This window comes from Coenobita brevimanus, chromosome 42 (genome assembly GCF_032717465.1).
Source record: "Coenobita brevimanus isolate Jiangsu-jjx chromosome 42, ASM3271746v2, whole genome shotgun sequence".
Taxonomy (NCBI): Eukaryota; Metazoa; Arthropoda; class Malacostraca; order Decapoda; family Coenobitidae; genus Coenobita; species Coenobita brevimanus.
This window is the reverse complement of record NC_136995.1, coordinates 4,594,032-4,882,389: the sequence shown is the minus strand read 5'-3', so window position 1 is coordinate 4,882,389 and position 288,358 is coordinate 4,594,032. Positions and strand designations below refer to the sequence as shown.

The window sequence follows — 288,358 nt, the reverse complement described above, 5'->3', positions numbered from 1 at the left end:
GACCTCTAAAGGTGACTTTCCAGAGTGTAAACACTGTGGAAGAGATACTAAAAAATGCAAAGAATCTTATGGAAAAAGGAGTTCAAAAATGTATGGATAAAAAGATGCCTAACACAAGAGGAACTGGAATTACTGAAAGAGAAAAGGGAGGAAGCAAAAACAAAAAATGAGGGAAGATCAGAAGAGGACAAGAAGAAATTTTTTTTCCAAAGTAATAGGATTGCAGGTACGAAAGTGGTACACAAACAGGATGGAAGAAAAAGGAGGAAGTTAGTAGAACCATGTCATGGCAAGTATATAAACAAGATGATAAAGTTGATCTACTCAAATGTGGATGGAATGGTATCTAAATTACTTGAGATGAATGATTATGTCAGAGAAAATGAACCACAAAAAATATGCCTGAGACAAAATTAACACCAAGGATATCCAATGACATACTAAACTTAGAGGAATACAATATATGGAGAAGAGACAGAAATTTAAAAAAAGGAGGAGGAATTATAATATTAACTAAGAAAAATCTAAAAGTCAAGGAAATAAACCTAGATATACCATCACCAGTAGAACTGATTGCAGTAGAGATCGACACATCTGAAGGTAAAGTAATTGTAGCCAATTTGTATATGCCACCCAGATCAAACACATGGGAAAGAGACGAATATGAGGACCTGGCAGAGAGTACAATTCAGAGTATAAGATCCTTGCTACATAAAATGGAAGAGAAATCGGAAAGAATTATACTAACTGGGGATTTCAATACAAATATAAATTGGAATACTCTAGATATAAATAGCCAAGAAAGCTGTTGGGACCAAAAGCTCCTGGATCTCGTACAAGAGTTTTTCTTAACGCAACATGTGAGGGAAACCACTAGAAAAAGAGGACTTGATGTACCTTCAGTGCTAGATCTAATATTTACTAGGCAAGAAAATGACATTGACAGTTTAGTATATCACCCTCCACTCGGCAAAAGCGATCATGCAGTACTAAATTATAACTTCAGGATAGCATATGACATAGTAAACAGCTATGACAGTTACAAAAAGAGCCTAAACTATAAAAAGGGAAATTATCAAGACCTAAAGAAGTATTTCTTAGAAGTTGATTGGGAAAATGAGTTTAGAGGACAAGATTTAAATGCTGTGTATAAAAAATTTTGTGTATTTTATGAAATAGGAGTCCAGAAGTACATCCCACAGTACAAAGAAGCAGATAAGAAAATACAGAAATGGTTCAATACAGAATGTAAAAAATCAAAAGAAAGAAGAGATTTGTTGTGGAATAGATACAGAAGCCACAGTAGTGAAAGGGCGTATAATAATTACAAACAGGCAAGAAACGACTATACAAGAATAAGGAGGGAAGCCCAAAAACAGTTTGAGGATATAATAAATAAAAGTAGCGATCAACCAAAGCTGTTTTACAGCTATATCAGAAGCAAAACCAAAGTAAAAGATATAATACAATCCATCACGGACGAGGGAATCACTTATACACAAGAGAAAGATATTTGTGAAGCTCTCAATAAGAATTTCCAATTAGTTTTTACAGAAGAAAAAATTTTGGGGAGGGAATATGTGGAACACGCATGTCCACACATACTACCAGATATACAAATAGCAGAAAAAGTAATACAGGAGGAGTTAAGTAGATTAGACAGAGGAAAAGCAAGTGGTCCTGATGAAATTTCATGTTGGGTGTGACGAGAATGTGCAATGGAGTTAAGTAAACTATTATTTTTAATTTTCAAGAAATCCTTGAGTCAAGGGAAACTACCTGATATTTGGAAAAAAGCAAATATAGTCCCCTTATTCAAGAAAGGAAATAGACAAAATCCTCTCAACTACCGACCAGTATCACTGACCAGTGTTGTAAGCAAGGTATTAGAAAAACTTATAAGAAAAGCTTGGGTAAATCATCTAGAAGAACACAGTATGATAACAGAAAGACAGTTTGGTTTCAGAAAAGGAAAATCATTTGTTACTAATCTGTTGAGCTACTATGACAGAGTAACAAACACAATACAGGAAAGGGAAGGATGGGTGGACATATCTATTTAGATTTCAAGAAAGCTTTTCACACAGTACCACACCAAAGACTTTTATGGAAGCTGTACCATCAAGCAGGAATTCGAGGCAAACTGTTTTGTTGGATGCAAGACTTTCTCATAAAAAGAGAAATGAGGACAGCACTAAGAGGAAACTACTCATCATGGAAAGAAGGGACTAGTGGAGTACCACTGGGTTCGGTGCTGGCACCAATCATGTTTCTAGTGTACATAAATGATGCAAACAGTAACACTGGAAATGAAAGCTATCTGAATATGTTTGCAGATGATGCAAAAATATCTATCTATCTATCTATTGCCAGACGCCTCAATCCCGTTTGGGGTGGCCACAAACAAATCGCCTCCAAGTCGCCCTGTCCCCTGCCATTTCACTGCCCTGCTCCCAACTCACACCCCCCTCTGTCATATACCTCTCCACCCCATCCCTCCATCTCATCCTCGGCCTCCCCCTCCCTCTTCCCCCCTCCACCTCACTCATATATACTCTCTTCGTCAGTCTTTCACCCTCCATCCTCTCCACATGGCCAAACCACCTCAGTGTGTTCCTCATAACGCTTCCTATCACATCCACATCCACACCACAACGCTCCTTTATATCCTCATTCGTCAGCCTGTCTCTCCACGTGACTCCACAGGCTCCTCTTAAATAACTCATTTCCACTGCTCTCACTCTTGACTTGTGTCCTTCCAACAATGTCCAAGCTTCACTTCCGTACGTTAGAGTTGGTATCATAATACTGTCATATAGTAACTTTTTCACTTCCATGCTCACTTCCCTGTTTCTTATCACTGCTTTCAAAGAACCAGCAACCTTTCTTCCCTGCTGTACCCTTTCAAGCACTTCACCCTCTAAACCTCCATCCTTACTCATCACACTACCCAAATACTTAAACGTACTCACATTTTCCAATTCCTCACCATCTAACCTCGCTGTACATTCACTAACTTCACCTCTTTCAAAGACCATCACTTTACTCTTCTCTACATTCACCTTTAGGTTCCGTTTCTTACACACTCTCTCAAACTCATCCACCAAGCCTTGCAGCTCCCCTTCGTCTTCACTCAACAACACAGTATCATCTGCAAACAACAGTACAGGGAGTTTCCAAACACTATCCTCTCTCACCAGGGCCACTCCAACATCCATTACCCTACCTTGCAAAAATACAAAGGAGAATTACTAGCGCAGACTCTTTTAGGGAGCTACAAGAAGAATTAAATAAACTTCATGAATGGAGTAGTACATGGCAAATGGAATTCAATGTGGACAAGTGTCATGTAATCAAGTTTGGTAAAAGTGGAAAAAGACCGGATTGGGATTATAAGTTAGGAAATAAAACCCTATACACATCAGAAAGAGAGAAAGACCTAGGTGTGATTATCAATGACAGACTATCTCCGGCTGACCACATCAGCGAGAAGGTACGGAACATGTATACACTGCTTGCAAATATAAGAATAGCATTCACATACATAAATGAAGACATGCTAAGAAGGATAATAACATCATTCATTAGACCAACCCTGGAATATGCATCAATAGTCTGGAGTCCTCATCTCAAAAACCATATAGACAAGATTGAAAAAGTTCAAAGGGCCGCTACAAGATGGATACCAAGCTTAAGAGACCTAAGCTACGAAGAAGGACTGAATAAACTGAATCTACCAACACTACAGGAGAGAAGGAAAAGAGGTGACATGATAATGCTATATAAGTGCATATCAGGAAAGGAGAAAATAGACATAAATGATTACGTAACATATGGAGAAGCATCAGCAAGAGGACACTGCAAAAAACTGCATAAGTAGAGAGGTGATAAAGACGTAAGGAAATTCGGTTTCCCACTTAGAGCAATTGATCAATGGAATGCACTACCGAATGAAATAGTGTGTGCCAAAACAATTAACAAATTTAAGGATATGTACGATAAATATGGTCTAAGACACGGGACAATACGAGCTTGACTCATTCCTGTAAAGATACAATTAGGTAAGAACAATTAGGTAGGTAAGAACAGAGGGATTCAATCTAGGCGAACGTGTGACACCGGCACTCCGTACCAAATCATCACGGCCAGTGGCATTACCTAAATAGTATCTTTGTATGAGTCAAGCTCAGTACCAGGTTAGACTAAATGATTCTTCATTATTAAAAGGAAGAAAATAATAAGTTTAAACAAGACTTGTAAAAACAGGAAATAGAACCAAGACGAAAGAATACGCTGAGTCAATTCTGAGGTTTGTTTAGACTACAAGAACACGGAGATTGTAAGTACATGCTTTGCACTTTAAGTATTGCAAAATGGATACATACTTCAGTAAAACAAATTTGGAAAAGAAAAGGGATAAAGGTAAAAAGCAAAATGATGATTTCTACCAAGAACTGGTTGAAGTAGAGACCCACGATAGACTGGTTGAACGTGTAAACAAACTAGAAATGGCTTTCAAAAATGAAATTGATGAAATAAAGAAGCAGATGCACTTGCAAAAGGAAGAAATAGAAAAACTAGGAAGGGAGGCCAATAAGAAAGACACAATCATCAGTGAACTAACAGTGGAATTGAGTACACTTAGGAAGAAAATGAGTGAAATGGCAAGTACAGTGGTCAATCACGAGTGTTATGGAAGAGTTCAAAAATGACACAGAGACAATTAGGCAAGTTAGCAGTCTTATTGACCAGACCAGTGACATTGAGGAGAAGATAACACAAGTGAATGAAGCTGTGCAAAGCTACAAAAATGATGTAGAAACCACGTATGCTGAAATGGTGAAAGTAAAGAAAGACTTAGAAACAAGGGTGGAGGAAAAAAGCATTAAAAAGGAGGTGAAAAGAATAATCCAAAACAATCCAAAGTTAGTCAGAGATTCAGTAGAGATATACAAATCAATAGTAATCACTGGTATAGAAGAGGAAGAAATTAAAAACAAGATCACAAGAGACAGAAAGGAGATGGCAAATGTAATGAGCTTACTGAAAGAAGTATCAGAGGAAATCTGTAGTAAAGACATAGAGGAACACAAAAGGTTAGGGAAATACGAGAAAAGCAAGACAAGACCTCTAAAGGTGACTTTCCGGAGTGTAAACATTGTGGAAGAGATACTAAAAAATGCAAAGAATCTTAAGGAAAAAGAGGAGTTCAAAAATGTATGGATAAAAAGATGCCTAACACAAGAGGAACTGTAATTACTGAAAGAGAAAAGGGAGGAAGCAAAAACAAAAAATGAGGGAAGATCAGAAGAGGACAAGAAGAAATTTTTTTACAAAGTAATAGGATTGCAGGTACGAAAGTGGTACACAAACAGGATGGAAGAAAAAGGAGGAAGGTAGTAGAACCATGTCATGACAAGTATATAAACAAGATGATAAAGTTGATGTACTCAAATGTGGATGGAATGGTATCTAGATTACTAGAGATGAATGATTATGTCAGAGAAAAAGAACCACAAATAATATGCCTAACTGAAACAAAATTAATACCAAGGATATCAAATGACATACTAAACTTAGAGGAATACAATATATGGAAAAGAGACAGATATTTAAAAAAAGGAGGAGGAATTATAATATTAACTAAGAAAAATCTAAAAGTCAAGGAAATAAAACAAGATATACCATCACCAGTAGAACTGATTGCAGTAGAGATCGACACACCTGAAGGTAAAGTAATTGTAGCCAATTTGTACATGCCACCAAGGTCAAACACATGGGAAAGAGGCGAATATGAGGACCTGGCAGAGAGTACAATTCAGAGTGTAAGATCATTGCTACATAAAATGGAAGAGAAATCGGAAAGAATTATACTAACTGGGGACATCAGTAGAAATATAAATTGCAATACTCTAGATATAAATAGCCAAGAAAGCTGTTGGGACCAAATGCTCCTGGATCTCGTACAAGAGTTTTTCTTAACGCAACATGTGAGGGAAACCACCAGAAAAAGAGGACTTGATGTACCTTCAGTGTTAGATCTAATATTTACAAGGCAAGAAAATGATATTGACAGTTTAATATATCACTCTCCATTTGGCAAAAGCGATCATGCAGTACTAAATTATAACTTCAGGATAGCATATGACATAGTACACAGCAATGATAGTTACAAAAAGAGCCTAAACTATAAAAAGGGAAATTATCAAGACCTAAAGAAGTATTTCTTAGAAGTTGATTGGGAAAATGAGCTTAGAGGACAAGATTTAAATGCTGTATATAAAAAATTTTGTGAATTTTATGAAATAGGAGTCCAGAAGTACATCCCACAGCACAAAGAAGCAGATAAGAAAATACAGAAATGGTTCAATACAGAATGTAAAAAATCAAAAGAAAGACGAGATTTGTTGTGGAATAGATACAGAAGACACAATAGTGAAAGGGCGTATAATAATTACAAACAGGCAAGAAACGACTATACAAGAATAAGGAGGGAAGCCCAAAAACAGTTTCAGGAGGATATAATAAATAAAAGTAGTGATCAACCAAAGCTGTTTTACAGCTATATCAGAAGCAAAACTAAAGTAAAAGATATAATACAATCCATTACGGAAGAGGGAATCACTTATACACAAGAGAAAGATATTTGTGAAGCACTAAATAAGAATTTCCAATTAGTTTTTACAGAAGAAAAAAATTTTGAGAGGGACTATGTGGAACACGCATGTCCACACATACTACCAGATATACAAATAGCAGAAAAAGTAATACAGGAGGAGTTAAGTAGATTAGACATTGGAAAAGCAAGTGGTCCTGATGAAATTTCATGTAGGGTATTACAAGAATGTGCAAAGGAGTTATGTAAACCATTATTTTTAATTTTCAAGAAATCCTTGAGTCAAGGTAAACTACCTGATATTTGGAAAAAAGCAAATATTGTCCCCTTATTCAAGAAAGGAAATAGACAAAATCCACTCAACTACCGACCAGTATCATTGACCAGTGTTGTAAGCAAGGTATTAGAAAAACTTATAAGAAAAGCTTGGGTAAATCATCTAGAACACAGTATGATAACAGAAAGACAGTTTGGTTTCAGAAAAGGAAAATCATGTGTTACTAATCTGTTGAGCTACTATGACAGAGTAACAAACACAATACAGGAAAGGGAAGGATGGGTGGACAGTATCTATTTAGATTTCAAGAAAGCTTTTGACACAGTACCACACCAAAGACTTTTTTGGAAACTGTACCATCAAGGAGGAATTCCAGGCAAACTGTTTTGTTGGATGCAAGACTTTCTCATAAAAAGAGAAATGAGGACAGTACTAAGAGGAAACTACTCATCATGGAAAGAAGTGACTAGTGGAGTACCACAGGGTTTAGTGCTGGCACCAATCATGTTTTTAGTGTATATAAATGATATAAACAGTAACACTTGAAATGAGAGCTATCTGAATATGTTTGCAGATGATGCAAAAATACAAAGGAGAATTACTAACACAGACTCTTGTAAAGAGATACAAGAAAAATTAAATAAACTTCATGAATGGAGTAGTACATGGCAAATGGAATTCAATGTGGACAAGTGTCATGTAATCAAGTTTGGTAAAAGTGGAAAAAGACCTGATTGGGATTATAAGTTAGGAAATAAAACCCTATACACATCAGAAAGAGAGAAAGACCTAGGTGTGATTATCAATGACAGACTATCTCCGGCTGACCACATCAGCGAGAAGGTACGGAACATGTATACACTGCTTGCAAATATGAGAATAGCATTCACATACATAAATGAAGACATGCTAAGAAGGATAATAACATCATTCATTAGACCAACCCTGGAATATGCATCGATAGTCTGGAGTCCTCATCTCAAAAACCATATAGACAAGATTGAAAAAGTTCAAAGGGCCGCTACAAGATGGATACCAAGCTTAAGAGACCTAAGCTACGAAGAAAGACTGAATAAACTGAATCTACCAACACTACAGGAGAGAAGGAAAAGAGGTGACATGATAATGCTATATAAGTGCATATCAGGAAAGGAGAAAATAGACATAAATGATTACGTAACATATGGAGAAGCATCAGCAAGAGGACACTGCAAAAAACTGCATAAGAAGAGAGGTGATAAAGACGTAAGGAAATTCGGTTTCCCACTTAGAGCAATTGATCAATGGAATGCACTACCGAATGAAATAGTGTGTGCCAAAACAATTAACAAATTTAAGGATATGTACGATAAATATGGTCTAAGACACGGGACAATACGAGCTTGACTCATTCCTGTAAAGATACAATTAGGTAAGAACAATTAGGTAGGTAAGAACAGAGGGATTCAATCTAGGCGAACGTGCGACACCGGCACTCCGTACCAAATCATCACGGCCAGTGGCATTACCTAAATAGTATCTTTGTATGAGTCAAGCTCAGTACCAGGTTAGACTAAATGATTGTTCATTATTAAAAGGAAGAAAATAATAAGTTTAAACAAGACTTGTAAAAACAGGAAATAGAACCAAGACGAAAGAATACGCTGAGTCAATTCTGAGGTTTGTTTAGACTACAAGAACACGGAGATTGTAAGTACATGCTTTGCACTTTAAGTATTGCAAAATGGATACATACTTCAGTAAAACAAATTTGGAAAAGAAAAGGGATAAAGGTAAAAAGCAAAATGATGATTTCTACCAAGAACTGGTTGAAGTAGAGACCCACAATAGACTGGTTGAACATGTAAACAAACTAGAAATGGCTTTCAAAAATGAAATTGATGAAATAAAGAAGCAGATGCACTTGCAAAAGGAAGAAATAGAAAAACTAGGAAGGGAGGCCAATAAGAAAGACACAACCATCAGTGAACTAACAGTGGAATTGAGTACACTTAGGAAGAAAATGAGTGAAATGGCAAGTACAGTGGTCAATCACGAGAGTGTTATGGAAGAGTTCAAAAATGACACAGAGACAATTAGGCAAGTTAGCAGTCTTATTGACCAGACCAGTGATATTGAGGAGAAGATAACACAAGTGAATGAAGCTGTGCAAAGCTACAAAAATGATGTAGAAACCACGTATGCTGAAATGGTGAAAGTAAAGAAAGACTTAGAAACAAGGGTGGAGGAAAAAAGCATTAAAAAGGAGGTGAAAAGAATAATCCAAAACAATCCAAAGTTAGTCAGAGATTCAGTAGAGATATACAAATCAATAGTAATCACTGGTATAGAAGAGGAAGAAATTAAAAACAAGATCACAAGAGACAGAAAGGAGATGGCAAATGTAATGAGCTTACTGAAAGAAGTATCAGAGGAAATCTGTAGTAAAGACATAGAGGAACACAAAAGGTTAGGGAAATACGAGAAAAGCAAGACAAGACCTCTAAAGGTGACTTTCCGGAGTGTAAACACTGTGGAAGAGATACTAAAAAATGCAAAGAATCTTAAGGAAAAAGAGGAGTTCAAAAATGTATGGATAAAAAGATGCCTAACACAAGAGGAACTGTAATTACTGAAAGAGAAAAGGGAGGAAGCAAAAACAAAAAATGAGGGAAGATCAGAAGAGGACAAGAAGAAATTTTTTTACAAAGTAATAGGATTGTAGGTACGAAAGTGGTACACAAACAGGATGGAAGAAAAAAAAGGAAGGTAGTAGAACCATGTCATGACAAGTATATAAACAAGATGATAAAGTTGATGTACTCAAATGTGGATGGAATGGTATCTAGATTACTAGAGATGAATGATTATGTCAGAGAAAATGAACCACAAATAATATGCCTAACTGAAACAAAATTAATACCAAGGATATCAAATGACATACTAAACTTAGAGGAATACAATATATGGAAAAGAGACAGATATTTAAAAAAAGGAGGAGGAATTATAATATTAACTAAGAAAAATCTAAAAGTCAAGGAAATAAAACAAGATATACCATCACCAGTAGAACTGATTGCAGTAGAGATCGACACATCTGAAGGTAAAGTAATTGTAGCCAATTTGTACATGCCACCAAGGTCAAACACATGGGAAAGAGACGAATATGAGGACCTGGCAGAGAGTACAATTCAGAGTGTAAGATCATTGCTACATAAAATGGAAGAGAAATCGGAAAGAATTATACTAACTGGGGACATCAATACAAATATAAATTGCAATACTCTAGATATAAATAGGCAAGAAAGCTGTTGGGACCAAATGCTCCTGGATCTCGTACAAGAGTTTTTCTTAACACAACATGTGAGGGAAACCACCAGAAAAAGAGGACTTGATGTACCTTCAGTGTTAGATCTAATATTTACAAGGCAAGAAAATGATATTGACAGTTTAATATATCACCCTCCACTCGGCAAAAGCGATCATGCAGTACTAAATTATAACTTCAGGATAGCATATGACATAGTACACAGCAATGATAGTTACAAAAAGAGCCTAAACTATAAAAAGGGAAATTATCAAGACCTAAAGAAGTATTTCTTAGAAGTTGATTGGGAAAATGAGCTTAGAGGACAAGATTTAAATGCTGTATATAAAAAATTTTGTGAATTTTATGAAATAGGAGTCCAGAAGTACATCCCACAGCACAAAGAAGCAGATAAGAAAATACAGAAATGGTTCAATACAGAATGTAAAAAATCAAAAGAAAGACGAGATTTGTTGTGGAATAGATACAGAAGACACAATAGTGAAAGGGCGTATAATAATTACAAACAGGCAAGAAACGACTATACAAGAATAAGGAGGGAAGCCCAAAAACAGTTTCAGGAGGATATAATAAATAAAAGTAGTGATCAACCAAAGCTGTTTTACAGCTATATCAGAAGCAAAACTAAAGTAAAAGATATAATACAATCCATTACGGAAGAGGGAATCACTTATACACAAGAGAAAGATATTTGTGAAGCACTAAATAAGAATTTCCAATTAGTTTTTACAGAAGAAAAAAATTTTGAGAGGGACTATGTGGAACACGCATGTCCACACATACTACCAGATATACAAATAGCAGAAAAAGTAATACAGGAGGAGTTAAGTAGATTAGACAGAGGAAAAGCAAGTGGTCCTGATGAAATTTCATGTAGGGTATTACAAGAATGTGCAAAGGAGTTATGTAAACCATTATTTTTAATTTTCAAGAAATCCTTGAGTCAAGGTAAACTACCTGATATTTGGAAAAAAGCAAATATTGTCCCCTTATTCAAGAAAGGAAATAGACAAAATCCACTCAACTACCGACCAGTATCATTGACCAGTGTTGTAAGCAAGGTATTAGAAAAACTTATAAGAAAAGCTTGGGTAAATCATCTAGAACACAGTATGATAACAGAAAGACAGTTTGGTTTCAGAAAAGGAAAATCATGTGTTACTAATCTGTTGAGCTACTATGACAGAGTAACAAACACAATACAGGAAAGGGAAGGATGGGTGGACAGTATCTATTTAGATTTCAAGAAAGCTTTTGACACAGTACCACACCAAAGACTTTTATGGAAACTGTACCATCAAGGAGGAATTCGAGGCAAACTGTTTTGTTGGATGCAAGACTTTCTCATAAAAAGAGAAATGAGGACAGTACTAAGAGGAAACTACTCATCATGGAAAGAAGTGACTAGTGGAGTACCACAGGGTTTAGTGTTGGCACCAATCATGTTTTTAGTGTATATAAATGATATAAACAGTAACACTTGAAATGAGAGCTATCTGAATATGTTTGCAGATGATGCAAAAATACAAAGGAGAATTACTAACACAGACTCTTGTAAAGAGATACAAGAAGAATTGAATAAACTTCATGAATGGAGTAGTAAATGGCAAATGGAATTCAATGTGGACAAGTGTCATGTAATCAAGTTTGGTAAAAGTGGAAAAAGACCTGATTGGGATTATAAGTTAGGAAATAAAACCCTATACACATCAGAAAGAGAGAAAGACCTAGGTGTGATTATCAATAACAAACTATCTCCGGCTGACCACATCAGCGAGAAGGTACGGAACATGTATACACTGCTTGCAAATATGAGAATAGCATTCACATACATAAATGAAGACATGCTAAGAAAGATAATAACATCATTCACTAGACCAACCCCGGAATATGCATCAGTAGTCTGGAGTCCTCATCTCAAAAAGCACATAGACAAGATTGAAAAAGCCCAAAGGGCTGCTACAAGATGGATACCAAGCTTAAGGGACTTAAGCTACGAAGAAAGACTAAATAAACTGAATCTACCAACACTACAGGAGAGAAGGAAAAGAGGTGACATGATAATGCTATATAAATGCACGTCAGGAAAGGAGAAAATAGACATAAATGATTACTTAACATATGGAGAAGCATCAGCAAGAGGACACTGCAAAAAATTGCATAAGAAGAGAGGTGATAAAGACGTAAGGAAATTCAGTTTCCCACTTAGAGCAATTGATCAATGGAATGCACTACCGAATGAAATAGTGTGCCAAAACAATTCACAAATTTAAGGATATGTACGATAAATATGGTTTAAGACACGGGACAGTACGAGCTTGACTCATTCCTGTAAAGATACAATTAGGTAAGAACAATTAGGTAGGTAAGAACACACACACACACAGTGTGTAACGGGGAGAGATGTGTATCTTTACAGGAATGAGGCAAGCTCGTACAATCCCGTGTATTAAGCCATTTTTATCAAACATCCCTAAATCAATGAATAGTTTCGGCACACACTGTTTCATTCGGTAGTGCACTTCACTGATCAATTGCCTTATTTGGGAAATTAAATTTCCTTACGTCTTTATCGCCTCTCTTTTTATGTAGTTTTTTTTGCAGTGTCCTATTGCTGATGCTTCCCATAGGTTATATATTCATTTATGTCTATTTTCATTCATGTCTCCTCTTTTCCTTCTCTCCTGTAGTGTTGGTAGCTTCAATTTTTCTAGTTTTTCTTCGTAGCTTGAATCCCTTAAGCTTGGTACCCATCTTGTAGCTGCCCTTTGTACTTTTTCAATCTTATCTATGTGTTTTTTTAGATGAGGATTCCAGACTACTGATGCATACTCCAGGGTTGGTCTGATGAATGATGTTATTATCTTTCTCAGCATGTCTTCATTTATGCGAGTATATGTGAATGCTATTCTCATATTAGCAAGCAATGTACATATGTACCTTCTCACTGATGTGGTCATTTGGTGATGGTCTGTGTGTGTGTGTGTGTGTGTGTGTTCTGTTGGCTGTGTGTGTGTGTGTGTGTGTGTGTTCTGTTGGCTGTGTATACTCTGTGTATTATGTATGCATTCTGTATGCTCTTGGTGTTGTGAAGTTGAATGTATGGGCAAAGTTTTACAAGTATGCAAGGTTTGTGTTGTGTCTGTTCCCTGCTGATCTGTACTACTTGTAATATACCAGACGTATTCACACTTGTGCACAGTAAACTGACTACCCCCACAGGAGCGAGAGAGGTACCGCCAGCCAGTAAGGGACGCCATCAGTCGGAACATCGAGTCTGAGAGTGAGGCACCGGGATGAGGCAGACGTGAACAGCTGCATCACCAGGATATTGTTCGTTGATTTTTACGTTTATTGTGATGTTTGTATTTCTTGTACTGCATTTGTCTGTATATCTGTCTATTTATCAATCTATCTACATAAATACATGTGCTTTCTCTTCTTCACGAGGTGGCATTCACCTACAGTTGGTTCCATATGACATGCTGACGGAGGAGAAATGGAAGGACAGATATCATTCCACTGAGCTGCTGAAATATCTACATTTCATGGGATACAAGCTGACAAGGTACCGCAGAGAGAGAGAGAGAGAGAGAGAGAGGTACAGTCGTCAACACTTAGAAATGGACATGGTGAAAGTGTGCCAATAGGGGGCAGGTAAATGGCACACCTTAGTCACTGTTGAATTTTAGCCACAGTGTTGAATTTAAGCCACAGCGTAGAATTTTAGCCACAGTGTTGCATTTGAGAGTACATCGTGTGTGTCCTTCGTTGCCCTGCTTCCCCACACGAAGTCAACTAACCTTTCCTTCCTGGTTTTCCTGGTTCTACTTGCCCTAATGTGGCACAGATCTATTTCCCCATTGTCCTATTCAACTGCTATGGAGGGACAGGACACCCCTATTCCTCCATCACCTGTACATATCGCTCATCTTTCCTCTTCCTCCCTCTCCACTCAATCTCTCTCTTCTCTCCCCCTTCCTTACCTCCTCTTTCCTCTTCCTTTCGCTCCTCTCTCCCTCTTCCCCTGTAGACCTACTATCCCTTCAAGGAGTCCCTCTTATTCTTGTTGGGGCTATGTTCTTTCTGTGGCAAGATTCAAATGTTGTTGTCTATCTATCTATTGCCAGATGCCTCAGTCCCAGAAGAGCAACAAACAAATCGCCTCCATGTCGCCCTGTCCCCCTCCATTTCACTGCCCTGCTCCCAGCTCACACACACCTTCTCGCATATACCTCTCCACTCCATCCCTCCATCTCATCCTTGGCCTCCCTCTCCCTCTATCCCCCCTCCACCTCACTAACATACACTCCTCGTTAGTCTCTCGCTCTCCATCCTCTCCACATGGCCAAACCACCTCAGTGAATATCTCCATGGGATGACTTAGTGTTTGTCTCCAAGGTCTGTTGTGTTCTATAGGTGGTCTGTTTACAAGTGAACCTGTTATCCTGTACACACACACACACACACACACACACACACAGAAAGGAGATAAATGGTAAAAACGAAAACTGAAACACACACACACACACACACACACACACACACACAGAGCGATTCAATCTAGGTGGACGTGTGACACCGGCGCTCCGTACCAAATCATCACGGCCAGTGGCATTACCTAAATAGTATCTTTGTATGGGTCAAACTCAGTACCAGGTTAGACTAAATGATTGTTCATTATAAAAAGGAAAAAAAATAATAAGTTTCAACAAGACTTGTAAAAACAGGAAATACAGTAGAACCAAGACGAAAGAATACGCTGAGTCATCTCTGAGGTTTGTTTACAACAAGACAGAGATTGTAAGTATATGCTTTGCACTTTAAGTATTGCAAAATGGATACATACTTCAGTAAAACAAATTTGGAAAAAAAAGGGATAAAGGTAAAAAGCAAAATGATGATTTCTACCAAGAACTGGTTGAAGTAGAGACCCACAATAGACTGGTTGAACGTGTAAACAAACCAGAAATGGCTTTCAAAAATGAAATTGATGAAATAAAGAAGCAGATGCACTTGCAAAAGGAAGAAATAGAAAAACTAGGAAGGGAGGCCAATAAGAAAGACACAACCATCAATGAACTAACCGTGGAATTGAGTACACTTAGGAAGAAAATGAGTGAAATGGCAAGTACAGTAGTCAATCACGAGAGTGTTATGGAAGAGTTCAAAAATGACACAGAGACAATTAGGCAAGTTAGCAGTCTTATTGACCAGAGCAGTGATATTGAGAAGATAACACAAGTAAATGAAGCTGTGCAAAGCTACAAAAATGATGTAGAAACCACGTATGCAGAAACGGTGAAAGTAAAGAAAGACTTAGAAACAAGGGTGGAGGAAAAAAGCATTAAAAAGGAGGTGAAATGAATAATCCAAAACAATCCAAAGTTAGTCAGAGATTCAGTAGATAAACAAATCAATAGTAATCATTGGTATAGAAGAGGATGAAGTTAAAAACAAGATCACAAGAGACAAAATGGAGATGGCAAATGTAATGAGCTTACTGAAAGAAGTATCAGAGGAAATCTGTAGTAAAGACATAGAGGAACACAAAAGGTTAGGGAAATACAAGAAAAGCAAGACAAGACCTCTAAAGGTGACTTTCCAGAGTGTAAACACTGTGGAAGAGATACTAAAAAATGCAAAGAATCTTAAGGAAAAAGAGGAGTTCAAAAATGTATGGATAAAAAGATGCCTAACACAAGAGGAACTGGAATTACTGAAAGAGAAAAGGGAGGAAGCAAAAACAAAAAATGAGGGAAGATCAGAAGAGGACAAGAAGAAATTTTTTTACAAAGTAATAGGATTGCAGGTACGAAAGTGGTACACAAACAGGATGGAAGAAAAAGGAGGAAGGTAGTAGAACCATGTCATGACAAGTATATAAACAAGATGATAAAGTTGATGTACTCAAATGTAGATGGAATGGTATCTAAATTACTAGAGATGAATGATTGTCAGAGAAAATGAACCACAAATAATATGCCGAAATGAAACAAAATTAACACCAAGGATATCCAATGACATACTAAACTTAGAGGAATACGATATATGGAGAAGAGACAGATATTTAAAAAAAGGAGGAGGAATTATAATATTAACTAAGAAAAATCTAAAAGTCAAGGAAATAAAACTAGATATACCATCACAAGTAGAACTGATTGCAGTAGAGATCGACACAGCTGAAGGTAAAGTAATTGTAGCCAATTTGTACATGCCACCCAGATCAAACACATGGGAAAGAGACGAATATGAGGACCTGGCAGAGAGTACAATTCAGAGTGTAAGATCATTGCTACATAAAATGAAAGAGAAATCGGAAAGAATTATACTAACTGGGGACTTCAATACAAATATAAATTGGAATACTCTAGATATAAATAGCCAAGAAAGCTGTTGGGACCAAAAGCTCCTGGATCTCGTACAAGAGTTTTTCTTAACGCAACATGTGAGGGAAACCACCAGAAAAAGAGGACTTGATGTACCTTCAGTGCTAGATCTAATATTTACAAGGCAAGAAAATGATATTGACAGTTTAATATATCACCCTCCACTCGGCAAAAGCGATCATGCAGTACTAAATTATAACTTCAGGACAGCATATGACATAGTAAACAGCAATGATAGTTACAAAAAGAGCCTAAACTATAAAAAGGGAAATTATCAAGACCTAAAGAAGTGTTTCTTAGAAGTTGATTGGGAAAATGAGCTTAGAGGACAAGATTTAAATGCTGTATATAAAAAATTTTGTGAATTTTATGAAATAGGAGTCCAAAAGTACATCCCACAGCACAAAGAAGCAGATAAGAAAATACAGAAATGGTTCAATACAGAATGGAAAAAATGAAAAGAAAGAAGAGATTTGTTGTGGAATTGATACAGAAGACACAATAGTGAAATGGCGTACAATAATTACAAACAGGAAGAAACGACTATACAAGAATAAGGAGGGAAGCCCAAAAACAGTTTGAGGAGGATATAATAAATAAAAGTAGTGATCAACCAAAGCTGTTTTACAGCTATATCAGAAGCAAAACTAAAGTAAAAGATATAATACAATCCATTACGGACGAGGGAATCACTTATACACAAGAGAAAGATATTTGTGAAGCACTAAATAAGAATTTCCAATTAGTTTTTACAGAACAAAAAAATTTTGAGAGGGACTATGTGGAACACGCATGTCCACACATACTACCAGATATACAAATAGCAGAAAAAGTAATACAGGAGGAGTTAAGTAGATTAGACAGAGGAAAAGCAAGTGGTCCTGATGAAATTTCATGTTGGGTATTACGAGAATGTGCAAAGGAGTTATGTAAACCATTATTTTTAATTTTCAAGAAATCCTTGAGTCAAGGAAAACTACCTGATATTTGGAAAAAAGCAAATATTGTCCCCTTATTCAAGAAAGGAAATAGACAAAATCCACTCAACTACGGTACCGACCAGTATCACTGACCAGTGTTGTAAGCAAGGTATTAGAAAAACTTATAAGAAAAGCTTGGGTCAATCATCTAGAAGAACACAGTATGATAACAGAAAGACAGTTTGGTTTCAGAAAAGGAAAATCATGTGTTACTAATCTGTTGAGCTACTATGACAGAGTAACAAATACAATACAGGAAAGGGAAGGATGGGTGGACAGTATCTATTTAGATTTCAAGAAAGCTTTTGACACAGTACCACACCAAAGACTTTTTTGGAAACTGTACCATCAAGGAGGAATTCCAGGCAAACTGTTTTGTTGGATGCAAGACTTTCTCATAAAAAGAGAAATGAGGACAGTACTAAGAGGAAACTACTTATCATGGAAAGAAGTGACTAGTGGAGTACCACAGGGTTCAGTGCTGGCACCAATCATGTTTTTAGTGTATATAAATGATATAAACAGTAACACTGGAAATGAAAGCTATCTTAATATGTTTGCAGATGATGCAAAAATACAAAGGAGAATGACTAACACAGACTCTTGTAAAGAGCTACAAGAAAAATTAAATAAACTTCATGAATGGAGTAGTACATGGCAAATGGAATTCAATGTGGACAAGTGTCATGTAATCAAGTTTGGTAAAAGTGGAAAAAGACCTGATTGGGATTATAAGTTAGGAAATAAAACCCTATACACATCAGAAAGAGAGAAAGACCTAGGTGTGATTATCAATAACACTCTATCTCCGGCTGACCACATCAGCGAGAAGGTACGGAACATGTATACACTGCTTGCAAATATGAGAATAGCATTCACATACATAAATGCAGACATGCTAAGAAGGATAATAACATCATTCATTAGACCAACCCTGGAATATGCATCAGTAGTCTGGAGTCCTCATCTCAAAAAGCACATAGACAAGATTGAAAAAGTTCAAAGGGCCGCTACTAGATGGATACCAAGCTTAAGGGACCTAAGCTACGAAGAAAGACTAAATAAAACTGAATCTACCAACACTACAGGAGAGAAGGAAAAAAGGTGACATGATAATGCTATATAAATGTATATCAGGAAAGGAGGATATAGACATAAATGATTACTTAACATATGGAGAAGCATCAGCAAGAGGACACAGCAAAAAACTGCATAAGAAGAGAGGTGATAAAGACGTAAGGAAATTCAGTTTCCCAAACAGAGCAATTGATCAATGGAATGCACTACCGAATGAAATAGTGTGTGCCAAAACAATTCACAAATTTAAGGATATGTACGATAAATATGGTTTAAGACACGGGACAGTACGAGCTTGACTCATTCCTGTAAAGATACAATTAGGTAAGGTAAGGTAAGAACACACACACACGTTTTCAGTGTACATAAATGATATAAACTAAAATGCCCGCCGAGACCGCCACAGGACCTCCCACCTCACCACCCCCCACACCACCGCCGAGCCGCCACCCCACCACCACCCCAGGAAGACACACAGGTGAGGTTAGTGACCTCGGGCAAGAGGGTCATCGGGACATCCCGGCCCTGAGCCCCTATTCCTCGCAAGTGCCCCAACCCCAGGCGTTCAGACAACCTGAACTACTGTGCGGGCGGGGTAGTGACCGTCAGACCAGGGGTGGGACTGAAAAGAGGTTAGTCCCAAGTAACACCGTCTTGACGGTCTTGCTACACCCTCTAGGGCAGGAAGAGGCCGAAGGCTACGGCCTTAAAAGAGAGATAGACACAGGCTACGGCCTGACAAAGTGTGTAAAGGGGAAGGTGACCCCAGGCTCCGGCCTTAACACGCTGAGGAGAGTTGCCTGTGTGCATCCCTCTCCAGTTGTACCTTGGCTACGGCCAGAATACGGTCCAGGGTAGATAGACCCTGCTACCGTACGTGTAGCGCTACCCAATTACGGAAGCGGCGACTCGGGGCCGGCCTCTCGCCAGAGCAGACGGGTGATCCCGTTTCTCCGCTAGTCGTTTCCCGTACGGGCGGACACTCAGTTACAACTGGGGCACGTACCAGGGTGGAGAATTCCCTGACGGTAGGATCTGTCTGTATTGGAGAGAGTGCGGCCCTCGCGCCCCTCACTCCGGCTTGTTCCCTACTGCGGGAGGAACACCACGCTGACGGCCGCTTGCCTCGGCGAAAGGGCGACCCCGATCACCCTACTGGTGTCCCTCGCACACCGGACAAGTTCACGGCACCAGCCAAAGTCCATACTAGGGGAAGTGGAGCCCCACCTCAGCCCAATGAACACACTCAGGGAACCACGGAGAGCATGAGTCTCCCTCAAGCCTCTTTCCCTCCGGGGAGCCCTTCGTCGCCATCCAGGCTTCTTGGCCAAGCGGAGGCGTTAGAGTGGTGGCAAGGCCCGATTGCAGAGTTACCGCCCACACCCGGACGCTCCTTAGCACTGTTGGAGCCCTACAGGAGTCGCTGCCGCAGCCCAGCCCTGACGGCGCCTCTCCCCATGAGCACCTGCAGACCCCGGACGCCCAGGCCTTCCACCACAGTCCCCGATGACGGCGACCTAGGCTCCCTCACGCCCCGGCAGAAGAAGAAGCAGGCCCGAATCCTCCGCCTGTTCGGTCCAAGTCCCGAGGGCCCCCGATCAGGTCGAGGTCCCCAGACGACGAGGCCTCCCTGCACCCCACCAGCGCGGCCCTAGGAAGGAGCCGCCCCTCAGGTCGAGGCCCTAAACAAGGGAGCCTCCCTGACAGTAAGTACTAGTGACCCAACTACCAAAGAAACACGGGTAGAACAATGAAAGTGACAGTGACCCCTAATACCGTGACAGTGATCCAATGCACAGTGGCAGTGACCAATAAAAGTTATGTTAAACAGTGATATCAGAGTAAGTCGTGCTTGAACATTAAACAGTTCAGTTCCCCCTCACAGAAAGGAAGCGGGGAGTTTTCTGTGGAGTCGAAGGTAGGTGTGTGAGCGAGCCGAAAAGCTAGTGAAGTGCTTCCCTGCGACTAGGTGACGGTGTCGGATGTCGCCACACGCACCCTACCTTTGTTATAGTATCATGTCCCCCACAGACTCCCAATCACAGTGAATATAGTGAGACTCCTCCGTTTATTATTATCCACCAGTGACACGACCCACGTTCTCGATTGACCATCGCAGTGAAGTGATATCTCTCCTCAATAATAGTCACCCATATCCCTGACTGCCCTGTGCCCTGTGCAAAAGTAGATTGGATCCAATTATAAGTGTATTATTGTATCTCTGTGTTATTGTGTATCAAATATTGTGTATGTAGCACTGTAAGGGATAGAATTTAAGCAATAGATGTGATTTGGTGTACTGTCTCTTTTTATGCCCTGTTCCTTTGTTAGTGCATTACATCCGGTCTAGCCAAAGGACCCCGTCCCAGTGCTCGTGTTTTTACGACGAGAAGTCGCCTTAAAAACACAGCATTACACTGGTGGCAAGCGGTGGTCCTAGATCCGAGTAACGCACGGAGGAACGCGAAAGGGAACTTACAATGGCAGCTAAACCACACATCCAATTGCCGAGGTTCAACTCAGACCAGTGTGACATAAACATATATTTGGACATGGTCAAACCCATCCTAGACATAGGGTTTGACTCTGACAGAGAAAAGATCGCTGTCACTCTACCTAACTTGGGTAAAATAATTACTAGTGTCGCACCAAAAGTCGTCCCAGAACTGTCATGGGACCAATTCTCACAAATAGTGAGACAGGCTTTCACGCCATCCATAGGCCGAGTTGTCGCTCTTTCTCAACTCGACGCCCTCACCTACGACGGGAACCTGGATGACACATTCACCCGGGCTAGGCGCCTCATCAGCGCCGCCTATCCCGAGGCACCACCCAATGCCCGGGATATCCATACATTCAACGCACTGTTGAGAATCCTCCCCAGCATAGTCAGGGAGCATTTCTTAATCTACGACCCCTCAGGGGACATGGAAAATGACCTACAACTCGTCCGACGTCTGCTCGCCGCCCGCCCCACACCACAGCCACTCCACGCGGTGACACGTTTTCCTACAAGGCAACAACCCCCTTCCAAACCTAAACTGCCGCCACATCAGCCAGCTACTGAGCCGCCCACAGTCCCTAGAGCTTACCCCCAAAAGAAGCGCTCAAACCCGAGGGAACAAGGAAACCTCATCACCATTAACCCCTGGGAATTCACGGCTTGCAGCCGCACCTGCCCTCTCCACGACATTAGGGAACAGCTCAAAGCTAGCAGGCGCAGAGGTTTTCCACAAGGGCGCAAGAAAGTATCCTCCTTAGACGACGATGCCCAGGAAGATGACACACCAACGCACACCCTCTCGGGAACAGACGACGACGACCAAGAGGACACCACTCCACAGCAAATGGATTTTTAGACCCGCCCCCGCACCTCCCCACGGTGGCGGGGGCCAACTCACACAACTACAGACCCCCTGTTTACGACAAAATCTGGCTAAATGGGGTCAAGGCACGTCTACTAGTGGATACGGGAGCAGCCAGATCGTGCCTGTACTCCCACTTCTACACCCGCCACATGGGTGCATTCGGCCCCCTCTTCCCCACCTCAGCCAACCTTGTCGACGCAGGGGACAGCCCCCTGCCTATCCGTGGGGAAACTCGGGCCCTCCAAACCCACACCCATCAGCAAATATCCACTAGCCACCCATTTATCATATTCGACTCAACATGCAGTCAATACGATGGATATTTAGGGCTGGACCTCCTACAGAAATTACATGCCACCATTGACTGCCACCAACGCCGCCTCCACTTCCATCCAGCCCACCACAACCAACCAGCAGTGAGAACTAAGGAAGAAAAAAAAAAAACAACAACGAAGGCTCGCCAAAAACTCACACCCCCACACACTACCACCAGACACTCACCTGTCCCATACCACAGATACACCTACACCCTACCCAGCCCCTCACACCACTAGACTCCCATCCCCACCACCAACCACTCATCATCTACATCCCTCCCCATCTTTTCCGGCCACTGTCGCCTCCTCTATCACAATTCCACCACATCATGAAGCTTGGGTAAAACTTAACAAACCTTCCCATACCTCCGTCCTCTTCTCACCATCCATCCCCACCGGACCACTTTCCTCCTGTCTAGTAAGCCCTGCCTTCCTTCCCCCACATGCCCAAGAAATCCGTGTCGCCAACCTCGCTACCACACCACTAACCTTACCAAGAGGACTCAACATCGGCGACACTGAAGAAGCCGAACCATGCCAAACACCGCCCCCAGACCCGCCCACCCTACCATCACACCTATCCCCAGCCCAAACCAACAGCCTCCGACAACTCCTCCTGGATTTCCAAGATTTATTCTCCTCAGGCCCGACCGACCTTGGCCATACCACCTATCTCAGCCATGAGATACACACAACAGGACCTCCAATTCGCCAACCATCACGACGCAAAAATCCTAAGCAACGAGAAGAAGAAGACCGGCAGGTCCAGGACATGCTAGATGCCGGTGTGATCTCCAACTCTACTAGCCCATGGTCCTCTCCGGTGGTACTTGTTAGAAAAAAGGACGGGACAATGCGCTTTTGCGTTGATTACCGCCGAGTAAATGATGTCACAGTCAAAGATGCCACCCCCCTGCCACGTATCGACGACTCCCTAGACTCCTTACATGGCTCAACATGGTTCTCCACCTTGGATCTACAGTCAGGGTACTGGCAAGTCCCTGTGCATCCCGACGACAAACACAAAACCGCCTTCTCCACATCCAACGGCAAACATTACGAGTTCAATGTCCTCCCTTTCGGACTCTGCAACGCTCCTGCCACATTCTCCCGTTTAATGGAGTCAGTCCTTAGCGGTCTAACCTGGGAGACTTGCTTAGCATATCTCGACGATGTCATTGTTTTCAGTCGTACATGGGCCGACCACCTTCACCGCCTCAAGCAAGTGTTCCACCGCATACGCCAAGCAGGACTTAAATTGAAACCTACGAAATGTGTGTTAGCAGATAGATCAGTTTCCTTCTTAGGACATCTAATTAATGCAGAGGGCATCTCACCAGACCCAGAGAAACTTCGAGCCATCGCAGACATCCCACTCCCCCGCGACGTGCATGAAGTCAGAGCATTTCTGGGGTTGACATCATATTACAGGCGATTCGTCAAAGGATTCACTGACATCGCAAAACCCCTCCACGAACTAACAAAAAAGGGCAAACCCTTTCTATGGACGGGGACAAGACAAACAGCCTTCACCACCCTCAAAGCAAAACTAACCACCTCGCCAGTAGTCGCGTTCCCAGACTACAATCTTCCCTTCCGCCTCTACACCGATGTGTCCCTCATCGCCATAGGAGCTGTCCTTGCCCAGGTACAAAATGGCAAGGAACACATCATCGCCTGTGCCAGTCGCACCCTTAACACGGCAGAGCGGAACTACGCGGCCACAAAACGCGAGTGCCTAGGGATCATCTGGTCCCTCGAGTACTTCAAATCCTACATCGCGGGCACCCACGTAGTAGTCATCACCGATCATCAATCCTTGCAATGGCTACGACAGTCAAATACAAATAACGCCCAACTAATACGCTGGCGGGAAACCCTCGAAGAATACGACTTCGAAATTGCATACCGACCAGGCAAGCTGCACACCAACGCTGATGCCCTATCCCGCCTCCCAATCAACACCATCAAAGAAGAACCCGACCTGGTTAAAATGTGGTTTGACAAACAACGCCCCACTTGGATTCCACAGACCACATTTAACAAACTACACCCGCATGGCGAACATCTTTTTGACCCAAACGGACACATTGTCCTCAGCCCAGCCACGGCCCACGACACCATGCTCCACCTCCATGCCCACAATGGCATCCACCTAGGAACTAAAAAGTTCCTGCAAATATTCAACGATATGTACTGGACTCCCAACCCATCTACCATCGCAAAGAAAATCATACAATCATGCCGAGCATGCGCACTTGGCAAAGATATCACCCGAACACCAGGCCCTACAGGAAAAGTCACAGCACAAAAACCGTGGCAACTTCTCTCCCTAGACGTCGTCGGCCCCCTCACACCAAAGTCCGGCTATAAGTACATAATTACCTTCGTGGATGTGTACTCTAAATTTATCATCGCCTGCCCAGCCAAGGACCACACAGCACCGTCAATCGCCGACGCCCTCACCCGACATGTCTTCCCTTATTTCGGGATTCCCCAGGCCATCCATTCGGACAGTGCCCCTGAATTTACGGGGAAAATATGGGAAGAACTGGCCAACATCTTTGGATACAGCATCTCCCACTCATCTCCCTACTGGCCCCAAGGCAACAGCGTATGCGAGAGAAGCCACCGCTCCCTGATGAACCAAGTCCGCACGCGCATTATGCAAACAGGCAATGAAGACTGGCCCGCACACGTTAAGATCGTGCAATGGGGGTTAAACACGTGCCCAAGGGAAGATGGAATAACCCTGCACGAGAGAGTGTTCGGGGAACCACCCCTACTCCTACCCCTCCGCCACCACCTACAACCGCCCACTCCACCTTCCAGCACTGACCCTCTCCACCACCTCAAATGCCGCCTCCACCACCTACACTCAAAGCAGGACCTAGCACCGGACACAACCCACTCCAACCCATACATACCTGGCCAATCTGTCATGGTTGCAAATCTCCCTACCCCACCCAAGACCGCCCCCCGATTCAATGGACCATACAAAATCGTGCGGGTGCCGAATGCTTATCAAGTCATCGTGGATCAACAAGGGCAACACCACACATACAGAAACCGCCACGTGCGTCCCTTCAACCCACCCCCGCACTAAGCCTACCTCCACCCAGGCCCGCACACCTGGCCGCCCTGACCTTCCTCAACTTCACCCCCCAAACTCCTACTACTACTCCTTCTCCCCCCCCTCCTCACACTCTCCGCCTACCAGCTCTCTACCAAGCACACCATCACCGCAACCGCCTCCCACCACCCCTACTTCGCAACCAGACACTCCCCCACCAAACACCCATCCACCCACCACCCCCCAATCCACCCCACCCAGGCCACCCTCGCCACCACAGCCGCCCACCTCCCCCAAGAATCACCCCAACCCCACACCCACCACCGACCTCCCACAGGACCACTCCCATTATACACGTCACACCACACCACCACCCATCCACCCACCTCACCACCGTACACCCTCACCGCCTCCACGCAATCAACCAGCCTCACCGCCCACACCCACCATAACCACTACCACCAGATCGGGACGACTCTCACGCCCACCCACGAGATACACCCCGACACCCCCACCCAACACCCACTTATCCCAGAATCCACCATCACCACCCTCCCCCAATACCTCCCCCATAACCCTACCCCTCCACCAAGCACGTTGGAACTTTCCTCACTCCCAATTCCCCAAAGTACAACGCTCCTCCCACCACATTAGCCCAAATAAAAGCACCACCCTCCCATCACTCTCCAGCATTCAAATCTCATCTCCCCACCAGGCACCATTCCCCGAGATGAAGATAACCAGGGTCCGATGGCAACCTCACAACCACCCGCCAACCAGAATCAGAGGCACCCACCACCTGCTACGCCTCCTACGCCGGACCACCCAGCCGTCCTCCCTCCACTTCATGCTCTGCCCCCACCAGGAGCCCAACCAATTCACCACACACTGGGTCAACTTCACCCAACACCTGACCCCGGCCTACCAGACAGCCACCTCCACTACCTACCACCTCCAGTCACGGGGCCGTGACTTCAAAGACGCGGAGGGTGGTAAAATGCCCGCCGAGACCACCACAGGACCTCCCACCTCACCACCTCCCACACCACCGCCGAGCCGCCACCCCACCACCACCCCAGGAGGACACACAGGTGAGGTTAGTGACCTCGGGCAAGAGGGTCTTCGGGACATCCCGGCCCTGAGCCCCTATTCCTCGCAAGTGCCCCAACCCCAGGCGTTCAGACAACCTGAACTACTGTGCGGGCGGGGTAGTGACCGTCAGACCAGGGGTGGGACTGAAAAGAGGTCAGTCCCAAGTAACACCGTCTTGACGGTCTTGCTACACCCTCTAGGGCAGGAAGAGGCCCAAGGGCAGGAAGAGGCCCAAGGCTACGGCCTTAAAAGAGAGATAGACACAGGCTACGGCCTGACAAAGTGTGTAAAGGGGAAGGTGACCCCAGGCTCCGGCCTTAACACGCTGAGGAGAGAGAGTTGCCTGTGTGCATCCCTCTCCAGTTGTACCTTGGCTACGGCCAGAATACGGTCCAGGGTAGATAGACCCTGCTACCGTACGTGTAGCGCTACCCAATTACGGAAGCGGCGACTCGGGGCCGGCCTCTCGCCGGAGCAGACGGGTGATCCCGTTTCTCTGCTAGTCGTTTCCCGTACGGGCGGACACTCAGTTACGACTGGGGCACGTACCGGGGTGGAGAATTCCCTGACGGTAGGATCTGTCCGTATTGGAGAGAGTGCGGCCCTCGCGCCCCTCACTCCGGCTTGTTCCCTACTGCGGGAGGAACACCACGCTGACGGCCGCTTGCCTCGGCGAAAGGGCGACCCCGATCACCCTACTGGTGTCCCTCGCACGCCGGACAAGTTCACGGCACCAGCCAAAGTCCATACTAGGGGAAGTGGAGCCCCACCTCAGCCCAATGAACACACTCAGGGAACCACGGAGAGCGTGAGTCTCCCTCAAGCCTCTTTCCCTCCGGGGAGCCCTTCGTCGCCATCCAGGCTTCTTGGCCAAGTGGAGGCGTTAGAGTGGTGGCAAGGCCCGATTGCGGAGTTACCGCCCACACCCGGACGCTCCTTAGCACTGTTGGAGCCCTACAGGAGTCGCTGCCGCAGCCCAGCCCTGACGGCGTCTCTCCCCCTGAGCACCTGCAGACCCCGGACGCCCAGGCCTTCCACCACGGTCCCCGACGACGGCGACCTAGGCTCCCTCACGCCCCGGCAGAAGAAGAAGCAGGCCCGAATCCTCCGCCTGTTCGGTCCTAGTCCCAAGGGCCCCCGATCAGGTCGAGGTCCCCAGACTACGAGGCCTCCCTGCACCCCACCAGCGCGGCCCTAGGAAGGAGCCGCCCCTCAGGTCGAGGCCCTAAACAAGGGAGCCTCCCTGACAGTAAGTACTAGTGACCCAACTACCAAAGAAACACGGGTAGAACAGTGAAAGTGACAGTGACCCCTAATACCGTGACAGTGATCCAATGCACAGTGGCAGTGACCAATAAAAGTTTTGTTAAACAGTGATATCAGAGTAAGTCGTGCTTGAACATTAAACAGTTCAGTTCCCCCTCACAGAAAGGAAGCGGGGAGTTTTCTGTGGAGTCGAAGGTAGGTGTGTGAGCGAGCCGAAAAGCTAGTGAAGTGCTTCCCTGCGACTAGGTGACGGTGTCGGATGTCGCCACACGCACCCTACCTTTGTTATAGTATCATGTCCCCCACAGACTCCCAATCACAGTGAATATAAGTGAGACTCCTCCGTTTATTATTATCCACCAGTGACACGACCCGCGTTCTCGATTGACCATCGCAGTGAAGTGATATCTCTCCTCAATAATAGTCACCCATATCCCTGACTGCCCTGTGCCCTGTGCAAAAGTAGATTGGATCCAATTATAAGTGTATTATTGTATCTCTGTGTTATTGTGTATCAAATATTGTGTATGTAGCACTGTAAGGGATAGAATTTAAGCAATAGATGTGATTTGGTGTACTGTCTCTTTTTATGCCCTGTTCCTTTGTTAGTGCATTACATCCGGTCTAGCCAAAGGACCCCGTCCCAGTGCTCGTGTTTTTACGACGAGAAGTCGCCTTAAAAACACAGCATTACATAAACAGTAACACTGGAAATGAGAGCTATCTGAATATGTTTGCAGATGATGCAAAAATACAAAGGAGAATTACTAACACAGACTCTTGTAGGGAGCTACAAGAAGAATTAAATGAACTTCATGAATGGAGTAGTACATGGCAAATGGAATTCAATGTGGACAAGTGTCATGTAATCAAGTTTGGTAAAAGTGAAAAAAGACCTGATTGGGATTATAAGTTAGGAAATAAAACCCTATACACATCAGAAAGAGAAAAAGACCTAGGTGTGATTATCAATAATAGACTATCTCCGGCTGACCACATCAGCGAGAAGGTACGGAACATGTATACACTGCTTGCAAATATGAGAATAGCATTCACATACATAAATGAAGACATGCTAAGAAGGATAATAACATCATTCATTAGACCAACCCTGGAATATGCATCAGTAGTCTGGAGTCCTCATCTCAAAAAGCACATAGACAAGATTGAAAAAGTTCAAAGGGCCGCTACAAGATGGATACCAAGCTTAAGGGACCTAAGCTACGAAGAAAGACTAAATAAACTGAATCTACCAACACTACAGGAGAGAAGGAAAAGAGGTGACATGATAATGCTATATAAGTGCATATCAGGAAAGGAGAAAATAGACATAAATGATTACTTAACATATGGAGAAGCATCAGCAAGAGGACACTGCAAAAAACTGCATAAGAAGAGAGGTGATAAAGACGTAAGGAAATTCAGTTTCCCAAACAGAGCAATTGATCAGTGGAATGCACTACCGAATGAAATAGTGTGTGTCAAAACAATTCACAAATTTAAGGATATGTACGATAAATATGGTTTAAGACACGGGACAGTACGAGCTTGACTCATTCCTGTAAAGATACAATTAGGTAAGAACATATCGCTACTTTTGACTCACCCTGTATATTGCCGGGTGGGTCAGGATCACGTGATGGTTGTCATCATCAGCTTTTATCCTCCCGGAAGAGAGCTGAGAGCCCATCTAGTCCGGCCACACCCATCCTCTTGCTCAAGGAGGACAGTGACCTCTTGCATCCCGAGCAAGGCGCCAACCCCATCTTAACAGACGCTAAGCGAGAACGTCACCACTGAGCAGGCGAGCGATGTGTGTGTGTGTGTGTGTGTGTGTGTTTAATAATTACAATAATTTACTAGGTATATTAAAGGATGTCAATGTAAACATGTTCCTAGCCCGCTGTTCAGTTAACTTCAGGATCGAGCAGCCTTTTTCACTGTATTCACAACGACCAGTATGATGAACAGAATCCAGCTTTGAAAGTGTGCAGGTGGAAGCAGAGGAGTAAGTCTGGCAACCATAACCGAGTTTGGAAAGAATAAATGCAGAGTGAAGATGAAGTGTGACGCCATCAGCACCCCAGGAAAGATGAGGCAGCGTTTGAAGCAAATGATGACGATGAAGAGTAGAAGACATGAGGGAAGAGATATGTGCATTCCAATTTAACAAAGAACCAAATTTGAGGCCAGGAAATTTGGTAGAGGATTGGTAAGGAAGAGGGATGTTATATAAGTACAGAGAAGGTTGTAGTATGGTTAGCAAACGAGTAAACGTCATTGCACAGGACTTAGAGGTAGAAAAATGAAAACCATGAGTAGTTGCCCATGTGGAGGTTGCATCAATGACGGACTGAAGAAGGGATTGACTTAGAGAAAAGAGGGCTAAAAGCCGATTTGCGACGGGAGTAAAAGTGACTATAGAGGCACGATCTGGCCGCTCCCGTATCGACCAGAAGCCTTGCTTTAACCCCGTTGAGTCTCATCTTATCATAGACCGGGGGGCGATATTTCTGAGAGATGGCCCCTGCCACCATGGGGAGGTGCGGGGGCGGGCCTAAAAATCCAGCTGCTGTGGGATCTCCTCTACCTCCAGCTCTGTTTCCCCGGGATCGGTGTCTCCTGGTGGTGTGGTGTTGTCTTCGGGGCCCTCGTTCTCTAAAGAGGATACCTTGCTTCGGCCTGGTGTGTTAGATTTGCGTCGGGCTGCTTTGAGCTGTTCGAGGATGTCGTGGGGTGGACACCTGTGGCTACAAGTAGAGAACTCCCAGGGACTGATAGTAATTAGATTCTGGTTCTCCTCGTATGCCAGGCGCTTGTTGCTGGGGTGTGCCCTAGGTGGGTTTGGTGTAGGGTTGGTGTGGGTTGGTAGTGGCCGAGGCTTGCTGGGTGGGGCTGGTTTGTTCGTAGGGAATTTGCTCACTACGTTGATTTGTTGAGGGGTGGAGCAGGAGGTCAGGAGTCAACGCATTAGCTGGATGTCCCTGTCCAGATCTCCCGTAGGGTCATGTATGGTGAAGTGTTCCTTGACCATACCAGGAAGAACTCTGAGCAGGGTGTTAAATGTGTGCTGCTCCCAGGTTTCTGTGTCAGCTTCCAGGTAAGCAGCGGTGACGAGCCGCCTGGCCTGCATGAGAGTGTCATCCAGGCTTCCGTCGTATGTTTGGCTGTCAAGTTGGGACAGCACCACCACTCTTCCTAGAGATGGTGTGATTGCTTCTACCACTATTTTAGTGAAATTCGCCCATGTTAGTTCGGGGAAGACTTTGGGAGCAATACTGGCTGCTGCCTTGCCCAGAAGTGGTAGGGTGACTGCAATCTTCTGTCTGTCATCTTCAAAGCCAATATCTAATAATGGTTTGACTATGGACAGGTAGGTGTGAATATCGTACTGCTCCTGATCAAATATGGGCAGTATAAGTGGTTTGGTTGCCATTTTGCCAATTTCCCAGATTGCCCCTCTCTGTATTTGTCCGGGTCAAGAACCATCGCTGTCCACCAGTGTTATGCTAGATGTTTTTAGGTCGGCATCCCACCTTAATAACATCTAAGGTATGGCTGGGTTCCCTTTCTAGACCGGAGCTTAGACACAGCATGAGAGGAACAGGGCATAAAAACAGAGGGCAACAACCTTACACGTATATTACGAAATTCTGGATACAGTAAGCTTGACAATTCACGAAACTCTGCCCAAAGGCAAGAACTGGAACTGACAGGTGTATTTAAGTTATAAGTATCATGCAGGATACCAATTACTGAACAGGCACTGCACATGAGGGAAGATAGGACTACACTTTGTTCTAGGGCTGCTTGTTCTTTTCAGTAATTCTATATCTGTCCCCCGTTCCACGCTGGTCATGTCACTTATCACTTTCACTAGAGTTTGGGTGCTCATACACTGTCACTGTATCCTACACTCTGGTAGTTACTTTCACTTTCACCTCGCAGGAAGAGAAGTCACAGTCACTATGAGGATGTTGGGGAGGGGAGCGGGCCCATCAAAAAGAGGGGGGGTGCCAGTGGCTCACAGGTGGCGGCCCAGTGTCAGCTGCGTCCCCTCAGGTGTCCTCTCGTCAAGGAGCCAAAGGACTACTCATGGGGGCATCGTCCTCCAGGAGGGGCTGTGGTCATGCGTAATGAAGGGCCCCGCACTGGAGGGGCTTGGTACGGGGGTTTGGCTCTTGGGACTGGGGCCAAAAATCCTCTGAAGGAGCTCCTGCAGGCACCCGGTGCAGGAAGGACGTCACTCCTCCCGTGGACTGAAGAGGTCACGCCCCAGGGTACTAGGGGCAGCGTGGAGAACCCTTCTACTGCGATCTCGCTCCCGCTACTTCGCTGTCAGGGTAGGGCTGCAGCGTTGCAGGCAATAGGAGTCCAACAGGCATTGGTCTCCCTCTGGTGCCGGCTGGATGGAGTGCAGCCCTTGGGTCAAGACAGGTCCTCTCCACCAGTCCTTGATGGGAAGGTTCTCCTCCTGGAGGCTGCCTCGGTCTGGGGAGCCAAGGGTGGGACTTGCTCTGTCACCGAAGGGGCAGCGTGAGCAGGGGTCTCCCTCAGGTACTGACGTCAAAGGGGGTGAGGAGCTTTTAAGGTGCCCCACCCTAAAACGGCTACCGGCCGTCGCTGAGGTCCCTTGAGCAACGGTAGGAGGGCAGCTACAGGTCATCCCTTTCCCGTCGGTGCAGCAACCAGCCATCACCAGGGCCCGACTCTCTGATGGGACTGCAGACGAAGTGTGGCTGCCGGCTGTAACCTGCCTGCGGGCGCGGCTACCGGCCATTGCCAAAGTCCCGTATGAGGGGCGATGTGTAGGTGAAGGGTAGCTACCAGCCATCCCTTGTCTACTGGTGTGGCTGCCAGCTGTAACTGGTGTTGAGCCCCTCGAGGCAACTGCAGAAGGAGAAAGTGCATACCGTTCTCTCCCCGCATGCAACTACCGGCAATCATTGGTTCTGCAGGGGGGGTGGGCAGGACTATGAGCAGCTGCTGGCCATCTCTTAAGGGTGCGGCTACCGGCCATCACTGTTGCATGGCTGCAGGCCGTTACTTTTGATGTGCAGCTACCGGCCATCACTGTTGCACAGCTACAGGCCGTTGCTTTTGATGTGCAGCTACCGGCTGTCACTGGGGTGCTGCCTGGAGCTATGTTTCTAGCTCCACCCCGATACTGACAAAGGCTGGGTCGTTGGAAGGGTAATGCACCCAGACTGAGGTGTTCGCGCCAGGTGCATTCCAGGGAATAGGGGCGCCCGGTTATATGGGACTTACATCCACTTGGTGGTGGCCAGAATTAGGATACAAGTAAGATGAAGGCATAGAAGAAGGGGAAGACGAGAGGAAGAAGTAGTTGCAAGGAGAGTGGAAAGGTTACAAGAGGATGAGAAAAAGGCAGAGTATAAGAGAGAAGTGGAGGAACGATTGGGCAAATATGAATTGGAGCAGATGGGGGACGTGGAAGGTGTGTGTAGGATATTTACAGAAGAAATATGTGCAGCATGTGATGTGGTGTGTGGGAGGAAGAGAAGACAGAGGGGGGTGCAAGGAACAGCATGGTGGACTGAAGAGGTGAGACAGGCTGTGGCACAAAAGAAGAAAGCATACAATGAATGGATGAGAAATAGGGGCGTGGAAGAAGTTGAGAGGTGGAAGAGAGTTATATGTAGAAAGAAAGAGAGAGGTGAAAAGGTTAGTAAGAGAGAGTAAGAAGAGAGTGGATGAGGAATTTGGAAGAAATTTGAATGTAAAGTGGAGGGACTGTAAGAAAATGTTCTGGAAAGAGGTGAAGAGAGTAAGACAGGGTGGAAGTGAAGTTAGCAGAGGAGTGAAAGATAAAAATGGTAGATTACTAGTGGAGAAGGGAGAAAAAGTGAGCAGATGGAGAGAACACTTTAAGGAATTGTTGAACATACACGATGGAAGTAATGCGAGTATAAGTGGCTGGGGAATGGCTGGGAGGAGGAGGGAGGTGAGAAGACAGGAAGAAATCAGTAGGATAGAAGTTGTGGAAGCAATGAAGAAAGTTAAATCGGGGAAAGCCCCAGGAATTGATGGAGTGTGTGGTGAAATGCTGAAGCATGGGGGAGAGATAGTGGTAGAATGGATGTGGAAGATGTGCAGATTGGCCTGGGAGGAAGGTAGAGTCCCGGAGGATTGGAAGTCAGGTATAATTATTCCCTTGTACAAAAGAAAAGGGGAAAAAGAAGTGTGTGGTAATCATAGGGGCATTTGTCTTCTTAGTATAACAGAAAAAGTGTACGGTAGGATACTTATTGACAGAGTTAGAGAAAGAACAGAGGAGTTAGTTGGAGAAGAACGGGAGGCTTTAGGAAGGGAAGAGGTTGTGTAGATCAGATATTCATTCTTAGATCTTTAGTGGAAAAGTTTCTAGAGAAGGGAAAGTTGTATGAGGCTTTCATGGATTTGGAGAAAGCATATGACAGGGTGAATAGACAAGGATTGTAGAAAGTATTAAGAACATATGGAGTAGATGGAAAGATGTTGATTGCTGTGAAGAGTATGTATGATGGTGCTAAGGCTGCAGTGCGTGTGGATGGTGAACTGAGTGAATTTTTCTCTTTGGAGGTTGGTTTGAAACAGGGATGTGTCATGTCTCCATGGTTGTTCATTCTGATCATGGATGGGGTAATAAAAGAGGTACAAGGTAGGGTAGTGGATGTTGGAGTGGCCCTGGTGAGAGAGGATAGTGTTTGGAAACTCCCTGTACTGTTGTTTGCAGATGATACTGTGTTGTTGAGTGAAGACAAAGGGGAGCTGCAAGGCTTGGTGGATGAGTTTGGGAGAGTGTGCAAGAAACGGAATCTAAAGGTGAATGTAGGGAAGAGTAAAGTGATGGTCTTTGAGAGAGGTGAAGTCAGTGAATGTACAGCGAGGTTGGATGGTGCGGAATTGGAAAATGTGAGTATGTTTAAGTACTTGGGTAGTGTGATGAGTAAGGATGGAGGTTTGGAGGGTGAAGTGCTTGAAAGGGTACAGCAGGGAAGAAAGGTTGCTGGTTCTTTGAAAGCAGTGATAAGAAACAGGGAAGTGAGCATGGAAGTGAAAAAGTTACTACATGACAGAATTGTGATACCAACTCTAACGTATGGAAGTGAAGCTTGGACATTGTTGGAAGGACACACGTTAAGAGTGAGAGCAGTGGAAATGAGTTATTTAAGAGGAGCCTGTGGAGTCACATGAAGAGACAGGCTGACGAATGAGGATATAAAGGAGCGTTGTGGTGTGGATGTGGATGTGATAGGAAGTGTTATGAGGAACACACTGAGGTGGTTTGGCCATGTGGAGAGGATGAAGGGTGAAAGACTGACGAAGAGAGTGTATGTGAGTGAGGTGGAGGGGGGAAGAGGGAGGGGGAGGCCGAGGATGAGATGGTGGGATGGGGTGGAGAGGTATATGAGAAAAGGGGGTGTGAGTTGGGAGCAGGGCAGTGAGCCGAGGATGAGATGGTGGGATGGGGTGGAGAGGTATATGAGAAAAGGGGGTGTGAGTTGGGAGCAGGGCAGTGAGCCGAGGATGAGATGGTGGGATGGGGTGGAGAGGTATATGAGAAAAGGGGGTGTGAGTTGGGAGCAGGGCAGTGAAATGGCGGGGGACAGGACGACGTGGAGGCGATTTGTTTGTGGCCACCCCAAACAGGATTGAGGAGTCTGGCAATAGATAGATAGATAGACATCCATATCGCACGGATGTCGTACGCGCTCTGCTTACCCCTCCGTTGTCACCTTCTGGGGGTGTCGTGATGCCCTCCGTTGTTATCAATTCAGTCACTTAAAGGCAACACACAGCTGCATGCACGGCCTCCTGATATCCTCGTGAGGACAGAGTCCACCTGGCCAGGCTGAGATGTCGGCATCATCCAGCCCTCTTAAGTTACCAGAAGAGACTGGATGACTCTGTCGCTGATGCCTGTCCAAAATGTAACACAGCACCCCATGCTATTAAGCAAATTATGGAAGAATGCTTTGCACACAATTACCTACGCCAACAACACAACATACACTCCTTGAGAGCTCTGTGAGAAAGCCCGGTCTCGGCCATAGCCTTCCTTAGAGACTTGGGGCTGTTTGGCCAGACTGCCTAGGGAACTACTATTACTACTACTACTAATTATATGAACTGTGGGAATGGCTCTGTTCCATTAGGTTAAAAACAAAAAAAAGTATTGCATAGTGGCAGCTTTTTTTTTTTTTTTTTTTTTTTTTTTTTACCATTCCCTAGAGGTGCAAAATCAGTAAAGGGCCAATCACTTTCAAAGTCACACCCAAGTGCTTATTTCTTTATTTATTTATTTATTTTTATGCAGCCTCAGTGTACTGTACCTGCTACTCATTAATACAAAATTCACATGTGTGAAAGCTGAGCAAATAATAATTTTTCACTTAAAACTTATGAGAAAACTAACATTAAAATGGCTTAAAGTGACACAACTCCAGTATTACCTGTATGAATAAAACAATAATAAACTACCCACCGAAGACTCTCACCGAGCCAACAACAGATGTATTTTATGCAGTGACTAAGGGACCAAGAATCTCATAGCCCCCAAAGCTTACTCAGGGTTAAGGACTAAATTTCTGAGCTATTCATTTTGAGATGTCTGAACACATTGTGACAAATAAAGGTATCAGTAAGAAAGGAGAGAATTTATAAAATCCATAACTGTATACTTATGTCTGAAAAATTTACAATATATAACCTGTTCAGGACAAGGATGTCGTTTTACATTCATTTTTGACAGTCATGCGATTTCACTCAGGTTTGGAGTGATCCCATACTGAATGGGTTACAATAACCTCCATTATCCCCTTCACTACAACCACATCTCTAATATTTTATCATTCTGTTGTACTCGTCAATGAACTTGATTTTGTTGGGAAGACCACCTTTTAGTGATGAGGTTATGTGCATGCGTCAAATAAGTGTGTGTGTGTGTGTGTGTGTGTGTGTGTGTGTGTGTGTGTGTGTGTGTGTGTGTGTGTGTGTGTGTGTGTGTGTGTGTGTGTGTGTGCGTGCGTGCGTGCGTGCGTGCGTGCGTGCGTGTGTGTGTGTGTGTGTGTGTGTGTGTGTGTGTGTGTGTGTGTGTGTGTGAATAAAGTACTGTATCCCTGCCTTACGTGAGAAGCATACAAAGTTAAGGACAGCAGTGTCCAGCGTCCCTGTAAAAGAGTGAAGTAAATCTGACGAATTGAGAGGGGGAGAGGGGCTAATGCTTTTGATTCAGCAGAGGTAACAGCCGATTCCATTTTACCCCCAGGGACCCAAGACTGGGCAATACAGTCCAGTATATTTAATGGGAGGCATCTCTTGGTGATCAGATCTATGGAAGCCATCATTATGACTTGAGGCATTTTGACCACTAAGCCATGCTGTCAAGAACATTGCAGAAAGTCCCCTCACACATGAGACTTGTATACATTATGTACTCCAGACAGGAGTAATCAAAGTGAATGCACAAGCTGAAGAAAATACAGAATTGGCCTGTCATAACCATCATCTTAGATGCTGACCTAGCAAGAGAAAAATACTGACAGAAGAGGTAGGAAAGAGTCCTGTGACAGCAGTCAGGTACTGTAGAAAGGTAAAGTTTGTGGAGGTATTAAAATTAACAGATCAGAAGTTTAGCATCATCATGCAAGTTTTAAAGTGACTGTAATGCTGGATACTTTAAACAGCAGGTGGATAATTGTTGGGTTGAGCTGTTAGAGAATATGTGAATAAAACTAAGTATACAGCTCAGATTACTGCCAAATAACAAGGAAAGCGCTGGTGAAAAGACAACCTTAAGTACATCACTGTCAGTAGTTTTGGTAGAAAAGCTGGTAGTTCACAAGAGCCACAAAACAGCCCAAATGGATATCTGAATGAAAGTGTGGAAGATGTACTAGGTGAATTTGGAAATTTAAAAACTGAAACCATACTCTTTCAAAACTTTCTGGGAATGAAAAAGGGTGGTAACAAGGAGGAATACTTGGTTGCCAAGTGCAGGGCTAGAAAAGAGGTTTACAGGGCAAACTCTTGAGTTTCAGGGGCTTTTACTGGATAACCTTAGTAGTTTGGAAACGAAGAATATGATATTTAAGGTGGCAAACTGATGAAGAGGGAAAACGGGGATATCATAGGTGAGCAGTGTGTGAAAAATGACGAAGATAGTGGTGAACAGTGGGGATATTAAAGACACCTGGAGAGTCCATTATAACCAGTTGTTGAATGAGGAGTTTGACTGGAACAGGGGAGGTTTGGAGCCAGCAGATCCAGTATTTGGCCCTTGGCCTTTGATTGATGCTGCTACTGTGATTGGGCCTATAGGCAGGATGCAGGTGGAGAAGACAGCAGGTGTGTCTAGGTTGAGTGCTTAAATGTTGAAAGCCTCAGGAGATACAGGAGTGGGGTTAGTTACTGACTTGATAAATACGATTATATATGAGTGTCTCGTCCCAGATAATTAGTTGAAGAGTGTGACTGTAAAAGTGTAAAAGAAGGGTGATGCCCTGGAAAGAGAAAATTATACTGTAGAGGCATATAGCTTTTGGATCAGATAATGAAGGTAATGGAGAGTGTTCCAGAAGGGTTAGAGAAAGAGTAAATACTGATGAGATGCAGTTTGGGTTTATGCAAGGCAAAGGGATCACTGATGCCATATTCACTGTTGGACAGCTTCAGGAAAAATATATAGAAAAGAAAAGGTTCTGTACTTTGTTTTCGCTGATTTGGCGAAGGCATTTGACACAGTTCCTAGGGAGGTGGTGAACTGGGCAATGAAAAAGCTTGGGACTGAGGAGTGGTTGGTTGGGGTGATTTTGGCTATGTATGTGGCTGCTTGCACCCAGGTGAGAGTGAATGAAGATTTGAGTGATAAGTTTTCCGTGAATGTTGTTGTCCATCAGGAGTCAGTCTTCAGCCCCTTGTTGTTTATCATAGTACTTGAGTCCCTTTCATGTGACTTCAGAAATGGACTCCCATGGGAGATGTCATATGCCGATGATTTGGTGTTGATTGCAGAGAATGAAAAGGCAACAGAAGAAAGATTTAGGAAGTGGTGAGATGGTATCGGGCACAAGAGCTTGAGAGTTAATACACATAAAACAAAGGTGATGGTATTTAGGGCTGGTGGCAAAACTGTCAGAGAAGAGGAGAATGGCTATGTGCGGTTTGCCTAAAGGGCGTGAGAAGTAACTCCATCTTATGCAGTGTTTGTGATAAGTTGGTGCATAAGAGATGTAGCGGTATTAGACTGCAAGATAATGCTGATTTCATGTGTGCAGTGTCGGGGAAAGCATGCTGAAATTGTCAGACGTGAAAGGACTAATCTTGCTGGTGAGTCACTCGAATTTGTGGAAAGTTTTGTTATTTGGGAAACATGTTATGTGCTGGAGGTGAGGCTGGAGCTAGCTCTGTGGCTAGAGTGTGGAGTGGTTGGAAGTTCAGGGAGCTGTTGCCTCTCCTGACACTGAGAGGGCTCTCCCTCTGTGCTAAGGGATCTTTGTATGCAGCATGAGTTACAAGTGCAATGCTGCATGGTAGTGAGACTTGGGAGTAAAGGAAAAGGATATTCACAGGCTCAAACATGCAAAAATGACAATGATTAGGTGGATGTGCAGTGCGTCCTTGAGTGTGAGGCCTGGGGAGGCTTAATTTATGATGGAAGAGTTGAGAGGCAGGATGGGACTGGAGTGTATTGGTGTTGTGATGAGGAGAGGTAGATTGAGATGGTTTGGGCATGTGGAGAGGATAGGGGATGACAATTGGGTGCAGAAAGCAAGAAGTGTTAATGTTAAGGGTAGGGTTGCAAGAGGCAGACCAAAAAAGGCCTGGGACGAGGTCACTGAATGTGACCTCAGGGATGAGAGACTGTACAGGGAGGCTGCCAGAGACTGAGCAGCATGGAAAGCGGCCATTAGGTGACCAAGACCAACGCACGCAAGTACGTTGGAGCCTTTATAAACAAAATGAATAACATTAGAGCAGAAGGAACTTTCCTTACAGAATCTTTACTGTTGGTCTGATCGAACATTGACAGAGGAAAGGTGTATATATGGACTCTTGGTCAAAGATATAAGATGACTTCAGAAGCTCAGACATCATCTTTCTTACAAACAGGCTGAATGAAAGCAAACTTCTATCTATCTACTACCTACACCAGACGCCATAATCCTGCAAGGGGTGCTTGTTTGTCAATGAATTAGTTGCATTACTGGGAGGGGCACTAACCTTCCACCAACCCACTTGTTGACACATGGGGAACACGTATGAGTTGGTAAAAAACAAGTAACTTCTCTAGCACAGTGTCTGCATGTGAGCAAATTTCTTGGGGGGGGGGGGGGATCCATCACGAGTCTTTTTGGTATCGGTGCCAGACACAGCAAAGACATCATTATTTAATATCATATATAAGTTTCCAGTAAATTAAGGGGAAAAGGAGAGAATATCACTGGAATAACTGCTGGTGATTAATGACCTGAGCACAACTGATCCTTATATGAGGCAACAGCAACAGCAATGGAGTCATCAGAGCAGAGAAAAGGAAGTTATTTATTTATTTTTTTTTTTTTAATATGAATGAGCTAAAATATGCATAGGAAGTGTGCATAAAGGAATTGCCAGTTAGAAAAAATATATTTAGCACAGTTACAGGTAGAAAAATATTTGTGTACACACTTCACTGGCTAGCTGGTGATATAACCTAAACCCCTTCAACTCAAACATGTCTTATATTTTACTATGGCAAACTCCAGACAGTTTTCTTTAGCTCATATATGATATCCCAGGGCTGTTGAGGTTAGAAACAATATCAGTAACTTCTTTGGCTTGGGCACATCTCTTTTTAGTGAGGCTAACACTAAACGGTTTAATTCAGTATCCGTAAGGTATCCCCACACAATAGACAGCATAAATGCAAGCAAGATTAAATGCAGCCTACTTGGCATAAGCCAGAGGTTTAGAAAAAGGACTGCACATTTCCTTGTGCAAGGGGATTAACCTCATTACATGGAAAAAGACCAACAGCAGAGTACAGGATTGAGCTTAAACATTTAGCCCACCAGGGCTTCTTCAAGAATAACACCAATGGACAACACTCCACTACTTAAATAGTCTCCAGTCTGTGTGGTAACTTAAACATGCCCTGTAAATAATCCTACACCACCTGATTCCCCTGGCTGCTGCTTGTTAGAACCGCCAATAGCTTCACTAACATAAAAATCCATTATTTTGGTTGACATTACTGTATATACATCTGCTGTGATAGAAGATTTGAAACATCTATGTTTCACAGTGCTGTCTTCTTATTTAATCATTTTGGATTCTTTCCAGTTGGCTTTATGGCTTGTGTTGAACCAATGCCTAACAACTGCATTATTCATAAATATGCAATTATTGTTAAGAGGAGGTTTAACACATGACATAATGCCAACTGGAATGAATCTAAAATGATAACAGTAGGAAGATAGTCCTATAAGACATAGATATTTTGAGTCTGCTTTCATAGCTAATATATATATAACATTAGCCCAAATAATGGATTCTTTATGTAGGTGAACCCATTGGCAAGTCTTCTAATGAGCAGACATCCAGGGCAATCAAGTAGTGTAAGATCATTTACATGTGCTTAGGTCACCACTCAAGTTGGATACTATTCAAGAAGAGTGTTGTCCTCCAGTGTTATGGGTAAAAAGTCAAAATAAGCTGGATCCTGTACTCTACTGTTGGCCTTTCTCTATTGTTGAAGTTTTCACTGCTTCACACACAGGGTAATTCCCATATTAAGTTATAAAAAGGTTCCCACCAATAGATAAATTTCATTCCACAAAAGAATTTTAAGAAGCAAAGCTTATGAGCATCCCTTCTGAAGTGGCAGTGCAGCCATCACCATCTTCACCCAAAATCTAATTCCCATCTAGGAGATGAGTGAGGTAGCCTCCAGAAACAGAAACAGAAAGCACATAGGCAGAAACACCGAACAGCATCTCCAATGAAATGAACCATTTGGCAGCATTCAAGCCTTCAAAATTCTGGCTGTACATTTGTAACATTATGGGATACATTTATTCTGTCATCCAACAACTCAAAAATACCATAAGTCAATTACTGAAAGAATCTAAGTCTTTTGTGAAGTAACAGAACCCAGTACAGAATTAAGGCTGTCATTAAAGGATCCTAGAGGACAATAAATTAATAATTAAATAAAAATAAATAAATTAGGCTGAAGTAAGAAAGAGGTAAAAGTATGTTAGACCTATCTTCACAATGGACAGGTTTTTGGGCAGGGTGATACTCAAGCTGCTCAAATTCACAAAAGTTACAAAAGGTGTTGGCTTGGTCATCGTGTAAGAGTGAAGCTAGAGATGGTAGCAAACATTAAAATATTCTTGATGGGAGATAAAGCAAAAGAGTTGGAAAGAATCTGTTCTGCTTCAAGAGACAGAGAAAAATAAGTACCATAGATGGCTGATAGGGACAGACAAAGCAGATATTTCAGTTAGAGTGGCAAAGACACCCATGTTCAAGAACATGAAATTGTACAGTTTAGAGAATCAAAGGAAATGGAATGGGCTGTTGCCACTAGCCCCTGGCAGATAGGTTTTAAAGAAAAAGCACATATAAGAAGAGAAAGGTGGTGTTCTGCAGCAGTAATTAGTTGAAAGACTAAATTCTCCTTCCATTAGTGAAAAGGGAAATACCTGTAACAAGGGTTCAAGACAATTCACTGCATATAATGTCACACGGTCCACGACAATTCACTGCTTATAATCTCACACAAGAAATGGGATACGAAAGGGGTTGGCTCCTCTCTCTCGATTACTATAGTACTGTATAAAGTAAATGTGTGTGTGTGTGTGTGTGTGTGTGTGTGTGTGTGTGTTTACCTAGTTGTGATATACAGGAAATGAGCTACGTTCACGAGGTCCCATCTCCGTTTCTCAATGTCAGATTTTGCTCTGAACTCGTATAAGTTTTAGGAATGGACAATCTCTTTGTCCAGGCAATTCCACAGGTCTACACATCTATATGGAAAACTATATTTCTTGATATCCTTCAAGCAACTTGGCTTTTTCAGTTTCATTCCATGTCCTCTTGTTACTCTCCTATCCCATACAAGCAATCTTCTCTGTCAAGTTTTTCTACTCCCATCATGGCCATGAACACTGCAATCATGTCACCCCTCTCTCTCCTTTCTTCTAAGGAACGCAGATCTAGCTTTTCCAGTCCTTCCCAATATGACTCATCTGCCTGGCTAGAGATGAACTTGATTGCTGTTCTTTGTATTCTCTCAATCTTGTTTATATCTTTCTTTTTATGTGGAGACCACAATACCCCCACATATCCCAACCTGGGGAGGATCATGGCCACTAACAATTTTTTCACCAACTCATCCATGAAATGAAATGCTACTCTTACGTTAGTCATGAGTTTATACGTCTCGAACCTGTGCTAGAGGGTACAGGGCATTGCAGTTCCCAGACTGCCACTTCCACGCAATGGAAAGGGGCCCGAACCTGGGAGCACCCCAGGAGGCTTCCCTATCAATGAGTGTACAATAGCGGGGCAGTTACAGTGCCAAGCAGCGCTTGGAGGGTGTCCCTGTAGCTATCCTGGCAGGGTGCCCCAAGGCCACTACCACAGCCACTGGCCAAGGCTGCTGGGCTAGGGGTCGCAGATCCATTGCCTGGACCAGGGACTGTGCATTGGGTGGGGCCTGTGGCATGTCTCTCCCCCATATTATTTTTACTGATTATGACCATGTTAAAGGGCGAAATTCAAAGCAAGCCTGAAGACACTAAATCACCCAGGGGGATAAGAGTGGCATCATGGAATGTGGGAGGTTTGAGGGGTAGAGCAGGGGAAGTGGTTGAGACATTGAGTAGGATGTGGGTGGATGTGGGATGTGTGCAAGAAGTCCGGTATAGGGGTGGATCAGCCAGAAAGATTGCTAGGAGCGATTATTATTACACCATAAGTTGTTTTGGCAGGATAGAACAGATGGATATGGTAGTTTGGGTATGTTGGTTGGGGAGAAATGGGTGGAATATGTCATGATTGTTATGAGAGTAAGTGATAGGATAATAAGTGAAAATTTTGCTCGGTGAGAAAATGGTAGTATTTATATCGTCACATGTTCCATAGGCAGGCTTGGATGAGGCAGAGAAGGACAGTTTTTGGGATGACTTAATACATGTAGGAAGTGGTATGGGAGACAATGAGATCGTAGTTTTGGAAGAGAGAAAGTAAGTTGATTACATACGGGTATGGGGGAAATAGCAGCCAGATGGACTATTTCCTGATCAGGAGGGCTGATAGGAGGTAGCGAGGGATGTTAAAGTTTTAGGAAGCAAGGAGTATGTGCAGCAACATAATTTATCAGTATGTAATGTTGTGCTAAGGAGCAGGTGATGAAAAAGAGGACTGTGCAACTAGGAGGAAAATATGGAGACTGAAAAACCAAGCAGTAAGGGATGCCTTCTATAGCGAGTTGAGGAGAGTGGTGGCTGAACAGGAGACATTGCTAGAAGTGTTAATGAACAGTACGGTACAGAGCCCTCAAGAGCAAACTCTTTAGAGTTACCGATTCAGTATGTGGATGGACAAGAGGCCCACCAAGACATAAAGTAACTTGGTGGTGGGAAGAGGGTGTACAAGCTGCAGATAAGGAGAAAAGAAGGCTTTTCCGGGAATGGTAGAAGGGTGGAAACAAAGAGGAATACTTAGCTCCCAAGCACAGGGCTAGAAAAGAGGTTTACAGGGTGAAGTCTGAGTAGAGACTTTTACTTGATAACCTAAATCATGTGGAAAGGAATATGATATTTAAGGTGGCAAATCAGATGAAAGGGGAGAATAGGAATATCATAGGTGGGCAGTGTGTGAAGAATGATGAAGGAAGTTCCGTGGTAAACAGTGGGGATACTGAAAACGTTGGGACAGAGCATTACAGCTGGTTGTTGAATGAGGAGTTTGACTGGGACAGGGAAAGATTGGAGCCAGCAGATCCATTTGGCCCTTGGCCTTTGATTGATGCTGCTACTGTCAGCAAGGCAATAGGCAGGATGCAGGTGGGGAGGGCAGCAGGAGATATAGGAGTGAAGTTAGTCACTGACCTGATAAACACGAATATATATGAGTGTGTTGTCGCTGATGATTGGCTACAGAGTGTAGTAAATGTGTACGACGGGAAGCGTGATGCCCTGGAAAGAGGAAATTATTGAGGAATAAAGCTATTAGACCACATAATGAAGGTAATGGAGAGTGTTCTAGAAGGCATGATTAAAGAAAGAGTGAATATTGATGAGATGCAGTTTGGATTTATGCCAGGCTAAAGGGACCATTGATGCCACATACATTGTTTGACAGCTTCAGGAAAAATATGTAGGAAAGAGAAGAGAACTATACGTTGTTCTTGTTCATCTGAAGAAGCCCTTTGACAGAGTCCCAAGAAAGGTGGTAAAGTGGGCAATGAGAAAGCTTGGAATCGTGTAGTGACTGGTTAGGGTGGTTATGTTCATGTATGTGGGTGCTCGCACCCAGGTAAGAGTGAATGGAGATTTGAGTGATGAGTTTCCGTGAATGTTGGTGTGCATCAGGGGTCAGTCTAGAGCCCCTTGTTGTTTATAGTGGTACTTGAAGCCCTCTCACATGACTTCAAAAATGGACTTCCGTGGGAGGTATTACATGTTGATAATATGGAGATAATTGCAGAGGATGAAAGGGAGGTGGAGGAAAGAATTAGGAAGTGGAGAGATAGTGTGGGGCACAAGGGCTTAAAAATATCCATCCATCCACCATCCAATCCTGTGTTGCCCCATGAGAAGCATTGCAGCCCATGGCTAGACAAATTGGTTCTGACATTTAATATGAAAGTGACCAGCCTCACTCATCTCTGAGTGGCATCATGTGAGCAATAAACCCCAACCACCCCTTGGATATAAACGTGCACTGACTTAATCTGATTGGAGCACCTTATTACCCACTAAACCACCAGGTGACATAATTTGGTTATATGGATACCACCCAACTTACTATATGGTTTCCTGGTGTACAGGAAAACAAAAGTGATGGTATCTAGGGCTGGTGGCGATACTGTCAAAGAGGAGAGAGAGTGGCCATGTGCAATTTGCCACAAGAGCATGGGAAGTAATTCCATCTGATGCAGCAGTGTCTGTGATAAGCGGGTACATAAGAGATGTAGTGGTATTAAGAGGCAGACTGCGAGATAATGCTGATTTCATGTGTGCAGTGTGTCAGGGAGAGCAGGCGGAGATTGTCAGGCGTGAAAGGATTGAACTTGCTAGTGAGTCTCTTGAATGTGCAGAAGTGTTCTGTTATTTGGGAGACATGTTATGTGCTGGAGGTGAGGCTGGAGATAGCTCTGTGGCTAGAGTGAGAAGTGGTTGGAAGAAGTTCAGGGAGCTGCTGCCTCTCCTGACATTGAGACAGCTCTCCCTTCATGCTAAAGGATCTTTGTATGCAACATGTGTTAAGAGTGTAATGCTGGTGGTGTGAATAGGGCAGTAAAGGAAAAAGATATTCGCAGGCTCAAACGTACAGAATGACAATGATTAGGTGGATGTGCAGTGCGTCCCTGAGTGTGAGGTCTGAGGGGGCTAGGCTCATGATGGAAGAGTTGTGGGGTAGGACGGGACTAAAGTATATTGGTGTTGTGATGAAGAGAGATAGATTGAGATGGTTTGGGCATGCGGAGAGGATGGAGGATAACACTTCAGTGTAGGAAATGAGATGTATTAATGTTAGGGGGAGGGTTGTGAGAGGCAGAAAGAAAAAGACCTGGGATGTCACTGAATGTGACCTCAGGGATAAGGGACTGAATAGGGAAACTGCCAGAGATCGAGCAGCATGGAGAGCCGCCATTAGGTGACCAAGGCCTACGCATGCATGTAAAAATTTGGGTTCTCCCTTACATTTGTCAATTGTACCTTTTTCGGAGTTTCTTTCTTCCTCTCTATGTACTCTTGTATATTCATTTCTACTTCCTTTATAGTCTTCCTTTGTTCTTTCATTACTGCTTTCACCATTTGTTCCATGCCTTATCCCTTTCTATTTTTTTGCTATCATACACCTTTTGTTGAACCAGTCATTTCTCTATTTCTCTTTCCCACTAACTTTTGGCACATACTTTTCTACACCTGTATTACAGACATCTAGAAAGACATCCTACTTCTTGTGTATCTCTTTTGTTTCCCTGAATTCTCACCAATCTGCTTCTTCAAAAATTTTTCTCAATACTGTAAAGTTTGCTTTCCCAAAGTTATATATTCCATGCCTGTGCAGCTTGTCTCTTGTCTCATCATGTCCTTTTATCATGTGTGTGTGTGTGTGTGTGTGTGTGTGTGTGTGTGTGTGTGTATGTGTGTGTGTGTGTGTGTGTGTGTGTGTGTGTGTGTGTGTGTGTGTGTGTGTGTGTGTGTGTGTGTGTGTGTGTGTTCTTACCTAATTGTATCTTTACAGGAATGAGTCAAGCTCATACTGTCCTGTGTCTTAAACCATATTTATCGTACATATCCTTAAATTTGTGAATTGTTTTGACACACACTATTTCATTCGGTAATGCATTCCAATGATCAATTGCTCTGTTTGGGAAGCTGAATTTCCTTACATCTTTATCACCTCTCTTCTTATGCAGTTTTTTGCAATGTCCTCTTGCTGATGCTTCCCTATATGTTAAGTAATCAATTATGTCTATTTTCTCCTTCCCTGATATGCATTTATATAGCATTATCATCTCACCTCTTTTCCTTCTCTCCTGTAGTGTTGGTAGATTCAGTTTATTTAGTCTTTCTTCGTAGCTTAGATCCCTTAACCTTGGTATCCATCTTGTAGCGGCCCTTTGAACTTTTTCAATCTTGTCTATGTGTTTTTTGGGATGAGGACTCCAGACTACTGATGCATACTCCAGGGTTGGCCTGATGAATGATGTTATTTTCCTTCTTAGCATGTCTTCATTTATGTATGTGAATGCTATTCTCATATTTGCAAGCAGTGTATACATGTTCGGTACCTTCTCACTGATGTGGTCAGCCGGAGATAGTCTGTTATTGATAATCACACCTACGTCCTTCTCTCTTTCTGATGTGTGTAGGGTTTTATTTCCTAATTCATAATCCCAATCAGGTCTTTTTCCACTTTTACCAAACTTGATTACATGACACTTGTCCACACTGAATTCCATTTGCCATGTATTACTCCATTCATGAAGTTTATTTAATTCTTCTTGTAGCTCTTTACTGGAGTCTGTGTTAGTAATTCTCCTTTGTATTTTTGCATCATCTGCAAACATATTTAGATAGCTTTCATTTCCAGTGTTACTGTCTGTATCATTTATATACACTAAAGACATGATTGGTGCCAGCACTGAACCCTGTGGTACTTCACTAGTCACTTCTTTCCATGATGAGTAGTTACCCCTTAGTACTATTCTCATTTCCCTTTTTAAGAGAAAATCTTCCATCCAACAATACACTTTGCCTGGAATTCCTCCTTGATGGTACAGTTTCCATAAAAGTCTTTGGTGTGGTACTGTGTCAAATTTTCATTCATTCATTGCCAGACGCCATGTATCCCAAACGGGGTGGCCAAGGGCTTAGAGTTAAATGTTTTACAGGGAGGGGCACTAATCCTCCACCAACCCCACTTGACACGTAGGGATGCCAACAGCATCTGGTGTTCCCAGGCAGTCACCCATCCAAGTACTAACCAGACCCAATGACTGTGTCAAATGCTTTCTTGAAATCTAAATAGATACTGTCCACCCATCCTTCTCTTTCCTATATTGTGTTTGTTACTCTGTCGTAGTAGCTCAACAGATTAGTAACACGAGATTTTCCTTTTCTGAAACCAAACTGTCTTTCTGTTATCATATTGTGTTCTTCTAGATGATTTACCAAAGCTTTTCTTATAAGCTTTTCTAATACCTTGCTTACAACACTAGTCAGTGATACTGGTCTATAGTTGAGTGGATTTTGTCTATTCCCTTTCTTGAATAAGGGGACAATATTTGCTTTCTTCCAAATATCAGGTAGTTTACCTTGACTTAAGGATATCTTGAAAATTAAAAATAATGGTTTACTTAACTCCTTTGCACATTCTCGTAGTACCCAACATGAAATTTCATCAGGACCACTTGCTTTTCCTCGGTCTAATTTACTTAACTCCTCCTGTATTACTTTTTCTGATATTTGTATATCTGGTAGTATGTGTGGGCATGCATGTTCCACATGGTCCCTCTCAAAATTTTTTTCTTCTGTAAAAACTGATTGGAAATTCTTATTTAGTGCTTCACAAATATCTTTCTCTTGAGTATAGGTGATTCCCTCGTCCGTAATGGATTGTATTTTATCTTTTACTTTGGTTTTGCTTCTGATGTAGCTGTAAAATAGCTTCGGTTGATCACTACTTTTATTTATGATATCCTCCTCAAACTGTTTTTGGGCTTCCCTTCTTATTCTTGTATAATCGTTTCTTGCCTGTTTGTAATTATTATATGCCCTTTCACTATTGTGTCTTCTGTATCTATTCCACAACAAATCTCTTCTTTCTTTTGATATTTTACATTCTGTATTGAACCATTTCTGTATTTTCTTATCTGCTTCTTTGTGCTGTGGGATGTACTTCTGGATTCCTACTTCATAAAATTCACAGAATTTTTTATATACAGCATTTAAATCCTCCTCAAACTGTTTTTGGAGAAAGCATATGACAGGGTGGATAGACAAGGATTGTGGAAAGTGTTAAGAATATATGGAGTAGGTGGGAAGTTGTTGAATGCTGTGAAGAGTATGTACGATGGTGTGAAGGCTGCAGTGCGTGTGGATGGTGAACTAAGTGAATTTTTCTCTTTGAAAGTTGGGTTGAAACAGGGATGTGTCATGTCTCTATGGTTGTTCAATCTGTACATGGATGGGGTAATAAAAGAGGTACAAGGTAGGGTAGTGGATGTTGGAGTGGCCCTGGTGAGAGAGGATAGTAATTGGAAACTCCCTGTACTGTTGTTTGCAGATGATACTGTGTTGTTGAGTGAAGACGAAGGGGAGCTGCAAGGCTTGGTGGATGAGTTTGGGAGAGTGTGCAAGAAACGGAATCTAAAGGTGAATGTAGGAAAGAGTAAAGTGATGGTCTTTGAGAGAGATGAAGTCAGTGAATGTACAGCGAGGTTGGATGGTGAGGAATTGGAAAATGTGAGTAAATTAAGTACTTGGGTAGTGTGATGAGTAAGGATGGAGGTTTGGAGGGTGAAGTGCGTGAAATGGTACAGCAGGGAAGAAAGGTTGCTGGTTCTTTGAAAGCAGTTATAAGAAACAGGAAAGTGAGCATGGAAGTGAAAAAGTTACTACATGACAGTATTGTGATACCAACTCTAACATACGGAAGTGAAGCTTGGATGTTGTTGGAAGGGCACAAGTCAAGAGTGAGAGCAGTGGAAATGAGTTATATAAGAGGAGCCTGTAGAGTCACATGGAGAGACAGGCTGATGAATGAGGATATCAAGGAGCGTTGTGGTGTGGATGTGGATGTGATAGGAAGCGTTATGAGGAACACACTGAGGTGGTTTGGCCATGTGGAGAGGATGGAGGGTGAAAGACTGACGAAGAGAGTGTATGTGAGTGAGGTGGAGGGGGGAATAGGGAAGGGGAGGCTGAGGATGAGATGGAGGGATGGGGTTGAGAGGTATAAGAGAGAGGGGGGTGTGAGTTGGGAGCAGGGCAGTGAGATGGCAAGGAACAGGGCGACTTGGAGGCGATTTGTTTGTGGCCACCCCAAACGGGATTGAGGCGTCTGGCAATAGATAGATAGATAGATTTAAATCTTGTCCTCTAAGCTCATTTTCCCAATCAATTTCTAAGAAATACTTCTTTAGGTCATGATAATTTCCCTTTTTATAGTTTAGGCTCTTTTTGTAACTTTCATTGCTGTTAACTATGTCATATGCAATCCTGAAGTTGTAATTTAGTACTGCATGATCGCTTTTGCCGAGTGGAGGGTGATATATTAAATTGTCAATATCATTTTCTTGCCTAGTAAATATTAGATCTAGCATTGAAGGTACATCGAGTCCTCTTTTTCTGGTGGTTTCCCTCACATGTTGCGTTAGGAAAACCTCTTGCACGAGATCCAGGAGATTTTGGTCCCAACAGCTTTCTTGGCTAATTATATCTAGAGTATTCCAATTTACATTTGTATTAAAATCTCCAGTTAGTATAATTCTTTCCAATTTCTCTTCCATTTTATGTAGTAATGATCTTAAACTCTGAATTGTACTCTCTGCCAGGTCCTCATATTCGTCTCTTTCCCATGTGTTTGACCTGGGTGGCATGTACAAATTGGCTACAATTACTTTCCCTTCAGATGTGTTGATCTCTACTGCAATCAGTTCTACTTGTGATGGTATATATAGTTTTATTTCATTGACTTTTAGATTTTTCTTAGTTAAATTATAATTCCTCCTCCTTTTTTTAAATTTCTGTCTCTTCTCCATATATTGTATTCCTCTAAGTTTAGTGTGTCATTGGATATCCTTGGTGTTAATTTTGTTTCAGTTAGGCATATTATTTGTGGTTCATTTTCTCTGACATAATCATTCATCTCTAGTAATTTAGATACCATTCCATCCACATTTGAGTATATCAACTTTATCATCTTGTTTATATACTTGTCATGACATGGTTCTACTACCTTCCTCCTTTTTATTCCCTCCTGTTTGTGTACCATTTTCGTACCTGCAATCCTATTACTTTGTAAAAAAAATGTGTTCTTCTCCTCTTCTGATCTTCCCTCATTTTTTGTTTTTGCTTCCTCCCTCTTCTTTTTCAGTAATTCCAGTTCCTCTTGTGTTAGGCATCTTTTTATCCATACATTTTTGAACTCCTCTTTTTCCATAAGATTCTTTGCATTTTTTAGTATCTCCTCCACAGTGTTTACACTCTGGAAAGTCACCTTTAGAGGTCTTGTCTTGCTTTTCTCATATTTCTCATGTGTGTGTGTGTGTGTGTGTGTGTGTGTGTGTGTGTGTGTGTGTGTGTGTGTGTGTGTGTGTGTGTGTGTGTGTTTAAGCCAAGATTACAGTAAGGTAGAGTAAGAAATGATATGACAATATTTTACAAACTGAGCAACTAAGGAAAAACACAGTATGACCTCTACTTACACAGCTTCCAATTTGTGTGATTGCAAAAGTCCCCATGTTGTCTCTTTTTCAGCATTGACTTGAAATAACAGCACTCTGTTCAACAAATATTATACAATATCCTATTCTTTTTCTACCTAACAAAGTAAATATTACAAAAAAAGAGCAAATAAATTTTTTACAGGTACCTATAGTGTACTTTTCTCATATACGATACTGGTACTTCATGGCAGATGTAAACACTGTCATATGTAAGTTATGTTATATATACTAAATGGGGTTTTGAGGAGTGCAAGAGTCATATCTTGGAGGCAACTGGTTCCATGTTAATTTCACTAATAGCTGTAAACTTCACCTTTTTTCAACTTTGCCTCTCATGCAGTTTCAACATCCTCAAACTGTGTAAGTGGAAATCCTGCTGTATACCAATAAATCTATTGTAACTTCCACAGAAATCAATGGAATGTCTGTAGATCAAATGAATATCAGCAAATACAAAGCCAGTTTCACATATGATGCAATACTTTTAAAGCTCATTAACCCCTCTGTGGCCGAGCCCATGGAATTGACATTGGCGGCCATGCTCCTATACTCGTAAAAAGTCGTTCGATGCCAGGGGCCACAGAGGAGTTAAAGCTTCGCCTGTAACTTCATCTCAGAAAGTCTAAATAATTCTTACCACAAATAAATACATTATTGTAACAAATGAAATAACTAAACTTTTACATTGGAATTAGGAACATTGCAACTACACAAATCTGTTGTGTTTTAGAGTTCATGACTTTAACAAGAAGTGACTAAGTATACTGTATATAAATGGGTAACACATGTTCCTATGCTGCAATATAGCACCCACACTCTTCAAAATGCTTCTTATGAGAATGAAATTAAATAACAATGAGCATAATATATCAATGTAAAGCACTCTATACATCTGAGGGCATATTATATCTCCATAAATTTATAAACAAATTCACACTTTGAATTATATATAATAATCCCACACAGGCAAAAAATGTTGAGAGTCAGTGGAGCGCAAACTGAGATTCTTCGGTGCTCAAGGATGTGTAATACAAAATCTATTACAATACACTCTTCCCTCAATACAACACTGAAGGAATAAAGGCCCATTCCTTCATCTATACACTCCTGTAAAACAGACTGGAAGATACAAGTTATATTTACAATATCAGATGACAAACGACGACTATTAACACCATGGCAAGTAATCAAAATCTCGGTATCCAAAGCAATCCAATAAATTTTTTAGAGGTAAGATTTACAAGTTTCTGTACAAAGCCAACTTTGAGCTCTATGCTCAAAGTAATTAAAGTTATCATGCTGTTCACTGTATATATATATATATATAAAAGCAGTGTTTTGAATACACAGATCCTGCTTACCCCCATAAAACACAGTCCTTATAGTACACTTTTACATGGGTTGCTGAAATTCTACAAAAGCATTTCTACAGTTAACTTCAAGGACCTTTTTTCACCATGTAAATCAGTGGATTATTTTTTTCAATCCTTTCTAACAGCTTAAAATTATATGTACATTTGAAACTGGAAGACCAAATTGATGAAGTGTATGCAATGTGTATATCTGCCGAGTATGCCTTAATGCACCATACTGCCATCATATGCCACACTTTGAGAAGGATGCACTGGTAGTATTAGTAAAGGAACTTTTTACTGGTATCAGAGATTAATATTTAACCAGATTTTGTCTCCAGAATGATAATTATCCTAACAAACAAGTGTCTTAATATTCCAGAACTTTCAAGCTTCATCTTAAGATAAGATGAAAAATGTCGGAATATGCAAAGGAAGTAAAAATTATATGGAATGTATTTTTCCATGAACTACTAGCTTCCATGCTATCATGACACAAAAGTTTACTAAGCAGGTCATTATATTCTCGTAAAGCTAATGCAATAAATTAAATAACTAAGATGAGATGGAATAACAAAGATCAGAATAACAACAGTGAATGCTCAAGTTCATATTAATAAATAATACCTAAACATTTCCGCATGGATCCTTTGAAACTGCTATAATCAGATCTAAACGCTAAAAGTAAAGATTCTGATTATAACAAGTTTCATTAACACACCACAAAAATGGTCAATACTGCTTTCACTATCAGCTCTACAGATTCCACACTTTAAAGCAGTTAAATCTGAATTAAAATATGAACACTCAATCACTATGCCTATGGGTCAAAACACATATTCAGTCACTTCAGCAAAATCAAAATATGTACAATTAATATCATTACCAGTATACATGGAAAATGTCAATGCCTTGTTAATCACCTGTGCCACAATATCATATCCATCATCATCCACACAAATACATACTAGGATACATGACCATGATCTTTGCAGTCCTCAGATTTGATGAACTTTAGCAAATTACAGTGTGCCAAGAAAAGCATCCAGGCACAAAGTGCCACACACTCCAACAAAGTCATCTAAACAGAGGCAACACCTTGGTCCCTCAAGAGGGTGGTGTATACTGACAAACTGCATCATCATCATCATCATCATCATCAATATGTTGTACCCACTAGATTCCTGAAAAGGATAAGATGTCTTAATTTTAAGTGTAGCTTGAGAAATTTATAATACCATTCATAATATTACAGTTACAAGTACAGTGGGGTCTGCCAATATGCAAACTTGATATCAGAAAAATAGATTTTTTTAATATGTGAAATGTGATTCTAAAATGCAAATCCATCATCTGAAAGCAAGGGAAAAACGGTGTTCCCACTGAAAGCGACAGTATCCGAAGCCACCACCAGATAGCTGATAGGTTTCCTGCTTTTTCCCTCCTTCATGACGACTCTTAACCTCTAGGTGCCAGTCCACGTCATATGACGTGTTGGTAGAGGCTTACGGTCCACGTCATATGACGTTTTAATTTTTCATGGGCATGTTTGAACCAAGTAGTGCGCCATAGTATTGTCCTGGCATGGCTGGTGCGCAGGGTAATGCTGGCTAGCCGGGAGAGGGGGTGGGGGATTGTGTATGGGGGGGGAGGGGGAGGGCTGCCCAGCAGTGAGGAAGGTTGTGGTGGAGGGTGGTGGGAGGCTGGTGTAGGGAGAGTGTGGCCTTGGAACCAGCTGATACTGGTTCAGGGTTGGGGTGGGGTCAGGAGGGGTGGGGTGGGGTGGGGTGGGGTGGTGGGGAGGGATACTAGGGGGCCCTGAGGGGTGTGGGGGACAGTGTATGGCGAGTATCATATTGTCAAGAGATACTAGAAACAGTGAAATAATGCGTAAATAGTGTGTAAATGACAGTGAATAAACAGACATAAATTTGTTAGAAAATAAGTATCATGTGTAAATGACAGTGAATAAACAGACATAAATTTGTTAGAAAATAAGTATCATGGAAAACATAAAATAAGCCAATCTTTATTAGTTGCTTTCTTGTGTTTTTTTGCTATTTTAATTGTAATATTGTGTTCATACGGCACTGTGAATTAGTGGGAGAAACAAATACACACTCAACACTTATTTTGGCGTGAAGTAATCATCCCTCTTCCCTCCACTACTACCGCCAACACACCACCGCGACCTTGAATATGCACAGCCCAGCTGCCACACACCGGCTCCCTCACACCACACCACCACATCCAAATCGTCAACAGAGAATAAGTACGTGCCTTTTATGTGTTTTTTGTCATTTGTGATATTTATGAAAAAAAAAATATTGGGGGGAAAATCGATTATCCTGAAAATAACCCCATTCTGGGACGTGGATACGTAAACCCATGCCCGGCGCCTAGGGGTTAAGTCAAGTCTCGAGATTCTCAGTCTGTGTCTGCCCACACCACGCTGACATATTGTGGTATTTTTAGCACTGTACAAGATCCACTCTTGCTCACCTGTTACATCATGGCCCCACCGCTTCATTCCAAGAAAAAGAGGAATACTTTGGAGCTGAAAGTGAAGGCTATTGAACTGAATAAGCAAGGTAAAAGGAGCACAGACATTGGACGTGAACTTGCCTTACGTGAATCGACAGTGAGGAACATTCTTAAGAACAGAGAGCAGATCTTTACAAACCATCAAGACTTACGGAGGCCAGCGAGTGGATGGGTGCAGTAAGGTTGCTAATCCTGCAATTAGACAAATGGAGCACTCCCTACCACACTACATTCACAGTTCTATTATCTTTCTTTGAGCAAAAGTCTTTCTTAAAACAATAGTCAATAATGAGGAAGTACTGTAAATGATAAAGGTAGAGTGAGGCAGCTCAGTTGGTAGAGAGGTGCCTGCAGTCCTAATGGACCCAGGTTGACATCCCTGCTGAGGCAGGGAACAATTTAAGGATTAGAATTTAATAAAAGCAGACTTTACTGATCTACCAGAAGACCCGCCGACATGTCGTAAAAATACCCCCACTAATATCGTACAAATTCACCAGTCCTTTATGAGACAGCCCTAGCATGTATTCAATATGGGTGGTGGGTGTTGGCACCAAAGTGGTGACATGTACAGGTGTATGGAATGTACAAGGATTACTGGGCCTTGGGAGCAGGCTGTGACGCCTATGCCCAGAGTCAGACACATAAAAAATATATGCAGTGTATATATATATACATATATACAGTGCTCGTCAGAAGTATCGAGCGCCTATGACAGGGCAAGCAATACTTATGGCCAAAAAAGAATCACCCGTTTTTGGTACTAAAAATTGAGCCAGTTGTTTGGGCTGCTAACATGACGTCACGGCAGCTTGAAGCCTTACAGCGCGCTGGTTGGCTCCCGCCTCAGTTGCCTACAGGCTGCGTGAGAGAGAGGAACTCCGCTGCGCATCCCTCTCTTCTTGCACCATTTTTTACCTAGTGTCCCGCAGTGTTTTGGCTTTCACCACTTTGTTATGGCCCCTACCCATGAACTTTCGAGTGAAATCATATCACAGATCATTGCTCTAAAGGAGGCAGGCCACCCCACGAAGGAAATTAGTGACTTGGTTGGTGTGGCTCGATCGACAGTGTGTAGGCGGTGCGACCGTTTTCGAGTGGAAAATAGTGGTGACGTTCCAACAAAGAAACTGCGGTCTGGTAGGCCCAGGAAAACTTCCCCGAAGTCTGTTAATGTTTTAAAACATGCAGTGGAGTCTAATCCTCGTGTGAGTGCAAGGAAAATTAAGGAAAGCAACCCGGAAGTGTTTGGTGAGGTTTCAGTGCGCACAGTGTCTTGAAGAGTCCATGAACTTGGTTACACAAGTCACAGGCCTGTGAGAAAGCCTCTTCTTACTCGTTATCAGCGACTTCGTAGGCTTGCCTTTGCTAACAAGTACCTTAACTGGGGTGAGGAGCAATGGTTGTCAGTGTTGTGCTCTGATGAGGCAACGTTTAGTGTTACCTGTAATCGAGGAGCGCGCGTGTACCGGCGCAAAGGTAGTGACCCGCTTGACCCCCGTTACGTGAAGAGCACAGTTAAACACCCTGATTCACTCATGGTATGGGCTTGTTTCTCTGGGAAAGGTTTGGGGAAGCTTGTTGTGCTTCCCAAGAACTGCAGAGTGAATCAAGACGTTTATCTGGAGATTCTTTGTGATCATTTACCTGAGTCCTTCGAGATCACAGGTGCACGAGTGTTTCTGCAGGACGGTGCACCTGCTCATAAGGCCAAATCGGTCACCAGTTGGCTTCGTGACTGCGAGGTATCATTCATGAAAGACTGGCCAGGCAATAGCCCAGACCTCAACCTGACAGAAAACCTCTGGTACCTCATAAAGAAGAATCTCCAAGGGAAGGACGTGAGCTCTCTGCCTAAGCTGGAAGCAGCCATTCGTGACTCCTGGGAAAAAATACCACTCCAGCACCCCAGGAACCTCACCCTTTCACTTCCACTACGTCTCAGGTCCATGAAGATCTCAGGTCCATGAAGAAGCGTAAAGGATACCCTGCCAATCATTAATAAATAAAATGCATTATTTATATGTTTTCTGAATGTTGAAAAGTTTGTTTCGTAGGAGGGATGCAGGTCACTCGATACTTCTGACGAGCACTGTATATATATATATATATATATATATATATATATATATATATACGGTGGATTCTCAAATTTCGACAGTTTAGAATTCAATTAATCAAATTTCGATGCATTTTGGAGTGGTCTGCCTACCTCACTTTTCAATCAAAGTCGCGTATTTCGATGCTCTCAGGGCCAGACTCCAACCAAAACAAGCAGATAATATTTTTGATGCGAATCAAAGTGCTAGAAGTGAAGGACAATTATAAGAAAAAGTATGAGCCTAACCTAATATCGTATGTGACTTGTGCTCTCAGGGCCAGACTCCAACCAAAACAAGCAAAGATAATATTTTTGATGCAAACCAAAATGCTAGAAGTGAAGGAAAATTATAAGAAAAAGTATGAGCCTAACCTAAAGTCGTATGTGACATGTGTCAAGAAGAGAATGAAAATCAACATCATTTATTCATATGTGGAGCACACGATGATAAGGTTCCGAGACAATTCACCGTGAAGTCACTTCGCCGTCAGATAATTCCCCGTCAAAACATCGACAATTTCCCGTCAGGACAATTCATACCCTGGACTATTCCCCGTCATTCTATAAATATACTTACAGTATTATTAATTAATCAATACTTTAATAACTCGAAGATATAACAAGAGAAATTAAAGTTAAAAAATCAATAACAGAAAGACTCAAACAAGATGAATTGCAGGTGGCAGCAAATACAGTAGGCAGAATACTGAAATGAAGAGCAGTACAGTAATTATGAATATAAGGAGCAACATAGAAATGAACAATAGAGACTGAGAGAGAGAAAAAAAAAGTCATGTTGTTTAAGGACAAGAGCTCCCGGATGGGAGTAGGCACCAACAACAACAAGCCATGTGCAAGGTGATGTTCTGTTGTCGGCGGCCATCTTGCAACTGTCCTGCCAGCAGCCAGCCCTCTACAGCCAAGTGCCACACTTTCAGCCTGTACCTTCCACATGTGGACATGCATTTCACTGCAATACTTACCTGTTTCAAGATGGCAAGTAAGAGTGGTTCTTCGGATAGCAGTGGTAATGGATAAGAGCAGCCTGGCACCTATAAATCTTTGCAGCCAAAGGAGAAATGGCAATACAGGAAAGGGCAGAAATACATCAAGTACAGTATACACTTGCTGACAGTATGGCAATACAATGCAGAACTACAGTTACTTAACCACAATTATAGGTCACAAAGTTTACAGGGGGTGTGGGAAAAAAAATCATGATTTATCATAACTAGGTTTGGAGGCCCCGGACCCAAACTAATTTTTCCCTTAAGAAGTTCAGTTTAAATTTCGATTATTTGAATTTCGCGGTGATTTTTAGGCACCCATGCCCATCAAAATTCGAGAATCCACTGTATATATATATATATATATATATATATATATATACATATACTGTATTACATACAGTACAAGTCCATTAATCCGAACATTGATAATCCGAAAATCCCAATAATCTGAATTTTTGAAGAAGGTTGACAAAAAAAGATGAAAATTTAAAAATTCAAACTGGGCGCCAAATGCGCCGAAGTGCTGAGTGGTGTGGTCATGGATCAGGTAATGCATGGATCGGCAACTCCTCGTAACAGCTGACCACTTTTGGATCTGTACCATAGGTTTAAGGAATTTTCCACAGTAATACATATTAAGTTTTTGTGCTTTTACAATAAGTGCATATTATTATTAACCCTGGACTTTCTCTAGCTGAATTTACCTGCCTACAAATGCTGTTTTCAACATTACGCATTACTGGTTTGTTAAACAACCCATAACATCTCTTTATTTACCAATTACAGTTGGTGTCTTCAGTAATACATTATTAAGTAAAAAATGTGTGTAATACATAATGTTGATATGTGCCATATTGTATTATCTATCTATCTATCTATAGCCCGACGCCCTAATCCCGCAAAGGGTGGCCGCAGACAAAACGCCTCCAAGTCACTCTGTCACCCACCATTTGACTCCCCTCCCCCCAACTCACCCCCCCCTCCCTCATATACCTCTCAACTCCATCCCTCCACCTCATCCTCGGTCTACCCCTCCCTCTCCCTCCCTCCACCTCACCTACATACACCCTCTTAGTCAGTCTTTCATCCTCCATTCTCTCCATATGTCCAAACCACCTCAGTGTATTTCTCCTAATCTTTTCAACCACATCCACATCTACCCCACAACGTTCCTTCACTTCTTCATTGTATTATGAATGAATGAAAAGTGATCCATTTGGTAAAATATCAGTTTAAACATAAAATTGTCTTGGGGTCCCACCCAAAAATCCGAAGAATCTGATAATCCAGCTGATTCTCAGTCCACTGCCATTCGGATTAATGGACTTTTACTGTGTTATATACAGTATATATATCATCATCATCATCATGAGCCATTTGAGTATCCACTGCAGGACCGGCCTATCCCGACCAAAGTAGGGATGATACAGCCAATGTATCTTTACCAAGTGGCTTAAGCTGTCTGGTAGAGATTGTATGTAGGGTGAGAAGTGCTTGTAACTGTGACTGTAGTGTTGTAGTGGCTTTGGATGTGTGTGTAGTCTGTGAACTATGTGTAATCGGCCCGTGCAAGCCGACTGGGTGCAAGCATACTTTGTAGTACGCGACATTGGTTCAACCACAGCACCCCTTGTGTCCGCCAAAGCAGTATGTGGCAGGGAGAACGCTTCCAAAGTTTATTACCCTGGTAGGGTGCGAACCCTCGCTCTCCAGTGTACGAAAACGCACACTTCACCAATGTACCACAGAGGCTCCATATACTGTATATATATATATATATATATATATATATATATATATATATATATATATATATATATATATATATATATATACACACACACACACACACACACACACACATTTCTTTCCATTGATTCAATGGTTTCCAACAAGCAAAATATCCAATATGCAACACATTTTGTCGACCATATTCTCGCATATTGGGAGACCCTACTGTAATGTGGATGCCAATAGCAGGATGGACACTCACACATGGTGTTGGGGACTGGAAACAGCTTACACAGTGAAAGTTATCGCAGTGAAGTCATACATGCACACATATCCACAAGCACGCACACACACATGCATCATTATTCATCATTTCCATGTTACAATGGTCAGACAGATTCATCTGACAGCACTTCATCTTGCTTTGTCCCATGCCAGCTCTCTAGTAATACCTTTAGCTCTAAGGTCAGCACACATCACATCATACCATGTATTCCTTGGTCTGCCCCTCCGTTGACAGCCTGGAGCCTAAGAGCTTCTACACCTCCCCATTCAACTCCCTGGTCCAGCCTTTCAACTTGTCCAAATCATTTCTGTCAGCTTGTTACAGTAGCTCCTTCTTAATGCTATGCCACCCTGCTGTCTTCTCAGCTCCTCTGAGGGCATCCTGCTATCCAGCTTCACTCCATATATCCATCAGGTCATTCTCCCATGTTCCTTTATTTCAGTCTAACTATATCCTCCTCTTTTACACTCCATATTTCACTGACATGCAGTACGACAAAGGCACAGTGCAGCCTCAAAAATTCAAATGTCTAAAGTTCGGAAACATCTAAAGTTTGAATACCATAATTTATGAAATCTGCTGTTTTCATTTTCCAATAATAGCTCACAAATGATTGCAGACTCTAGCATCTAAAACTGATGACTACACATCTGGTACTGATCATGTTACTAGCAAGCATCTAGTCACCCATAATAAAAAATGTCCTTTAATGCTTGTTGTCAAGAGGCTTTTATTCTTTGAATCATTTTAAACACTGTTAATTTTCACCATAATTATGGCTTGAGAAATGTCCTAGCTTTACAGATTGGTGCAGTGCTGTGAAAAAGTACACAACATAACACTCCAGCTGCAAGTAGGCAGTGTGTGCACGTTCCGAGAATATTGTGGTGATGGAAACACGACCATGTACAACATGAAAAAATGAAAATTTTCACAAGTTCTGTACAGACTGAAACTAGAGTAAACAACTATCTTTGCATATGTTCTTAGAGCCTGTGATGGTGCTAGAAACATGACAGTATACAACATTCCAGTGTGATACGATTTTCAGGTTCTATGCCTAGTGAAGCTAAGGTAAATATCTCTTAACCCTTTGGGGTCGGGCATTGTTCATAAAATCAACTGTCAGGAGCAGAAATTTTTTGCAAAAATAGGTGATTTTTCAAAAACTACTCCTATGGAAACTATTACACCTCTTTAGCTTTAAAATGAGTGGTGTTCTAATGTCCTACGATTATTTATTTTAGAGTAGTGGCTGAGAATATAGGAGAGTCTAAACGTTCTGGAATGGGGACCAATGTTCCCATGACACATGTTCGAGAACAGGGATCGACCTTCAGGGGTTAACCACCCAATACCATGGAACACCACTTGTCAGACATCATTAACTAATAGTTTTACTGTTTTAACAAAAGCATGATTGTTGGTAGACAGTAGTCTCCTGAAATATTTGTCTCTCTAAACGCACTATACAATTGATATTTGAGTAAACTACCATGTAACTCCAGAGTAAATATATACCTCCAATGTCTTTTCCACTCACTTCACACACACACACATACAGCATCAATAGCCGAGTTTGATACTTCTGCAAGACTACAATAATGCAGACTTGTATATGTGTGCATTATCAAAAAATACATCATAAAGAGAATAAACTAAGCATTCTGTGGGTGAACAATGCACAATCATGTGAAGAGCAGAGTGAAGCATCACTGCAAACACACCAGTACAGAAACATCACGTGATCGCCCACTACACAACACAGGGCTGCTGTGAAAGGTGGATGTCTGTGCAGTTCCATTTTAAATAAATGAATGCAAAATTATTTTCCCTTACAACTTATTGATGGTTGTTAATATGAATACAACCGCAAAGTATTTTTGAACAGAAGTGGGCCTACAGAGGACACGGAAAGAGCATTATACAATAAATATACTTTGTGGTTAGTAACGAGCATTATACCAATAATTATCATTGGATGACCAAGGCCGACACATGTAATCATGTTGGAGCCTTTATAAATGATACGATATGATGACAATTGAGGTAACTGAGATAAAAGACAAACTGCCATGTTACAAAAGCAGTGGAAAATAGGATTCCTGAAGTGAGCTGGTTAGCCCATACTACAACACTTGGGTAAAAAGTGCATCTAAACTAAGAGCCTTAAGACATGGATAGCCAAATAAATGCTTTGCCTAAAGCTTGAATTTTTCAAAAGTTTGAATAGTTTTGTGAACACAAACACTCAAAATTTGGAAGTTGCACTGTACCATTTTCCCTTTTGTGGACAATGTGAACACACACACACACACACACACACACACACACACACACACAATCATGGGGAGGGGGGGAAAGAATACTACCCCAATAGCCCTGTTTGTCATTAGTGGCAACTAAAAAGGGCTGTTTTTCCTCCAGCTGTCCTCTTCTGAGCTGCCTCTCTTCTTGATATTTCCGTGATTCTTCCAGCCTTATTTTCCTTCTGCTCCTACAATACCCTACAGCTATATTATGGTTTGGTGCTAACTCTTCATTATTCCTTACACACACCCACACACACAAATATATCAACATACTATACTCACCAGTCTCTTCTAACTTGACTCACAAATTATGTATTATACATGAACATACCACTAACATAAAATCTAGATCTGCAGCTTAATACTTTGATCTAATCAAGCCTGTCTATGTAAATCATGTACTTTATTGCACTGGTAACCTGTTACTTGAACTCAAGTTGTCTAATCTTTACTGATTTAATATATGTTTAACTCAGTGTGATGCACCAGATATGCTATTTAACCAGATACAGTACTTAAATTACACAACTGGATAATTTATGTTTTCTGTACAGTATATATACATTACAGTAAAGAATGCATAAAAACATATGGTAATAATAAAGGCTGAAAATATTCCTGTATCACAACAGTGCTACTTATAAGGTTCATGAAGGTGGTGTGAGTGGTGAGTTATTTATTGTGATGCTTCTTGGCCACTATAACTAGTTGTGGTGAATGAGTTAGCCTGCTGTGTTGAAGTGCACCAATAATGCTAGTCTTGAGGATATTAGTGTGGGAAATGATTACTGCAATGCCAAAGAAAGTAGTCTGGAAGATGTTGATGATGATGATGATGATGATGATAATGACTACAAGCTAGATGGTAATGTAATGGTGAGGACAGTAGTGGTTGTAGTGGAATTTGTTGAGATAACAACAATACTGGTGAAAACTATACAAGCATTAGTGACAGTGTAGTGCAGGGAATGATGATAAAGATGAGACTACAGTGAGTGACTAAAAGAGGCAGTGAACTAATGATCAGACTGATGTTATTTTAAGTAACTGCCAAAAATAAATTGCCACATTAAAAAGAATATGAGTACTAGACAATTTTTTTATAATTACCAGCATACGTATGCAATATAAATAAAACTATACTACTCAACTGGATAATCCAAGTAAATTGTTGCACCTACTTGGTAATGTGGTACATCCGGGGATGGTGGCGTTTAAGCATCTAGAGAAGTGGTCTACAGTCCAAAAGGGCACATATTTCAATCCTGGATTGGGACAGGGAACAGTTCGATTATTTGAAATTCATTACAACAGACTTTACTGATATTCCACAGAACCCATCAACATATCATAAAAACACTACTGCTAATACCATCACACCATCCTGGAACTGACAATCTTAGAATGTATTCAATATTGACGATATGTACCGGCACTAAGGTGGTGACATGAAAGTGTGTGGCATTTAGGAAGACTGCTGGGCCTAAGGAAATGAACTGATAAGTCAATGCACAAAGTTACAAACATAAAGGAAAAAGGCTGGATAGTAAAGTTCCCTATCTGGTGCGCCCCTAACTCAAACTGTGTGACCTTTATTGATCACATCTCGCATATCTGTTTCACGCAACTTTTGGTGATATCCTGATGACATAAATATGAGATTCATTAGCACTACAAAAAGCCACCTTTATAAACAATGGTTTTCTCTTTTTTTTTCTTTTTTTTTTTTAATCCACATTATGTTACAGGAAATTCTCTCTTAAAGTTCTATTTCAGTCTATAAGGCTGATCTGCCAGCTTCCCTCAATTAACATACTGGTTATATTTCAGAATACATCCCTTGCTTATAATGATGACTGCCTTTGTAAGGTTGAGCAGAAGTCAATATATGTCTCTTTCAACAAGCTCCAGCACTTCTAAATAATCTTTTTTAGGGGCCAGAGACCATATTCATAAACTAGTTAGTTCTAACTTACAATTTTGAATGTGTGCTGACCAAATGGTACATTACACGAAACAGATTTAAGTGAAATAAAAGCATCTGACTCATGAACAAGGGGTTCAAACACAATAATATACTAGTCTGTGTCTTTAAAATAACTTCATAACCAATCACTAGCAACCTCAAGTAAATAAAAAGTGTTAAATCATCAGCAACTTGATAAAAAAAATCTGGTAAAATATGTAAAACAAGGACTGCTATCTTGAGCTTAAATTAGATATAAGATTTTATTTATATATATATATTTTTTTTTAATATAAACATGAGATGTCTTCATAAGGTAACCAGGCAATAAGGCTACCTATTTATACAACATTCCTCAGCTAGTTCCCAGTCCTCCCAAAAGGGGATGGAAGAAGGGCAACAAAAATAGGTACCACACACTTCATAAGCACACTAGAACAAAAAATAATCTTAAAAATATGATGAACATAATGATTACCTATACTATTTACCAGTAGCTGCAACAGACTCTGGTTAATTTTAAAAACCTGGCCAAGGTTGTTTATGAATACAGCCCCACATAATAACCTTTGGGATGCAAGGCCAACACACTTGAATAATAATGGCTGGCAGCATTCATCTCCCAATAATCTTGTCAACATAGTTATGGAATATTACTCTGCCAAAACTAGATTAATAGGTACTTTAATGATATGGTTAGTTTGGCAAAAATGATCTTAGTCACTATCAATCAGCATTCTACTTGGATGGTGAGCTGCTAGTTTCCTAAGAAAGATGTTAAATTTTGGTCTCTTCTTGATAATCACAACTGCTATCAACTCTATTCATACACATTATTATGGTCATTTGCTCCTCTCTCCGAGTATGATGATACCAACTCTTAAGATAAGTTTGCCAGGTAAGATTTCTTCCACCTCTGATAAAGGACCACATGAAGGCAATAGTTAACCTGACTTGGACTATATACAGCACAACAACACATCTTCTTCAGTGGAAGCCCAGGGAAATGTTAACCCCTTCATCTAGTGACATTTTCTACAGAGTTTTATTCCTGCTATTTCTGGACAATTTATCCAGCTTAGGATAGACTTTCTGAACTGGAAGATTACATGCAACCTTCATTAACACTTCACAAAGAGAAATCTCCCTTGAAGTAAATAAAATCAGCTGGAGGTAGCAAGAAATAACCAAAAAACTATGTCACCAGGCTGAAGGGGTTAAACTGCAATGACAGGGAATTAGTTTGGAAGGCAAATATACATTCTTGGAGGTACTGACTGCAGGATGCAACAATTACATGTACATGCAGGCATTCTTCCTAATGTCAGAAATTACTGTACTGTATTTTTAATTTATATGCATAAAATTAGAAAGTTATATACTGCAGTTTAGAATAAAGTACTGTACTGTGAAGACACTATGTCATGAATTAGCAATAACAGTAAATACCAGCATCTACTAATGTCATTCATTGTATAACATTAAAGCAAAAAGCATAGTCAATGTATATGGTATAAGTATTACAAGCCCAAAAGAAGTGCTTGAGTAAATATCCAAAGCAGATGTATGTGCAGGCAGGCAGCCTGCTGTGTCTCCAAATCACACATGTGGTTATAAAAAATAAGCTGAATTTTTTATCAGCAATCTCTAGTTTAGCTTTAAAGATGTAAAGTACTAATTACAGTAAACACTTATTACAGTTTGAGCTGTGGCCACAAGAAAATGGAAGATCGCTTGAGGATTACGGCAAGGGCAGCCTTCCAACTAACACAACAATCCTCCTACATTCAGAAAACAGAACTGATACTGCTACACTGAAGCTTTAATCAAACTGAAGGATCACTATCCTTGTATCACAATTTTCTCTGTTTTCTATTTACCTAAAAATAATATTAATAATATTAATATTTAGCTCTTTCTATTCTCTTAACTTTGGGAGGATTGTCCTGTCCAGTTCATTTATACTGTGCTCTGGTGCATTTTCAGTAAAATCAAGAAAATGCGTGCACTTTGAGCCTGCCTGCCATCATCCACACAGGGCTTTGTAATCATGAGTGGACCCAGATCAACAAATATACCAGAAATATCACATAGCAAGGCAGAGTAGTTATAACTAGTCTCTCTATGTAACCACCTGTCCTTCTAAGCTACATATGCCACCTCTCATCTCCCTCGTTTTTCAAATAAATGTTCTGATAGAGACTAGCAGCAATAAGCAGAATTTTTACCCATATTTAACAAGACTAACCTGCTTTCAGTTACACATGACTAGTATGTATATCATCAGGTTCCAGAATGTTTTGAATACAAGAAGATCTTTCTGAGTCTTATTTATTTGCTATACTGATGAAAGCATAACAAAAAGTGTTTTGTTAACATGGGAAAAAAAATGTCTGCTTAGAACTAGGTAGGTTAGAGAGATTCAAGAATATGCAATTAGCAGTTATATAACATATCCAGCAAACACCACAGACATACAAAGTTACATAGGAAAAAAAAAAAATCCACCACAATAAAGCTCTCGGAATGCAGATTTTTCATTCACCTACTGTTCACAACTCATTTGAATTTATACAAGTGTATCATTATCACAAGTTGTAAATTTCTCATAACCCAGCACGTATCAACCTCCTAATTATACTGCTCCTCCCACATGAGAGAAATCTCAGTGGGAATATTCCTAACATTTCAGGACTCCATGTGTAAATACTGGTGCTTTTAGTTTCCCTCACAAATATATCTAGTTTGTTTTCCCTGAACAAAGTCAAGTTTGGAATACATGAAAATGATGTATCACAATATGCAGAAACACATTCTTATTCTTTGTAATGGAATGCACTTACTGATCATGCTCAGACTTAAAAAATAAAAAACAAATAAATAAAGCAATGGATATTTCCAGATACCTACTTGACCTTGAAATACTGTACCAACCTACCTGTACTAGTTATAATAGTTTCAAACTGTTTTATGAAAAAATAAATACACAAAATTCTCAATTACTGCTGATGCCACAAAACTTTTATGGTTGGAGTGTCATTTTCAATTCAAGAAAACTACTACTTTAACTATTTTGCAGTACCAATGTTTTGTTTTCTGTGTGTGTGCATACATACATTTTATATATATATATATATATATATATATATATATATATATATATATATACAATAAAAGTCCTATTATTCGGCAGCTGATTATTTGGTAGATCCGACATTTCAGCAGTTTTGAGAAATAGTCCCATTTACGAAAATCTATGATTGTTCGGCAGACGTCCAGAATCATCTCGGCAGTCCAGGAAGTGTTACCTGTGACTTGTAGGCCCAATGTTTCATTACATTTCTGTATGTTCATTAATTTCTGTATTTTTTTTCAGATTCAGGTATAGTACTGTATTGATTACAATATTGCACAGTATCATACAGTACAGTGACCACATTAGCGAGGGGTACGTTCCAAGCCCCCTCGCTAATTCTTGAAATTCGTTCATTCTTGACGCCTTCCTGAAAGTGACACTTACCGGTAATTGCGTAGCCCATGAACCACTGATACTGTAATGTATTACCCATAAATAAATGTTGCTTGTTTAATCAGTTTCCCCGTTGTTTTTAGCTGTATGGCTGTGACAGCTCTAGTATTTTTATTCCTCTGCATAATGGTGGAAGGGACTGTCCTGTTTAACTAAACCTAACCTAACCAAGTTTAACTGTACCTAATAATTTAACCAAACCTAACCTAACCTAAAGTCAGAAAAATACTTAAAAATAAACTGGAGGAATATGAATTGCTAAGGTCTCTCTGATGAAAGTATAACATTCATTTAGCGCTCATTCTTTTGTTCGTTTTTGTGTTTAACGTGAAAGAGAGAGTATTGATGCAAACAGTAATATATCCCATTAACCCCTTAATAACCTTTGGCACTGAACAACCCTTTACAGTACCGATGTCAGTGATGTCAAGTTAATGTGAGCTATAAAGAAAACTGAACAATTATGGGGAGGGAACAAAGATCACTGGTATGTTTACACGACTCTACGCTACGATTCCAAGCAGTCAGGTGGTCGGTTAATCTCAGATGTTTTCGCCCATTTGGTAAATGCACCGTAACTTTATCAATTATTCTGTGACTCATAGCGAATCATAGCATGGGTTTAGGAAGCTAAATAACACATTGCTAGGTAAGCCAGACGATTATCTTCTCATCTTTATGAAAAACAAATTGATTTCAGAAGAATGGAAGAAACTTACTCTACGTACTCTGAGAGGGATTAAATTTCTTCCATTTTCTTAAAGATGTGAAGATAATCATCTGGTGCACCTAACAATGTGTTATTTAGCTTCCTAAACCCATGCTATGATTCATGGGAGAAGTTACAAAGTTATGGTGCATTTACCAAAAGGCCGAAAACATTTGAGATTAACCGACCCTCTGACTGCTTGCAATCGTATCGCAGAGTCGTGTAAACATACCAGTGACCTTCGTTCCCTTCCTGTAATTGTTCAGTTTTTTCATAGCTCACTAACTTGACATCACTGACATCGGTACGGGTTGTTCAATGCTGGAGGTTAGTAAGGGGTTAATGGAATACATTACTGTTTACATCAATACCCTCCCTTTCACATATAAACAAAAAAACGCGAACTAAAGAGTGAGTGATAATTGTACATTTAACTTCATCAGAAAGACCTTACCAATTTATATTCCTTCACTTTATTTTATGCAATTTTCCGACTATTTTATTTTGTGTTTGGAAAAAGTACTGTATACAGCACTCACTCCAAACATATTTGTAATAATATAAGTAGTGATGAGTTCACCAATACAAGTGATGTACTGAGCTGGTAGGTAATATTCCGTATCATTTCGGCCATCCAGGAAGCTGACGTATGCCTACTGTGTCATTACACTTGTATATGTTCACTAATTTATATATATATTTTAGATTCAGGTATAGTACTGTATTGATTGCAGTATTGTACAGTATACAGTACTCTCTCCAAACACAGTTGTAATACCATAAGTGGTGACGACAGTGTTCACTAATATATTTAAGGTACTGAGTGAGAAGGTTTTTGATTATTCGGCAAATCCAATATCTCAGCATCATCCCGGTCCCATAGATGCCAAATAATGGGACTTTTATATATATATATATATATATATATGAAATGTAATTTTCAGACAAGTAATTAGTCTTTCCCTCATAACACCTCCAGCTTAAGGTCTACAATTTTATCACCCTCAAAATACAAAATTGTACTATAACTTAACCATCTGGCAATCCATTCTTTTAACCCACTATAAAATATCTACTTTGCATTATATTTAAGCTAATGTCACATGATTCTGCTATGTTAAAGAGAAACCTAGGGCATGAGAAACATTAAAAACTATCACAATTAAAGTACAGTACTGACTAAAAATAATGAACTTCGCATATGTTCCAACTTATGACGGACAGTTTTATCCAGCACAGTCAAAAGGTTAATTATGCTTCGCTCTTTTGCCAGTCATATACTCTTTCCATCTCTCTGCTGTGGATGAGAGGATAGGGTCAGGGTCCAGCGAGGCAAGGAGAAGGAGTTGTGTGATGTGAGTCGTGTGGTAGTCCCAGCGCGCACGGTTGGGCGGGACGTGTGTACTGAAGTGCCGCAGGTCATATAAAGAGCCCCACCCAGTGTCAAACAGAGGCAGTAGTATCTTGAGCGAATGCATCCCCTCCGAAAAGAGCCGTTCTGCTGTGCTGTCCTCACTGCTGTTGTTGCTGCTCTTCCTACAATACAAATATAACACAATTAAATGGTGAGGATAAATGTGTACCATATAGTATACAGTATTGTGCTGTTCTCACTGCTGTTACTGCTGGTCTTCCTACAACATGGTAAGGATGACAAAAAATGTTTAAAGTCCAATACACAGTAGTGTGCAGTCACTGCTCCTGTTTGCAGTCCTTCCTGCAAAAAAATATACAGTGACCCCTCAAACAATGCAGTTAATGTATCATGAATTATTCTGTGGAAATGGAATTTGTGCAAATGGAAGCTCATGTTATACGGCTAATTGGTTGGGTGAAATCCAAAATTTTCCCAAAGTTCCACTTTTGGTCCTCTTGAAAAATTCTGATTCCCCCAGGTCACACCTAATATATATCATATGAAACACAACCTCTAAGAACATCACTAGTCACAAAAAAGGGTTAATTTGCATGTACAAAGTGATCAATAAGTGGTGATCACTTACCATGATGGGATGGGGAGATGCTTGGGTGTTGGGGAGGGGTGTATCACTCACTTTTAACAAATAAAATAATTTTAGTGCCTCTTGTTCCTTCAATGGAAAATAAAATGATGTTTTCACGAACATCTATGCAGCCAGTGCCAGGGTGATGCCACCCGGCTGCCTCCTCCGTGTTACATAACTTTCATAGCTAGTAGACTGCTTTTGGTTGAACCCATATCCATCTACACACAGAACTCGCACATTTAATAAATAGTGTAATAAAATATTCTCAGTGCCCATAGTGCCTTGTGAGGAAAATACTTTACTGTAATATAGGAGAGAATGGGAATACGGTGTAGGTATATGTGCGGGAGTCAGTGAGAATGAGAGGGCAAGAGAGGGAGTATGTCTGATGATAAGCAAGAAGTGGAAGGAGAATATAAGAGAGTATGGAACAGTGGGTGCAAGGATTGTATGGGTGAGGATGAAAGTAGGTATACAAGCATGGGCGATTGTATGTGTGTATGCTCCAACAGAGGATCGAGTGGCAAGAGTGAAAGATGAGTTTTGGGCGAGAGTAGAAGCATGTATGGACAAGTTTCAGAGGAGCGAGAGAGTGCTGTTGATTGGAGACATGAATGGCAAAGTTGGGAATGTACGAGTGGATGGAGTGGTTGGTCAGTGGGGTGTGCCAGCTGAAGTAGATGGGAATGGTAGTGCTTTGGTGGACATCTATGCTGGTAAGGGGTTGGCAATAGCCAACACCTACTTTCGTCATAAGATGATCCACCGGTATACATGGAGAGTAATGAGGAGGATGGATGGTGAACTTGTTGAACGAAAGGCAATGATAGACTACGTGTGTGTGGATGAGCGAATGAGAAGACAAGTGTTGGATGCAAGGGTGTGGAGAGGGTGGGGGAATGGAGTCTCGGACCATCACTTAGTGATGGCCAAGGTAGAGCTGCAAAGAAAGTGGTTGAGGAGACGAAGGGGAAGACAGGAGGAAGCAGCTCCTGTGAGAAGAGTGGAGAAATTGCAAGATAGTGAGAAAATGACAGAGTATAAGAGCATAGTGGAAGAAAGATTGGGAAGGTATGAGCTAGAGCAGATGGAAGGGGTGGAAGACGTATGTAAGATATTCACGGAAGAGATAAGCACAGCGTGTGAGGCGGTTTGTGGAGTGAGGAGGAGATGCAAGGGTGTGCAAGGGACAGCATGGTGGAATGATGAGGTGAAATGAGCTGTGGAACAAAAGAAGAAGGCATATGGTGAATGGTTGGCGAGTAGAGGTAGGGGAGAAGATGAGAGAGAGAAGAGAGAGGTATATGTGAGCAGGAGAAGGGAGGTTAAGAGACTGGTGAAGGAGAGTAAGAAGAAAGTGGATGAAGAGTTTGGGAAGAATCTGAGTGTGAAATGGAGGGAGAGTAAGAAATTGTTTTGGAAGGAGGTAAAGAAAGTAAGGCAGTGTGAAAGGGGAAATAGTAGGGGAGTGAAAGATAGGAATAATAGATTGTTGGTGGAGAAGAGAGAGAAATTGAAGAGATGGAAGGAGCACTTTGAGGATCTGTTGAATGTAGAGAGTGAGAGCAGTGTGAGTATAAGTGGTTGGGGAATGGCTGGGAGAAGAAGAGATCAGTAGGTCGGAAGTAGTGGAAGCGATGAAGAAGATTAAGCTGGGAAAGGCCCCAGGAATTGATAGAGTGTGTGGTGAAATGCTTAGGTATGGGGGTGAGATTGTTGTGGAGTCGATATGGAAGTTGTGTAGATTGGCTTGGGAAGAGGGAAGGGTTCCAGAGGACTGGAAATCAGGTATAATTGTTCCTCTGTACAAAGGAAAAGGGGATAGAGAAGTATGTGGTAACCATAGGGGTATTTGCCTTCTTAGTGTGACTGGTAAAATATATGGTAGAATACTCATTGATAGGGTTAGGCATATGACAGAGGAGCTAGTTGGAGAAGAACAAGGGGGATTTAGGAAGGGAAAAGGGTGTGTAGATCAGATATTTGTTTTAAGATGTTTAGTGGAGAAGTATCTAGAGAAGGGAAGGAAAGTGTATGCTGCCTTCATGGACTTGAAGAAAGCTTATGACAGAATAGATAGGCAAGGTATGTGGAAGGTATTAAGAATATATGGAGTGGAGGGGAAATTGTTGAGTGCTGTGAAGAGTATGTACGAGGGAGCTAGGGCTACGGTGCGAGTGGATGGTGAGCTGAGTGAGTTCTTTGATCTCAATGTGGGACTGAAACAGGGGTGTGTGATGTCTCCATGGCTGTTTAATATATATATGGATGGGGTTGTAAAGGAGGTGCAAGGTAGGGCAGTGGATGTGGGGGTGGCCCTAATGAATGAGGGTGAGATTTGGAAGCTTCCGGTGTTGCTGTTTGCTGATGATACAGTATTGTTGAGTGAAGATGAATGGGAGTTGCAAGGTCTGGTGAATGAATTTGGGACAGTGTGTAGGAGGAGGAAGCTGAAAGTTAATGTAAACAAAAGTAAAGTTATGGTGTTTGAGAGGAATGAAGTCACAGAGTGTGCAGTGAGGTTGGATGGTGAGGATATGGAGAATGTGAGTGCATTCAAGTACTTGGGTAGTGTGATGAGTAAGGATGGAACTTTGGGGGATGAAGTACGTGAAAGGGTACAGCAGGGAAGAAAGGTTGTTGGTACACTGAAAGCAGTGATGAGAAATAGGGAGGTGAGTATGGAAGTTAAGAAGTCACTGCATGATGGTATTGTGATCCCTACCCTGAAGTATGGAAGCAAGGCATGGACCTTGCAAGAGGGGAACAAGTCAAGAGTGAGAGCAGTGGAAATGAGTTACTTGAGAGGAGCATGTGGAGTGACGTGGAGGGACAGGTTGACGAATGACGAAGTGAAGGAACGTTGTGGGGTAGATGTGGATGTGGTTGAAAAGATTTGGAGAAATACACTGAGGTGGTTTGGACATGTGGAGAGAATGGAGAATGAAAGACTGACCAAGAGGGTGTATGTAGGTGAGGTGGAGGGAGGGAGAGGGAGGGGAAGACCGAGGATGAGGTGGAGGGATGGAGTTGAGAAGTATATGAGGGAGGGGGGGGTGAGTTGGGGGGAGGGGAGTCAAATGGTGGGTGACAGAGTGACTTGGAGGCGTTTTGTCTGCGGCCACCCTTTGCGGGATTAGGGCGTCGGGCTATAGATAGATAGATAGATAGATAGAATATAGGAGGCTCCCACTTTACTACTGGGTTATGTTCCTGAAAAAACATTCGCTAAGTGGGCCGTTACATAACGGTCACGTCTTCAAGCACTACCTGCCGAACATCTCATACGGCACATATCCTACATCTCCCTTCCAAGATGACTTCTCTCAAAGAGAGATGACAATCTGACATGGGTCATAATGGTAATGGGCATAAATTGTTGGAGCACAGCAATATTTAATGAAACAAAATGCATAATAATGATACATAATGCATAGTAAATCTATGTGATAGCAGGAGGCAGAGATAATAGATGCACCATGTATTTAATACCAATGTATGTTAGTAAATAAGCTACATACAAGACATAACATATGGAGGCATATTAGTGCCTAACATATAACCCTTAACGGCTGTATGGTACTGTAACATACTATGGTATGTGTATAACAAAAATCAAATCATAACACAGATACAGTAAAGTAGTACTTAATATATATAAAGTTTAGCTTAACTTATTAACTACTTAGTACAGTAATACCCCAATATACGATACCCCTAGATGCGATACCCTGGCTTGGTGATTGGGGTACAAATACCATCACGCCCCAATACCCAATGGACGAGCCCCAGTTTAACAATGAGCCCTCCGATGTCGCACCCACAGACAATGGGCCGAAATTTTGAATCATGCATGTTCCCACAGCCAGCTGAGCCCGCCCGCCTCCCAGGATGCGCAGAAACGCTCGTGCAGGCCCCATAGCCATCGCTCACCCCACGCTCGCCCATATTGCTCTTCTCACACCAGCCATCTCTGAGTGAGGATCTCCCTTACACTCGCCCGTCATGCATCGTGTTGCACCACCACCATTACGCAAACATTTTTTTTTAAAGTGAGGAAGAAGGAACCAAAGGCTGTGAGCCTGCAATTATTGTTCCCTCCAAGAGAAAAACAAAATACAAGAGACAGCCAAATTCAAGATCCAATCATTTCAAGATGCCTGAACACACTGCGTTTGAAAGACTGGAGATCATAAGAAGCAGGGAATACAGACAGAGGGAGACAGTTCCAGAGTTGACCCGTTGCATAAATGAAGGACTGGGAGTAACGGTTAACTCTTGCATTAGAGAGTTGGATAGAAAAGGGATGAGAGTTTGCTGCTAGACGAGTGCTACGCACCCATTGTAGAGGTGGAGGAATGCAAGCAGACAGTTCAGAGGAGCAGTGACCATTGAAGTTGTGATAGAAAAGAGATAAAGATGCAACAGTGCGACGAAGAGACAGAGGTTGAAGGACGTCAGTAAGAGGAGGAGAGTTAATGAAACGAAAAGCCTTTGACTTCACCCTATTGAGAAGAGCTGTATGTGGGGAGCCTCCCCACACATGAGAGTTGTACTCTAAACAGGGGTGGATAAAACCCCTGTATAGAGTCAACAATTGCGCAAGGGGTATAGAAGGAACGGAGTCGGCTTAGCACAACTAATCTCTTGAAAGCAGATTTTACAAGAGATGTAATATGATCTTTCCAAGATAAGTCCCGAGTAAATGAAACCCCAAGCATGTTCAAGGATGATGCAGGATTAAGCTAAGTATCATTAAACATTAGTGGGTATACCCATGGAAGATTTTGTCAGGTTGATAGGTGTAAAAACCGAGTCTTTGATGCATTAAAAATAACAAGATTAATTTTACCCCAGTCAGAGATATGAGCCAAGTCAGACATTAGGTGTGCCATAGCCTCATCCCTTGTTTGTTGAAGTAACTGCTGTGATGGACGTTGCGGGAACCGAATGGAAAGGTGAAGGGTGGAGTCATCAGCGTATGAGTGGATAGAGTTAGATGTACAGCTTAGAAGGTCATTGATGAAGAAAAGGAAGAGAGTTGGTGATAGGACAGAGCCCTGAGGAACACCACTGTTGATAGATCTAGGAGAAGAACAATGGCAGTCTACAACAGCGGCTATAGAACGACCAGAAAGGAAGCTAGAGATGAAGGCACAGATAGAAAGATAGAAACCATAAGAGGGCAGTTTGGAAATCAAAGATTTATGCTATCATAATGCATCATAACTGTGTTCGAGCAGTGCCATGAGTAGAGCAATGATACTAATTGTGTGTGGAGTGCAATACTGTGTGATTTTTGGCCCAAATAAGTGTGATTATGTCTGGTAAGGGTGCTGCACATGGTGGGGCTAGTGGTGGTGCTAGTGAAGGCCCTAGTCGTGGTGGTAAGCAGCCAGCTAGTGGTGGTGCTGATGATGTTCCCGCAAAGCGTGTGCGTAAGACTGTCACTAGAGGTGAAATTGGAAATTCTTAAATGTCATGACAAAGGCAATGGTGCATGTGCTATTGCCTCGGCTCTCCACCTGGCCCAGTCAACTGTCTCCACCATCATAAAGGAGAAGGAGGCCATTAAGGCTGCTGCTGGGGGGGCTGCAGCATTATCCACCTCTCATATCACCCGCCAGTGAGAGCCTGTGATGAAGGAGCTGGAGCGGATATTCCGCGCATGGGTGGAATATCAGAACCGGTGCAAGGCACCCAAGAGCCAGGCAATAATATGAGGCGCTCCGAGCCAGAGGGGCGACTGTGCATTTTGCTTATTTTTGGTAATTAGTTGTTAAACTTTGACATGGCTAATTATACAATGGTAAAATTATACTTATATGCATTTTTTTTATTAGCCTGAAAGTGTTAGCCAAGAAAATTAAAATGGTGGTAAACACAACATGTTTAAAGTATATTACCATTTGGTAATTAGATGTCAAAGCAAATAAGCAAAATGCACGGTCACCCCTCTAGCTCAGAGCGCCTCATGTGCACTAAGGCTCTTTTGCTCTGGGATGAATTAAAGGTCAGGCGGGATCTGGATGAATGCAAGACCATTAAGGCGAGCAATGGGTGGTTTGATTGGTTCAAGAGGTGGGCAAACCTCCACCACGTGAAGATGTATGGTGAGGTGGCAAGTGCAGATACAGCGGCGGCGGCATTGTTTCCTGACGAGCTAAAACACATCATCACAGAGGGTGGCTATAGTGCAAAGCAAGTCTTGAATTTTGATGAGACTGGGTTCTTTTGGAAGAGAATGTCCTCTAAGACATATCTTCCATTGGAGGAAAGGTCTACACCAGGACCGGCTGGCACTCCTGCTGGGGGTCAACGCCAAGGATGACCTCAAGTTGAAGCCGCTCATAGTCTAACACACTGAAAACCCCAGGGCTCTGGTGGGGCATTTTAAGGAGAACCTTGGGGTTCCCTGGAAGTCGAACAAGAAGGCTTGGATGATGTCAGATATCTGTTCATCCTATTTCCTCATACCTCTCTCGTGTGCTGAAAATGTATGCGTCACATGAAAATTTGGCGAACAGATTCACTGACTTGGTGGATAACACACTTAGCCACTCTCCCGCAATGAAGGGATGGGCCAGTAATAATGAGGTGGTGTTCCTGCCCCCCAACACCACGTTCTTGTTGTAGCCGATGGACCAAGGGGTGATCGCAGCCTTTAAGGCTTACTACCTCCGCTGCATGATGAAGTAGTTGGTATGGGCCTGTGACAGTGATGACAGGACAACAGTGCAGCAGTTTTGGAAGGGGTACAACATACGTCATCTTGAGAATATAAATGCTGTATGGAATGAGGTTAGCCAGGCGACGATGAACTGTGTGTGGCAGAAGCTGCGGCCAGAATGCATGCACTCCTTCACCGGTTTCCCCAAGGGCGTGCAAGCTCTGCCTGTCCAAGGTGTGCAGCAAGACATAGTCGAATTGTCGAACAAGGCGGGCTTCTGAGAGGTCAACAAGGATGACGTGGAGGAGGTTCTCGAGAGCCATAGGGAGGAGCTCAGCAACGAGGAGCTCCTCAAGACGGAGATCCATGGGGTGCACCAGGAGGCAGAGGAGGAGGAGGCTGTGCCTGAGGTCCGAGCTCTGAATATCAAAATCCTGAAGGAGATGCTAACGAAGCTGGACGACACACCAATTGACCTAATGCAAACACATGACCCCCTCCAACGACAAAGCAGGGGCACAGCTAATCAGCTCGAGGAGGGGATGAAAGTCTACAGGATGATGCTGGAGGAGAAGAAGAGGGCGGCCAGGCAGGCTATGATCCCAGTCTTCTTCAAGCAGGCCCCCACCACTCCAGCAAGTCACTCGGCATCTCCCCAGCCCTCAACGAGCTGAGCATCTCCCCAGCCTTCAACCAGCAGAGCATCTCCCCACCCTTCAACCAGCAGAGCATCTCCCCAACCTTCAACCAGTAAAGAAACACCGAAGGACACCTGCTGAGGACATGCTCGGCCTGTTAAGCTGGACCTAACCTCCAGCCGATCCCTGTCTCCCATGTCACCTGTGTCTCCACTAAGGCACTCTGCCACTCCATCACTGCTTTCCTTATCCCGACCTCCATCTCCCACACCACCTCGGCCACTGTCTTTGTCTCCCTCATCACAACTTTAGCCACAGCAACTGACTCCATCGCTACCTCATCACTCACCACAGCAGTCTCCCTTGCCACCTCACCAGTCATTGCAGCTGTCTCCCTCACCACCTCCTCTGTCATCGCATTGCACTCCATCGCCACCCCTAGAGCCATCATATCGCACCTCATCACCACCACCTGAGCTAGCGCGTCACACCCCATAGCCTCCACCTTAGTCATCACATTGCACTCCACCGCCTCCGCCTGAGTCATCACATCGCACTCCATCGCCACCCCCCTCTGACCCTCCCCTGGAGATCGGGTTTGAGGGCTTGAAGAGGATGATTGAGTGTTGGGGAGCACCACATGTCCCCAAGCCTCAGAGGGGATAGCAAGGATGATGACCACGGACCAGACATGATGCGTGGTGTTTGATATTTTCTAATCTATTCCTTATGACCTTCAGGCTTTATTTGTTGCTTATAGTGAGTTATTTACAGGCATTAGGCTTTGGTTAGCTTCCTTGACACCTGTTAGGCCATTTAGATTGCCTTTAAACCTGTTTTTGGGCTCATCTGCATGGGTTTTGGACTTGGTTTTGGGGGAAACCCAAGACTGGTAAACGGTCCACACCGAAATATGTTAAAAGTACCCCGATATACGGTACCCCGCCTAATGATGGGGTTTTACCTAACCAATTAGATCATTAAACCGGGGTATGCCTGTACTTAACATCTACATGACCTAGCCATTTAGCCATGTGGACCATCGAACCACCCACTGAAGGCATCCTGGAGCAGTTGATGGCGGTGTAAGGGACTGTGCTGAGGGTGACAGGTTGGCGGGTGGGGCTAAGGGTGACGCGGGATGCTGTGTGGAGCACACCGGATAAGTAGGATTAGGGGGTGGAACACTGACCTGCAGGTGCTGCCTGTTCCTGCGAGAAAGGCAGCCACTACCATCTAGCCCCACTGTGTATTGCCTGTGGGGTTGAATCTCCGACACAATGCTCGTTCTATCCCACAGTTTGGGGGCCTGGTTCTGGATGCGGACGTGCTAACCAGGCTGCAGCAACACTAACTCCCAGAGGGTGTCACGGGTCCGAGGGAGGGATGCCTGCCGAACATCTCGTATGGCACATGTCCTACATTGTGCGAACCCATTATAACATGGGTTAAATGGAGTTTGGCTCATGGACCTCAATTTTTCCCCCATTCACCATACTGACACGTTACTTTTTCAATCTGAATCAGCATTTGTGTATTTTATGACTCCCTAGTCCTTAATCTACAACTACATCTATGATTTAACATCCAACCGGCAAATAAAAAACATAAGTAACACTTTAACTGAGCTTATTTTCTTAAATTTCAGAGTACTGTTTAGGTCTGACATGGAAAATTACATTACCCTAATTACATCAATGAGTTAAGATGTTGCACATGTGGCGTAGAGGTACTATACTGTTTTGGATGGTAAGGCAGACATGAATGGTGAGCGTTTTCTCTGCCATTATTGGTGCTGTGGTGGAATCAGATGACCTAGAGCACGCTTGGTTTAAAATTTTCCCACGGAAAAAAAATCTGTTAAAGCAGAAGTGGAATTAGTAATGCACGAGTATAATCTCAAGATCGTGAGTTCGATTCTCACATGAGGACCTTACCTTTTGGAAACGGGGAAAAAGAAGTGTGTTGTTATCATAAGGGCATTAGTCATCTTAGTGTAATAGGCAAAGTATATGGTAGGATACTTATTGACAAAGTTGGGGAAATAACAGAGGAATTAGTTGCAGAAGAACAGGGAGATTTTAGGAAGGGAAGAGGTTGTGTAGGTCAGATATTCATTCTTAGATCTTTGGTGAAAAAGTTTCTAGAGAAAGGAGAGAAGTTGTATGGGACCTTCATGGATTTGGAGAAAGCATATGACAGGGTGGATAGACAAGGGATATGGAAAGCATTAAGGATATATGGAGTAAACAAGAGGTTGCTGAATGCCATGAAGACTATGTATGAGGGTGCTAAGGCTGCAGTGCATGTGGATAGTGAACTGAGTGAATTTTTCTATCTGGATAATGGATTGGAACATGTGTCATGTCCCCATGGTTGTTCAATCTGCATGTGGATGGAGTTATAAAAGAGATACAACGTAGGGAAGTGGATGTTGGAGCAACCCTAATAAGAAAGGGCAGTGTTTGGAAACTCCCTGAACTGTTGTTTGCAGAAGATACTGTACTGTTAAGTGAGGACAAAGGGGAGCTGCAAGGCTTGATGAATGAGTTTGGGAGTGTGTGTAAGAAACGAAATCTGAAGGAGAATGTAGGGAGGACTAAAGTTATGGTTTCTGAGAGAAGTGAAATCACTGAATATACAGTGAGGCTGGACGAGGAGGAAATGGAAAGTGTGAGTGCATTTATGTACTTGGGTAGTGCAGTGAGTAAGGATGTTTGGAGGGTGAAGTACCTGACAGGGTACAAGAGGAAAGAAAGGTTGCTGGTTGTTTGAAAACAGTGATAAGAAACCTGGAAGTGAGCATGAAAGTAAAAGTCACTGCATGACAGTATTTTGATACCAACTCTTAACGTATAAAAGTGAAGCTTGGGCCTTGGTGGAAGGACACAAGTCAAGAGTGAGAGCAGTGGAAATCAGTTATTTGTGAGGAGCATGTGGAGTTACAGGGAGAGACAGACTGAGGAGTGAAGAAGCACTGTGGTGTGGATGTGGATGTGACAAAGCATTAGGAGAAATACAATGAAGTGGTTTGGCCACGTGGATAGAGAAAGAGACTAGCGGGGAGAGTGTATGTGAGGTGAAGGCCGAGGATGAGATGGAGGGATGGAGTGGAGGGCTATATAAGAGAGGGCGGGTGTGAGCTGGAGGAAAGTAGTGAAGCAGCATTGGACAGGGGCGACATGTAGGCAATTTGTTTGTGGCCACCCCTTACGAGACTGAGGCGTCTGGCAATTGATAGATATAAAACGTGCCTTGACACATTGTGTTTAAATGACTCGAGGTAACAGGCAGCAGAAAATAATGACAGGAAGACAGCTTCATAGATGACCAATTGCATATATGTAGACTCAGAGTAACAGTTAACTCTTGCATTAAAGAACTTGACAGGAACAGGATGAGAGTTTGCTGCACCTGTGGTAGTGGTTGAAAGGATGCAAGCAAACAGTTAAAAGAAGCAGTGACCATTAAAGCTGCAACAGAAAACAGATAAGATGGAACATTGTGGCAAAGAGCCAGAGGTTAAAGGGTGCCAGCAAGAGGAGAGAAGTTAATGAGTCGAAAAGCCTTTGACTCCACCTTGTTGAGAGGAGCTGTATGTGGGAAGCCTCCCCACACACAAGAGTTTTACTCTACATGGGAGCAAATAAAAGCTCTGTGTATAGTCAACAACTGTGTGGGGTTAAAGAAAGTGTGAAGTTGGCTTAGGACACCTAAATCCCATGGATGCAGATTTTACAAGAGAGGAAATACAGTAAAACCTTGATATAACAGACTTCAGCACAGCGGAATTCGCTTTTATTGGACTCAAAGAGCCAAGTGACTAAATTCTTATGCGTCAGGAAAGTCCAATAATGTCAGAAGTAGTCCTCTTTTGGAACAAGCGAATAAACAAACTGAGGGGATACCATAACATCGGTCCCTCCTCCCTCTCTTCTCCTCAATACCTTCCCTTCCTCCCCATCCCTCTCCGGTGAGAAAGAGACAGACAGACAGACAGAAAGACAGACAGAGAGAGAGAGACAGAGACAGACAGACAGAAGGTAAAACTGAAAATGAAAATAACTGTGAAAATGAGTGTAAAAGAGAGGGTGAAAGAGAGCACAGAAGTGAATATGGAATGTCAAAGTCAACAGAGAGAGAGAGAGAGAGAAATGACAAGTGGCGTCCCCTTGGCATAAATAAATGAGGGAGATAGGCATAACCTTGGTCCCTCCTCTCTCTCTCCTTCTATATTTCCTCCCCTTCTTTTAGTTTCCGGGAGAGAGAGGTGAAAGTGAATGAAAAAGTGAAGGTTAGTGAAGGCATTGTGAAGGTGAAAGTGAAGGTAGTGTGAAAGTGAAAGTGAAGGTGAAAGTACAAGGGAAGGTGACAGTGAAAGTGAAGGTGAAAGTAAAAGTGAAGGTGACAGTGAAAGTGAAAGTGGAAGGTGAAGGGGAAAGCGAAGTCATACGTGAAAGTGAAGGTGGAAGGTGAAAGTGAGGGTGAAAGTAAATGTGAATGTGAAAGCAAAGGTGAAAGTGAAAGTGAGGTCGAAATGAAAGTGGAGGTGGGTGAAAGTGAGGGTGAACGTGAGGGTAAACGTGAGGGTGAAAGTGAAGGTGAAAGGGAATGAAAATGAAGGTGAAAGTGAAGGTGAAAATGAATGTAAAAGTGAAAATGGTGAAAGTGAAGGTGAAAGTAAAGGCCCAGGAGAAAAATGAAGGTGAAAGTGAAGATGAAAATGACTGTAAGTGAAGATGAATGAAAAGTTGAAACTGAAAGTGAAGGAGAAAGAGAAAATGAAAGTGAAGGTGTGAGTGAAGTTGGAGGTGAATGTGAGAGTAAAAGAAGGGAGGGCAAAAGTGATGGTGAGTGAATAATTGTAAAGGTAAATGTGAAAATGAGAAAGTAAGGTTGCAAGTGAAGGTGAAAGGGAAATTCAAAATGAGTGATAGTGAAAGTGAGTATGAAGGTGAATGTGAATGTGAAATGAGCATGGAAGAGAATAATAGTGAATATGAATGTCAGAGTGAACTGAAAGTGAAGGTAAAAATGAATGGAAAGGTGAAGATGAAGGTGATGACAAAGACAAAAATATGTGAAGTAAAATAGAAGTGCCCAGTGCGGAGAGAGAGAGAGAGAGAGAGAGAGAGAGAGAGAGAGAATAAATGCATGAATGACAAGCAAGCCTCTGTGCCTAACAAAAGGAGGATGAAGTCCAGGGAGGAGTCCTGACGTCGCTTTTTTCAGACTGGCTTGGGCCCCAATTAGTCCGATATAGTGAGGTTTTACTGTGTGCTCTTTCCATGATTAATCACGAGAGAATGAAACCCCAAGTTTGGTCACAGATGATGCAGGATTCAGATGGATGTTGTTAAATGAAAGGATACTCTTGCAAACGATTCTGATAGGTCAAAAGATGTAAGAAATATGGTTTTGATGCATTCAAAACAAGATTACTTTTACCCCAATCAGAGATATATAAGCCAAGTCAGATAACAGGTGTGCTACAGCATCATCCACTGTCTGCTGAAGTAGCTGCTGCGATGGATGCTGCAAGAAGCTAATGGAAAGGTGAAGGGTGGAGTCATAGCATATGTAAGTGGATAGCGATAGACGTACAGCTTAGGTCACTGTTGAATATAAGGAAGAAAGCTGGTGATGGGACAGAGCCCTCAGGAACACCATTACTGACAGCTAAAGGAAAAGAATAATGGACATCTACAGCAGCAGCTAAGAACAGGCAGAATGGAAATCAGAGATGAAGGCATAGATAGAAGAATAGAAATTGTAAGGAGGCAGTTTAGAAAAATAAAGATTTATGCCTGACTCAATCGAAGGTCTTTGCAGTGGCAAAGCAATCTCCAAAGGCCCAAATGGAGGATGACCGGGAGTTTGATATTATGGTGAGAAGATCCCCAAAGAAGCGTCCCTGGCAGAACCCGTACTGGTGACTGAAGAGAAAAAGGTGCTTTTTAAAAAATTTTAAATAATGGATTCAATAACTTTGATATACAGGATGTTAAAGCATATGAGCAATAGGCTGAGGGTTGGGAAAAGAGTATACTTAGACAGGGAGTAAGCACAGAAGCACAGTTCTTGAGGACAACAGGTGGGACCCCATCAGGTCTATATGTCTTGTTGGTATTGGGGTCAGTGAGGACAAAAAGTACATCAACTGAAAAAGTTTTAATGTCACTCATGAGAAGTCAGGGAAGAGAAATGATGGAGGAACAACATTAGAATCGCCTTAGGAGGAAGTAGAGAAGGTCTGAGCAAAGAGTAATGCTTCTTCAACAGAAGAAATTACAGAGCCATCAGTGCAGAAAAGAAGAAGGGCGATTACGTAAAGTTGTCAGATAGCTTTTAGGCAAGGTGCCAAAAGGAGCGGGATGAATCTGAGTTGGAGAGTTCAGGGCATTTAGTACAAATGAAATTATTCTTAGCAGAACATAGTTCTAGGCAGAGACATAAAAAGAGATGAGATTCAGGAGCAGGTTGGCTCTCGTACCTTTTGTAGGCCTTTTCCTTGTTGTGGCCAGCATTAGAACAAGCATGATTATTTTTTTTTTTTATTATTTTTTTTTTTTTTCATAGGATAAGAGAAAGGAATGTACACTTTCATGCCAGAGAATATATCCTATAAAATGTACAAGGCACACTCAGATGACTCTCGGCCATGGAAGCAATAATCATTCCAGGGAAAATAAAAGAAGTACAGCCCGAGGGCACTGCAATCAGCAGCTCCAAAGTGCCAAAGCCAGCACTTCTTGGGAGGGTCCACAGACCTCACTGGAGAAATAGGACAGGCTAAAGTGACAAGGTTGTAAGCAGAGGAGCCCAATGGAGAGAAAAGATTAACAGAGTAAGCAGAAGGATTAGTTATAAGGAAGACGTCAAGTATATTGGAAATCTTTCCAAGGTGGTCAGGGATATGGGTAGTGCTGTGCAAGCTGCTTCAGGTCATTAAGGATAGAAAAGATGTAGGCTTGTTTACCAGGTGGATCAGTGAATGGAGGGGAGAGCCACAGGTGGTGGTGAACATTGAAATCTCCTAAAACAGAGATTTCAAAGAATGGAGAAACTGATAGGATGTGTTCCATCTTAGAAGTAAGACAGTCAAAGAATTTTTCATAATCAGTAGAATTAGAGGATAAGTACAGAACACATGACATATTCAGTCAGGGAATGACAACATAGCCAAAGCCAGAGAGTAGAGAATTCAGATAGTTCAGGAACACAAGAGCAAGATATATTGTTGCATATATACCCACAACAGCCACCTTTGGCTTTTAAGCGAGTACTGTATAGAGAAAGTAGTAGAATACAGAGAAGGATGTAGTATCAGTTGCCTCAAACAGCTAAGTCTCAATGAGGAAGAGAAAGTGAGGTTTTGAGAAAACGAGGGTGTATTCAACAAAGAGAAAACTAGATGAAAGGATATGAATGTTGCAGAAATGCATACTGATATTGCTACATGATAAACTGCTATGTGATGGGTTGTCACTTGACATAACCTCATCGTGTTGCGAGGTGTCTGTCTATCTACAGCCACAAACCATAATCTCATATGAAGTGGCCATTTGTCTTTGAGTTAACTGTTTTACAGGGAGGGGCAGCGGAGTATTAATCCTCCACCAACCCAATGGTTGACACATCATGTAAGGGTTGGTTATATGGTTACCACTCAGCATTGTACAGTACACAGTTTCCTGGCCTACAGGAAACCATTAGGTTTGTCACTCAAAGTAAAGGCACCTGAAAAAGAAAGAAGAGTAATCAATCTATCTATCATCCAATCCTACATCGCCCCATGAGGAGCGTACGAGCCCAGGGCTAGGCAGTTGGTCCTGGCATTGAAGATGAGTGACCAGCCTCATTCATCCCTGAGTGGCATTACATGAGCAACCAACCCCAACCATCCCTTGGACATAAACCTTCACCGGCTCAAACTGATTGGAGCACAATAATTACCCACTAAACCACCAGGCGCCAAAATTTGGTTATATGGTTACCACCCAGCGTAGTAAATGGTTTCCTGGTGTACAGGAAACCATTTGGCTTGCACTCAGTGTAGTCACCCACAGGCAGAAGGAAGAGGAAAGAATGAAGGGAAGAAAGACAGAAGAGGGAGTGTAAAGTTACCCATAGGCAGAAGGAAAAGGAAAGAATGAAGGAAAGGAAGACAGAAGTGGATGGAAGGAAAGAAGGATGGAGGAGAGGAAAGGGCAAACACCCGAGAGCAGCATTACATTGAGCGAGTGGATGGTGAGCGCCCTCACCTACCACAAAAGAGGAGTAATAAAATGTGAACTAGGAAGAGGAGTGCAGATACAGAAAAGGAATGATAAAGGTGAAGGAAGAAGTAGGTAGCACTACATCAGATAAGTGGACGATGGTCGCCATCACCTACCATCACGTACTAATTGCCTCTAATAAGGCAGACACTCAAAATATTCAATAAAAGAGGAAATTACAGTCTGATTTCGCTATACAACTGCTAGTTATGTGATAAATTCCCTGGAACAATAATTCAAGAAGTTACATCCTTTTTCGGAATGACATTAAAAAATTGGTCGTGATTATGGTAGAACAATATTTTCAATGGCTACGTCTGAGAATTTCATTCACATTCGGTGACACATGAAAGCCGACAGTCAGCTGCCACAGCCAAGATGGCTGCCAAGTGTTTACATTCTCTGTGATCATCTGCCTGTCATTCCATTTTCTGCATGAAAGGCCACTGAAACAACACTGCTACTGTATTGCAAAATAACAGTGCAAGTGCTTAACAAATAGTGCAGTATGCAATATTAAGTGAAGTGATACCTTCTTGTGTGTGAAATACTGAAACCTGTGACTAGGAAATTGTGTCTGGCAATCATGCTACCAGAGGGAGGGGGAAACGAAGGATGTGATAAAGGGATGAAGTGAAGAGGCATGTGAGATAGGGGGGTATAAGTTGGGGGGAGGGAAGCAAAATGGCTGGGGACAGGTTGACATGGAGGGGATTTGCTTGTGGCCATCCCTTATAAGATAAAGACATCTGGGTACAGACAGAAAGATAGAAGCATGCTACCCCTAGTGGAATGCATAGTGCTACTGATAGGCATGAAGGGCAAGCCTGAATAGGTAAGGTTTTTAGATTTTTGGTTTCGCAGTCGAGGGCACCCTCCCGAACCCCAATGAACCCATGGTATATAAACCTCACAATACAATAAATCGTTACGTGATAGGTTTCCACTTGATATAACCCTATCATATAAAGAGACCTGACTGTACTCAAATTCTGTGCAAACAGGTGAATACATACGTGAATTCCTTGAGATCATAAAGTCCAAGAAGACTGTAAATGAACCCGTTGAGAACAAACAGAGAGGGGGTGGTAGGGTACTCCTCATACCACACAAGGCCACCAGGAAAGTATGTTCGCACACCTCCTGAAAACAACAATGTCTTTAGAGTAACAGGAAGATACAAATTACTGTAATTATAACCCCTTGCCCACATATTAATGATTACCTCAAAATAACAACCAAGTTACTTTGAAACAACTATACAGTACAGATGCAAAATAAATTCTAAACTTAAAAGCTATACAGTTATCTGCTGTTTTATACAATTTTAACTTGGCTGGTTTGGGTTATTCATGAATGAGTAATTCAGCAAGAAATACACTAGTTTTAGGTTCAATCTGGGATGAGTGAATAAACCATACATACATACATACATACATCATCTACTCCTGTGTTGCCCCATGTGGAGCACAGGAGACCGGGGTTAGGCAAGTTGGTCCTGACATTTAAGATGAGAGTGACCAGCCTCACTCATCCCTGAGTGGCATTACGCATGCAATATATCCTAAACACCTCTTGAATATAAACCTGCACAGGCTCAATCCGACTGGAACGCCTTAATTACCCACTAAACCACCAGGTGCGATAATTTGGTTATAAGGTTACCACACAGCGTAGTAAATGGTTTCCTGGTGTACAGGACACCCTTTGGTTTGTCACACAGTGTAAAGTCACCCATAGGCAGAAGGAAGTGGAAAGAATGAAGGAAAGAACAGAAGAGGAAGGAAGGACAAGAGGAAAGGGCAGACACCAAAAGCAGCACTACATCGAGTGGGTAGATGGTGAGCATCCCCACCTACTACAAATAAATATAACTAAATATCAATGGTAATGAGTACATGGAATGTAAGAGGAGCGAATGATGAGGTGAAAGAGAGAGAGATTGTCCAGGTGCTTGAGGGTGCGAAAGTGGATGTATGTGGAATAACTGAAACAAAATGGAGAGGAGAAAGTGTGAGAGAATGGGAGTATGGATGGGGTATATGTGCAGGAGTAGATGAGAATGAGAGGGCAAAAGAAGGAGTATGTATAGTTGTGAGTAAAAGATGGAAGAAGAGCATAAAACAGTATGGATCAGTTGGGTCAAGGACTGTGTGGGTAAAGTTGAAAGTTGGAATACAAATGTGGGCGATTGTGTGTGTGTGTATGCGCCAACGCAAGATCGTGCTAGAAGAGTGAGAGAAGAGTTCTGGACAAATCTGGAAGTGTGCATGGAAAAGTTTGGAAGGAATGAGAGAGTGTTTTTGATTGGTGGTATGAATGGTAAAGTTGGTAATGTGAAGGTGGATGGAATAGTTGGTGAGTGGGGTGTGCCTGCTGAGATAGATGAGAATGGGAGTGCGTTAGTGGACATTTGTGCTGGGAGGGGGTTGGTGATAGCCAATACCCTCTTCAGGCATAAAATGATCCACAGGTATACATGGCGAGTGATGAGAAGGGTGGGTGGTGAACTGAATGAAAGGCAATGATTGATTATGAGTGGATGAAAGGATGCGAAGATGTGTAAAGGATGCAAGAGTTTATAGAGATTGGGGGAGTTGACTTTCTGACTACTACTTGGTGGTGGCCAGAATTAGGATACAAGTAAGATGGAGGAATAGAAGAAGGGAAAGACGAGAGGAAGTTGTTGCAAGGAAAGTGGAGAGGTTACAAGAGGATGAGAAAAAGGCAGAGTATAAGAGAGAAGTGGAGGAACGATTGGGCAAATATGAATTGGAGCAGATGGGAGACGTGGAAGGTGTGTGTGTAAGATATTTACAGAAGAAATATGTGCAGCATGTGATGTGTTGTGTGGAAGGAAGAGAAGACGGAGGGGGGTGCAAGGAACAGCGTGGTGGACTGAAGAGGTGAAACAGGCTGTGGCACAAAAGAAGAAAGCATACAATGAATGGATGAGAAATAGGGGCGTGGAAGAAGTTGAGACGTAGAAGAGAGAGTTATATGTGGAAAGAAAGAGAGAGGTGAAATGATTAGTAAGAAAGAGTAAGAAGAGAGTGGATGAGGAATTTGGAAGGAATTTGAGTGTAAAGTGGAGGGACTGTAAGAAAATGTTCTGGAGAGAAGTGAAAAGAGTAAGACAGGGTGGAAGTGAAGTTAGCAGGGGAGTGAAAGATAAAAATGGTAGATTACTAGTGGAGAAGGGAGAAAAAGTGAGCAGATGGAGAGAACACTTTAAGGAATTGTTGAACGTAGAGGATGGAAGTAATGCGAGTATAAGTGGCTGGGGAATGGCTGGGAGAAGGAGGGAGGTGAGAAGACAGGAAGAAATCAGTAGGATAGAAGTTGTGGAAGCAATGAAGAAAGTTAAATCGGGGAAAGCCCCAGGAATTGATGGAGTGTGTGGTGAAATGCTGAAGCATGGGGGAGAGATAGTAGTAGAATGGATGTGGAAGATGTGCAGATTGGCCTGGGAGGAAGGTAAAGTCCCGTAGGATTGGAAGTCAGGTATAATTATTCCCTTGTACAAGGGAAAAGGGGAAAAAGAAGTGTGTGGTAATCATAGGGGCATTTGTCTTCTTAGTATAATAGGAAAAGTGTACGGTAGGATACTTATAGACAGATTTAGAGAAAGAACAGAGAAATTAGTTGGAGAAGAACAGGGAGGCTTTAGGAAGGGAAGAGGTTGTGTAGCTCAGATATTCATTCTTAGATCTTTAGTGGAAAAGTTTCTAGAGAAGGGAAAGAAGTTGTATGCAGCTTTCATGGATTTGGAGAAAGCATATGACAGGGTGGATAGACAAGGATTGTGGAAAGTGTTAAGAATATATGGAGCAGATGGAAAGTTGTTGAATGCTGTGAAGAGTATGTACGATGGTGCAAAGGCTGCAGTGCGTGTGGATGGTGAACTAAGTGAATTTTTCTCTTTGAAAGTTGGTTTGAAACAGGGATGTGTCATGTCTCCATGGTTGTTCAATCTGTAAATGGATGGGGTACAAGGTAGGGTAGCGGATGTTGGAGTGGCCCTGGTGAGAGAGGATAGTGTTTGGAAACTCCCTGTGCTGTTGTTTGCAGATGATACTGTGTTGTTGAGTGAAGACGAAGGGGAGCTGCAAGGCTTGGTGGATGAGTTTGAGAGAGTGTGTAAGAAATGGAACCTAAAGGTGAATGTAGGGAAGAGTAAAGTGATGGTCTTTGAGAAAGGTGAAGTTAGTGAATGTACAGCGAGGTTGGATGGTGAGGAATTGGAAAATGTGAGTACGTTTAAGTATTTGGGTAGTGTGATGAGTAAGGATGGAGGTTTGGAGGATGAAGTGCTTGAAAGGGTACAGCAGGGAAGAAAGGTTGCTGGTTCCTTGAAAGCATTGATAAGAAACAGGGAAGTGAGCATGGAAGTGAAAAAGTTACTACATGACAGTACAGTAATCACTCCAATATCCGGATCAATAGAGCCATCGGTAGGTTCGGATATTGGTTTTGTCCGGATATTGGGCCCCAGCTTATGGACTTGTACTTACGGACCCTAACACAGAGAAACACCTATACAACTCCCTCCGGACATGCATAGCACCTATTTAACACCCAAATCACACCAATAAGGCACATAAATGACTGAAATAAATGCAATAGACACATAAAATGTGGGTTTAGAAGTATGTTCATACATTAATAAACATTCTGGTACTTATGGACTCTAACCGAACCTAACCTAACCGAACCTAACCGAACTCTGAAAAACCCATTCCTACTGCACATGCATGAGGTAAGTTTAGTATGGAAAGAAGTACAGTATGACACTTTCTGGTAAGTATAGTATGGGAAAAAATACAATATGAAACATTCTGGTAAATATAGTATGGAAAATAGTACAACATGAAACATTTTGGCTACTTACAGCAAGTCCCTGGCCACCTCGATGAATAACCGCCTCCTCTCGGACTCTGACAGTAAGAACGATTTCCTGAAGCACTTGCACTACACTCTTCCTGAAGTCTTGCACTGAACTTAGTCACTAACACACAGAAGTCCGTTCTTTTCACAGTGTTCACTTTAGTCCAAATAATGTTCCATTAAATTTAAGTGTTGCACATTAACTTTTCCCAAGTTTTTTTAAGTTTCCAAAGCCAAAACAAAGAAGGTTAGTTACGTTAAATTTCTTTTCTACTTAGTCTTTTCTCCCAACTTGAAAACCTTAACACAACACACCGTTTTTTTCACTGCACAACACTCAAAATTCCCGTGTGGTCTAGTGGAGAAGTTCTTGCTGTTTATTCACTGTCAGAGCCCGAGAGTATCACTGGCAGGCGTCCAAGGGGTGCATCGGTGGGTAGTGGTGATGGCGTACCGACTACAGAAGACTCTGAAGACAGCCGCAAACTCACGTCGAGCGGTGACTCCACTGTAGCTGATGTGCTGGGCTGTGGCTCGGAGCATGAGGGCCTGTCTTGGGGAGGCAACGGAGTGGAACCAGGGCTTGGCACAGCGGGGGTCACGGGCCTGAAAAAACTGTCAATCGTTGACTGACGCAAGGACCGACGATTCTGGCGATTGATGATGCGCTGCCGGAAAGCACGCACTTCCTCCACGAGTCCCAAGGGCCCCATCTCCCTGTCGCAGTCCGGGTGTTCCAGGTAGTCTAGGACGAACTCTAGATGTTCCCGGAGTGCGCTCAGCTTGGGGATGGCTGGAGTAGTGTCCTGCTGGGCGGAGTCTGCATCATCATCGCCTTCGTCGTCGGAATCTTCAAGTTCGGGACTGACACCAGCAACCGAAGACGCGATCTCGATATCAGACAACGTCTGATACCCAGGATCGCCTCGTCGTCGTCCAACCACTCACGAACATCGTCCACATCAACATCGTCGCCGTGCGTACGTAGCCGTGCATGGAAGTCATCCACGTCAAACCCTAGGAAATCGTACTCCACATCTGTTCCGAGAAGCAGACGAGACCAACCATTTTCAAGAGTTTTCACAGGGACTTCCTTCCATGCACTAGCCCAGTTGTACAGCGCAGACTTGATGTTGTAGCGGCGAAGGTTTTCCAAAGTCCGCTTGCCTCGAGTGTCACGTCCTTCCCTGCGCTCGTCCTCGTCCTTGAGAACCACCATCACCTCGTCCAGGAACTTCCGACGGTACAGGCGCTTTGTTGCCACGATCACTCCTTGGTCCATTGGTTGAATGAGAGCAGTCGTATTAGGTGGCAGAAACATGCACCTAATACGGCCATTCTCAGCAACCAAGTCCTTGTCGCACGGGTGGGCAGGTGCATTGTCGAGGAGAAGGAGAGCCTTTACCTGGTCGCGAGGAATTCCCAGTGTCTTCGTCTGGTAATGTATGACCTCCTTGACGAAGTGATGGTGAAACCAGTCTTTGAAAATCACAGCTGTGAACCATGCTTTCAAAGAATGGTACCATACGACAGGAAGGACATCCATCACCCCACGAAGGCACCGAGGCTGCTTTGCACGGCCAACAATAACGGGCTTAAGCCGGTGCATGCCGTTAGCATTGGCACAACACAAAGCAGATATCCGTTCCTTAGAAAGCTTGCGGCCAGGTACACGCTTCTCCGTCTCATCGGCGAGAGTGTTCGTTGGCACCGAGCGATAGAATAGGCCAGTTTCGTCAGCGTTATAGACTTGACCGAGAGTGAGGCCCTCCCTGTCGATCAAGCCTTTCACCTTGTGCCGAAACTCGTCCACTCCATCCTCGTTAGCGTCCAATGCTTCGCCATGTGCTTTACGGTTAGTAAGGCCATGTCGCAACTTGAACGCGAAGAGCCAACCCTCGGATGCCTTGAAGTCTAGGGCGTCGTGAAGCCTTGCAAACTTCTCAGCAGCAGCCTTCAGCTCCGTTCCACGTACCATCACACCAGCTGCACGTTGCTGTCGATACCAAATCAACGTGGAGCGGTCGATCTCTGCATACTTGGGAGTAAACATAACCTTCCTCTCCACGTTGCGTTTGCTTCTCGACGAGAAGTCAGCCGTGTACTGCATGAGCTTGTCTCGGGAACGCTTGATATCAAACAAAGTCGACCGGGCCAGGTTGAACTCGCGGAGAATGCGAGAGGAAGACCAACCCGCATCAACCTTCTCCAATATCTCCCGTTTCTTCTCCAGAGTCAACACCACTCTCTTCCTTTTCTCAGGAGGCGGGGCCATCATCACACACACTAAGAGTAGGGCAGAGAGCAGCAGGAGGCCTTGCAGCAAGTACGGCACCACCACAAAAGCGAGCACGTGGGCAGCCATGACGAACAGCGCAGGTCCAGTCGCGGTGAGAGACAGGCGGGAAGTGGGGATGATGCAGCGGCGCTCTATCGGACGTCGGAGGAATGACGAACCAAAACAATGCTCTCACGCGGCGCGCGCGGCAAGTTCAAATTACGGACGGCAAAAAATCGGTTTTTTTTCCAATTTTTTTGGATTTTCGGACCATTTTGGGAATGTTTGATCCCAGGACGATAAGGTTCGGTTAGTGGGGATGTTCGGTTATTGGGCGTCCGGATATTAGAGTGATTACTGTATTGTGATACCAACTCTAATGTACGGAAGTGAAGCTTGGACATTGTTGGAAGGACACAAGTCAAGAGTGAGAGCAGTGGAAATGAGTTATTTAAGAGGAGCCTGTGGGGTCACATGGAGAGACAGGCTGACGAATGAGGATATAAAGGAGCGTTGTGGTGTGGATGTGGATGTGATAGGAAGCGTTATGAGGAACACACTGAGGTGGTTTGGTCATGTGGAGAGGATGGAGGGTGAAAGACTGACGAAGAGAGTGTATGTGAGTGAGGTGGGGGGGGGAAGAGGGAGGGAGAGGCCGAGGATGAGATGGAGGGATGGGGTGGAGAGGTATATGAGAAAGGGGGGTGTGAGTTGGGAGCAGGGCAGTGAAATGGCGGGGGACAGGGCGACTTGGAGGCGATTTGTTTGTGGCCACCCCAAACAGGATTGAGGCGTTTGGCAATAGATAGATAGATAGATCAATGGGGGAAGCCATTGTAAAGGTTTTTGTTTTCGTTTTTAAAGGCTCCAACATGCTTGCATGTGTCGGCCTTGGTCACCTAATGGCGTCTCTCAACGCTGCACGATCTATTGCAGCCTCCCTGTTCAGTCCCTTAACCTTGAAGTCACACTTATGACCTCGTCCCATGTCTTTCTCGTCTACCCCTCATAGCTGTCCCCCCAGCCTGGGGGGGGGGGAGGACCATGTTGATGACTTGGACTGACAAAGGGCCCACTTAAGATGAGTTGGAAACTTGTTTTTGAGTGGGTGGCCCCTGACCGAATATATATCCCCACTGAACCCATCTTATAATCATTTTGCTATACCTTAAATTGCTATGAAATGCATTATCGCATGACTTGACGTAACCCCAACTGTACCAAATGCCCCAGTCATGAGAGGGTAATGGTGACAGTATTAACTTTTCCAAACTCCTAGGACTTACTCTTAGCTGACTAAAATCATCTAGTGTTACTTGTGAAAGAATACAAGAGCTATCCCGATCATGAGATGATACACTTACCTTGTGTAGCATTGGTAAGGAAGAGTGTGGTTGCACGTGTAGCAGCAGTCAGGTACTGTGTCTGGCCCGAAAGGTGAGCCGCACGCACCAGCAAGGACATGGCTTGACCCTGAGCCATCGCTGAGTACCACCCTGAGTCCAGTTCTAACACTCCACTGATCACCTGTTGAGATAACTGCATTATCACATGAGTGGAAATTTGAGGTAATATAGGTTAATTAGGTGAGGTTTATTAAGACACTATAAAAATATGCTTTTATGTAAAATAGAACTAATTAAAAACCATACAATATGATGCTAATAAACCTACATATACTGTACTGTACTATGACACTCCTCCCTCTCTTGTAAGCTTTAAAGATTATATATATAAATATATATATATATATATATATATATATATATATATACAGTATATATATATATATATATATATATATATATTTATGAGGCGTCTAGCGGCAGAGTGACGTATGCACCAGGGGGTTACTTACGAGTAATTGAAGCTTAAATTTGAAGAATGTGTACATAAAAGGTATAAAGAAAAAACTAATGTTGTTTTATATAAACGTAATGCTCTCAAAAAATGCAATTTAATGAATCCATTGTTTAAAAAAAAAAAAAAAAAAAAAAAAGACAAAACCAAACACACAAAAGCACACCCCCCCATTGGGGGTCATACACAAAATATTAACATGGGTTATAATTATGTGATCCAAATAAAAATAAACATGAAAATTAATAAATTGTGAAAGCTTTATATTAATAATGCAATTTCTTGATTTTTGATTAATTTTTATATTGTAAATTTTTAACTCAAAGCACTCAAAATGGGCAGAGGACAGTCAAGCCCATCAACCACGTGAGAGGTTTAGGGGGACACTGGTGGGGGACTGACTGAGGCTGGGGACTAGTACTGAGACACGGCCTCCCAATGGCTAGCCGCTCGTGGCCCGTATGTCCTTCTGCCACGTGGGAGCAGACTTTCTCTATCAGTTTTTAAGGCCTAAAACACGCGATGCTTGCCTATCTGCCAGCCAGCCATAAGGGTTCTGTTTGTATGTAGCTTTATACAGGGAGGATCTAGAAGGTTCCACCTACATATTGGCGGGAATAACTCACCATCAGCCATTCTGGCGCATAAGTCACTCTGCCACTAGACGTCTCATATATATACAGTGTGTATATATATATATACTGTATACAGTAATCCTTTGCTATCCGATGCACTCTGTATACGATATTTCGCGTATAAGATCGATCTTCTTTAGTACCCTTGGCTCTCTAAACGATTGCTCTGGCTCACACTTACGATCGCACGAGCACGGTCGGTCCAGTGTTCCTCAGTGCAAGTCGATTGGCATTTGTCTGGAATTGCAATCGCTGTGCCAAGGATGATGGTGCGGCCACCCATCAAAGCCAGCTTGGGCTACAAGTAGCGAACTGGGCTACTTTTGGAAGCCCTGCACTACTAAATTCTGAATTTAGCTACTTCCGACTTTTTGGGCTGCTTTAAAAGTAAGTTGGGCTAACTTGGGCTACTAATGAGACGAAAGTCAAAGGTTGATTAGTGATTATGTATCATTTAAAATATAGCCTAATATCATTACCTTTTGAAGACACAAAAAGATCATGAATTATAATTTATCATATCATCCCTCTTTAAATTTCTCGCACTCTTGTATTAATCCCTGACTGGCTATTTACTCCAAACTGAACGTATGAGACTACCACCCCAGTCAGTTGTGTGTTCTTCATCCACGACTCGTGGATGCAGAAGCAGACCTTGATAATCTTCAGCTGCGAAGACGTAGTCGTGGAGACTTAATGAATAATTATTTAAATATGTAATTATAATGAGGTGCAAGAAAACACTTTCCTTTAGTTCCTAAAATACTTTCGTTAAGTTGAAAAAATGATTAAGTCCAACAGTAAGAGTTATGTTTTGTAAAGAAGAAAACAGCTTAGTTCCGCGAATGTAAAAGAAATGACATAATTTAAAGAAAAGAGAAGTAAATTTAGTTAATGCAATAAGTAAGGAGTTCTGTGTTAATTAGGCTTACATCACTTCGAACAAACTTACAGGAGCATTAATGGAACAGCATTCAACTGGTAAGTTGTGCACAGTTAAATTATTTGCGTCTGTATGTACATACTCTTGGAGAGTGAGAGAGAGAGAGATACTGTAGACAGATATATTGACAGATATGTATATATATTCATTCATTCATTATCCAATCCTACGTTGCCCCATGAGGAGCGTAGGAGCCCGGGGCTAGGCAGTTGGTCCTGACATTTAAGATGAAAGTGACCAACCTCACTCATCCCTGAGTGGCATTACGTGAGAAATAAACCCCAATCATCCCTTGGATATAAACCTTCACCAGCTCAATCCGACTGGAGCACAATAATTACCCACTAAACCACCAGGCACCAAAATTTGGTTATATGGTTACCACACAGCGTAGTAAATGGTTTCCTGGTGTACAGGAAACCATTTGGCTTGTCACTCAGTGTAGTGTCACCCATAGGCAGAAGGAAGAGGAGAGAATGAAAGAATGAAAGACAGAAGAGGGAGTGTAAAATCACCTGTAGGCAGAAGGTCAAGGAAAGAATGAAAGAAAGATAGAAGAAGATGGAAGAAAAGAAGGATGGAGGAGAGGACAGGGCAGACACCCAAGAGCAGCACTACATTGAGTGAGTGGATGGTGAGTGCCCTCACCTACCCTGATATGTATATATACTGTACATAATTATTTTGGGCTACTTTATACCGAAATTCACTACTTTCGAGGCCTGTTACCGCTACTTTTGGTCACAAAAATCTGGCAACCCTGGCTCAGCCTAGTCTTTCCCACACACCCGTTTGATTCATTAGCTTTGTATTCCTGTGCATTAGTGATGTGATCTTCACTATTATTTCATGCCTAACCTCAAGTACAAGTTCCGTGATGTCTTCCAAGCGGCCTGCAAACTCTAGAGCCTCTGATCTCAAGCCTAAGAGGGCCAGGAAGAGCTTAAATTTGGAGTCCAAGCTCAACATCACTAGGCGTTATGAGGGAGACGAAGAGGTACACTCCATTGCTCACGCCCTTGGTCTGGCCCAGTCTACAGTATCAACAGTGATTAAGAATGCTGCCAACATTAAGAAGGCTGGTGAAACGAGCTTGTCAAACCTTCCGTCGATTGTTTAGTGTTTTGGGTGAACGGGGAGTGAGGAGCGAGTGTTTACGGTGCCGGGACGAGTTTGTGTGACACGTAAGTTTTATAAGTCAGTGTTTATGAAAATGTTTCAAATTCTAAGTTGGATATGTGTTTTTCATTGCTTTGTGATTGTTATCATTAGAGCACATAAAACATCTTTTATTTATAGCCTCCCTTGTCAAACCGTCCGTCGATTGTTTAGTGTTTTGGGTGAAGAGGGAGTGAGGAACGAGTATTTACGATGCCGGGATGAGTTTGTGTGACATGTAAGTTTTATAAGTCAGTGTTTATGAAAATGTTTCAAATTCTAAGTTGGATGTGTGTTTTTCATTGTTTTATGATTGTTATCATTAAAGTAGAGCACATAAAACATCTTTTATTTATAGCCTCCCTTGTCAAACCTTCCGTTGATTGTTTAGTGTTTTGGGTGAAGAGGGAGTGAGGAACGAGTGTTTACAATGCCGGGACAAGTTTGTGTGACACGTAAGTAAAGCACATAAAACATCTTTTATTTATAAAATATATGGTACACTATAGTTTAAGGGCACATAAATTTGAGTCTAGGAACGCATCCCTATTTTTCCCATTAAACCTTAAGTTCAGTATACGATTACTCGATTTACGATTCCCTATTCAGGAACGTAACCCAATCAGATAGTGAGAGAGACCAGTATGTGTATATATATATATAATATCTATCTATCTATTGCCAGACGCCTCAATCCCATTTGGAGTGGCCACAAACAAATCGCCTCCATGTCGCCCTGTCCCCAGCCATTTCACTGCCCTGCTCCCAACTCACACCCCCCTCTTTCATATACCTCTCCACACCATCCCTCCATCTCATCCTCGGCCTCTCCCTCCCTCTTCCCCCCTCCACCTCACTCACATACACTCTCTTCGTCAGCCTCTCACTCTCCATCCTCTCCACATGGCCAAACCACCTCAGTGTGTTCCTCATAATGCTTCCTATCACATCCACATCCACACCACAACACTCCTTTATATCCTCATTCGTCAGCCTGTCTCTCCATGTGACTCCACAGGCTCCTCTTAAATAACTCATTTCCACTGCTCTCACACTTGACTTGTGTCCTTCCAACAACATCCAAGCTTCACTTCCATACGTTAGAGTTGGTATCACAATACTGTCATACAGTACCTTTTTCACTTCCATGCTCACTTCCCTGTTTCTTATCACTGCTTTCAAGGAACCAGCACCCTTTCTTCCCTGCTGTACCCTTTCAAGCACTTCACCCTCCAAACCTCCATCCTTACTCATCACACTACCCAAGTACTTAAACGTACTCACATTTTCCAATTCCTCACCATATATATATATATATATATATATATATATATATATACAGTATATATACAGTATATATTCCTCCCTTTCCTTGGGGGAAGCAGCCTAGGTATATAGATAGATAGATAGATATATATATATATATATATATATATATATATATATATATATATATACAGTATATATATATATATATATATATATATATATATATATATATATATATATATATATATATATACAGTATATATATATATATATATATATATATATATATACAGTATATATATATATATATATATATATATATATATACAGTATATATATATATATATATATATATATATATATATATATATATATATATATATATATATATATATATATATATATATATATATATATATATATATATATATATATACTGTATATATATATATATATATTATTTCATATCAAATTGTTTATGAAGGCTTCAACATGCTTGAATGTATCAGCCTTGGTCACCTAACGGAGTCTGTCCACAATGCTCGATCTCTAGCGGCCTCCCAATTCTGTCCCTTATTCCTGAGGTCACACTCTATGACCTCATCCCAGGTCCTTTTTGGTCTGCCACTCACAACCCTACCACTGACATTCACACTTCTCACACTCTGCACTCAATTGTCATCTTCCATCCTCTCAAAATGCCCAAACCATCTCAATCTGCCCCTCCTTATCACATCATTGCCTCATATGAGGCGATATGCAGGCCCCCCCTGGTCACGCTGATCATCTCATATGAGGCCACGGGTCTCCATGCCATAATTTCAAACATGAGGAAGTGTCAGTGGCTTCCATGGGAAAGGTGACTCTCCCTCTATGCCATCAGAGGTGTTACCAAGCCCTGCCATACTGCAGTTGCTAAGTACCACATACAGTATTTAGGAATTCAGATATGCAGGCCACCCCTGGCCATGCTGATAGCTTCATATGAGGCAATGGGTCTCTGAGCCATAATTTCAAGCACAAGGAAGTGTCAGGGGGAATGCTGAGTTTCCCTCCACACCACCAGAGCTGCTGCCAAGCTCTGCCATAATGCAGTTGCCAAATACCACATATTTATTAACTTGGTTCTCATTTGTAGCCCAGCAATGGCAGATTCACACCCGTCTACCTCCCACGGTTCTGGTGACTTATCGCTGCCCTCAAACCCACCCAAGAGGTGTAATTACAAAAAGACAAAGGTGATGAAGAGTTTGAGCTCAGAAATACTTGATCTGATGACAAAAAAAAAAAAAAAAAAAAAAAAAAAAAAATGGTCCTAAAACAATGACTCAGGGAATGTAATCTAGCTGATACGAATTAGCGTGGTGAGGGTTAAGTTGCAAATCTAGACCCCAAGCCTCATATTCAAGAACTCACTAAACATTCATGTAATTAGGGTCATTTCTGCACATTTGAACCTATAAATATCCTCTTCCTTTACTGCCCAGGTCTTGCTACCATACAGCGCAACACTCTTAACACATGCCACACATAAGGATCCCTTAGCATGGAGAGAGAGCCATCAATGTTATGAGAGATAGTAGCTCTCTGAACTTCCTCCAACCACTCCTTACCCTAGCCACAGACCACCTCTAGCACATAACATATCCCCCAAATAACAAAGCTCCTCCACACACTCAAGAGACTCTCCAACAAGATCAACCCTTCCATGCCTCTCAGTCTCCATACACTCTCTCCAACACACCACACGCATGAAACCACCATTATTTTGTAGCCTATCTCTAATCATCATGGGTGATAACTTTATCACCAACCAACACATATTCCCTACATCTCAACAAGTGGGTTGGTGGAAGGTTAGTGCCCCTAGCCAGAAAACAACTAACTAAAATTACAAACAAAATGTCTCGGACAAGGACAGACCAACAGGTAATGGCCAAGGACCGAACAAAAGACATGGTACGGATTGCAACATGCAGAGCTGTGCACTTCCAAATCACTTACGCAAACCGTGAATTCCGCAATTGCTGAGGTGTGATTTCATTTGCGGATTTGCAATTGTAAAAAATTCCATGCAAATTTGCAGTTTTGCACTTACAGAAGCACTTCCACAAACGCAAGTCTGCCCGCAAACATCTACATGGCTCCCCCTTGCAGGTGCTGTCTGGGTGAGTTGCCTGCTCACCGGTGCCACCCGCCAATCCCACACTGTTGCCATATGTATGCTAAATATTGTATATTGTTTTGTTTTGTTTTTGAAAGCTCCAACATGTTTGCATGCATCAGCCTTGGTCACCTAATGGCAGCTCTCCATGCTGCTCAATCTCTGGCAGCTTCCTTATTTAGTCCCTTAAGCCTAAGGTCAAAATGGCCTTGTCCCAGGTCTTTTTCGGCCTACCTGTCACTATCCTACCCCCAAGACTAACACTTCTCACTTTCTGCAACCAAATAACATTCCCCACCCTCTCAACATGCCCAAACCATCTCAATCTACCTCTCTTCATCACAACACCAATACACTACAGTCCCATCCAACCTCTTAACTCTTCCATCGTAAACCTAGCCCCCCAAGCCTTGCATTCAAGGACGCACTGCACATCCACCTGTTCATTACCATTTCTGTACATTTGAGCCTGCAAATATCCTCTTCCTTCACTGCCCTGGTCTCACTACCATACAGCATTACACTCCTAACACATGCCACATACAAAGATCCTTTAGCATGGAGGGAAACCCTCTCAATGTCAGGAGAGCCAACAGCTTCCTAAACTTCAACCACTCCTCACTCTAGCCACAGAGCTAGCTCCTGCCCCACCTCCACTACATAACATGTCTCCCAAATAACAAAACTTTTCCACACACTCAAGAGACTCACCAGTAAGTTCAATCCTTTCACACCTGTCAATATCCACATGCTCTAACCAACACACCACACACATGAAATCACCGTTATCTTGCAGTCTACCTCTAATACCACTACATCTCTTATGCACCTACTTATCACAAACACTGCACAATATGGAATTGCTTCCCACGCCCTTGTGACAAATTGCACATGGCCATTTTCCCTCGTCTTTGATAATACCGCCCCCAGTCTTAGATTCCATCACTTTTGTTTCATCTGCATTTACTCTGAAGCCCTTGTGCCCCATACCATCTCTCTGGTTCCTAAATCTTTCCTCTACCTCCCTTTCATTCTCTGTAACCAACACCAAATCAACAGCACACAACATCTCCCACGGGAGTCCATTTCTGGAGTCATGCGAGAGGGCTTCTCGTACCATAATAAATGCCAACATTCACGGAAAACTCAACACTCAAATCTCCAGTCACCCGTACCTGGGTGTGAGCACCCATATACATCCATAATGACTCTAACCAGCTACTCCTTGCTCCCACGCTTTCTCACTGCCCATCTCACCACCTCTCTAGGGACTCTGTCAAAGGCCTTCTCCAAATCAACAGAATCAAAGTACAGTTCCCAATTCTTTCCTATATATTTTCCTGAAGCTGTCAAACAATGTGTATGGCATCAGTGGTCCCTCTGCCTGGCATAAATCCAAACTGCAACTCATCAATATTCACTTTCTAATCATACCTTCTACAACTCTCTCCATTACCTTCATTTTCTGGTCTAAAAGCTTAATGTCTCTGTAATTTCCTCTTTCCAGGGCATCATCCTTCCCCTTGTACACATTTACAGTTACACTGTTCAGCCAATCATCTGGGACAACACACTCATATATAATCATATTCATCAGGTCAGTGACTAACCTCACTCCTACATCTCCTGAGGCTTTCAACATTTCAGCAGTCAACTGGACAAACCTGCTGCCTTCCTCACCTGCATCCTGCCTATTGCTCTGCTCACAGTAGCAGCATCAATCAAAGGCCAAGGGCCAAACTGGATCTGAAGGCTCCAAACCTTCCCTGTCCCAGTCAAACTCCTCCTTCAACAACCAACTGTAATGCTCTCTCCACACATCTTTAATATCCCCACTGTTCACCACAAAACTTCCTTCATCATTCTTCACACACTGCTCACCTATGTCCCTATTCTCCCTCTTCATCTGATTTGTCACCTTAAAATTCATATTCTTCCCTTCCACACAATTTAGGTCATCAAGTAAAAGTCTCTGTGACTCAGACCTTGCCTTGTAAACCTCTTTTCTAGCCCTATGCTTGGCAACCAAGAATTCCTCTTTGTGACCACCCTTCTTCCATTCCCAGGAAAGCCTTCTTTTCTCTTTAACTGCAACTTCTATACCCTCATCCCACCACCAAGTCACTTTATGTCTTGGTGAGCCTCTTGTCCATCAACATACTGAATCATAACTCTCAAGAGGTTGGTTTGGAGGGCTCTGTACTGTTCATTAACACTTCCATCCACATCCCCCTGTTCAGCCATCACTCTCCTCATCTCGCTATCCCTTACTGCTTGGTTTTTCAACTTCCATATTTCCCCCCCTAGGTGCATAGGTCCTCTTTTTCATCACCCATTTCTTAAGCAACATGTCACATATCAACAACTTGTGCTGCTGCACACACTCCTCACTCCCTAAAACTTTAACATCTGTCACTAACCTCCTATCAGCCCTCCTGACCAGGAAATAGTCTATCTGGCTGCTATTTCCCCCAGACTCGTACATAATCAACCTACTCTCTCTTTTCCTAAAATGTGTGTTCCACACAGTCATGTTCACTGATTCCCCAAACTCAAGGATCCTTTCCCCTTCCTCATTTCTTGTACCATATGCATATCTCCCATGTACTCCTTCATATCCTTAAGCTGCTCCACCTACGTGACTATTTAAATTCCCCCTAATACTACAATTTCATCATCCCCCATACCATTTACTACATGTATTAAGTCATCCCCAACTCTATCTATCTCTACCTCACCCACGCCTGCCTGTGGAGCATGTGCCGATACAGTTGCAAACACCATCCCACCAAACAAAATTTTCACTACTATTAGCCTATTACTTAGTCACAACATTCATAACATTTTCCAACCATTTCTCCCTAACCAACACACCCACACCCCCAAATCTATCTATCCTACCCCAGCCAAAACAACTTATAGTAACAATCCCTCTCAGCAATCTATCTGGCTGATCCACCCCAATACCAGACTTCTTGCACACATCCCACATCAACCCACCTCCTATTCATTACCTCAACCACTTCCCTCACTCTACCCCTCAACTTCCCACATTCCATGAAGCCACTCTGATCCCCCTGGGTGATTTAATGTCCTCAGTCTTGCTCTGAGTTACATTCTTTAACTTCGTTATGATCAAAAAAATAAGAAGGCCCCACCCACTGCAGGCCCAGGCAATGGAGATGGGACCCCTAGCCCACCAGCCTTGACCATTGGCTGTGGTAGTGGCCTCGGGGAACCCTACCAGGACAGCTACAGGGACAGCTTCCATGCATGCCTTGGCACTGTAACTGCCCTGCCATTACACATCCATTGATAGGGCAGCCTCCTGGGGTGCTGCTCCCAGGTTCAAGCCCCTCTCTATTGGGCGGAAGCTACAGCCTGGGAACCGCAATGCCCTGTACCTTCTGGCACAGGTTCAATTCCCATCTCATCCTGGCCCCACAATCTAGCTGGCGGAGCCCCCATCACGCCTCCCCTTGAAAGATCTGCCACTATGTAGCGGGGGCAAAGTTTTCTGGCCACGTGCCCTTCCTGTTGCCAACCCCAGTGACGTAGTTGGGTTCGTTGTGTGATATGTAAAGCGCATGTGGTATGGTGTATGAGACAGTTACAGGAAGTGTTTGGGAGAGTATGCTGGTGATGGCGTACCCACTGCAAACGACTCTGAATAGAGGTGCAAACTCACGTCGAGTGGTGACTCCAGCGTGCCTGATGTGCTGGGCTGTGGCTCAGAGCATGAGGGCCTGTTTTGGGGAGGCAATGGAGTGGAGCCAGGGCTGGGCACAGCAGGGGTCAAGGGCCTGAAAAAGCTGTCAATGGTTGATTGACGCAAGGAACGACGATTTGGCGATTAATGATGCGCTGCCTGAAAGCGCGCACTTCCTCCACAAGTCCCAAGGGCCCCATCTCCCTGTCGCAGTCCAGGTGCTCCAGGTAGTCCAGAACGAACTCTAGGTGTTCCCGGAGTGCACTCAGCTTGGGGATGGCTGGAGTAGTGTCAGGCTGAGAGGAGTCCGCATCATCGTTGCCGTCCTCGTCAGAATCTTCAAGCTGGGTACTGACACCTGCAACTGAAGATGCGATCTTGATATCAGATAACGTCTGATACCCAGGATCGCCCTCGTCGTCATCCAACCACTCATGCACTTCATCCACATCAACATCATCCCCATGCGCACGTAGACGTGCATGGAAATCATCCGTGTCAAAACCTAGGAAATCGTGCTCCACATCTGTCCCGAGAAGCAGACGAGACCAACCATTTTCTAGAGTCTTGACAGGGATTTCCTTCCATGCACTGGCCCAGTTGTAGATGGCAGACTTGATGTTGTAGCGGTGAAGGTTTTCCAAAGTCCACTGGCCTCGCGAGTCCCGTCCCTCCCTGCGCTCATCCTCGTCCTTGAAAACAACCATCACCTCATCAAGGAACTTCCGTCGGTACAGCCTCTTCGTTGCCACGATCACTCCTTGGTCCATTGGTTGGATAAGAGCAGTAGTATTAGGTGGCAGAAACATGCACCTAATGCGCCCTTTCTCAGCCACCAACTCCTTGTCATATGGGTGGGTAGGTGCATTGTCGAGGAGGAGGGCTTTTACCTGGTCACGTGAGATTCCCAGTTTCTCCATCTGGTAATGGATGACCTCCTTGACGAAATGGCGGTGGAACCAGTCTTTGAAGATCTGGGCTGTGAACCATGCCTTCAAGGAATGATACCAGACGACAGGAAGGACATCCATCACCCCACGAAGACACCGAGGCAGCTTTGCACGGCCAACAATAATGGGCTTGAGCCGGTGCATGCCGTTAGCATTGGCACAACACAAAGCAGATATCCGTTGCTTGCAGAGCTTGCGGCCAGGTACACGCTTCTCTGTCTCCTCGGCTAAAGTGTTCGTTAGCAAAGAGAGATAGAATAAACCAGTTTCATCAGCGTTGTAGACTTGACCGAGAAAGAGGCCCTCCCTGTCGATCAAGCCCTTCACCTTGTGCCGAAACTCCTCTACTCCATCCTCGTTGGGGTCCAAAGCTTTGCCATGAGACTTACGGTTGGTAAGGCCATGTTGTAACTTGAACACGATGAGCCAACCTTCGGATGCCTTGAAGTCTAGGGTGTCGTGAAGCCTTGCGAACTTCTCAGCAGCAGCCTTCAGCTCCATGCCACGCACCAGCACACCAGCAGCACGTTGCTGTCGATACCAAATCAACGTGGAGCGGATGACTTCTGCATACTTGGGAGTATACATCACCTTCCTCTCCACGTTGCGTTTGCTTTTCGATGAGAAGTCAGCCGTGTACTGCATGAGTTTGTCGCAGGATCTCTTGATATCAAACAAAGTAGATTGGGGCAGGTTGAGTTCACAGAGGATGCGTGAGGTAGACAATCCCGCATCCACCTTGTCCAATATCTCCCTCTTCTTCTCCAGAGTCAAAACCACTCTCTTCCTCTTCTCAGGCGGCGGGGCCATCATCACACACACGAAGAAAAGGCACGAGAGCAGTAGGATTGCCTGCAGCAGGTAAGGCACCACCACAAAAGCGAGCACGTGGGTGGCCATGACGACGAGCGTGCACACTCAACAAGAGACGGGCGCTAAGTGGGGAGGATGCAGGGGCGCTCTAGCGGACGTCGGCGGAACAACGCACCAGAACACAGCTGGCCCGCGCCGCGTGCGCCAACTACAAATTATGGGCAGGAAAAAGTCGGATTTTTTTCGAATTTTTTGCGGTTTTTGGCCCATTCTGGGAATACTGGATCCCGGAATGAAAATGTCCGGTTATTGGGGATGTCCAGAAAATGGGCGTCTGGATATTACAGGGATTACTCTGTATGTATATATAATATATATATATATATGTGTGTGTGTGTGTGTGTGTGTGTTTGTGTGTGTGTGTGTGGGTGGGAGGGAGGTATACCACGCACCACACAGTCAGTTTGAATCCAACGGTCGAACTGTGCATCACTGGCGAATTGTTATTTGTGGCTTATTTTTCTGCCTTCCAGTGACTGCTTGCCTTGTTTGTCAACATGGGGCCTAAGCGTGGTGCTAGTGATGCACGTGGTAACACAGTAAAGCGGATTCGTAACGTGATGTCGCTGACAGAGAAAGTTAAAGTGTTGGACAAACTTAGGGAAGGAATGTCGGCGACAATTCGTCGTCAGGACGATTCCTCGTCATCTGTTTACATACCAATTTATTTAGCATGTACAGTACACTAGTTTTTTACTTACATGAGTTATAAAATCCCCCTGAAAATTAGTTATTAAAGTATTAATTAATCAACAATAAGTATATTTATAAAATGACGGGGAATCGACCAGGGTGCGAATTGTCCTGACAGGGAATCGTCCATGTTTTGATGGTGAATTGACTTTACAGGGAATTGTCTCGGAACCGTATGCTTGGGGTGAATGAGTCAACTGTTCATACAATAAAGAAAGCAGAACGTAGCATACAGGAGGCAGTGATGGCTAGTGCACCAGACTGTGCTCAAGTGTCTCCACCTATGCCTGTGCTTGTCAGTTTTCAGTAAGTGTTAGGGATTACTGTACTGTAGTACGATGTTTGGCTGAGATGTGACGATAACAGGGGGGCACACATGAACAAGTTGAAAAGACCTTAACCATAACAATGCCCTGCACGCCAGGGCTGCCATATTGCCTGAGACAAGCGACGGTCACCTTGCGTGTGCCTGGTGCTTTCCGATGGCAAACTCGTTATACCGAGAAATTTATCGTAAATCGGATTTTGGGGTGGAACTTTTCTATTATCGTTGTAGCGAAATATCATAAACCGAAACATCGTAAGACGAGTAATGACTGTACTCCATCTCATATGCATGTACAGGGAGTCCCTGATAAAAGAAGCCCCAATATATGAAAATTCAAAGGTACGAAAGTGAAAAACATAGGACAGCTTTCCTTATATGAAAGGCATATGCTTCGATGATACGAAAAGAGCTACGAGAAAATGATTGAAATTTGGACCACGACCGACGGCAGCGTCACTATCGTGTATGGGGAGGCAACCAACTACCTCCGCTTCGTCCCAGTCTGTTCTTGCTCCCCAGCCGTGTAGTGTGTGCCTTCTGTACTCCGAGAATCTTTCGCATCTTTCACATCTTGCATCATGCCACCCAAGCGTCCTTCACCTTCATCATCATCTGAGGAGCCTCTCAAGAAGAAGCAACACTGAACCCTGACACTGGAGCGCTAGCTCAAAATTATCATGAGGCACGAGGAAGGCCAGGGCGTGAGTGAGATTGGGCCTCACCTATATGTACTGTACAGTACTGTTTTCTATTTTTTACTCAGTAATCTGATAAATAAACAACTGTTTAAAGTTCATTTTGCTTTTATTAACATTTCTACTGTAGATTTAAGAGCTTACAACCAGCCTAGTAGAGCAGAGTAGTTAGTTGACTGATTTTGGGGGGCTCCTGGAATGGATCTACTCATTTTCTTAAGTTTCTTATGGGGAAAAATGCTTCAATATACGAAAAATTGACATAAGATAGATTTTAAAGGTACCTAACCCTTTCGTTTTCTTGGCATATTTACCATTTCACTTATAATCTCCTTACCTTTACATAAGAAGAGTACACAAGAAATAAAGCATATTTGATGCTTAAGCTTTAACCACCGCCACGCTAATTTTTATAATCTCGATTACCTTTCCTGAGTAATTTTTTTGAACTTTTCATTTTAAGCTGATTTTTTGTCATCAGATCAAGTGTTTCTGAGCTTGAACTCTTCATCACCCTTGTCTTTTTGTAATTTGCGCCTCTTGGGTGGGTTTCAGGGCGGCGATATGTTGCCAGCACTGTGGGAGGTAGACAGATGTGACTTTTTTTTTTTTTTTTTGTATGCTAGGAAGAAGGAACCAAAGGGCATGAGCCCACAATTACTGTTCCTTCCAAGAGAAAAACAAAATACAAGAGAGAGCCAAATTCAAGATCCGATCATTTCGAGATGCCTGAACACACTGCGTATGAAATACTGGAGGTCATAGGAAGCATGAAATACAGACAGAGGGAGACAGTTCCAGGGCTGACCTGTTACATAAATGAAGGATTGGGAGTAACGGTTAACTCTTGCATTAGAGAGTTGGACAGGAAAGGGATGAAAGTTTGCTGCTAGACGGGTGCTACGCGCCCATCATAGAGGTGGAGGAATGCATGCAGACAGTTCAGAGGAGCAGTGACCATTGAAGTAGCGATAGAAAAGAGATAAAGATGCAACAGTGCGACGAAGAGACAGAGGTTGAAGAGTCAGTAAGAAGAGGAGAGTTAATGAGACAAACAGCCTTTGACTCCACCCTATTGAGAAGAGCTGTATGTGGGGAGCCTCCCCACACATAAGAGTTGTACTCACACAGGGGCGGATAAAACCCCTGTATAGAGTCAACAGTGCAGGGGTAAAGAAGAAACGGAGTCGGCTTAGCACACCTAATCCCTTGGAAGCAGATTTTACAAGAGATCTGCTTAGCCCTGGGCTCCTACGCTCCTCATGGGGCAATGTAGGATTGGATGATGGATGGATGGATGGATGTAATATGATCTTTCCAAGATAAGTCCCGAGTAAATGAAACCCCAAGCATGTTCGAGGATGATGCAGGATTAAGCTGAATATTATTAAACATTAGTGGGTATACCTGTGGAAGATTTTGTCGGGTTGATAGATGCAAAAACTGAGTCTTTGATGCATTAAAAACAATCAGATTATTTTTACCCCAGTCAGGGATACGAGCCAAGTCAGACATTAGGTGTGCCATAGCCTCGTCCCATGTTTGTTGAAGTAACTGCTCAGATGGACGATGCGGGAACCGAATGGAAAGGTGAAGGGTGGAGCCATCAGCGTATGAGTGGATAGGGTTAGATGTACAGCTTAGAAAGTCATTCATGAATGAATAAAAGGAAGAGAGTTGGTGATAGGACAGAGCCCTGAGGAACACCACTATTGATAGATCTAGGAGAAGAACGATGGCTGTCTACAACAGCAGCTATAGAACGAGCAGGAAGGAAGCTCATGGCTGGGCTACAAATGAGAACTGAATTACTAAATATTCGGTATTTGGCAACTGTAGTATGGCAGGGTTTTGCAACAGCTCTGATGGTGTAGAGGGAGACTCAACGTTCCCATGGAAACCACTGATGTTTCCTTGTGCTTGAAATTATGGCGCTGAGACTCATAGCCTCATCTGATATTAGAGTGGCCAAGAGTGGCCTGCATATCACCTCCTATGAGGCGATGAGTGTGGTGAGGGTTAAAAGATATGTATTGGTGATTTTTCTGGGTAAAAATAATTTTTTAAAAATAAGATATTGTATTGTTTTATTCTTATTTTATGTATGTCTTTTCATCACAGTCATTCTATGCGAACATCCTAATGAAAATAGATTACTGGTATATTTCATGATTTTAAAATCAGATGACGAAATCTAACAATGGCATCTAGCATAGTGTTGAATTGGAAATGAAATGGAATTGAAAGGTTTGTGCAATGAACTGAACTGGAATTAAAGATTTCCCTTTTTAAGAATTAAATGAACTGAATTTGAACTGACTGATTCAAATGTTATTCTGAACTGGAATTGAATTGACAAAAATAAATTGGCCCCATCTCTGTCTGGCAATACATAACTACTTTGGTAGTGAACTATCTGCAGCAGGTGGAACTCTTTGCCCTGAAGAGGACAGTATTTCTTCAGGTTTTAGAAGAAAAACATCCATTAGCTGGGTTGATGGATTTAGTTAATTCCAGGACTCTCCCACCTTTTTGGCTTCTCTCCTTCCTTCTCCTCTTATCTCTTCATATTACAAAGCCAAGTTGAGTATTAGGGGATGACAACAAAGTGCTGGTGTCTTGTAGACCAACATACAGCATAGTTTCAAGAATGCAATTACTAGGAGAAGAGAAGGTAGACATGGGTATCTGAGTACCTTGAGAACATTTTTGAACACTGATTTGACTTCTCTTCTGTGGGAGTGATTGGGTAATAACAGACTCTAATGTAGGCCCAGTTTAACATACTCGGCTAATACAGCCTCTGAGCCAGCCATTGGAAGACCAAAATTTTAATATTGTACAGGTATTTTTTTTAAACTAATGGATATAATTATTTCAAACAAATTTGGTCGATGTCCATATTTTCAAGAACTACCATAAACATGAATTGAATTGACTACTGATGACATTTGTGTACAGAACAGACATACTGTACCTTAGGAAATACTGTATAAGTGGGATATAGAAAATACAGGTATACATTTCCACTGACCTTGCGAGGGACTGGTATGGACCAGCCTCCTTTGTGGTCCTGATGTCGAACAAGCCAATCAGCTGCATCATAAAAGTGGCGCAGGTGTTCAGCTGACGACAACATCACCTTGGACACCTCACCTTCGCCTTGTACCCGTAGCCAAGCGATACTCACTTTGGACCTTGACACCTGAGGAACAGACAACTGTGAGATTTGAAAGTACGAAATGCAATCATTTCTAACTAACTAGCTATAGTCAGTTTGTTTTTCACATGACGGAACTGGGGCACTCATAGTTCTGCTACACTGCGGTCACATGAAAGTTGACGAGCCTTACATATGAGGTAATAATGAGTCTCCTTGGATACTAGTTAAATCTACACTCCACTCTGAACACTCTGGACATCAACCCAGCTAAAACAGGTTTGGAATCTCTATGATTAGAAGAAATATGCTAAGCAATGCATGGAAGTGCTCCATTTCAACATGAATTCTTAGTCACAATGATGGTGATGCAACTGACTGATCCACAGACAGGGTGCCAAAGAAATGCTCTGTAAGTGAGAACAAGGACAATGTTAACAGAGGATGATCATATAAGGTACAAAAGAAGAGAATGAAACAGTACAATGCTGAGAAGGCAGAAAGAGGCAGACCAGTGACTGAATGAGAGAGGTATGTGAGGCCAGAGACTGAAAGAGTGAGAGAGGTATGTGAGACCAGTGACTGAAAGAGTGAGAGAGGCATGTGAGATCAGTGACTGAAAGAGTGAGAGAGGCATGTAAGACCAGTTACTGAAAGAGTGAGAGAGGTATGTAAGAATAATGCAGCCATGATGCAGTTCTGTCATAAGCATCCCATATCAGGGGGTTCCCGGAAGGAAGTACGGAACTGGAGATGATGATGATGCTGGTAGAGGAAGAAGAGAAAAATCACAAAAAATTATGCCACTCCTCTAAAAATTGTCAACAATCATGGTATAAGAAATCCTGTTACCCAAAGAAAGATCATATTCAGTAGTGATGAAATAAACCTATAAATTTTCAAGAAACACAACATCAGTGAACCTATAAGGTACTATGGATATTCAAAATAAAGTCTGTCATTGAAAGGGTTACTGTACTATACCTTCTTAAATTTTTTTCTGAGGGCAGGGGATATAGCTGCTCCCTTATGGAGATCAATGAGGACGTTACGTGTGATGTGCCGCCATCCTGACTGCTCACCTAACCCGTAGTATATCTGACGCTCCTGCAAATGGTGAGGAAACAAAGGATAAAAGTGTGTAAATACATATATATACATATATATATACATATATATATATATATATATATATATATATACCATGTTGACCTTGGAAGAACATCTTGATGGAGCACTTGTTCTGCAAATCTGCAACATGGTACATGGCATGTCATAATGCTCTATTAGCACTACAGTGGTCCAGCTTTGCTCCATCTTCTCGATTATCTCCATCTTCTTCTCCATGGATAGAACAATATGAAGCCTCTTAGCAGGTGGTGGAGGCACCATGGAGACAATGATCAGGACAAAACACAAGGCCAGCAGGACCACCAGCAGCCAGGGCATCACCACAAAAGCCACAAATTAAGCCATCATGCAGCACTAGTAGCGAGCACTTCGAGATCACAAATGAGGCATGTGGGGAGAAACTGCACCAGGGGGTTCATGCTCGCACTCATAAACAGTGCCATACAGTACTCACAGACACAACAGAGCACTAGCACATGAGCTTCACAATAAACAGTACTGTAGTATATACAGCACCTTGAACACTGGAGCATAGGATGCCACAGAGTTCATAACAGCACCGAGGTTTTGCAACCATGTGGTCAGAAGATCGGAGTGCACAGACACGTCTTCACTATAAGACATCCATGGGCAAGAATGTGAGTGTGGCAGTATTCTCAGGGCGCTGGGTGAGCCGCACCCGCAACAGATTCTGACTGGCTGGCACATAGCAGGCATTTTCATCGGCTCCCAATTTTCAGGATTTTCCCTGGTGCCGGTTGGCTACCACTTACAAGCCAGTTGAGACACCTCAACGCCAGATATTGCACTGGACTGCTGGTTATGTCCAGTTTCAGGGCCAGATATTGCATAATTTTGCCCAATATTGCATTAATGGAGCAAAGACAGCTGCGCCGGATATTGCTTTGGGACAGAAATTGCGGTGATGGATAACTGAGACTACTTGTATATTTTTTTAGGATAAATATGGGGTTTCCAGAACCTAACTCTCTATTTTACCTGCATATATATGTCGTGTTTTAGCACAAACCTGTTTCAACACAAGATTCTATATACACTATCTCATGCTGTAATAAGATACTTCTGTACTAGATAACATCAGCTAGAAGAATGCCTTTCTAAGAGAATGGGATGACCTGGGACCTCATTTTAAGCTGGTAATCTACAATATACAGCATGACCCTGATCAAATCTTGTGAAATGAATAACATGGACACTGATCCTTCCTCAACAAGATGTACTGTAAACACCTATTAACTGCAAAACATATGAGTGATGTGGCTGAGCTGGGACAGTGACACTTGTCGTAAGGCAGGTCAGAGGTCGAGTCTTGAGTTTGTATATACAGTAAAATTTCTCCAATCTGACCACCAATGCTCCAAATTTTTCAAGGCAATAATTTTCAATTTGGGGGGACTTTTTTCATTTTTTTTTCAGGGCTTTACCTAAGGATTTATCTGGCATGGACTTGCTCTTGGATTTGGATGTACCTGCCTGCAACTATGCATTCTTGGTGTCTAAAACAATAACTCATATCATTTTAAGCATTTATTTAATAATCATGTACATGCTTCTAGCATTTTCAAAGGTCCCTCCTAACAGTCCGAAAAAACTAATAGTCCAAATGACCTCGGTCCCCTGCCATTCAGATTGTAGGATTTTACTGTACCTCATCGTTATTTTGTTGAGAAGATTACATGTGGTACTGCTGTGCATGCTGGGTGGAGCAGCTGCGATGTCCACCCAGAAGCAAAACCCCCTCATATTTCCCTACATCTCACTGTGAGAAGGACCCTGGTCCAACCCTGGTGAGGAACTGTCTACCACAAGAGGGTGCTGGATCTTGAAATGGTATAAGTACTGCACTGCATTTGTAATATGGCCCCACAGATGCAACTGCTTACCTGTGGTTGACAGGTCTGCTCAGCCAGAGAGGCCAAAGTTAAGCAACAACAACACACAGAAACACAATGTTACACAATTCATGATCCTTAAACAATATAAACCGTACTGTGACCAAATGTGTTAACGGCCATCATACCTTGACCTGTAGTAGCCGGTCAGACTTGACGTAGTGAATTTTAACCACCTCTGCTTTTTTGTCCTTGAACTCCACGCCAACAGTGATACTGGAGTTGCCTCGCAGAAGAACACTCAAAGTCAACACCAGGAGGTTCCCTTTACCTACTTCAGACAGCTGCAGAACTGCGCTGCCTTTAGTGGTGGACTCTAAAAGGATGGGGGAAAGGCTGGGTTAGAATGTGATCATTAAGAGTGTCACCCAATAGGCTGTTGGCTACAAATACTGACAGTAGGACTTATCCATAGCACCATATATCAAACATCTACAAATACTGATTAGTATTTATCCAGAGTACCATATATTAAACATTCTTATTCAGCCATTAATAATTATACATGGTATATAACTTCACCATTGAAAGTTGCAGAAGTTATGTATTAACCAATTTAATTTCCTGCTTGTCAGAAGTATTTCTAAAAAGGGCCACAAAAATATTTAATAGAAATTTGATGACTGCTTTCATTACAAATCAAACTCAAGAGCTACAGTCTCTGGTGAAGATTCAGCAACCCTTCGTTTCCCCACAGTCACAACACTAAACACTTGAACACTTGCAGCACTGAATCTTCATATACAGTATAATTTATGGTCTAGTTTGTGTTGCAAGCCATCCACACAACACATGAAAACTAGTATGTATTCATTTTCCACTCGAGTGGGAGATGATCAAAACTACTTTACAAGAGTGATTTCAAGTACACAAGATAAATTTGAAGCCAGGCACTCCTTCATACACCACATATTCATATCATTCAGGGTTCAGCACACTTCATACACCTGCAACTAATCCTTCACTCTTTGCAACAAACATCACACTACCTTCTCCAGTCATTATTTATTTCCATTATTATTATTATTTTTTTTTTTTTAAGGTGGTGGTGGCAACCATCACCCATTCACTTAATGCAGTGCTGTCTACTTCTTCCTTCATCTTTATCATTCTATTTCTGTGTCTTCCCTCTTCTAATATACTATAGCAGTGGCTGCATGTGTGTGTGTGTGTGTGTGTGTGTGTGTGTGTGTGTGTATTTTGGACAGCCAAAACTACACATTCAAATCGCAACAAAATTGGCACAAAAATCACAAAAAAAAATTGCTGATGTGAAAAAACTTGGTCCCATCACAATTGAAAAACTTTTACTATATTTAAAGAGCAATCAAATTTTGACCAAAAAATGCCACTCCCAGTGCCCAGTTGGTTGCCATGGCCGAGTGGTTAGTATCTCGGACTTGTGAGCAGACAACTTAGGTTCCATTCCCGAAGCTGCAAATAACACGATCAACTGGTTAGCTGCAAAAAATCCGAGTGACAATGTTAGACTAGAACAGCACATAAACGGACCATCATGGGCCCTTCGATGTCACCTTGACGGCCAATAATGACAACGTTAGACTAGAACACATAAACATGACTCGGATTACCTGAAATGATCGCAATGTGCGCGAAGTGCAAGGAAACAAATGAGAAGCATGAGGAAACAAATGTGAAGCACGAGAAAGCAAGAGCGCAGCGAGAGAGCCCTCCGCAGGAGCAAGTGCGAGAGGGCCCAAAGGGCCCATGAGCACTTATCTCTTCCTATTTCTCCCATCTTTCCTGTTACTTTTTATTATTCCTCTTTCCTTTTCAGGTGGCTTTACACTGAGTGACAAACCTAATGGTTTCTTGTAGGCCAGGAAACCATTTACAATGCTGGGTGGTAACCATATAACCAACCCATATGTGTTTCTCAATTGTCAATATTACAGGGAATTGGTGTAATCAGTGATTTCATGAAATCCCTAGGGAATTCGTGAAGTGAATTTAAATTAGGATGGGTTTATAATTAACCCATCCTAATTTAAATTCATATCACAAATTAACCTTAATTATTATGGTTAGGTTAATTTAGGGCGCAGTTAGGTTAGGCTAATATAATCTAGATTAAGTTTAGGTTAGGTCAGACTAAGTTAGGTTAGGTTACTTTAGCTTAATTTAGATGATCACTTAACTTAGCATTTAACTAAATTATCCTAACCTAACCTAACCCAGCCTAACCTAAGCTAAACTTAATCTAGATTATCCCAGCCTAAATTAACCTAATCTTAATTAACCTATCCTAAATTAAACACATTTCACGAATTTCCTAGGGATTTCATGAAATCACTCGTTAGACAAAATCCCTGTAACATCCACAAGTGGACTAGCAGAGGATTAGCGGCCCTACTCGTAAAACAACTAACTCGAAGACAAACACCTTTTGCGGGATCATGGCATCTGGTTATGGAGATTTATATGTATATATAAACATATGTATATATACATACAGGTATATATGTTTTCGTTTTTTGTTTTCGTTTTTAAAGGCTCCAACATGCTTGCATGTGTCGGCCTTGGTCACCTAATGGCGGCTCTCCACGCTGCACGATCCATTGCAGCCTCCCTGTTCAGTCCCTTAACCCTAAGGTCAAACTTAATGACCTCGTCCCATGTCTTTCTCGGTCTACCCCTCATAACCCCACCCCCAATATTAACACTTCTCACCTTCCTCACCCAATTATCATCCCCCATCCTCTCCACATGTCCAAACCACCTCAATCTACCTCTCCTCATCACAACACCAATACACTCCAGTCCCACCCTACCTCTCAACTCTTCCATTGTAAACCCAGCCCCTCCAGGCCTTGGACGCAGGGACGCACTGCACATCCACCTAATCATTGTCATTTCTGTACGTCTGAGCCGGCAAATATCTTCCTCCTTCACTGCCCAGGTCTCACTGCCATACAGCATTACACTCCTAACACATGCTGCATACAAAGACCCCTTAGCACGTAGGGAGAGCCCTCTCAATGTCATGAAAGGCAAGAGCTCCCTGAACTTCTTCCAACCACTTCTCACCCTAGCCACAGAGCTAGCTCCAGCCCCACCTCCAGCACACAACATGTCTCCCAAATAACAAAACTCTTCCACACACTCAAGAGATTCACCAGCAAGTTCAATCCTTTCATGTCTGACAATCTCCACCTGCTCACCCCGGCACGCCATACATATAAAATGAGCATTATCTCGCAGTCTACCTCTGATACCACTACCTCTCTTATGCACCCATTTATCACACACACCGCACAAGATGGAATTACTTCCCATGCCCTTGTGGCAAACTGCACATGGCCACCAACCCTAGATATCATCACTTTTGTTTTATCTGCATTTACCCTTAAACCCTTTTGCCCCATACCATCTCTCCACTTCCTAAACCTTTCCTCCGCCTCCCTTTCATTCTCTGCAATCAACACCAAATCATCAGCATACAACAACTCCCACGGGAGTCCATTTCTAAAGTCACGTGAAAGGGCTTCAAGTACCATGATAAACAACATGGGACTCAAGACTGACCCCTGATGCACACCAACATTCACGGAAAACTCATCACTCAAATCTCCATTCACTCTCACCTGGGTGTGAGCACCCACATACTGGAAAATAACCACCCTAACCAGCCACTCTGGACATCAGTTTCACAGTCTGCTCCCAAGACCAAGGAGTCCTCCTACATACCATACACCTCCATATGTCACCACTTCAGCATTGTCCATATTGACTACAAGCTACAGCTGTCTCATACAGGACTAGAGTACAGTAATCACTGTAATATCTGGACGCCCATTTTCCGGACATCCCCAATAACTGGACATTTTCATCCTGGGATCCAGTATTCCCAAAATGGGCCAAAAGCCACAACAAAATTTGAAAAAAATCTGACTTTTTTCCCACCCATTATTTGAAATTGCCGTGTGGCGCCGAACAGCTGTTACACCATGGTCCCTTCACCCCTTCCTTCCTCCCCCCTCCCCTGTCAGGGTTGCCATTTGGTATTCTTCATTACCAAATGTGGGCCAATTTGGTAATGAAAAATTTGTTTGGTAATGAATCAGAATAATACAACACCAAATGGATTTTTCACATGTATGAGGATACACAGGATGGAGATGGTGGATTGTTTGCTCTCTCTGATTAATTTGGTAGCCTATATAGCGTGATAATAATCAACTTGCTGTTAATTATAAGAAGAGTGATTACATGTATTTCCACTTGTGTATACAGCTAAGCCATTAATTCACGCGAACTTTTTTCACGCGATTTCGGTTATCCACGAATTTTTCGTGCAATAATTAAAACATAAAATTAAAGTATTCAAATAAATGATTTTAATATACAAGAGAAATAAATAAAATATAAAAATCCCTACCTGCTGCCCGTGTGCATACATATGTGGGTGTGTGTGTGTGTGTGGGAGGACGGTCTACCACGCACCAAACAGTCAGTTTGAATCTGACGGTCGAACCATGCGTGACTTGCGAATTGTAATTTGTGGCTGATTTTTCTGCCTTCCAGTGATTGCTTGCCTTGTCTGCCAACATGGGGCCTAAGGTAGTGCTAGTGATGCATGTGGTAACACACCAAAACAGACTAGTAAAGTGATGCTGCTGACAGAGAAAGTTAAAGTGCTGGACAAACTTAAGGGAGGAATGTCGGCGACAATTCTCCGTCAGGACGATTCCCCGTCATTTATTTACATACCAGTTTATTTAGCAAGTACAGTACACCCAACCCTCTGCTATCGCGAGTAATTGGTACCCTAGGTGACCCGCCATAGCCAAAATCGCGATAGCCATACTTGAGAACTAATGGGAAAAATTCTAATTGGTTCCCCGACCTCCAACTTTACCCCAACCTTACCCTATTTTCACATCTCCTTCACTAAAATACCTGGGATTACAAACCAGTGCTGCAAATTAACAACAGTACGGTACATAAAGGTTATAAATAAAACAGAATTAACTGTAATAAGCCATTTTACTTAACATTTTTGGAGAGGATGTGGGGCTTGGGTGGGTTGAAGGGGTTCCGAGGCTGGGGTGGAGTATTACTGGCCACCCCTCCGATGTTCTATCTCGTCTAGTAATTGATCAGCTTCATCAGGAGTCTGGAAGGGACCCTCAAAACCTTCAAAGTCGTCAGCTCCATTATCAGAATCCACCTGAGCCTCACGGGATGGTCCTGGCTGTGGGTTGGGCTGAGCCTCGTTGCGACTGCGTAGGAAGTCTGTTATCTGGCGTTGTTGTAGGTTGTTGATATGGGCATGGTATTGTTGGTGGTAACCTTCCAGTGCCTTCATAATCGCCGAAGAATTTGCCTCACTGTTGGCGCTAACATCTTGCTTGATGAGATGACGTAGCCTTACACCCATGTCGATGATTTCCTTTATGTTGGCTATGCTGAGTCCCCCACGACTCCCAGCATCACCACCGATGTTCTCCTCACCACTCTCACTCCTGTCCTCCTCTGCCACATTCTCCTCCTCTAGGATGTCGGCTGCAGTAACAGGGGGTGGCTGAATCATGTCACGAATGTCGTACTCCGTTGTGTCAGCAAAGCCAGTCCCAGGAATTTGCCGTGCCTCTTCCACTGCTGCCTGAATCTCTACCTGCACAGACTGTGGCTCACCTGCCACATTCCCACGTTGGTCCTCAGGTAGCCCCTCCAAAATATTTCGCCAAGCGTGATGAATTGTTTTCTGTGTCACATCATCCCAGCATTGCACCATTAAGTCCACAGCTTGCTTAATATTGTACTTTTTCCAGTAAAGAAACACTTTTCTGTCATGTTCACTATCACCTTGCACTTCATCATCATCATCATCATCATCACCATCACTGTCCACTAGGTGCTGGATAAGCTGGGCGTCCTTGGTAGCTTCCCTCATTATCCTGAATTGCCGTCGTGAGTAGGCAGACTTGACCACAGATATTACCTCCTGGTCCAGGGGCTGAATCAATGATGTCGTGTTGGGTGGCAAGAATTCAACTCTGACGTTAGGGTCTGCATCCCTCAGTAGAGGTGAATGTCCTGGGGCATTATCCAGCAGCAACAGAATGTTGAAGCGGATGTTGTTTTGGGCGCAATGCTTCTTGACCTGGGGAATGAACGCCTCCTTCATCCAATCTTGCGACAGCTTTGCCAACATGTACCCCTTCTTTGAAGACATCCAGTGCATATTCAGGTTGCTCATATCCTGTCGCTTGTAGGCCCGTGGACGTTTAGCACAATGAATAACTGTTGGTTTAAGGCGGCATGTTCCTGACGCATTCATTGCAAACAAGAGGGTGAACCGTGCCTTCATCGCCTTCCTTCCTCGTACGTGGGCAGAGTTGGCTGTGATGAATGTCCGCCTGGGCATAGTTTTCCAAAAGAAGTTCGTCTCATCCACGTTGAATATTTGGTCAGGTGTATATTGGCCCTCCTCAATCACGTGCTTTAAAAAGTCGGGATACTCCTTAGCCGCTGCCATGTCCGCACTTGCTGCCTCACCACTGATTTTCTTGTTCTTGATCCGTTGCCGTTTCATAAATTGATCCACCCATCCCTTGGAGGCCACAAACAATGGTGGTTGTGCAATAGCCAGCTTCCTTGCAACCTCAACATATATCTCCCTGGCTGTGTCCATGACCTCACGCGTCTCCACCGCCTGGTTCCTCCGTGCCTGCCGATCAAGATACCTGGCCAGCAACTGTTCTGCCTTAAGGAGCACCTGATTACGACTCCACAAGGCGTTGCTGGCTCCCTCTGACGATGCCAATTCCATGTGCTTCCTTATGTGCTCTCGTTTCTGGTAGATTCCTCGGACCGTGGACTCGTTGATACCAAATTTCTTCCCCACGCTGCACTTGCTCTCACCACCGTCGATCAGCCGCACAATTTCCAGTTTCTGAGCATAAGGCAGGTTCTTCTTCTTCCTCACTTGCCGTCCTGGGTTAGCCGCGTTACGTGCACCAATGGTAGGAGGGTTGGATGGGGTATTGGTGGCCATTGTGGTTGAACAATAGGTCTTCACGGCTATAGCTGCTGTCGACTGGTAACGCGGACTCTCTCTGAACCTTGGCGGGAAGGATGGGTAGCTGTAACCATGTCTTGGGCCAATCAGCACTCGGGTAGCCTGTGACGTCGCACCAATCACGGCGCGAGTATACGCATGGGCGGAGCCCGCGCGATTTGAATGTTTCTGGCTGACCATCGTCCGCGATAGTAGTATTTGAGGTCGCGATAAAGGTAATCGTGTTGCATTTCACCTGTCCGTGATAGCCATGAAACGCGATAGCAAAACCCGTGATAGCCAAGGGTTGACTGTACACTAGTTTTTTACTTATATGAGTTATAAAATCCCCGAGAAAATTAGTTATTAAAGTATTAATTAATCAATAATAAGTATATTTATAGAATGACAGGAAATCGGAAAGTTTTGATGGTGAATTGACTTCGTGGTGAATTGTCTTGGAACCGTGTGTTTGGGGTGAGTCAACTGTTCTTACAATAAAGAAGGCAGAACGTGAGAACGTAGCATACGGGAGGCAGTGAGGGCTAGTGCACCAGACTGTGCTGAAGTGTCTCCACCTACGCCTGTGAACTGGCTCGGAACCGTATGTTTGGGGTGAATGAGTCAACTGTTTGGACAATACAGAAGGCAGAATGTAGCATATGGGATAATGAGAGGCAGTGAGGGCTTGTGCAACAGACTGCTGAAGTGTCTTCACCTACGCCTGTGCTTGTCAGGTTTCAGTGTTAAATTTCTTACATTTTTGCTGTTTTTCATACTTTATGCTAGTTTATAAGGTGTATGTAGTGCATAAACAGTATTATTCAGATGTAATATACTAAGTAGACATGTGTAATTATGTGCACACAAGGGCAGAACATATACGCGAATTTACCACATATGCGAAGGGTCTGGGAATGTAACCCTCGCGTGAATTAAGGGCTTACCTGTATAATTAGTGAAGAATAGATACTAGCTTTACGATTTGGTAATGAAAGTTAAAAATGGTAATGAAAACTGAGAAGTTTGGTAATGTAACCGTTGAGATCTGGCAACTCTGTTACTCCGCCATCATCAACAGTCAAGAGAAGTCCTTAACCTTTTTGGTATGAATGGTAGGTCATATATTTGCAATGGATGTTCCAGTGATGTTCCTGATCTTTTTAATGGTAAGAATTTCCTCAAGGACCTAGGGAACAAAATAAAAGAAATTGAGAAGGAAATGACCATCATGAAGGAGAAAATAGAAAACCGGAAGCCAAAACAGACTACCAAGAAAATGAGGAATTCAAGGAGGCTGTACAGAAACAGATATGTGAGTACCATCAGGATGAGAGAAAGACTTCAGGAGGCCTAACCTGATCCTGTCAGGGATGCCTGAATCAACAGCTACAGATCCCTGTGATAAATTTAATGATGACATCTTTCTCAAAGATATAGTCAAGGATCTTGGTGTTGCTGGGGAAGTGGAGGTTAAGACAATGGTAAGATTAAACCATCGTGCTCAACAACAGACCGCAACAGAAACAACTCAGGTAAGACCTAGACTTCTCAAAGTAGTACTAAGAGAAGAGGAAATGAAGTGGAAAATCTTAAAAGGAGAGCAAAAAGTTAAAGGAAATGGCTAGACCTGATAGGATGAACATGAGAATAATGCCAGACCATACTTACAAGGAAAGACAAATGCATGCAAAGCTAGTCAAAGCGAGGGATAAAAAAAACAAAATATTGATGAGACTGGGGAACACAAGGAAGAAGTGGATCGTAGTGAGCGGAAGGCTGAAACTAGTTGCAGCGGGAGAGCAAAATGTGGGACCTACAATAGCTTCCCCACTGCCGAGTCTGAACACATCCCTGCCGGGATCACCCCAGCTTCAGTTTCCTCCTCACTTAGTACAAGACCAATAGATGAACTCAGCTGTATGTATACAAATGTTGATGGCATTAATACCACCAACAAGCGTGATCTCCTAGGATTAGCTATTGTTAAGGAAAAACCACAAATCATATTCATTACAGAGACTAAGTTGAGTTCAATGGAATCATCTGCCTTGTACCTCAATTGCCATTCATACATAGTGTACAGGAAAGACAGAGTAGCCAGAACTGGTGGAAGCGTCGCCATTCTAGTGAGGAATGATGTGCCTTCATCAGAATGTACATACACTGTTCAAGAAAACATTGAGGCTGTAACGTGTGAAGTGAACATTGGAGGTAACACAATACTTCTGGGATGTATGTACAGGCCACCAAACTCTACAGAGGAATACAATTGTGGTCTCAGGCAGACTCTACTTGAATTGTGCAATATTAGAGTAAAACAGGTATTAATATGTGGAGACTTTAATTTTAAGGACATAGACTGGGAAAATTACTACATAGAAGGAGGACCACAGAGCGAACAGCCTTCCTCCATCAGCACGTAGCAGAGTTCACTAGAGCTCAAGGTAGCGATACCCCATCTTTGTTAGATCTCATCCTTACCAAAAACGAACTAGAAGTAAGTGACATAGAGTACAAAGCTCCAATTGGAGCCAGTGATCACTGTGTACTAGTCTTTAAGATGGCTGTGGATGGTGCTTTACAGTGTGATAATGTTAGTAATAAGAGACTTTACCACAAAGGTGACTACGTGAGGGCGAAGGCAATGCTCAGTGATGTGGACTGGAATGAACTTATGGACAAAAGCGTCGAGGAGATCTGGAAAGGTTTCTTGGATGAGTACAGTCAGGTAGTCAAAGTCTGCGTCCCAGCGCAGCCAACTACATGGAGTGTAACAAAAAGCAGACCCAAACAGATGACTCAGAGAGCACTGAGCAAAATAAAACAGAAAGAAGCAGCCTGGATAAGATACCACCAGAGGAGAACCACAGCAAGGCACAGAGCTTACTGCAGAGTTAAGAATGAGTCAACCCGAGCGGTGAGAGAAGCTGTGTACCAGTTTGAGAAGACCCTTGCACAGGAAGTGAAAGAAAAACCACATGCCTTCTTTGCCTACGCTCGAAGTAAGACAAGAATAAAGGAATCCATGTCTAGGCTCAAACAACCTGATGGGACTTTAACAAATTCCACTCAAGAAGCATGTGAGTTACTGAACAAGGAGTTCCAGAAGGTTTTCACCAAAGAGATGAACACCCCAATTCCAAGGACGCAGCACGAATTCGAAGGCGAAGAGTTAAGTAGATGCGAGTTCACAGTGGATGATACAAGAAAACTACTAGAAGGCCTTCGAGAAAACTCCGCACCCAGACTAGATGGAGTTCACCCGAAAGAGTTGAAGGAATGTGCATCCAAGCTGGCTTTCCCTCTCTGGTTGTTGTTTAGGAAGACCCTCACTGATAGAAGAATACCCGAGGATTGGTGAAAAGCGAACGTCACCCCAATTTTCAAGAAGGGAGATAAGTCAGACCCTCTCAACTACCGGCCAGTAAGCCTAACTTCTGTACCATGTAAGGTTATGGAGAAACTGCTAAAACAGAAAATGGTCGATCACTTGGAAAATAACGATCTTATAAATAAGTCCCAACATGGATTCAGAACAGGGAGGTCCTGCCTGACACAATTATTGGAGTTCTTTGAAGAGCTAGAGGATGCACTTGACAAGGGGGTTGGTGTGGACATCGTATATTTAGATTGCAGGAAAGCCTTCGACACTGTCCCCCACCTTCGCTTACTCAACAAACTAAGAGCAATGGCAATCACTGGTGATATTTTAGCCTGGATTGAGAACTTTCAAGAGTAGGAGGGTCCAATAAGTTGTCATCAAGGACTCACACTCAGAGTGGCAAAGGGTCTGGAGTAGAGTACCCCAAGGGAGTGCGCTCGGGTCGATACTCTTCCTGGTGTACATAAATGACCTTATGGACTCGGTACGGTCAAGCAATAAGCTCTTTGCAGATGATGCCAAGCTCTACAGAAGAATCAGAAACCCAGCAGATGGAGAGATTCTTCAGGAGGACATCACCAGACTACAGGAGTGAAGCAGAAAATGGCTTCTAAATTTCAGTGAGGAGAAGTGCAAGGTCATGCATCTTGGGAGAGGAAATCCAGAGTACTGGTACCATATGGGTGACACTCCACTAACCACCACAGAGGAGGAGAAGGATCTAGGTGTATACATTACCCTCAACCTGAAGCCAACAGTACATGTTGCCCAGGCAGCAGCCAATGCAAACTCCATGGTGGGACTCTTAAGAAAAACTTACACATTCCTGGATGCAGAGATGTTTCTCCCATTGCACAAATCTTTGATCAGGCCCCGGATGGAATACAGTGTCCAAGCATGGTCACCATACACTCGGTGAGATATTAACATGCTCGAACAAGTACAACGGAGAGCCACTAAACTAGTCCCTGAGCCATCCGAACTGTTCTATGGGGAAAGGCTGGCCCGTCTTGGCCTCACCACACTGGAGGAAAAGAGGATATGTGGTGACATGATTCAGACATACAAGGTACTCCACAGTATTGATGCAGTTAAAGATGGAAATTTTCTTCAACTTGCATCAAGAGACAACCAACCAAACACCAGAGGACACAGCCTAAGCTAGCCAAACTCAGGCACAGAACCACACGGAGGACAAAATTTTTTAATGCAAGAGTAGTGAACCATTGGAATAGTCTCCCGGATGAAGTAGTCACCAGATAGAGTGTGAATGCTTTTAAAAATTTGTATGACAAGTATGTTGAGACTGTAAAACAGAGAAGAGGCACCTTTTATGAGCAGTGACTCCTATGCCTCTTAACTATCACTAAAGGTAAGCAATCACTAAAGGTAAGCAGTCATAGACTAACTCCGATCGAGAGCAGATGCTCATAGCAGTGCAAACCACAGGTGCTGGTTTTTTGTCAATAAACAGTGAATAAACTGCAATACCTCACCACTAGAACACACGGGAGTTTACAGTGTTGTGCAGTGTTAAGAAATTAGAATTTAGAGTGCAGAGGATTAACTGTGTCCTGCAAACTGGCGGTTCAAACCAGTCCAGGAGCCAGGGACTTGTTGTAAGTACCCAGAATGTTTAATATTGTATAAACTCACCTCTAAAACCTCATTTTATGGTTCTTTTGCATTTATTTCAGTCTTTTATGTCCCTTATTTGTTTGATCTGGGCCTTAAATAGGTGCAATGCATGTCCAGGGGGAGTTGTATAGGTGTTTTTCTGAGTTAGGGTCCATAAGTACAAGTCCAGGAGGCTGGGGCCCAATATCCAGACAGGATCACTATCCGGACATGCCTTTGGCTCTATTACATCGGATATTGGAGGGAATACTGTACAGTCATTACTCGTTTTATGATGATTTGGTTTACGATAATTCGTTACAATGATAAAAGAAAAGTACCATCCCATAATTCGATTTACAATAAACTTCCAGCTATAATGATTTTGCCATCGGAAAGCGCCAGGCCCACACAAGGTGACCGTCACTTGTCTCAGGCAAGATGGCGGCCCCGGCGTGCAGCGCATTGTTAAGATTCATGTCCTGCCACCCCTTCAAAGCCCTGTCTTTTCAACTTGTTCATGTGTGCCCCCGTTATCGTCACCTCTCAGCCAAACATCGTACTACAGTACTGTGGATTTGTGTGCCCAGTGGTAAGGTCAGTGCCAGCGTAGGCCCCAGTGCTATGCTCGGTGCAGGTATGGGTCCCAGTGCTAAGGTTGGTGCAGGTATGGGCTGGATCCCCTCCCCCTAATCTGTTCCTGTCTGACTCAGAGGCTGACCACTAGTGCCTGTAAGAACAAGCTGTCCCCCAGCCTTGGGGGGCACGACTTGGGCCAACACAGGAAGGAATGAAGGTGGGTTGTCATTTATGGTTCAGTCTTGGGTAGGTGACTTTGGGAAGTTGAGTTGACGTAACCCCCCTTTTATAATGGGTTTCAATCTCCTGATTTACGATAAAATCGGTATACGATAAGGTATGACCTGACGTAACCCCATCGTAAAACGAGTAATGACTATTGGTATTAGAAGGGATATTTTCACGAAATGTCAAGTTTTCAGGTAAGTCAGTAAAGTCTGCATTATGCAATTCAAATCCTTAAATTGTTCCCTGCCTCAGCTAGGATTTGAACCTGGGATTTTTTTTTTTTTTTTTTTTTTTTTTACTCTGGGCATAGGCTTCACAGCCTGCTCTCAAGACCCAGTAGTCCTCCTACATACGATACATCTCTCTGCATGTCACCACTTCGGTGCTAACACCCACCGTCCATATTGAATACATGGTAGGGCTGTCTCATACAGGACTGGTGTATTGGTAATAGCGGGGGTACTTTTTATGACATGTCGGCGGGTCATCTGGTAGATCAGGAAAGTCTGCTATTATGAAATTCAAATCCTTAAACTGTTCCCTGCCCCAGCCGGGATTCGAACCTGGGTCCATCAGGACTGCAGGCCACCTCTCAACCAATTCAGCCAATGCCTCTCCCAAAAATACATTTGCTGAAGTCAGCTTAATCTTATTTTAGAACTTTCCAAAATGTATTCATCTAGTTGTAGTACCGTATACAGAATTTAAGGTAACCTCATGTTCTCCTGTCTCCATATCTACTTTTATTCACTCTAGTTTTAAGCACAATCATGTTATCTGGTTGCACCACCTCCCCTTCAAAACTGTCTAAGTATCTATACTTGTATATGGAAAACTGGGCATTTTCATATCAATGTCTACTCTTTCAATTTAAATTTGTTCTCTTGTCTTTTCATAGATGCATGGTGGAGAGAATGATAGAGTGCTTGGGTCAGAATGCGCCGTGGCTTACATGCTACAGTTTGGGTCCAAGGGACGACCAGTAATTTTACTACCATGTAGACATTGCCTGAGGTGTAGTTCAGTTTCCAGCCCATAACCCGTCACGTCCTGAGCTATTTTGCACCTCCGACAGCCCCCAATCCCGAGCTATTTTGGAAAAAAAAATTTTTGGCTAAAACTTCCGCTTTTGTTGAGAAACAAAGGAAAATCATCAAGAAAGGGCTTACCGTGGTCAATAAGTGGTCGGAACAGGTGAGGTCCCCTGCGCCAGGTATCGTATTCTATCACTGACGTGTGAGTCGCTCACGTTTTCTATGGTAGGTAAATTTGGGAGAAACCACAAACAACACCTCTACATTTATTGAATTTGAACTAATAAACAATAAGAATAACAATATAATGGTTTTCAATGACATATATATGAAAAATAAGCATTGTACCTTCGCGTGAGCATAGCGAGTTGGATCAAAGTGGTAACATGCTATGTGCTGTTTCTTGTTTCAGTCAACATATCATTTTTTCTACTCGTGTACTACTGTTTCAATGCCATTTTATCATTTTGTACTGTACGAAAACGTTTTCAGCTGTTTTCATTCATTACCATGACATGTAGCATAACCACAGTGCACATCTGCTTACTAAGCGAACTTGCTATGACTTGTATCTCAACATACCACATTGTTTTATCAATTTCACAATATTATTTTCTTTACATAAAACCTTTCCTCCACCACTGTAAATCTTTTCAATTATTTACATTCATTACGAGGGCATTTAGCGAAATCTATCTATCTATCTATCTATTGCCAGACGCCTCAATCCCGTTTGGGGTGGCCACAAACAAATCGCCTCCACGTCGTCCTGTCCCCCGCCATTTCACTGCCCTGCTCCCAACTCACACCCCCCTCTCTCATATACCTCTCCACCCCATCCCTCCATCTCATCCTCGGCCTCCCCCTCCACCTCACTCACATACACTCTCTTCGTCAGTCTTTCGCCCTCCATCCTCTCCACATGGCCAAACCACCTCAGTGTGTTCCTCATTACACTTCCTATCACATCCACATCCACACCACAATGCTCCTTTATATCCTCATTCGTCAGCCTGTCTCTCCATGTGACTCCACAGGCTCCTCTTAAATAACTCATTTCCACTGCTCTCACTCTTGACTTGTGTCCTTCCAACAATGTCCAAGCTTCACTTCCATACATTAGAGTTGGTATCACAATACTGTCATGTAGTAACTTTTTTACTTCCATGCTCACTTCCCTGTTTCTTATCACTGTTTTCAAAGAACCAGCAACCTTTCTTCCCTGCTGTACCCTTTCAAGCACTTCACCCTCCAAACCTCCATCCTTACTCATCACACTACCCAAGTACTTAAACGTACTCACATTTTCCAATTCCTCACCATCCAACCTCGCTGTACATTCACTGACTTCACCTCTCTCAAAGACCATCACTTTACTCTTCCCTACATTCACCTTTAGATTCTGTTTCTTGCACACTCTCCCAAATTCATCCACCAAGCCTTGCAGCTCCCCTTTGTCTTCACTCAACAACACAGTATCATCTGCAAACAACAGTACAGGGAGTTTCCAAACACTATCCTCTCTCACCAGGGCCACTCCAACATCCACTACCCTACCTTGTACCTCTTTTATTACCCCATCTATGAACAGACTGAACAACCATGGAGACATGACACATCCCCGTTTCAACCCAACCTCCAAAGAGAAAAATTCACATAGTTCACCATCCACACGCTCTGCAGCCTTAGCACCATCATACATACTAGCGCATATTCACGTAGCAAGCACAATCTCTGTGACTCGTGTTTCAACTTCTACCTTATATTTTCATCCCCAATATACTTTCCCACTTACATTACACCCGTTTACACCCTATACTGCACTGTACATATTTACTGGCATTATTTATTCAACTGAGCGTCAGAATATCGCACCAAAATACCCTCGCGATGAATGTTTCGACTAATATAATACTCACACATATACTTACTAATTTTTCACATATATTACACCCCGTTTCCACTTGTAGCCTCCTATTTACATATTTACGGGCCTTATTTATTCCACTGAGCGTCAGGAAATCGCATCTATAAACACTTGCTAGGAATATTTTGACTTAGAATAAATTGCAGCACTTACAAAAACTTTCAACTTATATTACACCCGTTTGCATTTTCCATACAAATATTTACATACTTACGGGCCTTATTTATTCCACTGAGCGTCTGAATATCGCATCAAAATATCCTCGCTAGGTATGTGTCCAAGTAGATCATATTTATACACTTACATACTAATTTTCACTTATATTACACCCGTTTCCACTTTATACAACTATTTACAGATCTACGGGCAAACTGAGCGTCTGTTTATCGCTTTTATTTCTGAGTATAAGCGTCCTATCGCGTTCACCCCATAGCAAAAGTGCATCAAAGTGTGATACTGAAACATGGGGAATACAGAGACCCACATCACACTCCACGCACTCATAGCGGGTGACTTTCCTCTGAGTGGTGGGTCTCACCCGGGAATTGCTACACACGTGACACCTGCGTTGGGGCCTAGGTCTATTTGGCTGGGGAGGGATAGGAGTGGGGAAATGGTGGGCGGATATTCTCAGGGGGGTATGGGCGACAGGGCAGTGCGGGTGCGATGTTGGCGCCTTTCAACCACATACCGGGAAAAAATCTCTCTTGTTAGCTCCCTCACAAACCCTTCAAAGGTTTCCTGAACTCCTGTTGTCATGGCGTGCAGGTGGTGGCAATTCAGAGCAGTTATATCTAGCAAGTGAATGAAAAGCTTCTTATACCACTTCATTGTGGTTCTGGCACACTCGACCGTGGATATCATGGAGTCTGACTGGTCCACCAGGCACATGTTGATGTTTTAATCTAGGACACACTCAGGCTTCCATGTGGCGCCTTTTCTCGCTCCGGTAATCCACGGAATCAGTATGGTGCATCAAGGGGCGGTGAACCGTGGACAAGAGGCTTACTTCTCTATTATGGATTTTGCCTGGAAGAAGACAACCTCATTTCTGTCAAGTTTCCGCCCCACTTTCACCATGTGATGCCGGTTCACCTTGACGGTACCACAGATTCCCGTGTCATGCCTGTGTAGATAACAAGAGAGAAGAGGGCTAGTGTCCAAATTGTCCAGGTAAAGGACGTGACCATGATGTGGTCTTCTATCATTGTCTTTACCACTGCTCCCGACAGTCCAATACTCCGATCTTCTATTATGTCTGTCTGTGCACTGGTGTACAAGACTATGTCTTTGCACATAACCAGTCCTACAGTCACACATAACAAAGATCTTGAACCCAAAACGGTGCCTTTTGCTGGGTATGTACTGCCGAAATGAAATATTGCCTCTCCACAACACGAGACTCTCGTCTATGACGAGGTTTCTATAGGGATAAAATGACGAACGAAATGTTTGCCTCAGGCGATCAAAGACCAACCTAATTCACCTCATCTTATGTGTCATTTGCATTTGCAGGATCATCAGCATCGTAAAAGTGGAGGCGACTTAGAATTTGTTGGAAGCGATTACGGCTCATGACTTGGCCAAATATTGGTGTCAGCATAACAGGGTCCCTTGTCCAGTATGCCGGAATTCTGTTCTTTCGTATAATACCCAACAAAAGGACCAGGACAAAAAATAAAAACATTTCTGAAAGGGAGACTGGGTAATCACATATGACAGAATGCCTGCTCCTTGTGCCCAATCTTTCATTCTCACAGCGCTGGCTGCTAGCAAAACGCTTTGTCTGGTCAACTATCTGCTCCACAAAACCCTCACTGAAAAAAAGGTGGAAAAAATCCAGCCTGGTGGAATCAGGGTGAATTCTGGGAGCAATGCAACCAGCGCGCCCCTGCTCAGTGAAGGGGTGAATGATGGGAGAAAAATCACTCCCATCCTCCCAATTCCATGAAATAAATCCCTTGTCCCCATCGTCACCTTTGTCTGGGTGGGGAGGAGTTGCTGGTGGGGGAGGTTGGGGAGGAGGAGTGCGGAGGGCTTCCGCACTCGCACTCCTCTTCCCTCGGCCTTTACCCTTTCCCTTACCCTTACGGCCTAGTGGAACATTAGGGGGCTGTGGGGATGAAGTCTGGGAATATTGGGGAGCATAAGATGTGCTGGGGAGTGGTTCCTCCCCACCTTCCCCCTGCATGACAACACAACGTGATTCATCACGTACCCTCAGTCCCCCATGTGTTAGGGAATATTGGAGAGCATAAGACGTGCTGGGGAGTGGTTCCTCCCCACCTTCCCCCTCCATCACAACCCCACATGATTCAGGACGCACCCTCACTCGCCCACGTGATACACCCCGCCGCCTCACACCACCACGTGAGAGCGATGACTCACTCCCGCCACACTCACTTTCAATACTCCTCCCTGCACTTTCCCTTTCACTCCCACTCCCTCCACGGCACTTCCTACCTCTCCAAACAAAAGACTAGGCCCATACCTGCTCGTACAACGTGGTGTGCGCTCGGGGCCACGATGAGTGATAACTTCTCGGCCGTACCGCGTGGCAGCACGTCCCACAGCTCCGTCCTTGTCCTCAAAATTGGGCTCCACATCACATTGGGGCTGGCTAGGGGATGTTGCACGTTGTTTTTGTGCCTGCTGCCCTTCTCTAGCAGCATGATAAGTCACATACTGCCGCTTCCTGGGGGAAGGGACCTCCTCGTCACTGCTAGTGGTTTCCTCCTCCTCTGGCTAGACAAAATCTTTGTCGACAACCTCGTCGTCCATTGGGGAATCGCTGTCGCCTGTAAAGGCGTCCAGGGCGGCTTGGATTTCCTTCACGGAGAGACCTCTATGCGCCATGTCTGAGCAGGATCGTTGCTAAAGGGTGAGTGACCAAGCCACGGGTGAACGCGGGTCGCATGGGGTCGCTGAGTGTCCCCACCTGATGGCAGGTAGGGGAAGGTCAAGCGACGATACGTACCGAAAATCAAGCGCAAAATTTGAAAATTGTGCAAATTATGCACCTTGCAATTGCGCGACGTACCAGTACGTCGTCAGGACTGGCAAATGCAAAATGTTGCAACATATCCATACGCCGACAGGACGCCTCAGGCTAAACGTTCTGGACTAATAGTAACCTAGTCTTGAGCCTCTATTTTCTGAAGGAGGCAATTTAGAAGATGGTACATAATAAAATCTCTCTCTCTCTCTCTCTTGTGCATGTGTGTGAGTGCGTGTGCATGTGTGTGTGTGGGGGGTGGGAACTCACCTGGTGTTCTAAACCTGAGTAGTGATGTGTGTGTGGCTGGGTCTGTAGCCCTCCACACCCTGGCCCCTACACCCTCCAGCCCCCACACTCCCTTGTGGCTTCCACCATCTTCCACAACCACCCTGCAAAGACAAAGGTGTTAAGTGTAAATGTACACATACATGTAAATTTCAGAGCTACAGACTTTTTCAAGCCAGCTCCTTAAAGTTACAGATGAATCTCCTAAATCTTGCTCCTCTGAGACTGAGCACACGCTGCGGTTTGAGAATTCCATGTGTTAGAAGTAACTAATCTTATTGTGAAACTTATTTATGAGTCTGTCATTTTGGAAAGTTGTCCCCTTTACCCCCAAACCTACAACAAACTGGTCACCAGCAAACACTTAATATTCTGGAAAAGAACTTAATAAAGAAAAGTTAATGAAACTGAACAATATTGTAAGATTCTTACTAGACTCTGACTGACAACACTGCTTGAACAGACAGGGAAGGGAGGAGGGGTTCTAAGGCTTGAGGCGGACTACAGCCTCTCAGCACAAGGTAGGTGTGCTGCTGCCTCACGCTGCCACCTCTGTGCCTCTTCCTCCTCGTCAACCTCCCTCAGGAACCCCTGAAAGTCCAGTGTGGAGGCAACGAAAGTGGTGTCGTCATTGCCCTCAGCTGCCTCCATGCCGTAATAAGAGTTGTTGATTCACTGAGCTAAATTCTTTTGCATACAGGCACAGCCTTTCCATATTTTCTATTGAAATGAGTCTTTCACAGGTTACCGTACTTATTATTCCTGGATTACCACTGCTACCAGGCATTATTATAAACATACCTCTGAGAGCTATGAATGAGGATTTAGAATGCGTGATACATTGACGCATACAATCAGAGCAGTGGTTGGTAAACAACATAGTCAGTTGGAGAGATCACTCATAAACACTGCCAATGGTGACCTGCCACTTCCTTGAATACCCCTGAATTTTGTTTTTTCCACTCTCTTCTTGCACTCACATTTCAACAGTTAACCATCTGTGTTACATATGCACCAAAATCACTTAATTTGTGATCATGTTTGTTATCATAGGTGGAATCGCCACACCCACCTAGTGAAGAATTACTCTGTGCAATTCATTCTTTACCAGACAGGCATGTTCTTTTCCTATTTTCTATTGATGTGAGTCTTTAACAGGTTACATATTATTCCTGGATTACCACAGCTTCTGGATATTTTTATAAACATACCTCCGAAAGCTTTAACTGAGAATTCAGAATAAATGATTCAAGGATGCATCCAGTCAGAGCAGTGGCTGGTAAACAATGCAGCAAGTTGCAGAGATTGTCCTCACTGAGTCCATAATGGTGGGCAACTTTGGCTTTCTTCTCACCACCATCAATCCTCTCTATTACAACAAACTTTTGGGTGTACATTAATGTTGGCTTCTTCTTCCCCTTCCTTAAAGAAGTTGTAGGCTTAGGAGGGTTACGATCGGCCATGGTAACAATGCGCAGGTGGAGGAAGCACCGGGGGGGGGGGGGGGGAGAGAGAGAGAGAGAGAGAGAGAGAGAGAGAGAGAATAGTCTCAGACACCAAACCAGAACCACATGCTGTACAGGAGACAATGTACTAAGCTGAGCGGGCACTGGGGCTCACGTGCACACGCCCTTCATGATTAGTGTGGGAGGAAAGCGCTGTGATTGGCTTAGAGTAAGTGCCGTGCTTATACATGATTAGTTTAGTAATTAATGGCCGGCTGGACATGAGGACCTGAAATGATGGTGGCATGTATTACACTAGGCATTGGAAAACCGTCACTTTAGAGGGTGCATCCACGAATTTCATGTAATTTCCGCAATTTACTTATGTCACAAACTGTTGCATGATGTTGCTGCATATTATGAAACCACTATTTAGGATCGCATGGTTTAGGAGATTCTGCCATACAGGCACACCCTGGTTTAACAATGCAATTGGCTAAGTAAAAACCCATCGCTCGACAGGGTATCATAAATCAAGGATGATTTTACATGTAAGGCACAGGGATGCATTTTTGAGCCTTGGGTTCCCCCCCCCCCAGTCAAGTCCTACACCCACCCAAATGAGTTTAAAAAAAGTTTAAAGCCAATCTAAATGGCCTAACACCTGTAAAAGAAGGTAACCTAAGCCTAACAGCTGTAAATGAAGGTAACCTAAGCCTAACAGCTGTAAATGAAGGTAACCTAAGCCTAACACCTGTAAATAACTTACTAAAACCAACAAATAAACCTGACAGTCAGAAAAAATGTCAGAAAATATCAAGCAGCTCTCATCACTTTTTTTAAGTTCTTGTCCGGTCCTGGTTGTCATCTTTGCTATCACCCCCATAGCTATGGGACATGTGGTGCTCCCTAGCACTCACTCATCCTCCTCAAAGCCCTCAAACCCTGTCTCCGGGGGAGGGTCAGACGGGGTGTAAGCCTGACAAGGTGGGATGATGGTAGTGGGAGACTGATGTTCTGGCTCTGGGGGTGGCAATGGAGTGCGATGCAATGACTCATGAGGTGGCGATGGGGTGTGATGCCCATCACAAAACTGGGGGTAGGCCTATGATAGGCGAGGTAGGGTGGTATTTCTACCCCCATCATTAATCCGGCGTATCGCAAATAGGGGTATCATAAACCAGGGTTTGCCTGTATTTGTATTTTCCACCTTTCTGTTCACATGTTGTGGAGTTGCAGTTCTTTCCTTTTCCTGGTTTCCACGGTTTATAAGGCCTGTATTCAAAGTGGCTTTAGATGCTCCATAACACTCCTTCCTTTACAATTTACTCTGCACAGTTTAATATCCTCTTGCATGTTAATGATGCAAACTAGACTAATATTAGAACAATACAGAAAGCATGCAAGAGAATGATAAAGAATAATATGCAAAATCAACTGCTACGAAACAAGTAGTAATGTGCAAAGTCTCTTATGCCACTTAAAATAAGGACATAGAAAACTTCAAACTCTCTCCTCTATAATGATTTATTTACAGATTACAGCTTAACACTCTCGTGTATGAATATTTCTCAGACTACATCTTAACACTCTCATGGATGAATATTTCTCATATTACATCTTAACACTCTCATGTATGAATATTTCTATCATTTTACTATCAACTTGTTTTCATCAGTAATATGCTACAGTATTTGATATTTGAGATGTACTGTGCAGAATAAATTACTATTTAAAGATGCAAAACAAAAGCTTCGAAACTTTGTAGAATGCACTCCTTAAAACATATTTGCACACTAAGCAATGTATTCTCATAAGTTATGGAAAATAACTTACCTGCTACCTAGCTGTGTAATGTATGGGAACATAATCCATCTCTCTATCTATTGCCAAACGCCTCAGTCTCATAAGGGAAGGCCACAAACAAATTGCCTTCACGTCACTGTCCCCCACCATTTCACTCCCTTTCCCCAAGCTTACCCCCCCCCCCATCTTATATACCTCTCCATTCCATCCCTCCATCTCATCCTTGGCCTCCACCTCCCTCTCCCTCCCTCCACCTCACTAACGTACACTTTCTTCGTTAATCCTTTGTGCTCCATCCTCTCCACATGGCCAAACCACCTCAGTGTATTTCTCCTAATGCTTTCTATCACATCCACATCCACACCACAATGCTCCTTCACTTGCTCATTTGTCAGTCAGTCTCTCCACGTAACTCCCCGTGCTCCTCTCAATTAACTCATTTCCATTGCTCTCACTCTTGACGTGTGTCCTTCCAACAAGGTCCAAGCTTCACTTCCATATGTTAGAGCTAATATCACAAAACAGTGTTTTATTTCCATGCTCACTTCGCTATTTCTTATCACTGCTTTAAAAAAACATACGATAAATATAAACAACAGCTAAAAAAGAACATTAAGCTGTAACATACATAACAAAATACTGATGCACGGCCCTAAGAATGCACATAGAAAGGGTGCCCAAAAACTGAAAATAGCCTTTTAAAGTATACATACTGTATCCTGTGAATATGCTGCCATCATCCAACTAACCTCTTGAAAATGGTACTGTCTTTTCTAGTTTATAACTGCTGTTTTATTTAGCTTAAAACAGACTTTCCAAACTGGTTGGATTAGATAATGCCTTCGATAACTTCACCTATACGAGAGACCTTTAGTTCATTCGTTTACTCACAGTTACAAAGGCTGCAACATGCATGCATGTGTCAGCCCTGGTCCCCTAATGATGGCTCTCCACACTGCTCAGTAACTAGCAGCCTCTCCATTTTGTCCGTTATCCCTGAGGTCGCATTCCATGGCCTCATCCCACGTCTCTTTTGGTCTGCTGCTTGCAGCTATACCCTTGATGTTCACATCTCTAACCTTCTGCACCCAGTTGTCGTCCTCCATCCTCTCTCCACAACCCCAAACCATCTCAGTCCATCCCTTCTTATCACAATACTAATACATTCAAGTCCCAACCTTCCTTTCAACTCTTCATTTGTAATCCTAACCCCCCTGGCCTGACATTCTGGGACACATTACACATTCATATAATTACTGTACTATCATCTATGTACATTTGAGCCTATGAATATCTACCTCCTTTACTGCCCAATTCTCACTACTTTACAACATTACACTCCTAATAAATACTGCATACAAGGACCCCTTGGGAAAGCCCTATATTTTTCAGGAGGGGTAACAACTCCCTGAACTTCTTCCAACCACTCCTTACCCTTGCCACCAGCCCGACCTCCAGCACATAGAACATGTCCCCCACCCATATAACAAAACTCCTCCACACACTCCTAAGGCTCACCAACAAGAATAATTCTTTCATACTTCTCTACCTCTACATGCTTTTCCTTACACACTTCACACACAAAATCAGCATTCTTTTGCACTGTACCTCTAATACCGCTACATGTCTCATGCACCCACTTATCAGAAACACTGCACAAGATGCAGCTACTACCCACACCCTTGTTGTAAACTGCACATGACCACACTCCCTCTGCTCTGACAATACCACCACCTGCCCTAGGATATCGTCACTGTTTTATCCAGATTTACATTCAAACCCGCGTACCCCATTCCATCTCTCCATTTCCTAAATCTTTCCTCTGCTACCTTTTCATTCTCTGCAGTCAACACCACTTCATCAGCATACAACACCTCCCATGGGGGTTCAGTTCGGAAATCACATGAGAGAGCTTCAAGCACCATGAGAGCAATTAAGAGTTTAAAACTGATCCCTGATACACGCCATCATTTAGAGAAAACTCACCACTCAAACCTCAACTCACTCTCGCCTGGATGTTCTTGGTTCTTGGTTCTTGGTGTTGAGTTAGGGCTTTCAATTCCGAGGGGGTCGGAGGAGCCCTTCCGGTGGCTTATGGAGCAGATGTCTTGCCTAGATGCGATGCAGTTGCCTGGACTTCCTTAAGAAGACACACACCAAACGAATGACAGGATACCTTAGGGTACTGTTCAGACCCACACCTCCAAGGAGTACTGGCAGAGTGAAGTCTCGCACACCTAAGATAGACAGACGATCCCTCAATTCTGTGCGCATGGAGTGAAATCTTGGACAGTGCAAAAGAAAGTGGGCAATTGTTTCCTCTTGATCTCTGCACCACTGGCAGTAAGGGTCTGGCACCAGGCGTAGGCGGTGGAGATGGGACGCCAGACCAACGTGTCCAATGCGCAGTCTGGTGAGTGCCACGTCCAAGGCACGAGCAGTGGAACGGGCCCAAGGGTGACAAGAGGAGTCCGTGCGGTAAGCCCCTAAGGTGGAGGAGGGGAGCTCTGCTGCCAATTCTGAGTCCCAGGCCTTTCCACTAGCAACCGTCAGAAGCCTGCTACAAGTTGCCTCTTGAAGTGGAAGAGTCTCCACTGCTGCTGAGGTCAAAGCCAGCCTTGCAGCCCTATCGACTATCTCATTGCCCCTGATGCCCACATGAGATGGTATCCACTGTGGCGAAGTACCCAATTCTCCTGGAGAAGTTGACTCAGCAGGGTCTGAATCTCATAGAGGAGATGTCTCGCTGACTGTGCCTTGGGGGACACAATAAGGTGCAATGCTGCCAGACAGTCTGTATAAATGACCACCTTCTGGGGTTGGAGATGTGCCTTGATGAAGGCCAAGGCCTTGAAGAGGGCGAAAAGTTCCGACGTGACACTATCATGAAGTGCAGCCAAGCGCCATGTTTGGCAGAGAGAAAGGTCCACTAAGTATATTGCCGCAGCAGATGCTGCGGGTGTTGTGGTGTGTGAACCGTCAGTAAATACTTCAAAGTATCCCGCATACACCGTGAGCCGACAGCTCTCTGTACAATGCTGGTGCTAGATGTCCATCTTGAGATTTGTCAAAAGACTCCGACAGGCAGAATGATACTAGAGATGAGAGGTCCCTCCAAGGCGGTGTTGGGGGCACTGAGGAGGGGCTGACGGAGTGGTGGTGGCAGTGAGAGGGACCTGTACGCCCAGAGAGCCCTGATCAAGAGTGGCTGGCGGGACCTCACAGGCCAAGCAGGATGTGACAAAATGACACCCGCCTCTCGAAGAGCACTGGTAAAGGGTGATGGCGGGAGGAGTGTTGTATGGCCTGGTAGCGGCGGCAAACGAGCTTCGACCTGGTGACATGTAGAGGAGGGACACCACTCTCCGCCTGCAAGGACAGCACGGGGAAGAACAAAATGCGCCCAGGGCAATGCGTAGGGCGGCGTTTGTATCGGGTCAAGTTTTCGCAACTGAGTGGAGGATGCTGAACCATAAACTGAGCACCCGTAGTTAATCTTTCCCAAGATAGCAGCACGGTAGTAGCCTAAAAGAAGGTCACGGTTGGCACCCCATTTAGACCCTGCTACACTCTTCATGACGTCTAGCCTCTTGGCGCAGGATGTTCGGAGGTATTCTATGTGGTGACGCCACGTAAGGACTGGCCCATCCAGACGAAGTCCCAAGAAGGTGTGAGTACGGACTACAGGAGGAGATTCAGTGCCTATCCTGACCAACGGCTGAGATGGCATGCGACGCAAGGTGAAGGCCATCACGGCACACTTTGACACCCCGATCTCCAGATCCCATTGGTGAACCCAGTCCTCTAGAGTTGAGACAGCCGCCTGAAGTCTCCTCTGTGCACCTTCCATGGTGGTGTCCCTGCTAATGATAGTCACGTCATCTGCATAAACCAATGTGGAGACGTCCGGATGGTTGGGCAGGTCTGACATCAAAACATTGAAAAGCAAGGGGCTGAGAACTGAGCCTTGGGGCACCCCTCTACGGATGGGACGAGGAGAGGAAGTGGCCCCACCAACAGATACGACATAACTCCTGCCATCCAGATAGTTGACAAACCATGCCAACACTGAACCAGAGACCCCAAGGCGGGAGAGCTTATACAGGATGCCAGTATGTGGCGATGAGTCAAAGGCCCCCTTGATGTCCACGAAAAGGGCCAGCATATATCGCCCCTTGCGGTCGTGTCGTGGATCAGGTATTCCAGCTGGCAGAGTATGTCCAAGGTGCCCCGGCATGGGCGAAAACCACATTGTTCCTCTTTAAGAAGGGATCTAGATTCTAGCCACCATGACAGGCGACGAGCCACCATCCTCTCCAGCAGTTTCCCTACACACGAGAGAAGGCGATGGGCCTGTACGAAGATGGCTTGGTCGGGTCCTTGCCTGGCTTAAGGAAAGGCAGCAGCATTGAGGACTTCCATTCCACCGGGAATATTCCCTGGCTCCAGCTGCGATTATAAATGTGAAGGAGGCAATCCTGCAGGTTGGGTGTCAGTCGCTGGAGGAATTCATTGGTCACAGAGTCTGGGCCCGCCGCCCTGCCAGTCCGAAGGGCAGACAAGGCGGAGACAAGTTCTGAGGCGGTGAAAAGATTGTCTAGACCAGCAGTTGCAGGGGAAGAGACGCTTCGTTGTATTGCCTCCTCGTACACCGTGGAAGAGGGCAAAGCAGATGGATGGCCGAACTGGGTGTCGAAGAATGACGCCAGATAGTCAGCCTTGGACAGGTCATCAAGCAGGCACAGACCATCCCTGCGGAGTGGATAAGTGTGGGTGGTAGGCGTCCTGACATAGCCCGTAAGAATCTCCAAGTGCGGGCCGTGGAGGTGGAGAAGGAAAGGCTGGCACAGAAGGAGGTCCAGGCTTGCCGTTTGCCGACTTGATGGTTCTGGAGCAGATGGCATTAATCCGACGGTACTTGCCCCAGTTCTAGGCTAGGGTTGCGGCTCCACATGTGCCAGGCTCGATGACGGGCCCTGACTGCATCCGCACACTCGACTGACCACCATGGGACTCCTGCTCGGTGTACACAACGGCGAGTTGAACGCTCAAAGACTCTGCCTCCCACCTCAACCAAGAGATGTGCAAACTCCTTAGCCGACAGTGGAGGGGAGCCCCAGCTGCCTGGAAAACAGGAAGCCAGTTCCTTCTGGAATGTGTCCCATTTGTCTCCCACCAGCTTCCATCTTGGGCGACAGTCTCCTGACTGCAACGTGGAAAGGCCCGGATAATCATAGAAGACTGGTAGATGATCGCTGCCCATATAGGGACCCACCTCTACAACTGGACACTGGAACACTGGATCTCCAAGGCAGAGGTCCAAGACTGATGGTCGTCCGGAATGGGGGTCATATCTGGTGTACAGGCCAGGAGGTGTGAGAAGTCCGATGCGTGGGGAGTCTAAGAGTGCCTGAAAAAGAGACGATCCTGATACATTATTGATGGTTAGTGAAGGATCCCAGAGAGGTGATGATGGGCGTTAAAATCCCCCATGATGAAGGCAGGGGCCGGCAGCTGATGAAAGTAATGTACTAATTCCTCCCGGGACACATCCTGACATGGATTGTAACATAACAGCACTGACGCCCATCCAGATCTAAGAGCCACCCTTACCGCCAAGACTTCCATCAGGCCACTGGGATATTGGGTAAGAGGCAAACTCACACTCTGGGAGGTCTCCCGACAGCCAGTAATAGGCCCCCACCCCTCCCCTGAGGGCGGTCGGACCTATAGACTATAAAACCCCCCAGGGTGAGGCGGATGCGGGGTTGTAGCCAGGTCTCACACACCCCTACCACATTTGGTTCCTTTTCAGCCACTAAAATTTTAAAATCCTGTGACTTGTGGACTAGTGAATGAGAATTCCACAGCAGGATTCTTAAGCCACCTGTACCCCCCATGACAGTATCAGGGACAATAGCCGCGGCCAAAGGAGGGAACAGATTTCTATGAGGGACTTCCCCTGTTGGTGTAATGCCAGTGCCTCGGTGAGAAGTGTTATAAAAGAGTTCCCAGAACCTGGACCCTCATCAATGGAAGACAGAGGCTCTGAATTTCGTTGATGTCCTGGATGGGTAGGGTGAAGTCTCCGTCGGCCCAACAAAGGCAGGGCAGGGGTGGGGCCAGAGGAACACTGTTGTGAGGTACCATCATTCCCAATGGTAGCCATATCTGGATCCTGTGGAGGCACCCCCTGGGCTTGAGGGCTGGCAGTGCGGTGACGGTTGTGAAAAACAGTGTGGGGGCGTGATGGTGCCTTATTCACAGTGGTGTCTGCGTGGATAATGACCTCTGCCCCTGATGCGGGGTGGGTGGAGACTCCCAATACATCAGTCAGTCCTAGGTCCTCCTCCTGAACATCATCAGCAAGGACTGCATAGCGGTTTGAGGATACACAGTTAGCATAAGTCTTACCTTGCTGAGCGAGGGCACTGCGGGGGCCTGGGAAGGTGTCAGTCGACCTGGCCCACTGGGAGTCGGGTGCTACGGGACGCAGTGTGTAGTTCACGAAGGCACTTGTTGGTCTCCGCAGAGCTGGCACCTGCCTTCATCATGGTCATGTATATGTAGTTGGCCCTCCTGTAGATGGGGCAGACCTTGGACACCACCCTGTGTTCATCACTTCCACAAATAAAACACCTAGGGTCTCTGGTGCATTTCTGGTTGTCCTCTGATCCTGCCCTAAAGGGGTGATAGCCACTACACATGGAGCACCTAACCTTGTTTCTACAAGTAAGTCGGGTATGACCAAACAGATGGCAATTATGGCAACGTAATATGGGACGGGTGTACTCACCAACCGGGAACGACAAGTACCGAAGAAGACCCTGGAGGGAAGGGGGCCACGATAGACGAGTCTTACCCATTGTGACTGGCTGGAAGCACCGGGTCCGGAAAGCGAACCGGAATCCTGGTAACCTCCAAGAGTTGAGAGGCATGGTTGTCTGCAGGGCGCAGCCTCTCTGCTATCACTGAGACGTCCAGTTCTGGGGAAATCGGCCCAATCTTGCCCACTTTTACAGCACCTCCGGGTTCATAACTGGCGCGCCTGCACACCACAGCCCAAGGTCCCAAATTCACCATTTCCTCGGGCTGTTGTTCGAGCTTGGTCAAGTTAGCTGAAAAGATTGTAAAGGATAGGCACGATCCATCCCCCAGTGGCTTGGTGGATCCCTCCACAATGTATTTAGCAAAAGGAGATTCATTGAGGGCATCTGTCACCCTCTGTGGGTGACAAAACACTCTGGATCGGTCCTGGGTCCGCACTATGTAGGTCACCCTTGTCTGCACTGCCACACCTTCCTCTAGAGCTTGAGTGACGGGCTTGGGCTGAGGCAACGTTTTCCTGGCCTTCTCAGTCGATCCCGAAGACTTTTCCTCACCCGAGGTTGACATATGGTGGGGTCTTTTTCCGCCCTGCCAGCCGGTGTCCATATCTGCTCCTCCACTCTCCCCTTCCATTATTCACCACTACACACACACACGCACCTTCCCTCCACACAAGAGGTACTAAACACTCTACCCCGTATATCACACTCTACGGTAAGATGTAAGAGCAACGTCACTCCGGGTACCGGGACCAGATCTCCGAAACGTCCGTACGCTACGGCTCTCTCACCCCAAAATCTCGCCTGGATGTGAGCACCTTCATACACCACCACAACCACTCCAACTAAGCACTCCTCAATCCCAAGTCCCCCACTGACCACCTCACCACCTCTGCAGGTAAACTGTTAAAGGTCTTTTCCAAACCAACAAAAAGAATCCATAATTCTCTTCTTCCCCTACGCATCCTTCCTGAAGCCACCAGACAAAAACACTGTACCACTGGTCCCCCTGCCCCTGTGAAAGTAGACAAAATGTCAGTGGATAAAAGGGGCATGGGTGATTTGGTCCATGAGGAGCCCAAAATGCTGTTGTAATAAGACTATTTATGAGCACAGTAAACCCTTGATGCTCCCGGATTTGAAGCTCACGGATTTTTCACTCTGGTGATATATAATAATGAATAGTGAAATAAAATGAAAAAATATAGAGTTTGAATGGTGCACATATGTACACCCATGGACCAAAGTTTCGGCACCCCCTGGACAGGTATTAAGGCTAAGTCAGGGTAGCAGATGGAACAGACGTTCGGACAAGGTAGTGTATCAGGGTGGTAACGAGACTAAGGTTCACTTTTCATGAGCTCAGTCTCAAATCTTTCGTGAGTCACCTACGTTTTCCACCGACAGGCTTCTACAATTTCTTTCCAATACTCTTCATCTGCCCCTTATATAACCCTTTCATGCTCCGGTGTTACACTTCACATCTGTTAACTATTATTATGTGATTTTATTCAGATTACGGAGGGTCTATGGAGGTCAGCGGAATTATTTAGTCAGTCTGTAGCCTTACTAAGCTGTATAAAATCGTGTGTGTGTGTGTGTGTGTGTGTGTGTGTGTGTGTGTGTGTGTGTGTGTGTGTGTGTGAGAGAGAGAGAGAGAGAGAGAGAGAGAGAGAGAGAGACAGACAGACAGACAGACAGACAGAATACTGTGTGTGTGTGTGTCAGACAGACAGACAGAGAATCTATGTCTATCTATCTATCTACCAAGGCTCTCCCCCACCCACCATACCCTCCCTCTATCTATCTATCTATCTATCTATCTATCTGTCTGTCTGTATGTCTGTTTGTCTATCTATCTGTCTGTCTGTCTATCTATCTACCTGTCTGTCTGTCTATCTATCTACCTGTCTGTCTATCTATCTGTCTTAACTATCAATCTATCTATCTATGGCTGGCATCTGGCCGCGTCATTGCCAGCCAACAGTCACAAGCCACAACACACCACGCGCTTAGATTTCGCTTGCACCGCCAGTTCAAATAGACTTTAACCCATTCTAACACCTTCTAACACTTCTAACACTCCTAACACTTCCAACACTCCTAAAACTTCTTCTAACACTCCTTCTAACACTCCTATCATTGTCTTTCTCTTCAAAATAATTATTTACTATCAGTTTTTCCTATCTTATTCTTCCCTCATCCCTCTTTCATCCTTCTAACACTCCTACTAGCACTCCTACTAACTCTCTTACTCTCCTATTAACTCTCCTACTCTTACTAACTCTCCTGCTCTCCTACTAAATCTACAAAATAATTCATATCAATAATTCATGTCAAAGGTATGGGTCACAAGGCAAAGGTCAATAGTAATAAGGCTTTCTAATACTCCTACTAACACACACACACACACACACACACACACACACACACACACACACACACAGCATCAAAGACACTGTGTAACTGCTTATGTAACATTCTCTCTCTCTCTCTCTCTCTCTCTCTCTCTCTCTCACACACACACACACACACACACACACACACATACACAGTATTCTCTGTCTGTCTGTGTGTCTGTCTGTCAGTCTGTCTGTCTCTCTCTCTCTCTCTCTCTCTCTCTCTCTCTCTCTCTCTCTCTCTCTCTCACACACACACACACACACACACACACACACACACACACACAGATGTAGTTAAAAACATGATCGCTCTGCCTTCTAAAGGTAGGCGATAATAATATAATAATAACAACATCGTAGATGTGTACTGTAGTGTTCCTAACATTACACTAAATAACTGCAGACCCAAACGTGCTTATATTACGGAGCACTAATATATTAACCACAAAACCGACCACAGACCGTTCTTATCATTACCACTGCACCTTCCCTATAGCACTTCACCATGGTAATACAACCCACTGTAGTCCTCTGTGAGATCGCTACACGTGTTTGGGAAAAATAACAGTGCACAACATGCCTACAAACCGCTAAAATAAGCATATGATGTTTCACTGACATCCATCAAATAGCCTAGGAGAAGTTTGTGGACAAACAAACAAACGACTGGACACAGACAGACAGAAGCAGAATGTCTCGCATCGGTATGTACTGACATCCATCAAATAGCCTAGGAGAAGTTTGTGGACAAACAAACAAACGACTGGACACAGACAGACAGAAGCAGAATGTCTCGCATCGGTATGTAACGACCTGACAAAACTCTTGTGATCCTGAATTGCAGGTGTCAGCACAGTAATAATAATAATAATAATAATAATAATAATTAATCACATGTTATTAGGCACGATACTGAGAAGGCCACACACCGGAATAGCATGTGTCGACGCAATGCAGAATCTGTTTGCCATGACAGAAGGTTGGGTTGCGGTCAAACATTAATTTAGTATTACTATAACCCTACCATTACAGCATATTATGGCACTGTTTGGTTTTATATGTCACAGCTGTTTTCACTTGTTTTATCAGGGAGATTATGGTATTTGTCCTCCTCTGTATCATGGATATTAACATGTGATTATTGTTACTACTACTACTACTACTACTACCACTACTACTACTACTACTACTACTACGATTATTATTATTATTAATATTATTATTATTATTATTATTATAACTATGATGACACTTACAAAGCAGGATCGTAATAGTTTTGTCAGGTTGTCATATACCGATGCGAGACATTCGGGCTCAGTCTATGTCCAGCCGTGTGTTTGTCCGCTAACTTCTAGGCAATTTAATGGATGTCAGTGAAACGTCACAGGTGTATTTTAATGGGTTGTAGGCATGTTGTGCGCTGTTATTTTTCCCAAACATGTGTAGTGATCCCACAAAGGACTTCAGTGGGTTGTATTACTATGGTGAAGTGCTACAGGTAAGGTCCAGTGGCAATGATAGGAACGGTCTGTGGTTAATATATCAGAGCTCCGTAATATTGGCACGTTTGGGTCTGCGACTTTTATAATTATGTAATGTTCTGAATACTGCAGATGTATGTTGTTGCTGTCAATTTTATAATTATTCTTATTAATGCATGCCACGTATATTCACCGGTAAAAGGTGAACAACAGGTCTGGTGGCCCAAGAAGGAGGTGAGGGGTAAAATGGTTCGTAGTGGGGGAGGAATAGAGCTCATGGCGGGTGGGAGAGAGGGGGGTGGGGTGCAACTGGGGTAGCGGTGCCGAGTCAGTGGCGAGTTGTCGACGGTGGGACACAGACAGTATGATTAACAGATACACAGACATAAGGACAATCATATGTATTATTATACAGATTTATAGTGGAGTGGTAATAGGAGTAGCAGTAGTAGTATTGTGAGGGGAATTGCAGTAGACACAATGGGGAAAGGGGGAATAGTAGTGGCAGTGGCAATAATGGTATTAACAGATTCAGCAGTCTTGTGCTAACGTTGTTTGTCTGGGAGTGATGATGCGAGCAATAATGTAATACAGTAGGGGTTATAGGACCGGACGACAAGAAACCCTCCAAGGAATATGACGACTCGCAGTAAGAGGATACCGGGAAGTAAGAGTAATAAAAGAGGCAGAGACTGAAGGAAAATAATGCACGTATAAGGTGAAGCCACAGTTAAGGCCTTGATAATAAGGCGGAGCAGGATACCACAGCTGTGTCTTCGTTGTCTCATAATATTTTGTGTTGTTTGCATCTAATTTCATCTGGTTATAGTAAATTATTGGCGAATGCTCTCCGCTGTCCATCACAATGTGGTTTAGTCGTCCACATAAAATAATTGCCACATTTATAACCATCCGCACAACTACTGTGAGAATCAACATTAAATTCACAATCATTCTATATTATAGCTATAGACAATCCAGTGATAACATTCACAAAAATTATAACTGCAGTTATAATGACATGTTGCAACTTATATACAACTGGCTCGGTGCTTTATTTGTGTGATGAGGATCCGAAACAGATGGGTCAGTATCACAGGACACCATGATAACACAGTAGTCTATGTTATATGTTACAGTATGTATGTTACGAACGCATAATGTTTTGCAGGTGAATAGCATGGAAATGTTTCGAATCCAGTGTCATTAGGTTTCTCACTATTCGCCTCGTAGCTCGGTTCCAAAGTACCACTCACGGTTGTCCGTTCACCTGCCCTCTCTCTAACCCTGACTTCCACTTCCTTCCATCGAGGGGGGTACCGAAACTTTGGTTCGCGGGTGTACATCACACATCGATCATAACTCATCATACTCAACTACACATTAAGGTGAAATGAGAAGAATGTATTGTACACTGATAAGAACTGATGAGAATACAGTGACATTAGTGTACAGTACTGTATGGTATTTTTAAAACCGTTTATTGTACAATTTATTGTATTTTGCACTATGTTCACGAATAATCAATTATCATTATCACTAAAGCACCAGAAACCATTTTCTTTATCGTGTAGGCATATTTTCAGTATGGTAGGGGTAACTAATTTGATGCTCATGGATTTCCCATTCTCGCGGGGCTCTCTGTTCCCTAACCCCCACGAGCATCAAGGGTTTACTATATAAGAGTTTGCATATTATGAATTTCTTTAATATTTGCATGCTATAGTTTTCTTTTAAATTAGAAAAACATTACGTTATTTCCACAACATGGGGCAATTCACTACTCTGAAGCCCCAACATAATGCCAATATATCCACCATTCATAAACAGATGATACTGTGTTGTTAAGTGAAGACGAAGGAGAGCTGCAAGGCTTGGTGGATGAGTTTGGGAGAGTGTGTAAGAAAAGGAATCTAAAGATGAATGCAGGGAAGAGTAAAGTGATGGTCTTTGAGAGAGGTGAAGTCAGTGAATGTACAGCGAGGTTGAATGGTGAGGAAATGGAAAATATTAGTACGTTTAAGTACTTGAGGAGTGTGATTAGGAAGGATGGAAGTTTGGAGGGTGAAGTGCTTGAAAGGGTACAACAAGGAAGAAAGGTTGCTGGTTCCTTGAAAGCAGTGATAAGAAACAGGGAAGTGAGCAAAGAAGTGAGAAAGTTACTACATGACAGAATTGTGATACCAACTCTAACGGATGGAAGTGAAACCTGGACGTTGTTGGAAGGACACAAGTCAAGAGTGTGAGCAGTGGAAATGAGTTATTTAAGAGGAGCCTGTGGAGTCACATGGAGAGAGAGGCTGACAAATGAGGATATAAAGGAAAGTTGTGGTGTGAATGTGGATGTGATAGGAAGCGTTAGGAGGAACACACTGAGATGGTTTGGCCATGTGGAGAGGATGGAGGGTGAGAGACTGACGAGGAGAGTGTATGTGAGTGAGGTGGAGGGGGGGAGAGGGAGAGGGAGGCCGAGGATGAGATGGAGGGATGGAGTGGAGAGGTATATGAGAGAGGGGGGTGTGAGTTGGGAGCAGCAAGGCAGTGAAATGGCAGGGGACAGGGTGACGTGGAGGCGATTTGTTTGTGGCCACCCTGTATGGGATTAAGGCGTCTGGCAATAGATAGATAGATAAACAGATTAAAATGATAATCAGCAATTAAACACTTCAGTCTGTGCTGATCATATAATGAACTATATTTGTGCACCTCCCTGAATTTAAAGAGACCATCCATCTATCCATCATCCAATCCTACAATGCCCCATGAGGTGCGTAGGAGCCCTGGGCTAGGCAAGTTGGTCCTGACATTTAAGATGAGAGTGACCAGCCTCACTCATCCCTGAGTGGCATTAAATGAGCAATAAACCCCAACCACCCCTCGGATATTAACCTTCACCAGCTCATCTGATTGGAGCGCTGCAATTACCCACTAAACCACCAGGCGCTATAATTTGGTTATGTGGATACCCAGTATAGTAAATGGTTTCCTGGTGTACAGGAAACCATTCAGCCTGCCACTCAATGTAGTGCCATCCTTGAGAAATGAAATGCTTTTCTCCCCCCAGCACAACAATGACTGCACATCAGCTATGCTACTGGTGATCCAGTCCTACTGTCCTACTTGATGCCTAACCATGTAGTCTTTCCAACTCAATATTTAAGAATTAAGTCTCATGATTTAACTAAACATTTTTTTCTGGTGGAGCAATTTCAAGAGAAATGCAATCCATTTAAAAACAACCTTCACACATTCAATGGGCTTAAAGAAAAAAAATACTGGGGAGAATGCAATTTCCACGGAGGATATGCTGCAATAAACATTTGCTTGTATGGAACAACTGGTTAAGTTATGTTAAACATTTAAGATCACACTCAGAATCTGATGTAGAGTTAGATCCAGCGCTCTGGAAAGAGGCATGGGGGGGTCATCATCATCATCTAAGCCCCATGAGAAGCGTAGGAGCCCAGGGCTAGACAAGCTGGTCTTGACATTTAAGATGAGAGTGACCAGCCTCACTCATTCCTGAGTAGCATTATGTGAGCAATAAACCCCAACCACCCACTGGACATAAACCTGCACAGGCTGAATCTGACTGGGATGCCTAATTACCCACTAAACCACCAAGTGCCATAATTTGGTTATATGGTTACCACCCAGCATAGTAAATGGCTTCCTGGTGTACAGGAAACCATTTGGCTCGTCACTCAGTGTAGAGTCACCCATATACAGAAGGAAGAGGAAAGAATGTATAAATGAAAGAAGAGGAAGGAAGGAAAGAAGGAAGGAAGAGAGGAAAGGGCAGTCACCTGAGAGCAGCACTACATCGAGTGAGTGTATGATGTTTGCAAGATACAGTGAGTCCAAACAATATTTACCACAAGTTTAAGTTCACGCTAACCCATTACCAAAGTCCTCAAAATTTATTACCAAATCTCTTTTTTTACTGAAATGATTACGTAGTAACATTTACTTAAGATACCAACTGCTTCCATTTTGGTAAATAACACTGTTCCTTTACTGAGAGTAACCACTGGTCTGCCAAAAATATAAACCCCTATCTGTGCCAGTGATGTAACTATGAACACATTGTAATTAAGTGAAAGTATTCAGTACTTTAAGAGGTAGGTGAGGGTGCTCACCATCCACTCACTCGATGTAGTGCTGCTCTTGGGTGTCTGCCCTTTCCTCTCCTCCATCTTTCTTTCCTTCCATCCTCTTCTGCCTTTCTTTCCTTCATTCTTTCTTCATCCTTCTGCCTACAGGTGACTTTACACTCTCTCTTCTGTCTTTCTTTACTTCATTCTTTCCTCTTCCTTCTGCCTGTGGGCGACTCTACACTGAGTGGCAAGCCAAATGGTTTCCTGTACACCAGGAAACCATTTATTACGCAGGGTGGTAACCATATAACCAAATTTTGGCGCCTGGTGGTTTAGTGAGTAATTATCGGATTGAGCTGGTGATGATTTATATCCAAGGGATGGTTGGGGTATCTTGTTCACGTAATGCCACTCAGGGATGAGTGAGGCTGGTCACTCTCATCTTAAAAGTCAGGACCAACTTGCCTAGCCCTGGATTCCTACGCTCCTCATGGGGCAACATAGGATTGGATGATGAATGGAAGGATGGATTCAGTAGTTTATCTATCTACAGCTAGATGCCTTAATCCAGTGAGGGGTGTCCCCAGCAAATCGCCTCCATGTCACCTTGTCCCCTGCCATTATGCTGCCCTTCCCCCAGCTTACACCCCCCTTTCTCATTAACCTCTCTACTCCATCCCTTCATCTCATCCTCAGTCTCCCCCTCCCCCCCTTCCACTTCACTCACATAGTCTCCTACTTAGTCTCTCACTCCATCCTCTCCACATGGCCAAACCACCTCAATGTATTTCTCCTAACACTTTCTATCGCATCCACATCAACACCACAATGCCCCTTCACTTCCTCATTTGTCAGTCTCTCTCTCCATGTAACTCCACATGCTCCTCTCAAATAATTCATTTCCACTGCTCGCACTCTTGACTTGTGTCCTTCCGACAAAGTCCAAGTTTCATTTCCATAAGTTAGAGTGGGGATCACAATACTGTTATGCAGTGATTTTTTTACGTTCATGCTCACTTCCCTATTTATCACTGCTATCAATGAACCAGCACTCTTTCTTCTTTGCTGTACCCTTTCAAGCACTTCATCCTCCAAACTTCCATTCTTACTAGACACATTACCTAAGTACTGAAATACGGTACATTCACATTTCCCATATCCTCACTATACAGCCTCACTGTGCATTCAATTACTTAATTTCTCTCAAAGACCACAACTTTTCTCTTCCCTATATTCACCTTTTGATTCAGTTTCTTGCATACTCTCCCAAACGCATCCACCAAGCCTTGCGGTTCCCCTCCATCTTCACCTAACAATACAGTATCATCTGCAAACAACAACAGGAAGCTTCCAACTGCTGCCCTCTCTCATTATGGCCACACCAACATCACTGCAGTCCCTTGTATTTCTTTTATAACTCCATCCATATACAAACTGAATAACCATGGAGACATGACACATCCCTGTTTCAATCTAACATTCAGACAGAAAAATTCATTCAGTTCACCATCCACATGCACTGCAGTCCTAGCACCCTCATAAATACTCTTTATGGCATTCTACAGCTTCCCATTTAATTTATTACATATATTTTAAATATTTTCCACATTCCTTGTCTATCTACTCTGTCATATGCTTTCTCCATATCCATGAAGGCCACATACGACTTCTTTCCCTTCTCTAGATACTTTTCCACTAAACACCTTAGGGTGAATATCTGATCTACACACCCTCTTCCCTTCCTAGAGCCTCCCTGTTCTTCTCCAACTAATTCCTGTTATTTCCCTAACTCTGTCATTATGTATCCTATACCATAAAGTTTTCCTACTACACTAAGAAGATAAATGCACCTATGAATATCACACACTTCTGTTTCCCCTTTTTCTTTGTACAGTACAGGGGAATAATGGCAGTATACTTTACTTCCAATCCTCCCGCACTCTACCTTCCTTTCAGGCCAATCTGCACATCTTTCATACTTCCAATTCTCTGGGACTATATCTTTCTTTCAGGTCAATCTGCACATCTTTCATATCCATTCTACAACTATCTCTCCCCTGTGCTTTAGCAGTTTACCATACATACTTCACCAATTCCTGGGGCTTTCCCCATTTTGACTTTCTTCATTGCTTCCACTACTTCCATCCTACTGACCTCTTCCTCCCTTCTCATCCCCCTCCTCCCAGCCATTCCCTAGTCCCTTAATTAGTGTTACTTTCATTCTCTGAGTTTAACAATTCTTAAAAGTGTTCTCCCCATCTGCTCACTTTTTCTCCCTTCTCCATCAGCAATATGCAATTTTTATCATTCATTTCTCTACACCTTCATCACCCTGTCGTTTTCTCTTACCAGAACATTTTCTTACAATCCCTTCATTTTACACTCAAATTCCTTCCAAACTCCTCATCCACTCTCTTCTTACTCCCTCTTACTAATCTTTTCACCTCTCTCCTCTTCACTACAAATAACTCTATTCCATTTCACAACTTCCTCCATGCCTCTGCTTCCCATCCATTCACTATATCCTTTCTTTTTTTGCACCAATACAAGAGTGAGCCAAATTCAAGATCTGTTCATTTCGATATGTCTGGACACACTAAGTTTGAAAGTCTGGAGATCATAGGAAGTAGGAAATACAGACAGAGGGAGACAGTTCCAGAGTCGACCCATTGCATAAATGAAGGACTGGGAGTAATGGTTAACTCTTGCATTAGAGAGTGTGACAGAAAAGAGATGAGAGTTTGTTGCTGACTGGTGCTATGAACCAGTCGTAGAGGTGGAGGGATGCAAGCAGACAGTTCAGAGGAGCAGTGACCATTAAAGTAGCGATAGAAAAGAGATAAAGAGGTAACAGTGTAGCGAAGAGACAGAGGTTGAAGGAAGCCTTTGACTCCACCCTATTGAAAAGAGCTGTATGTGGGCAGCCTCCCCACACATGAGAGTTGTACTCTATACAGGGGTGAATAAAACCCGTGTATAAAGTCAACAACTGTGCAGGGATAAAGAAGATAGGGAGTTGGCTTAGCACACCTAATCTCTTGGAAACAGATCCTAAAGAGATGTAATATGATCTTTCCAAGACAAATCTCGAGTGAATGAAACCCCAAGCATGTTCAAGGATGATGCTGGTTTGAGCTGAATATTACTAAATACTAGTGGGTACTCCTGTGGAAGATTCTGTTGGTTGATAGGTGTAAAAACTGAGCCTTTGATGCATTAAAAACAACAAGATTATTTTTACCCCAGTCAGACATATGAACCAAGTCAGACATTTGGTGTGCCATAGCCTCATCCCTTGTTTGTTGAAGTAACTGCTGGGACGGACGTTGCAGGAACCGAATGGAAAGGTGAAGGGTGGAATCATCAGCGTACGAGTGGATAAGGTTAGATGTACAGCTCAGAAGATCATTGATGAATAAAAGAGAGCTGGTGATAGGCCAGAGCCCTGAGGAACACCACAGTTGATAGATCTAGGAGAAGAACAATGGCCGTCTACAACAGCAGCTTTAGAACGACCAGAAAGGAAGCACAGATAGAAGGACAGAAACAGTAAGAGGGCAGTTTGGAAATTAAAGATTTATTCCACACTCGATCGAAAGCCTTTGAGATGTCAAGTGCAATGGCAAAGCTTTCGCCATCAAAGTCCTGAAAGGAGGATGACCAGGAGTCAGAATGGTAGATGGGAAGATCGCCAGTGGAGTGTCCCTGACGGAACCCATCCTGACAATCAGAAAGGAGGTTGTAATAGGAAAGATGCTTTACAATTTTTTTTTGTTAAGAACAGACTCGAAAATTTTTGAGACACAGGATGTTAAAGCAATTGGACAATAGTTTAATGGGCTGGGAATGGTCACCCTTCTTTGGGACTGGCTGAATAAGAGGAAACTTCCAGCAAGAAGGAAAGGTACAAGCTGAAAGACAAACATGAAAGAGTTTGCCTAAGCAGGGTGTAAGCACAGAAGCAAAGTTCTTGAAGACAACAGGAGGGACACCATCAGGCCCATATGCTTTGTTAGTATTGAGGCTGGTAATGGCAGAAAATACATCACCTGAAGAAATTTTAATGTCAGCCATGAGGAAGTCAGAGGGAGGAAGTGATGGAGGAACAGCACCAGAATCATCTAAGGTGGAATTGGAGGAGAAAATCTGAGCGAAGAGCTCTGCTTTATCAGTAGAAAAAATAGCTACAGAGCCATCAGAGTAGAAAAGAGGAGGGAAGGATGATAAGGTAAAGTTATTAAAAATGTTTTTGGCAAGGTGCCAGGAGGAGTGGGAAGAATACGAGTTGGAGAATTGACAGCATTTAGTACGGATGAAATTATTTTTAGCAGAGTGAAGAACAGACTTAGCAAGACTCCGGGCACAAACATAAAAATAAATGCGATTCAGGGGTAGGATGGCTCTGGTACCTTTCATAGGCCCTCTCCTTGTTGCGGACAGTATTTGAACAAGTGTGATTAAACCAAGGCTTTCTTGCAATAGTCAAAGGATATGAGAAAGGAATGTATGCTTCCATGCCCGAGAGAATAACCTCTGTAAAGCACAAGGCACACTCAGATGGCTCCTGGCCATGGAAGAAATAATCATTCCAGGGAAAATCAAAGAAGTACTGCCTGAGGGCCTCCCAATCTGCAGCTCCAAAGCGCCACAGACGACGTTACTTTGGAGGGTCCCCAGGCCATACCGGAGCAATAGGACAGGTTAAGGTAATAAGGTTGTGATCAGAGGAGCCCAACAGTGAGGAAAGATTAACACCGTAAGCAGAAGGATTAGTTGTAAGGAAGAGGTCAAGTATGCTGGAGCTCTCTCCAGGGATACGGGTAAGATGCTGTACAAGCAGCTCTGGGCCATTAAGGGTAGAAAAGATGAAGGCTTGTTCACCAGGTGGATCAGTGAAAGGAGAGGAGAGCCAAAAGTGGTGGTAAACATTGAAATCTTCTAGAATGGAGATTTCAGAGAAGGAGAAATGGATAGAATGCGTTCCATCGTAGAAGTAAGATATTTAAAGAATTTCTGATAGTCAGTAGAATTAGGGGATAAGTAAATAGCGCAGATATATTTAGTCAGAGAATGACAGGAGCGCCAAAGCCAGAGAGTACAGAATCCAGAAGAATCAAGTTCAGGAACACGAGAGCAAGATAAGTCGTTGCGTACATATGCACAACAGCCACCTTTGGCTTTGAAATGAGTCTAGAGAAAGTAGGAGGATACAGAAAAGGGTTTGCTGTCAGTTGCCTCAGACAGCTGAGTTTCGGTAAGGAAGAGATCCATCAAAATCTTCCACAGGAGTACCCACTAATGTTTAATAATATCCAGCTCAATCCTGCATCATCCTTAAACATGCTTGGGGTTTCATTCACTCAGGACTTTACTTGGAAATATCAAATTGCATCTCTTGTAAAATCTGTTTCCAAGAGGTTAGGTGTGCTAAGCTAACTCCATGCCTACTTTACTCCAGCACAGTTGTTAACTTTATACAAGGGTTTTATTCGCCCCTGTGTGGAGTATAACTCTCATGTGTGGAGAGGCTCCCCACATGCAGCTCTTCTCAACAAGGTGGAGTCAAAGGCTTTTTGTCTAATTAACTCTCCTCCTCCTACTGGCTCCCTTCAACCTCTGTCTCTTCGCTGCACTGTTGCCTCTTTATCTCTTTTCTATTGCTACTTCCATGGTCACTGCTCCTCTGAACTGTCTGCTTGCATCCCTTCACCTCTACGATGGGTGCGTAGCACCCGTCTAGCAGCAAACTCTCATCCCTTTTCTGCCATACTCTCTAATGCAAGAGTTGACCATTACTCCCAGTCCTTTTTTTTTTGCAACAGGTCAACTCTGGAACTGTCTCCCTCTGTCTGTATTTCCTACTTCCTACGATCTCCAGTCTTTCAGACGCAGTGTGTTCAGGTATCTCGAAATGGATGGATCTTGAATTAGGCTCTCGTTCATATTGTTCTTGTTTTTTCTTCGAAGGAACTTTTTTGCGGGCTTAGCCTTTGTTCCTTCTTCCTTGCATAAAGAAAAAAAAAAAAAAAAAAAAAGCAGTGGTACGGCAAAAACTCTTGGTTGGAGTATTCACCACAGAAAGATGCCATGTTCCTTTTCAGCTGCCATCTGTTTTTGAATGTGAAAAATACAAGTGCCAAAAAGCATGGAAATCAGAGGGCATATTTCTGTGGAGGACTGGTTTAGAGAAAATGAAAGAGCATGCAGGCTCTAAAACTCACATGATTAGTATGGTTCGAAGGAAATCATTCATAAGACAAGCACTGGATGTTGCTTTTGAAAATCTGACTGAAGTACTAGCTGCTAAACCTACATGATGGGAAGTAGAGAAACAGAGAAATTTTGTCCAAGCTGATCTCCATCACTCTATACCTGGCAAGACAAGGTTTGTCATTTAGAGATGATGAAACCTCCACCACTGAAAATCGAAGAAATTTCCTTGCGCTTGCAGAACTCTTTAGCAAGTATAAGAGCATAATTAAGTTGCACCTTGATGTAATAAAAGAAAAACAAGAAACACTGAAAAGACCCCAAGTGTCTTTCCTCTTGAACAGGATTCAGAATGACCTAATAAAGATTTTGGCCATCAGGTATAACTGTTCCTTTATACAAAGGAAAAGGCAGAACAAAAGTATGTGGTAACCATAGGAGTATTTGCCTTCTTATTGTGACTGGAAAAATACATGGTAGAATACTTATTGAAAGGCTTATGCATATAACAGAGGAACTAGTTGAAGAACAAGGAGGATTTAGGAAGGGAAAAGGGTGTGTAGATCAGATATTTGTTCTAAGATGTTTAGTGGAGAAGTATCTAGAGAAGGGAAAGAAAGTGTATGCTGCCTTCATGGACTTGGAGTTAGCATATGACAGAGTAGATAGGCAAGGTATGTGGAAGATATTAAGAATATATGGAGTGGATGGGAAATTGTTGAGTGCTGTGAAGAGTATGTACGAGGGAGCTAGGGCTACGGTGCGAGTGGTTGGTGAGCTGAGTGAGTTCTTTGATCTAAATGTGGGGCTGAAACAGGGATGTATGATGTCTCCATGGCTGTTTAATATATTCATGGATGGGATTGTAAAGGAGATGCAAGGTAGGGCAGTGGATGTGGGGGTGGCTCTAATGAATGAGGGTGAGATTTGGAAGATTCCGGTGTTGCTGTTTGCTGATAATACAGCATTGTTGAATGAAGATGAATGGGAGTTGCAAGGTTCGGTGAATGAATTTGGGACAGTGTGTAAAAAGTGGAATCTGAAAGTTAATGTAAACAAAAGTTACGGTGTTTGAGAGGAATGAAGTAACAGAATGCACAGTGAGGTTGGATGGTGAGGATATGGAGAATGTGAGTGCATTCAAGAACTTGGGTAGTTTGATGAGTAAGGATGGAAGTTTTGGAGATGAAGTGCTTGAAAGGGTACAGCAGGGAAGGAAGATTGTTGGTTCACTGAAAGCGGTGATGAGAAATAGGGAGGTGAGTATGGACGTTAAGAAGTCACTGCATGATAGTACTGTGATCTCTACCCTGATGTATGGAAGTGAGGCATGGACCTTGCAAGAGGGGAACAAGTCAAGAGTGAGAACAGTGGAAATGAGTTACCTGAAAGGAGCATGCAGAATAACATGGAGGGACAGGTTAACAAATGAAGAAGTGAAATAACGTTGTGGGGTGGATGTGGATGTGACTGAGAAAATTATGAGACAGACACGGAGGTGGTTTGGACATGTGGAGAGAATGGAGAAAGAAAGACGGACTAAGAGGGTGTATGTAGGTGAAGTGGAGAGAGAAAGAGGGAGGGGGACACTGAGGATGAGGTGAAGGGATGGAGTTGAGAGAGAGGGGGATATGGGTTGGGAGGAGGGCAGTCAGATGGTGGGTGACAAAGCAACTTGGAGGTGTTTTGTCTGTGGCCACCCTTTGCGGGATTAGGGCATCGGGCTATAGATGGATAGATAGAAAACCTTCTCCATGCCAACAGATGAAATACACATGTGTTACATACTGAACAGGTCTCCTTTGTTAAAAGATATGTGCATGCCTTCAAGATTAAAAAGCATTTTATGCAAGTGTGCAACATGCTGTCAATAACTGGGGAAGAGTTGGAAAATGTGATGTCCCAGCCTGAGAAAAACAACAGGAACATAGAAGACAAGGATATGATGGAGCTACAAATTTGAGTGAATTAAATAAGGGACTTCAATCCAGGCTCCAGAAACAGAACCTAAAGGTACTATATGTACAATGCCCTGCACACTGCCTAGATCTGGTATTAGTGGAAAAGCCCAAATTGAGTATTCAGTTTGTGACTTTTTTCAGTTTGGCAGAGAAACTGTATGCATTTGTCGCCAACTCTTTGAAATAGCATGCTGCATTTATGGAAATTCAGAGAGCAATGTACCCAGGAAAGTGTCCACTTGAGCTTCAGAAGCTGTCAGACACAAGATGGGGCTTGCAAGGAATCAGCTCTAAGGACTCTGAGGAAGGTTATCCCAGCTATGATGAAGTTTTCAGAAGAAATGACACAGAAAGATCCTCCTGATGCATCAGCAGGGGATACTTTAATGTTACTGAAGAGCATTAGCTTTGAATTTTTTGTCTTTGAGAGCACCACTCCAGTTTTTCAAGAGATTGCATATGCATCTGATGCATTACAGCATAAAAACTGCAATTTGGCAGCATCCTACACAATTGTAGGTGGAGTGCAACAGAACTTAAGAACTTTTAAGAAATGGAGAGAAGTTCCAAGAGGTTTTTGGAGGTGCCAAAGAAAAAGCTGAATCCATGGGCATATACCTCCCATCTGTGATTCCTGGACAAGGTAGGAGAAGAAAAATCCCTGAATGATACAAGTAGGTGCCACTTCTGCCATTGAAGACCAGCAATTTCAAAGTGTGGATGTAATGTGTTCAAAGTGCTTTTAGACACAACTGCTCAAGAGCAAGAAAGGAGGTTTAAAAGTGGAAAAAACACAACTTGGGGTGTTCTTAATGCCTTTCACTTACTGACAGAACAATATAACTGGAAAGAAACTGAAAGAAAGGACACTCAATCAGTGCAAAATTTGTCAGTTCTACGAGACAGAAGAGGTAGACAAATTACAGTCTGAGCTGAAGATCTTCTGTTCATCATTCTCTTGCCTTCTAAAAAACACTTTAGCTATGATGCTTAACACAACGAAGGAAAACAATGTCCAGGAGATATTCCTAAATTTGTTTGAGCTGCTGAAAACTTACACCACACTGCTTGTCACAATTGCAACCATGGAAAGGTCTTTCTCCAAACTCAAACTGGTGAAGACAAAGATGCGTAGTCTGTGCAGTGAGGAGAGGCTGTCTTACCTCTTACTGTTCGCAAAAGAAAAGGACATCAAAATTAACCACAGTGAGGTTATCAATACATTCAAAGACACTTCCCACAGAAAGCTTCTCCTGTGAAATGTCATCCATTTACAATGTTAAAATAATGAAGTTTGTATTGTAGTCATTGAGTGATTATTTTCTGAGGCCTATGTACACTGTAGTTTTTTCTTCAACTAAATTCATTTATCTTTGAGTTAACACTTTACTGATGTATGTTTGTCTGTTGTCTGTCATATATAGAGAAATTTCTCAACTGTATTATTGTTGCATAGTTTGAATGAATTGGAAAAAATTTTAACTGTGTGTAGATTTAATTCATTCACTAGTAGCTAGGTGCCTTTTTTAACTTTGAGCACCTGCCCTAAACTAGTCCTCTGCACAAACATGAATACTACTACATTTCAATGAATCCACTTGCCCATATCCTTGTGAGTGGAGACACAAATGTGGCATCCACCCTGTAACCAAACCTCCACACTTTTCCCCATGCGTAACTGTGACATTGCACTGTCAACCACAAGGAAACAACAGTTCACTGGACGGGACAGCCCTGCAGAAGCAGATGGCTGCCTATGTTTGATGGGTCTACTTGACCAGACAGATGGAAGTTGATCAACAATCTTCCACAATGATAGCAATAAATTTTGCATACTAACCTTAATATTTTCTTCTAAGTTACTTATATAATTTTAAAATCAACATTGTTTGTGTCATATGATACAAGAGGATACTGAGGAGTAATGTGCACATTATATCATCACGGACGAAATGTAGCAAAATCTCCAGAGTCACTGAAAAAAACAACCCTTAAAATAAAGGTTAGGCAGGGTAGACTCTGACCTGTCTGTAGTAGGCTCAATGAGGTGCTTGCAGTAGTGGGAAAGCCCGAACTGTGCAATCTGGATTGGGTAGGTGTAACCGGTGCTCTGCCACTGGGTTGATATCGGCACACCTGCGGCATATAAACCCACGTTATTATACATTACAATCATCATCATCATCCATCACCATCATCCTGACTACATTTTTAATCATCATAATCACTATTGTCTTGATCTCTTTCTCCCCTTCCCCCATTTAAATACAGCATCACAATAGTCCTTTTTACTATGCAAAACTAGTCATGATCATCATCATCATCACCCCATTTTCCCACTAAAAATGGAGTGAGGCAGGATCCAGTAAGCGAGGACTGTGAAAAAAATAATAATAATAAAATAATAATAATAATAACAATAACAACAACAACAATAATCATCATCATCATCAACAAATAATCCATCTATCTATCTATAGCCCGACGCCCTCATCCCGCAAAGGGTGGCTGCAGACAAAACGCCTCCAAGTCCCTCTGTCACCTATCATTTGACTACCCTCCCCCCAACCCATCCCCCCCTCCCTCATATACCTCTCAACTCCATCCCTCCACCTCATCCTCAGTCTACCCCTCCCTCTCCCTCCCTCCACCTCACCTACATACACCCTCCTAGTCAGTCTTTCATTCTCCATTCTCTCCACATGTCCAAACCACCTCAGTGTATTTCTCCTAATCTTCTCAACCACATCCACATCCACCCCACAACGTTCCTTCACTTCTTCATTCGTCAACCTGTCCCTCCATGTCACTTCACGTGCTCCTCTCAAGTAACTCATTTCCACTGCTCTCACTCTTGACTTGTTCCCCTCTTGCAAGGTCCACGCCTCGCTTCCATATGTCAGGGTAGGGATCACAATACTATCATGCAATGACTTCTTGACTTCCATACTCACCTCCCTATTTCTCATCACTGCTTTCAGTGAACCAACAACCTTCCTTCCTTGCTGTACCCTTTCACGGACTTCACCCCCCAAAGTTCCATCCTTACTCATCACACTACCCAAGTACTTGAATGCACTCACATTCTCCATATCCTCACTATCCAACCTCACTGTACATTCTGTGACTTCATTCCTCTCAAACACCATAACTTTACTTTTGTTTACATTACCTTTCAGCTTCCTCCTCCTACACACTGTCTCAAATTCATTTACCAAACCATGCAACTCCCATTCATCTTCACTCAACAATATTGTATCATCAGCAAACAGCAACACCGGAATCTTCCAAATCTCACCCTCATTCATTAGAGCCACCCCAACATCCACTGCCCTACCCTGCACCTCCTTTACAACCCCATAATATATATATTAAACAGCCATGGAGACATCACACAACCCTGTTTCAGTCCCACATTGAGATCAAAGAACTCACTCAGCTCACTATCCACTCGCACTGTAGCCCTAGCTCCCTCGTACATACTCTTCACAGCATTCAACAATTTCCCCTCCACTCCATATATTCTTAATACCTTCCACATACCATACCTTACCTATCTATTCTGTCATAAGCTTTCTCCAAGTCCATGAAGGCAGTATACACTTTCTTTCCCTTCTCTAGATACTTCTCCACTAAACATCTTAGAACAAATATCTGATCTACACACCCTTTTACCTTCCTAAATCCCCCTTGTTCTTCTCCAACTAGCGTCTCTGTCATATGCCTAACCCTATCAATGAGTATTCTACCATATATTTTACCAGTCACACTAAGAAGGCAAATACCCTTTTCCTTTGTATAAAGGAACAATTATACCTGATTTCCAGTCCTCTGGAACCCTACCCTCTTCCCAAGCCAATCTACACAACTTCCATATCCACTCCACAGCAATCTCACCCCCATACCTCAGCATTTCACCACACACTCCAATTCCTGGGGCCTTTCCTAACTTGAGCTTCTTCATTGATTCCACTACTTCCGCCCTACTGATCTCTTCCTCCTTCCTCTCATCTCTTCTTCTCCCAGCCATTCCCCAACCACTTATACTCACACTGCTCTCACTCTCTACATCCAACAAATCCTCAAAGTGCTCCTTCCATCTCCTCAATTTCTCTCTCTTCTGCTCCAACAATCTATTATTCCTATCTTTCACTCCCCTACTATTTCCCCTTTCACACTGCCTTACTTTCTTTACCTCCTTCCAAAACAATTTCTTACTCTCCCTCCATTTCACACTCAGATTCCTCTCAAACTCTTCATCCACTTTCTTCTTACTCTCCTTCACCAGTCTCTCCACCTCCCTTCTCCTGCTCACATATACCTCTCTCTTCTCTCTCTCATCTTCTCCCCTACCTCTACTCGCTAACCATTCACTATATGCCTTCTTCTTTTGTTCCACAGCTCGTTTCACCTCATCATTCCATCATGCTGTCCCTTGCACACCCTTGCAACTCCTCATCACTCCACAAACCACCCCACACGCTGCGCCTATCTCTTCCGTAAATATCTTACATACGTCTTCCACCTCTTCCATCTGCTCTAGCTCATATCTTCCCAATCTTTCTTCCACTATGCTCTTATACTCTGCCATTTTCTCACTATCATGCAACTTCTCCACTCTTCTCACAGGAGCTGTTTCCTCCTGTCTTCCCCTTCGTCTCCTCAAACATTTTCTTTGCAGCTTTACCTTGGCCATCACTAAATGATGGTCCGAGACTCCATTCCCCCACCCTCTCCACACTCTTGCATCCAACACTTGTCTTATCATTCGCTCATCCACACACATGTAGTCTATCATTGCCTTTCATTCAACAAGTTCACCATCCATCCTCCTCATTACTCTCCATGTATACCGGTGGATCATCTTATGTCGAAAGTAGGTGTTGGCTATTGCCAACCCCTTACCAGCACAGATGTCCACCAAAGCACTACCATTCCCATCTACTTCAGCTGGCACATCCCACTGATCCACCACTCTACCCACTCGAACATTCCCAACTTTGCCATTCATATCTCCAATCAAAATCACTCTCTCGCTCCTCTCAAATTTGTCCAAACATGCTTCTACTCTCGCCCAAAACTCATCTTTCACTCTTGCCACTCGGTCCTCTGTCGGAGCATACACACATACAATCAGCCATGCTTGTATACCTACTTTCATCCTCACCCATACAAGCCTTGCACCCACTGTTCCATACTCTTTTATATTCTCCTTCCACTTCTTGCTTATCATTAGACTCCCTCTCTTGCCCTCTCATTCTCATTAACACCCGCACATATACCTAAACCATATTCCCATTCTCTCACCCATTCACCTTACCATTTTGTTTCAGTCAATCCACATATATCCACTCTTGCATCCTCAAGCACCTGAACAATCTCTCTCTCTTTCACTTCATCATTCACTCCTCTCACATTCCACGTTCCCACCCTCAGAATGTCCTTTGTCCGTTCCTTAGTCGTGAACGTATGGTCCATCCTGGTCCGAGGCGCTTTATTCGCTTGTTTAGTTAGTTCTTTTTACAGGGCGGGGCACTAACCCACCACCAACCCTTTTAGTCGCCTTGTACGACAAGCAGGGATAATAATAATAATAATAATAATAATAATAATAATAATAATAATAATCTTGGTAGGTGGGTGCACCCATCATCCACTCACTCAATGTCGGGATGCCTTATGGTCTTATAAAGCCCCACACTGAAACTTAACAAATTAATCACTGGTCTGGCCGGGATTCGATCCCGGGCCATCGGCTCGATACGTGTGCACGTTACCACTGAGCCAAAGAGAGGATCCCCGCTTTGCCTCTGGGCAACGCAGGCTTTTATACACCCCATACATCCCTCTTTTCTCCCCTTGGTGATTAATTTGGTGACTTTCGAACACACAAGGTAGCGTAAGCATCGGAGGCCACCATGGGGAGGCTGCGGACCACACCGAAACAGCCCATCCCTGGGATGAGGGCAGGGACGCTGTCAGCTAACCAAGGACCAACATCAAATTGCCAACCAAGCCCCGCCTCACATCCCACATCGTTGCCAACCAATGTAAACGCCCAAACTGAAACTTAACAAATTAATCACTGGTCTGGCCGGGATTCAATCCCGGGCCATCGCGCTTGATACGCATGCACGTTACCACTGAACCAAAGAGAGGATCCCCGCTTTGTCTCTGGGCAACGCAGGCTTTTGTACACCCTATTACAGTATCTACACTGAGTGACTAGCCAAATGGTTTCCTGTACCCAGGAAACCATTTACTACTCTGGGCGGTAACCATATAATCGGGGTTTCTGGCCGGGTTAAGTGTCCCCCAGATACCCCTACCAAAAATCACTAAATTATGGCAAATATTTCGGAAAGCCTCGGAGGGCCCAAAACCTGCTCAGGATCCCAACCAAATGGGCAGATTTGTATGGCCATGTGGCATATGAGAGGTGTGAATGAGGAGAGCAAGACGGTGGAAGTGGTGAATGTGTTCAAGAATGCAAAATATGCCGTGATGGCATTGTGTGAAAAAGATGAAGGGGTGTGAAACAGAGGAGTGGGAGGGTGTAAAGTGTGTGAGGTCAGGCATGAATTGGTGAGGAAGATGCAAGGAAGGAGTTGCTTTGTTGATGAATGAAGTGTGGCAGAATGGAATGAGAGATTACAAATGTGTCAGCTCGAGATGTATGTATGTCAAGTTCAAGTTTGAGAAGGTGAAAGTGGCAATGATTGTAGCGTATGAACCGTGTGATGACACGTGCAAGACAGAGAAAGACAGGATTTAGGATGAGTTGGATGAAGTAGTAGGAGAAATGTCCAGGACTTATAAACTGTTTGTAATGGGCGACATGAATGGGAGAGTAGGCCCTGGTCCTGAGAATGATATAATGGGTAATAATGAAGTACAACGAGAGAATGATAATGGAAGGTGACAGAAGGGCAAGTGTCAGGAAAGGTGGCTGTGCATATGTAATTCTTATATCTGTTGCAGTGAGAACCAGGAGGGAGATAGAAACAGCAAGGCCAGCTTGTGAAATGTTCTAACAGGTACAGGCAAGGGCACGTCCTCTCTCTAGTGTGCCCTGGTTAGACTGCCCGCCAAGCCCCAGGCGAGGGCAGCGGCAGGAAAACTTCCCACACGAATTTAAACTCCAACACCCCCTCTCCATTCCAGTGAATTCCCCGCTTCCTGTAGTATTGATACAAAGCACATTGGTCGAGGAGGAGGGAGGTCACTGCAATAACAAAACAATGGGCAGATACTGACACTCATCATAACTTAAGATTAGGCATTACATGATATAAATCTGGCAAAATTTACATGTTACATACAGTACATGCTGACTTCTGAATGGCATATATTGCTACAACAATCAGGAATTCAATTACATGTGCCGAAGCAACCATTACTCTGGTATCATGGTACAAGCGCAACAAGATGATACACATTACAAAACGCTGCAGTGTCATGGTAAATAGCTTTCTAGGTGTCTTGGGGCATGCCTAGTACGCCGCAGCCTCTCCAGGGGAGGAAGAAGCTGAGGGGCCTCCCCCCTGAGGTCGTCCTCCCGCCAGGGACCACCCTCAACGTGCGTGGTGGGTGTCTGTTCCCGTCTCCTCATAGGGGCGTAGGTGGCACTGATTCCTGAGGGAAGCTTGCCCACTGTCATCCAGCCTCACCAGGTATTGCCTTGGGGCTGGTGTGTCAACAATAACTCCTACACAGTCCCACCACCCCGTCTCCTGGTTCTGTAGGCGCACCTGCTGGCCTGGGTTGAGAGGGACAAGGTTGTGTGCCATCTGGTTGAAACTCATGGCCGCTGTGTCCCCAGTGTGGGCCATGGCCTGTTCCCTGCTTCTCAGCATCCCGGCCCACCGCCTGCTGATCCTGTAGTGTTCTTTGGCAGCAGGTATGGAGCCTCTCAGCTGATGCCCCATCAGCAGCTGGGCTGAGGACGCATCGGTGTCGTGCAGGGAGGCATTGAAGTACAGTGCTCCCTTAACATTCACGGGGGTTAGGTGACAGAGACACCCGTGTATGTTAAAAATCCGCGGATATCTGCTGCCCCCCTTAAAAACATCCCTGGACCCCCCCTTAACTCTCTGGCTGCAGCGGCTGTGATGACAACGTACTAACTGTGCTCATTGCAGAGAAATAGGGAAAAAAATTGTGTTTTCAACTCTTGTTTTAACCCAATTATTGTTAATCTTGAGAGCTAAAATTTTTGTAGGACAAACATCAATCTTTCTACTGTTGTTTGCAACAAACTGCATGTCTGTAGGCACTCCAAGCACAGAGACTGTCTGACGCAAGATATAGCTCAGGGAGGTGGAAATTTCCACCAAACCACAAGATTTTTTCCATACAAAATAGGGTTTCAGCCATGTTACCTCATCACAGTAACTGCAATAATAATAAAAATAAAACACTTTTGGCCAGTCTCCTATGATTTTGTTACAATCTTCCAGTGTTTACATTAGACTTTAGCGAAAAAATAACGATGTGAGGAAAATCATTACAAACTTTATCAAACTTCATGAATGACTTTTCTTACCACTTACTTTTATAAAGCTTATTGATATAATACCAGGAGTCATTTCATAGCATTGCAGCACAGTTTGCAACTGCAAAAAATGTTCGTTTCTCTGATTATCGCAAAAATCACTAAATCACTTGTATTTTATCACAGTAATTCACAATATAAAATAACACTTTCAGCCACTCTTGTATAATTTCAGTGCAATTTGGGTGCGTATTGCTTCGTATTACTTATGAGGGAGAGGAAGGGGAGGGCAGCAAACCGGTTTAGACCAGCTCATTAAGGGGTATGAGAGAGAGGAGGGGGGAAGGGCAGCAAATCGATTTAGACCAGCTCATCAACGGTACATGGAAGAAAAGAAATACCTCCAGCCTGTCCTAACTTTTCCTTGATGAATTAATGGCATTAATACATGAAGTGGCCAAAAGGATGAGTATTATATTTTGTTCATTGGATAATGCCATCACTAAAACAGCCATGAACTGTGCCTGGGATAATGTTACATTTGCAGTGAACAGTGTCAGCAGAGTTCAACGAGATAAAATGCTTTAGTAAATCCAGCCCCAGTACTGTATCCACCTGCAGATACTTAAAACTGTTTATGTAATATCCACCCACAGATTTTTAAAACCATGTATGTTAAAAATGTGGATGTTAAGGGATGATTGTACTGCAATATGGCCCTGGCAGCTGCATCTGAGTCCAGGGAGTCTCCCGGGCCAGTGTTGTTCCTAGGCAGCCTCTTGGCAGACTTGACTGTGGCCCCCGCTTGGCTGTTAGACTGTGGGTAATGGGCCGACGACACCCTCAGCTGTACACACCATGCACATAGGAATGCCCTCATTTCCCCACTCGTGAGGTTCGTACCCCCCATCAAAAGACAGGACCGTCAGGATACCGAAACTTTTGAACCAGTCTGTTATGAGCCATGAGCTGGTGCTGCCCCTGGGCAGATGCTCCGCCTCCAGCCAGCCACTTAACCTGTCTGCATAAGCGATGTACTTTTCCCCCTCCAACTGGAACAGGTCAGCCAATGTTTGCTAGAAGGGGTACTCAGGTCGGGGTGTGGGCAGCAAATCTTCCGTGGGTTGTGATGGGGCGCTGATTTCGCATACTTGACAGTGCCTCCTCTTCTGCTCCACCTCAGTATCTATGCTAGGCCAGTACACGCACTGTCTAGCGTGCCAGAGCATGGAGTCCCTGCCCTGGTGACCTGCATGGAGGTTGGCTAGGACCATGCAGCGAAAGGCTGTGGGAATTACAAGTCGCAGGTGCCCCTCGTCGTTGGCGTACATGACAGTGTCCCCTGGCACGACAGGTGCCTCCTCATCCTGCAGTATGGACGGAGTGCTATTGGCTCCGCATTCTTACGGTTGGCCCAGTCCCTGGTGCTCACGCGCTCATGGAGGAGCCTGTAGTCCTCGTCCTGCTGCACTTCCTCCTCCACTTCATGGAGGTTCACGATGGCGCTTTCTTCTTCTTCTACAGTGCAGGCCATCACTGCCGCAACCGTGGCACATGTGGCCTCATCTTCTGACAGGTCTGTCTCATCTGGTCTGCCCCATAGCAAGAGGTATCTTGAGTGTGCATCTGCTGCGTGGTTTGCTTCCCCCTTCAGGTACTTTATGCGAAATGAGTACATCAGTGTCTTCTTCTTGAGGTTAAGTATGCAGGGGTTGCTGATGACTTTCAGCTCTTTGTACTTGAAGATCTTGGTGAGTGCACGGTGGTCTGTGATGAAGGTGAGGTCCGGACATCCCAGCAGGAGCAGGCGCACCTTTTTCAAGCACCATGTGATGACAAGGGCCTCCCCCTCCAACAACAAGTAGTTCTTCTCAGCCGCTATTAGATGGCGGCTGTTGCACAGGGTCAGTTTCCAGCTGCCCTTGCAGCACAGGAGGCCTCTTGAGACACACACTGGCAGTAATGCTGCATGACCACAAAACCGATGCCAAGCCTGCTGAAGTTAGTGAACACTGCTGTGAGTTGTGTGGCATAGTAATACTGAAGGCACTCCACCACAAGCTTGCCTATAACCTCCTTTGTTGAGTCAAAGATGTACTGGAGTTGGCCGTCGCAGTACACCACTTTCCCTGACGCTTTTTTTCAATAATTCTCTGAAGGGCTCCATGAGTGGTGCAATGCCAAGGAATGGCACCACCTGGTTCACCAGCCCGAACCACGATATCTGTGAGAGAGGGGCAGGGCGGCATCTGGAAATTGCTTATACTGCTTAGCAAGTCCTGGCTAGTCTGATATTCTTCCCAGCCAAACTCATAACCTGTGAAGCTCATGTTTCTTTTCCAGAAGCAGAATTTGCCTGGGTGGAGTGTGATCCCATTTTCCGTACACGTTCGCAGGCACTGGTATGTGTGCCAGAAACCATCGGCGACGCTACAGTCGTCCAGGGACATGTCGTCAACAAATTTCAGTTTCCTGGGGATCTCTGCTGTTGCGTCATCGAAGCACTTGGTAAAGGTGTCCTGCCCTGCACGGTGGCCTGTGGGTGTGCGCTGGTAGCAGAAGAGGCCCCATGGGGTGATGAAGAAGGTTTGCTTCTTGCTCTCCTCATCCAGGGGGATCTGGTGGTACCCTGAATAAACATCCGCTAATGTTCTGAATGTGTGCTTCGGCACGCTGGTGATTGGGTTGAATGGGGGGAGGGTGTGGTGGGTCTCCTGCTCGCCTTACTGGTTGAGTCGCTGATAGTCCACTGTTCTGCACAGCTGCCAATCCTTCTTCGGGACCACCACCAAACAAGAACACCACTCCATGGGTTCTCCAGCCGGTACGGGCTCAATGATACCCTTCCTTATGTCCTCCTCCGACTGCTGCTGAACTTCGTCATAGAAGTAGTGGAGGACGGATGCTGGTGTGTGTGCACCACGTAGGGTTTTGAACAGGGGCACAGGTGGATGTGGTGGGCTGGCCCCTTCATCTCCGGCACAGGGGCATGGTTCACTGTGAATGTCAAGTGCAGGAAGTGCTCCAGGAACCACTTTTCCAACAGGTTCACATTTTCTTCCATATGGGCGTATGGGGGAGTATCGGGTTGGGCAGGGATTGGGGGCTCTCCCACCTGTTCAATGGCCCCTACAGTTCCCAGTATGTTGGGGAAGTTGTATGGCACCACACCCAGCGCTTTGCACGTCTGCAGCGACAAATACAGCTGCTGCACCCGATCAGCGAAGTACAGGTTCGCCATAACAGACCTTCCATCAACACTGAAGCTGCATTCCTTGCATCCCACAACGCAAATGCTCCTGCCTGCAAGGTGATTAATACTCACAGTAGGTCACTGTAGACGTCGCTGAGTCAGCCTGAGGTCCCGCACGATGTGGCATCCCGTTATGCACACCTGTGCGCCCGTATCGGCTACCGCTGTCACACATGCTGCAGGTGGGCTGTCACACTTCACTTCCACCCTGAGGCATGCTGACGCCTCGGCGCTGGCTATCGTGACGCTGCCAGTGGTCTCTGCAGGGCTGGGCTGCTTTGCTGACCTACACACTTGCTGGTAGTGGCCAAACCTCCCATATCTGCAGCAGGTGGCCTCAACGGCAAAGCACTGGTGGTCCCCGCTGCACTTGCTGCTGCCGCACCTCCCACAGCCCTTTGCTGGTGGAGAAGGGGCACAAGGCTGGGGTGGCCCTGCACGTGGCTGGGGTAGCCCTGCACCTGCCTGCCACAACCGAGTGGCACCGGCTGCTTCCATTTCCTCAATGTCACTCACCTAAACACCTGCTACACCATTAGGGCCACACACTCCTGCCATTTTCTCAGCCAATTCGAACACTTCACAGGTGTTTGTGATTTCTTCCACAGATCGGAACATTGAAAGTCACCGCAGCACTTCTGTTTTCATACTGAGGTTGCACAGCCCCATCATAAGCTTTTTTGATACCATGAAATTGTTGAGATTTATGGAACACCAGGAGCACTTAAAATCACACTCTACTGCCATAGCTCTACATATTACCACATTTGAACACACACTATCATCGGGCTCCTGCGTGTATGTGAAGAAGTCTGACCATGCTCCCACAGTGCGCCTGGGGCCCACTACCAAGCTCCTTACCACGTGATGGCCTCCTCCGTGCACATGGGCTTGAAGCTATGCTTGGCCACCTGTGTGTCCACACACTGCTGAACTTCAGGATCAAACAGCAATCTCACATAACCCGCAACCAAGGGCGGGACCCACCTACAACCACTGCTGTAGCACTCGATGCTGCCGGCCCATGCTTCAAACTGGGATGACGACATTCCCACAGTAGCATTACTGGGAGCCAAAGGTGGTGCCAGCACTCGCCACTGGGCCAATGTCTCCGGGTGTAGGGTTAGTTACACTGGTTGGTAGGCTGTCCCCCTTCCTGGAGGTTGTAACTGGGGTGGTGACACATTGTACATGTTGCTGTGTACTTGGTCTCCCAGCACCATGCGGCGGAACCAGTCTTTTGACTCTGGGTTTGCCTGCTCGAGCACTGGCAGCGCTGCCCCTGGGTCACCAGTAGAACTCCACTGTGCCATGCTGGGGTGAGAACCAGGAGGGAGACGGGAACAGCGAGGCCAGTTTGTGATTTGTTCTAATAGGTACAGGCAAGGGCACGTCCACTCTCTAGCGCGGCCTGAGTCACACTGCCCGCCAAGCCCCAGCTGCAGGTGGTGGCAAGAAAACCTCGCGCGAATTCAAACTCCAACAATATCAAATACAAAGATGCACATAAATATACATGGCATAGAGGGAATGAAGATCGTGTTGAAAGAAGCCTAACTGATTACGTGTTTGTAGAGAAATCAATGCTGGGCAGCGTTCCTGATACGAGGGCAGTGAATCGATGATGATGAGGTTCGTCAGATCATATGATTGTGGTAGGCAAGATCAAGCTGAGAGGAGTGACATGGACCAGGAGAGAAATGAGCAATCAGGGAGAGAGGCTGAAAGATGAGAAGTTGAGGATCAAAGAAATGGCAGAGGAATACAGGGCGAAAGTAGGGGAAGGGTTGGGATCAGTGAATTAAAATAAAATGGATCTGGACAACATGTGGAATACATACTGGAATTGCTTAGTTAGGAATGATAAAGGAGTGTGTGGTGTGGCAAGAGTAACAAAAAAAAAACAAAGGTACAACATTGTGGGATAATGAGGTTAAGACAGCAGTGGAGGAAAAGAGGAAGAAGTGGCTAGTTTGGTTACAGGACAGGGGTTCAATTGAAATAAGAACTGAATATATTGAGAGAAAGAAGCATGTAAAGAGACTAGTGAAAAAGAAAAAGAAGGAAGTAAATAGTGATCAAGGAAGAAAACTGAATGCACATTACTCTGGAAACAGGAAGTTATTCTGGAAAGCGGTGACAGTGGAAAGAAATGTGAAAGTGTGAAGGATGAAAGTGGCAGATTATTAACATACGGGGATAACGTAAGGACCAGATGGAAAGAATATTTTGAAAGTCTGATTAATGGGAATGGAGAGAGCAGAGAGGCTGTAAACATGATTGGTTTTGGGGGTGTGCAGAGAAGAAATGCAGTGCCAGGATATGTGACACTCGCAGAGGTGGAGAATGCTGTGAAGCGCCTGAAAAATGGGAAAGCAGCTGAGATTGATGAGGTGTATGCAGAGATGATTAAGTGTAATGGAGAGAGCAGGATGTAGTGCTTGTTGGGGACATGTAAAAAGGCATGGATGAGTGAAACTGTGCCAGTAGAGTGGAAAATGGCAGTGATTGTGCACCTGTACAAAAATAAGGGTGAGCGTAACAAGTACATGAGTTATTGTGGCATAAGTCTGTTGAGTGTTGTGGGGAAGGTATATGGAAGAATTATTACAGAGAAAGTAAGACAGGTATCAGAAGTCCTAGTGAGTGATGAACAGGGTGGCTAGTGCATGTGTGGATCCCATACTTGAAGAGACTGACAGTGGAAAAGGCATGTGAGAAGGACTCCAAGGTGTTTATGGCATTTATGGATATGGAAAAAGCATATGACAAAGTAGACAGAGAAGGATTGTGGAAGGTTTTGCTCTTGTATGGTGTAGATGGCAAGCTGTTAGGTGCCATCGAGAGTTTTTATGATGGTAGTGAGGCACATGTAAGGGTAAATGGGCATCTGAGATCAATGTGGGTGTGCAACAAGGTTGGGTGATGTCCCCATTGTTGTTCAATACATATATGGATGGGGTGATGAGAGAAGTAAAAATACGAGTAATGGAGAAAGGGATGGCACTGGTAAAGAATGGTGATGGATGGAGTACCTTAAATTTGTCGTATGCAGATGATGCAGTGCAACTTGCAAATACAGGACAAGAGTTTGGTACTGTATACTATAGTGCAGAGTTCTGTAGATGTTTGTGAGTGTTGTGCCATGAGAGTAAATGTAGACAAGAGTAAAGTGATGGTTACTGAGAGAGAAGGTGACTCCCAGTGTGATGTTACAGTGAATGGAGAGAGACTGGAATTGGTGAGAGTTCAAATACCTTGGTACAGTGATAGAAAAGAGAGGAAAATGTGCAAAAGAAGTGGGGAGTAGAGTGACTCTGGGAAGAAAAGTGGCTGGTGCTATGAAGGCCTTGATAAGGACAAGACGCTTGAGTGTTGCAGCTGCACGAGGCTTCAACGAAGGAGTGTTAGTGCCAACTTTATCATACAGATGTGAGACCATGGTGTGGCACAAAAATGAAAAGTCAGGAGCAAGAGCAGTGGAAATGGGACTGCTGAGGAATGTGTATGGAGTACAGAGAGTGGACGGGATATGGAATAATGTGAATCGTGAAAGATGCGGAGTGAGGAAGTCTGTGGACACCAGAATCGAAGAGTGCATACTGAGATGGTTTGGTCATGTGGAGAGAATGGATTACAATAGAGTGGTGAAAAAGGTATATCTGGGCAAATTTGAAGGAGGGACAAGGCAAGGTAGGCCAAGAAGAAGGCGGAGGGATATGGTGGATGAGTGTGTGAGGAAGAGAGGTATGGAAGCTGGCAAAGCTAAGGGACTCAAAACAGACCAAGCTGGCTCGATGAATTTTGTATGGAAAAGCGCATAACCTGGGATTTGGCACCCCTTTTAACGTGACAGCATTCACATTGGCTCTAGCAGATACGTATATGTGAAGTCACAGAACATGACAAAATTTTTTGGCTTATATAATGGAGACAGGGTTTCGAGGGCATGAATGACGAGGGAATGGATGTGTGGCCCATTGAATTGGGCAAACTATGGCTCTCCGGACGTTGCTACTCCTTGCCCTCCCCTAGGATGGGAAAGGAGGTCCGGATGATGATGATGACATTAATAATAATAATAAAATCATCATAAGACAGTATGGATCAGTTGGGTCAAGGATTGTGTGGATAAAATTGAAAGTTGGAATACAAATGTGGGCGATTGTGTGCATGTATGCGCCAACGCAAGATTGTGCAAGCAGAGTGAGAGAAGAGTTCTGGACAAATGTGGAAGTGGGCATGGAAACTTTTGAAAGGAATGAGAGAGTGTTTTTGATCAGTGATATGAATGGTAAAGTTGGGAATGTGAAGGTGGATGGAATAGTTGGTGAGTGGGGTGTGCCTGCTGAGACAGATGAGAATGGGAGTGCGTTAGTGGACATTTGTGCCAGGAGGGGGTTGGTGACAGCCAATACCCTCTTCAGGCACAAAATGATCCACAGGTATACATGGTGAGTGATGAGAAGGGTGGGTGGTGAACTGAATGAAAGGAAGGCAATGATTGATTATGTGTGTGTGGATGAAAGGATGCGAAGATGTGTAATGGATGCAAGAGCTTATAGAGGTTGGGGGAGTGGACTTTCTGACCACTACTTGGTGGTGGCCAGAATCAAGATCCAAATAAAATGGAGAAATAGAAAAAGGGAAGGACGGGAAGAAGGAGTAGTTGCAAGGAGAGTGGAAAGGTTACAAGAGGATGAGAAAAAGGCAGAGTATAAGAGAGAAGTGGAGGAACGATTGGGCAAATATGAATTGGAGCAGATGGGGGACGTTGAAGGTGTGTGCAGGATATTCACAGAAGAAATATATGCAGCATGTGATGTGGTGTGTGGGATGAAGAGAAGATGGAGGGGGGTGCAAGGAACAGCGTGGTGGAATGAAGAGGTGAAACAGGCTGTGGCACAAATGAAGAAAGCATACAATGAATGGATGAGAAATAGGGGCGTGGAAGAAGTTGAGACGTAGAAGAGAGAGTTATATGTAGAAAGAAAGAGAGAGGTGAAAAGATTAGTAAGAGTAAGATGAGAGTGGATGAGGAATTTGGAAGGAGTTTGAGTGTAGAGTGGAGGGACTGTAAGAAAATATTCTGGAAAGAGGTGAAGAGAGTAAGACAGGGTGGAAATGAAGTTAGCAGGGGAGTGAAAGATAAAAATGGTAAATTGCTAGTGGAGAAGGGAGAAAAAGTGAGCAGATGGAGAGAACACTTTAAGGAATTGTTGAACATACAGGATGGAAGTAATGCGAGTATAAGTGGCTGGGGAATGGCTGGGAGAAGGAGGGAGGTGAGAAGACAGGAAGAAATCAGTAGGATAGAAGTTGTGGAAGCAATGAAGAAAGTTAAATCAGGGAAAGCCCCAGGAATTGATGGAGTGTGTGGTGAAATGCTGAAGCATGGAGGAGAGATAGTAGTAGAATGGATGTGGAAGATGTGCAGATTGGCCTGGCAGGAAGGTAGAGTCCCGGAGGATTGGAAGTCAGGTATAATTATTCCCTTGTAGAAAGGGAAAGGGAAAAAGAAATGTGTGGTAATCATGGGGCTTTTGTCTTCTTAGTGTAATATGAAAAATGTATGGTAGGATACTTACTGACAGAGTTAGGGAAAGAACAGAGGAATTAGTTGGAGAACAGGGAGGCTTTAGGAAGGGAAGAGGTTGTGTAGATCAGATATTCATTCTCAGATCTTTAGTGGAAAAGTTTCTAGAGAAGGGAAAGAAGTTCTATGCGGCTTTCATGGATTTGGAGAAAGCATATGACAGGGTGGATAGACTAGGATTGTGGAAAGTGTTAAGAATATATGGAATAGATGGGAAGTTGTTGAATGCTGTGAAGAGTATGTACGATGGTGCGAAGGCTGCAGTGTGTGTGGATGGTGAACTAAGTGAATTTTTCTCTTTGAAAGTTGGGTTAAAACAGGGATGTGTCATGTCTCCATGCTTGTTCAATCTGTACATGGATGGGGTAATAAAAGAGGTACAAGGTAGGGCAGTGGATGTTGGAGTGGCCCTGGTGAGAGAAGATAGTGTTTGGAAACTCCCTGTACTGTTGTTTGCAGATGATATTGTGTTGTTGAGTGAAGATGAAGGGGAGTTGCAAGGCTTGGTGGTTGACTTTGGGAAAGTATGTAAGAAACGGAATCTAAAGGTGAATGTAGGGAAGAGTAAAGTGATGGTCTTTGAGAGAGATGAAGTCAATGAATGTACAGTGAGGTTGGATGGTGAGGAAATGGAACATGTGAGTACGTTTAAGTACTTGGGTAGTGTGATGAGTAGGGATGGAAGTTTGGAGGGTGAAGTGCTTGGGAGGGTACAACAAGGAAGAAAGGTTGCTGGTTCCTTGAAAGCAGTGATAAGAAATAGGGAGGTGAGCATGGAAGTGAAAAAGTTACTACATGAGAGTACTGTGATACCAACTCTATTGTATGGAAGTGAAGCTTGGATGTTGTTGGAAGGACACAAGTCAAGAGTGAGAGCAGTGGAAATGGGTTATTTAAGAGAAGCCTGTAGAGTCACATGCAGAGACAGGCTGACAAATGAGGATATAAAGGAGTGTTGTGGTGTGCATGTGGATGTGATAGGAAGCGTTAGGAGGAACACACTGAGGTGGTTTGGCCATGTGGAGAGGATGGAGGGTGAGAGACTAATGAGGAGAGTGTGAGTGAGGTGGAGGGGGGGAGAGGGACGGGGAGACCGAGCATGAGATGGAGGGATGGGGTGGAGATGTATAATGAGAGAAGGGGGTGTGAGTTGGGAGCGAGGCAGTGAAATGGCAGGGGAGAGGGTGACGTGAAGGCAATTTGTTTGTGGCCACCCCGTGCAGGACTGAGGCGTCTGGCAATAAATAGACTGAAAGATAGAAAATCATCATCATCATCATCATCATCCAGACCTCCTTTTCCACCCTATGGCACAGTGAGGAGTAGCAACGTCCAGACAGCCAAAATTTCCCTAATGCAATGGGCCAAGCTTCCATTCACTCACCATTCAAGCCCCCAGGAATCCTGGCTCTATCTGATACACCAGAAACATTTACCACATACTGTAGCTTCACATAAACATATCTGTTACAATCAATCTGGACGCTGTCATGTTAAAAAGGGGTGCCAAATCCCTAATCATGCACTTCTCCTCACAATATCCAACCAGCCAGCTCAATCTCTTGTCAGTCGCCTAGCCTCACCGACTCCCAAACCTCTCTTCCTCACACACTCATTCACCATATCCCTCCACCTTCTCGTTAGCTTATTGCGCCTCCTCCCTCCTTCAAATTCACTCAGATATACCTTTTTTACCACTATATTGTTATCCATTCTCTCAACATGACCATGCCATTTCAGTACACTCTCTTTGATTCTGGTGTCCACAGACTTCCTTACTCCACGTCTTTCCTATCCCATCCACTCTCTGTACTCCAAATACATTCCTCAGCAGTCCCATCACCACTGCTCTCACTCTTGACTTTTCTTTTTCATGCCACACCACAGCCTCACATCCATATGTTCGAGTTGGCACTAATAATCCTTCACTGAAGCCTCGTACAGCTGCAACACTCAAGCTTCTGTTTCTTATCAAGACTTTCATTGTGTCTGCTACATTCCTTCCTTGTGTCACTCTACTTTCCACTTCTTTGGCACACTTCCCTCTCTTTTCTATCACTGTACCCAGGTATTTGAACTCTCTCACCAATTGCAGTCTCTCTCCTTTCACTGTAACATCACACTGGGAGTCATCTTCCCTCTCAATTACCATCACTTTACTCTTTTCTACAATGACTCTCAAGGCACAACGCTCACAGACATCTACAAAACTTTGCACTAGTCTACTAAGTTCTTGTTCAGTATGTGCAAGTAGTACTGCATTATCAGCATACAACAAATTTGAGATATTCCATCCATCACCACTCATTACCAATGTCATCCCTCTCTCCATTACTCGTGTTATTACTTCGCTCATCATCTTATCCACCTATATACCGAACAACCATGGGGATATCACACAATCCTGTCGCACGCTCACACCGATCTTGAACCATTCACTTAGATGCCCATTTACCCTTACACATGCCTCCCTACCATCATAAAAACTCTTGACGGCACCAAGCAGCTTACCATGTGCCTTGCAAATTTATCTTTACCCAAGTGCCAGTCATGTGACGTTAGCGGCCATGCAGCGCCATCTTCCTCTATCCTCAGCTATCCTAATTAACTCCACATTGCTGATTCTTTCTTGTAAAACGTTTCTTATACAATCCATATACTTTAATCGTTGTCTTCCTCTTGCTCTTCTTCCCTCTCTTCTTTCATGTAAACAGTCATTTTCACGTTCTTTTACGTGCCTTGCGCATTTACCTTTACCGAAGTGCCGGTCATGCGATGTTAGTGGCCATGGAGCACCATCTTCCTCTATCCTCAGCTATCCTGATTAACTCCACATTGTTGATTCTTTCTTGTAAATCATTTCTCATACAATCCATATACTTTAATCACTGTCTTCCTCTTGTTCTTCTTCCCTCTATTCTTCCAAGTAAACAGTCATTTTCAAGTTCTTTTATGACATGTCCCAAAAATTCCATCGGTCTTTCCCCTATAGTCTTCATCATTTCTCTTTCCACTCCTGCCCTTCTCAGAACTTCTTCATTTGTTTTTTTTTTCTATCCACGATATTTGCATCATTCTTCTAAAAAACCATACCTCAGCTGCTTGTAATCTCTCTCTCATTTTCTTCTTTACTGTCCATGTTTTGTACTCGTATAATAGTGCTGACCAGAAAAAACATTTCAACACTCTTATTCGTCCGAAAGCTCCTTTAGCAATACCAATTCTTCTTACAATTTCCTTCTCACTTCCTCCATCATCTGATATAACACCAGCCAAGTATTCGAAACTTCTCACCTGCTCAGTATAGCTTCCGTGGATATTAAGTTGGATATTTATCGCTTCTCTCCGATTTGTTAGTACCATTGCCTTTCTTTTCCTGATGTAATCTTCATCTCTTTCTGTTGATATGCTTCCACTAATCTATGCATAAGTTCTTGTAGTTTCTCTTCCGAATCCACTAGCAGAACCGTGTCATCAGCATACCTTAGATCATTGATGTTCTTACCACTAATCTTGACCCCTTCCAGTTCCTTCAGTTCGTCCATTACACCTTGTCCGTATAAAGAAAACAAGTCTGGCGACAGAACACATCCCTGTCTTACTCCTCTTTTTATAGTCACCCACTCCATCTTCTTCTCTCCAACTTTAACAGCAGCTTTTTTATTCCAGTACAGGTTTACAATGATTCTTATATCCTTATTATCTACCCCAACCATTCGCAACATTTTCACCATCTCTTCATGCCTCACGGTGTCAAAGGCCTTTTCAAAATCCACAAAACACAAGTATATATCCTTCTGTACTTCCAGAGATCTTTCTATCAACATTAGCAGTGCAAAAATAGCATTTCTAGTGCCTCTGCTCCTTCCATATTATTATTATTAGTATTAATAATTATTATTATTATTATTATTATTATTTTTATTTCAACCCAAGGGATGAAGTAAGGACCAGATGGAAAGAATATTTTAAAAGCCTGATGAATGGGAATAGAGAGAGCAGAGCAGCTATAAATATGATTGATGGTGGGGATGTGCAGAGAAGGAATGCAGTGCCAGGAAACATGACACTCGCACGGGTGAAGAATGCTGTGAAGCAGCTGAAAAATGGGAAAGCAGCTGGGGTTGATGAGGTGTATGCAGAGATGATTAAGTATAGAAGAGAGAGCAGAATGAAGTGCGTGTCGGAGATATGTAAGAAGGCCTGTGATTGTACCCCTGTATAAAAATACAGGTGAGCGAAGTGAGTGCAAGAATTATCGTGGCGTAAGGTAATTGAGTGTGGTAGGGAAGGTATATGGAAGAATTATTATAGAGAAAGTAAGAGAGATATCAGAAGTCCAAGACAGTGATAAACAGGGTGGATCTGGGAGTGGCAGAAGATGAGTGGATCAGATATTTGTGGTAAGACAGATAGTGGAGAATGCTTGTGAGAAAGACTATAAGGTCTTTATGGCATTCCTGGATCTGGAATAAGCATACGGCAAAGTATGCAGAGAAGGATTGTGGAAGGTTTTGTGCATTTTTTTTTTTTTCTTTTTTTTAATCTAAGGAAGAAGGACCAAAGGCCAGGAGCCTGCAAACTGTTCCTTCCAAGAAAAAAACAAAAACAATACAAAAGAGAGCCAAATTCAAGACCCTTTCATTTCGAGATGCCTGGACACACTGCGTCTGAAAGACTGGAGATCATAGGAAACAGAAAAAACCGACAGAGGGAGACAGTTCCAGAGTTGACCTGTTGTATAAAAGAAGGACTGGGAGTAACGGTTAACTCTTTCATTAGAGAGTGTGACAGAAAAGGGATGAGAGCTCGTTGCCAGACAGGTGCTACGTGCCCATTGTAGGGGTAGAGGGATGCAAGCAGACAGTTCAGAGGAGCAGTGACCACTGAAGTAGCAATAGAAAAGAGATAAAGATGCAACAGTGTGGCAGAGAGACAGAGGTTGAGGGGAGCCAGCAAGAGAAGAGTTAACGAGACAAAAAGCCTTTGACTCACCCCTGTTGAAAAGAGCTGTATGTGGTGAGCCTTCCCATACATGAGAGTTGTACTCTACACAGTGGCGAATAAAACCCGTGTATAAAGTCAACAACTGTGCAGGGGTAAAGACGGTATAGAGTTGGCTTAGCACACCTACTCTCTTGGAAACAGATCCTAAAGAGATGTAATATGATCTTTCCTAGATAAGTCCCAAGAGAATGAAACCCCAGGTATGTTTAAGGATGATGCAGGATTAAGCTGGATATTAGAGACGGACAAATGAGGACAGTAATAAAGGATAGGATGTCTGGATGGAGGAAAGTAACAAGTGGAGTCCCACAAGGCTCGGTGTTGGTGTCAGTAATGTTCCTGATTTATGTCAATGATATGGTAGATGGAGTGAACAGTTATGCACGTCTGTTTGCTCATGATGTAAAGATCATGAGGATGGTAGAGGTTGAGGAGGATTGTAAAATGCTGCAGGAGGTTCTGGATAGGATACACGATTGGAACCGGATGTGGGAAATGAAATTTAATGCAAAGAAATGTAAAATATTGGAAATGAGTAAAAGGACCAAGAGGCCATCACTGAATTATTCGATGGGTAATGAACCAATCACAAAAGCGAGAGAAGAGAAAGATTTGGGAGTGCTGGTCCAGGACAGTTTGTCACCTGAAAAACACATTAACATGGCAGTTAGAGAGACGTATAAACTTTTGACTAATATAAGAGTAGCTTTTCGTTATATGGATGAGGAGATGATGAAAAAATTGATGGTGGCCATGATCCGCCCCAGGTTAGAATATGCAACAGTAGTGTGGTCCCCACACAAAAAGAAAGATATAAACAAGATTGAGAGAATACAAAAAACAGCAACCAAAATGGTCCCCAGTCTGGCAGATCTGTTGTACAGAGAAAGGCTGGAAAAGCTGAATTTGCCTTCCTTAGAAGAAAGGAGAAAGAGAGGAGACATGATTGCAGTGTTCAGGATCATGATGGGAGTAGTTAAAATTGACAAAGATCTGTTTGTATGGGATAAGAGAGTAACAAGAGGACACGAAATGAAACTGCAGAAACCAAGCTTCTTGAAGGATATCAAGAAATATAGTTTTCCTTATAAATGTATAGACCTGTGGAATAGCCTGGACAAAGAGATCGTCCAGTCTAAAAACTGAAATGAGTTTAAAGCTAAATTTGACTTACTGAGAAACAGAGACGGGATCCCACGAGCATAGCTCATTTCCTGTATATCACAATTAAGTAAATAAAATTAGGTGAATACATGCCCTTCCACTTCTGAATCCAAACTGACATTCAGCCAAAATATTCATTTCTTCTAGATATTTTATCCATCTGTCTTTCAGGATTCTCTCATACAATTTTGTAACAATGCTGGTTAGAGACACTGGTCAATAATTCATGGGTTCATCCCTGTTTCCTCCCTTTTAAATTGGTACCACATTTGCCCTCTTCCATTCTAGAGGCACTTTGCCCTCTTCCAGAGAACACACAATTAAACTGTGAATTTTATCCGCCAGTTGTTCTCGGTATACCTTCAGTACCCAATTAGAAATTCCATCAGGTCCAGGGGCTTTCCTTACGTCTTAAGTTTCCAGTAATTTATACACTTCCTGTACTTCCACTTTTATATCTTTTATGACCAGCACATTTCTAAACACTCCCTCCCCTTCCACAAACTCCTTTTCATTAGTGAAAACCGATTGGAAACATTTGTTCATTATTTCAGCTTGCACTGCCGCATCTTTATAGACTTCTCTTCTACTTTCAGTTTGGTGATTCCTTCCTTTTGTTTCAGTTTGCCATTAACAAATCTATAAAACAGTTTGGGTTCATCCTTGCATTTGTCTATTATACCTTTTTCAAAATTCCTTTCTTCTTCTCTACGTATTCTTGTGTATTCATTTCTAGTTCTGTTATATTCTTCCTTTGTTCTGTTGTTACCTCTTTTTCTCCAGCTGTTCCATGCCTTATCTCTCTCTTTTTTTGCTATCATATACTTTCTATTAAACCACTTCTTTTTCGTGTTTTCTTTCCCCCTTACTCTTGGTACAAATTTTTCCACTCCCATATTACAGAGGTCTAGAAAGACAGCCCACTTCCCCTGTATCTCTCGTTTCTCTTAATTTTCTCCAATCCGCATTTTTGAAAAATTTTCTCAATCCTGTAAAATTTGCTTTCCCAAAGTTGTATCTTCCCTGCCTATAAAGCTCGTCTCTTGGCTCCACGTTCCCTGTTATCATCTGGAACTCAAAGACCACATGATCACTTTTTCCTATAGGACACAAATATTTCAAAGATTCTATTACATCGGGTTCTTTGGTAAACGGTAAGTCTAATCTTGCTGGTGTGTGTGTGTGTGTGTGTGTGTGTGTGTGTGTGTGTGTGTGTGTGTGTGTGTGTATTTACCTAATTGTGATATACAGGAAATGAGCTACGCTCATGGGGTCCCGACTCTCTCTCTCAGTAAGTCAAATTTAGCTTTAAACTCGTTTAAGTTTTTAGACTGGACGATCTCTTTGTCCAGGTTGTTCCACAGGTCTATTCATCTATAAGGAAAATTATATTTCCTGATATCCTTCAAGCAGCTTGGCTTCCTCAGTTTCATCCCATGTCCTCTTGTTATAAAAACAGATCTTCTTTGTCAATTTTACCTACTCCCATCATGGTCCTGAACACTGCAATCATGTCACCTCTCTTGCTCCTTTCTTCTAAGGAAGGCAAATCAAGCTTTTCCAGCCTCTCTCTGTACGACAGATCTGCCAGACTGGGGACCATCTTGGTTGCTGTTCTTTGTATTCTCTCAATCTTGTTTATATCTTTCTTTTTGTGTGGGGACCACACTACTGCTGCATATTCCAACCTGGGGCGAATCATGGTCACTATCAATTTTTTCATCATCTCCTCATCCACATAATCAAAAGCTACTCTTATATTAGTCAGGAGTTTATACGTCCCTCTAACTGTCTAGTTAATGTGTTTTTCAGGCGACAAACTGTCCTGGACCAGCACTCCTAAATCTTTCTCTTCTCTCGCTTTTGTGATTGGTTCATTACCCATCAGATAATTCAATGATGGCCTCTTGGTATTTTTACCCATTTCCAATATTTTACATTTCTTTACATTGAATTTCATTTCCCACATCCGGCTCCATTTGTGTATCCTATCCAGATCCTCCTGCAGCATTTTCCAATCCTTCTCAACCTCTACCTTCCTCATGATCTTTGCATCATCAGCAAACAGATTTGCATAACTGTTCACTCCAGCTACCATACCATTTATGTAAATCAGGAACATTACTGGCGCCAAAACCGAGCCTTGTGGGACTCCACTTGTTACTTCCCTCCATCCAGACATCCTATCCTTTATTACTGTCCTCATTTGTCTGTCTCTCAAAAAGTCTCTCATCCATTCCAGGAGATTCCCCTTCAGTCCTCCTATATGCTCTAGTTTCCACATTAGTCTCTTATGGGGTACCTTGTCAAAGGCCTTCTCCAAATCTAAATACACACAATCCATCCAACCTTCTCTTTCCTGAAGCATGTCAATCACTCTTGAGTAAAAACTCAACAAGTTGGAAACACATGACCTTCCACTTCCAAATCCAAACTGACTGTCAGCCAAAATATTCATCTCTTCCAGATATTTTATTCATCTATCTTTCAGAATTCTTTCACACAATTTTGCAACCATGCTGGTTAGGGACACTGGTCTATAATTCAGGGGTTCTTCCTTGTTTCCTCCATTATAAATTGGTACCACATTTGCCATCTTCCATTCTTGAGGCACTTTCCCCTCTTCCAGAGAACACACAATCAAACTGTGAATCTTATCTGCCAGTTGTTCTCCACATTCCTTCAGTACCCAATTAAAGATTCCATCTGGTTCTGGGGCTTTCCTTACATCTTGAGCTTCTAGTAGTTTATACACTTCCTGTACTTCCACTTTTATATCTTTTATCACTACATTTCAAGTCACTACCTCCGCTTCCACAAACTCCTTTTCATTAGTGAAAACTGACTGGAAACGTTTGTTCATTATTTCTGCTTACATTGCCACATCCTTATAGACCTCTCCTTCTACTTTCAGTTTGGTGATTCCTTCCTTTTGTTTCAGTTTGCCATTAACAAATCTATGAAACAGTTTGGGTTCATCCTTGCATTTGTCTATTATACCTTTTTCAAAATTCCTTTCTTCTTCTTTGCGTATTCTTGTGTATTCATTTCTAGTTCTTTTATATTCTTCCTTTGTTCTGTTGTTACCTCTCTTTCTCCAATTGTTCCACGCCGTGTCTCTCTCTTTTTTTGCTATCATACACCTTGTATTAAACCACTCTTTTTTCCTGTTTTCTTTCCCCTTTACTCTTGGCACAAATTTTTCCACTCCCGAATTATACAGGTCTAGAAAAATATCCCACTTCCTCTGTATCTCTCTTGTTTCTCTGAATTTTCTCCAATCTGCATTTTCTAAAAAAATTTTCTCAATCCTGTAAAGTTTGCTTTCAAAAGTTGAACATTCCCTGCCTATAATGCTCGTCTCTTGGCTCCACGTTTCCTTCTCTCCTGTAGTGTGTGTGTTTTCTTACCTAACTGTTCTTACCTAATTAGGAGAAATACACTGATGTGGTTTGGACATGTGGAGAGAATGGAGAATGAAAGACTGACTAAGAGGGTGTATGTAGGTGAGGTGGAGGGAGGGAGAGGGAGGGGTAGACCGAGGATGAGGTGGAGGGATGGAGTTGAGAGGTATATGAGGGAGGGGGGGGGTGAGTTGGGGGGAGGGGAGTCAAATGGTGGGTGACAGAGTGACTTGGAGGCGTTTTGTCTGCGGCCACCCTTTGCGGGATTAGGGCGTCGGGCTATAGATAGATAGATAGATCTTTACAGGAATGAGTCAAGCTCGTACTGTCCCGTGTCTTAAACCATATTTATCGTACATATCCTTAAATTTGTGAATTGTTTTGGCACACACTATTTCATTCGGTAGTGCATTCCACTGATCAATTGCTCTATTTGGGAAACTAAATTTCCTTACATCTTTATCACCTCTCCTTTTATGCAGTTTTTTGCAGTGTCTTCTTGCTGATGCTTCCCCATATCTTTTATGTCTATTTTCTCATTCCCTGATATGCATTTATATACAGTACCCTCGTGTCCAACACGCGTTAGTCCAGCACGATTTGGGTCCAGCACGGAGAGCAATTAATTAGTATTATTTATTACGATTTAATTACTGCAACACGAGTGTGTTAGCATAACATGCACAGAGCTCCGAGAAGTGGGCGAAATCCATAGAGTTCACTCTAGCACGATCACCCCCAGTCCAACACTGCCATACTGGACATTCCCATGATGATGATAGCCAATGAAAACTTCTGATCAAGTAGCCTTCCCCGCCCACTATCATGACGTGATCGTGATGCCACCCAATTAAAAACGGTTCTGCTGTCACATGATGTTTTGTTTAAATTTCTCCCGCCACAGCTCCACTCCTAATTCGCACTGGACGGTTCTTTTTTCTCGCAGCATTTTCTAAATTTCTGCCCTTGGTACTGCATTTTACCCTGCTCACGATGCCTAGGAAGCCTTCTGAGAAACCCAAGAAGCGGCAGCACCTCCCTCAGGCCACCAAGCTAGAAATTATCGAGAGGAAGAAGAAAAGGGAGAGGAATGTGGACATCGCCAAGGCCTACGACGTGAATGAAGCCAGTGTGAGAACAATAATAAAAAACCAAGACAAGATCCTGGCAGCAGTGAAGGCTTACGGAGGCGGGCCACTTGACTCCAGATGCAGGCCTACTGACTCAGCAATCATTATAATGGAGCGGTACCTCAGTATGTACATACGGAGGAAGGAGGCAGAGGGTGTTCCTGTAGATTCTTTGAACATCAGGGAGATGGCGAAGAAGTTCTATAGTGTGGCTACGAGGAGGACTGGGTCACAGCCTAACTCATTCTGTGCCTCTACAGGGTGGTTTGCAACATTTTTGAAGAGGAAGGAGATACGGTGGGCCAAGTTGCATGGAGAAACTGCTTCAGCAGACCACATTGCTGCCTCAGAATTCCCAGCTCTACTGAAGAACATCATAGAGAAGGAAGGGTACACAGCACATCAAGTGTACAATATGGACAAGACGGGACTACAATGGAAGAAGATGTCTAACAACATTTACATCATGAAAACCAGCCGCCAGGGACGAGGCAGGAAGGTCGACAAGTCCCGTGTATCTCTACTTCTAACCGTCAATGCCTCCGGGTCTCATAAAATGAGACCATTTTTGATAAGCAAGGTGGCACACCCCAGGTGCTTCTACAACCGCTCTATGGAAGATCTGGATGTTATCTGGCATAAAAATTACTCAGGTTGGATGATGGCAGTATCCTGTATAGAATGGTTTAAGAAACACTTCATCCCTGATGCAAAACGCAAGATGAGAGCTCTGAAACTTCCTGAGAAAATCCTCCTGTTAGCAGATAATGCCCATGGACATCCTCAGATCTTGACTGATGTAGACCCAGCAGTGAAGGTGGTGTTTTTACCAGCCAACACCACGTCACTTATGCAGCCTCTTGACCAGGAGGTCATAAGTAACTTCAAGATGTTTTACAATCAGAGACTAAGCCGACATCTTCAGAAAGCAACAGAAACTTTTTCAGAAGTGAAGCAGATGGAGGCAGAATTGGGTGGAAGCCCCGAAAGTTCACCAGCATCATTTCGCTCGTCCTCACCTGATCTTGACTCACCTGTACCAGGAACAAAAGCTGCCACATCACTGCCAGCATCACCACCTCAGGAATATCCCCACCCTGCCATGACGTCAACTACTCCAAGTAACCCTGCTGCTATGACTGTTGTACAGTTTTGGAAAAAGTACAACATGAAAAATTGTGTTGACAATATTGTGGCTGCCTGGGATAGTGTTAACGTGGCAACAATCAACCATGCCTGGCGCAAGCTAACTCCGTACTTCACCACTTCTCACCAACAAGATTCACTTCAGTGCCCTGAGGACAGCAGGCAGGCAACCTTGGCAGAACTTCAGAGGGTCCCAGGCTGTGAGGAGGTTGCAGAGGAGGACTTAACAGACCTTGTGCAACGCCAAGAGGAGACCACCTTGGACGAAGCTGTTCGTCGAGTTGCTGCGGTTGATGAGGCGCAGGTAGAGGAGGTGGAAATGGCTGCTGCAGACTCCAACGCACCTCCATCTCCCCCCCTGAAGATGCAGGATGTTACCAAGATCCTTCATGCTGTTGAAATTCTTAAGGAGGCCATGAACAGGGATCCTAATGAAATCCGACGCCAGGAAGTGATACATACCGTGGAAAACAGTGTGTGTTACTATGCTGATCTGTACAGGAGACACATTAACAAGAGGACTCAGACACTCATCACCAGCTTCTTCCAGCAAAAGGAGGAAGAGAGAAGAGTGCTAGAACAGGCAGAAGCAGGACCTTCCATGGATGTGGACGAGGATAGTGATTCTCAATGTGATTTCGAAGGATTTATGAGGGAGGTTGAGGAGAAGCAGCAACCATTACCCGCTAGTGACGCCAACATCCATCTTTCGGGGACCCAGTAGGACTACCTACAGCCTCGGATATCACCTTCCATTCCCAGCAAGCCCACCAGCACTATGCTAAAAGGTTAGTTATCATTCATAGTACAGTACCATTTATTATAATTACAGTAGTACCAATATATGTATAGGTATATGGTAGGTATTTAGGGTGACTTTTCCTTGGGTTGCTGACATAATTCATTTTTCCCCATAAGCTCTATTGTTAGTCCAACACGTTTTTGGTCCAACACGAGACCCATGCACGACAATATTACCGTGTTGGACGCGAGGGTACTGTGGCATAATCATGTCACATCTTTTCCTTCTCTCCTGTAGTGTTGGCAGATTCAGTTTATTTAGTTTTTCTTCGTAGCTTAGATCCCTTAAGCTTGGTACCCATCTTGTAGTGGCCCTTTGAACTTTTTCAATCTTGTCTATGTGTTTTTTGAGATGAGGACTCCAGACTACTGATGCATACTCCAGGGTTGGTCTGATGAATGATGTTATTATATTTCTTAGCATGTCTTCATTTATGTATGTAAATGCTATTCTCATACTGGCAAACAGTGTATACATGTTCCGTACCTTCTCACTGATGTGGTCACCCGGAGATAGTCTGTTATTGACAATCACCCCTAGGTCCTTCTCTCTTTCTGATGTGTGTAGGGTTTTATTTCCTAATGTATAATCCCAATCAGGTCTTTTTCCACTTTTACCAAACTTGATTACATGACACTTGTCCACATTGAATTCCATTTGCCATGTATTACTCCATTCATGAAGTTTATTTAATTCTTCTTGTAGCTCCCTATAAGAGTCTGTGTTAGTAATTCTCCTTTGTATTTTTGCATCACCTGCAAACATATTTGGATAGCTTTCATTTCTAGTGTTACTGTCTATATCATTTATATGCACTAAAAACATGATTGGTGCCAGCACTGAGCCCTGTGGTTCTCCACTAGTCACTTCCCTCCATGATGAGTAATTTCCCCCTAGTACTGTTCTCATTTTTCTTTTCTTGAGAAAATCTTGCATCCAACAATACAGTTTGCCTCGAATTCCTCCTTGATGGTACAGTTTCCATAAAAGTCTTTTGTGTGGTACTGTGTCAAATGCTTTCTTGAAATCTAAATAGATACTGTCCACCCATCCTTCTCTTTCCTGTAATGTGTCTGTTACTCTGTCACAGTAGCTCAACAGATTGGTAACACATGATTTTCCTTTTCTGAAACCAAACTGTCTTTCTGTTATCATACTGTGTTCTAGGTGATTTACCCAAGCTTTTCTTACAAGCTTTTCTAATACCTTGCTTACAACACTGGTTAGTGATACTGGTCGGTAGTTAGGTGGATTTTGTCTATTCCCTTTCTTGAATAAGGGAACAACGTTTGTTTTCTTCCAAATATCAGGTAGTTTACCTTGATGTGTGTGTGTTTGTGTGTGTGTGTTTATTTACTTATTTGTATTTACCTATTTGCAGTATACAGGAATTGAGCGATGCTCATGTTGTCCTGTCTCCATATCCACATTTATCTAGTCTACCTTTACACACATGAATGTTTTTCTCCTGCATCACCTTTTCGTCTAAGTCGTTCCAAATGCTTATGTATTTACCCAATATACCTAACTGTGATACACACAAAATATGCTATGCTCATGGGTTCCCGTTGCTGTATCTCAGTAAGTCAAATTTAGCTTTAAACTCGTTTAAGTTTTTAGACTGGACGATCTTTTTGTCCAGGCAATTCCGTAAGTCTATACTTCTGTAAGGAAAGCTATATTTCTTGATATCCTTCAAGCAGCTTGACTTTTTCAATTTCATTCCGTGTCCTCTTGTTGCTCTCTTATCCCATAAAAACAGATCTTCTCGGTCAATTTTATCTACTCCCACCACGGTCCTGAACACTGCAATCATGTCTCCCCTCTTTTTCCTTTCCTCTAAGGAAGGCAAATCCAGCTTTTCCAGCCTCTCTCTGTATGACAGATCTGCCAGACTAGGGACCATCTTGGCTGCTGTTCTTTGTATTCTTTCAATCTTGTTTATATCTTTCTTTTTGTGTGGGGACCACACTGCTGCTGCATATTCTAACCTGGGGCGGATCATGGCCACTATCAATTTTTTCTTCATGTCCTCATCCATATAATGAAATGCTACTCTTATGTTAGTCAAGAGTTTATAAGTCTCTCCAACTATCTTGTTAATGTGTTTTTCAGGTGACAAACTATCTTGGACCAGCACTCTCAAATCTTTCTCTTCTCTCATTTTTGTGATTAATTCAGTACCCAACAAATAGTTCAGTGATGGCCTCCTGGTACTGTTACCCATTTCCAATATTTTACATTTCTTTACATTAAATTTCATTTCCCACATCCGGCTCCAATCACGTCCAGATCCTCCTGCAGCATTTTACAATCCTCCTCAACCTCTACCTTCCTCAAGATCTTTACATCATCAGCAAACAGACTTGCATAACTGCTCACTCCAGCTACCATATCATTTACGTAAATCAGGAACATTACTGGTGCCAACACTGAGCCTTGAGGGACTCCACTTGTTACTTCCCTCCATCCAGACATCCTACCCTTTATTACTGTCCTCATTTGTCTGTCTCTCAAAAAGTCTCTCATCCATTCCAGGAGTTTCCCCTTCAGTCCTCCTATATATTCTAGTTTCCACATTAGTCTCTTATGAGGTACCTTGTCAAAGGCCTTCTCTAAGTCTAAGTACACACATTCCACCCAACCATCTCTCTCCTGTACCACATCAATCGCTCTTGAGTAAAAGCTCAACAAGTTAGAAACACATGACCTTCCACTTCTGAATCCAAATTGACATTCAGCCAAAATATTCATCTCTTCTACATATTTTATCCATCTGTCTTTCAGGATTCTCTCGCACAATATTGCACCATGCTAGTTAGAGACACTGGTCTATAATTCAGGGGTTCTTCCCTGTTTCCTCCCTTATAAATTGGTACCACATTTGCCCTCTTCCATTCTTGTGGACTTTCCCCTCTTCCAGAGAACACACGATTAAACTGTGAATTTTATCCGCCAGTTGTTTCCTGCATTCCTTCAGTACCCAATTAGAAATTCCATCAGGTCCTGGGGCTTTCCTTACATCTTGGGTTTCCAGTAATCTATACACTTCCTGTACCTCCACTTTTATATCTTTTATCACCGGTACATTTCTAATCACTCCCTCCCCTTCCACAAACTCTTTTTAATTAGTGTGTGTGTGTGTGTGTGTGTGTGTGTGTGTGTGTGTGTGTGTGTGTGTGTGTGTGTGTGTGTGTGTGTGTGTGTGTGTGTGTGTGTGTGTGTGTGTGTGTGTGTGTGTGTGTTAGGAAAAATTCCATGCAGGGAAATGTCAAATAAATGTGCAGGGAGCCTGCTCTATGTCTGTCACTCACCTTCTGTTCCAGAGACACATTTAACTCTGTCCCTGGCCTCCACATTGTACAGTTCAAAGTTGAGGAAGGTGTGTGTTGGAGAGTATGGAATGTGTGGCTGGTACACTCTGCTGTAACTGTGTGACCATTCAAACACCTCTCGTCCATCACTCTGCTGCTCCACTTGCCCATACACCTGTAGAGGAACAAGGAATTATAGAGGGGATGTAGAAAATACCTAGTGACTATATAATTTATGTTAGTATGAGTTCTTGTTGGATGTTGGAGTAGCCCTGGTGAGAGAGGGTAGTGTTTGGAAACTCCTTGTACTGTTGTTTGCAGATGATACTGTGTTGTTGAGTGAAGACAAAGGGGAGCTGCAAGGCTTGGTGGATGAGTTTGGGAGTGTAAGAAACGGGATCTAAAGGTGAAGGTAGGGAAGAGTAAAGTGATGGTCTTTGGAAGAGGTGAAGTCAGTGAATGTACAGTGAGGTTGGATGGTGAGGAAATGGAAAATGTGAGTACGTTTAAGTACTTACGTAGTGTGTTGGGTAAGGATGGAAGTTCGGAGGGTGAAGTGCTTGAAAGGGTACAACAAGGAAGAAAGATTGCTGGTTCCTTGAAAGCAGTGATAAGAAACAGGGAAGTGAGCATGGAAGTGAAAAAGTTACTACATGACAGTATTGTGATACCAACTCAAACATATGGATGTGAAGCTTGGACGTTCTTGGAAGGACAGAGAGCAGTGGAAATTAGTTATTTAAGAGGAGCCTTTGGAGTCACATGGAGAGACAGGCTGACAAATTAAGATATAAAGAAGCATTGTGGTGTGGATGTGGATGTGATAGGAAGTGTTAGGAGGAACACACTGAGGTGGTTTGGCCATGTGGAGAGGATGAAGGGTGAGAGACTGATGAGGAGAGTGTATGTGAGAGAGGTGGAGGGGAGGAGAGGGAGGGGGAGGCTGAGGATGAGATGGAGGGATGGAGTGGAGAGGTATATGAGAAAGGGGGGTGTGAGCTGGGAGCAGGGCAGTGAAATGGCGGGAGACAGGGCGACATGGAGGCAATTTGTTTGTGGCCACCCCGTATGGGACTGAGGCGTCTGGCAATAGATTGATAGATAGACAGATGAATTCTTGTGCCCCTTTGGTTATTACAGTACACTCTTTTTCACTTTAACTCTGCATAAAACTACAATCTCTTCAGCTTCAAAGCTGAGTTGTAACAACAGATCAGTATTAGAATATGGTATCATGGTATGGTGATTAACCTTTCTCTTATCGTACTAATGAATTGCAAGCAGTTTCCCTGATTTCATGGTCCTGCACCCCCCCTTCACAATGCCCTTGAGAAAAGGTGGCCAGTGTTTCCTCTTCACACAGCCAGTGCCACACGATCCTATTTTGTGCTCTAGCAGGTACTTTGCAAGACCTGGCGCAGTGTAGTAGTTATTGGTATAATGGATACGGTTCCCACCGAAGTACCTGTCCATAAGCTTCTAGACGAATGAGCCTGAGAAGCCATGGGGGTCGTCCTTCGATAACTCATCATTTGCTGTATACACAATGAAATCTATCATGATGTCAATCTTGTAACCACGCAAAACAAAAAACTTTATTCCAAACTGATGCCTCTGTGATGTTACACACTGTATGAAGGCAGGCCATCCCCTGAACAGAACAAATGACTCGTTGATAACCACATTCTGGAATGGTTTGAAATATGCCCTAAATTTTTCCTTCATCATTTCCATAATAGAGCAAATTTTCAACAGCATATTGTTCGGATCTGGGCCCATGTTGGGAGCGAAATGCAGGTACCTGAGGATGTTGAGGTACCTGTCCCATGACTTGTACTTTCCAAACATAAATGTTGATGCAATATCATCCACCAACCAGTACTTATAATTGTTTTTCTTTTGTGTGTGTGTGTGTGTGTGTGTGTGTGTGTGTGTGTGTGTGTGTGTGTGTGTGTGTGTGTGTGTGTGTGTGTGTGTGTGTGTGTGTGTGTGGCATCAACACTGTCAATGCAAGCCAAACATACATCTAACTTACATTCAACAGTGTCCAGCTCTTCATTTTGGCACTTTCATGAATGTGTGAGGTTTCACTCCAACTGCAGCAGCATTCCTTGAAAGCATTTATTTCTTTCACAGTAAAATCCATCACTGTTGTTGTGAAAAAAGCAATAAAAACTTTAACACTTCAAGGGAATTCTGGCTGCATACCTGCATTGTCTCATCAAAAACAGGTACATTGGGCTGAAACCCTGTCCCTTCCTCCCAGGTGAACATGTCCATAACACCTACCCTTGGTCCCTGCCTAGCCTGCCCCTGCCACTAACAGGGTAGTGATGACTAAGGCGGAATATCCCTTAATGAGGCACGTGATGGTGATGGTGGTGGTGATGGTGAAGACAGGGGTCAGGCATGTGTCCGGCAGCCATAAAATGTATGTGGACGTGCACCAGTACCTGCATACCCAGATGTACCTGGATGTGGTGATGAGGCAAAATGGTGTTGTGTGGCATATGGCAAGGCAGGGTGGCTTGTCAAGGCAGGTGGCAATGCACATGGTGAGGCAGGGTGGTGTGTTGAGGCAGGTGGTGAGGCAGAGTGGCATGTCGGGGGCAGGCGGTGAGGAAGGTGGGCGTGTCGAGGCAGGTGGTGAGGAAAGGGGGGGGGGGTGTCGGGGCAGGTGGTGAGGAAGGGGGGGGGGGTGTCAGGGCAGGTGGTGAGGAAGGGTGGCATGTCGGGGCAGGTGGCGTGGCAGACCGAGAAGCAAGACAAGTGACACATTGACTGATAGGAAAAGTGGTAAGTTGAGAGGCTAGTCTAGTGAAAGGCTGAGTGGAAGCATCAGTAGTAGGACGTGAATGATGCATTTGGAGAGCTGGTAATAGGCTTGGCCTATGACACTTCCTCCTCCCTTCCTCCACTCCCTACCTCCTCTTCCATCTCCTAAACCACAGCAATATCTCCCTCTCCAGGATCATCAACATCCTCTGAACCATTTTCATTAATGAAAATGGCAGATGAACATAAAAGGGGAGACGATGGTGGCACAAAAGAGGACTCATGTGATCAACCCTCCTGAGACGATGCATATATCTTGACACTCTGCAAGGCAAGGTCACTTTCCTCGGAGGAAGAGTCACCTTCCTCACTCCCAATTGGCGATAATGACACTTCTGGTTCTCTCCCTGTCACACTATCACTAAGGCCTTTTGTTTTCTGGCCCTTTAACTTCATTGATGTTGATGTCAACAGCTGCAGGCACTCAGCCGAGGATCCGGACACAGGGAAAAGTTTTTGTGTAGGTCTATTCAGGACGGAGGTACGAAGGTAACTGGAGCGTGACTGGGATGCATGCAGGAGGGTTGCCAGTGTTTGCCTGTGGTGGTGATTACCCGCAAAATATTCAAACAACTCTGCGAAACATTAGATCGTGTATATATGCTACCCAAACGTTTTCAGGCGGCGGTCATCTATAGATGACACCAGGAAGCCATGTGTTAAAGAACATGATTATAAAAACAGTGGGAACTATTTCAGCAGGAAAAGGAAATTTCCCACCCTGAAAACAGTAAAAAAAATAAAGAAAACAAACTACAGGAATATGAACTGAATTATTAAGGTCTTTCTACTACCTCAAGTAAACTGTACATTTACCTCAACCTCCCTCAGGAACCCCTCACAGTCCAATGGGGAGAAAACACAAGCGGTGTTGTCTTTGCTCTCAACTGCTTCCACATCGTTGTAAGAGTCGTCAATTCATGAAAATTAATTCTTTACCAAATGGGCATGGCCCTTCTAAATTTTCTATTGAGATGAGTCTTTCACAGGTTACTTGTTCATACTCCTGGATTACCACAGCTACTGGGCATTTTTATAAACTTACTTCTAAAGGTTGGAGAAATCGTCGGTAAACAGTGCCGCAGGTGACCTGCCTGCTCCCTTTAATACCCCAAAATAGGTATATATTATTTTTTTTAACACTCAGTTCTTGCAGTTACAATTCAACAGTTAGCTGTCTGTGTTGCATATATAAAAAAAAATTACTCAGCTTGAGATTGTGAGTTTGTTATTATATGGGTGGAATCACTGAGCCCATTTGGTTAAGAATTACCTCACTGAGTTCATAATGGTGGGCACCTTTGGCATTCTTCTCACCACTGTCAATTCTCCTTATTACAGTACCCTCGTGTCCAACACGGTAATATTGTCATGCACAGGTCCCGTGTTGGACCAAAAACGTGTTGGACAAACAACAGAGCTTATGGGGAAAAATGTATTATGTCAGCAACCCTACGAAAAGTCACCCTAAATACCTACCATATACCTTTACATATATTGGTACTACTGTCTATATCTATCTATCTATCTATCTATAGCCCGACGCCCTAATTTATAATTATAATAAATGGTGCTGTACTATGAATGATAACTAACCTTTTAGGATAGTGTTGGTGGGCTTGCTGGGAATGGAAGGTGGTATCCAAGGCTGTAGGTAGTCCTACTGGGTCACCGGAGGATGGCTGCTGGTGTCACTAGCGGGTAATGGCTGCTGCTCCTCCTCAACCTCCCTCATAAATCCTGCAAAATCACACTCAGAAACACTATCCTCATCCACATCCATGGAAAGTCCTGTTTCTGCCTGTCCTAGCATTCCGTAAGCCTTCACTGCTGCCAGGATCTTGTCTTGGTTTTTTATTATGGTCCTCTCGCTGGCTTCATTCACGTCGTAGGCCTTGGCGATGTCCACTTTCCTCTCCCTTTTCTTCTTCCTCTCGATGATTTCTAGCTTGGTGGCCTGAGGGAGGTGCCGCCGCTTCTTGGGGTTCTCAGAAGGCTTCCTAGGTATCGTGAGCAGGATAAAATGCAGTTGCAAGGGCAGAAAATGCAGCGAGAAAAAAGCACCTTCCAATGCGAATTATGCGACTGAGTGGCGCTGTAGCGCGAGAAATTTAAACAAAACATCACGTGACAGCAGAAGCATTTTTGATTGGGCGACATCACGATCACGTCACGATAGCGGATGGGGGAGGCAACTTGATCAGAAGTTTTGATTGGCAGTCAGCATCACAGGAACATCAAGTATGGCTGTGTTGGACCGGGGGTGATCGTGCTAGAGGCGAACTCTGCGGATTTCACTCACTTCTCGGAGCTCCGTGCGTGTTATGCTAATGCACCCATGTTACAGTAATTAAATTGTATTAAATCGTACTTATTTTTTGCTCTCCGTGCTGGACAAACGCGTGTTAGACGCGAGGGTAACGTATATATATATACAGTACATCCCCCAGTACGTGCCTATATGGGCGGCAGAGGATGTCGTGTACTAGGAATTCGCGTACTGTGAATACATAAACTTATGGGAAAAATTACATATGGGCGGCACCCACCTTCATGGGTAACCCTTGAGATGCCATTCAGACCTAAGTATTGTGGTATACAGGGAAACTATCTAAGACATATTACCTAAGATAAAGTAAACCTACAAGATCATGGCTTTACTAGGTAAATCATTGGTGGTAAGTGGTGGCGACCATCATCCACTCACTTGATGTAGTGCTGCCTACTTCTTCCTTAGCCTTTATCATTCTATTTCTGTGCCTGCCCTCCTCTCTTCCTACCCATCTTTCCTGTCACTTTCCTTTACAGGTGGCTTTACACTGAGTGACAAGCCAAATGGTTTCCTGTAAGCCGAGAAACCATTTACAACGCTGGGTGGTAACCATATAACCAACCCATACGTGCTCCCTATCTGTCAACAAGTGAGTTGGTGGAGGGTTAGTCCCCCTCCCTGTAAAACAAATAACTCAAAGTCACATGGCCACCCCTTACGGGATTATGGCGTCTGGCAATAGACAGACAGATAGATAGATAGACCTTTACCTGTTATTGCTTCTTGGGGGGGTAATGTCGTGTACTTGGGGTAACCCAGGATTTGGGCCACTCTTCGCTGCCTGTCTTGCTTACAAGGAGTTCAATTCGCATATTTAAAAACAACAAAAAAAAAAAAAAAAAAAAACAGGTCCTCGCATACAAGGGGGGTCGCGTACTCAGAACTCGCATACTGTGAGATGTACTGTGTGTGTGTATATATACATATATATATATATATATATATACACATACAAATGTACACGGGGTAAATAAAATTTATACTTAGGCTTCAAATCTTGAACATAGGTGGTCAGCTGGAATGTCCTGTCTGTTGTTTATTTTTAAGTTATGTGACTGATTTAGTGAAAGGAGATTTGGAAACTCCCATATCAAGAAGTATGGCCAGAACTCCTGAATTGAAAGTGCTTGTGACTTCATGTTATCAGGCCATGGGCAAAACGCAGTGGTACAACAGTCGGAGAAAAAGCAAGAAACACAATTAACATAAAAACTTAAAGACAATAAACGGTTTGTGGAAGAGTAATTAAAATAATCAGTGCACAGCATAACAAAAGAGACTGAAAAGTCTAAAGGACGGGGCGCTGATACAAAAGCTATGCCTCACCCATTACTATTACTACTACTACAACACACACACACACACACACACACACACACATACACACACAAACATGGGCAGGATATAAAAATATGAAAACAAAACAGAGGAAATCTAAAAAAAAAAAAAAAAAAAAAAGTAAAATGTATATGTGTGTGTGTGTGTGTGTGTGAGAGAGAGAGAGAGAGAGACTCCCCAAGGAACTCATTATGTACATGGAGTGAGGTGTGAGGAGGTAAGAGGAGAGTGGGGAAGGGTAGAGAGAGGCAGGGTGAGTGGAGGAGATGGGGAGGGGGTGTCGAGGAACAATACTAGACAGTGAGAGTGTTGGAATACAGGAGTGTTAAAATACAGACAAATGGAGAAACTTGTGGGGACACCACGAGAAAGTCTATGAAGGATGAGGAAAAATTATAAAAGGAAATGTTTGAAAATAGTGTGGGAGGGTGTTATAAAAAGGAGCAGATAGTGTGGAAAACACAGGAAAGGGTCTGTGAGACAAGGACTGAAGAGCTGAGGAAAAGGAAGAGAAGTCTAAAATGAGAGTGTGGAGTAGGAACATACAAGATGAAGAAGTATTCTCAAGCAAAGCCTGAAGCTATTGTCCTCTAATACAGGTACTTTATGTGGTTCTGAGGACTAGAAAGGGAAAAGAAAAACACAGACAGCACAAAAGGTTTTCAAGGTATTAGTTGATACCATAGGTGGACACTACAATATGCAAGTCTGAAGAATTAAAATACGATGAGGGGAAGATTGAGGACAAAGAGGATTGGACCAGAGTTCACAGGACAACACGTGACTAATGCTACTCATAATTTAAACTTTTGGTTTCAGGAAGAACACGGGTCATGAAAAATTTCTACATACCCCTTCCTATCTCCTTCATGCAGAAAAAAAACAAATAGCTCATAATCTTCCTCTTATAACGAAGATTTTTTTTTTTTTTTTATAGGAAGAATGGGGGCCATGGGAAGACTCTCCATACAAAGAGTATAAGGGGACAAGAATCACTGTCCTTACTACAGCCGAACGGTTTGGTACTGGCTTTATGCTTGGAGTGTGTCTTATTGTGAGTTCGAGCTCCCCGGCTGCTGCTGAGCTTGTAAGGTGGGTGGACAGTCGCAAACTAATGCCTGTGTACATTAACCATAAGCCTAATTAACAAACCTATACCATAGCACAATCTGCAATCAGTATTTTCTTTCTTCTGTTTCACCATCTGTGCCTTGTATCTGTCTAAACTCCTAACCCCACCATTACGCTCCACAATAATCTTACTACTACTACTACGACCACTACTACTACTACTACTACTACTACTACTACTAGAATTACGACTGCCACCACCACTACTACTACTGCTACTACTACTACTGCTGCTGCCGCCGCCGCCACCACCACCACCACTACTACTACTACTACACCTCTGCTAATACCAGGCTACTAAAACAACTACTACTACTACAGTGGAATCTCCTAAATCATGGTCTTATGAGACTGGGCATATGCCGCAAATTGAGAATTTCGCGATTTAGATATAACTAATCTTATGGCAAAAATTACTTATGAGTCTGTCATTTTGGAAAAGTTGCCTCCCTTACCCCCAAACCGATATCAAACTGGTCATCAGCAAACTCTAACAACCTGGAAAAGAAATTAGTAAAGCATTAAATGGAAGTGAACAATACTGTAAGATTCCCATCTGGTTATGACAGACAACCCCACTTGAATGGACAGGGGAGGGGAGAGGGGTTCCTCCTTACTACATCTAACTCCTGGGTGTAATTTAAGTTGGCTTCCTCTTCTTCCCCTTTCTCGAAGAAGTTGCAGGCATAGGAGGGTTACTATTGGCCATGGTAAAACTGGGCAGGTGGAGGAAACACGGGGAAAGAAAAAATCCTCTCGTACATCACACTGGAACCACACACCATCAACAGAGAGGAGACAATGCACGAGCCAGAGCCAGGCAATGGGGCTCTCGGGCATGCACCCTTCATGCTCGGTGTGGGCAGGAAGCACTGTGATTGGCTTTGAACATGACTGGTTTAGTAATTAATACAGACCCTATAGAAATGGAGAATGGGCAGCCAATAATTTTCAGCTGCTTGCTGATTGGCTGGTCAACATGGTGGCATTTTGGAATAAGTGCCTCACAGCCCGGGTGCTGGCTGACTGCAAACTCATCTAAAAATACATCTCGTCACCTGCTGTGATACATGATTGGTTGATGAATAAAATAATGCTTTAACTGTAGTATATTTTGTTAACTTGAGCTACGGAAGATTTTTGTGTTAATCCTCATCTTTATATAAGTAAACACCAAGATAATCGCCAAATTATGATGCTGAAAATCCAAACTGTTGGTAGCCGCAAAATGGGGGTGCTGTGTTCTTTTACTGGTGCTTTTTGCCCTTCTTGATGGTTTGATTGTGCTGCATTTGGGTGCAGTAACACTCATGGACCTTCAATGCAACTTTTCTTACTCCCTTGTAATCCACCAAGAAGGAAATAATGGGATATTGAGGTGAAGAGAGCAAGCTGGTCTGCGAGCGAGTGTCATCAGCTCTGACAGGCAAGTTTTATTTGGCCCACATCCACATAGGCAGGTAAGGCTAGATAACATCTTGATGGAAACCACTTTTCCACAATTATGGACGTCGAGAATAACAACTATCTTTACATTCAACCAAAACTCCATCAAAGTTAAAAACCACAGGCAACATAGGTAAACACTGCCGGTGTTAATCCATCATTGTCTGGCAACTCGTCCCAGATCTTTATACAGTAGTGCACCAACTTTCGCTACAGCAGGATTCGCGGAATCCACTTTCGCGGCATGCACCAAATATTCCCTAACTTCCACTTTCGCTTGAAAAAAATCGATTTTCGGCCACAAATTTTGGGTTTGGGACAATATTTTGAACTTTGAATTTCCTGCACCGCCTGCCCGCAACCCACCGCCATCTTGAATGACGTCATGTCAACACTCTGTCCACCCATTCCCACCATTGTGTACGAGCGTGCTAGCTCCATTGTGTTGGATTCTCACGGTTCAATGGCCTCTACTATACAAAGGGAAATTCAGCACAGAGTGGAAGTGTTGCATCAAGTTGCATCTGAGGAGGCAGAGAGAGAGAGTGGTAGCGAGGCAGCAAGAGGTGGCACCAATACGTCTGGCGTGGCTAAATAAGCCCGCCACGCGCCTCGGATACTTACCCCCAACATCCATTAAACACCTCAACCTGGTCTCTGTGGTATGTTTCTCCTCATATAATGTGTACTGTACAGTTTTTATTGTTTGTATCTCACAATGCAATGTACAATAGTGATTTGATGTACAGGTAACTCGCACGGAACACGTGGGTTTCGTTCCTACCGTGCCGTGTTAGGTGCGAAATCACGTATATTTAAACTACTCCGTATTTTGCTCCCTAGACCCCCCATATGTGTTGTTTTGCTGTTATCTGTCACTGGTAATCACTAGAAAGCACTTTAAGTGGTTAGAAGGTTTATTTAATGTTATAACTCACAAATACAGTACTCCAGAGCAAAACTTCAACACAAATACTGTACGTAAACAAGAGGAAACATTCCGACGCCGATCATCGGTAATCATATAAATCAGGTTAACTGGTACCAGTGCTTTAACTTACAAGTACATACCAGAACAGTACATATTTAACTTAGAAAGGCAGTACTGTGATATCGAATGATTTCAGTACATATTCTGTTAGGAATGGCTGAAAAAAAAAAAAAAAATGTTATGAATACATTTTCACCTTTTTGATATATATTTATGGTAGTTTCGAGTTATTTTTTACGTTATCGTTGTGCCCATGCTTGGAAAAGGGAGCGAAAGAGTTGAATTTTCTGTCCTAAATGAGAAAACTGCACGTCCTCCAAGGCTAGACTCTGCCACGGGAGAATAAAGTGGAGGGTCAGTCCGATTAGCAATAAGGAAGTTGTGTCACAACTTCCAGCTCCCACACCACGAGAATGGCTAAAAATAGAATCGTAATGCAGTTTCAGAACAATGAGTCTAATTATTACGAATACAGATACAAAGCAGAAATAAATACGTTTACAGACGGGGAAAACGTACTTCTTCCGTCATAACATGTTCATCTTTCTCTGTCATTTTACGTTCATCTTTATCATTTTATCTTGTTATTTTCGCAGTATATATTGCTGTCTCGTAAACAGGGTGGTTGTTTGTGTTTTGCAAGGGAGGAAAAAGATTGTATTTTCTGTCTGGGTCGAGATAATGGGTGTACCTATGCGTGGTTAGGTATGGCCACGAGCGAAAAAATCGTACATCCACTCATCACGATAGCAGGTGGTGAAATGACAGATGATACATGAGAGGGTGAAGTCAAGGTCAGTCTCATGTCCCAGATTTTCGTTCACTTCCCGAAAGTTTATTCACAGTTTTCTACAAGTTGCATTGCATCAAATGATCCAAACCATTACAGCAAACCTGAGCAAATAGATAAAGATACCAAGACAAAAATGTATTTTTCTTATATTATAAGTCTTTAACGAACAAACAAAAAAGGCAATATTCCGACGCCGATCATGGGTAATCATATAAATCAGGTTAACTGGTTCCAAAGCTTTTATTTAATGCTTTAATTGCTTACAAGTACATACCAGAACAGTAAATATTTAACTTACAAATACAGTACTGTAGAAAAGCAGTACAGTAAGAGTTTAACGAACAAACAAAAAAGGCAATATTCCGACGCCGATCATGGGTAATCATATAATTCGGGTTAACTGGTTACAAGGCTTTATTTAATGATTTAACTTTATTTAAGTGCAGTGCTTACAAGTACAGTACATACGAGAACAGTAAATATTTAACTTACAAATACTGTACAGTATTGTGGAAAAAACGAACAAATAAAAAAGGCAATATTCTGACGCCTATCAGGTAAACTGCTTATAAGACTTTATTTCTTGCTTTAACGTTATTTAATTGTACTTTAAGTTGCACATAAACTTACCAGAACAGTACAGTACTGTAAATATTTAGCTTACAAATACTGTATTGTGCTACTGTACTCGGGAATGTCTCACTCACTGAATAATTTCCCGCCTAGATCATCACGTAATCAAAACAAACCGCGCGCTGAGGTGACGTTCGAGAATTTGATCTTTCAAAGGCCTCTCCTGCGTTAATTTGTAGTTTTCATAATGGTTTTTTAATCTTACGTTGTCTTATATGTATCCCAGCCCTTACCGTGTATAATTGCGAGCGCGTTCCGTGAGATCGTGTTCCGTGCGAGTTACCTGTACTGTATTGCAAGTGAAAATGAAAATCTGATGTTACTTTAGGATAACCGGGAACCAATTAGCCTTTTTGCCATAAAGACAATGCCCCAACTTTCGCTAATTCCACTTTCGCGCATTATTTTTGGACCCAATTAGGCGCGAAAATTGGTGCCCCACTGTATGCTTCAAAATTAACCTAACTGATACAAAGAGGAAAATCTTAATTTTATACAGCTTTACTTATTAAGAAACCAACATTTATAACAGATGTTCAAAAACGCATCAGAAAACCTTCACATTCAAGGTTGCAATTGCGAGTTACGTATAATTTCCGCGAATTACTGATATTGCAAACTGTTCCATGATGTTGCCGCGTATTATGAATTCTCTGCTTAGAACTAAGCGATTCAGGGGATTCCACTGTATTACTACTACTACTACTACTGCTACTACTACTACTACTGCCACCACCACCACTGCTGCCACCACCACCACCACTACTACTGTACTGCCACAACCACTGCTGCCACCATTACTACTGCTGTTACTACTGTACTATAGTATCTTCTTTACACCAAATTTCCTTGTACTGGTGTTCCTCTTCTCACAGCCTTCCCCACAACTATGCAAAACAAAAAAACTACTAGGTCTGCACTATACCACAGCTTTCTACCACTTTTCTTCTGTTTCCTGGCAGTCATCTTCTTTTACTTTTTATTCCTTTCTTTTTCTTCTTCTTCTTTATTTATTTATTTTTTTGAGTCTGTCCTACCCTCAACAAACTGCAGCTCATTACGAACCATATCGCATCTACAACATTCCAACTGTGAGTGATGACTGAGAAAAACGATGGGTTTAATCGACCTGATGGTATATTTCAAACTGCCATTCTGCATATATTTGCCAACCATCATGGCCGCATTAACTTAAATTCACTGGCGCTCCACTGCAATGGGTCAGGGTGTGAGAATCCAAAAGGAAACATCACAAAATGTCTCACACCTTTTAGACCTACAGCAGTGAGGTGGCAATGAGGCTTCGCTCTTAGAGATGTTTAATCAACCTGATGGTATATTCAAGATGAGTAGATACAATAAAACTTGATCAAAGAAAATATTAGCTCTGCTATCTGTTAACATCCAACTTTGATGAAGCAATTATGTGTACTTCTTATCATCATCATCTTGAGAGAGAGAGGGAGAGAGAGACGCTGATATGAAGGAGTTTCCCAGCAATGTGCAGCTGTGAGGAAACAATATCATCTTGTTCTTAGGTACAACTCCCCCTCCCTCCTGACCCACTTCTACTCTCTCTCTCTTACTCTAACTCTTTTCATTTTCTCCTGCCCTAACCTCTCTTCACTTTCTCCTGTCTTAACTTCACTTCATTTTCTCCTGCCCTAACCTATCTCCACTTTCTCTAACTTCTCAATTTTTTCCTGCCCGAACTTCTCTTCGCTATCTCCTGCCCTAACCTTTCTTCACTTTCTCCTGCCCTAACCTCTCTTCACTTTCGCCTGCCCTAACCTCTCTGCAATTTTGCTTGCCCTAATTTTCACCTGCTGTGCCTGAACCCCTCTTCACTACCCCAACCTCAGGTCCTATGCTCCTGATTGGATAATAAAGGACCAGATAATAGTCTATCTATCTATCTATTGCCAGACGCCTTAATCCCATACGGGGTGGCCACAAACAAATCGCCTCCATGTCGCTGTCTCCCACCATTTCACTGCCCTGCTCCCAGCTTACACCCCCTCTCTCATATACCTCTCCACTCCATCCCTCCATCTCATCCTCGGCCTCCCCCTCCCTCTCCCTCTCTCCACCTCACTCACATACACTCTCCTCATCAGTCTCTCACTCTCCATCCTCTCCACATGGCCAAACCACCTTAATGTGTTTCCCATAACGCTTCCTAACACATCCACATCCACACCACAATGCTCCTTCACTTCCTCATTTATCAGCATGTCTCTCCATGTGACTCCACATGCTCCTCTCAAATAACTCATTTCCACTGCTCCCACTCTTGACTCATGTCCCTCCAACAACGGCCAAGCTTCACTTCCATACGATAGAGTTGGTATAACAATACTGTCGTGTACCAGCTTTTTCACTTCCAGCTCACTTCTCTGTTTCTTATCACTGCTTTCAAGGAGCCAGCAACCTTTCTTCCCTGCTGCACCCTTTCAAGTACTTCACCCTCTAAACTTCCATCCTAACTCATCACACTACCCAAGTACTTGAATGTACTCACATTCTCCATTTCCTTCACATCCAATCTCACTGTACATTCACTAACTTCCCTTCTCTCAAAGACTATAACTTTACTCTTCCTTACATTCACCTTTAGATTCTATTTCTTACACACCTTCCCAAATTCATTCACCAAGCCTTGCAACTCCCCTTTGTTTTCACTTAACAATACAATATCTGCAAACAACAGTACAGGGTTTCCAAACACTGCCCTCTCTCACTAGGGCCACTCCAACATCCACTGTCCTACCTAATATCTCTTTTATAACCCCATCCATATACAGACTGAACAGCCATGGAGACAAAACACACCCTTGTTTCAACCCAACCTTCAAACAGAAAAATTCACTCAGTTCATCCACATGCACTGCAGCCTTGGCACCCTCATACATACTCTTCACGGCATTCAACAATTTCCCATCTACTCCATATATTACTAATACTTTCCACAATCCTTGTCTATCCACCCTGTCATATGCTTTCTCCAAATCCATGAAGGCTGCATACAATTTCTTTCCCTTCTCTAGAAAGTTTTCCACTAAGGATCTACGAATGAATATCTGATCTACACAACCTCTTCCCTTCCTAAAGCCTCCCTGTTCTTCTCCAACTAATTCCTCTGTTATTTCCCTAACTCAGTCAATAAGTATCCTACCATACACTTTTCCTATTACACTAAGAAGACAAATGCCCCTATGATTACCACACACTCCTTTTTCCCCTTTTCCTTTGTACAAGGGAATAATTATACCTGACTTCCAATCCTCCGGGACTCTACCTTCCTCCTAGGCCAATCTGCACATCTTCCACACCCATTCTACTACTATTTCTCCCCCATGCTTCAGCATTTCACCACACAATCAATTCCTGGGGCTTTCCCCGATTTAACTTTCTTCATTGTTTCCACAACTTCTATCCTACTGATTTCTTCCTGTCTTCTCACCTCCCTCCTTCTCCCAGCCATTCCCCACCCACTTATACTCACATTACTTCCATCCTCTATGTTCATCAATTCCTTAAAGTGTTCTCTCCATCTGCTCACTTTTTCTCCCTTCTCCACTAGTAATCTACCATTTTTATCTTTCACTCCCTTGCTAACTTCACTGCCACCCTGTCTTACTCTCTTCACCTCCTTCCAGAACATTTTCTTACAGTCCCTCCACTTTACACTCAAATTCCTTCCAAATTCCTCATCCACTCTCTTCTTACTCTCTCTTATTAATCTTTTCCCCTCTCTCTTTCTTTCTATACATCTCTCTCTCTTCTACGTCTCAACTTCTTCCACGCCCCTATTTCTCATCCATTCATTGTATGCTTCCTTCTTTTGTGCACAGCCTGTCTCATCTCTTCATTTCACCACGCTGTTCCTTGCACCCCGCCTCCGTCTTCTCTTCACCCCACACACCACATCACATGCTGCACATATTTCTTCTGTGAATATCCTGCACACACCTTCCACGTTCCCCATCTGCTCCAATTCATATTTACCCGATCGTTCCTCCACTTCTCTCTTATATTCTGCCTTTTTCTCATCCTCTTGTAACCTTTCCACTCTCCTTGCAACTACTCCTTCCTCCCGTTCTTCTCTTCTTCTATTTCTCCATCTTACTTGGATCTTGATTCTGGCCACCATCAAGTAGTGGTCAGAAAGTCCACTCCCCCAACCTCTATAAGCTCTTGCATCTATTACATATCTTCACATCCTATCATCCACACACACATAATCAATCATTGCCTTCCTTTCATTCAGTTCACCACCCACCCTTCTCATCACTCGCCATGTATACCTGTGGATCATTTTTGCCTGAAGAGGGTATTGGCTATCATCAACCCACTCAGGGCACAAATGTCTATCTCTGAAGGCACACCCCACTCACCAACTATTCCGTCCACCTTCACATTCCCTACTTTACCATTCATATCACCAATCAAAAACACTATCTCATTCCTTCCAAACTTTTCCAAGCACACTTCTACATTTGTCCAGAACTCTTCTCTCACTCTTCTAGCACGATCTTACATTGGCGCATACACACACACAATCGCCCACATTTGTATTCTAACTTTCAACCTTACCCACACAATCCTTGACCCAACTGATCCATACTGTCTTATGCTCTTCTTCCATCTTTTACTCACAACTATACATACTCCTTCCTTTACCCTCTCATTCTCACCTACTCCTGCACATATACCCCATCCATACTCCCATTCTCTCACACTTTCTCCTCTCCATTTTGTTTCAGTTATTCCACATACATCCACTTTCACACCCTCAAGCACCTAGACAATCTCTCTCTCTTTCACCTCGTCATTCCTATTCAGAAATTTCCTCACAGAGTACAGATTTCCAATACGTAAGTTACACCCTCTGACAACATGATTAATGTGTCTTTGTAATTTAAATTTGAATTAAAAATAAACACCTAGATTTCGAACAGGACTGACTGGATGAAGCTGTGACACGTCAATCAAAACCAGGGCATTATCAGTGTCATCACCCCTTCTGTTTCCTCTGATGATGATGATCTCAGTTTTACCATCATTCAGCTTAAGTTTCCAATTAGCCATCCATATCTTAAAATCAGACATTAGAAAGTCAAGCTTTGTCTTGGTATCGTTTATGTCTGACATCTTAACACAAAGCTGGGTGTCATCAGCATAAAAATGATAGGACAAATCGTGAGCATCAGGTAAAGAAGATAAACTACTTTTGTAGATAGTAAATAGAACTGGACCCAAAACTGATCCTTGAGGGACTCCGAATAGAAGAGGAGCAGAATCAGAGCTAGCGTAATCAACAACCACTCTCTGAGATCTGTCTGACAGATACAACTTAAGAAGCAAAAATGCACTATAATGAACTCCATTAAAATACAGATCATTCAACAATAGTTTATGATCTACTGTATCAATAGCTGCACACAGATCCAACAGACCTAGGAGAGAGGACATCCCACTACAAGTGTTTGTCACAATGTCACTAAGAATCCTTGTTAGTGCAGATTCAGTTGAATGGTATTTTCTGTATGCTGACTGAACAACAGGAACAACTCTGTTGTGTTCCAGTAGTGGTAAGAGTTGATCGAGGATAGCCCACTCAATAATCTTGGATAAGAGAGACAGGTTAGAGACGGGACAATAATTTGTCATGCTCTCAACATCAAGGCCAGGTTTCTTAATTAGGGGCCTAAACAAAGAATGTTTCTCAGACTGCACAAAATTACTTTCTAAGAAGCATCTATTTATTAAGTTGCAGATAAATTCTGCAGCATGCTCAAACACATCAGGCAGCTGTGACATGTTACACAGATCAAGTGGGCAAAATGTTTTATTTATTCTCTGACATAACATTTGACTTTGTTTACATCCAGTGGATGAAATGTTGAAAGCAAATGATCCCCAGTGCACCGTGGTTGGAAGTCAACTGAGTATGCTTCACTAGAACTGTTGTCTAAATCACTTCTTATGCAAGATATCTTAGTTGTAAAAAATGAAGCAAAATCAGAAGCCAACTGGGCATCAGATACAGAAGTTGGTTTAACATTTCCACTCCTCCGACCAACCAAATTGTTCACAACTGCAGATAGTTTTTTTTTATCACCACCACATGAATCAACTTTATTTTGATAATACCTAGCCTTTTGGGCTTTTACGGTGTGAACGACTGCTCTTCTCGTGAAAACATAACGCAGCTGAGTTACTTCGGTCACCTGCAAGTGCCACTCACGTTCTGCCGTTCTACGTTGTCTACACAAAGAATTAATGGATGGACCATACCAAAGAGAATTATCACATACAGTGATTGTTTTTAATACCTCAAGACAATGATGGTCAAAAATTGACCAAAGCCCATTGTTATAAATATCAACCAATTCATCAGAATATTTGAAGAATACAAGGTAGGGTAGTGGATGTCGGAGTGGCCCTGGTGAGAGAGGATAGTGTTTGGAAACTCCCTGTACTGTTGTTTGCAGATGATACTGTGTTGTTGAGTGAAGACGAAGGGGAGCTGCAAGGCTTGGTGGATGAGTTTGGGAGAGTGTGTAAGAAACGGAACCTAAAGGTGAATGTAGGGAAGAGTAAAGTGATGGTCTTTGAGAGAGGTGAAGTCAGTGAATGTACAGCGAGGTTGGATGGTGAGGAATTGGAAGATGTGAGTACGTTTAAGTATTTGGGCAGTGTGATGAGTAAGGATGGAGGTTTGGAGGGTAAAGTGCTTGAAAGGGTACAGCAGGGAAGAAAGGTTGCTGGTTCCTTGAAAGCAGTGATAAGAAACAGGGAAGTGAGCATGGAAGTAAAAAAGTTACTACATGACAGTATTGTGATACCAACTCTAACATACGGAAGTGAAGCTTGGACATTGTTGGAAGGACACAAGTCAAGAGTGAGAGCAGTGGAAATGAGTTATTTAAGAGGAGCCTGTGGAGTCACGTGGAGAGACAGGCTGACGAATGAGGATATAAAGGAGCGTTGTGGTGTGGATGTGGATGTGATAGGAAGCGTTGTGAGGAACACACTGAGGTGGTTTGGCCATGTGGAGAGGATGGAGGGTGAAAGACTGACGAAGAGAGTGTATATGAGTAAGGTGGAGGGTGGAAGAGGGAGGGGGAGACCGAGGATGAGATGGAGGGATGGGGTGGAGAGGTATATGAGAGAGGGGGGTGTGAGTTGGGAGCAGGGCAGTGAAATGGCGGGGGACAGGGCGACTTGGAGGCGATTTGTTTGTGGCCACCCCAAACGGGATTGAGGCATCTGGCAATAGATAGATAGATAGATTTGAAGAATCAATGTACAGTACAGAAATCCCGCATTTTTCGCGGTAGTTATGTTCTTGTAACCCCCGCGAAAAGCCAAATTCGCGAATACTCTTTTAACAATTGAATCTTGCTTACTTGTGTCCACCATGCTACCCATCACGATGCGATGCAATGACTGGTAGAGGGATAGCCTTTGCAGCAGCCCTCCTTGCAGTATCTCTTGGTTTTCCAATTTATTTGTTGTTGAGCTCCTTCATTCTTTTCTCTCTCTTTTTCCAGGACTTGTGTGTGAATTGTTTTATTCTTTCAAAATCTTCTACTTCAAATAATAGCTGTCCTAAAATGTCCTCTTTACTTTCTATGTATGGCTGTTGTAGTTCAGGTAGTTTTCCTCTTTCTTCCGTGTATTACTGACAATCTAATATAAAATGTTCTATATCCTCATTCTCGTGTCCACGCATTATGCACTTGTTTCTTCTTCACACAGTCCATGTCCATACTGGATGCAAGACAATTCGCCGTCAGACAATTCCCCATCAAAACATGGACAATTCCCCTTCAAAACTATTCGCACCCTGGACGATTCCCCGCCATTCTATAAATACTGTAAACTTATTATTAATTAATTCATTCATTCATTGCCAGACGCCATGTATCCCGACGGGGTGGCCAATGGCTTAGAGTTAATTGTTTTACAGGGAGGGGCACTAATCCTCCACCAACCCCACTTGACACGTAGGGATGCTTTAATTAATTAGTACTTTTATAAATATACTTATTAATTAATCAATACTTTAATAACTATATTTCAGGGGGATCCAGCAAAGTCTATGTTCAATAGTGTTGGCATTGGATATTATTTATTAGTTGCACCCCCCCTGGGGGTAGGGGGGTTTCAAGAATACTCCCCCAGTATCCCTGCTTGTCGTACGAGGCGACTAAAAGGGTTGGTGGTGGGTTAGTGCCCCACCCCGTAATAAGAACTAACTAAAAAAGCAAATAAAGCGCCTCGGACCCGGACGGACCATACGTTGACGACTAGGGAACGGACAAAGGACATTCTGAGGGTGGGAACATGGAATGTGAGAGGAGTGAATGATGAAGTGAAAGAGAGAGAGATTGTTCAGGTGCTTGAGGATGCAAAAGTGGATATATGTGGATTGACTGAAACTAAATGGTAAGGTGAGAGGGTGAGAGAATGGGAATATGGTGTAGGTATATGTGCGGGAGTCAGTGAGAATGAGAGGGCAAATGAGGGAGTATGTCTGATGATAAGCAAGAAGTGGAAAGAGAATATAAGAGAGTATGGAACAGTGGGTGCAAGGATTGTATGGGTGAGGATGAAAGTAGGTATACAAGCGTGGGCGATTGTATGTGTGTATGCTCCAACAGAGGATCGAGTGGCAAGAGTGAAAGATGAGTTTTGGGCGAGAGTAGAAGCATGTATGGACAAGTTTGAGAGGAGCGAGAGAGTGCTGTTGATTGGAGACATGAATGGCAAAGTTGGGAATGTACGAGTGGACGGAGTGGTTGGTCAGTGGGGTGTGCCAGCTGAAGTAGATGGGAATGGTAGTGCTTTGGTGGACATCTGTGCTGGTAAGGGGTTGGCAATAGCCAACACCTACTTTCGTCATAAGATGATCCACTGGTATACATGGAGAGTAATGAGGAGGATGGATGGTGAACTTGTTGAACGAAAGGCAATGATAGACTACGTGTGTGTGGATGAGCGAATGAGAAGACAAGTGTTTGATGCAAGAGTGCAGAGAGGGTGGGGGAATGGAGTCTCGGACCATCGCTTAGTGATGGCCAAGGTAGAGCTGCAAAGAAAGTGGTTGAGGAGACGAAGGGGAAGACAGGAGGAAGCAGCTCCTGTGAGAAGAGTTGAGAAACTGCAAGATAGTGAGAAAATGACAGAGTATAAGAGCATAGTGGAAGAAAGATTGGGAAGGTATGAGCTAGAGCAGATGGAAGGGGTGGAAGACGTATGTAAGATATTCACGGAAGAGATAAGCGCAGCGTGTGAGGCTGTTTGTGGAGTGAGGAGGAGATGCAAGGGTGTGCAAGGGACAGCATGGTGGAATGATGAGGTGAAACGAGCTGTGGAACAAAAGAAGAAGGCATATGGTGAATGGTTGGCGAGTAGAGGTAGGGGAGAAGATGAGAGAGAGAAGAAAGAGGTATATGTGAGCAGGAGAAGGGAGGTTAAGAGACTGGTGAAGGAGAGTAAGAAGAAAGTGGATGAAGAGTTTGGGAGGAATCTGAGTGTGAAATGGAGGGAGGGTAAGAAATTGTTTTGGAAGGAGGTAAAGAAAGTAAGGCAGTGTGAAAGGGGAAATAGTAGGGGAGTGAAAGATAGGAATAACAGATTGTTGGTGGAGAAGAGAGAGAAATTGAGGAGATGGAAGGAGCACTTTGAGGATTTGTTAAATGTAGAGAGTGACAGCAGTGTGAGTATAAGTGGTTGGGGAATGGTTGGGAGAAGAAGAGATGAGAGGAGGGAGGAAGAGATCAGTAGGTCGGAAGTAGAGGAAGCGATGAAGAAGATTAAGCTGGGAAAGGCCCCAGGAATTGATGGAGTGTGTGGTGAAATGCTTCGGTATGGGGGTGAGATTGTTGTGGAGTGGATATGGAAGTTGTGTAGATTGGCTTGGGAAAAGGGAAGGGTTCCAGAGGACTGGAAATCAGGTATAATTGTTCCTTTGTACAAAGGAAAAGGGGAGAGAGAAGTATGTGGTAACCATAGGGGTATTTGCCTTCTTAGTGTGACTGGTAAAATATATGGTAGAATAGTCATTGATAGGGTTAGGCATATGACAGAGGAGCTAGTTGGAGAAGGGTGTGTAGATCAGATATTTGTTCTAAGATGTTTAGTGGAGAAGTATCTAGAGAAGGGAAGGAAAGTGTATGCTGCCTTCATGGACTTGGAGAAAGCTTATGACAGAATAGATATGCAAGGTATGTGGAAGGTATTAAGAATATATGGAGTGGAGGGGAAATTGTTCAGTGCTGTGAAGAGTATGTACGAAGGAGCTAGGGCTATGGTGCGAGTGGATGGTGAGCTGAGTGAGTTCTTTGATCTCAATGTGGGACTGAAACAGGGGTGTGTGATGTCTCCATGGCTGTTTAATATATATATGGATGGGGTTGTAAAGGAGATGCAAGGTAGGGCAGTGGATGTGGGGCTGGCCCTAATGAATGAGGGTGAGATTTGGAAGCTTCTGGTGTTGCTGTTTGCTGATGATACAGTATTGTTGAGTGAAGATGAATGGGAGTTGCAAGGTTTGGTGAATGAATTTGGGACAGTGTGTAGGAGGAGGAAGCTGAAAGTTAATGTAAACAAAAGTAAAGTTATGGTGTTTGAGAGGAATGAAGTCACAGAGTGTGCAGTGAGGTTGGATGGTGAGGATATGGAGAATGTGAGTGCATTCAAGTACTTGGGTAGTGTGATGAGTAAGGATGGAACTTTGGGGGATGAAGTACGTGAAAGGGTACAGCAGGGAAGAAAGGTTGTTGGTATACTGAAAGCCGTGATGAGAAATAGGGAGGTGAGTATGGAAGTCAAGAAGTCACTGCATGATGGTATTGTGATCCCTACCCTGACGTATGGAAGCGAGGCGTGGACCTTGCAAGAGGGGAACAAGTCAAGAGTGAGAGCAGTGGAAATGAGTTACTTGAGAGGAGCATGTGGAGTGACGTGGAGGGACAGGTTGACGAATGAAGAAGTGAAGGAACGTTGTGGGGTAGATGTGGATGTGGTTGAAAAGATTAGGAGATATACACTGAGGTGGTTTGGACATGTGGAGAGAATGAAGAATGAAAGACTGACTAAGAGGGTGTATGTAGGTGAGGTGGAGGGAGGAAGAGGGAGGGGTAGACCGAGGATGAGGTGAAGGGATGGAGTTGAGAGGTATATGAGGGAGGGGGTGAGTTGGGGGAAGGGGAGTCAAATGGTGGGTGACAGAGTGACTTGGAGGCGTTTTGTCTGCGGCCACCCTTTGCGGGATTAGGGCGTCGGGCTATAGATAGATAGATAGATAGACCTTTAGTCAATAATTAACTTGTTTCTTCCTCGCTGTAGTCGCCTTTGAATTATATTCTAGCATCACCTATAGCTATCTTCATTAATGAAGGCGAATTGTCTTGTTTTTGTTGTGACGGCGATTTGACTTGACGAAGAATTGTCCCGAAATCTTCATACTCATCCCGAAATACCTTCTTACAAGATTGAAAGTACATACTCCATTATAAAGTAAAGGAAAAATGTAAACATCGTACTGTAATACACAATTATCTACTCATTTATTCACAAAATAGCACAAAATAAAAAGATGCAGTAACTGGTGATAGCAAAAACTCGCACGGTCGCATGTCCCCTCGCTCACACGGTCGCACCTTCCCCGACCAGGGTTGCCATTCGTACGATAATTATCGTACATGTACGATTAACCTGCCTCTGGTACGATGTACGATACCATTTCTCATTATCACACGTTCTGTACGATAATTCTGTTTTCATGGCATAAGAGTTTTAATTTTTTTAAAATGATGATTAAAAAGCCCCCTGGGGATAGGGGGGTTTCAAGAATACTCCGCCAGTATCCCTGCTTGTCGTACGAGGTGACTAAAAGGGTTGGTGGTGGGTTAGTGCCCCACCCCGTAAAAAGAACTACCTAAAAAAGCGAATAAAGTGCCTCGGACCCAGACGGACCATACGTTGATTACTAAGGAACGGACAAAGGGCATTCTTAGGGTGGGAACGTGGAATGTGAGAGGAATGAATGATGAAGTGAAAGAGAGAGAGATTGTTCAGGTGCTTGAGGATGCAAAAGTGGATATATGTGGACTGACTGAAACTAAATGGTAAGGTGAAAGGGTGAGAGAATGGGAATATGGTTTAGGTATATGTGCAGGAGTCAATGACAATGAGAGGGCAAGAGAGGGAGTATGTCTGATGATATGCAAGAAGTGGAAGGAGAATATAAGAGAGTATGGAACAGTGGGCGCAAGGATTGTACGAGTGAGGATGAAAGTAGGTATACAAGCGTGGGCGATTGTATGTGTGTATGCCCCGACAGAGGATCGAGTGGCAAGAGTGAAAGATGAGTTTTGGGCGAGAGTAGAAGCACGTATGGACAAGTTTGAGAGGAGCGAGAGAGTGCTGTTGATTGGAGACATGAATGGCAAAGTTGGGAATGTACGAGTGGACGGAGTGGTTGGTCAGTGGGGTGTGCCAGCTGAAGTAGATGGGAATGGTAGTGCTTTGGTGGACATCTGTGCTGGTAAGGGGTTGGCAATAGCCAACACCTACTTTCGTCATAAGATGATCCACTGGTATACATGGAGAGTAATGAGGAGGATGGATGGTGAACTTGTTGAACGAAAGGCAATGATAGACTACGTGTGTGTGGATGAGCGAATGAGAAGACAAGTGTTGGATGCAAGAGTGCAGAGAGGGTGGGGGAATGGAGTCTCGGACCATCGCTTAGTGATGGCCAAGGTAGAGCTGCAAAGAAAGTGGTTGAGGAGACGAAGGGGAAGACAGGAGGAAGCAGCTCCTGTGAGAAGAGTTGAGAAACTGCAAGATAGTGAGAAAATGACAGAGTATAAGAGCATAGTGGAAGAAAGATTGGGAAGGTATGAGCTAGAGCAGATGGAAGGGGTGGAAGACGTATGTAAGATATTCACGGAAGAGATAAGCGCAGCGTGTGAGGCTGTTTGTGGAGTGAGGAGGAGATGCAAGGGTGTGCAAGGGACAGCATGGTGGAATGATGAGGTGAAACGAGCTGTGGAACAAAAGAAGAAGGCATATGGTGAATGGTTGGCGAGTAGAGGAAGGGGAGAAGATGAGAGAGAGAAGAAAGAGGTATATGTGAGCAGGAGAAGGGAGGTTAAGAGACTGGTGAAGGAGAGTAAGAAGAAAGTGGATGAAGAGTTTGGGAGGAATCTGAGTGTGAAATGGAGGGAGGGTAAGAAATTGTTTTGGAAGGAGGTAAAGAAAGTAAGGCAGTGTGAAAGGGGAAATAGTAGGGGAGTGAAAGATAGGAATAACAGATTGTTGGTGGAGAAGAGAGAGAAATTGAGGAGATGGAAGGAGCACTTTGAGGATTTGTTAAATGTAGAGAGTGACAGCAGTGTGAGTATAAGTGGTTGGGGAATGGTTGGGAGAAGAAGAGATGAGAGGAGGGAGGAAGAGATCAGTAGGTCGGAAGTAGAGGAAGCGATGAAGAAGATTAAGCTGGGAAAGGCCCCAGGAATTGATGGAGTGTGTGGTGAAATGCTTCGGTATGGGGGTGAGATTGTTGTGGAGTGGATATGGAAGTTGTGTAGATTGGCTTGGGAAAAGGGAAGGGTTCCAGAGGACTGGAAATCAGGTATAATTGTTCCTTTGTACAAAGGAAAAGGGGAGAGAGAAGTATGTGGTAACCATAGGGGTATTTGCCTTCTTAGTGTGACTGGTAAAATATATGGTAGAATAGTCATTGATAGGGTTAGGCATATGACAGAGGAGCTAGTTGGAGAAGGGTGTGTAGATCAGATATTTGTTCTAAGATGTTTAGTGGAGAAGTATCTAGAGAAGGGAAGGAAAGTGTATGCTGCCTTCATGGACTTGGAGAAAGCTTATGACAGAATAGATATGCAAGGTATGTGGAAGGTATTAAGAATATATGGAGTGGAGGGGAAATTGTTCAGTGCTGTGAAGAGTATGTACGAAGGAGCTAGGGCTATGGTGCGAGTGGATGGTGAGCTGAGTGAGTTCTTTGATCTCAATGTGGGACTGAAACAGGGGTGTGTGATGTCTCCATGGCTGTTTAATATATATATGGATGGGGTTGTAAAGGAGATGCAAGGTAGGGCAGTGGATGTGGGGCTGGCCCTAATGAATGAGGGTGAGATTTGGAAGCTTCTGGTGTTGCTGTTTGCTGATGATACAGTATTGTTGAGTGAAGATGAATGGGAGTTGCAAGGTTTGGTGAATGAATTTGGGACAGTGTGTAGGAGGAGGAAGCTGAAAGTTAATGTAAACAAAAGTAAAGTTATGGTGTTTGAGAGGAATGAAGTCACAGAGTGTGCAGTGAGGTTGGATGGTGAGGATATGGAGAATGTGAGTGCATTCAAGTACTTGGGTAGTGTGATGAGTAAGGATGGAACTTTGGGGGATGAAGTACGTGAAAGGGTACAGCAGGGAAGAAAGGTTGTTGGTATACTGAAAGCCGTGATGAGAAATAGGGAGGTGAGTATGGAAGTCAAGAAGTCACTGCATGATGGTATTGTGATCCCTACCCTGACGTATGGAAGCGAGGCGTGGACCTTGCAAGAGGGGAACAAGTCAAGAGTGAGAGCAGTGGAAATGAGTTACTTGAGAGGAGCATGTGGAGTGACGTGGAGGGACAGGTTGACGAATGAAGAAGTGAAGGAACGTTGTGGGGTAGATGTGGATGTGGTTGAAAAGATTAGGAGATATACACTGAGGTGGTTTGGACATGTGGAGAGAATGAAGAATGAAAGACTGACTAAGAGGGTGTATGTAGGTGAGGTGGAGGGAGGGAGAGGGAGGGGTAGACCGAGGATGAGGTGAAGGGATGGAGTTGAGAGGTATATGAGGGAGGGGGGGGTGAGTTGGGGGGAGGGTAGTCAATTGGTGGGTGACAGAGTGACTTGGAGGCGTTTTGTCTGCGGCCACCCTTTGCGGGATTAGGGCGTCGGGCTATAGATAGATAGATAGATAGACCTTTAGTCAATAATTAACTTGTTTCTTCCTCGCTGTAGTCGCCTTTGAATTATATTCTAGCATCACCTATAGCTATCTTCATTAATGAAGGCGAATTGTCTTGTTTTTGTTGTGACGGCGATTTGACTTGACGAAGAATTGTCCCGAAATCTTCATACTCATCCCGAAATACCTTCTTACAAGATTGAAAGTACATACTCCATTATAAAGTAAAGGAAAAATGTAAACATCGTACTGTAATACACAATTATCTACTCATTTATTCACAAAATAGCACAAAATAAAAAGATGCAGTAACTGGTGATAGCAAAAACTCGCACGGTCGCATGTCCCCTCGCTCAAACGGTCGCACCTTCCCCGACCAGGGTTGCCATTCGTACGATAATTATCGTACATGTACGATTAACCTGCCTCTGGTACGATGTACGATACCATTTCTCATTATCACACGTTCTGTACGATAATTCTGTTTTCATGGCATAAGAGTTTTAATTTTTTTAAAATGATGATTAAAAAGCCCCCTGGGGATAGGGGGGTTTCAAGAATACTCCGCCAGTATCCCTGCTTGTCGTACGAGGTGACTAAAAGGGTTGGTGGTGGGTTAGTGCCCCACCCCGTAAAAAGAACTACCTAAAAAAGCGAATAAAGTGCCTCGGACCCAGACGGACCATACGTTGATTACTAAGGAACGGACAAAGGGCATTCTTAGGGTGGGAACGTGGAATGTGAGAGGAATGAATGATGAAGTGAAAGAGAGAGAGATTGTTCAGGTGCTTGAGGATGCAAAAGTGGATATATGTGGACTGACTGAAACTAAATGGTAAGGTGAAAGGGTGAGAGAATGGGAATATGGTTTAGGTATACGTGCAGGAGTCAATGACAATGAGAGGGCAAGAGAGGGAGTATATCTGATGATATGCAAGAAGTGGAAGGAGAATATAAGAGAGTATGGAACAGTGGGCGCAAGGATTGTACGAGTGAGGATGAAAGTAGGTATACAAGCGTGGGCGATTGTATGTGTGTATGCCCCGACAGAGGATCGAGTGGCAAGAGTGAAAGATGAGTTTTGGGCGAGAGTAGAAGCACGTATGGACAAGTTTGAGAGGAGCGAGAGAGTGCTGCTGATTGGAGACATGAATGGCAAAGTTGGGAATGTACGAGTGGATGGAGTGGTTAGTCACTGGGGTGTGCAAGCTGACGTAGATGGGAATGGAAGTGCTTTGGTGGACATCTGTGCTTGTGAGGGGTTGGAAATAGCCAACACCTACTTTCGTCATAAGATGATCCACCGGTATACATGGAGAGTAATGAGGAGGATGGGTGGTGAACTTGTTGAATGAAAGGCAATGATAGACTACGTGTGTGTGGATGAGCGAATGAGAAGACAAGTGTTGGATGCAAGAGTGTGGACAGGGTGGGGGAATGGAGTCTCGGGCCATCACTTAGTGATGGCCAAGGTAGAGCTGCAAAGAAAGTAGTTGAGGAGACGAAGGGGAAGACAGGAAGAAGCAGCTTCTGTGAGAAGAGTGGAGAAATTGCAAGATAGTGAGAAAATGATAGAGTATAAGAGCATAGTGGGAGAAAGATTGGGAAGGTATGAGCTAGAGCAGATGGAAGGGGTGGAAGACATATGTAAGATATTCACGGAAGAGATAGGCGCAGCGTATGAGGTGGTTTGTGGACTGAGGAGGAGATGCAAGGGTGTGCAAGGGACAGCATGGTGGAATGATGAGGTGAACCAAGCTGTGGAACAAAAGAAGAAGGCATATAGTGAATGGCTAGCGAGTAGAGGTAGGGAAGATGAGAGAGAGAAGAGAGAGGTATATGTGAGCGGGAGAAGGGAGGTGAAGAGACTGGTGAAGGAGAGTAAGAAGAAAGTGGATGAAGAGTTTGGGAGGAATCTGAGTGTGAAATGGAGGGAGAGTAAGAAATTGTTTTGGAAGGAGGTAAAGAAAGTAAGCCAGTGTGAAAGGGGAAATAGTAGGGGAGTGAAAGATAGGAATAATAGATTGTCGGTGGAGAAGAGAGAGAAATTGAGGAGATGGAAGGAGCACTTTGAGGATTTGTTGAATGTAGAGAGTGACAGCAGTGCGAGTATAAGTGGTTGGGGAATGGCTGGGAGAAGAAGTGATGAGAGGAGGGAGGAAGAGATCAGTAGGGTGGAAGTAGTGGAAGCAATGAAGAAGATCAAGTTGGGAAAGGCCCCAGGAATTGATGGAGTGTGTGGTGAAATGCTTAGGTATGGGAGTGAGATTGTTGTGGAGTGGATATGGAAGTTGTGTAGATTGGCCTGGGAAGAGGGAAGGGTTCCAGAGGACTGGAAATCAGGTATAATTGTTCCTTTATACAAAGGAAAAGGGGATAGAGAAGTATGTGGTAACCATAGGGGTATTTGCCTTCTTAGTGTGACTGGTAAAATATATGGTAGAATAATCATTGATAGGGTTAGGCATATGACAGAGGAGCTAGTTGGAGAAGAACAAGGGGGATTTAGGAAAGGAAAAGGGTGTGTACATCACATATTTGTTCTAAGATGTTTGGTGGAGAAGTATCTAGAGAAGGGAAGGAAAGTGTATGCTGCCTTCAAGGACTTGGAGAAAGCTTATGACAGAATAGATAGGCAAGGTATGTGGAAGGTATTAAGAATATATGGAGTGGAGGGGAAATTGCTGAGTGCTGTGAAGAGTATGTACGAGGGAACTACGGCTACAGTGCGAGTGGATGGTGAGCTGAGTGAGTTCTTTGATCTCAATGTGGGACTGAAACAGGGTTGTGTGATGTCTCCATGGCTGTTTAATATATACATGGATGGGGTTGTAATGGAGGTGCAGGGTAGGGCAGTGGATGTGGGGGTGGCTCTAATGAGTAAGGGTGAGATTTGGAAGCTTCTGGTGTTGCTGTTTGCTGATGATACAGTATTGTTGAGTGAAGATGAATGGGAGTTGCAAGGTTTGGTGAATGAATTTGGGACAGTGTGTAGGAGGAGGAATCTGAAAGTTAATGTAAACAAAAGTAAAGTTATGGTGTTTGAGAGGAATGAAGTCACAGAGTGTGCAGTGAGGTTGGATGGTGAGGATATGGAGAATGTGAGTGCATTCAAGTACTTGGGTGTGTGTGATGAGTAAGGATGGAACTTTGGGGGATGAAATGCATGAAAGGGTACAGCAGGGAAGGAAGGTTGTTGGTACACTGAAAGCAGTGATGAGAAATAGGGAGATGAGTATGGAAGTTAAGAAGTCACTGCATGATAGTATTGTGATCCCTACCCTGACTTATGGAAGTTTTTTTTTTTTTTTTTTTTTTTTTTTTTTTTTAAAGGCGAGGAAGAAGGAACCAAAGGCCATGAGCCCGCAGTAACAGTTCCCTCCAAGAGAAAAACAAAATTCAATAGAGAGCCAAATTCAAGATCCGATCATTTGGAGATGCCTGGACACACTGCGCTTGAAAGACTAGAGATCATTGGCAGCAGGAAATACAGATAGAGGGAGACAGTTCCAGAGCTGACCTGTTGCATAAATGAAAGACTGGGAGTAACGGTTAACTCTTGCATTAGAGAGTTGGACAGAAAAGGGATGAGAGTTTGCTGCCAGACGGGTGCTACGCGCCCGTCGTAGAGGTGGAGGAATGCAAGCAGACAGTTCAGAGGAGCAGTGACCATTAAAGTAGCGATAGAAAAGAAATAAAGATGCAACAGTGCGGCGTAGAGACAGAGGTTGAAGGGAGTCAGTAAGACGAGGAGAGTTAATGAGACGAAAAGCCTTTGACTCCACCCTATTGAGAAGAGCTGTATGTGGGGAGCCTCCCCACACATGAGAGTTGTACTCCACACAGGGGCGGATAAAACCCCTGTATAGAGTCAACAATTGTGCAGGGGTAAAGAAAGAGCGGAGACGGCTTAGCACACCCAATCTCTTGGAAGCAGATTTTACAAGAGATGTAATATGATCTTTCCAAGATAAGTCCCGAGTAAATGAAACCCCAAGCATGTTCAAGGATGATGCAGGATTAAGCTGAATATTATTAAACATTAATGGGTATACCTGTGGAAGATTTTGTCGGGTTGATAGGTGTAAGAACTGAGTCTTATATGCATTAAAGACAACCATATTATTTTTACCCCAGTCAGAGATACAAGCCAAGTCAGACATTAGGTGTGCCATAGCCTCATCCCTTGTTTCTTGAGGTAACTGTTGAGATGGGCGTTGCGGGAACCGAATGGAAAGGTGAAGGGTGGAGTCATCAGCGTATGAGTGGATAGGGTTAGATGTACAGCTTAGAAGATCATTAATAAATAAAAGGAAGAGAGTTGGTGATAGGACAGAGCCCTGAGGAACACCACTGTTGATAGATCTAGGAGAAGAACGATGGCCGTCTACAACAGCGGCTATAGAACGACCAGAAAGGAAGCTTGCAATGAAGGCACAGATGGAAGGATAGAAACCGTAGGAGGGCAGTTTGGAAATTAAAGATTTATGCCAGACTCGATCGAAAGCCTTTGAGATGTCAAGTGCAATGGCAAAGCTTTCGCCAAAGTCCCGAAAGGAGGATGACCAGGAGTCTGAAAGGTAGGTGAGAAGGTCGCCAGTGGAGCGTCCCTGACGGAACCCATACTGACGATCAGAAAGAAGGTTGTGATAGGAAAGATGCCTTAAAATTTTTCTATTAAGAATTGACTCGAAAACTTTTGAAATACAGGACGTTAAAGCAATTGGACGATAGTTGGAGGGTTGGGAGTGGTCACCCTTTTTTGGGACTGGCTGAATGAGAGCAAACTTCCAGCAAGAAGGAAAGGTACAAGTTGACAGACAAAGGCGAAAGAGTTTGCCTAGGCAGGGTGTAAGCACAGAAGCACAGTTCTTGAGAACAACAGGAGGGACCCCATCAGGCCCATATGCCTTGTTAGTACTGAGGCCAGTGATGGCAGAAAATACATCAACTGAAGAAATTTTAATGTCAGCCATGAGGAAGTCAGAGGGGGGAAGTGATGGAGGAACAGCACCGGAATCGTCTAAGGTGGAATTGGAGGAGAAAGTCTGTGCGAAGAGATCTGCTTTATCAGTAAAAGAAATAGCTACAGAACCATCAGAGTAGAAAAGAGGAGGGAAGGATGATGAGGTAAAGTTGTTAGAAAGATTTTTGGCAAGGTGCCAGAAGGAGCAGGAAGAATTCGATTTGGAGAGTTGAGAGCATTTAGTATGGATGAAATTATTTTTAGTAGAGCGAAGAACAGACTTAGCACGATTACGGGCAGAAACGTAAGGATGATGTGATTCAGGGGTGGGTTGGCTCCGGTACCTTTTGTAGGCCCTCTCCTTGTTGCAGACAGCATTAGAACAAGCGTGATTAAACCAAGGCTTTCTTGCGTTAGTCAAAGGATATGAGAAGGGAATGTATGCTTCCATGCCCGAGAGAATAACCTCCGTAATGCGCAAGGCACACGCAGATGGCTCACGGCCATGGAAGCAATAATCATTCCAGGGAAAATCAAAGAAGTACAGCCTGAGGGCCTCCCAGTCCGCGGCTCCAAAATGCCACAGACGACGTTTCCCTGGAGGGTCCACAGGCCGTACCGGAGTGATAGGACAGGTTAAGGTAATAAGGTTGTGATCGGAGGAGCCCAACGGAGAGAAAAGATTAACAGAGTAAGCAGAAGGATTAGTTGTGAGGAAGAGGTCAAGTATGTTGGAGCTCTCTCCAAGGCGGTCAGGGATACGGGTAGGGTGCTGTACAAGCTGCTCTAGGTCATTAAGGATAGAAAAGATGTAGGCTTGTTCACCAGGTGGATCCGTGAAAGGAGAGGAGAGCCAAAGGTGGTGGTGAACATTGAAATCTCCAAGAATGGAGATTTCAGAGAAAGGAGAAATGGACAGAATGTGTTCCATCGTAGAAGTAAGATAGTCGAAGAATTTTTGATAGTCAGTAGAATTAGGGGATAAGTAAACAGCACAGATATATTTAGTCAGAGAATGACAGGAAAGCTGAAACCAGAGTGTGGAGAATTCAGAAGAATCAAGTTCAGGAACACGAGAGCAAGATAGGTCGTTGCGTATATATACACAACAGCCACCTTTGGCTTTGAAATGAGTATAGAGAAAGTAGGAGGATACATAAAAGGGTTTGCTGTCGGTTGCCTCAGACAGCTGAGTCTCCGTTAGAAAAAGAAGGTGAGGTTTAGAGGAGGAGAGGTGGTGTTCGACAGAGCGAAAGTTAGATGAAAGGCCGCGAATGTTGCAGAAATGAAGAAGAAGAGAGTCAGACAGTGGTTCCAGGCACCTCGAGTTGTCACCGGGAGAGGGGCAGATGGCGGGGGCATTTATGGTCCCCCCCCCCCCCGGGGACTCCGAGGCTTGATTAATCGACGCCATTTTGGTAATTTTGAATAGGAAGTGTACTGTGTACTGTGAATGTAGTGAGGCATGGACCTTGCAAGAGGGGAACAAGTCAAGAGTGGGAGCAGTGGAAATGAGTTACTTGAGAGGAGCATGTGGAGTGACGTGGAGGGACAGGCTGACGAATGAAGAAGAGAAGGAATGCTGTGGGGTGGATGTGGATGTGGTTGAGCAGATTAGGAGAAATACACTGAGGTGGTTTGGACATGTGAAGAGAATGGAGAATGAAAGACTGACTAAGAGAGTGTATGTAGGTGAGGTGTAGGGAGGGAGAGGTAGATCGAGGATGAGGTGGAGGGATGGAGTTGAGAGGTATATGAGGGAGGGGGGGGGTGAGTTGGGGGGAGTGTAGTCAAATGGTGGGTGACAAAGCGACTTGGAGGCATTTTGTCTGTGGCCACCCTTTGCGGGATTAGGGAGTCGGGCTATAGATAGATAGATAGATAGGTAGAGAAAAAGCCTTTTCATCGAGTAAATCTTTTCAATAGATGGTATGTTCTCTGTAAAATAAGAAATCGTAATTTTCCTCAGTGCATGCAGGGTAACTATGTCTATGAGATAGCCAGGCTTGCTTGTTGTACTTATACTGTACGAAATGTACAGGCACATTTCGAGTCACGTTGACGGTTGACCATTACTTCAGTTTTTCCATGAAGTGTCAAAGAGAGACTTATTTAATGTCAATAGAAATATTCCCATGAAAGTTTCGGGTAATTAATTATTTGTATATAATGCAATTCAGGAGGCATTTATTTTGATACCGAGAAAGGAAGAGTTAAAGAATTTTTGTGATTGTATATAGTGTAAAAGAAATATTTATTTTGATACCAAGAAAGAATTACCTAAAAGTATCTTGTGTAATCTGTGATTTGTAAATAGTGTAGACGAATTGTTTATTTTATTTAATAAATTTTGATGAACTCATTCAACTTTTCTAAACTGAATATTGTCATATAAACCTCCCTTAAATGATACCTGCTGTATACAGTATTTACATTAGCCATTACATATACTGGAACTTTTATGAATTTCCATTTTTTTTCTTTTTTATTGCATGAGACTAATGTTGTTTATATAAATTTCAAACACCACTGAAGACACGTTGTGTTGGTAAGAACTCCATCATTTATTTTATCATCATCATATTACTGTAGAGCGTAGTGTAGTAGTAGCAGTAAAAATATACGATAATTTTCACAGGCATCCGATATATTTGTACGATAATTTGGGTGGAAAAACGATATTTTTGAAACATCAGTACGATAACTCAATAAAAAAAAATCTGGCAACCCTGTCCCCGACCACTGCCAGCCATTTATATCTACGCTGCCAGCCACCAACGCCACTCGAAGACTCACAATCTGACAAAATGATTTTTCAATCATTACACCACAAGTAAAGTTGAAATTATTAAATTTGTTACCTAACAAATATATTTTTTGCTCAGTGTCATGTACTGTACGTATTTTTTTTTTTTTTAAAGCGTGCACTACATAACACTTTAATTCACGTCTATAAGTACAGTACTGTAATATTTTTAGTTAATGTCTGTTTGTTTTATCACTTTACATACCTTCAGTTACAGATGAGTTTCACTCAGAGACATCAGATGAGGCAGGGGAGTTAGGAGAGGGATCATCAGCTGACTCATCCTCCATGCGTTAATCATCCATGCGTGGTGAGGCAGGAGATGATGAGTTGCCAGATCTCGATGGCAGTTCAGACGCAGGGCTGCGTTGGTTTTTCTTCGAGAAAAACATAGTTATTGGAAGTTGCTCCCTTTCACGCTTCATCTCCTTCATTATTTCATGGTAGGGAGCAAACACAGCTTTCATCCCATTCTTCACTTTTATTGCCCTGTCCAGCGATGGGTCATACAACATTAGCAGAGAGATGGTATGCCTCATACTGCGAGTGATTTCCCCAAGCTTTTCTAGTGTCCACGCCTGTGGTAAATCATTTCTGCCAGACTCCTCTTCCTCTTCATCTTTCTCTTCTTCATTGAGCAGTTCTTCCAATTCTTGTGTTGTTAGTTCTTCTCCTACATTCCCCAGCAGTTCCTCCCGAATTTCATTTTCTTGCAAGTCAGAAAACCCTTCACCTCCGACAGTCCTCGAGAGATTTTTAATTCTAACAATTTCAGCATCAGCAGTTAGGAATCCTGCAAAAGTCATTCACGACTGAAGGCCACAATTTCTTCCAACAGGAGTTGATGCAGCTAGCACAGAGTTCTTCATGGCACTGTTGAATTAACATGATACAGTTGGCTATGTTGAATTTCTTCCACTACATTTTGATGTTATCTCCACCTTCTATAGCTTGTCTAATCATGGCAAAGCTTAGTGCCACGTATTTTGCCTTGAAAACAGCAATGATGCCCTGATCAAGTGAATGAATGAGTGATGTGGTGTTCTTTGGTAGAAAAACTACCTCGATGTTAGGATGAGCAAATTTAATTGATTCAGGGTGACCTGGGCAGTTATCTATTATCAGCAGTGCTTTAAAGTCTATCCCCTTTGCCTTCAGGTATCTTTCAACCTCGGAAACAAAACAGTTATGGAACCAGTCACTGAACAATGCTGCCATCATCCACGCTTTCTTGTTGTCACGATAAAACACTGGCAGCTGATTTACGTCTTTCCCTTTAAGTGCACGTGGTTTTTTAGCCCTGTATAGCAGCATAGGCTTGATCATATGACCAGCTGCGTTCCCACAGAATAGCAGCAATACTCTGTCCTTCTGAGCTTTAAAACCAGGTGCCTGTCTCTCCTCTCAAGATATAAAAGTTCTGCTGGGCATTTTTTTCCACCACAGCCCAGTCTCATCGGCATTGAAAACTTGTTCCGGCAGATACCCTTTGTCCTTCACTAATTTTTCAAATTCTGCTGGATACGCTTCTGCTGCCATATGATCAGCAGAGGCTGATTCGCCAGTAATCCTGAGATTATGGAGTGAGAATCTCTTCTTAAAGTTCTCAAACCAGCCTTTGCTAGCCATAAATGTGTGCTTCCCATCTCTCTCTCCATCACTGAAATGACTGTATAAATCCTTGGCCTTTTCTCTGATCAAATTTGTGTCAACAGGAATATGTCGGCGGTTTAGATCTTCTATCCATATGTTCAGCGCATTTTCCATTTTAATTAGAGCATTATCACGAACATGTTGAGACACCTTTGCTGACGTTGATGCACAGCTAGCAACTGCATATCTTATTTCTTTTTCACTTTTCTTAATGTAATGCACTGTCAACTCATTCACTCCATACTCACGACTACATGCGGCGTAGCTCATGCCACTTCTTAGCTTGTCCAATAACACAATTTTCTCTGCTAAGGTGATAACTTTTCTTGATCGTTTTGTCACTTTGGAGTTCTTACTTATTGTATTATTAGCCTCGGTGAGGCTGGCTTACGTTCTGGGGCCATGTGGAGAGCACGTGGGAGGCACGAGGCTTGTACCACAGCGCGGTTACAAGTGCACCAAGCAGGTGAGGCAGGCAGGCAAGCGTGGACTGAGGGATGCGGGGCAGAGGGGCCGTGGGAAAGGGACAGAGGGTGGCGTGAGTTTACCGTGCTACAATTGGAAGCGGAAGGAATTTCAAATTTTTTGTTTTTCATATATTCAAGGATATTTACGTTAAACTTATTATTGCTAAGAAAATCCGCAAGAGGGCAAAACTGTAGAAATAAAATCAGCGAACAATGCGGGATTACTGTAGTTTAAACACTGATCAATTTCAAGACACATCAACTGGCAGTCAACATTCCTGTAATTTCTGAACCTGATGACCTTTTTATATGAAGGGGATTTTGGGACATCAAAACTAAGAGTGATCAGAGCATGATCAGAGATGAGGGGGTCAACTGAGTCAACCTCCACATCTGATACATGCCTGCAACCAACAGGGGACAAGACCAAGTCAAGTATATGTCCTGAGCCATGAGTTGGATTACTCATATGATTGAGAAAATTGTTCTGGGTGATCAACTCAAGGAATTCTGAAGAAAATGGTTTTGAGTCTGGACTGTCAACCCAATAACTGCAATCACAACAAACAAGCAGTCCTCCAGATTTAAGAGAAAACACTTCAAGAAACTGCCCAAACTCCACCATAAAACCTTGATCTGTGCTTGGATGACCTGGGCGATAGACAATTGCAATTCTAATGGTATTCTGATGGAAATTTATTAATACTTCCATAAATTCAAATGAAGATGGGGTCAAGTCTGAGTCAATGAGAGAAACGTTTGCAAGTGCTGCCGAGTAGATGAGTGCTACGCCTCCTCCCGGATAGTCAGCAGCAGGCCTGGGAATACTTATAACAGAATGTGTCTTAGGCAATGCATTACGAATAATATCGATATCAGACTCATACAACCAGGTTTTAGTCAAGCACAAAATGTCAAGCTCGTGCTGATTTAGAGTTTCATTAATATAGTCTATCTTATTATGGACAGAACAAATATTAAAAAGACCCATCCTTAACTGGTTCAAGAGGGACATAGTCAGTTCAACCTAATAACTGCAATCACCACAAACAAGAAGTCCACCAGATTTAAGAGAAAACACTTCAAGAAACTGCCCAAACTCCTCCATAAAACCTTAATCCGTGCCTGGATGACCTGGTCGATATACAATTGCAATTCTAATGGTATTCTGATGAAAATTTATTAATATTTCCATAAATTCAAATGAGGATTGGGTCAGGTATGAGTCAATGAGAGAAATGTTTGCAAGTGCTGCCGAGTAGATGAGCGCTACGCCTCCTCCCAGATGGTCAGCAGCAGGCCTGGGAATACTTATAACAGAGTGTGTCTTAGGCAATGCATTACGAATAATATCAATATCAAACTCATACAACCAGGTTTTAGTTAAGCACAAACTGTCAAGCTCATGCTGATTTAGTTTCATTAATACAGTCTATCTTATTACGGATAAAACGAATATTTAAAAGACCTATCCTTAACTGGTTCAAGAGGGACGAAGTCAGTTTTTTGAATGGTCAAAATTTGCGTTTTCAATCAATCTATTTCTATGAGAAATCATAACTGGACAGTCTCTACTTGATGTGAAATGGGCAACCAATTGTGAATTTAAATTAGCATCTTGATGCCTTAACCCTTTAACCGCGGGCATTGTTTTGCCCCGACTGGCCTCTCCCGCGGGGGTTTCAGCCAAAATGTAAACAAACTTTAAACCTTTATAACTCTGCACAGAAAAAATCTAGAGCAAAAAATAAGGTACCATTAGAAAGTACTAACCTTCGGCTTTGCAATGATGTAGGTTTCATGATTTCGTTGACTATCACTGGATGGGCAGTGCCGTTAGAAGTGAGCAATCTAAAATCACTATTTTTCGCTCACACACCATTACCAAATGCCCACCTCATTCTGTTAATAATACTATAAACATATATGAACACTGCACATACGATAAACACCCACTCTGTGTTCACTGAGGCAGGTAAAAGGCACTGTAATTGCCCGCACTTCACTGCCACATCAGCGGTGTTGTAATCACTACTTTTCGTTCACACACCATTACCAAATGCCAACCTCATTCTGATAATAATACTATAAACATATATGAACACTGCACATACGATAAACACCCACCCTGTGTTCAATAAGGCAGGTAAAAGGCACTGTAATTGCCCGCACTTCACTGCCACATCAGCGGTGTTGTAATCACTATTTTTCGCTCACACACCATTACCAAATGCCAACCTCATTCTGATAATAATACTATAAACATATATGAACACTGCACATACGATAAACACCCACTCTGTGTTCACTGAGGCAGGTAAAAGGCACTATAATTGTCCGCATTTCACTGCCACATCAGCGGTGTTGTCACTCACACAGCTGGACAGATACTGATGTGTGTTGGTCAGGGGTGGGGTGGGGGGCCCGGGGGGTGGGAGGTGGGGGCCCGGGGGGTGGGAGGAGGGAGGTGGGGGTCAGCTGGAGTGAAAGAACTTAATAGCTACTCTCCCTTGAAACAATTGGCGCATGGAAAAAACGCGGGGTATTCAAAATATTCACAAACATTCGAGAATGACACCCGCGGTTTGGTCCAGTTTTTGCAATGTCATTCTGAGATGACACCCGCGGTTTGGTCCAGTTTTTGCAATGTCATTCTGAGATGACACCCGCGGTTTGGTCCAGTTTTTGCAATGTCATTCTGAGATGACACCCGTGGTTTGGTCCAGTTTTTGCAATGTCATTCTGAGATGACACCCGCGGTTAAAGGGTTAAGGAAGAGCAGTTGATGCATTTGGGAGAATTTCTGCTGCTACAATCCTTAGATTTATGGGTTCCAGCACAAAAGACACATTTAGGTTTATCATTTTTTTCTAGAACATCCCTCAGATGTGTGACCAAAGCCCTGACAGTGATGACATTGTGTAACCCAGAATCTATCAAAAGCGTGGCATCTTGTAAGATCCACACAGATACAATTGCCCTGTTCTACAATGGAGGATCTCACCTCTGGCGACATCTTCAAGACAGCAGTTTTGGTGTCATTCCTTGTTCTTGTGAAGAGAAGGTTGAGGGTACAACCTCGATCAACTAGCATTATCATTTTTTCTCAGAATGTTTGGGATGATGTCAGAGTTGCAAAGGAAGAGGAAAGGCCTGTCACGGTCATTTTTGGCAACATTTTCTTTGGTTCTGATATGCAAAAAAGTGCCCTCAGAGCCAAAATGATCACTCAGGACCGGAGTTGCTTCACCTTTGGCCTCAGCTGACGGAAACTTCATTATCAGTCAACCAGCCTTGGTCTTAAGATAGCTATCAACTGGTTCCGAGTTAAGTACACCTCTGATGTCTTCTGGTCTCATTTGATTTGTCAGGGCATCAGCACTGCTCTTTGGTTTCACAATCAATACATGCTGACTATGAATGGCTATTTTCTGGCCATGAACACTGATCACAATCACACCCCCAGGCAGATCCCTCCCTCCCCCAAGAAGAGACCCGCGAATAGCATCTGCTGATGACTTGGCCTGATCTTGCGTGACAGCCATTGGTGATGAGACCTTGGTCTCTAGTGCCTCCAATCTGTTTGAAACATCTCTAATTGCCTGAAAGACTGGCCAAATAACTTTATCTTCAAACTCCTTCTTGGTTATGCTAATTCCTCCACCAGCCAAGACCTCGTCTGCTGGTGCAGCACATTGGCTACACAGCCAGCAAAAGCCCAGCTGGTGGCTCTTCTTCATAAATGGATAGTCACTTGCATCCATACTTTCACAAGCTGCAGTAGACGCACTTCAGTGCATGTACACTTTTTGCTACAGACCTACTGCAGTGAGGGCACTGGTGTTGTTTGCTCATGGTAGAGGAGAACAAAAACAAAATCAAAACGACAACAACAGCAAAAAGTATATACAATACTACCCGGGATAAACCCAGGCAGCGCCGCCCCCGTTTGTGTCACCCTAATTTAGGAGAGAAAAAAATGAAAACCAAAAAAAATACAAAGAACAGAAATGAAAAAAAAAAAAACAGGGTGTCTGCGAGGTCACCATGAGCAGGTGGGGCATGACTTGACTACCCTTCTAGGAAAGGTAACCCAAACCGAAGTGCCGCAAAAGTGCTGAGATGGTATTGACAGCTTTTCCCAATGCGAGTTTTATAGCAGCAGCAAATATGTCACTTAGGCAAGACCTCATTGGTTACGATACTGCCACTGCACAAATACAATAACAGTTTATTTCATTCTTGTTAACACCAAACACTCGGCACTGAGCAGGGATGGAACTGGGGAGGGGGGGGGTGAGGGTACATGCTCCCCTGGCACTCCAGTCCACTAGAACATATTTTTATATGAACTGTTTTGTTTTCATGCATGTGTGTGTTTACAGATGTTTGTAAATTATACTAAAACTCAAGAGTATGCTCATTTTTGGTGTTTATGTATTTATAGTAAGCTGTAATATTTCTATAAACTGATGCAAGGGAAAAGATAAAGAAAGCTGCTTGGTTTCTCCCCAAGGTGTTCAATTTGTGTAATAGTAAAACCTAAAATTCTATGCACCTCCACATAGCTGTGAACTCCTAACTGTTGCTTTGATCTTTTTGAACCTTGTACAGTAACCTCAGGTAGCTGTTTGAATGTACCTACATATCTATCTATCTTTCTATCCATCATCATCACCCAGACACCTTTCCACCACCACCCAGCTACCAACATCATCACCAAAAACACATCACAACCACCTAGATACAGTACATCCCCCTAGTAAGTGAAATCCAAGTACGCGAAACCCCTAGTGTGTAAGGACCTGTTTTTAATATTCTCCTAACCAAAGTGAGTGAGTTACACCCACACGAAACGAGACGGCAGGAAAAGACTGCCCCAAACCGGTGTTTTCCAGTGTGAACCCCGAGAGCGATACCTGCATCTCCACTACGCGCCACCCTCATCACCCATTACGTTCAGCGGCCACCACAAATTCAGGAATCCGAGGAAGCAGTGCCTTCTTCTGCACAGCCAATTCCTCAGGAGGAACTAGAGGATGAGATGATGTCAGTGGTGTCATCAATAGACTCTGAAGGATTCATGGAAGAAGTGAGTGAGGTGGCTCGTGAAAGTGTTGATGAGGAGGTTGGTGAGGCAGGTGGTGTGGCAGGGATGCACACTAAGTGCCTCACCCTGCCTTGGAACCCCTTCTTATGTCCATCAAGCCTGTTGTCTTCTTTAATTAAGGTGAGCAGCCATATTCTTGTTATTTCAGTTATATCTTAAGTACTGTGCTGTGTATGTCTTAGGTATTTTCCCTTAAACAGGTCAAAAAGGTCATTGATAGAGGGGGGTGCTGCCCATATGTTAATTTCCCCATTAGTTTATGTATTCCTAGTACACGAAATCCTAGTACGCAAGCACATCTGCTGCCCATATAGGCAAGTACTACGGGGATGTACTGTATCCTTATAACCATTCACCACCACCACCACCACCACCACCACCCATACACTGCCACCACCACCCTGAACCTATCATCATCATCACAATTCTCACTACCACCCTCATCCTATCATCACCAGCCTGACCCCATCATCGCCACAACTTTCACCAGCACCTTCACCCTGCCACCACAACAACCATCACCACCACCATAACCACAACCCAGAAACCAACACCATAACACCATCACAAACCAGACACAACTATCACTGCCACTCAGACACCAGCACCCACCACAACCACCATCACCACCATGTAGACAACACAATCATCACTATTCTGACACCCTGAAAATAGTGAAATAGTGAAGGTTCATCTACATGGGGCACACTACTGACAAAAGTGATATCAGTATGACATGCATGACTGTCCTACTCATCCTGTATGACTAATCTATATTATTAAAGCTGCTATGCCCCCTGGCTTTTGTGTGTGTGTGTGTGTGTGTGTGTGTGTGTGTGTGTGTAACATGATATGTATGGCTGTCCTACTCATCCTGTAATCTATACTATTAAAGCTGTTATGCCTGCCTCCCCACTGTGTGTGTGTGTGTGTGTGTGTGTGTGTGTGTGTGTGTGTGTGTGTGTGTGTGTGTGTGTGTGTGTGTGTGTGTGTGTGTTTCTTACCTAACTGTATTTTTACAGGATTGAGTCAAGCTGGTTGTTACTCCTGTCTTACACAATTTTACCGTACTTTTCTTTAAAACTGTGAATGTTTTTGGCACACAAGGCTTCTTCCAGTAATATATTCCACTGGTCTATTGCCCTGTCTGGAAAGCTGACTTTTCTCACATCATTCTTCAATCTTTTCTTATATAATTTCTTGTTATGTCCTGATGAAGATGACTGTCTAGGTGCTATATATACATTAATGTCTATCTTTTCTTTTTCAACACATTTATATAGCATGCTCATATCACCTCTTTTTCTTCTTTCTTCTAATATTGGTAATTTTAGGTTATCAAGTCTTTTTTCATAGCTGAGATCTCTTAGGCTTGGCACCCATCTTGTGGCTGCTCTCTGTACCTTCTCAATCTTCTCAACATGCTTTTTCAAGTGTGGGTTCCATACCATTACATTGATGCATATTCAAGTGTTGGTCTTATGAATGATGTAATTATCTTCTTTACCAACTCCTCACTGATGTATAGAAAGGCTACTCTCATATTCACTAACAGGTTATACATGTTCCTTACTTTTTAATTTATATGGTCTTCTGTGATAGTCTGCTATTGAAAATTACTCCTAAGTCTTTCTCCTTGTCAAATACCTGTAAACTGTTACTCCCTAGTACTGTATACAGTCCCAGTTAGACCTCATTACACTCTCTCCAATTTTATTACATGGCATTTTTCTGCACTGAAGTCCATCCGCCATTTATGACTCCATTCATATAATTTTTATTGGATCTTTTTGTACTTCCTTACATGAGTTCTCATTTTTTATTGTTCTTTGTATTTTGGCATCAAGAGCAAACATATTCATCTAACACTCTGTTCTGATGTTATCATTCATATCATATATATATATATATATATATATATATATATATATATATATATATATATACCCTGTGGGACATCACTTGTCACCTTTCTCCAGGACAATTACTTTCCTCTTAATATTGTTCTCATTTTCCTTTCCCTTAGAAAGTCCCGAATCCACTGCAGTAGGTTCGCCTGGACACCTCTTTTGTATTCAAGTTTCCATAGTAACCTTTCATGAGGAACTCTGTCAAAAGCTTTTATGAAGTCTATGCATATACTGTCTATCCATCCATCTCTTTCTTGCATTATTCTGCCACTGTCATGGCAACTTACAAGATTTGTTATGCATGATTTTTCTTTTTTAAACACAAATTGCCCTTCCGATAACATTTCATACTTTTCTAAGTGTTTTACCCATCTCTTTACTTCTCTATTACTTTGCTTACAACACTAGTAAGTGAAACTGGTCTGTGGTTCAATAGGCACTGTCTATCGCATTTTTTAAACGTTAGCCTTTTTCCATATTTCTGGTAACTGGCCTTGATTTAATGACTTGAAATATTAACTGCATGGGCATGCTTAATTCTTCTGCACATTCTCTTAATTAGGACCCAATAAGATATTTCAACTGGTCCATTTGTTTTCTGTTTATCGTAATTTTTCATTTCATCTTCAATTTCTCTTTTATCAAGATAAATGTTTCCCGTTTTGTGTGGTGTTGCTTATATAATTTCATCCATTTCAAATGGCCATTCTTCAATGAATACTGATTAAAATTTATCTGAGAGTTCTAGAAGGTATGAGTAGAGAAAGAGTGAATATTGACAATATGCAGTTTGGGTTTATGCTGACCAAAGGGAACACTGATGCCATATTCACTGCTCGCCAGCTTCAGGAAAAATATGCTTTTGTTGATTTGGAGAAGGCCTCTGACACAGTCCCTAGAGAGGTGGTGAGGTGGACAATGAGGAAGCCTGAGATCGAGGAGTGGCTGGTTAGGGTTGTTATGGTCATGTATGTGCTCACACTAAGGTAAGGGTGAATGAAGACTTGAGTATTGAGTTTTCCGTGAATGATGGTGTGCATCACGGGTAACTCCTGAGCCCCTTGTTGTTTATCATGGTACTTGATGTCCTTTCACGTGACTTCAGAAATGGACTCCTGTGGGAGATGTTGTATGCAGACGATTTGGTATTGGATAGAGAGAATGAAAGGGATGTGGAGGAAATATTTAGGAAGTGGAGTGATGGTACTGGGCACAAGGGTTTAAGAGTAAATGCAGGTAAAACAAAAGTGATGGTATCTAGGGCTAGGGGTGGTACTGTCAAAGATGAGGGAGAGTGGCCATGTGCAATTTGTCACAAGGGCGTGGGAAGTACAGTAATTCCATTTTGTGCAGTGTTTGTGATAAGTGGATGCATAAAAGATTTTGTGGTATTAGAGGTAGACTGCAAGATAATGCTGATTTCATGTGTGCGGTGTGTTGGGAAGAGCATGTGGATATTGCCAGGCATGAAAGGTTTGAAGTGGGGGTGCTCACCATCCACTCACTCGATGTAGGGCTGCTTTGGGTTTCTGCCCTTTCCTCTCCTCCATCCTTCCTCTTCTGTCTTTCCTTCATCCTTTCCTCTTTCTTCTGCTTATGGGTGACTTTACACTCCCTCTTCAGTCTTCTCTCCTTCATTCTTTCCTCTTCCCTCTGCCTATGGGTGACTTTATGCTGAGTGCCAAGCCAAATGGTTTCCTGTACACCAGGAAACCATGTATTATGGTGGGTGGTAACCACATAACCAAATCAGGGCAGCTAGTGGTTCAGTGCGTAATTAACCTGTGGACTATGCAATTACCTTTTTTTATCCCACCCCATGGAGTGCAATTTTTTTTTTTTTTTTTTTTTTTTTTTTTTTTTTTTTTTTTAAGGTTTGGTTTAGTTTTTGTTTATTTTTGTTTAGTTTATGTCTGAATGGTGAGTTGCTTGAGGAGGTATAGTGTTTTAAGTATTTGGGGTCACATGTTGCTGTGGATAGAAGAATAGATGCAGAAGTGAAGTTTTGAAACGAATGAAGTAGGAATGGTGCTGGGAGGAATGAAAAAAGTGTTTAGATGTCATGCGCTTAGAATGGATGTAAAGAGAAGGTTGTATGAGGGTGCTGTGGTACCAACTGCATTATATGGGGCTGAAACGTGAAATGTGAGTGTGGCAGAGAGGAAAACTTAGAATGTAATGGAGATGAGATGTCTAAGAAGTACGTGTGGAGTGATGCATATGGATTGAGTGAGAAATAATGAAGTGTGAAGGAGAACGAGAGTTGTGCAGGAGATGGCTGATCGAGTTGAGCAGAGGGTGTTGTGATGGTTTGGGCATATGGAGAAAATGGATGATGAGTAATTGGTGAAAAAGATAACTGGATCAGATGTGAGAGGTGTAAGGCTGAGAGGAAGACCACGAATAGGATGGATGGACAGTGAGAAGAGAGCATTGCATGCAAGAGGGATGTCTGTTGAGCAAGGAAGAGTGGCTGCGCATGATAGGAATGACTGGAGAGAAATTGTGACTGAATAAATGATGATGCAGCCCTGAGGGGACATTCTCCTGCATTTGGTCTGGTAAGCTGATCTGGTCAGGTGCAAGTAAGGGGATGGGTCCATTATGATGTGGCAGGGGTAAACCAGCTCTGCTGTCGGGCCCTGCTGCGAATGTTGCTGACTGCACTGCACAGTTGACCCTCAGGCGGTGTGGTGCAGTGAGGATCTGTCTTCTCTCCCCTTGTGGCAAAGATGCAAATGAATGTGTGTGTGCGCGGATGAGTAAATTGGGAGTGTGTCGTCCTGCCTCGGCTACCTTCCTTTCTTTGGGGGAAGTAGTCTAGGTCTGTATGTAGTATATAGATAGATATATTATAAATTTAAATATAAACATCCAGGGTATCATCTGGTAAAAAAAAAAAAAAATCTCTCTGTCTTTGCATAGTGCCATGCATAAGTTAGCATTGGGGAATAGTGAGAAAATGAACTTTTTTTTATTTTTTAGTTTTTGTTTATTATAAACTTGAAGATAAACATCCAGGACATCACCTGATGAAAAAGCAAAAATCTCTCTCTTTCTCTGTCTTTGCGCAGCACCATGCGTAAGTTTGCATAGGGGTGGAGTAGTTAGCGGTGATGAATGGCCACTGGAAGGTTTCAACAGCCTAAGCTGTGGTTCGCAACGTGGCGCTTCTCAGCCTGAACTGTGGCTCACAGTACACAGGTTAAGGTACTCCAATTGGACTGAGCCTATGTAGGTTTATATCCATGGGATGGTTGAGGCTTATTGCTCACATAATGCCACTCTGGGATAAGTGAGGCTGGTCACTCTCATCTTCAATGTCAGGACCAACTTGCCTAGCCCCGGGTTCCTACCTTCCTCATGGAGCGACATAGGACTGGATGATGAATGGATGGATGGAATGGTTTGAACTTGCTGGTGAGTCTCTTGAATATGTGGAAGAGTTTTGTTATTTGGAAGACCTGTTATGTGCTGGAGGCAGGGCACGAGCTAGCTCTGGCTAAAGTGAGGAGTGGTTGGAAGTAGTTTAGCGAGCTTCTGCCTCTCCTGACATTGAGAGGGCTCTCCCTATGTGCTAAGGGATCATTGTATGTAGTATCTGTTAGGAGTGTAATGCTGTATGGCAGTGAGACCTGGGGAGTAAAGGTAGAGAATATTCGCAGGCTCAAACATACAGAAATGGCAATGATTAGGTGGATGTGCTGTGTGTTCTTGAGTGCAAGGCCTTGGGGGGGTGGGGGGTAGGTATGGAAGAGTTGAGAGGTAGGATAGGATTGGAGTGTGTTGGTGTTGTGCTGAGGAGAGGTAGACTGGGATGATTTGGGCATGAGGAGAGGATGGGGGATGATAATTGGGTGCAGAATGTGAGAAGTGTTAATGTTGGGGATGGGGTAGTGAGAGGCAGACCAAAAAAGACCCGGGATGAGGTCACTGAGTGTGACTTCAGGGTTAAGGGACTAAATAGGAAAGCTGCCAGAAATCGAGCAGCATGGAGAGCCGCCATTAGGTGACCAAGGCAGATGCATGCAAACATGTTGGTGCCTTCAAAAATGAAAATGATGACAAAAATGACGAACTTTGCAAATTTCTTCCTCCTTAACATAGGTCTTACCTTTGTCAACCCTACTCTGTATCTTATCTTTGACCTTACTTTTGCTTTTTATATAGCTGTAAAAGAGTTTTGGTTGGTCTTTACTTTTAATAATGTCTTTTTCAAAAATCATTTGAGTTTCCCTTCTGATCCTGGTTTAATCATTTCTTGCCTCTTTATATCTCTCATATGCTTGTTCACTGCTATGTCTTCCATATCTATTCCATAATAGGTCTCTTTTTCTTTGGCTTTTACACACTGATTAACCCTTACACCGCGGACATGTTTCCCAATGTTTTGCGTGTCCGGCGGGGTTATTCAGGCTCCGACAGACTCTCAAAAAATATTTGCCAAAAATCTGTTATTAGTCCTAGAATATTAAAATTAAATATGCTTATGGCACATACCTTCAGCTTTCTCCTGGGATGTTTGTTGAGCCTTCGTCGATTACCATAGGACTTGTGGAGACCCCTGAAGTTGGGTAACGAAGTCTCCACTTTACACTTCCCGACAACCCGTAATATGATTACCACAGCCAGATATTAACACTATAAACACTACTCTATGATTATCAAGAAGTTTGGGATCCATACGCCAAAAAAAAAAACACTGGGAAAGCAATGAAAATTACGAGTGCGTATGACCTTCCCACTTGCGCTAGTTCGCTCTTGGTATTCTGTCATTTATTATTCATAAAACCCCTCACACTTTATATTTCTATTACTATATAACACTTATATATATCTACAGTCTTTATCCATAAATTTCCTTCAGTAGTATTAGTTTATTGTCACTGTAGGGATTCAATTTCTTTCAGTAAAATACGTAGCATTCACTTTCTCGTTGTGTATACTAGCATTGAGAGTGAATGTCACTTTCACCTTCACTCTCATAACTCACAGTATTCATACATGCTAGAGTGAAACTTTCACTTTCATTACTCCTAGGGTATATACTCGTATTCTTATACTACTACTCATTTACATTTCTAATTACGTTCTCTATTTTATTTACGTTATTTACATTTCTATTTTATTTACACTGTGTTATGCACTGTCACTTGAAGTAACTTATAAAACTATTTTCCACTGTTCATGTATATTTACATTCATTACTTTCATTTCCTGTTTACACATTATTTACAATTCCACTTGCACTGTTTTACTCAACAGAAAGATCGTAGTCACTCTTTTATCAATTGTCAGCCCTTTAACTCTTTCCACACGAGGTTTAGTAGGGGGTAAAGATCACAAGGCCCTTTGCATGGGGGTGAAAAGTGGCTGAAGTTAGCAGGAGCAAACAGACGTACCTTCACATTGGAAGATGACAGTGAACTGATAAGGGTGGGCCGGGGTGGTGGCCTACCTAGGGAAATGCAATACTGCCAATGTCAGTCTCTTGACAGCAGCTAATATATAGCAGAGAAATGATTGGCAGGAAATCTAGACAATACATTATAAATTACTGTAGGTAGTTCCAGGTGAATGTAAATATCACTTAGGCTTCTCCCTTCCTTTCTTATATACTGTATATTTTTATTACGAAAATAGATGATACAGCATATTTCAATGGGAAATAAACAGCGAAAATTAGCGAACGAGTGCACGTGAGGTGTTGTCAGGTGATAATTAGCCAATTCTAGGTGTATGGCACTCTCACTTACCTTATTTCTCTCTTGTATATATTATTTGGTGTAAGAATAGGGCATAGGGCTTATTTCAATGGATGAAATCAGTGAAAAATTCCAGGGAAGATTTACTTAGCGTAGCACGGCCAGGCAGGCGAGAGGATAGGGTAATGGAGGGGGGGTAGGGAGGGGAGTCAAGAATGGGGAGAAATAGCTAAATTGTCAACAATGGATGGGAGTACAGATGAGATTAGGAGTGCTGACTAGTGTTGGACACTGGCAGTACTGATAGATGATACAAGCCACCACTTGAAAGCCCGGGCGAATTCAAAATAACACAGAATCACAAAAGTGACGCCCTGCGGTATGATCCCTTGCTCCCAAGCGTCATGAAAGTGACACCCCGCGGTTAAGGGGTTAATAAACCATTCGTTTACCCTCTTCACTTTCTCCTTCTGGTGGGGAACTCCTGCTTCATAAATATCTATCTATCTATCTATTGCCAGACGCCTCAATCCCGTTTGGGGTGGCCACAAACAAATCGCCTCCAAGTCGCCCTGTCCCCCGCCATTTCACTGCCCTGCTCCCAACTCACACCCCCCTCTCTCATATACCTCTTCACCCCATCCCTCCATCTCATCCACGGCCTCCCCCTCCCTCTTCCCCCCTCCACCTCACTCACATACACTCTCTTCGTCAGTCTTTCACCCTCCATCCTCTCCACATGGCCAAACCACCTCAGTGTGTTCCTCATAACGCTTCCTATCACATCCACATCAACACTACAACGCTCCTTTATATCCTCATTCGTCAGCCTGTCTCTCCACGTGACTCCACAGGCTCCTCTTAAATAACTCATTTCCACTGCTCTCACTCTTGACTTGTGTCCTTCCAACAATGTCCAAGCTTCACTTCCGTACGTTAGAGTTGGTATCACAATACTGTCATGTAGTAACTTTTTCACTTCCATGCTCACTTCCCTGTTCCTTATCACTGCTTTCAAGGAACCAGCAACCTTTCTTCCCTGCTGTACCCTTTCAAGCACTTCACCCTCCAAACCTCCATCCTTACTCATCACACTACCCAAATACTTAAACGTACTCACATTTTCCAATTCCTCACCATCCAACCTCGCTGTACATTCACTAACTTCACCTCTCTCAAAGACCATCACTTTACTCTTCCCTACATTCACCTTTAGGTTCTGTTTCTTACACACTCTCTCAAACTCATTCACCAAGCCTTGCAGCTCCCCTTCGTCTTCACTCAACAACACAGTATCATCTGCAAACAACAGTACAGGGAGTTTCCAAACACTATCCTCTCTCACCAGGGCCCCGCCAACATCCACTACCCTACCTTGTACCTCTTTTATTACCCCATCCATGTACAGATTGAACAACCATGGAGACATGACACATCCCTGTTTCAAACCAACTTTCAAAGAGAAAAATTCACTTAGTTCACCATCCACACGCACTGCAGCCTTCGCACCATCGTACATACTCTTCACAGCATTCAACAACTTCCCATCTACTCCATATATTCTTAACACTTTCCACAATCCTAGTCTATCCACCCTGTCATATGCTTTCTCCAAATCCATGAAAGCCGCATACAACTTCTTTCCCTTCTCTAGAAACTTTTCCACTAAAGATCTAAGAATGAATATCTGATCTACACAACCTCTTCCCTTCCTAAAGCCTCCCTGTTCTTCTCCAACTAATTTCTCTGTTCTTTCTCTAACTCTGTCTGTAAGTATCCTACCATACACTTTTCCTATTATACTAAGAAGACAAATGCCCCTATGATTACCACACACTTCTTTTTCCCCTTTCCCTTTGTACAAGGGAATAATTATACCTGACTTCCAATCCTCCGGGACTCTACCTTCCTCCCAGGCCAATCTGCACATCTTCCACATCCATTCTACTACTATCTCTCCCCCATGCTTCAGCATTTCACCACACACTCCATCAATTCCTGGGGCTTTCCCCGATTTAACTTTCTTCATTGCTTCCACAACTTCTATTCTACTGATTTCTTCCTGTCTTCTCACCTCCCTCCTTCTCCCAGCCATTCCCCAGCCACTTATACTCGCATTACTTCCATCCTCTACGTTCAACAATTCCTTAAAGTGTTCTCTCCATCTGCTCACTTTTTCTCCCTTCTCCACTAGTAATCTACCATTTTTATCTTTCACTCCCCTGCTAACTTCACTTCCACCCTGTCTTACTCTTTTCACCTCTTTCCAGAACATTTTCTTACAGTCCCTCCACTTTACACTCAAATTCCTTCCAAATTCCTCATCCACTCTCTTCTTACTCTCTCTTACTAATCTTTTCACCTCTCTCTTCCTTTCCACATATAACTCTCTCTTCCGCCTCTCAACTTCTTCCACGCCCCTATTTCTCATCCATTCATTGTATGCTTTCTTCTTTTGTGCCACAGCCTGTTTCACCTCTTCAGTCATAAATATCACAGAATTTTAAGTACTGTGTGTCTACATCTGCTTCTGCCAGTTCTTGTTTCCAGTTAACTTCATTAAAATATTTCTGTAGTTCTTCATAGTTTCCCCTTTTATAATTCAGTATGTTCTTATAACTTCTCTCTTCATTAATTCTGTCATATGCTACAATTATATTATAGCAGCTAATACATGGTCACTCTTTCCAAGTGTTGGACAATAAATTATGTTTTCAACGTAATCCTTTTGCTTTGTGACACCAAATCTAATAAGGATGGCTCATCTAGTCCTCTCTTCCTGGTACTGGATGTTACATGCTGATACAGAAAAAAAAAAATCTTGCTATAATCTATCTATCTATCTATCTATTGCCAGACGCCTCAATCCCGTTTGGGGTGGCCACAAACAAATCGCTTCCAAGTCGCCCTGTCCCCCGCCATTTCACTCCCCTGCTCCCAACTCACACCCCCCTCTCTCATATACCTCTCCACCCCATCTCTCCATCTCATCCTCGGCCTCCCCCTCCCTCTTTCCCCCTCCACCTCACTCACATACACTCTCTTCGTCAGTCTTTCACCCTCCATCCTCTCCACATGGCCAAACCACCTCAGTGTGTTCCTCATAACGCTTCCTATCACATCCACATCAACACCACAACGCTTCTTTATATCCTCATTCGTCAGCCTGTCTCTCCATTTGACTCCACAGGCTCCTCTTAAATAACTCATTTCCACGGCTCTCACTCTTGACTTGTGTCCTTCCAACAACGTCCAAGCTTCACTTCCGTACATTAGAGTTGGTATCACAATACTGTCATGTAGTAACTTTTTCACTTCCATGCTCACTTCCCTGTTTCTTATCACTGCTTTCAAAGAACCAGCAACCTTTCTTCCCTGCTGTACCCTTTCAAGCACTTCACCCTCCAAACCTCCATCCTTACTCATCACACTACCCAAGTACTTAAACGTACTCACATTTTCCAATTCCTCACCATCCAACCTCGCTGTACATTCACTGACTTCACCTCTCTCAAAGACCATCACTTTACTCTTCCCTACATTCACCTTTAGATTCCGTTTCTTACACACTCTCTCAAACTCATCCACCAAGCCTTGCAGCTCCCCTTCGTCTTCACTCAACAACACGGTATCATCTGCAAACAACAGTACAGGGAGTTTCCAAACACTATCCTCTCTCACCAGGGCCCCGCCAACATCCACTACCCTACCTTGTACCTCTTTTATTACCCCATCCATGTACAGATTGAACAACCATGGAGACATGACACATCCCTGTTTCAAACCAACTTTCAAAGAGAAAAATTCACTTAGTTCACCATCCACACGCACTGCAGCCTTCGCACCATCGTACATACTCTTCACAGCATTCAACAACTTCCCATCTACTCCATATATTCTTAACACTTTCCACAATCCTAGTCTATCCACCCTGTCATATGCTTTCTCCAAATCCATGAAAGCTGCATACAACTTCTTTCCCTTCTCTAGAAACTTTTCCACTAAAGATCTGAGAATGAATATCTGATCTACACAACCTCTTCCCTTCCTAAAGCCTCCCTGTTCTTCTCCAACTAATTTCTCTGTTCTTTCTCTAACTCTGTCAATAAGTATCCTACCATATACTTTTCCTATTATACTAAGAAGACAAATGCCCCTATGATTACCACACACTTCTTTTTCCCCTTTTCATTTGTACAAGGGAATAATTATACCTGACTTCCAATCCTCCGGGACTCTACCTTCCTCCCAGGCCAATCTGCACATCTTCCACATCCATTCTACTACTATCTCTCCCCCATGCTTCAGCATTTCACCACACACTCCATCAATTCCTGGGGCTTTCCCCGATTTAACTTTCTTCATTGCTTCCACAACTTCTATCCTACTGATTTCTTCCTGTCTTCTCACCTCCCTCCTTCTTCTAGCCATTCCCCAGCCACTTATACTCGCATTACTTCCATCCTCCACGTTCAATAATTCCTTAAAGTGTTCTCTCCATCTGCTCACTTTTTCTCCCTTCTCCACTAGTAATCTACCATTTTTATCTTTCACTCCCCTGCTAACTTCACTTCCACCCTGTCTTACTCTTTTCACCTCTTTCCAGAACATTTTCTTACAGTCCCTCCACTTTACACTCAAATTCCTTCCAAATTCCTCATCCACTCTCTTCTTACTCTCTCTTACTAATCTTTTCACCTCTCTCTTTCTTTCTACATATAACTCTCTCTTCCGCCTCTCAACTTCTTCCACGCCCCTATTTCTCATCCATTCATTGCATGCTTTCTTCTTTTGTGCCACAGCCCGTTTCACCTCTTCAGTCCACCACGCTGTTCCTTGCACCCCCCTCCGTCTTCTCTTCCTTCCACACACCACATCATATGCTGCACATATTTCTTCTGTAAATATTCTACACACACCTTCCACGTCCCCCATCTGCTCCAACTCATATTTGCCCAATCGTTCCTCCACTTCTCTCTTATACTCTGCCTTTTTCTCATCCTCTTGTAACCTTTCCACTCTCCTTGCAACTACTCCTTCCTCTCGTCTTTCCCTTCTTCTATTCCTCCATCTTACTTGAACTTTAACTCTGGCCACCACCAAGTAGTGGTCAGAAAGTCCACTCCCCCAACCTCTATAAACTCTTGCATCCAATATACATCTTCGCATCCTTTCATCCACACACACATAATCAATCATTGCCTTCCTTTCACTCAATTCACCACCCACCCTTCTCATCACTCGCCATGTATACCTGTGGATCATTTTATGCCTGAAGAGGGTATTGGCTATCACCAACCCCCTCCCAGCACAAATGTCCACTAATGCACTGCCATTCTCATCTATCTCAGCAGGCACACCCCACTCACCAACTATTCCATCCACCTTCACATTCCCAACTTTACCATTCATATCACCAATCAAAAACACTCTGTCATTCCTTCCAAACTTTTCCATGCACACTTCTACATTTGTCCAGAACTCTTCTCTCACTCTTCTAGCACGATCTTGCGTTGGCGCATACACACACACAATGGCCCACATTTGTATTCCAACTTTCAACTTTACCCACACAATCCTTGATCCAACTGATCCATACTGTCTTATGCTCCTCTTCCATCTTTTACTCACAACTATACATACTCCTTCCTTTGCCCTCTCATTCTCACCTACTCCTGCACATATACCCCATCCATACTCCCATTCTCTCACACTTTCTCCTCTCCATTTTGTTTCAGTTATTCCACATACATCCACTTTCACATCCTCAAGCACCTGGACAATCTCTCTCTCTTTCACCTCATCATTTGCTCCCCTTACATTGCTATAATCATGTGTCCTTATTTGGTTTTTACTTCTACTGCAATTAATTCTACTGATTCTGGTAAATTTACATACATCTGCATTGTTTGCAGTTCTTTACTTGTTAGTATCATTACTCCTCCCCCTTGCTTAATTTCTCTACCTTTCTTCCATATATTATAGTTCTCTATATTTAATGTACCATTTGTTATACAAGTATTTAACTTCATGTATGTAAGACACATTATCTGAGGATTCTTGTCTTGTATCTTTTAACTCCATTTGGAAACTAAACTATCTACATTTGAACATAATATTTTCATTTTACTAGTTTTATATTTTCTCTCTGCCTGGTGTACTATTTTGTCATTTAACTGGCTCTTCTGTTTATATGCCACTTCTTCACTTGCAGCCCTACTATCCTGAAGAAAAAAATGTGTTTCTTCTTCCTCAGTTCTCTCATTATTTTTCCTTTTTGCTTCTTCAAGTTTTTTTCTTCAGTATTTCCCTATCTTCTTTGTTTAAGCATCTCCTTATCCATATGTTCTTCATTTCTTCCTCTTCATGTAGTTTTCTGGCATTTCTCATTACATCTTCCATTATATTTGAGCTCTGGAATGTTACTTTTATTGGTTGGTGTTTACCACTTCCATGTTTTACTCTGTGAAATATCTCGGTATCTTTTTCTGATGCTCCCTCTATTACTTTATTAAAATTTTCATGATAATGCTCATTTCAGTTTTGTCTATGATTACTCTATTCTTTATTTCTTCCACTTTCTTGTCAACTATTATTACTGATTTGTTCATGTCAACTGTTTCCTTTGGTAATTTTGGATTTTTCCTTATTACTTCCTTAACTTCCACCCTGATGTTTACATTTCCAAACCCTATTGGATCAGTGATCAGTCTGCCCTTTATTTCATTCTTTTCCTTCTGAGTCTAAGCATAAGTTGTTTTCACCTCATTCTTTACTGTGCAAATAGCTTCAATAGATTCGTCAAACACTTTGTTCTTTTATAAAACGTTGTTTGTCTGTTTTATTACTTCTTCATCCTTTTCCTTTTTTCTTAACATCTGTTGGTGGTTTACCACTCCCATACTCATTTTTCTTATTTTGTTTTTAAAATCATATACTTCTACTGACATTTTACATATTTCAAAATTTTGGGGGGTCAACTCTGTCAGGTCTTCATTCCTTTTTTAAATTTTTTTTTTTTTTCCTCCTTCTCATATTGTAACTCTCATTTAATCTCTAAGAATTCTTCCTCTAACTTCTTACCTCTTTCTGCTAACATTTTAAATTCCTCCACATCTACCAATTCAGAACAGAAGGGATCCTTTTTACTTTTATCTCTCTTTCCTAGTTTGTCTAAGGATGCCATTGTTACAAGTCTTATGCCCAACTGAGTTATCTACTGCATCAGCACTAGTCAGCCAGCTGTTTTTGCCACTGTCACTAGTTTCTCATCTGCCACTTATTTTATTTTTTTTTCCGACTTTTTTTCCTACAGAAAGTACTCTGCTTATTTTGTTTCATCTTACTCACTCATTTTGCAATAAGGACATGAGCTTTGACCAATACTGCAAATAATACACTTAGCTAGGCGGTAGCCTGTTGACTGTTGTTTCAGCAGCTCCATCCGAAGTCCTCTCTGACTGAGTGTGTAATATTGCTGAGTCATCCTGTTGGCAAAGCTTATAGGAGTAATGGGGCACCACTCACTGGCTGATCATAGGATGGGAGGAATCGAGGGATAGGATGTCATGGGTACTAGAGCATGACACCACTTGGGCAGAACAGCGGAAAGATATTCCCCATTATGGAAAACATCCGAGGAAATGTATGAAAATTTCAGGAGACTATTCTTGCGTTAATTTTGAGTAAAAAAAATTTGTATATCAACATGGATCCAATTTCCAGCTACAGCTATTGATGACCTTTGTGGGGTAATCTGGAGGGAGACAATTTCCCCCAGTGAGACTTACATTAACTACAGTTCTATAATGGTTGAGAGCTGGACTCATGTTGATAAAACTTCTGTTACTCAAAATTACCCTAACCATAACCTCCTAATGTGTCTCACCCATTTTCCAGAACACCTTGTATGTGTACAGTAGGTTACTGTTTGTATGGCTGTAAACTTGTCTCTGCACGAACACTTCAGTATCTTACAATGAAATATATGTGCCCTCCTGGATGAAAGGGGTGTAGGTCAACTCCTGCTGAGAAGACACCTTCACTTCACTCTTACCACTGTTATGACTCTTTTTTTATATACGGCATTAGTGAGACCTCTTGAAGTGACAAGATGCACAACAGAATAACAACCTATTCAGTCCGAAGATGTATTTTTCATCCCATCTTGTTACCTCTGTAAAATTTAATTCACACTAGGATACACTTGTCAAAATATAAGGGTGAGATGTAGCCTCCAGTAGCCCTTCACTGCTACATAAACCTGTCTAGTGGTAGAAAAATAAAAATCAGAGATGATGACGATGATGCTGTTGTTGGTGATGTCTAATTCTCATTTGGACATGAAACCAGTGGATTGCATGCTGTAGTTCCCATCCTACTGCCATCCACCATCCTCCTTTTGGAGGACAGGGATGGAGTTGTGAGGGATGTTAGCATAACCAAAAAGGGGAGCCACTCAGTTATATAGGAACCAACACATGAGGGCATCCTTCTCTGGTACTCTCTTCGGAGTGAAAGGGTCATATGAAACAGTAATAGACTGACCTCAAAGTAGTTGTGGATGAATGAAAATGGAATGTACACCTCGTTCTCATCTCTCCTACAGGACACTTCTGACTCGTGGTTGATGACACAAGGGATCTCGCTCAGTCCACCGCCACCGCCCCCTCCACCGCCTTTGTCGCCACCACCTTCACCACCGCCAGGACCGCTCTCAGTCTGGAACAATTACAGGAATATATTACTATATGTTGCATTTTAATGTTCCATTTTCCTACCATGTCAACAGTATTATAGGGAAAATAGCTCACCAAGTTTCATCCATTGTTGGGGAAACTTCCAGTCCAAAAAAGAATTACAGTAAATTGTCATTTTATGTTGCTTTCTGTCATTATTCATTCACTTTTCTGGCATTTCTTTTGGCCATTATGTTTACAGCATTATACTGTATAGAAAAAGGGCCTATTAAGGTTCCACCATTGTCGGGACCACTCTCAACTCATATTACAGTAAACTGTTACACGTTGCTTTCTTCCTTTTTTTTTTTTTTTTTTTTTTTTCCGACAGTGTCATAAAAAGAAAAAGTGTACTATATTTCCATTGCTACCTGGAGAGATGATCTGTAAGATTTCCATTAAATTACAATGCCAGCTGTATGGGAAAACTTGTGGTACTTTGGAACACTTCACTGGAAGGTAACAAGGACTTATTGTACACCCATTTTAGGTAGGTCGAGTTCAGTGTTGGGGAGGGACACCTTTGAGTTGTGGTGCCGATATAACTGGGTAGTGGAGCTGCCAATTTATACAAACATGCCTTAACAATCTCTCTATCCCCCTGAGAGATGGTAGGCTGTTGGTGAGGAGCAACATCAGCCTACAGACCACTCGGTTCACATGCTGATAAGCCTGGGGGTTGCAACTACCACCACTACCACTACTGCAAGAATAGTTTAACAGCAAGATACGCTGTTATGACTCAACCTGGAACCCTTTTCACAAGGTCCAAGATGAGCAGAAACAGATGTATCTCAGACTTTTCCAAATGTGGGAATAATTTTCTGTCTGAGCAGGTCATGACATTCTGTAAGAAAACAATTGCTGAAATAACTATGGCACCCAAAAAATCTAGCATAAATAATCTCGCTACATTAGTCCTTTACATTTCTCATGCTCGAGACAACACTAGTACTTCATCCCATCCAAGGTCCATGTAGACAGGTCGGCCAGCGAGCAGGTTGGGTGCCGGGAGTGTGTGCTTTCAGGCAGCACATCATTAATCACCAGAATCGTCGTTCCTTGCATCAATCAACGATTGACAGCTTTTTCAGGCCCGTGACCCCCGCTGTGCCCAGCCCTGGCTCCACTCCATTGCCTCCCCAAGACAGGCCCTCATGCTCCGAGCCACAGCCCAGCACATCAGCCATGGTGGAGTCACCGCTCGACGTGAGTTTGCGTCTGTCTTCAGAGTCGTCTGCAGTGGGTATGCCATCACCACGACCCAGCGATGCACCCCTAGGTCACCTCCCTGTGCTACTCTCAGACTCTGACAGTGATTAAACGCCAAGAACTTCTCCACTAGACCACACAGGAATTTAGTGTTGTGCAGTGAAAGAAAAACAGTGCATACAGTATTCTTAAGAAATTAGAAATCTGAGTGAAAAGACAAATAATTTTTGGACAGCAAATTTAACGTAAATTAACTTGAGTGTGTTTTGTTTAGAAAATGGTTTTATGAGTGGAAAGACTTAAAGTGCAAAGTGCAACACCTATTAAGTAAAAATGGAGCATAAGTAAGACAAGAGTGCGCAGTGTAAAGAGAATGGACTTCTGAGTGCGAATGACTAAGTTAAGTACAAGACCTCATGAACAGTGTACTGCAAGTGCTTCAGGATATCCTTCTTACCGTCACAGTCTGAGAGGAGGCGGTTATTCATCGAGATGGCCAGGGTCTTGTTGTAAGTACGTAGAATGTTTCATACTGTACCGTACTGTATTTTCCATACTGTACGTACCTCTAACATCTCATTTCACTCTTTTATGTCCCTTATTGGTGTGAATATGTAGTGTCTTAGGTGCTATGCATGTGCAGTAGGGAGGTGTTTTACTGAGTTAGGCTAGGTTAGGGTCCATAACTACCAGTCCAGGAGCCAGAGATTTGTAAGTACCCAGAATGTTTAATATTGTATAAACCTACCTCAAAAACCTCATTTTATTGTTCTTTTCCATTTATTTCAGTCATCTATGTCCCTTATTGATGTGATTTGGGTCTTAAATAGGGGCTATGCATGTCCACAGGGAATTGTATACATGTTTTTCTGAGTTAGGGTCCATAAGTACAAGTCCATGAGGCTGGTGCCCACTATCCGGACAGGACCACTTTCTGGACATGCCTTTGGCTCTATTACGTCGGATAGTGGAGGGATTACTGTCATGTAGTACCTTTTTCACTTCCATGCTCACTTCTCAGCTTCTTATCACTGCTTTCAAGGAACCAGCAACCTTTCTTCCCTGCTGTACCCTTTAAAGCACTTCACCCTCCAAACCTCCATCCTTACTCATCACACTACCCAAGTACTTAAACGTACTCACATTTTCCAATTCCTCACCATCCAACCTCGCTGTACATTCACTGACTTCACCTCTCTCAAAGACCATCACTTTACTCTTCCCCACATTCACCTTTAGATTCCGTTTCTTACACACTCTCCCAAACTCATCCACCAAGCCTTGCAGCTCTCCTTCGTCTTCACTCAGCAACACAGTATCATCTGCAAACAACAGTACAGGTAGTTTCCAAACACTACCCTCTCTCACCAGGGCCACTCCAACATCTACTGCCCTAACTTGTACCTCTTTTATTACCCCATCCATGTACAGATTGAACAACCATGGAGACATGACACATCCCTGTTTCAACCCAACCTTCAAAGAGAAAAATTCACTCAGTTCACCATCCACACGCACTGCAGCCTTAACCCCTAAAACTCGGCCATGGACAGCCGACCCCCCCTCGTGTGGCAGGACTGGATCGCAGTCTGAGTACCCGTAGGAAAATATTAGCCAAAAATCAGAGATTAACCCTAGAACATTATACTTGGTATGGCAGATAGTACTTACATTCAGCTTTCTCCAGAGACAGGTGTTGAGCCTTCGTGGACTACCCAAGGACTTGTGGAGACTTGCAAAGTTGGGTAACAAAGTCTTCACTTTCACACCTCCAGCAACCCGGTTTCCCCTCTACCACATCCTCATTCTGTCACAGGAAACTTTATACTACAACGTACAGGTAGTTTGGAATCCGTATTTGTACAATAAGCACTGAAAATAAGGCTAAAATCAACGGAGCGTACGGCTGACATGCAGCGTGGCAGCGGTCTTCCCGTCACTCAACAAACATTTCCATTTTCACAGCTAAAAACACGTATACTACATTATTTTCAATCATAGTACTTCCCAAAGGCTCGCATGCACTATTACGGCAATAAAATTCACTGTCACTGCCAGTAATATGAAGCGGGAATGATAAAGACCACTGCGGCACGCTTTTATTCTGCCTTATGCTCGCCACTTTATTCTCGTTCCTGTCGGCCGCTTGCAATGACTCGGAAGAGCTAGAACTCGCCATAATGTCACTTTGAAAGCCTGCGGTAAACTGACGTTAAAAAGGGAAAAAACGCGTGAAAAAAAAGCTAGTGTGACAACTGGAGAAAAGAGCGTTTCCTATTAGCATAAACTGCTTGTGAAAGGAGAGCACAGATTGACAGTTCTGAGCAGTCAGAGCGCTGCCATATATCACAGCCAGGCTGGCCGGGCCATGGTGGTGATGGAGGGGGGGGGGGGACGCGATACTTGGAAACAACGGAGGTCAGTAGTACAAAGGTCAGGTATGCTAATTGTAGCTAAAGGGTGACGGTGGTGATACACAATACCAGCTGGAACAGGCTTGCCCGCGTTTATTCAAAATTAACTCAAATCGCAAACGCGACGATCCACCGTTATGTCCTTTTTGGCGATCGTCGCAAAAGTGATGATCTGCGTTTAAGGGGTTAACACCATCATACATACTCTTCACAGCATTCAACGACTTCCCATCTATTCCATATATTCTTAATACTTTCCACAATCCTTATCTATCCACCCTGTCATATGCTTTCTCCAAATCCATGAAAGCCGTAAACAACTTCTTTCCCTTCTCTAGAAACTTTTCAACGAAAGATCTAAGAATGAATATCTGATATACACAACCTCTTCCCTTCCTAAAGCCTCCCTGTTTTTCTCCAACTAATTCCTCTGTTCTTTCTCTAACTCTGTCAATAAGTATCCTACCATATACTTTTCCTATTATACAAAGAAGACATATGCCCCTATGTATTACCACACACTTCTTTTTCCCCTTTTTCTTTGTACAAGGGAATAATTATACCTGACTGCCAATCCTCCGGGACTCTACCTTCCTCCCAGGCCAATCTGCACATTTTCCACATCCATTCTACTACTATCTCTCCCCCATACTTCAGCATTTCACCACACACTCCATCAATTCCTGGGGCTTTCCCCAATTCAACTTTCTTCATTGCTTCCACAACTTCTATCCTACTGATTTCTTCCTGTCTTCTCACCTCCCTCCTTCTCCCAGCCATTCCCCAGCCACTTATACACGCATTACTTCCATCGTCTATGTTCAACAATTTCTTAAAATGTTCTCTCCATCTGCTCACTTTTTCTTCCTTCTCCACTAGTAATCTACGATTTTTATCTTTCACTCCCCTGCTAACTTCACTTCCACCCTGTCTTACTCTCTTCACCTCTTTCCAGAACATTTTCTTACAGTCCCTCCACTTTACACTCAAGTTCCTTCCAAATTCCTCATCCGCTCTCTTCTTACTCTCTCTTACTAATCTTTTCACCTCCCCTTTTCTTTCTACATATAACTCTCTCTTCCACCTCTCAACTTCTTCCACGCCCCTATTTCTCATCCATTCATTGTATGCTTTCTTCTTTTGTGCCACAGCCTGTCTCACCTCTTCATTCCACCACGCTGTTCCTTGCACACCCCTCCATCTTCTCTTCATCACACACACCACATCACATGCCGTACAATTTCTTCTGTAAATATCCTGCACACACCTTCCACATCCCCCATCTGCTCCAATTCATATTTGCCCAATCGTTCCTCCACTTCTCTCTTTTACTCTGCCTTTTTCTAATCCTCTTGTAACCTTTCCACTCTCCTTACAAATACTCCTTCTTCCTGTCCTTCCCTGCATCTATTTCTCCATTCTAATTGGACTTTGATGCTGGCCACCACCAAGAAGTGGTCAGAAAGTCCACTCCCCCAACCTCTATAAGCTCTTGCATCCATTACACATTTTCGCATCCTTTCATCCACACGCACATAATCAATCATTGCCTTCCTTTCATTCAGTTCACCACCCACCCTTCTCATCGCTCGCCATGTATACCTGTGGATCATTTTGTGCCTGAAGAGGGTATTGGCTATCGCCAACCCTCTCCTAGCACAAATGTCCACTAATGCACTGCCATTCTCATCTATCTCAGCAGGCACACCCCACTCACCAACTATTCCATCCACCTTCACATTCCCTACTTTACCATAAATATCACTGATCAAAAACACTCTCTCATTCCTTCCAAACATTTCCATGCACACTTCCACATTTGTCCAGAACTCTTCTCTCACTCTGCTTGCACGATCTTGCATTGGCACATACACACACAGAATCACCCACATTTGTATTCCAACTCAATCTTACCCACACAATCCTTGACCCAACTGATCCATACTCTCTTATGCTCTTCTTCCATCTTTTACTCACAACTATACATACTCCTTCTTTTGCCCTTTCATTCTCACCTACTCCTGCACCAGTCGAGCAGGGCAGTACTCCCGAGGTGGATGGAAAGCTGATGACAGGGAGTGCTGGAGCTCCCGTTTCATCAGCCCTCAGGACTAGTTCCTGACCATCCCCCTTTGCTGAAATTTTTCAGTGTCTCAGTTACACAGAGGGTAGGCCAGCATGCTCTCCAGTACAAATTTCTCTAACTATCTACACCAAACTACATGCACAGTACACACTACACTTCCTATTCAAAATTCAACTAAAATGGCGTCTCATCACCAAGCCTCGGAGTCCCCGGGGAGGGGACCATAAATGCCCCCACCATCCGCCCCTCTCCCGGTGATGACTCAAGGTGCCTGGAACCACTGTCTGACTCTCTTCTTCTTCATTTCTGCAACATTCGCGGCCTTTCCTCTAACTTTCGCTCTGTTGAGCACCACCTCTCCTCCTCTAAACCTCACCTTCTTTTTCTAACGGAGACTCAGCTGTCTGAGGCAACTGACAGCAAACCCTTCTCTATATCCTCCTACTTTCTCTATACTCATTTCAAGGCCAAAGGTGGCTGTTGTGTATATATACGCAACGACTTATCTTGCTCTCGCATTCCTGAACTCGATTCTTCTGAATTCTCTACACTCTGGCTTCGGCTTTCCTGTCATTCTCTGACTAAATATATCTGTGCTGTTTACTTATCCCCTAATTCTACTGACTATCAAAAATTCTTCGACTATCTTACTTCTACGATGGAACACATTCAATCCATTTCTCCTTTCTCTGAAACCTCCATTCTAGGAGATTTCAATGTTCACCACCACCTTTGGCTCTCCTCTCCTTTCACGGATCCACCTGGTGAACAAGCCTACATCTTTTCTATCCTTAACGACCTAAAGCAGCTTGTACAGCACCCTACCCGTATCCCTGACCACCTTGGAGAGAGCTCCAACATACTTGACCTCTTCCTCACAACTAATCCTTCTGCTTACTCTGTTAAACTTTTCTCTCCGTTGGGCTCCTCCGATCACAACCTTATTACCTTTACCTGTCCTATCACTCCGGTATGGCCTGTGGACCCTCCAGGGAAACGTCGTCTGTGGCATTTTGGAGCCGCGGACTGGAAGGCCCTCAGGCAGTACTTCTTTTATTTTCCCTGGAATGATTATTGCTTCCATGGCCGGGAGCCATCGGAGTGTGCCTTGCGCATTGCGGAGGTTATTCTCTCGGGCATGGAAGCATACATTCCTTTCTCATATCCTTTGACTAACGCAAGAAAGCCTTGGTTTAATCACGCTTGTTCTAATGCTGTCCGCAACAAGGAGAGGGCCTACAAAAGGTACCGGAGCCAACCCGCCCCTGAATCACATCATCTTTACGTTTCTGCCCGGAATCGTGCTAAGTCTGTTCTTCGCTCTACTAAAAATAATTTCATCCATACTAAATGCTCTCAACTCTCCAACTCGAATTCTTCCCGCTCCTTCTGGCACCTTGCCAAAAATCTTTCTAACAGCTTTACCTCATCATCCTTCCCTCCTCTTTTCTACTCTGATGGTTCTGTAGCTATTTCTTCTACTGATAAAGCAGATCTCTTCGCACAGACTTTCTCCTCCAATTCCACTTTAGACGATTCCGGTGCTGTTCCTCCATCACTTTCCCCCTCTGACTTCCTCATGGCTGACATTAAAATTTCTTCAGTTGATGTATTTTCTGCCATCACTGGCCTCAGTACTAACAAGGCATATGGGCCTGATGGGGTCCCTCCTGTTGTTCTCAAGAACTGTGCTTCTGTGCTTACACCCTGACTAGGCAAACTCTTTCGCCTTTGTCTGTCAACTTGTACCTTTCCTTCTTGCTGGAAGTTTGCTCTCATTCAGCCAGTCCCAAAGAAGGGTGACCACTCCCAACCCTCCAACTATCGTCCAATTGCTTTAACGTCCTGTATTTCAAAAGTTTTCGAGTCAATTCTTAATAGAAAAATTTTAAGGCATCTTTCCTATCACAACCTTCTTTCCGATCGTCAGTATGGGTTCCGTCAGGGACGCTCCACTGGCGACCTTCTCACCTACCTTTCAGACTCCTGGTCATCCTCCTTTCGGGACTTTGGCGAAAGCTTTGCCATTGCACTTGACATCTCAAAGGCTTTCGATCGAGTCTGGCATAAATCTTTAATTTCCAAACTGCCCTCCTACGGTTTCTATCCTTCTATCTGTGCCTTCATCGCTAGCTTCCTTTCTGGTCGTTCTATAGCCGCTGTTGTAGACGGCCATTGTTCTTCTCCTAGATCTATCAACAGTGGTGTTCCTCAGGGCTCTGTCCTATCACCAACTCTCTTCCTTTTATTTATTAATGATCTTCTAAGCTGTACATCTAACCCTATCCACTCATACGCTGACGACTCCACCCTTCACCTTTCCATTCGGTTCCCGCAACGCCCATCTCAGCAGTTACTTCAACAAACAAGGGATGAGGCTATGGCACACTTAATGTCTGACTTGGCTCGTATCTCTGACTGGGGTAAAAATAATATGGTTGTTTTTAATGCATCTCAGACTCAGTTCTTACACCTATCAACCCGACAAAATCTTCCACAGGTATTCCCACTAATGTTTAATAATATTCAGCTTAATCTTGCATCATCATTGACCATGCTTGGGGTTTCATTTACTCGGGATTTATCTTGGAAAGATCATACTACATCTCTTGTAAAATCTTCTTCCAAGAGATTGGGTGTGCTAAGCCGACTCCGCTCTTTCTTTATCCCTGCACAATTGTTGACTCTATACAGGGGTTTTATCCGCCCCTGTGTGGAGTACAACTCTCATGTGTGGGGAGGCTCCCCACATTCAGCTCTTCTCAATAGGGTGGAGTCAAAGGCTTTTCGTCTCATTAACTCTCCTCCTCTTACTGACTCCCTTCAACCTCTGTCTCTTTGCCGCACTGTTGCATCTTTATCTCTTTTCTATTGCTACTTTAATGGTCACTGCTCCTTTGAACTGTCTGCTTGCATTCCTCCACCTCTACGATGGGCGCTTCTGGCAGCAAACTCTCATCCCTTTTCTGTCCAACTCTCTAATGCAAGAGTTAACTGTTACTCCCAGTCTTTCATTTATGCAACAGGTCAGCTCTGGAACTGTCTCCCTCTGTCTGTATTTCCTGCTGCCTATGATCTCCAGTCTTTCAAACACAGTGTGTCCAGGCATCTCAAAATGATCGGATCTTAAATTTGGCTCTCTATTGTATTTTGTTTTTCTCTTGGAGGGAACTGTTACTACGGGCTCATGGCCTTTGGTTCCTTCTTCCTCGCATAAAAAAAAAAAAAAAATACCCCATCTATACTCCCATTCTCTGACACTCTCACCTCTCCATTTCGTTTCAGTTATTCCGCATACATCCACTTTCGCACCCTCAAGCACCTGGACAATCTCTCTCTCTTTCACCTCATCATTCGCTCCCCTTACATTCCATGTTCCGATTACCATGTCCTTTGTCCCGTCCTTGGTTGTCATCTTTTGGTCAGTCCTTGTCTGAGGCTTATTGTTTGTCTTTTTAGGTACCGTAGTTGTTTTCCGGGAAGGGGCACTATATATATATACAGTAGAACCTCTTTAATCCGGACCCCTTTAATCCAGATTTCTGTTAATCCGGACAAAATTTTAAAATAATAAGCTCCAAAAATATGTTGAAAGTAATTCTAAAGTCATTTTCAGTATCGACGCAGAAAGCGATCGTCATTCGTTTACTCGTGGATCATGCTAGGTCGCAACATGGGGACCTGTTTGAACACACACTAGCATTCGTTCCATCAACTAGTTCACCAACCATTTATATTTTTACGCTGTATTTCAAAAGTTAATCCTCCTTACCATGCCCCTTAATGCAAGTGTAGCTTCTGTAATGAATAAAGGTGTTAAAAGGAGGAGTTTGCTTACACAAAAATGGGTCAGAATATTCTGCAGTGTTTAGTGATTACTGTAGGTTATTTTTTGTACTTAAATGTGCTTTACTTGTACATCAAACATTAGCTTCTTGCCCATATGGGCATTATCAATATGCCAAAGATGACAATGTATTTTTTGCCTACATAAGTTTTATTTTTATTACAAATATTATTTAATTAATTATTTTTTTTTTTGCCTACACGGGCCTTAGTCACTTACTACAATTTAAAATGTAGGCTAGTTTCTTGTCATGGCCTTACCTGTAAATTATGCAATACAAAACTATCGTACATGATTAGTTTTGTTATTTTAGTACCGGTACCCTTTCATCTTTTGCAGTTACGTAGGGTTGACATATGCCACACATGTTAATAATTAACAAACATACCATATGTATATAGAGTTTGGTATGAACTGGAGATTACCCTGATGGTCCGGACAATCTGCTAATTCGGACAACCCTTCCCCCCATATAGTCTGAATGAGAGAGGTCCTACTGTATATAATTTTGGTTTTTGTATATATATTTATGCTTGTCTTTTGATTTAAGTAGCTAATATGAGTGAATAAAATTAAAGTTGCTGGAATAACCTGATTTCCCTTTAATACAGCACACTTCCTTTCCTTTCTTGTCTTTTTTTTTTTTTTTTTTTTTTTAAATAAAACATTGGATAGAGAGGGAAACAGCACGCGGGTGAGCCAGGACAAGTTTCTGCGTGACATCACTGCGCAGAATGATCAAAAACTGGTCAGCTGGCTGGCCGGCTAGTTAAGGAAATTCCATCTCTTTCAAGGGACGCGGGTCATTTGGCTCTGTTCAGTCAAAAGAGCCAGCTCTTCCAGCTCCCAAATGGCTCTCCATTAAGTACCACATTGGCTTTTATAAAATTTGCCCAAATTTTGGAATATTGCACCTTATATTTAAAAAGAAATGGATATAGTCACAAAAATGTGGATTCCACAAATATATTTTTGTCTTTAAACATATCTGAAACATTCTTAATGCCAGTAAGATTAGGCATATTCATCATTTACAGCAGGTGAAATCAAATTACCCTAACACATACAGTATATTTCAACTCAAAGGCCACATGAAGGAGTTTGCTCTTGCAATGCAAGACGAGAACTTAAAAATGTACATCTTCCATTTGTAGTGTAAATAGTGAATAAAACCTTCATTATCATATAAAAAACAAAAAATAAATATCAGCTAAATCTGGCAACCAAGAAAATAATGAATGAAGAAAACAGCTCCCAAATGGGAGCTGGCTCTCATCATTCACTTAACCCCTTAACCGCGGGGCGTCACTTTTGTGACACTTGGGAGCAAGGGATCATACCGCGGGGTGTCACTTTTGTGATTCTGTGTTATTTTGAATTCGCCCGGGCTTTCAAGTGGTGGCTTGTATCATCTATCAGTACTGCCAATGTCCAACACTAGTCAGCACTCCCATCCATTGTTGACAATTTAGCCATTTCTCCCCATTCTTGATTCCCCTCCCTACCCCCCCTCCAATACCCTATCCTCTCACCTGCCCGGCCGTGCCACACTAAGTAAATCTTCCCTGGAATTTTTTCACTGATTTCACCCATTGAAATAAGCCCTATGCCCTATTCTTATACCAAATAATATATACAAGAAAGAAATAAGGTAAGTGAGAGTGCCATACACCTAGAATTGGCTAATTATCACCTGACAACACCTCACGAGCACTCGTTTGCTAATTTTCGCTGTTTATTTCCCCTTGAAATATGCCGTATAATCTATTTTCGTAATAAAAATATATATAAGAAAGGGAGAAGCCTAAGTGATATTTACACTGACTGGAACTACCTAATTTATTATGTATTGTCTTGGTTTCCTGACAATCATTTCATTGCTATATATTAGCAGTCTCACTAGGCTGAAGCAGGCAGTACTGCACTCACCCTAGCCAGGCGGCAGGAGGCCACCACTATCAGTTCATTGTCGTCTTTCAAGATGAAGGTATGTCGGATTCGCTCCTGCTAACTTCCGCCGATTTTCAGCCCCATGCAAAGGGCCCTGTGACCTTTACCCCCTACTAAACCTCGTGTGGAAAGAGGTAAGGGCCTGACAATTGAAAGAGAGTGACTACGATCTTTCTTTTGAGTAAAACAGTGCAAGTGGAATTGTAAATAATGTGTAAACAGCTAGTGAAAGCAATGAATGTAAATATAAGTGAACAGTGGAAAATAGTTTTATAAGTTATTTCAAGTGACAGTGCATAACACAGTGTAAATAAAATAGATATGTAAATAATGTAAATAAAATAGGGAACGTAAATAGAAATGTAAATGAGTAGTAGTATAAGAATACGAGTATATATACTAGGAGTAATGAAAGTGAAAGTTTCACTCTAGCATGTATGAATACTATGAGTTATGAGAGTGAAGGTGAAAGTGACATTCACTCTCAATGCCAGTATACAGGACGAGAAAGTGAATGCTACTTATTTTACTGAAAGAAATTGAATCCCTACAGTGACAATAACTACTATTACTGAAGGAAACTTATGGATAAAGACTGTAGATATATATAAGTGTTATATAGTAACAGAAATATAAACTGTGAGTGTTTTTATGAATAATAAATGACACCAGCAGCAGCGAACGATCGGAAGTGGGATGGTGTTACGCCCTTGTAATTTTCATTGCTTTCCCAGTGTTTTTTTTTTTTTTAATATGGATTCCAAACTATTTGAGAATCATAGATTAGTGTTTCTAGTGACAATATCAGGCTGTGGTAATCATATTACGAATTGTCGGGAAGTGTAAAGTGGAGACTTCGTTACCCAACTTCAGAGGTCTCCACAAGTCCTACGGTACTCGACGAAGGCTCAACAAACACCCCAGGAGAAAGCTGAAGGTATGTGCCATAAACATATGTGATTTTAATATTCTAGGACTAATAACTGATTTTTGGCAAATATTTTTAGAGAGTGCCGGAGCGCGAATATGCCCGCGGGAGCCACAGGTCAAAGCAAAACAAGCCCGCGGTTTAAGGGTTAAAAGACCCGGCACTATGAGCCGGATCGTTCACGAATGACGCATCACTATGGCCGACCTGTTTACATGGTGGCGGACATTTCGGCCATGGACGTTTTGACAATGGGCCACCAACCTTGGACGTTTTGGCCACGGACGGTAGGACATTTGGGCCATGGGTCAAAAAATGAATATACAAGAATTTTCTTTACAATAGCATTTTATTTCATTTCACAGTTTACTATTTACATATATTTAAAAAGTTGATTCAAATAAAAAAACAGCACGGGTGAAATCAATTTCATGGCAACACATTGCGCTGTCCACCTCGAAGGTTGTGGCTGATGCCACGAAGAAACTCTGGGATTGTCTTCTTGCCTTCCTTCAGGTCAACCACAAGGTTGTGGAGGCACGTCTGGAGTTCCTGGTACACCTTCTTCCCACGCCAGGCAGGAAAAATCTCACATTCCTCCTGGAGTAGGATTCCATCCATGGTGGCAGCATCTCCTTGCAGACACTCGATAAGTTTCCACACAGTGGGACTGGTGTGTCCCACCAGGCAGAAAAACTTGTTGTTCCACCCCTCGTGGATGCTGTAGGTTCTGGGCTGGTTGTTGAGGGTGGCGTGATGCATATTCCACTTTTCGGGTGTAAACAAGGGTGGCATACGGTGTAGACGGACCAATTTTGTGCATCCAGGCCTGTAGGTGACATCCCGACAATGACGGAGTTGGCCTGAGATGTAGATGGAGTCGAAGTACTCCAAAAGTGTGGCAGCCTCCTCAGGCATGGTTGAACGAAGGTGCACCATGCCATCCTTGACATCCTCCAGGTGCAGGAAGGTAAGCACATCCACCTGACCACAGAACATGTGAAACTCATTGTTGGACTCGCAGAGGTTCTTGAAAACCAGGTGCTGGATCTGCCTCCAGATGGACAGGCTCAGGTGGTAGAAGCAGAACCCCACCTGGACCTGCTCCCAGAACACCACACAAAGGGCCGGCTCCACAAGCCTCTTGAGGTTGATGATGACTGTGTTGGGATCACAGCCACTCTCCTCGAGGACCCTGATGACTTGCTCGTAGCTGGTTTGTGTCTTGCGTTGCAGCAAGGCATACATCTGATGAAGGTAGACTACTCTGACTCAACCCTGGATGACATAGAGCTGGGTGAAGAGTCTTGGAGCTACCAAAAATGTGCCGTCCGTGCACCAATCTTCATAGCCTGCTAGCAGCTCCAGATGACTAGGGGAGTTGAAGATGATGATACGCTCATCTGCCTCTGGCACGCTGTCATCGTGGAGGTGGGATGCCCAGTCACTGGTGATCTCCAACTATTGAAGATACTGTGGATCCTTTGGACGGTGCACATCCCAGATGTGACGAAGGACACACTTGCAGGAATCAGACTTAGGCATGCGTGCCTTGACCTCTTCCAGCAGTGCTGCGACAACGAAGATGAGGATCTGGTTGGGTTGATCGTAGGTGCTGGCAGCCTTCCTCTTCATAGCCTGATGAGCCTGCTGCACTTGGCATCCTACTGTGTCAGAAAGGAGGTTATGCACTGGCACAACTTTAGGTTCACTGAGACTCTTGGTGGTCTTCAGGATAGCAGGGCTCTTGAGGGTGGACCACCATCCAGACGGATCTTCTGACTGCCTTACTTGGATGTGATGACCTCAACCTCAGCTGACATGGTTGTGTTGCAGCTGAAATCCAGAAAAACACACTGACCTACTGTCGTGCACCGTAGTTCCTACCAGACTCCCTCCTCTCCACTTCTCACCTCATTCACCAACTTCCTCCTAGTTTAACACAAACCCCCCTGTCATACAAACAACTGCAAACCGAAGCTTCACTCCTCTTTGTCTCACTCAGCCACATAAGCAGTACAAAATATATGCAAAAAGACATTAAAAAAAACAACAAACTACGAAATAAAAGCCAAATGACATTACAAAAGGATTCTGGGTGAGAGAGCCGTAGCGTACGGACGTTTCGGAGATCTGGTCCCGGTACCCGGAGTGACGTTGCTCTTACATCTTACCGTAGAGTGTGATATGTTTAGTACCTCTTGTGTGGAGGGAAGGTGCGTGTGTGTGTGTGTGTAGTGGTGAATAATGGAAGGGGAGAGTGGAGGAGCAGATATGGACACCGGCTGGCAGGGCGGAAAAAGACCCCACCATATGTCAACCTCGGGTGAGGAAAAGTCTTCGGGATCGACTGAGAAGGCCAGGAAAACGTTGCCTCAGTCCAAGCCCGTCACTCAAGCTCCAGAGGAAGGTGTGGCAGTGCAGACAAGGGTGACTTACATAGTGCGGACCCAGGACCGATCCAGAGTGTTTTGTCACCCACAGAGGGTGACAGATGCCCTCAATGAATCTCCTTTTGCTAAATACATTGTGGAGGGATCCACCAAGCCACTGGGGGATGGATCGTGCCTATCCTTTACAATCTTTTCAGCTAACTTGACCAAGCTCGAACAACAGCCCGAGGAAATGGTGAATTTGGGACCTTGGGCTGTGGTGTGCAGGCGCGCCAGTTATGAACCCGGAGGTGCTGTAAAAGTGGGCAAGATTGGGCCGATTTCCCCAGAACTGGACGTCTCAGTGATAGCAGAGAGGCTGCGCCCTGCAGACAACCATGCCTCTCAACTCTTGGAGGTTACCAGGATTCCGGTTCGCTTTCCAGCCCCCAGTGCTTCCAGCCAGTCACAATGGGTAAGACTCGTCTATCGTGGCCCCCTTCCCTCCAGGGTCTTCTTCGGGTACTTGTCGTTCTCGGTTGGTGAGTACACCCGTCCCATATTACGTTGCCATAATTGCCATCTGTTTGGTCATACCCGACTTACTTGTAGAAACAAGGTTAGGTGCTCCATGTGTAGTGGCTACCACCCCTTTAGGGCAGGATCAGAGGACAACCAGAAATGCACCAGAGACCCTAGGTGTTTTATTTGTGGGAGTGATGAACACAGGGTGGTGTCCAAGGTCTGCCCCATCTACAGGAGGGCCAACGATATATACATGACCATGAGGAAGGCAGGTGCCAGCTCTGCGGAGACCAACAAGTGCCTTCGTGAACTACACACTGCGTCCCGTAGCACCCCGACTCCCAGTGGGCCAGGTCGACTGACACCTTCCCAGGCCCCCCGCAGTGCCCTCGTTCAGCAAGGTAAGACTTATGCTAACTGTGTATCCTCAAACCGCTATGCAGTCCTTGCTGATGATGTTCAGGAGGAGGACCTAGGACTGACTGATGTATTGGGAGTCTCCACCCACCCCGCATCAGGGGCAGAGGTCATTATCCACGCAGACACCACTGTGAATAAGGCACCATCACGCCCCCACACTGTTTTTCACAACCGTCACCGCACTGCCAGCCCTCAAGCCCAGGGGGTGCCTCCACAGGATCCAGATATGGCTACCATTGGGAATGATGGTACCTCACAACAGTGTTCCTCTGGCCCCACCCCTGCCCTGCCTTTGTTGGGCCGACGGAGACTTCACCCTACCCATCCAGGACATCAACGAAATTCAGAGCCTCTGTCTTCCATTGATGAGGGTCCAGGTTCTGGGAACTCTTTTATAACACTTCTCACCGAGGCACTGGCATTACACCAACAGGGGAAGTCCCTCATAGAAATCTGTTCCCTCCTTTGGCCGCGGCTATTGTCCCTGATACTGTCATGGGGGGTACAGGTGGCTTAAGAATCCTGCTGTGGAATTCTCATTCACTAGTCCACAAGTCACAGGATTTTAAAATTTTAGTGGCTGAAAAGGAACCAAATGTGGTAGGGGTGTGTGAGACCTGGCTACAACCCCGCATCCGCCTCACCCTGGGGGGTTTTATAGTCTATAGGTCCGACCGCCCTCAGGGGAGGGGTGGGGGCCTATTACTGGCTGTTCGGGAGACCTCCCAGAATGTGAGTTTGCCTCTTACCCAATATCCCAGTGGCCTGATGGAAGTCTTGGCGGTAAGGGTGGCTCTTAGATCTGGATGGGTGTCAGTGCTGTTATGTTACAATCCATGTCAGGATGTGTCCCGGGAGGAATTAGTACATTACTTTCATCAGCTGCCGGCCCCTGCCTTCATCATGGGGGATTTTAACGCCCATCATCACCTCTGGGATCCTTCACTAACCATCAATAATGTATCAGGATCGTCTCTTTTTCAGGCACTCTTAGACTCCCCACGCATCGGACTTCTCACACCTCCTGGCCTGTACACCAGATATGACCCCCATTCCGGACGACCATCAGTCTTGGACCTCTGCCTTGGAGATCCAGTGTTCCAGTGTCCAGCTGTAGAGGTGGGTCCCTATATGGGCAGCGATCATCTACCAGTCTTCTATGATTATCCGGGCCTTTCCACGTTGCAGTCAGGAGACTGTCACCCAAGATGGAAGCTGGTGGGAGACAAATGGGACACATTCCAGAAGGAACTGGCTTCCTGTTTTCCAGGCAGCTGGGGCTCCCCTCCACTGTCGGCTAAGGAGTTTGCACATCTCCTGGTTGAGGTGGGAGGCAGAGTCTTTGAGCATTCAACTCGCCGTTGTGTACACCGAGCAGGAGTCCCATGGTGGTCAGTCGAGTGTGCGGATGCAGTCAGGGCCCGTCATCGAGCCTGGCACATGTGGAGCCGCAACCCTTGCCTAGAACTTGGGCGCAAGTACCGTCGGATTAATGCCATCTGCTCCAGAACCATCAAGTCGGCAAAACGGCAAGCCTGGACCTCCTTCTGTGCCAGCCTTTCCTTCTCCACCTCCACGGCCCGCACTTGGAGATTCTTACGGGCTATGTCAGGACGCCCTACCACCCACACTTATCCACTCCGCAGGGATGGTCTGTGCCTGCTTGATGACCTGTCCAAGGCCGACTATCTGGCGTCATTCTTCGACACCCAGTTCGGCCATCCATCTGCTTTGCCCTCTTCCACGGTGTACGAGGAGGCAATACAACGAAGCGTCTCTTCCCCTGCAACTGCTGGTCTAGACAATCTTTTCACTGCCTCAGAACTTGTCTCCGCCCTGTCTGCCCTTCGGACCAGCAGGGCGGCGGGCCCAGACTCTGTGACCAATGAATTCCTCCAGCGACTGACACCCAACCTGCAGGATTGCCTCCTTCACATTTATAATCGCAGCTGGAGCCAGGGAATATTCCCGGTGGAATGGAAGTCCTCAATGCTGCTGCCTTTCCTCAAGCCAGGCAAGGACCCGACCAAGCCATCTTCGTACAGGCCCATCGCCCTTCTCTCGTGTGTAGGGAAACTGCTGGAGAGGATGGTGGCTCATCGCCTGTCATGGTGGCTAGAATCTAGATCCCTTCTTAAAGAGGAACAATGTGGTTTTCGCCCATGCCGGGGCACCTTGGACATACTCTGCCAGCTGGAATACCTGATCCACGACACGTACCGCAAGGGGCTATATATGCTGGCCCTTTTCGTGGACATCAAGGGGGCCTTTGACTCATCGCCACATACTGGCATCCTGTATAAGCTCTCCTGCCTTGGGGTCTCTGGTTCAGTGTTGGCGTGGTTTGTCAACTATCTGGATGGCAGGAGTTATGTCGTATCTGTTGGTGGGGCCACTTCCTCTCCTCGTCCCATCCGTAGAGGGGTGCCCCAAGGCTCAGTTCTCAGCCCCTTTTCAATGTTTTGATGTCAGACCTGCCCAACCATCCGGACGTCTCCACATTGGTTTATGCAGATGACGTGACTATCATTAGCAGGGACACCACCATGGAAGGTGCACAGAGGAGACTTCAGGCGGCTGTCTCAACTCTAGAGGACTGGGTTCACCAATGGGATCTGGAGATCGGGGTGTCAAAGTGTGCCGTGATGGCCTTCACCTTGCGTCGCATGCCATCTCAGCCGGTGGTCAGGATAGGCACTGAATCTCCTCCTGTAGTCCGTACTCACACCTTCTTGGGACTTCGTCTGGATGGGCCAGTCCTTACGTGGCGTCACCACATAGAATACCTCCGAACATCCTGCGCCAAGAGGCTAGACGTCATGAAGAGTGTAGCAGGGTCTAAATGGGGTGCCAACCGTGACCTTCTTTTAGGCTACTACCGTGCTGCCATCTTGGGAAAGATTAACTACGGGTGCTCAGTTTATGGTTCAGCATCCTCCACTCAGTTGTGAAAACTTGACCCGATACAAAACGCCGCCCTACGCATTGCCCTGGGCGCATTTTGTTCTTCCCCCGTGCTGTCCTTGCAGGCGGAGAGTGGTGTCCCTCCTCTACATGTCACCAGGTCGAAGCTCGTTTGCCGCCGCTACCAGGCCATACAACACTCCTCCCGCCATCACCCTTTACCAGTGCTCTTCGAGGAGGCGGGTGTCATTTTGTCACATCCTGCTTGGCCTGTGAGGTCCCGCCAGCCACTCTTGATCAGGGCTCTCTGGGCGTACAGGTCCCTCTCACTGCCACCACCACTCCGTCAGCCCCTCCCCTCAGTGCCCCCAACACCGCCTTGGAGGGACCTCTCATCTCTAGTATCATTCTGCCTGTCGGAGTCTTTTGACAAATCTCAAGATGGACATCTAGCACCAGCATTGTACAGAGAGCTGTCGGACACGGTGTATGCGGGATACTTTGAAGTATTTACTGACGGTTCACACGCCACAACACCCGCAGCATCTGCTGCGGCAATATACTTAGTGGACCTTTCTCTCTGCCAAACATGGCGCTTGGCTGCACTTCATGATAGTGTCACGTCGGAACTTTTCGCCCTCTTCAAGGCCTTGGCCTTCATCAAGGCACATCTCCAACCCCAGAAGGTGGTCATTTATACAGACTGTCTGGCAGCATTGCACCTTATTGTGTCCCCCAAGGCATAGTCAGCGAGACATCTCCTCTATGAGATCCAGACCCTGCTGAGTCAACTTCTCCAGGAGAATTGGGTACTTCGCCTACAGTGGATACCATCTCATGTGGGCATCAGGGGCAATGAGGTAGTCGACAGGGCTGCAAGGCTGGCTTTGACCTCAGCAGCAGTGGAGACTCTTCCACTTCAAGAGGCAACTTGTAGCAGGCTTCTGACGGTTGCTAGTGGAAAGGCCTGGGACTCAGAATTGGCAGCAGAGCTCCCCTCCTCCACCTTAGGGGCTTACCGCACGGACTCCTCTTGTCACCCTTGGGCCCGTTCCACTGCTCGTGCCTTGGACGTGGCACTCACCAGACTGCGCATTGGACACGTTGGTCTGGCGTCCCATCTCCACTGCCTACGCCTGGTGCCGGACCCTTACTGCCAGTGGTGCAGAGATCAAGAGGAAACAATTGCCCACTTTCTTTTGCACTATCCAAGATTTCACTCCATGCGCACAGAATTGAGGGATCGTCTGTCTATCTTAGGTGTGCGAGACTTCACTCTGCCAGTACTCCTTGGAGGTGTGGGTCTGAACAGTACCCTAAGGTATCCTGTCATTCGTTTGGTGTGTGTCTTCTTAAGGAAGTCCAGGCAACTGCATCGCATCTAGGCAAGACATCTGCTCCATAAGCCACCGGAAGGGCTCCTCTGACCCCCTCGGAATTGAAAGCCCTAACTCAACACCAAGAACCAAGAACCAAGAACCAAGACATTACAAAACAAAATTATGTTTCGTGGCCCAAACGTCCACTTTTGGTGGCCCACGTGGCCAAAAAGTCCTAGGTTGGTGGCCCATGGCCAAAATGTCCTACATTCTGTTTACATGGACCTTGATCCCATATAACACCAGTCGATTATATTCATTTAAGCATGAATCAGCAGGTGTCTGAGTGTGTTAATAAGCTCATCAATGCTCCTTTCATTGTCAGGACAACTCTAATACTTTATTGCAGCTAACGCCAAAACACTGCAACTAACTGAGAGGAAGTACAGAAGCTCGAGTGTCAACAGCTATACAGAGTGGATGCACTCGGCAAGAAAGCTCAAGAGCTACAAGGTTCTGTCATATGCACAGGTTATGTGTGACTCGAGGTTTCTTGAGCATGCAACGCCACCTATGGGAGTAGGTTGGTCATCTACCCTTAACAGTACTGAATTAGGGTATCACTGCTGTGTTAGGCCCCTGTGGTATAACACTGAACTGACTGAGTGTATATAGTATAGTAGTCCAGACATGTGTGGTGTATGATGACACATACCTGGTGTGGGTGTTGGTGTGGATGGGCAGCAGGTGCCATGTACTCCACTTCCATGTAGGTCTCCTCCCCTCCACCGCCTCCACCCTGCAACAGTAAACAAGACAGTATACATCCACCTCATGTCGACTGCCAAAACAACAGGAGACTATCTTCATAGACCAGCTAACATCAAATCAAGTCAAAACTGCAAGCTGGGCAACTTTGTATATCATAAGAAAGTCGCTAAAATGCCTCCTTATAGCCGAAATTGAAAATAACCTAATGCTCAGCTAATGTGTCTGCTGACGCAACAGCTGACATGTCGAATCAGCTCAAAACTTTCAAGGGAAGGAACATTGTATTTCATAAGAAAATCGCTCAGAGCTCTCCAAGAGCTTATATTCAAACCTTCCTTGAAGAAGAAAATTTAAAAAAATACCCCACTCCCCCAATGTACAACTTAATACCCGATGGCTTCGCCGCAGGTAACATGGCATAAGGATGTTGCTAAACTTGGCATTCTATTCCGCCTACCTGTTTCAAACTCGCTCAAATGTACTGTACCTTTTCCACTGCTCCATCTACATAAACTGCATAGCCATTCCATAATTATACTCTCTTCAGCCTTCTGAACAACAAATTTCTGTACATTATATTCTTTTAATTCCACTACGAATCTCTACATTTCGGGTGTAACCCAGCCTAGGCAACTTTCATACAGTTGCCTATATTCCCTCACAGGCACATCTGTACTCCACTAACTCTTGATTTGTGGTGCCCAAGGCATGCAATCTAACAACCATGAATAACCTTCGAACACAACACACTAATATCCTTTTGTACCTCGTTAATGCAAACGATGTCGCTTTGAAATAAATATGGTGCTAAAGAGGGACATCAGTGCTCAGATGTAACCAGCCAACATTTCTGCTAGTTATACAGACATTATTCAATTGCCTTCCTATCGCTGAAACGAAGATGGTAGACTAATCGAGAGGCCTGTAATGCATCCGATTCACGTCCAAAAACCTCTGTAACTCTTCCAGTTGCGAGTCATTTTGCATGGCGTTAATCAGAGTAAATAGGTAAGTTATCCCCCGAAGTTTTAGGGAGACATAATATGTAAAATGAATCGTTATGGAAGACATCCTACGAAGCCTCCTTGGTCAATGATAAAAAGTCTCAGGACCAAAGCATTTCCAAACACACCAAGATGCGAACTTCGCAGTCAGTGAAATAATAGCGCGTTCAAGAAAGGGATAAGATTTGTATATTATTTCACTGCGTCTGCTTCACACCTGTGGCATATCCTTAACTTCCTCCCAGGCGCATTAAATAGGAGAATCGTTCATGGGAATAGAAACATTTCACTTCTCAGCATAGGAATATCTATCACCAAATTTTCCGAAGTATAAGTGGTAAAATATTAGGCAAACTTTTAACCCTAACTGTACAACACATAATACTGTAGGTTCGTCAACAAAATCAGTTACGAGTCTTCTCACGCCTTAGAGAAACGAGTCACAAACCCATCCTCAACTTACACGCTGTACCTAACCACTTTATTCTGGCTGCCATTACACTTCTTGGCTTCACGCTGTTTACACACACAAACACACCACCTTCTCTCATTACACAAACATCATAAATGCAAGAGTCACCTGCAGGTTTCATGATTTGAAGACTTAAATGCACCGCTTTTGGATGGCAGAAAGATTAGCTACAAAAAAACAAAAGCGGAGTTTATTTACACATAAAATCATGGGAGCCATTGTTAGCCTCGTATGAAATGAGATCATCATCATCCCGACTTCATCCCTGAAGGGTGGGGTAAAGCAAGGTCCAGAGAGCAAGAAAAAAACTGACAGGGGGAAAGCTAATCAACACTATGTCAAACTAAATGGGCCACGCTCTCATCTTTATTTATTTTTTTTATTGCTACTTTAATGGTCACTGCTCCTCTGAACTGTCTGCTTGCATCCCTCCATCACTAAAGTGGGAGCATAGCACCCATTTGGCAACAAATTCTCGCCCCATTTCTGTTCAACTCACTAATGCAAAAGTTTGGCGTTACTCCCGCTCTTTCATGTCTACAACACGTCAACTCTGGAATGTCTTCTTCTGTCTGTGATTCCTGCTGCCTATGACCTCAGGTCTTTTAAACACAATGTGTCCAAGTCTCTCAAAATGAAAGGATTTTGAATTTGGTTCTCAGCTATTTTTATTCTTTCTTGGAGGAAACAATCTTGCAGGCTTCTGGCCTTTGGTTCCTTTTTCTTTGCATTAAAAGAAAAATGTCACTCACAATTCAAGCCCAGGGAATCCTCACCTTACAGGAATAACGTTCCACGCTCATGGGCTTCACATTACTGTCACCTAGGTTCATATTCTCGTCTGTCTAGAAAGCATCCTGGCACCTTGTCCTTAGCTCTACTTCTGCATGTATTGTTAGCGATCCCTTCTATGATGGTTATGTAATCTATGTGGAAAATAAAGACACAAGCAGCATACAAGGGATCAGTAGGTATAGCGGTCAAGGCAAATCGGAAACAAAAAAGTGCTACGAAACCTCCTTGAACGAAGAGAATACATGCCCTAGTATCAATCACACGACACAATACACTAATAATGCAAGTTAACTTCTAACAGAAAAAAACGAAACACTGGCACACTTCCAATCAAGTGTTACAGGAATATGAAAAGTACACAGCCAATGCCTCAAGACAAGACCCATCCCATCCATAGGACTCGGTTGCACCATCTTCCACCACAAAGAAATAAAACACCAAAAACTTCTTAGACCTGAACAAAATATGGAGGACATGTACGGACAGTGACGGTAAAACATATATAGCACTCTCTCTCTCTCTCTCTCTCTCTCCGCCACTGCCTCTGATCGACTAATTTCCGGAGTCACAGAAACTCGGAAGTGGAGGAAGGGAGGTGTGAGTTGGGGGGGGAGAGAGAGAGAGAGAGAGAGAGAGAGAGAGAGAGAGAGAATTTTCAACCTTTCCAGTGCACTTGAAAATTACTGGTTGATTTGGTGGAGGACCTATTTAGTTCTTAGCATATGAATTATTTATTACAGTTATACAACTATACTATCTACTTTTAAACTGGCCTAATATTGCCACTTCTCCATCTTAAATCCTGGACTAAAAGAAATAAACACTAAAATAACGAGTTAGTCACGAAGAAGTGCTAAGGAAACTATGAAAGGATGTAGAGTCATTGTACTGACTCTATCACTGAACCCAGACAGAGAATTCAAAACGACGAAAATCTCCTCTAGCTCATCTGGACAATGCGCAGCAAACAAGATGAAAAAATCGAGACTCACGGCTCTCATATCTAGATTCCTCAATATCAGGCAACCACGGCTTACCTTCAAGTTGTGCAAGTAACTCACAAGCAAAATCCATCAGGCCAAAACAAACTAGCTATACCATCAAAAACTAAAATCTTCGCCAAGTTAATATGGACGAACTGCATGTGCATCTTGTTTTCATGGTCAGTCATTCAGATCGATTAATATCACTGCATAATATTTTCTTCACTATGTTTTAACCTACATTACTGTCATAGTCACTGTATTCACTACTGTTGTACCAGATTACAGCAATTTGTTCTCTCTCTCTCTCTCTCACACACACACACACACACACACACACACACACACACACAATATCGCGGTTTATTTTCCTCTCGATACAACACTACACCAGTTCTCTCTCTCTCTCTGACACACACACACAACTGATCATTCGTTCTGCCTCTATTATCGTCGACCATCAGCATTATTGTCGCAGGGCACCATTTATTACTTGCCACCCCTCCCTCTCATCACCACTACAATCACCATCATGCTCACAGATTACCTTTAGCTCAATGCCGAGGCCAGTCAGACTCCTCCACAAGTCTGTTTCACCACCGTTCCAGTTCATCCAGCAGTAAAATTGAGGAACTGGCTGTAAGCTGACTTTTGCGGGTCGTATTCAAAGGGAATATTGGAATTTCGCAAAAAAATGACTGCCTACTTTAATGACCCTCATGTAGCCTCCATCCTTCTTTTGTCAGAGTTTGTGGGCTTGGTTATCACAGCCAAGGCTCACAGCCCCATCGAGACACCACACTCACACACCAATATCATCGATCAAAAACTTTCTTCCATCTAAGACTTGGGTGAGGTAGAACTCAAAAACAAACAGAAAGCAAAAATGCAGAACAGTGAAGCAACAAATCCAACAAAATGGGCCAGAAAATCGTTCATATATTCATCATCATCATCATCATGCCAATATTCATTTTCACCTTAAAGATGAGGTGAGACGGCACACCAAAGAAAAATATGCATACATGATGCACAACCATCAGACAGCTCATTCAAAGATTTAAGCCACACAATTACTCACACGTAATTCACCATCATTATCACATTATCATTCCCATCTAACAAGAAGGGGTGAGGCAGTATCCAGAAAAAAAGAAAGAGAGGGGACGCAAATAGATGAACCATCAGACACAATGCCCATTGAAACAGGCTACAAAGTTATTCATCTATCATTACAGCTTTTGAAATCCTGGCCCCACCTCACAGGTAAAATCATCTGCGCGTTTTTTTTTTCTACATAAGTGTACTTCACAGACACCTATGGAAGTCACTATGATTCAAGTTTCTTTGCCACAATGCAGATTCAGGGGTATATGCACTTAATCCCTTCATTATGTCCACGATTTTTTTTTTTTTTACTTATTCCATGTTACCACCATGCAATTATACTCGGCATATGTATTAAAGGATTAGTGGAGATTGTTTCTAACCCCTTCAGTACTAGGAAATACTCAACCGAAAAAAACTGTCATCTGCAAGGAGTAATTAACTACAAAAGGACTTAACGTTGTTGGGATGTTGTATTTGGCGTTAAGACCAACTATATTTGGCTGGATGCCTCACTGACAGTTCCTCTATTGCTGTGCTGTACTTTATCCACTTGTTTATTTTATTTACTGTATTCATTGATACTTCCCTCCTCATTAGTGGGAAACAGGATTAACCTCTTCTCTCTGATAACGTATTTCATTTCATTCTTGCTGCCTTCACACGATTTTATTCTCATTGGGGGAAACTTTCCGAACTAGGAGGTATACATTCACCCTTCATTAACACCATCAGTACCAATGACCTACTAAGCTGAATAAAATCATATTGAGTGTAAGAATACAAAGTGTGTTATTATATTGAATGGCTCATGAAAATGATAGGGATAATAAAAATAATGATTATAAACTTTGCTTCCTGTCCAATCTCTCTCTCTCTCTCTCTCTCTCTCTCTCTCCACCGCACTACCACCTCCATCAGTAACACAGTATCGACCTCGTCTTCTTACCTTCTGCTCACCTGGTCCATTACTCACCATTATGGGTGCTGTCATCACCTCTTCCTCATCAACAAAACAACACCATGCACCAAAGCAGGACACCAACCCTTATCATCAAGTAGTACATTCGCAGTGGTCGCTATCACACCATCATAAACAACGTTACTTTCGCTATTGGAACCCCGTACACTAATTAAGAAGTTGCAAAAAAGAAAAAATGAAAATGAATATTCAAGGCCAGTATTCTCTTCGTTAAAGAAGGCAGTTCTGAACATTGCACAAAAATATTCTGTTGTATGTTACTAAAACTATTTCGGTATTCAAAGAAATGAGTAACCTAACAGACCGCAAAAATTTAATATTCGATACATCGCTACGAAAGATATGCACAAATGTTTCCGAAGCTGTTGTGAATGTGACTCTCAAGCTGGAATGACTTCTGAAATGTGCCCAGCTTCTACTCAGATAATTTCTGTCATTCCCACGCCACTCCATCATCCCTAGTCTTTAAATTATACTGTAACTGCCACGTCCAGGATGGCATAACTTTATGCTTGGCAAACTGTGACCATAAATAGTATTAGTTTCTCGTGACTTTCAATTCGCAATAATTTTGTCAAAGGAGTGCGCAGTGCATACACCTCTTTCTGAATTCACTTTGTTTCTGATGATGCCAAGGGAACAATAATGGTCGCCACTTTTATCAGCATGTCACACTGAGCAAAGTAACTAAATATAACGAGCGGGAAGCTAAAGACCCTTCATAATATTGGTGTCGGGATGCAGCAACTTCACCGTCCACAGTGTGGAATGCAAGCAGCCTAGTAGTTCCTACCAGCATGTGAATGGCAATGAACCGGGTGCTTTTTTACTGCTCTCCCCACACTCAAATAATTATTCCTAGCTCTATGTCTCACCCTCCCCCCTCTCACAAAGAAACGGAAAACAGGAATTCATGGTGATGATTCTTAGTAATAATGGATTTTTAAGATAAAGCAACACTGAAATTAACGTACCTGCTGGTGACTTGTCTGAAGTGGAGAGCGGTGCAGCTGCTGCTGTTGAGGTTGTGGTTGCTGCTGCTGGCTGTAGTGGTGGTGGTGGTGGTGAGGGAGAAGGGGTTGTGGTGGACGGCACTGCGACCACAGCAGCACTGTGGTTAGCAGCACCCCAACACTGCCCCCCACCAGCACCCCCCTCACCGTCACCCTCATCCTCGCCACCCCCACCCTCACCCCTCACCCCCACCCGTCTACGCTGAGGGTGTGGTTCTGATTGCACGCCCTCTACCCACCATTCCCCGGGGCGGGATGGCCTTGACGGTAGCGGCTGTTGTGTGTGATCACTGGTGCTCCTATGCCAGGTAAGTAGTATGGGGCGGGACTGTATGTGGTCCTCAGTAGGGGTTTATGGTGGTGACTGGTGGGCAGAGGTGTGGGTGGGTCCTGGTAGTGGGTGGCAGTGGGTTTTTGAAGGGGACGGGAGCAAATACAAGTGGGCTCAAAGGGGCTCTCAAAGCAGGTGGAAGTGGGTGTTAAAGGTGGGTCCTGGAAGTGGGCAGCAGTGGGTGGAGTGGGCGGGTGGCGGTGGGTCCTGATGGTGGATGTGGGTGGGTCTTGAAAGTGGGCAGCGGTGAGCGACTGCGGTGGGGTCGTGGTGGTGGTAGTTGCGGTAGTAGTGGCTGCAGTAGTTTTGTGGTAGTGGCTGTAGCACTGACAACACTGAAGCAGTAGGTATGATTGCAACCGTAGTTAAAATACTTATATATGAGGTAGCTCTGGGTGTAAATGGGTTGGGCCCGAGTGTTCCACCTGATAGTAACCGTCACTCCTCACACTGAAAAAAAAAAAAGGAAAAAAGAACATTAGATATTTTATAAATGTGCAATCCTCATTACAGAAAACATCTAATTTATGGATTAAACTTCTCTGAAGAACACTCACTATAAGAAAAACTAAGGTATGGTGCTAGTTTGCACTTGCCCACAATAAATGAGATTTCATACTATTGCATGAAGGCAGTTATATGCAACCACTTACAATCATGCGAAGTCATACAACCATTCCCTGCTAGGAAGAAATGAGGTTGTAACCAGCACTGACAAAAACAAGTACGTAAAATGCTTGGTTTTGTGGCTGTCAAATTCTGGTGGTGTTTACATAACAACAGTAACATAATAACAACCTCAGTACAATACTAACCTAATACTCGATTATAATGCCCATAAAGGAAGGCTGGCTTTACCAGTTCATTGTACAGGACTGTACTGTACTGTATATCACGATGAGCTGCAGTAAGAGGTCTGCCCACAAACTATTTTTTTTTCTTTTTTTTAGGCAGAAGGAATAAGTAAGAGGTTTCATAATCGTAAACAAAATTTCACGTGATTTTTGCCTCACCTGTTACCTACCAATATAGCTGGCTTGTGGTGGTTACTGAACAACTTACCGCAAGAAAAACGATGAGGCAACTAAATACAGTATAAATATGGAGAATGCCTATTTTGCAACCGTCGGGATGTTTCTTGGGTTAGGTGATTTCACAACAAAGTCACTTCAAACCCTGCCAGTGAAGCGCATCTTATAAACACCAACATGTTTTTGGTAATCTGTGGCGAGGGTGACACAAACCTGTTCCCCCATCTGTCCATAAGCAGACCTTAATTCCAAAAAGGGTGGTCACAAACAAACGACTCCACGTCAACTTGTCCTCGGCCATTAGGTTGCTCTTCCTCCAACTCACAGCAACTTCATTTTCATTTCTCTCCAGTGTCCACTCAATCCTTCCATCTCATCATCGGTCTCCTCCTCCCTCCCAACCCCTCCATCTCACATTTTCCTAGTAACTCTGCTCATACTCGAGACAATTCTGCGAGGTGCTGAATGGTTCCTCTAACTAGCAAATCAATAGTACACCTCTTACACAATCTTGCTTTACAGCAATGGTTCTTAACCTTTTTTGCGTCACGGACCCCTTCGAGAATCTGGTGAAAGCTATGAACCCCTTCCCCATACAAATGCACATAAGCACATAAACACAGCATTTTGCACGCAACGAGTATATTTTACTGAAAACTACCTCACGCAGTGTATGACATACACAAATGTAAAACATCTTCACAAAGAATTATGTTCCTCACTCTTTTTCATGCAAAAACTAATGACCACTCGAAAAAATGAAGTACATCCAACTTGTGCAAATAAAACAAAATGTAACTTTAATTCTACCCAAAAGTTCATGTCAATGAGAGGGCTGTTGTTTGGCTTGAATAAGATGAAATTGTGGGGTGGTCTTTGGCAAGGAAACACGCATGTCGTTGTTGACATCCAATTGATTTTGGTTTTTCGTTTGGTAGAAACAAGCGCTGAAAACCCTGACTCGCAAAGGTGTGTACAGTAGTAGCAAACGGAATCAGAACACCCATAGCTCGCTTTGCAAGACGAGGGTAGGCTTGTGTCAACGAAAAACAAAATTCTTCAAGACTCTTAGAGTTCTTTTTTGGGGAGAGGGGGCAGCTAATTATGCCAAACGGCATCACGCAATATCGTTAAATTGTTCTCAATTATTCTGACCTTCACGGACCCCCTGAAGCCCATCCATGGACCCCTTGGGGGTCCATGAACCCCAGGTTAAGAACCCCTTCTCTACAGGGTGATTCATAAAAATGTACAATAAATTGCAGAGTGTAATCCTGAGACTATTCTAAGCAATAACGTCAATATGACAAAATGTCGAAATTCTCATGGTTTCATAGTAACAACACTTTGAAGTGTATGAGGAAATGTTAGTGCGTTTAGGACTGGAACAACTGTCGATTATTGTTATTTAATCAAACAGCTGTACGCATTGTTATAAAGATGCTTCATTCACAAAGTGGGTGTTAGACGAACTCCAGGTAAGTTCAGTGAGACAATGGAGTTGAGTTACTGTATGAGGTAACGGCAGGTAGCTGTAGTTTAAGCTAGTGGGTAAGGGTGATTACGGTGTTGTGGGCTTGCTGTTGCAGACCGGCTTACACACATCGAAGCACTGAAGCCTTCACTGAGGTAGAAGGTGAGAATTTTTAGCCTGTATGGTTTATCAGCACAACTTTAACACATCATGCAGAGCTCTGTGTATTAAAATTACTAAAATGTATGGATATTTTACTAAGACCTCGTGAACATTACCTCATCCACTTTTAAACCATTGTTGCTATGAGGATCTCGACATATCATCATATCGACATTATGGCTTCGAATTGTCTCAGTATTATATCCTGCAATTTACTGTACGTTTATGAATCACTTTGTACATTCCCGATATTGTCGGCCATACTTTACCCAGGCTGGAGGGAATCATTCAAAGTAAAGGGTAGTTAATTCCTCCAGTCCAACGATATCTTTCAGTATTACGTATCAGCTATCTCAGAACGAGTGCATTCAGCTTAGGAGAGCACCCTACTACTGAAGGCGTTAATAAAGGCTGTTTATAACCCCCAATAAACAAAAAAAATGCCGAACTATACATAAAATTGTCTGGGGATAGGAAGAGTAATAAAAAAGCCGCCCTCGTAGTGAATGGGTTAAAATTAAAACTCCAACAACTTCAACACCTCCCATCCAACAACAAAAGACGGAGCTGCGACCCCTCCTCCCCCTGTGACTACCGTTAACCATCCTGATCCCGTGAGCAAGAATGGAGCGATCGTTATGGTGGATGGAAGTTGTATGTCAGAAGGAACTGGCAGGCTTTGTTGTGTTGTGGTGGTAGTGCGATAGCTGGATAATGGTGATACGCGGGTAATCGTGGTGTGATGGTGGTGGTAGGGTAGGAGGGGAATAAGTGTGGTGGTGTATGGTAGATATACTGGTGTGGTGGTGGTGTGATGTAGCTGGATAATGGCGGTGTGGTGTTGTAGGCTGGTAATGATGTCGTGTTGCAGGCAAGTAATGGTGTGGCGGTGGTGCGGTAGGTTGATAACTGTGTGGTGTTGGTGTGGTAAGCAAGAACATACGGTGTTGTAGTTGTGTGAGAGAATTTTAAATGGAGGTGGTGTACTAGTCACTAAAAGATGGTGTGGCACTACAAGAATGAGATCCATCCATCTATCATCTAATCCTGTGTTGCCCCATGATGAGCGTTGGAGCCCGGGGCTAGGCAAGTTGGTCCTGACTCATTCCTGAGTGGCATTACGTGAGCAATAAACCCCAACCATCCCTTGGATATAAACCTACACAGGCTCAATCCGGTTGGAGTGCCTTAATTACCCACGAAATCACCAGGCGCCATGGTATGGTCATGGTTACCACCCAACGTAGTAAATGGTTTCCTGGTATACAGGAAACCATTTGGCTTGCCATTCTGTGTAGAGGCACCCATAGACCGAAGGAAGAGGAAAGGAAGAGGGAAAGAAAGACAGAAGAGAAAGGAAGGAAGAGAAGAAAGGGCAGTCACCCGAAAACAGCACTATATCGAGTGAGTGAATGGTGAGTGCCTCCACTTGCCTCCACAAGAATAAGAATTAAAAATTGTAATTTTCCATGCCCGTGAACAAATGCATGTGTGTTCATTTCACCTTAATTTGGCACATATCCCCCTCTTTTTGAGCATATTTCACGAACCTCAATGATAGAAAAAAAGACAAAGCTATGGCTCTACATCCTTTCGATAGTATTTCTTCGTGACTAACACCATGTCTTGATTTTAATTTCGTTACAATTCTGCTTTCAAGATGGAGAGATGGCAAACTTAGTTCACGTTAACGTGATGAGAATATACACTTCATAAGAGCACAAGAGAGGCAAGGATGAGGAGTCTGCAAATGTTGGCCACTGGACTGATCTACTCTGAGAAGAAAATGCAGTTTTACTGATTTCGTCACTATTCTACCTGAGCGATTTATTCGCACATTACACCTTATGAATCTCTTGTATGTTGTTGATGGAAACCATGTCTATTCAGTACGACTGAAATTGCATACAAGAGAACGTTATGGTGCAACATGTAAAATAAATTACATGGGATAGGTGTTACGAAGCCTGCTATGTTTTCTAAAATGCGACTCATGGTTAGTGTTTTTAAGCCACCCTTCTGCCATTCATGAAATATGAGAGTCTCTCAAAGATAATTTTCATCAATCGATAATACCAATCTTTGAATCATAATCTCCCAGGAAGAGACTGGGCATGTGTCTTTCGTATCCCAGTTAAATATATGAGGTACCTACTATATTCTTGCAACAATTTTTGCAGCAGATTTTATTCAACTCTAGGAATGCTTCAAACTGGATAGGTTAGATAATATTGTCTTTATTAACTACTTCATTAGCAAAGATTCCTTCAAAAGCTGAAATAAATCCGGTACGGTAGCTTGATTAAAATGAAAAATACAACATTGTGTTGAAGGAGTTAGTGCTACGCAAATCTTGTTTCTTGTAAACACACTGCTGTTAACTGCGGATGAAGTCGCAGAGTACTTCTAAAGCATTCTTTCTTTTAAGCCCTTCATTATGAGAGGTCCTTTCAAAGATGGGCATAATCGCCTGGCAGAAGCAAAAATAAAACGCAGAAAGCTTCCTCGTGCTGAAAAAAAAAAAAAAAAAAAAAAAAAAAAAAAGTCAGACGGTATCGAGAACACGATTTTTAAAATCATCACAATAATCAAGGAGATTAATACTCCAAGAATGTATTTTACGTTCTAAAAATATTCAGTATTTTTTTCATTGCAGGTCATTTATGCAATGTGTCTAAATCTGCTCTAATGATAAGTTACTGCATTTGACGTTATCATATATAAAATTTCATTCTTAGTCTTACTTTATCTATACTCTTCAACATATTTCAATTTTATTCATAAGTGCAGGCTTGTGTGATCTGTATCAGTCTATGTCAAGTCCACAGCAGAACCAGATCTTTATTACTGGTGGGAGAGTGATACGTACGAATTTTTCCTTCCTAATAATGGCAACGTGCTAATGGAGCGTTTTTTTTTTTTTTTTCCTAATAGCTAAAAGCATGTGAAAGTCGTAGGGTTGTATTGAAGTACACACGGTGCACACTATCAGCACCCATTTTCTATGTCTGCCACGGTTTGGGTTCAAACCCATGACTCGAGGCATACCTATCACGACACAAGTCAGCCGCACCTGCTTATGTATGATATTTAAAACAAGAAACAAACATTATTAAAACTGGATTTTTTTTCTTTTGACGTTCTCATGTCAAAAATTTTGTGGAAAATTTCTAACACTGTCTCAAGATGGTATTACCTCCTGCTACCACCAGTCAATTTCCCAGCGTAGGGGAAATCAGAAAAGGAAAAAAATAAAGAAAAGGGAAGAAAAAAGGGAGACAATGATGAAGTGGAAGAGAGAGAGAGAGAGAGAGAGAGAGAGAGAGAGAGAGAGAGAGAGAGAGGACTGGATGTGACTGGACCATTACAACCTGACGTGACGAGAGAGAGAGAGAGATAATGGAGAGAGAGAGAGAGAGAGATAATGGAGGAATACTTGAAGAATAAGATGAAAAGGAAAATTGCTAGGATTGTGGTAACACCTTCAATACGACATTGCTTCTTCCCATTTATGAATTTGGCAGCATCTTCTCACTTGATGTAAAGCTGCCTGCTTCTTCCTTCACCTTCATCATTCTTTTATCGTGTCCACTCTCCTCTAATCCTATTTCTTCCATCCTTCCTCACTTTTTATTACTCTTATTTCCACTTCAGGTGGTTCTACATTAGTGGCAAATGTAACAGTTTCCTATAACACAACAAACCATTTACAGCGCTGAGTGGTAACCATATAGCCAAACAACGGGGTCATATGGAGCGTACTATGGAGACGCAAATGAGATGTTCATTCGGAAACCAAACCTCTGTACTCTTCCCCACGCCTCACTGGCGAGGCGCAGTCTATTGCAATGGAACATTGGTCATTGCACAGGATGGACCTGCAGGAGAGGTTGTTTGCCTGCGGTTGATGGGTTTGCTTGGCCAGACAGACTGAAGTTACTCTACAACTACTTGTTCAAGATCGGGACAACCGTAGTATTCTTTTCCAGCTAAAAAGACAATTTTATTCAACTGACAGTGGGTAAAGGATGCTGAGTGTTAAGACTTATACTACTAACTCTCATGGCCAGGTCAACTTTAGTAAAGGTATTTTATTCGTTTTGTTTTGTTTTGTTTTTCTATGCAAGGAAGATGGATCCACAGGCTAGAAGCCCACAAGACTGTTTCTCCAGGGAAAAAATAAATAAATAAATAACATAGCCAAATTCATGATTCTTTCAAGATGCCTGGACACACTGCGTTCAAAAGACTGGAGGTCAAAGGCAGTAGGAAATACAGACAGAGGTGGACAGTTCCAGAGTTGACCTGTTGCATACATGATGGACTGGGAGTAACAGTGAACTCTTGCATTAGAGAGCTGGACAGAAAAGGGACGGGAGTTTGCTGCCAGACGGGTGCTATGCACCCTCCGTGATGTTGGAAGGATGCTAGCAGACAGTTGAGAGAAGCAGTGACAATTGAAGTGGTGACAGAAATGAGATGAAGATGCAACAATGCAGTGAAGAGACAGAGGTTGAAGGGAACCAGTAAAAGGATGAGATTTAAATGAGACAAAAAGCCCAACTCAACTTGTTGAGACGAGATGTATGTGGGGAGTCTCCCCATACATGAGAGTTGTACTCTACACAGGGGCAACGTAAACCGATGTATAAAGTCAACACTTGTGTGGGAGTAAAGAAGGCACATGGTTGACTTAACACACCTAATCACTTGGAAGCAGAGTTTACAAGAAGTGATATGATCTTTTCAAGATATATACTGCAAATCCTGAGAAGATGAAACCCCAAGAATGTTCAATGATGATGTAGGGCTGAGTTGGAGATATTGAAATTACCATCAGCCGAGTGCTGATACTAGTACCATTAACTCTTTCATGGTGGGCACAGTTTTGGTATTCTATTGAAGCTAATGCTGAGTGAGTACAGGTGTATTAATTCTGAATCCATCAGCCCTCTCATGGTCGGGAAAGTAGCATTTTATTCCAGCTAACAGCTGATGATTTCATTAGCTCGAGTGGGTCATAGCAACCTGAGTAAACTGGATGGGTATGATCTAGAAAGAAGGCAGCACACAAGTAGAACTATTAACAGATTGTCAATTAACCTTAACGTTACAGTGGCGAACCTGGATATTTTATTTAGGCAAACACCAAAAAATTCTACCGAGGGATATCCTAGGAGCCAGAAACTTCCACACTCTACAAAATCAAATTTCCTCTACTACTGGTACTGTACACCCTGGAATCTGTTTCGAATTTCTGGCTAACACTAGACGATTTTGATATGTACTGAAAAGTACAGATAAGTATTGAAATTCTTGGTGTTTCACTTAACAAAACCCTCAGCTGGACCACTCCTGTTAGATCGCTTGCTAAAACCGCCTCAAAGAAACTTGGATTATTGTACAAAGTCAGTAACCTCTTCATTGACAAGCAGTATGCTACAATTTACAAGTCGTGTGCTCTCAGTTGGAATGTTGCTCACCCTTGTGGAATGGATGTGGAGAGGTTGCATTAAAACAACTAAACAAAATTCAGAACAAAGCTGTTAGAATTACTAATAACCCTACGTTTACAAATGAACTACCTACCCTACAAGTAAAAAGGAATGTTGCCTCCCTTGCATTATATTACAGATACTTTTATGGCAAGTGCTCAGACGAAGTTGCATCCACTGTGCCATCTCTCCATGCCTTCCCCTGCGCTACACAGGCATCTGGTAGTGCTCATGAGTTGACTGTCACACTGCCATATTGCAAAAATTCTGCCTATCAGAATTTTTATTCCCCGACCTGCATCTCTTTGGAACTCACTTCCCCATAGTTGTTTGCCCCCAGACTTCAACCAACGGCTGTTCAAGTCCAACTATTACAGATTTTTTCATAAATGGAGGATATCTATAATCTGGAGTATGGATTATTATTATTTTTCCATTAATCTGACTTCTGTTGTTTAAAAAAAAAACGTCAAGAGGATTCCTAGCAGTCAGCATCAATACAGACCACACATCCATTCACTCCTTACAAGTAAATAATCTTTTTTTTTTTTTCTCCTATCCCCAGACTCATC

At 43.4% G+C, this 288,358-nt stretch overlaps 1 protein-coding gene and 1 pseudogene across 1 annotated transcript; both read right to left on the bottom strand.

Moving 5' to 3' along the window:
• Positions 1-70,730: 70,730 nt before the first annotated feature.
• Hsepi (D-glucuronyl C5-epimerase) lies at positions 70,731-279,452 on the bottom strand. The gene is made up of 13 exons (XM_080270673.1): positions 279,255-279,452; positions 272,882-272,965; positions 254,395-254,410; positions 251,999-252,144; positions 194,339-194,513; positions 163,053-163,164; positions 134,782-134,903; positions 115,851-116,038; positions 113,663-113,785; positions 112,553-112,723; positions 95,606-95,768; positions 88,093-88,219; positions 70,731-71,019 (listed from the first exon to the last, which is right to left on the bottom strand). Exons 1-13 carry the CDS (start codon positions 279,450-279,452, stop codon positions 70,731-70,733), a joined length of 1,914 nt encoding a protein of 637 aa, XP_080126799.1.
• Positions 265,537-266,449, bottom strand: LOC145397632 (uncharacterized; annotated as a pseudogene).
• Positions 279,453-288,358: the final 8,906 nt, after the last annotated feature.

Excerpts from the sequence above, each read along its gene's own strand:
- Hsepi (XM_080270673.1), bottom strand. The coding sequence starts at position 279,452 with ATGAGGGTGACGGTGAGGGGGGTGCTGGTGGGGGGCAGTGTTGGGGTG. Across the intron at positions 113,786-115,850 it reads ACCGGCTACTACAGGTCAAG|GAGCGTCAGATATACTACGG; the intron begins GTATGATGGCCG and ends CACCATTTGCAG. Across the intron at positions 71,020-88,092 it reads TATGATCTCAAGGAATTCAC|GAAGAGCAGCAACAACAGCA; the intron begins GTATGTATTCAC and ends TTTGTATTGTAG.